Source organism: Pelodiscus sinensis, chromosome 3 (assembly GCF_049634645.1).
Source record: "Pelodiscus sinensis isolate JC-2024 chromosome 3, ASM4963464v1, whole genome shotgun sequence".
NCBI lineage: Eukaryota > Metazoa > Chordata > Testudines > Trionychidae > Pelodiscus > Pelodiscus sinensis.
In genome coordinates, this window is record NC_134713.1 from 19,403,769 (window position 1) to 19,692,126 (window position 288,358).

General features: G+C 42.1%; 1 protein-coding gene and 2 long non-coding RNA genes across 7 annotated transcripts; 2 read left to right on the forward strand and 1 right to left on the reverse strand.

The window, feature by feature from the left end:
- Nucleotides 1-30,140: 30,140 nt before the first annotated feature.
- LOC142827761 (uncharacterized) lies at nt 30,141-125,802 on the reverse strand. Of its 2 annotated transcripts, none has more exons than XR_012902493.1 (4): nt 123,336-125,802; nt 117,730-117,867; nt 44,394-44,476; nt 30,141-31,297 (listed from the first exon to the last, which is right to left on the reverse strand). It is a non-coding gene; the product is annotated as an uncharacterized LOC142827761 (long non-coding RNA). The 2 variants fall into 2 exon arrangements; XR_012902492.1 differs by having other exon boundaries at nt 121,089-125,802.
- OSR1 (odd-skipped related transcription factor 1) lies at nt 125,714-134,413 on the forward strand. 2 transcript variants are annotated; one of them, XM_075923441.1, is made up of 4 exons: nt 126,168-126,522; nt 130,584-130,649; nt 132,032-132,723; nt 133,327-134,413. In XM_075923441.1, exons 3-4 carry the CDS (start codon nt 132,077-132,079, stop codon nt 133,460-133,462), a joined length of 783 nt encoding a protein of 260 aa, XP_075779556.1. In that variant the 5' UTR covers nt 126,168-126,522; nt 130,584-130,649; nt 132,032-132,076; the 3' UTR covers nt 133,463-134,413. The 2 variants fall into 2 exon arrangements, with proteins under 2 accessions (XP_006137642.1, XP_075779556.1); XM_006137580.4 differs by lacking the exon at nt 130,584-130,649 and having other exon boundaries at nt 125,714-126,522.
- Nucleotides 134,414-172,901: 38,488 nt separating this feature from the next.
- LOC112543791 (uncharacterized) lies at nt 172,902-182,927 on the forward strand. 3 transcript variants are annotated; one of them, XR_012902234.1, is made up of 6 exons: nt 172,902-173,006; nt 173,290-173,435; nt 173,576-173,884; nt 177,628-177,711; nt 178,069-178,139; nt 182,441-182,927. It is a non-coding gene; the product is annotated as an uncharacterized LOC112543791 (long non-coding RNA). The 3 variants fall into 3 exon arrangements; XR_003087028.2 differs by having other exon boundaries at nt 173,816-173,884; XR_012902233.1 differs by having other exon boundaries at nt 173,290-173,884.
- Nucleotides 182,928-288,358: the final 105,431 nt, after the last annotated feature.

Consider the following 288,358-nt stretch of genomic DNA (forward strand, 5'->3'; position numbering starts at 1 on the left):
TTGAGAATTCACAGCAGTGTGCAGAAGGGCAAGATGAATGACTAGACCTTTTCCATCTCAAATATCTGTTTTAAGGTTCTTTGGAGTTGGACCAACTGTCGATCATTGAAATTCATTGATCTGTGAACACCTGATTGCAGGGCTGTTCTGAGACTCTTCGTTAGTCCGGCTAGTCAAGCAAGCAGATGCCTCTGGCCTGATCATGTACCTTCTACCAGTTGTGGAAATACTAGCCTTAAAAGTACTGAGAACATATGATCTGCCATGCTGGATTAGATCAGTGATCCAGTTTGGTATTTGCTTTCCTACACATGCCAGGGTCAGATGGTTTAGATGAAGGTTCAAGAAACCATGTAATGGACAGTTGTGGAATAACTTACTCAAAAAGTCAGCTTCTTCCTGATGCCTGTCAGTTAGTAGCAACTTTGTGCTCTGGTGGATGATGATTTATTTAACTAAATTAAAAGTAAGTGTAGATATTCTCACTCTCTATAGCCATTTATATAGCCATTAGACTTCTACAAAGATCTTGCTTTCTGGGATATTTCAGGGCAATAAAGTCCACATTTTATTTAGGCACATTTTTTGAGGAACAGCTAGCCAAAAACTCAAAAAACAATAGCAAAATGTTTTTGAAGTACATTAGAAGCAGGAAGCCTGCTAAAAAAACAGTGGGTCCCCTAGACAATCAAGATACAAAAGGAGCAATCAAGGACGATAAAGCCATTGCGGAGAAGCTAAATGATTTCTTTGCATCAGACTTCACAGCTGAGGATGTTGGGGAGATTCCCAAACCTGCACCGTCCTTTGTGGGAGATGAATCTGAGGAACTGTCCTGGATTGAAGTGTCATTAGAGGAGGTTTTGGAACAAATAGAAAAACTTAACATGAACAAATCACTGGGATCGGACAGCATTCACCCACGGGTTCTAAAAGAACTCAAATGGGAAATTGCAGAACTGTTAACTGTGGTTTGTAATCTATCCCTTAAATTGGCTTCCGTACCTACTGACTGGAAGATAGCTAACATGACACCAATATTTAAAAAGGGCTCTAGAGGTGATCCCGGCAATTACAGACTGGTAAGTCTAACATCAGTACCGAGCAAATTAGTTGAAACTATAGTTAAGAATAAAATTGTTAGGCCTGTAGAAGAACATAATTTTTGGGCAAAAGTCAGCATGGTTTCTGTAAAGGGAAATCCTGTCTTACTAATCTATTAGGCTGTGTCTAGACTACATGCCTCTGTCATTCCTCGTGGGATGAGGTTTACCGGGGCTGCTGACAAAGGGCTTTGATGTCGGCAGGGGAGCGTCCAGACTAGCGCGCTGAGCGGACAAACAGCTGATCAGCTGTTTGTCGGCTCAGCACGGCAGCCATGTAAATTTAAATGAAGCCACGATCATTTAAATCGCGGCTTCATTTGCCTTTGCCAAAACAACAAATCTACATGGCTCCGTCGATGGAGCCATGTAGTTTAGACATACCCTTAGAGTTCTTTGAAGGGGTTAACAAATATGTGGACAAGGAGGATCCAGTAGATATAGTGTACTTAGATTTTCAGAAAGCCTTTGACAAAGTCCCTCACCAAAGGCTCTTGTGTAAATTACATTGTCATGGGTTGAGAACTGGTTAAAAGACAGGAGACAAAGGGTAGGAATAAATGGTAAATTTTCAGAATGGAGAGGAGTAACTAGTGGTGTCCCCCAAGGGTCAGTCCTAGGACCAATCCTATTCAACTTATTCATAAATGATCTAGAGAAAGGGCAAGCAGTGAGGTAGTAAAGTTTGCGGATGATACTAAACTGTTTAAGATAGTCAAGACAGAAGCAGATCTCAGAAGGTCAAAAAGATCTCAGAAGGTCAAAAAGGCAAACAGAATGTTAGGAATTATTAAGAAAGGGATAGAAAATAAGACACATAATATCTTACTGCCCCTGTATAAAACTATGGTACGCGCACATCTTGAGTACTGTGTACAGATGTGGTCTCCTCAAAAAAGATATTTTGGTCTTGGAAAGGGTTCGGAAAAGGGCAACTAAAATTACCAGGGGTTTGGAACAGGTCCCATATGAGGAGAGGCTAAAGCGACTGGGACTTTTCAGTTCGGAAAAGAGGAGACTGAGGGGGGATATCATAGAGGTATATAAACTCATGAGTGGTGTGGAGAGGGTGAATAAAGAAAAGTTATTCATTAGTTCCCATAATATAAAGACTAGAGGACACCAAATGATATTAATGGGTAGCAGGTTTAAAACTAATAAGCGAAAGTTCTTCTTCACACAGCGCATAGTCAACCTGTGGAACTCCTTGCAAGAGGAGGCTGTGAAGGCTAGGACTATAACAGAGTTTAAAGGGAAGCTAGATAAATTCATGGAGGTTAGGTCCATAAAAAGCTATTAGCCAGGGGGTAGGAATGGTGTCCCTGGCCTCTGTTTGTCAGAGGCTGGAGATGGATGGCATGAGACAAATCGCTTGATCATTGTGTTCGGTCCACTCCCTCTGGCGCACCTGGTGCTGGCTAGTCGGCAGACAGGCTACTGGGCTAGATGGACCTTTGGTCTGACCCAGTATGGCCATTCTATGTTCTTATGTTCACTGACTAAAATTCTTTCATACTTTTAAATGTATTGCCTTTATATTTCATGAAAAAATCCTTTAGTTTTGTATTACAAGAGGGTGAGCAGGTGGGGTCATTTGCCTTTTCAATAGCATTTGTTATTTCAGAGGTTCTCAACCTGTAATCAGAGACAGGTGGGATGTTGGCAAACCAAGCGCCATCTCTTGCCAAGACCATAGGCGTTCACTAAGAACTGACAAGTTCATAGTTGGAAACCAAACTAGCTCATCTGTATGTTAGTTTTGTTCAAAACAGGTATTAGTCCCATAAGAGTGTATTTAGTGTTTAAAGTCTACAAAATGCTCTTTTTGCCTGCACTGATCTCGCTTGCAAAGTCTATATTCAATGCTGTAAGGAAATATGTTTAGATTTGCTTTATAACTTGGAAAAAGTTTGTTCTGAACTTGTGAACCCAAGTGTGGGAAACATCCAAACTCCTATCCATTCAGGAGGACTATCAAAAATTAAGTGGGCCATTATAAAACAGAAGCTTTACTGATTGCCCCATTCACCCATTAGTCTGAAAGCTGGAAGAGGGAAACGGAAATAGTTGTCATGAAGATTCTCTCATGGGGCCTGAGATGTTAAATTAAGACAGAGATCTCCATGGGTTATGACTGAATCCACCCCCAAAATATTTATAATTGCCAGACCACTGCAACTCTGTCACTTTGAGACAGTGCAGTCCCTACTGGAGTGTGGGGCTGTGATAATGCCCCTCCCCTTTCACCTCAGACACTGCCCCCTTTTTTCCACTTCTGCTCTGCCTCTGCCCTCCCCCCACTCCACCACTTCCCCGAAGTCCCACCCCATTCCGCCTCCCACTGCACCTCTTCCTATCCTTGCTCTGCCCCCTCTCACTCCATTGCAACCCTTCCCTCAAGTCCCTCCCCCAAGCAATGTAACCTAGGGGATTACCCATGGGTGCCTACCACCAGCAGTGGGGGGTTGGGCCTCCACATACCAACTGCTGCAGTGGGAAGTGGAGCAATCTGACCCCAGTTTATTTCATTCCCCTCAGCCTGGCTCCCAGCTGCATTACTCAGAGGAGAAAAGTGGGCTGGGGCCAGAGTGCTCAGTTTCCCAATGCTGAGGTGAAGCAGGGCAACCCAGCTGGGACAAGGTGGAGCAGAGCAGGCTGGAGCTTGGTTGCTCTTCTTCTTGCAGCTCCCCCCACCACTGGTGAATGGAGTGGCAGGTCCAACTCCTGCTGCAGGCTCTAGCCTCCCCCCACACCGCATAATCCTCTAGGCCACCCTGAGCTTTACAGGGCCTCCCAAAGCACAGGACACAGAGCAGCTAGCCCTAACCATCCTCTGCTCTGAAGATTTAGATTGCAACTCCTTTGTCTGTATGTGCATGCTTGCTTTAATTTGCTAATGACTATTTTCTCCCTAGTTTATAAAATATAGATTGTTTATTGCAGGATCGGCATCATCTGTGGAGTAAGATCTCAGGTATCAGTTGATCTGGGGTAAGTGACTGTTCTCTTGGGACTGGAAGCAATGTGAGCTTTTGAATTTTTTAGTGAAAGTCAGTGGTTCTCAACCAAGGCTCTGGGGCCCCCTGAAAGGCCATGAACAGGTTTCATGGGGACCACAAGGCAGGGCCAGCATTACACTTGCTGGGATCCAGGACACAAAGTTGAAGCCCCACTGTGTGGGGCTGAAGCCCAGAGCCTAAGCCCCACCACCCTAGGCTGAAGCTGAAGCCTAAGCAACGTAGGTTCTCAGGGATCCATGTGGCATGAGGTCTTAGGCAATTGCTCTGTTTGCTGCCCCCTATTGCTATCCCTGTCTATGCATGAAGAAAGACACTTGCTGTGGCATAGGTGGGCCGTGGAGTTTATGTAGCATGTTGGGGATGGGGGACTGAGAAAGAAAAAGGCTGAGAATCCCTGGTGTACGTGACCATTGATCACTCATTCCAGCTTGTGTGGATGACAAAGATAGACTGTGGAGGTTATTAGTAAGACTTGTAGTGATCCAGGAATTCACCTTTGTTTCTGGGTAGGTGAAACCTAGGGGTATGTCTAGACTGCATCCCTCTGTTGGCATAGGGATGCAGATTAGGCAGGTCGACATTGCAAATGAAGCAGGGATTTAAGTATCCCATGCCTAATTTGCATAAAAATGGCCACCATGTTTTGCCGACTCAACACTTTGTCAGCAAAAAGCGGCAGTCTGGAGGGGAATTTGTTGAGAAAGAAAGTCTTTTTCGACAGATCTTGTAAACCTCCTTGCAGGAGGCATAAGAAAACTGTTAAAAAAGGCTTTCTTTCTCGACAGAGCCCCCTCTAGACTGCTGCTTTTTGCCAACAAAGTGCTGAGTTGGCAAAATGTGGCAGCCATTTTATGCACATTAGGTGCGGGATATTTAAATCCCTGCCCCATTTGCAGTGTTGACCTGCCTAATCAGCATCCCTCTGCCGACAGAGGGATGCAGACTAGACATACCCTAGGTGTCTGTCCTCTTTTTTAACTGTGCACTGAGGTAGGCCTAGATCGCATGACAACAGGATACTGATCTAGATTGGTCACTGGTTATCCAGTATAACAATTTCTCTGTTCTTATGCCCAGGTCTGCTGTAGGCCCTCTGCTACAGTGTGGGGATTGGCCAAGCATAATTCCAATGGCATTAGGTTGTCTCAGTTTCTAATTTTCCCCCAGATTGGATGAGATAAGCCTTCTTCTTTGAGGGAGGAAATTCATACTTCCGGCTGAAGGATCACTCTGTCCCTCACCTTGTCTAATCAAAAAGGTGCAAGAGATGTGAGCAATAATGTGGCATTATTCTCTAGTGGGTAAGCACTATGGAGTGGTCACATGCTCTCAATGCCCCCTAAGAATTTCAGTTTGGGCAGAGCCCATCCTAAGTATTGCCGTTCTATGGTTCCCAAGCGCTGTAAGGGAAATAGCACAAAAGCCCCTCCCCTTATCCCTCTAGACACAAGTTCCAGACCACAGACACTGGCCATTCCAGGAGCTCTGTGATTCAAAATGATCAAGGAGGAAGTGGGGGCATGGCAAGCTCTGGTCATTAGGTAGGTTTACCCCCCTAATAGCATGTGGCTGGAATGGAGTGAGTGAAACGCATGTGTCTGAGGAAGAATTCTTCCTAGAACGCCCACTCAGATAGTGGATATCTGCCTTGCCCTTGGAGCGGGGCTGTTCTTGAAAGACACAAGTGATCTCTCTGTTTACTAAAACCACAAGATTTCTTTTCCTTGAGTGCACTGCTGGAAGAGATGTAAAGAGCTGTTGTACTCACGTCTGGTGAACTTAGAAGTAGGGATGACACCGTATGTGATGGAACAGAGAAGAGAGACATCTAAATCCTGGCCTGTACCTTGGGAATTTCTCTTTTTTAACCAGGGATCCCAATGCTACGACTAGTGTAATCTGGATAAACAGGTTAGGATGAAAGAGGACACATTTGTTCTTAATGTCATTGTTCATGGTTTCCACAGGCAGTCCCAAAATGGGTTTAATGAATGATTTACTGAATTTCAATTAGAGATGGGCCCAAAATGGTGGCATATGGAGCCTTCCAATTCTAGTGGTGCACTCCTCCCCCTCCACTACCTGGTCCTCCTTGCTCTGCCAAGGGGGCACAGTAACAGCACCCCCAAGCACTGCACCACTAATCCCAGCCCAGAGGTGGGCATGGAAAGTAAACCTGACCCTACTCACTCAGCAGCAGCAGCTCCTGGCACATGAAGGGGGACCCAGGTCTTCTCTACAGGGTAACAAGCTCACTTGCCAATCCTGCCCCCGCCCAGAAAGGCTCCCCTCCTCACCTAAGCTGTATTAGGGTGAGGGCTGAGGGTGCTGCTATAGATGTTTGTCTTCTCCCCTCTTTCCCCTCCTCCCAGGTTGCAATGTCCAGAGCTAAGAATCAGACCTAGTCCTGTAGTATTGTGATCCAGGTCTACATTTCAAGTGCTCCAAAGTTTGTGTTGATGGGCTCTGGAGTATGAGTCTGGGGCCACGTCGAATTGCAGCTTGCTGGAATGCCCTCTGCTATGCTTGTTATCCTTTAACTGTCAGAGGAACCAGCCAGGAAGCTCTGAAATTGCTGCATTTGCTTTTTCCTTCTTATACGCAGACTTCAGTACAGCCTGAGAGAGGCCACCACCTAGCGCGCTTCCCAGGAGAGGAATGACACCAATGCCAAGCTATGATGCACCCCCACACAGTGCATGCAATCCGTTCTCTGTGCGAAATACATCTTCCTGCCAAGTGCACATTTCTTTTAGGGCATGAGTTGGCAGAACAGATTCCTCACCTGGCACAATGAGGGGTGGAAACTTGATTTAGTATTCCTACTTCAGGCCAGTCAGTAAACCGCAAGCTTTTGGCAGAAGAGAACTAAATGGGTGAATTTCCCCTCCTCAGCTCAAATATCAACACCTTCTGGAACAGAATATGGCCACCATTCTGTTTACTGCAGCCTCTGGCAGCCTGCAGAATTAGAGGATCCAGAGGTACCTCCCGCTTGGCAACACAATGCCTAGCAGCTGTGCTTTGGGAACAATGCTCACACTAGGTGGTCTTCCATGCACAGGGGAACTTCTGGAAAAGTTGTGCCACCAGGAGGCACAATTCCTTTGAGGGTTTTCAAGGAGCAAAGTGCAGAAATGCCTTTATTAGACCTTAGCCAAGTGTTGCACATCCTCTTTCCATTGACCATGCAGAGGCTAATGCAGGAGGACTGGACTTGCCCTTTGCACTTACCGTGTGCAAGAGCCAAAACTATGTCTGACCCATGCAAAATGTGGGGAAAGGCTGCTTGTACTCTTTTCTTCCCCATCACATACCTTGTGATCTTATTCCAATCATACTCACAGCCACAATGATTGTTCAGTTTGTTCACCTACTTGCTTCAGCCCCCTCTGTATTCCCTTATCTTGCCAAGCTATTTTCATTTTTCTGAGTGCTAAGTGTGTGAGGCAGCTGTAAACATTTGCTATTACTGTTGCTTTCATAAGTATAAGAAAAGAAGTGCAGTGACAGTTGGCCCCGTTCCTCTGTAAAGTTACACTGCTTCCATAGAGCATATGTGCTTGTTTATATAACTTATTCCAGTCCTCAGTATATCCTCTGCCCTATCTGGGCACATTGTATGGGTGCAGTGCTTATGGCAGGGCTGAGTCTTAACAGGTGTTCTTTAGTCTCCATAATAAAAATGGTTTAGAATTTATGTGATCTCTTCCCTTCCCAGCTTCTTGTTTGGAGCTGCTCACATATTCCAATCACCTGATCATATAGTGGGTATCTCCCATCCACTCACATATGAGAGGGAGTTATCCGACCCTTCTCTCCTCTTTAAATTGTGCATTGGCTGGGGAAAGAAAAGTTCCACTCAATGGAACCATCTTAACAGAACTATCCACAAAGGAGATGTTGTTGTTCTGTTATAGGTCACTTTAAGTATCTTCTCTTATGATCTATCAGCCAGGGAAGCATTCGCTGAACATGTCTTTATAACCTGAACGTCACAACCCATACATTAAACTGTACTATAAGGTGAAATCCCAAGTGGGTTAACTGGATCAGTCTTGCTTGGAGAGTTTCTGGTGCATACACAGATTATGCAGCTTTGCTGGTAATTAGAAGATGGATAATAGAACTATTAGAAGATTTGTCCAATGCCCATTTAAGTTAGACTCTCATTGACTTTAGTGATTCAGGCTCACATGTGAGCTACTCCTCTGAAAAACATGTATGTAGTCAAAACAAGTCTCATTTGAGATATAAATCATTCATTTAACTGAGCTTTTCCATGTAAATGTACAAAATTCAGGCAAGTAGGCAATAAAGTATTCTCTTTTGCCAGTCACCAATATCTTATATCATCTAATTTTTCTCCATCACTATATTGCACGTCTATAACCATCATTGTATAGTAACTTATTGTATGGCTACATTCTTTAGCTCCTAATAGTCTCAAAGGAGGTTGTACCTTCAGAATGACTCCTTATATTTTAATATAATGTAAACATGTCACAAATACCAACAACACACTACTTGTTCTTCATTGGACTCAGATAGATAGGATCACTTGATAGGCCTTTGAAAAATATATATTCACATTAGGATAAAAGTAAGTCAAGAAAAATTGCTTTTGCAGTCTCATGTCAGGTATGAAATAGAAATTCAAAATAGGGGGTAAAGTTTCTAGCTTCCCCTCCCCCATTCTAGCACTTCAGCAACAACTGCACAACTCCATTCCCAGACAGCAATAAAAAGAGCAAGTTGTTAGCAAATAATAAAGAGATGCCGCTTTCTGCCTCCTTCCCTTATTCGCTATAAAAGACTGAATATTAGTTCACAATCGTGAATATCTGTCACCACATCATCTGTCTTCTTTGAGCACCAAGACACAGTTAGTGGGTAATAAATGTCCTCTTACTGAAAGAGAATGAATACCCCGTATACCAAACTGTCTCAGAATTTTCTGCTTCATGCAATGTTTTATTATGTTAAGTTAGTCTAGATAGTTTTCACCCGAGGTTGTTTACTTAACCCCTGCTTCATGATATATTTGTCAACCTGATTACATATTCCATGAATTCTGCTTCAGCCAGAAATCATGAAAAATGGCATTTATAAATCAAAATTTTATTTCTCCCCTTTTCTAATATTTAATTAATCTTCATCCTTCCCCCAGGCTTTTACTTTGTTCTCACACCTCTATTAGCTGGTGGAAAAGGCTGGCTGCAAATCCATTTCAGGATTACTTTGAGCCAAGCCAGCACACAACCATTTAAAAACTGTTGTCTCCTGGCTAAGCAATACAAATGGATATCATTTATTTGCATGTGTGATGTAAGCCCTTCAGTGCCACTCTATGAAATACATGAAGACTAGATCAGCAGTAGAGCTACCATACCACAATCACTTCAACAAAAAAATTAAATAGCTACCAATATTCAGAGCCTATCATGATTTCTAAGAAAAATGCAACAAAAACACAAACATGTCATAGTGCTGTAGTAAGAGTCCAAAATTGAGTGGAACTCTTCCCATGTAAACATTTCACTGACTTAGCTGAGGTCCTCCCAAAACAGAGATACTTTTAGACCAGCTTTTTGTTGATGGAAACTGAAAAGAACAACAACCCAAAACATAACAAAAAACCAACAGTGACCGTTAGAGAAAAATCAGTTACAAGCTACTTAGTCTCTGTCTATGCTGAAATTGGGTGATTGCTGCATTTGTAAATAAACCTGAGCTAGCTTTGATCTAGCTTGATCATGATTAGTTTGAGAAACAATAGGGCTACGTCTACATTGGCCCCTTTTCCGAAAGGGGCATGCTAATTTTATACTTCGTAATAGGGAAATCCGCGGGGGATTTAAATATCCCCCGCGGGATTTAAATAAAGATGTCCGCCGCTTTTTTCCGGCTTGTAGAAAAGCCGGAAAAGAGCGTCTAGACTGGCCCGATCCTCCGGTAAAAAGCCCTTTTCCGGAGGCTCTTTTATTCCTACTTCGAAGTAGGAATAAGAGATCCTCCTGAAAAGGGCTTTTTTCCGGAGGATCGGGCCAGCCTAGACGCTCTTTTCCGGCTTTTCTACAATCCGGAAAAAAGCGGCGGACATCTTTATTTAAATCCCGCGGGGATATTTAAATCCCCCGCGGATTTCCCTATTACGAAGTATAAAATTATCATGCCCCTTTCGGAAAAGGGGCCAATGTAGACGTAGCCTAGTAGTAAAGGCATGACAGCACAACTAGGAATGCCTAAAAATGTGTCTAGATTCCTGGGCAGGTGGGGAGAGTTATATGTGCTGCCAGTTTCCCTGGTGTTGTTATTCAAGATAGAGCAAATCTAGCGTGGGTATATCTATATCTGCTGCCATTGCATCTCCAGAAATATTCACTGGGACTGGTCTGCATTTGATGGGCATCTACTCAAGGAAAGGTTTGAGACTTAAGGCCCTGAGATTTAAAAGGGGTCATGTGCTCCCAAACTTCATGATACCAAAGGGTACTTCAGGAATAAAAGCGAACAAATTAGGGCTCGTGTTCACTGCAGCAGTAGCTTGAGGTGTAACGTGAATGTAGCTCAAGCTTCATGCACCACCCATTCATTCCACCTGGGGGTGTGAGTTATTATTATATATTATGTGTATTGCCACAATGCCTATGACCCTTTGTCATAGACCTTGACCCCTTGACCTCTGTGTTTGCGCAAGGAGCTGTACAAACACAGAGTAAAAAGGACAGTTCCTGCTCCAATGATCTTACAATCTAAGCATAAGATGAAAGACATCAGATGGATCCAGATAGCCAGATGGGGAATATAGGGAAAACACTGATCTAATATTGGTTAGCATGATAGGTTGTGGTCTTTAGACATCCGCAGCTGGGCAGTTACTCTTTTTGGAGGCATCACTGCAAAAGAGAGTTTTGGGGGGAGGTTTGAAGAAAAATAACAAATACGTTCTAGTTTACAGGGAGAGCCTTTCATCCCCAAGCATACGAGGAAGCCTGGAAGAAGGGTCAAAGGGATTTGTTTGAAAATTTAACAAGGAGGAATAGAGGCTGTTATCATGAGCTGACTGAAAGTGAGCACTGACAGCTCAATATGTAGGCTGGGAATAGGCCATGAAGGGCCTTTAAAATGAATACAAGGAACTTGTGTTTGATGTGATAGAGAAAAGGGAATGCTCCTCATGCTGGAGCTAGTAATGCAGTGTTGATAGTATCACCGAGTAGATGCATCCCAGCAGTTTGTGCAACTCAAGTATTACTTCACAGTGTAGTTATGTTCACACGGACTAAGCTGATTCAAGAGGAGTTAACTGAATTGTGGATTATTTGAGCAAAATCTGTCCTGAAGATGTATCTCAGATAAAATCAGGTCATTCTAGCTCTGTTTCCCCTCTGCTACTTGAGCTTGACCGTTATTTTAACAGCTGGCATTAGTAATGCTTTATATCATTGAAAAACTGAAAGGAGAAGTAGACTGATGTTAAGGGAACAAAGTTAGTAGAGGGATTTCTAATTAAGATGCCAAAAACCTTTTGGCATCCATTCAGAGGAATTTAAATTCTAGCTGAATTGAAGGAATGTTAGATAAACAAGCAAAATTTTTTAGAGAAAAACGATGATGCTAGTGCAGAATATGAAAAGGATAGACAGACACGTGAGTGCCATTTTAACATCTGGCCTCCACTCTTTCCTGATTCAAATCCCTCCTCAATGTCCATAGAAGTAATGAATGAGTAACGATGAGATTAAGAGGAGGAAAATATACCTAAGGTGACTCCTTCCTCTGGATCCCTTGGGACATCTTGTTCTATGTCTATCTTCTGGTGGTCGCCTGCGAGGGGACTGTCTCATGCAGCACTGATCAGCTTTTGACAAACAATAGAAATAGTGTCCACACAGAGGAACATAACAATCCATTAAACCAGTACTTGTGTCTGCAGATAAATTTCAATATTAAGAGAAATACTTGCTGAGAAAGAGATGATAAGCTTCTTGGGTACATTATAAACAGATAAACCCAGTGCCTGGGTTTGAAAAAGTACAATATTAGGAAATACAGCCTCCTAAATCTATTCCAGAATTAGAAGAGAATTGTAGATTTCATTCACCATCTATGCAAATATATACCAGTCCTGCCAGAAATACTACAGTCTCAAAAGTGCAAGCTCGTAGTGTGGAAATAAAACACAAAAATATGCAGACAACTGGAAGAATAAACTCCTCTCCCAAGTCCCAGTACTTCTATGCTTGTAAAGAGCGTATTCTTAGAAGGGAATGATGGTCAGTTGAAATCTTTGTCTGTCATTTCAGGACATATGCTAATGTTGTGCCTTCTTATGCTGCTGTCTGGGCATATGAAAAAAAATGAACTTTAAACTTTTCACTAACCATTAAATGTTTGCACACGTGACAAATAGCAGAGATTCATACGCCACTAAAATGTCAAAACTATTGCTATGCACAGTTGGGTACAATCTGAGGTCAGACTGTGTGTTTGGCAAAGTCTTGGTCATGGCCGACACCATGAAATTTGCCAGTGTCTGAGGAAATGGAACTTTGAAAGAGCGATGCAAACCACAAAAGCAATGTCTAAATAGTGTTACACTGAGAGACAGACCACTGAGGAAGAATTAGCTATCCAGAGAGTGTCACAATACATGGAAAAAATCCTGACCTAAAAATGTTAAAATGTAAGAGAGTCTGAATTTCTTAAAAATAAAGTCTTGTAGAGCCTAATAGAAAATTACTTTGAGATTAGATCATTTTCCTCGCAGAAATGCATCCCAATATCTTTGTTTAGAGACCTCAAGATGGGTAGCACTAGCAAGTGTTAGTTTTGTAGCCACTGACTGGGAAATATTTATTAGATGATTATAGCCAGTTGTGAGTTTTGTCAAGAAAGTCAGCATACATGACCATTAATAACCACTCAGAACCTTAAGAAAATATAGACCGATGTCTGTGAGATAAAGGAAGAAGGTACTTGGTTGCAGTTGGCTACTTATCCAGCTATTTAGAATCACATACTTACAGCTGAAGTGTCATAAAACAGTCAAAGAATGTGTTAGTCAATTGAAACAGTCCAGATGAAAATATCACAGTCAGAGGCCCACTATCTGACAGGGAAGAATACCTTTAATTTATGGACAAGTGTAAGTTTTTGACACATTGCAATTAGGCTTTGTTATCCTCAGACTAATGGAGAGGCTTAGAGGAATGTGTCACTTGAGAAACATTTTCTGAAACAAGCTAACTTTGCTTATGTAGGGCACCACTCAAAAAATATACCATAATGTGCAACCCATATCAGTTGCCGATTATGTGGAAATGAATGGGGATGTGCTCAAATGCTGCTTGGAAACGTAAACTATTTCTTAAATAACCAGACCTTTAAAAAGGGGAGGGGGGCTGGTACTTTTATCCTTTATCTCACTCTGATAAAAAGAATGTGGCCACAGAATTGTCTCTGCTGTGGGGCAGTAGCCAAATGAGTTAGTGAACATTTTCCTCTCTTGTGGTACATGTGCCTATACTGTTTCCATTGGCTTTATTCAGAGTTCCATGCTCATAACTAACTGGAAGATTTATATGATGTTGCTCCTGTTTTTTACTCAATTCATTTTTGTTTTTCTTCATTTGAGTCATTGCTCTGGGGGTGGCTGTGGATGAGGGGTTCAACATGCAGGATGCTCTCAGTAGAGAGCCTCTCCCCCCCCCCCCCCCGCCGCCCTCTTTCACTGCAGCAGCTTAAGTCCAAGTCAGAAGCACATCTCCATGGCTGCTGCAGCTTCTGCAGGGACAGTCAGGGGAGGGATGCATGTCTCCCAGCAGGGGCAGATCCAGGTTTGTCTGCTCCTTCAATACCCTTGGCAGAGTAAAGAATGCAGCAAACTGTGCGCTTTCCCCTCACTTCCTGACGAAGGGAAACAACCAGCAGTATTCCCATACAAAATGGGGGGAAGCTTCAACACCCCTCCTCGCCCACCCTAAAGGGCACCTGGGCATGGGAGACACAGGGCTGGGCTAGTCCTGGATGGGGTTGGGGGTACACCATCAGCCAGCCTCCTTCACCTGCCTGGTTATTCTGTCCCTTTTCTTTTTGATTTTAGGAGAAGCAATCCCATTCTAGGCACATCCCATTTTCTTGGCACAACCAAATCCTTACCTTTCTTTAAGTTGTGATGAAAGGAAGCTGTATACCAAATTTGGTGATCCTAGCTCTTGCCATTTAGAAAGGGTTTGTTAACAAAAAGACAGACAGACAAACTCTCTCAAATATATAGTTGACTAGAAGATTTAACCGGCATTGCTCCTTAATTCTAATAATTTTTGTTTTTTGGAAAATAAAATGAAAATGTACATGCTTCATTTAAATTATTGCTCTGAGGTGGGGATAGGGGTTCAGTATGCAGCTTCTCTGTGGAGAGAGGACTAAACCCAGCCCTCTCTCACTATAGCAGGTTGAGGCCAGGTGAGAAGCATCTCTCCATGGCTGTTGCAGCTCCAACGGGCATAGCTGGAACAGGAGGGCATGTCCCCCGGCTGGGACAGATTCAGGTTTGTCTGCCCCTGAGCTCCCCAGCCAGAATGAGGAATGCAGTAAACTGTGCATTTTCCCTTTGCTCCCTGATGAAGGGAAATGGACAGCAATGTCCTCGTAGGAATTTGGGAGGGGGAAGGAGACAGACAGATGGACCAACAGACAGACAAAGACAAAGCCTCTCAAATATGTAGTAGATGGTAAAAATGAGAAAGTAATCAATTTTTCAGTATTAATGTGCTGTGACATTTTTGTGTTTTCACATCTAATTTTGTAAGCAAGTAGTTTTTAAGTGAGGTGGAATTCAGGGTATGTAAGACAAATCAGACTCCTGACAGAGGTACAGTAGTCTGGAAACGTTGAGAGCCCCTGAGATAAGTTATTGTATTTTTTCTCTTTGCTTAACATGCTTTGAATGTTTTGTTTAATAGTCATTAGGTCAATATCTGGTAACATTACCCCAGGTAGAGATGGTTAAATGTTTGAAAAATGGAGAGAGACTGAGAAGGGTTTATGTGAATTATAATGAGAAATGTTTACAGTAGGCACTTAAAGACCCATTGGAAAGCACTGAAAGTTTGTAATCCTTTGTTAGTAGTGACTGGATTTCTATACAATTTTACTCTGTCCTAAAGCAGTTAATAATAATTCTGGGGACTGGTTTAATGCTTCTATTGAAAGTGTGTGCTTTATATTACATTCAATAGATTTTTGCCATAGGAGTTCTAGATAAGAGTTAGATTGATGTGCAGAAATAAGGCATGTCTTATATAACTATTCCCATTGTCATTTCTAGATTTGCAACTAAAACAACCTGACATTTTGCTAGTGTATAACAGTGTTTCTCAACCAGTGATATGAGTTCACTTAGGGGTACTCAAGAAAAATCTGGGGGGTACATTAACACAACTGAAAATTGGAGAAAACTAAATTTTTGTTTTAAATTTTACAGTGCTTTATTATTTTTGTACATTTTAAACCCAAAAATGTCATCGCCCACCCAGCTATAATTAAGTTGTTTAGACAAATGTGTTGCAATGGTAGAAAAAAAGTGGTGTGTCTGGAAACTGTAGGTACTGGGGGTACTTATATGTTTTTAAAGGGGTACTTTATAAAAAAAAAGGTTGAGAAACACTGGTGTATAAGCACAGAAACCTGAAATGAATTACAAAATGGGAAGCTGTGTTCATTGTTCAATCTCGGTAAAGAATAAAAAGTAAGACTAGGGGAATGTTCGTTATTGTTACTAATATTCCTATAGGCTGTGTCTACATTGGCACCCTTTTCCGGAAATGCTTAAAACGGAACAGTTTTCTGTTATAAGTATTTCTGGAAAAAGCGCGTCTACATTGGCAGGATGCTTTTCCGGAAAAGCACTTTTTCCGGAAAAGCATCCGTGCCAATGTAGACGTGCTTTTCCGCAAAAAAGCCCTGATCGTCATTTTCGCGATCGGGGATTTTTTGCGGAAAAGACTACTGGGCTGTCTACACTGGCCCTTTTCCAGAACAGTTTTTCCAGAAAAGGACTTTTGCCCGAACAGGAGCAGCATAGTTTTTCCGGAAAAACAATGACAATTTTACATTAGATCGTCCTTGCTTTTCCGGAAAAGCAAGCGGCCAGTGTAGACAGCTTTCAAGTTATTCCGGCAGCTGCTTTTCCGGAATAAGTGGCCCAGTGTAGACACAGCCATAGTGTCTGCAATTCCCACACTAGACAGAGGCCTCATTGCACTAGGCACGATACAAACACATGGTAATAGATGGCCTCTGTTTCAATTCTATAATTTAAACAGACATGACAGACAAAGGTTTGGAGAAAGGAAGCATTTGTATCATAGGAATCCAAGCCATTAGGAGCATGAAAAATCACCCCGGAAGTCTGTGTCAGAGCCAGAGATTGGAGCCAGATTTTCCCAAGTCTGTTCAGTGCTTTAACCTTAAGTCTTTTCCCCTGGTACAATAATCTGCACTTTAATGTTATTTTTAGTATTAATGTAATGTAGCACCAGTAAGGCAATTTGCATTGATTATTAATCATAGTTATCATGTTTATTATGGTAATCCCTAACGGCCTAAGAATAGGGTCTTGTTGATCTAGGCACTGCACAAACAAAGTAGTACATGGTCCCATAGAATTTCCAGTCTAAATCGAGAAGACAGGCACTGGGTGGAGAAATAGGTATCAGACAAAAGCAGAGTGAACAATGTGAAGGCAGCAACCATTATGCTACTTTCACAATTATTGTTTTTGTTGGGGTGGGCTTCTTAGGAAGAGATAAACTGAATGGAAAGAAAAGGGAGGGAACCGGGCAATGGAGAAGAGAACAGATGTGGAGTGAATCTGAAGTGAGGGGAAGGTTTGGAGCAAACAGCCAATCAGCATGGGGCACACAAAGTCTACACAAAAGCAGTAGACAATTCTCCAAATGTCCCTGTTCTGCTGCTTCTGGAATCCACAGGCATCTCTGGGTGACTCTTCTCTGCAATTCTCCCCCAAAGTCACATTGGGAACTCGGTAGGATAGGGGGAGGAGGCACAACCAGATTAGCAGAGGGAGGGGTCTCCCCTGCTCAGCACTGTGTCTAGGGGGTGCTGTGGGGGGGGGGGGGGTGGTGGTGTTTTAATAAATATAAAATCTGCCCCTTTAAACCATGAACACAATTGTTCCAAACCTAGAGAGAGCTGTGAAAATCAATAAATTGTCTTAAGGGTTCAGCATTCTCCCTACTGGCTATGCTAGTGTCTTAATTCTGTTATGTCTATTTGACAGAAGGTGATAAAAAATTAGCGTTCAGAAGTGCAAGGTAAATTTTATTATACTGGTATATAAAAATTATTAGTTTATTAAAAAGCAAAATGTTATTAAATCAGAATATATTCCACTGCTGGGAAGTACCAATGTTTATCTTTGCTGAAATGTTATATTGTTGTATTCTGAGCTGTTTGGAACTTTGAACCCATCTTTCCTGTGTCCTGCACCTGGCAGATGATTTGCAATGGTAATCTGCCACCAGGGCAAGAAAACTTCGTTGGAACCATCTGTACAACTGCTTCAGACTTACCAAGTGGAAACAGATTGATTTATCAGCATTTCTGATATAAAATCAAGGTAAAATTTTAATGTACGTGGCTAGACTAACCAGACTCCTCTACCTTCCTTAAGTATCAAGGCCACAATCTGGTTAGACATTATGGAGTTGGTTAGGCCTATTTATTCTTTTTGCATTTTGTTAGTTTTGCCAGCTAGTCCAGCTTTGATACAGATAAAAAATGATTCATAGCTTCATCAATTTTCAGGCCATCAGGTGCCATTATGATCTTCTAGCCTGACTGCCAGTGGCAGAATGTAACTTTTTAAGAATCATGAATGATAATATCTATCTATTTTAAGCATTTTAAAATCATCAATTTAAAAGGTCACTGTCATGCATAATTATGGATTTTAAGCATTTTCTAATTTTTATAGATTAATATTTTTTACAGTGGAAGGAAATGACGGGGGAGTCAGACAATTATTTTTAATGACAGTAGATGCTGAGATTCAAACAATTACAGCTTTGTAACCATTCACATACAAATTGTCAATGTTCCATGTCAAAACATGCATGATACAGACATGAAACATCACCTAGTACAGTAAAACTCCAAGGGTGTGTCTAGACTACAGGGCTTTGTCGACAAAAGTGGACTTTTGTCGACAAAACTATACCTGCATCTACACTGCCTTTGAGTTATGTTGACATAACGTCGACAAAACTCAGCAGTTTTGTCGACGTATGTAAACCTCATTCTACGAGGAATAACGCCTTTTGTCAACAGAGTTCTGTCGATAGAAGGCATTATTGCATCTACACTGTCCTTTGCGTCCACACTGTTATGTCGACAAAGCGGCTTGCTTTGTCAACAGAACTGGATGTAGTCTAGACGCTCTTTGCCGACAGAAGCTTTGTCGACAGTATCTGTCAACAAAACTTCTGTCAACAAAACCCTGTAGTCTAGACATACCCCAATAGTCTGGCATCCAATAGTCCGGCACTCCTGATAGTCCGGCATCAAAATGGCAAGAGCCTAGTGAGTGAGCTTCGGCAAAAAATGAGTCACAAGGTAACAGCGGCAGCAGCTGAACTGAGCAAAAAGGGTAAAAAAGGCTTAAAAAAACTAAAACATTACAGTATACTGTATACAGTATATATATAAAAAAAGTGTTAAGAACACTTTATATACAGTATATAATGTATACAGTATATATATATAACCATCTTATAGTACCTCCTGATAGTCTGGCATATCTGATAATTCAGCACCACCTAGGTCCCATAGGTTCCGGATTATCGGAAGTCTACTGTATAGTCTGACACAACCCTATGATTTCTGTTTGAGTTACGTCATCTCATCTTGAAAGACATCCAATCTTGATGTAAAAATCTCACCACATTCCAAGGTAAGTTGTTCCAATAGTTAATTACCTTCACTGTTAAAAATTGGCACTTGATTTCTAGTTTGAATTTAGTCTAGCTTCAGTTTCTTCTTTCTGAGTCTTGTTATGGCTTATTCTGTTGGATTAGCAAGACATCTAATATCAAGCTATTCAGTGGGATGCGCTCTCAGTCAGGAATGAGTGCATTGACTAATAGCAGATTTAAAAAAAAATCTAAGGCTGATGATCACACACACCAGATTTCAAGAGCATGAAACAAAATAGCACATGACTGGGCCTTCTTTGCTTGCAAAGGAGAAGGCACCTTGAAAAGTTGAAGTCCATGTGAGTTGTCAAGTGCTCAATGCCTTTGAAAATCAGACTTCTTGGATATGAATGTAAATATGAAATAGGAACCTTACTATGGGCCTCGTTTTTTAAAATCTTGACCTGATCCTTCTAGGGATGTAAAATCCTGTTTAATTGGCTAACTGGATAAACATATTGTGGTTAACCAATTAAAGGTGAAATGAGCAGGGGGGAGGAGGAGGAAGGGGCAGGTATGCCAGCCCAGTCCAGCCCAGTGGCGGGTGAAAGAGATCACCCTCCATTGGGCTGGAGTGTTACCGCCACCGCTGTCAGGAGCTGCTCCAGCCTGGCCAGAACAGCCCCTGCCTGTGCTCCCTCCCCTCTGCCACAGACAGGGTGTCCCAGCGGGAGCAGCTCCTGTCCACAGTGCCCCCCCCCCCCCCCATAGGGCTGGAACAGACCCCTGCTCGTGGCAGGGCCCCACCAGTTAACCAGTTAAACCTTCACATACCTAGATCCTGCAACTGTATCTGTGCTATAGGACCCCTGTGCTCATTAGGCTTCATTCCTGTACATGTGTCCTCCTGTACAGCTTTGATAGCAGAATTGGGGCAATGGGAGGAAGTAGAGCTCTGGGCATGGAAGAATCTTTGGGACATCCTAATTAAGGCAAAACAGATCATAGTTCCTGTGGAAAAGTAGAAAGCAAAGGCCACCAAAATTCCCAGAGAAGAATATTGAGACTTGGCTAGTCTTAAAGAGAAAAGGGTGCACAACACAAGAAAGAACCATATTAAATTAGCACTAATCAAAGGTATTAAATGGAACAGCAATGGTCACCAGGAATATCTCACCAATACTATCCATGAAAATCAGGAATTATGAAGAAAGCAAACAAAACAGCGGATGTGATTAATGTCCACTTAAAAAATAAACACTACAAAATTCATGCCCAGTTAAAGAATTTAACACCCCATAGACTTGGCTCGCTAGGAGTTGGCTTGACCCACTACAGAATAGCTGTGAAGTTCAGATCCAGAGTTGGTTTTAGCTTCCAAGCCATCCTGAATTGTGGAGTATATATCCCTGTCTTTATTTTTCCTTTTAAATCTGTTTTAACAGGAAAAATAAAGAGAAGTGGCTTGGACAATTAAGACTAATGAAAAGCTTGTAAAAATAGCTACCGATAAAAAAGGAAGCAAGGGAATACTTGGGAAATGGTAACATACACAGAACAGCAAGAAAAGGCAAACATAGGCTGAATATCAGGGAAAAGTATCCTGGCAGTGAGATTTACAGGACTGTGGGGAAGTGGAAGGAGCCCCATTGCTTGTGACATTTAAAACTAGACTGGACAGAGCACTAGAAAAACGTACTGCGGGGAACAATTTTATATTGGCTGGGGCATTGATTGGATGGCTTAATAGCTCTTTTCCATATCTGATTTCTATTAGTCTAGGATTCCCAGCTGTCTTTTGCTCCAAAACTCATCCAGTCTCTGGTTTCTTTTTTTACTATTGACTAATAGCACTTTACCAGTGCCCCATTCACACTTCATTTTAGTTTTTATTCAAATTAAATAAATAAATTGGCATGTGATTAAAGCTTTCCATTTATCATCCCTTTAAAAAATGAGAAAGTAAAAATGTCTGAAAGTGCAGCTGAAGCATTACTGAAAGCTCCTTCCGGGCCAATGCTACTGAGTTTTAAAACCCGTCTTTTAAAGAAATTAAACATAGATGCTGGATGGCTTGGAGTACTTATAATTAGATATGAACTCTCATTTCTAGGTCATCCATTCGTCTGTCTTTGTGATCAAAGTTTGTTACCAGATGTCAGTTGTTTAGCCTACATTCAATGTAAAATTAATTAACCGGGTTCAGTTTTATATATTTTTTCTATAGTTTACTTTGGGAGTGTGTTTCATCACTAGGTGATAAACTCACTTCAACCCTTACTTGTTTTGTTGCCTTCAAAAGAGAAGAATACCCAATATAGTCTTAAAATCTGGATGGCTGAACCTTCTAAAGGTAGAGTTTGGGTTCCATAGAGGCAACCATCCAAAGTATTTGAGCCTGTAGGGCCTGCAAGATTTGTAATGAATTTTCCAGTGCTTCTGGTCCTGATTGGATGTGCCATGAGAGCATCTGCTCTTGTGGTAACTCAGGTTCCTCAGTTCTGCTCCTGACTAGAACTTGGAAGTGGAAGAACAGGGTATTTGAATTTGGCCTTAAAATATGTAGAGGGTTCTGACATGGGGTTCCTATTTTATTAAATAAAATACCCCCATTTTGACACTACCAATGAAACATTCTTAAATATGTAGCAGATGCCTATGTGCACTGTGGAATGACTGCATTGTAAGGGTAGAGCTGTCTTCGCAGCTCTTACATTCACATTTTAGTACCTTTTTATAGCATACCTTCAACTGACATGTTAGAAACCCACATAGCCCCAGAGTACATTAAGATGAATGGGTCCCCTACTACGCTTCCAACCTAACTGTCTTCCTTGATAGGTGAATTTAATCCCTTTAGTTATGATATGAAAGATTTGCAAGTTCAAAAAACTAGTAAAAATTGTTTTCTCTTTATAGAATATGCCACGTGTAAATGCAAATATCAAACCCACTCAAACTGGAAAAAAAAACGCAGCAGAGTTGCATGTCTCAGGCTTCAAGCTTTTCCAATGTATTACAACAGCACTTGTTCTAATTAAAATGATAGGTTAAATGCCCCACAGTAGAACCTGAGGCTATGTAAGTGTGTAGGTAAACTTGCATACACTTGGATTCCATTTAAGACTTATCATAAGGAACAGGAGACCATCATGAAAAAGGGGAGTACATTTCTCAGTAGGCAGGAGTTGAGGTTGCCTGAGCACAGGCTAAAGAGCAGAACACAATGGAGACTGAACTGGGAGAGCTAGATTAAAGATAAGATATTATGGTTGGATCAAAAGGATATTTGGGTTAGAGAATTGGAGAAGAATCAAGCAAGAGGCAGTTGTCTGGAGAAGGGGGAATATAGTTTGGCATATGCTTGTAGGGGAATGGGAAAAACTTAATTTATTGTATTTATTCCTATTTTTATATCAACCACTCTACATTTTAAAATGGTTTCATGAGTCATTTGGATACTTTAAAAAAAATAAAGTCATATTTTGACATGCCAAACAGGCTTGGTCTGAGTTACTGAGAAAACTTCAGTGTTCAATAGCCTCCAAAATATCTCACTTCTTTAAGTGCAGTCAAGTGATTGGATACTAAATTGTTACATAAGCCTCTCAACTTTTGGGGTAAGGAAGACAAGTTTTAAAATAAATACCTGTTATAGGGTTTCTTACCCTTTCTCCTGAAGCAATTGGTACTGTCTCAACCGTTGGAAGCAAGATACTGGTCTGTATGTATTTCTATCAGTGTAAGTAATCCATTAATTGCATGAAATGTCTGTCCAAGAAGATACCATATTTGTTTTATGGCATTTGTATTTGGCAGATTTTACAGGTGGAAAATATATTTTAAAGTTGCACCTGGTGAAACTATAGAAGCACAAGACTTTATCTTAACAATGGCTTTGGCATAACTTAATGTTGACTTCAATGGTAGTTGTGAATGTGGACTGAAGATAGCATATGGCCCTATATAAGGTAGTTTTTACATAGTGGTCTCTTACACTACAGCCATATGCATTGGCAACAGCACCTAAATAAGTAGAAAAAATAATATTGGTGTTGTAAGAAATACAATAATGGGTCTTAGTTCATAATGCAGAAATCCCACAATGTTATATTTATGTTTTACTTGTAACTTTAGAAATCGTCAGTAGGAAAGAATGTTCCTATTTAAAGACCACAAGCAGGGTATAGCTGAAGGAAAGGAAGAGGAGTTGAAGTGTCATGATAAACAAGGAGTTGGCCTTAGTAAATTAAAAGATATGCTCTGAAGGATGCACAAGAAAAGTGATGCACAATTTGTTCTTCTACAAACAAGATTTTGCATACATTTGTATGCAGCAAGCCTTCTTTCACCTGTTTTACACCAGTAATCCTGAACCTGCACTGTTATAAGTTTTGACTGAGGGGGCCTAAGGCTAACACAGTGAACAAAAGGACTGGGACTCATGTTTAAAAGATAGCAAGATGAATTTACTCCTACCCTATCCATATCACTGTTGTCTGTGGATAGCAGATTTAGAAAAATCCAAGTGTGAACTAAAACTGCTATATATGGATGAGTGCATTAGATACTCATATTTCCACATTGGTTTACCCCCTTTTTATCTATCATTCTGTTACATAGATTTAGAACTGGAAAAACAAACGTCTACCATCTGCTCTGTTATTTACGATGATTTCTCTAATTAGGTCCAATTAACTTGCTGTCAATGATTAAATGTAATGGGTAATAATAACTTGGCTTCATCATTACCATCATTATTATTAGCTCATTGATTGCAATAATTTCAAAAATTGCCCATCAGAATAAAATATGTTTAGCACCTGGTTTGTCTTCAAGAACATCTGCTCTAAATGTGTGATATATGTGGAATTTAATGTCTCTTGATCTGAAAAGGAAGCAAATAATCCTTCCTTTGGAGTCTGTGCTGGCACAAATTTATCATTGGATGTGAAGATCAAATAAAAATCAATCTAAATTTTGTTGCTAGATTTGCAGAACTGTCAAGAAGGAATGGAGCTGTAGTATTTTTCCCATCTTGAGGGTTTTTTTGTCTACCAGGTTAAAAGGTCCTGTTTAGATTATTTGAATACATGTGCCTGTGTCTTGAAAGTAAATGTGCATATAGATAAACTAACACTTCATACTTAAAGAAATCCAGATCGTAATGATCTCGTAAGCTGTCTACACCAAATACTTATTTCGAAATAAGCTATTTTGGGGGGAAAATCCCTCCAAAATAGCTTATTTCAAAATAGCATGTCCACACTACAAATGCCCATCGAAATAGCATTAAGTTATTTCAAAATAGAGTGTCCACGCTGATTAGAGACTGAATCACATTTAAAGCCCCCTGGAAGCACTTTGGGCAGGGCATCAGAACAGAGGTCACTTCCTGTAGCTGCTTCCTGAGGTTGTCTGAAGCTCGTGCTTAAAGGGACTTCCCTGTACAGTTGTATCTCAGGCTCGTCACCTTTGTCTACCTTCCTGAGGGACAACAAACCCTTCTCACTGCCTGCTCTGGTTGTCCTCGTGGACACCACAGCACTCAGAGGATTGCCAGGTACAGTATCTAATTTTGAACTGGACAGTCCAGTATTTGAGCTTTCTGTTTTGGAAACAAATTGCGAAAGTATAAATGAGAATATATAAACGTCCAGTATTTTCTAAATAAGATGTAATGTAGATTGTGATGTAATGTCAAGTGTGTCCAATATTTTTGTTGAAACCATCTGGCAACCCTCTGACTCCAGCAATGGAGCTGGACCTGCTGCAAAGCAGTTGCCAGCTCTTGGACCTCATGCTGCATCTCCTGGTGCAGTTACCGCATGTTGCCCACATGGCTCTGGAGGAACAGGACCTGCCGCTCCCTTCAGGACACCTCCTCACCTCTCTCCATGTCCTGTTCATGCAGTCCTGCCTGCGCACTGTGCACTGCCGCTTCTGGCTATGGGACACTAGTTCTGACTGGTGCGATCAGATCGTCATGGAGCAGTGGGACAACCAGCAGTGGCTCCAGAATTTTCACATACAGAAGGACACTTTCCTAGAGCTGTGTGAGTGGCTCACCCCTGGCCTCCAGTGAAGGGACACTCACATGCGACCCGCCATTCCCCTTCAGAAGTGGGTCACCATAGCTCTGTGGAAGCTCATCAAGCCAGACAGCTATTGCTCCTTTGGGAACCAGATCAGCATGGGGAAATCGACCATTTGGGTCGTGGTCATGCAGGTATGGCACTGTTGTGCCATTGTCCCAGAAGGGTGGTGAACTGCTAGAATGGACTTCCCTAGGGAATAGGGGGAGGTGGTGGAAGCTCCCTCCCTGGAAGGTTTTTCAGTCCCACCTTCACAAAGACCTACCAGAGGATGGAGTAAAGGTAGGGGTTGGTATTGATGTCTGGGAAGGGAGTTTGGCTTGGGAACTTCCTGAGGTCTCAACCTCCTGGCAACTCTGTGATTCTCTGTTTGTCTCCTTCTACAGGTGGTGAGGGCCTTCACCACCATTCTGCTATGCAGGGTCATCATCCCGGGCGACATGGACCCCATTGTCACCGGCTTTGCCACCATGCTTCCTCAACTGTGGGGTCAAGGGGCATCGAGCATTGATGGTACCCATGGCCCCATCCGGACCCCTGATTACCGGACATCAGACTACATCAACCAGAAGGGATACTTGTCCTCGGTCCTGCAGGCCCCCCTGGACCACCAGGGCTGGTTCACCAACATTAACATTGGGAGGCCAGTGAAGGCACATGATGCCTGTATCTTTAGGAACTCCAGCCTGTTCCAGAAGATGCACGCTGGCACGTTTTTCCTCCTCTGCACCATCTGGGTTGGGGATGTGGACATGCCCCATGCCCATATGCATTGTGAGGGATGCAGCCTACCCCTTGCTGCCCTGGATAATGTAGCCCTACACAGGACACCTGAAACTTACCAAGGAACGTTTTAATGCCAGGCTCAGCAGAGCCTGCGTTGTTGTGGAGAGCACCTTGGGTCATCTCAAAGGGAGATTCTGCTGTCTCCTCACCTGGCTGGACCTTGGTGAGTGGAACTTCCTCCAGGTGGTGTCGGCCTGCTATGTTCTGCACAACCTGTGCAAAAATAAGGGGGAGATGTTCCTGCCTCGATGTTCCTGCCAGGGGAAAAGGCCAAACAGTTGGCCAGGGTCTTTGAACAGCCATGCATGGCTGCCATCTGGCAGGCCCTTAGGGGGCTGTGCACATCCCAGAGACCCTGAGAGAGAGATTCTGACAAGGACACCTGTGACACTCTCCCCTGGGTCTCCCACAAGGGGCTCTGCATTGCACCTCTGTGCCTTTCCTCCCATACTCCTCTCTTCCCCTGCCTCCCCTCCTTCCCCCCTCCCCTGCCCTCCGCTTCCCCTTCCCTGAAGACACAATAAACCACACTTTTTGTTTTGGAACAAGAAACTTTGGGGTTTTTATTTGGGATAAATGTAACTGGGAGGGACTAGAGAAAGAACCCCAGGAGGAGGGAGGAGAAGGAGAGGCTCAGGTATGGGGCTGGGACTAGTGCAGGAGTGAGCAATAATTTTTGATGGGGGGGCCACTCCAAGATTTTGGAAAGTGGTCAAGGGCCGTACTCTTCTGTGATATTAATGGAAGAGATGCGGGGTCTTGAATGGAGGTTGGGTGCAGAAGGGAGCTTGGGGTAAGGATTTGATAGCAGCCTTCAACTTCCTGAAGGGAGGTTCCAAAGAGGATGGTGAAAGGCTGTTCACAGTAGTGATGGATGGCAGAACAAGGAGCAGTGGTCTCAAGTTACAGTGGGGGAGGTCTAGGTTGGATATTAGGAAAAACTATTTCACTAGGCGGGTGGTAAAGCACTGGAATGGGTTACCTAGGGAGGTGGTGGAATCTCCATCCCTAGGGGTTTTTAAGTCTCAGCTTGACAAAGCCCTGGCTGGGATGATTTAGTTGGGGTTGGTCCTGCTTTGATCAGGGGGCTGGACTTGATGATCTCGTGAGGTCTCTTCCAGCCCCATGATTCTATGATTCTAAGGGACTGGGGTTCAGGAGGGAGATTGGAGTCTGGGAGGGAGTTCGGATGAAGCAGGCGGTTGTGACCTAGGGCAGGAGTTTGGGATGTGACCTAGGGTAGGAGGGAATTGCAGGGCTGGTCTGAGCCCTTTTTGCACCCTGGGCCCAGGCGCGTGGTGCCGCCCCAAGCACATGGTGCATGCGCGGGCCCACCTGTGAGATGCGGGCCCACCCCCCAGGGTGCTCGTGCCCATTCCTGGGGCTCACGGCGCATGTGCAGGCTGGCCATAGCCACTGGCGTGCAGCCTGGGGCCTGCCCCTGGGGCGCACGGCGCATGAGCTGCCCAGCCCAGCCTGGCCAGCACTGCTGGCGCGTGCGCCTGGCTGTGCAGGGCCCCACGGCCATGGTGGGAAGGGCGCTGCTGCGCCAGCGCTCAGGGAGCTGGGCGTGCAGCGCCTGATGGCACCTGTAAGAGATGCCGCACGACCCTTACAGCTGCCATCAGGTGCCCCCCATTGGTTGGCGCCCTGGGCTGCTGCTCGACTCACTCATGCCTCAGTCTGGCCCTGGGGGATTGTGCTCTGGAGCAGGAGATTGGTGGTGTCAGATCTGAGAAGAGGTATGGGTATAAGAGGGGGACAGAGGGCTTGGGTATGTTGAGTGCGGGGGAAGGGACAGAGAATTGGGGCAGGAAAAGGCTGGGGTGCCAGAAGCAGGCTGTGGCCAAGAGACTTATTGTCAGTTGCCAAACTATCCCGCATGTAAGCAGAGTTTAAAATGTTTCCCAGCCAGCCCGCCTGCTTGCCTGGACATGTGCTCTATGAATAACTGAGCCCAGGAGAGGGGCCATGATTCTTCTCAGCTGCCTGTTATTTTAGCAAGCAGCTCCCATTGGCTGGTTTCTTGCAGGAACCAGCCAATGGGAGTGAGCTGGAAGCGGAGTGGCTCCTAAAACTTCCCCCTCCCCTTCAGTTTTAAAACAGAAACGGAGCCCTGCAGCCACATTTCTGCATGGCATGCGGGGTAAGCTGGGGAGCCTTTCTGGGGCTCCCTACTGCCTCCGCAGGCCGGATCCAATGTCTTGGTGGGCCAGATTTGGCCCGTGGGCCAAATTTTGCCCAGGTCTGGACTAGTGCCTGTCTCAGGTGGTCCCACTACTTCATGTGCAAGCCATCAGCAGGCTAGGCGGAGAAGCCAGAGGGGCAGAAGCAGGAGCAGGAGAGGTACAGGGGGGGGTCGGCTGTTGGACCGGTCAATTGTGGCAACCATGTGGTTGGCGGCAGCGCTGTATGCTGCATTCATTCTTCAAGCCTCCTGGGACAGCTCCTGCCAGATGGAGTGGTGCAGCTCCTGGTCAGCATGGCACTCCTCCAAGTCCACATTCAACCTCTGCTCCTGCCAGTTCAGAGACTATTGGAGGGAATGGAAGCGGGCGACATGTTCCTGCAGGAGGTCCTCATGGGGTTGGTGGTGCCTGCAGGTCTCACAGGGTCAGGAGGCTGGTGTGGGAGAGCTGACTCATGCCCCAATCACAGCTGGGCCAGTTATCCCAGATGACAGGGTGCATGAAGCCCAGCCCTCACCTCTGAGTCAACACCGAAAGGTATCAGGTCAGATGAAGACGATGTGCTTTGAGCAAGGCCATCAGAGGCCTGGACAGTGGGCCCTTTCCTGCAGGGGCACGACATCCCGGGGGAGCCTCATTACCCCCATGTCCCGGGGACAAGCAGGCATGGGAAGGTGCTGGCCAGGCCAGTAATCTGCGGGCAGGAGGGGGACGACAGGGCATCTCAGCTTCCCTCCATGCCACACACATGCTGAGTCTGGCAGTGGCAGTGTCCCACAGGGAGGGGACTTCTATATCTGGCCACTGGAGGAAAAGGTGGGAGGGCGTTGGGACATTGTGTGTGAGTGGCAGATGTCGCTTGCTAGGGAAGGTGCTACTGGGGTTCCCTCCACTTCCTTCCCCTCCCGGCAGGCTCCCCTGGCGGGAGATGAGGGGACCAGTGTCCTCCACCTCCCCGTGCTTGCCTCCCCATGCTTGTCCCATCACGGGATCGTGTAGCTGGTCGTGTCTTCTCCACCGGCACCTGTAGTCAGACAGAGCCTGTGTAGCAACCCTGTGAGCAGGAGCACAAGGTTCCTGTGTGGCAGATTCATTGCAGCTGTGGGCTCCAGACCGGCGCTCCATGTGCACCCACGAGCACAGGTTGCTGTGCGATCACCAGGCCATGAAGGCCGAGTGAAGAGCGTGCAGCCCCTCGCCATCCACCGCCTCCCCCATTGTGTGTCTAGGGAAAATAATGCAACTCATCTGATGGGCCTTCCCCAGCCTTGGCTGAGCCCTTGGACACATCCTGGGAGGGAGAGAGGGACTGCTACATGGACAGGCTGAACTCTTGGCTGGCAGGCATGGTGTCGGTGCTGGCCTTCATGTCTTCCTCCTCCTGCACCTCCTCCTGTACAGCCACACCCTCTGGAAGGCTAATGACAGGTGTCTCCCTCCCAGAGTCCACAACAAGGGGGTGGGGAAGGAACCAACTCCCTTCCCAGGATGCAGTGGAGCTGGTTGAAGTACTGGCAGGAGTGGGGTGCCAGCCCAGAGCGGGAGCTGTGCTCCTTGATATAGGCCCGCCTCAGCTCCTTCACCTTCATCCTGATCTGCTCTTGGGTGTGGCTGTGACCCCTCTGACCCAGGCTGTCAGCCACCCGCCATACATGTCGGCATTCCTGTGCCAGGCTTGGAGATCCCGGAGGTTTGCCTCCTTTCCCCACATCTCAAAGAGATCCAGGATCTCCGCTCCTGACTAGGATGGTGCCCTCTTCTTTCACCTCTTGGAAGGGGCTTCAGAGGTAGCTGCTGTCTCCCTTGCTGCCATGGAGGGCTTGGTGGAAGCATGGGGGTCTCTCATGGTGGCAGGAAAGGCAGAGCAAGCTGCTGGTGTGTGGCACAGGGCTGGCAGGGCTTTCCTTGTACCACAAGTCCTATCCCCTGAGGCTGCAACTTCAAAGGCTGCAGGGGAAAGGGGAACTATAGAGTTCTGAAGCAAAATGCAGGACAATGTAGCACTTTAAAGACTAACAAGATGGTTTATTAGACGATGAGCTTTCGTGGGCCAGACCCACTTCCTCAGATCAAATAGTGGAAGAAAATAGTCACAACCATATATACCAAAGGATACAATTAAAAAAATGAACACATATGAAAAGGACAAATCACATTTCAGAACAGGACGGGGATGCAGGGGAGGGGGGAGGAAGGAAGGTAAGTGTCTGTGAATTGACGATATTAGAGGTGGGGAGAGTGGGATGTTTGTGAGTTAATGGTGTTAGAGGTGATAATTGGGAAAGCTATCTTGATAATGTGTAAGATAGTTCAAGTGTTTGTTCAATCCTCTTTGGAGAGTGTCGAATTTTAACATGAATGACAGTTCAGAGGATTCCCTTTCAAGTGCAGATGTAAAAGGTCTTTGTAGCAGAATGCAGGTGGTTAAGTCATTGAGAGAGTGTCCTTTCTGGTTAAAATGGCAAGAAACTGTTTTCTCTTTGTGATCTTGTCTGATATCTGTTTTGTGGGCATTAATCCTTTGGCAAAGTGTCTGAGATGTTTGTCCAATGTACATAGCAGACGGACACTTTCGGCACATGATAGCATAGATTATATTTCTGGATGTGCAGGAATATGTGTTCTTGATCTTATAACTCACTTGGTTAGGTCCAATAATGGTATCAGCAGAATGAATATGTGGACAAAGCTGGCAACGGGGTTTGTTGCAAGGGAAGGTACCAGGGTTGGTATTAGTGTGGTATGTCCTGTGTTCTGATGAGTGTGGACAGAGTGGTCACCAGGGTACTTGTGAGAACTCCTGGAGGGCAGTTATTGTGAAATAACCACAGTTGTGTTGTCTACACATACCTTATTTTGAAATAACTATTTCAAAATAGGTGTTATTCCGCGTAAGATTAGGGTTACAGAATTCAGAATAAGAAGCCTGTTATTTTAAAATTATTTTGAAATAACAGGCTTGCTGTGTAGACATTCACTTTGTTTCAAAATAAAGTGAGTTATTTTGAAATAATGCTGCTGTGTAAACATGCTCTTAGAAATGCTTGTCCATAAACAGTAGTATCCCATCTGATTCCTCTGGCATAGCTCTCCTGGCCTTCCTTGGAGACTCGCATACATTGATTGGTTGTATACAGGTCATTTAGGTCGCATTTCACCTCCCTGTATGCAGAATGAAGTAAAGAGAAGTGTGATATTGATTTCCCTTATGATCTTCCCCATGTCTTCCCTCTGCTGATGGCTATTAGCACAAATTCTGTTAGCTAGTTCCATACTCCTATACAAACTAGGTGACATTTGTCTACATTGAACTGTGTTTGTCCTCTACTATATTTGCCGTGTGCTCTTACATTTCATGTTGTGTTACTGGCAGTCACTGTAATACAATTCTGGTTTTCCCACAATTATATGGAAATGCCATGCAGTAAATACAGTCTGGAACAACTCACAAAAGACACCGTTAAGACAGCTAATGATTCTTCAAACTTTAAGAATGTCAACTAGCTCCCCTTCCCACACACAATCTTTCTTGAGCATCATGAATAAAAGAAACCTAAGTCTGTTCTGATTTACATTTCCCAAGGGCATCAAATGGCATGTAAATCAAGACAAACATTGGATATATTATATATTGAAAAAAATTGTTATGTTTTGCGTTCTTATAATTTTTCCCTTGGAAATCATCAGGAGCAGGATCTTGTTTTCACTAACACCTAAAAAAATAAATCTCAATTTATAAATCTTGAAAACTAGAAAATTTGAAGACAACTAATAAAAAGTCTGGCTGCTGTTTACACACTCACCCTCTGCTTTTTTGGTTTGCCAAACTTGAGAAGCATTAATTCTGTTTGAAGATTTCTGTGCCTACGAATGTTTGAACTGCTTTTCAAAAAAACCTAACCAAGTCTTGGAAGAACAAGTAAGACTTTGGCTGGTCTCAGTCTTCTTCTACCATTTCATTGCCCATTTTCTCAGATTTTGACATCTGGAATGTAACTTAGATTTTTTTTAACTGTGTGTTATCAAATTTTCATTATTTGGCTATATAACAACATGCATATTGGTAAGGTAATGTTTATTCTGGGCGATTATTTCACTGGGTAAGTGGCGTAATGTCTTCAGGAAATTTAGTAGTCTAGCCCGGCCTTAAAACCTGATTTTTTTTCCTATGGTTGTTCCTAAGAAATATTGAACCACTAGAAACTAAGCTGCCTCTGCTTGTTATTTCACTGCTTTCTTTAACATGGAATGAAAATTTTGTCAGCAGATATGCTGATTAGTTTGTTTCTAGGTAATGACAAATCCTTACAATGCTCTTGTGAGGATAATAGGTGTTATCCACCACATTTCACTGGTTGGGAAACTGAGGCATGAAGCTTCTATGATTTGCCCAAATCATGAGCTCCTGGCTTCTATTCTTGTGCACAGACTGTCACAACTTTTGCTTTCTGTATAATGGGCTAGTTTCTTAAATAAGCTATGCTACCACAGGGAGAGGATCTTGCCCTATAAGTTTAAGAACTTGAACTTTACCACATATCCTCTTTTTGTGAGTAGATGTAGGGTGTTTTAAAAACAGCATCATCCTCATCCTGGTCAGCCTTCCCCTGTGTGACTCACAAGGGGGCAGGCCTGGCCTGGGCAAGCAGGCTTTAAAAGACAGAGGCAGAGAGCGACCAGGGAGCGAAGCGGACAGGAGCTGCAGACAGGGGAGTTTGAGAGGGAGTTTGACAGAGGGAGGCCTACGATGGTCAGGAAAACCCGCAACACCTGTGCCAGCACTGCTTCTGTCTCCTCCACCGGCACCTGTAGCCAGACAGAGCACCTGAGCATGGATGCCTCTACCCAAATCCTGGTGTGGTTTTGCAGGGACTGTGGCTTGCAATTCCCACTTATTGATATCCAGGCTGGGGAGATCATCCAATGCGAAAGGTGCTTGCTGGTGGAATCTCTCAGGCAGCAGGTGGGAGAGCTATAGGACGAAGTGGCTAGGTTGAGGAGCACCCGCATACATGAGGAATTCCTGGATCGTGATCATGAGGAGACAGCTGAGGTAGCTGTCCTGGTACACAGGACTATGGACACACCACTGGTGGAGGAGGAGACGGCTCAGGGTGGACAGTGGCAGCTGGTTACTTCTGGCAGCAGGCACTGCTCCACAACGGCTCCGAACCCCCCCCCCCCCCCCGCCATGGTACTAGGAAACCGTTATGCTCTTCTTTATACAGGAGATAAGCAATCACCCCCTACACTGGAGGAGGAGAAGCCCCGTACCCTCAAGGCTGGGAGGTCTGCTGCCACCACTGCGAATAGGAAACGGAGGGTAGTGGAGGTCGGAGACTCTCTTCTGAGAGGGACGGAGGCACCCATATGTCGCCCTGACATTTCATCTCGGGAGGTATGCTGTCTGCCGGGAGCCCGTATCTGAGATGTTACGGAGGCATTGTCGAGGATTATCTGGCCCTCTGACTACTACCCCATGCTACTCATCCATGTGGGCACTAATGATACCTTGATACACTGAGCGGATCAAGAGTGACTACAGGGCTTTGGGAGTACGGGTGAAAGAGTTTGGAGCGCAGGTGGTATTCTCTTCGATCCTTCCTGTCGAAGGTAGGGGCCTGGGCAGAGACAGGTGCATTCTGGAGGTGAATGCCTGGCTGCGAAGATGGTGTCACCAGGAGGGCTCTGGCTTCCTCGACCATAGGATGCTATTCCAGGAAGGCATCCAGGAAGCAGGGATGGTGTCCACCTTTCGAGAAAGGGGAAGACCCTATCTGGACACAGAATGGCTAACCTAGTGAGGAGGGCTTTAAACTAGGTTCAATGGGGACAGGTGAGCAAAGCCCACAGGTAAGTGGAGAAAATGGGGACCTGGGAGATGGGTCAGAAATGGGAGGGAGCGTGGGCTACAATGGAAGAAAGAAAGGAGGGTCAGGACAAAACTGGGAGGCAAGATCAAATCAGGATCTTAGATGCCTATATACAAATGTGAGAAGTATGGGAAATAAGCAGGAAGAACTGGAAGCGCTAATAAATAAATACAATTATGACATTGTTGGCATCACAGAAACTTGGTGGGATAATACACATGATTGGAATGTTTCTATAGAAGGGTACAGCTTGCTCAGGAAGGATAGACAGGGAAAAGAGGGAGGAGGTGTTGCCTTAAACATTAAAAATGAACACACTTGGAGTGAGGTGGAGATGGACATAGGAGACAGAAGTGCTGAGAGTCTCTGGGTTAGGCTAAAAGGGATTAAAAACAAAGGTGGGGTGTCATGCTAGGAGTATACTACAGGCCACCTACCCAGGTGGAAGAAGTGGATGAGGCTTTTTTTAAACAACTAACAAAATCATCCAAAGCCCAGGATTTGGTGGCGATGGGGGACTTCAACTATCCAGATATATGTTGGGAAAATAACACCATGGGGCACAGACTATCCAATAAGTTCTTGGACTGCATTGGAGACAACTTTTTATTTCAGAAGGTTGAAAAAGCTACCAGGGGGGAAGCTGTTCTAGATTTGATCCTAACAAATAGGGAGGAACTAGTTGAGAATTTGAAAGTGGAAGGCAGCTTGGGTGAAAGTGATCATGAAATCATAGAGTTCACAATTCTAAGGAAGAGTAGAAGGGAGAACAGCAAAATAGAGACAATGGATTTCAGGAAGGAGGATTTTGGTAAGCTCAGAGAGCTGATAGGTAAGGTCCCATGGGAATCGAGACTGAGGGGAAAAACAACTGAGGAGAGTTGGCAGTTTTTCAAAGGGACATTGTTAAGGTCCCAAAAGCAAGCTATTCCGATGTGTCAGAAAGATAGAAAATATGGCAAAAGACCACGTTGGCTTAACCATGAGATCTTGCATGATCTAAAAATAAAAAGGAGTCATATAAAAAATGGAAAGTAGGACAAATTACAAAGGATGAATATAGGCAAACAGCACAGGAATGCAGGGGCAAGATTAGAAAGGCAAAGGCACAGAATGAGCTCAAACTAGATACTGGAATAAAGGGAAACAAGAAGACTTTTTATAAATACATTAGAAGCAAGAGGAAGACCAAGGAGAGGGTAAGCCCACTGGTCAGTGAAGAGGGAGAAACAGTAACAGGAAACTTGGAAATGGCAGAGATGCTCAATGACTTCTTTGTTTCGGTCTTCACCAAGAAGTCTGAAGGAATGCCTAACATAGTGTATGAATGCTAGTGGGAAAGGAGTAGTTTTAGAAGGTAAAATAAAAAAAGAACAAGTTAAAAATCACCTAGAAACTACGACAAAACTACGCAACTCCAACTATGTGAACAACGTAGATGTAGTCAACATACCTTAGGTTGAATTACTGTGGGGTCTATATCGCGCGGGGTTGGTGGGAGAAACTCTCCTGTCACTTTACCTTACTCTTACTGAATATAGGGAAACAGCACAGGAATGCAGGGGCAAGATGAGAAAGGCAGAGGCACAGAATGAGCTCAAACTTGCTACGGGAATAAAGGGAAACAAGAAGACTTTTTATAAATACATTAGAAGGAAGAGGAAGACCAAAGACAGGGTAGGCCCACTGGTCAGTGAGGAAGGAGCAACAGAAACAGGAAACTTGGAAATGGCAGAGATGCTCAATGACTTCTTTGTTTCAGTCTTCACTGAGAAGTCTGAAGGAACACCTAACATAGTGAATGTTAGTGGGAATGGGGTAGTTTTAGAAGGTAAAATTTAAAAAAAGAACAAGTTAAAAATCACCTAGAAAAGTTAGATGCCTGCAAGTCACCAGGGCCTGATGAAATGCATCCTAGAATACTCAAGGAGCTGATAGAAGAGGAATCTGAGCCTCTAGCAATCATCTTTGGAAAATCACGAGAGACAGGAGAGATTCCAGAGGACTGGAAAAGGGCAAACATAGTGCCCATCTATAAAAAGGGAAATAAGAACAATCCAGGAAACTACAGACCAGTTAGTTTAACTTCTGTGCCAGGGAAGATAATGGAGCAAGTAATTAAGGAAATCATCTGTAAACACTTGGAAAGTGGCAAGGTGATCGGGAACAGCCAGCATGGATTTGTAAAGAACAAATCATGTCAAACCAATCTGATAGCTTTCTTTAATAGGATAATGAGTCTTTTGGATAAGGGAGAAATGGTGGATGTGGTATACCTAGACTTTAGTAAGGCGTTTGATACGGTCTCGCATGATATTCTTATCAATAAACTAGGTAAATACAACTTAGATGGGGCTACTATAAGGTGGGTACATAACTGGCTGGAAAACCGTACTCAGAGAGTAGTTATTAACGGTTCACAATCCTGCAATCCTGAAAGGCATAACAAGTGGGGTTCCGCAGGGGTCTGTTTTGGGACCGGCTCTGTTCAATATCTTCATCAACGATTTAGATATTGGTATAGACAGTAAGCTTATTAAGTTTGCAGATGATACCAAGCTGGGAGGGGTCGCGACTAATCTGGAGGATAGGGTCATAATTCAAAATGACCTGGACAAGTTGGAGAAATGGTCTGAGGTAAATAGGATGAAGTTTAATAAAGACAAATGCAAAGTGCTCCACTTAGGAAGGAACAATCAGTTTCACATATACAGAATGGGAAGTGACTGTCTGGGAAGGAGTATGGCAGAAAGGGATCTAAGGGTTATAGTGGACCACAAGGTGAATATGAGTCAACAGTGTGATGCCATTGCAAAGAAAGCAAACATGATTCTGGGATGCATTAACAGGTGTGTTGTAAGCAAGACACAAGAAATCATTCTTCCGCTCTACTCTGCGCTGGTTAGGCCTCAATTGAAGTATTGTGTTCAGTTCTGGGCACCACATTTCAAGAAAGATGTGGAGAAATTGGAGAGGGTCCAGAGAAAAGCAAAGAAAATTATTAAAGGTCTAGAGAACATGACCTATGAGGAAAGGCTGAAGGAATTAGGTTTGTTTAGTTTAGAAAAGAGAAGATTGAGGGGGAACATGTTAGCAGTTTTCAGGTATCTAAAAGGGTGTCATAAGGAGGAGGGAGAAAACTTGTTCATCTTGGCCTCTGAGGATAGAACAAGAAGCAATGGGCTTAAACTGCAGCAAGGGAGATTTAGGTTGGACATTAGGAAAAAGTTCCTAACTGTCAGGGTAGTCAAAACACTGGAATAAATTGCCCAGGGAGGTTGTGGAATCTCCATCTCTGGAGATATTTAAGAGTAGGTTAGATAGACATCTATCAGGGATGGTCTAGACAGTATTTGGTCCTGCCATGAGGGCTGGGGACTGGACTCGATGACCTCTCGAGGTCCCTTCCAGGACTAGTATTCTATGATTCTATGATAAATCCTGGTGAAGGAGAGTCACACCCCTATTACTTCTCCTGGTTCTTTGCAGCCTCCTCCTCCTGAGATCCAGAGATCAAGTAACCTGACATAGGAATAAAAAATGGGTCTCTTGTGGTAGTTCAGAGTGAAACTACAAGGTCAACAAGGAGTCCATAGGGTTTGCACTCTTCGGGCCTGATTCTCTTCTTACATTGTGTAAACCACGAGTAATGCCATTGAAAACATTTGACTTACACCAGTGCAAAAAAGTGAGTGCAGAATTTGTCCCCTTCTGAACACTTAACTTTTGTCTATCAGCTTTAACAGTCACTCACATCATTCAAAGTTATTGGATTTCTCCTAGAGCTGGTCAAAATTTTTCTGTCTAATTTTTTTTTTAAGTAAAACATTGGGTTCACACAGCTATAATTTTTTCCATTTGACATCAAAAATTATATTTAAAAAAGCGAGAAAGCCATTATATTTTTATGTGGCTATGCTGCTTCAGTGTCTCATGGGAGCTATAATTCCTTTATCTCACGATTCCATTTTCCTTTATGGGCTGAGCTGCCCAGCTGGCCTATTTCTCCCATGATTCACTGCTTCCCTTTTCCCACTGCAGGAATCTACATGCATTATGAGTGTCAATGGCAATGGTGAGCCATGGCATTATAGTCTAACCAGAAAACCCCAGTCTATAAGAGAGAATGGGAATATAAGGCATCAGGGATATCACTCCCAGGAAGCACTGAATCAAACTATTTTACTTTTCAAACAATTTCACAATTTGTCAAATTCTGAAACGTTCTCAATATTTTGCTGGAAAAAATCAAAATTTTCTGTTGGTTTTTTGTTTGTTTGCTTGTGTTTTGTTTGTAGGAGGAAAAAACCAAAACGTACAGACTATGTCTATACTGGCATGATCTCATGCAAAAGCGACCGCTCTTTTGCAAAAACTTGCTGCCTGTCTATACTGGCCGCGTGTTCGTGCGCAAGTAAACTGATGTTCTAATGTATGAAATCAGGGCTTCTTGTGCTAGAACTCTGACTCTCCCACTCAGGAATAAGCCCTTTTGCGCAAGAGGCCAGTGTAGACAGGCAACATGAATTTCTTGCACAAGAAAGCCCTATGGTTAAAATGGCCATCAGAGCTTTCTTGCGCAACAGAGCATCTACATTGGCATGGATGCTCTTGCGCAAAAGCACATCTCTTGCACTAAAGCACATGCCAGTGTAGATGCTCTCTTCTGGAAGAGTTTTTGCAGAAGAACTCTTCCGCAAAAGAGTTTTTGCATGAGAACATGCCAGTGTAGATGTAGCCACACTATATGTTCTACCCATCACTGGTCCTGTCAGAGTAATTCTCCCTTCTTTTCAGTAAGACTAGTGTCTTCACATTTCCTCCTAGAAAACCTGGTAAGAAGGATTATCTTGTATATGATGGGAAACTCAAAAGGATCTGGGTTCTGTTCCCAGCATCCCTGTGTGACCATGAGCCAGTGTCTTAATCTCTGTGATTTCATGGTATGGTCTATATCATGGGTATAATTAAATAGTGCACTCTTTTGTGGGAGGCTAATTAAGATTTGTGAAGTGCTTTGAAAACCAAAGCTGTAAGGCACTAGAATAGACTAAAAGTATTATCCAGTGGGAAATATGGCTAGCCTACTGAGCAACACAAGGAAATGTCAATGGTTGTAGATCATCATTGTATTTACAAATATATAGAGAGATGGTTTTAAATAAAAAATGCATTTTGTTGAGAATTTCTGATCAGCTACATGGCTTAGGTAAGGCAGCTGCTCATTCTTCAGGCATATGCTAACTTCCAACATAAGGCAGGAATCTGTTTTTCGACCATGTTTGAAACCTAAATGCTTTTATTGTTAATATTTACATTATTGAAATCGGTGAATGAGAATCAATTATAACTGACACTTTTCACTTCATATCCCACCGATAGCAGCGGCAATGAGATAAATGGCTGGCATTAGATATAGTTGGCAAACAACAATTCTGTTTCCCAGAATACTTTGAAGGGACCCATGTTTAAGTGCCTGCTCCATATCAGGCAACCAAGTCCCTGTTTGGCATCAGACAAGTTGAATTTTAAAATATATTCCTAAAATCAAAATTTTAATGGAAAATGTAGATAAGAGCTTCTTCTCCTTTTTTTTTGGTTTCATTTTCATCAACATTTTCTGCAAGAAAAGAGACTTTTGCAGCCATCACTGGTGGTATATCCTGCTCTGTCTGTTTCAGAGTAGTGGCTTGAAATAAAGTCTGCCACCTACGTAGAGTCCTAACCAGTGGCTTATAGAAACAATATCCTTGCTTGTAACTCAGAAAACGTCAATAAAATTGTTGTCCAAACTGAAATGTTTTGATAGAAAAGAGTTTGGTCAGTTTTTCCTCCAACCAGTTCTAGTTGGCATATTAAGGTCTCATTGGCCAATCATAGGAACAGAATCAAGTCAGTTAGGGAAAGTCTAGGTGCAAGCACCAGCTGCACATTGGGTTCCCTCACCATTATGCTCATGAGCTGCAGCTGACATACCTGAAATTGGACAGTAGAGTCCCAAGGGCCCAGATATTTTACTATAGATTGAACCTCTGTGGTCCAAGACTTCTGGTCTGGCAACATCCATGGCCATCTGGGAGCAGAGCCAACCAGGCCAGTAGAACCCATGGGGCACCAAAGCCCACAGCTGGATGTGCTGGGAAGTCAGTGGTGGTGCAGGAGCCGGGGGTGGGGGGCAGGCAGAACTGGAATCTGCAGGCCAGGAGTGGGCTGCTGACAGGGCTGGGTGGAGGGAGTTGCAGAGCTCACTGCTGGTGGGGCTATGAGTGCCGCTGCTGGAGCTCCTGGAACCAGGGGGGCAGGTGGGGCCATGAGCAATCACAGGGCCACCTCCAGAGCTCCCAGGGATGGCAGGGTCACCGGAGCTCATGGGACCATGGAGCCTGCATGACTGCCACAGGCAAGGAGCCAGGGCAGCAGTGGCAGGTAGCTGGGGAAAGGAGCCCAGCAAAGAGGCTGCTCACTCCTTCTTCCTTCCCCCGTCCCCCGATCTTCCCTGGTCCAGAAAAATCCCTTGTCCAGGACCCGTCAGATCTTGAGGGAGCCAGAGCAGCGAGGTCCAACCTGTAGTATAAAACTTTCTATAAGGGAAAGGGAAGTCTTTCCCAGAGCTGGCTTTACCATGAGGTGAACTGAGGCGGCCACCTCAAGTGCCAGACTGGGGGGGTGGGGGTGGGGGGGGGGCACCACTAGGACCCAGAGTGTAGAAAATTGTGTCTGCTGCTGGTACATATGTATTCTCTCTGCTCTAGATGCACAGAGATGGTGGAATGCTGTGCTGGAGGAAGGAGGGCACAAGAGACATAATAGGCAGTCAGGAGAAAAGGTGGCATGGGAGCGTCACTTGAGCTCCCCGCCTCAGGTGCCAGAATGTTGTGGGCTGGCCCTGGTCTTTCCATGGACTTCAATGAGAGTTAGATCAACATTTTGATCGGGCAACACACTAGTTTGAAAGGTGAATCAGGCCCAGCAAGTCTATTCTAAAGAAGGAGTGTTACGGAATTCCCAGAGAGGCATGTTTCGGCTGCCAAGGAAGAAAGATTATCTTTATGTTGTTGTGAAATGCCTCCAGTATGACCTATTCGGTTTCAGTATTTCAGTACAGCCCCTATGTATTTTTTCTATCTGTTCAAAGCAAGCTTTTTTAAAAATCCACAGCTGTTTACTGTGTTGATGTTTTCAATACATTTTCCACATAATCCCCTGATTTTTTCCCTCTGATTAGCAGTGTTGAGGGACTATTACAGTAAGCACAAACTCCCTAGACTGGTTACTCACTCCCAGACCAAGACATTTATATTTGTCATCACTGAACTCTGTTTGTCATCTACTGGCCTATTACCTAAATAATTCAAAGCCTTCTGAATATGGCTGTGTTTTTTCTCTCCCTGTTGTGTTTTCTGCCTCTGTTTCCAATATTTTCTAAAAAGTAAGGCCTTGATTTGATTAGTGCTCAGTATGAAGAACTCCCATTAATTCACTGGAGATCTATTTGTGATGCTCTTACAGGATCAGACCTTCCAAAGAGATTTGGGGCAAAATTCAGAGCTGCAGTCAGATCATCAGCTGCTGTCAATTAACATGGTTCCATTTACTTTGATGGAGCTAAATATCTGGACCACAATATATTATGTGGCATAAGATACATTCCCTTAGACTTCACCACTTACTGCCTCCTCTAAGTTTGTTAAAACCAAAAGAAGTCTGTTGTGAGTTACACCAGATAGACTCCCTTGGTCAGTTAATATGGCCCACATTCAGGTTGTGAGGTATAAGGCAGTGTCTGAGGGTATGTCTACACTACCCCGCTAGTTCAAACTAGCGGGGTAATGTAGGCATACCGCACTTGCAAATGAAGCCCGGGATTTGAATTTCCCGGGCTTCATTTGCATAAGCTGGGCGCCGCCATTTTTAAATCCCGGCTAGTTCGAACCCCGGGCCTACACGGAATGAGGAGTACAGCTAGTTCGGATTAGAAGCGCGGCACCGGGTTCGAACTAGCCGGGATTTAAAAATGGCGGCGCCCGGCTTATACAAATGAAACCCGGGAAATTCAAATCCTGGGCTTTATTTGCAAGTGCGGTATGCCTACATTACCCTCCTAGTTTGAATTAGGAGGGTAGTGTAGACATACCCCGAGGGGGTGAGTTAAACAGTGAGGCTACGTCTACACTGCAGACTTTTTGCACAAAAACTTGCAGAGCGTCTACACTGCACGCGCGTTCTTGCGCAAGTAAATTTACAGTAAAGTATCAGAAAAGAGGGCTTCTTGTGCAAGAGTTATTCCTCTCCCCACGAGAAATAAGCCCTCTTGTGCAAGAAGGCAGTGTGGATGGCAACAGGTTTCTTGCGCAAGAAACCCCTATGGCTAAAATGGCCATCAGAGCTTTCTTGCACAAGAGAGCGTCCACACTGCCATGGATGCTCTTGCGCAAAAGCACATCTCTTGTACAAAAGCACATGGCAGTGTGGACATGCTCTTGCACAAGACCTTTTGCATAAGAACTCTTGCACAAAACAGTTATTGCGCAAAAAGCCTGCAGTGTAGACATAGCCTGAATGTGAAAGTGAGTCTGAGTGAGGAAGTCGAGGGAACCCAAGCAGGTGCTTGTAGTAGTTCTATAGACCACTCCAGCAAGGAGAGGGTTACAAGCAGGCCAGAGGGAGTCTGTGCAAACCCAGCCAATCAAGGTACAGCTAGCCGCAGCCAATGAGGGTCAGGCTGAGCCCTAGAAAAGGCTGCAGAGCTGAGGAAAGTTCCCTCTCACCCTGACCAGCAAGGGAGAAGGTACTGGGTCCCAGTAGAGGAGGGAGTAAGCCAGTGGCCTCTTGGGTGAAGCAGTGCTGGGTAGGCTCAGAGAAGCTGGAGAGAAGCTCCACCATGATACAAGGGCCAAGAAGGTGTAACGCTTACGTGGAAATAGTCCAGAGAAAGTGGTGAGCACTCAAGGGAGGTGAAAGAGGGCAGATCACAGCTGCCACCTGACTCTAAGTCTCCCCTTCCCTCTTGTACCACACCTTGCCACAGAGGAATGTGGCTATATAAACTGTAGCTATCTCCTGAGGCAAGGGGCTATACTTTGGGCCGGTAGCTGGCCGTGGTGGCAGGTACAAGGTGTGAGAACTGCTGATACCCCCAGAAGGGGGAGAGAATGGAGTGGTGGTGTTGCTTCAAGATTACAGTATAGCATGAAAAGCATCTGGGAAGTCAGAAATGGAAAATGAGCTGAAGAAACAAAATTTGCTTGGCACAGGGTGCAGGAGAAAGGAAATGAGGGCAGAAATATAAGCAAAAGTCTCAAGTACTGAAGGGTTCTGAAAGGAAGGGGACTGTACTCAGGTGAAGGTTGGAGGCTAATGCAGAAGTTCAAGTATTATGGGAGGGAAACAAAGCAGAGTAGTGAGATTGGATGATGGTGTACGGGTTATTCATTTGAGTTCCCTAAAAACTGAATCTAACCCAACTTATCTACAGTAATTGGTTTAGTCTAAAATCACCTATTAAAAGTATTATAATGTAGTATAGTTTAATCTGTTGGCTCTAATCTCAAATTATTCAATCTAATCTTTCCTACCTAATCAAATATTTTCTTGAGTCTTTAATCTGTTATCATTCATCATTGTTTTGTATCTGTGCCCAAAGATGGAAAAGTAAGTTTATGGTACATACAAACAGTACCTCTGGATTCTGAGTTAGGTGGTATTATAATATTTCCATAACTTTTACATTTCTCATTATAGCTACACGAGGTTTTCTGAAAGTTAGCACAAGAAATTAATAGTCTCCCTGTTAATTCTGAACTTGATCTCCAGATAGCACGCCTGTCTTATTTCAAGCAACGACAGAATTGTTTGGTTGTTTATTATGTTGTTTAAAGTAAAGCACCTCACATTATTTCCAGTAAGGCATACCATTGTCCCCTTAGCTTTTCCAGCTGGTATTTGGGTAACCATTAGACTGGGTTTTTCACAAGTCCTCTTCATTCATATTTTTAAAAATTGGATAGTCAAAATTTCCAACATATTTAGACGCCTAAATCTCATTGAATCTCATTAAAACTCATTAAGGTGAATTAAGTCACCTTTGAAAATGGGATATAGGTATCTAAATCATTTAGCCTCTTTTGAAAAACTTACATCTTGTCTAGCTTATGTAGAATCCTATAGCTCTATAGGACCAAGCATCAACTCTCCAACTCCTACAACTCTTTTTACCCTGAATCTGAACCCAAAATAGTCCTTTCTGTATTAGTCAAAAACATTAATATATCTTTTTTTCTTATACAACATTTATTCTTACTGCTCTTTCCTGTCACCCTTCTCCTACCTTGATTTCTGAGTTTCTTCTGTAAACAGATTTAAAGTCTCATTCAAATAGAACTCACCTCTCTGTCAGCACATATGCTTCTCATTCAACAGTCTTGTTATGTATTCAGCTTTTCCTTTTACTGCCACTACCTTGTTGGAACTGTAAAAAAGAACACCAAAAAAATCCTTTAACTGACCTTGAACCAGTGTCATTACGTGTTCCAGACTACAACCCACTGTGCAACTGGCACTTCACCACAAATAGGAAATGAGAAATTCTGAGGTATAATGAACACTATTGAATTTTTACAGGGGCTTAACACAACCTTATTTAGCTCAGGTGTTTCAGTAATGGTGATATACTTGAGCAATTCAATGATCAATGCCCTCAAGGTTTTTTCAGTGTGTGAGTTAAGTTCTCATGAAAGTGAGGGCCCAGTGGTATCAGCTGTTATGTTTTTAAGCCTATACTACCTATCTGGTCAGATAGGGTCCAGAATACTATACCTGACCATATAACTTTTCCTAGCACTGCTGGAAATTCTGTGCCATTTGGGGATGGTGGGAAAAGTTGCTAGGATAAGCTCCCCTGCCAGATGCATATCAGGTTAATTGACCTCACTTAACCTGCTCTGCTTTGTCTGGTGGCTACTTCATCACCAATGTAAAACATGTTTTCCAGTCTAATTCCTACTGGAAGGAGAATGAGCCTAATCTCATGGGGTGGGGGGCTATCTCTTGATGTTTGTTCAGCGTGTCACACAATGGGACTCCATTCTCAGTTGAAGCATCAGGAATATGGATAATCATCATCATAGGTGTCCTAATATAAAGAATATGAACATCAAGGAAAGGAAGGTTGGTCTTATGAGATTTCCACTCAGTCTTGTGAATCTGAAGGAGCATCCTAATTCTTATGTGCTTCTCCAACTCCATCAATATAGTCCCATCACTATGAATTTGGGACAATTCCTGGTGTCACTGGGGCTACTCACATGCGTAAAGCTACCTGTATTTAGGATTAGGTCTTTTATTCTTAAAATATTTGTACAAGTATTTAATATGTAAATAGTTCTGCAGCTTGTGTGACCTTTACACCATATTCCCTTTGTCTCGTGCCTGCTTTGTCATTCTCGGCAATGTGTATCTCAAGTGTGATCTATGCTTTGGAGTTACTTAATTCACTACTGGAAGGTGCTCAAACTCTAGACATGAGTCTATACAAAATATACATAACAGAGTAATATACAGAATATACTCTCACAGTTCTTAATGATGCATAGTTTAGGATGATCTTATGAAACTGCAAAGTACTGCCTTAATTAAAAGAGTTGTTTTCTTCCCTTCCTCTTTTTTGGAAATACAGCAAGGTCTGTGGTTTATATTTAACTGCAGCTGTTTGTATATAACTCTATTTCAATGGTTTTTTAGAGTCACCTTTGACATATTTACAGAATACACTAGAATTGCAGTCACTGGATACAGATACTTTGGTGATGAATGCCATAGAAATGCCCATAAATAAAAAAGTGAATAATTACACATCTATGAATACATGTAATATCCTTGTGTGATTTTTTTGTTGTAGCCTGTTAGTTAAAAATGTGATGACGATGCCAAGAAAAATGTATGTTTTTTCCTGATATAACAGAGGATATTTAGCTAATTACAGCATCTTATAATATATGTGGGGCCCATAATTTCTGGAAATACTTATTAATGTTTAATATCAACAAAATATCTTTAAATAAAAACATATTTTTTCCCTGAGAAGGCAGATTTCTTTTAAGACCATCTTAATGCACAAATTGTGAAGAAGAGAAGAAGCGATATCACCATTGGACTTCTTATTTCCAACATCTGGTTGTGGTCCACTGGGGGAAATGTAAGTAACAGCTTACCACATGGATTACAAATGTGCTGAATTGCAAGAATAAATATTAAATGAAAATATCCATAGCACCTGCAGCTTGTCCTGGAGAAATCCCTGTGAGTGTTGTGGGTGGGTTTTCAAGAAACCCCTAGTGAGATGCAAACTGGAACTGCAGCTGCTTGTAGTAGCAGCTTGTATAGTGTTACTGAAGAGTGTGCAGATTCTATTCCATTCAATGAATCAATGTTGATCAGTGCTGCCAACACGTTAAAAAAAGGGGGAGCATGATTATAGGGGAAGAGCTGTTGTTGTTTTGTTTTTTATTAGTAGTCTAAAACCCAAAGGAAAAATTAGATCAGGAAAAAATTAAATAGTGAATGTCAAACGATTTTTTTAAATAAATGAATGATGAAATATAAATCCTGTTAGATATATCTGGGATAGAAACAATGTTTACTCTGTGAAAAGATCAGGCCTGTTTTTTTTCCAGTAGAAGACAAAGCAATTGTGTAAGATTTGCTAACTTCATTCATATTTTGTATATACAGAACACTATACAGCCATGTGACACTTGCCTTTATTTCAAGTGGTATGTTTAAAATCTCTCCCCTCCTTGATTTTTAAAGAAACCATGCAACACACATACGAAGGCTGGGCAAATTTATCGATCCTTTGAGCTGCATATGACAAGCTTCAGAATTTCAAGAGCTGGGCACACCTGCCTCAACTTAGGGCTTCATCTCTACTGAAGGAGCCTGCGGGACTCATGTCTTCAGCCCTGTGGGACTTGGGACTTCAGTCCCATAAGAGCGGCCGTGGATCAAACCTTCAGCCTGGTGGGATGAGCGTCTCAGAGCTCCAGCCCACTTCTACTGAAGCATTGTGCTATGGCAGGCATGGTCCATGGAGCTGAAGCTCTCAGGCTATGTTTTGACTTCAGGCTTCTTTCGGAAGAAGCTTCTTCCAAAAGAGATCTTCTGAAAAAACTTCTTCTGAAAAAGCGTCCACACTGCGAAAGCACATCGAAAAAGCGATCTGCCTTTTCAACAGATAGCATCCACACTGAATGGCTGCTATCGCACATGTAAGCTGTGGTTACTATGGGTAGAATGGCCACTAAGGCACCTGTGCTTTTTCCTCTTTCCTCTTTCGAAATAACTCCCTCTTTTCCATCCACACATGCCTTTTTCTGAAAGAGCTCTTTTGGAAAAAGGCTTCTTCGTCATAGAAAGAGGATTACTTGTGCTGGAAAAACCCCTTTGTTCTTTCCATTTTTTTTCCCAAAAGAACGTGATTGCAGTGTGGATGTTACTCAGGTTTTGTCAGAAAAATGGCAGTTTTTCTGACAAAACTCTATAGTGTAGATATAAGAGACCTCTCCTCACTGGGCAGAAGCAAGAAGTCGTAGGGGGGGGGGGAGACAAGTAGAGTTGTGTGGCACACCAGATTTTTGCCAGGGTGTGTTGGCCTCACCTGGTTGTATGATACCATCTGGCCCACTCCATGCACTACAGCTCCTGGAGCCAGCAAGCAGAGAACTGCAGCTTCAGGGAGAGGCAGTGGCAAACAGCTGGGCATTTCAGGGAAAGACTGATGAGGCTAAGGGTGGATGTGCCTAGGAGATATGAATCAAGTTGTGGGGGGGGGGGAGGATGAACCTTTAAATTGTGCCCCCCTCAGTAGGCACCATTTGTCTCTGACAGAAGTCCTTAGCCCCACCACTGTGCAGCAGGGCAGAAACCCTGAGCTCCTACCCACTCTGGTAGATGGAGAAGGGATGGGCATATGGGGACTCCCCAAGTTGCACTTTAACTGAAAAAGAACTGCATGAGGCTTGTGAGCCCTGGTTTTACTATTCTGGTATAGGAAATGGAGAGCTTGATTTAAAAGCATTAAATTGCTCATTTTTACTCTTTGCAGTGGTGGTGTAGCTGTGTCAGTCCAAAGGTTATTACAGACAAGGTGGGTGAGGTAATATCTTTTATTGGACTAACTTCTCCCCAATAGAGGTTGGCCCAATAAAAGCTATTACCTCACCCATTTTGCTCCTAACATACAAAGAGACGAAATGGAACAGATGCTCCACACCCTGCTATCTAGTCACTATGAAAAATGCTTACACATTTGGGCACATTGGTGGGGATGGGAATCAAAGACAGATCAATTTTGGCAGCACTAAAAAGGGTTTTTCCTTTGGGTTTTATAATGTCAAGACAACAAAAAATATGACTGTCAAGTGGCGTTTTATATTTATATATATATATATATACATTTGATGTAAAATAATATAAATATTTTTAGGCATAAGAGGCTGCCAACATATTCTGTTCTGGAATTTTGGAATTTGTGTGGGATCGTACTAGGCGAGGGGGAAAGAAAATCTCTCACACTTCTCTCTGTCTAGCTATTCTTGTTCCCAGGGAGTACCTAAGTGGTACAATGTTGAGAAAAGCATCAGCCAACACACATCTAGCAGCCAGAGGCACATTGCTAAATTATTAACCCTGTGCATAAGATTAGTGCTAATTAATTAATTATTGTGCTCTCTTTGCAGGTGATTGTTTTCCCCCTTATTTCTAGAATGCCATCAGTGCACATGGTGCTTTGCAACTGTACCAAAACATCCTGTATTGTATTGCTTGTGTAATTCTGGATTTTGAAGCCATGGAATTTAAAGCTTCTAAATTGCAATCTAGCACAGGCAGGTAGAATACGTATAATTACAGTTTGTATGTGGAGACATCATATTCTGGGATCCAGCCAATCTGGGCTCAATCCTGACTGAAAGACATGGACAATAGAGGTAGGTGTGTTTCTGCTCATACTGAACACTGGAGCTAAAGTCTTAACCCTGAAAGTGATTGCACCTGGAGGGAGATTGCTGTACTAGTCAAAGAGGAGGGGGAGGGAAAGGGGAGCTCTTCTCTGCTTCTAGTAGAGGAGAAGTTGTGCCTGCTCCTGCCGCCCCTTTATTTTTGCTCATGCTTCCAATTTGGTTTTCACAGTCCCCAACCAACCAGCAGCCTCAGGCAGGGGTTTACAACCCTTTCTTTCTGCATTTCCCCTAACCTGTATAAAAACTCCACAGCCCTCTGGTGTCACAAAGACTGGTTCTCTGCATACAAAAGCCATGGCTGGTGTCAGGGGGTAGCAAGCAGGAAAATTGCCAGGAGCCTTATCCCATAGGGGCCTTCACAATGCTACATTGTTCGTGCTTCAGCTTCAGTCCTGGGTGGCAGGGCTCAGGGCCTGGGCTTCAGCCCCATGTGGCAGGGTATCAGCTTTCTGGGCTCCAGTGAGTCTAATGCTGGCCCTGCTTGGTGGCCCACTCTGAAATCTGCATCAGATTCCTGGTTCAGAACCATCCACCCAGGGTAAGCAAGAGTTCAATGATCTTTTCCCCCAGTGCTACCCTGAGGATGGCCTCATCAAACCTCTTCCTCTGAGGGCTGCAAGGGAGTAGTTTAGGATCATCATGCCAGCTTTATTGATCTCAGAGAATCCCCTTTACACCTTGATGGGAAGAACCTTCTAGTTTCCAGTTCTTTTAAAAATCAGCATCTCTATTGGCTCAGTTTATAATCCAACTGTACAAACTCACTTTAGCCTGATACTTGGTATATGATGCCTAAAGAGGCTGGACACAGCCCAGAACTGGGGACATTTTTGGAAAGATCGGTATTGGAGAGATTCCTAAAACAGTGCCACATTCTGCCTGGTCATTACATAGATGCACAGTATAAGAATGAGAACAGATGTCCTCTGTATGGGCCAGACAGAACTGCAGCCCATTTGCTTGGCAGAGCACAGGAGTTATTCCATCCCTGCTCTTCTGAGGACAAATGATGCCTTAGCAGAGAAGAAACAGGTAAGAAGTGGTGTCATGCCTCTGAGCCCTTGTGTCCTGGCTTATAGAGTCAGAAGAATGTGCAGGGCAGAAAGGATTGCAGGGGGTGGAGGACAAATTCCGTGGTATATCAGGAAGCTTTGGGAGGCATTTACAATGCACCCTTCAAAGAAGCACACTTCGGAATGATCCCCAACATGGAGTTCTCAAGACAAAGTGCAATCTAGCTGCCAGTGAGGGATTGGAAGCTGGAGTAGGCTTCTCATAAACAGTGTCAGAATGTCAATACACTTGTATGTTCAATGCTTCATGCATCATTTGTGTAACACTTTAGAGAGGAAACTACTTTCTGGCATGTCAAAACAAATTACAGCATTCGTAGCTGGATGGGAATAGCACAAGAGGCAGACGTAACTAATGTGCCTGCAACTGAACATTCCCTTGTCCAGAGGCACCTGGAATTCGCCATGGCAGTCTCCAAGAAAGTGAAAACATCTTGTCCCACTAGAACATGTGCAGTTCCTCCCTCTCTCCTTCCCCTCCCCACCCCCCGGAGGTTTGTGTTCTTCTCCTGAATCTGATTACATACATTTCTAGGAAATAGCTATCCTGTGTTTTTGCAGCTGAATATAGTAGCTGTTCGAAATGGGCTAAATCATATAGTACTTTTGCATCTTCTACAAAGGTTAATGTCTCAGGACTTCAAAGGTCTGGTCCAACTTTTCACTGCAGGACATAATGGGCCTGATTTTTACACATTCTTTGCACCTAAAATAGAAAGATACAACTGTGTAAAATGCATGTATAATGCTTCCTCTCCTCCCCACAGTAAATTATGATTTGTGACCATTTTGCACCCACTCTGCATTCACTTTGCCCAGGTGTCTTTGACTACGTATAGTGAAGGGCTGCATCCGATCTAGTCTTAACATTTCTTAGTTAACAGTGATCTCTGAGTCTATAGAATATCTGTCAAAGGGAGCTTTGGAACCTGCACTCTCTCTGATTTCAAATTAGATTCTAAATAGCACTGTGATACTCTGAAATATTCCACACCGGCAGAGAGATCAACTAGATACCAAGCAGAATTTTTCAACTATAAATAAATTGCATTAATTTTCATGGTCATGAATCCCCATGAACAAGCCATTGGTTCTTGTCATGGAAAATTTGGAAAAAAATTCAGACTCAATAAAAAGTATCTTCTATTGACAATGGCGGATGAGGGACTGACACTGCTTGCTATTGGACTGACACTGCCAAGGCCATTGGACAGTCTTTGGATCTCTCTCACCCTATGCTTCTGTTCATGAGGGTAAAGGCAAGAAAAATCACCTTTTGAACTAAAGGGCTAGGGTTAACATTCTAAGATTGTCTACCGTAGCACTCCTTAATAACGATCCACCCAATGCTGGTGCACAGAGCAATTTATTCAGGCTAGTACATTTTAGTTTCTAAAAGTTAAAATGATTGTGTACGTTTAGTGGAAAAAAATTTATTTGCTTAAATAGGGCATAAATAAATACAGATATTGAGCCTAGCATGCAAGTATATTGTATTATGACTGCGATAAATCATGCATGCAAATTATGCATAAAAGCCCTGAAATGAGCTACAAATACAATAAAAACAAGGTATTCAAAAGCTTAACAAATGGATGGGAGAATGTCTAAGGTGTTTCTTGCCTGGGGCACGATGTGGTTTAGCGCCAACCCAGCACATATGCCAATGTGCACATACTTTCTCTCTCAAATACACACACACACACCCATGAACACACACACTCACTATGTCAAATTGGCCATATTCAGTATCAGAGCCAAATTTTCAAAAAGGGCCTCAATTTTGCATTAACCTTCAGCTATAAATGTAATTTAGTGGTTGAGATCAGTCTCCTTTGAAAAATTGGCCCTTTGCACATAAAATGCCACTCATGACTGTGACTGGCAGCCAGTGTTCCCCCTAATTTTTTCCATCTATGTGCGGAATACATTTTATTATGTGCACCAAGGCATGTGCAGATGGGTACCACCTATAGAAACACAGGCTACCAGCTGTGAGTGCTCTGCTAATTAGCTGGGTGGCCCCACAAGTGCTCAGCTTACAGGGAACACTGCTGACAGAGTGAGTTGAATCCTCAAAGCTATCCACATTTAGGAACAATATCCTTGAGCTCTCCATTGTGAATGAATTGGGGAACTTGGAGTATAACGTGCCATCAAGTCAATTTGTGTTAAATTGTTTTCTTGCAGTAATGGTCCAGAGCTTCTTTATGAACTATTCAATGTTGATGCTCATGCATGACACCATCATTTTTTCCAAGGAGTTCTACCAAACCAAGGAAATTCCTGTTACATTCAGTGGACAACTTATCTGATGAGCCCCAGAAAGCCAAATTATTCTTTTCAAAGAATGGTGTAATTGAGATCAGACTGTAGAGCCCATGCCTCCAATGCTGGGTTTCTATACTAATAATGTGCAGGTTTTCTGCATCTTTGCATTTATTCAGCTTTTAAAGTACACCATAAAATGGCCAGTGACTTTTCATGTGATTTCAGAGCATCAGCTAAATGATGCCAGTACAGTGAAAGGTGTGTTAACTGGCACGCTGTTAAATGAAAAACTTTGTTAATTGTCATTGCCCCCAGCCACAATATTTCTGCTTCTTCAAGCGTGTGCACCTGAATCCTGCCTGTTTGGGCACCTGTTGTGAGGTGCTGTCTGACATCAGCAGGTACTCCTCCCCCCTCAGCCTGCCTTGAGCTATTGAGAGCCGGATCTGCTAGTAGAGGGCAGGGGATGCGCAATAGCCTTTGTTATCTGGTACATTTGATTAACCGGCAACCCCCATTACCCATAAGTACCAGATAACAAAACTTTCAGTAAAAGCGGCGAGGAGTCCTGTGGCTCCTTATAGACTAACCGAAGTGTTGGAGCATAAGCTTTCGTGGGCAAGACCTACTTCGTCAGATGCATGAGCCAACACAGTTTCTTAAAATCACAGATTCAGTTTCTCACCATTCTTGAGCACTTTTTCATAGTGTATCTTTGAGAAGTGACGCTTCTGCTTATTTACTGGAAACATTACAACCTCAATTTTTCCTGGGCCCTTCAAAATTATATGATCAATATCAACAGAGTTTAGGGTTGTTGGCCATAAAGCAGGGACTGATGTATTGATTTGGGTTGTGCAATTCCTCTCTCCTCTGTTTCTATCATCATGCAAGGCTGATTTTTCATTATCATTTCTCTCCTTTTCATGTAAACCAGATTTTTCTTTGTAATTTTTCTCCTTTTCTTGTGAGACACATTTTTTATCAACACTCTCCTTATGCTGCTAAGAAAATTCCATAATTCCCCATCACTTTCTTTTCTTTTCTTTTCTTTTCTTTTCTTTTCTTTTCTTTTCTTTTCTTTTCTTTTCTTTTCTTTTCTTTTCTTTTCTTTTCTTTTCCATTATATAAAAGTAAATCTGCTAATTTCTTAGTAATAGCAATTTCATGTTTTACCACTTCATATCTCAACTACTTTCCCATCATATTTGCCCCTTGTTCCTTGCTGCAAACTAGACTGCAATTGAGCTTTTCACTTCTTCTGCTTAGCTCTTGAAGGCTTTTTCAGGGGCATCTTTTATTTTCTACAGAATAAAACAGAGAGCATTAGGGAGAGCAAAAGTCTATGTTCCACAGCCTTGGGAAGTCATCAAATATTATGTGTTAAGCATGGTAAAAGAAGTAAGGGTATGTCTACACTACCCTCCTAATTCGAAATAGGAGGGTAATGTAGTCATACCGCAATTGCAAATGAAGCCCGGGATTTGAATTTCCCGGGCTTCATTTGCATAAAGCCGGCCGGCGCCATTTTTAAATGCCGACAGTTCGAACCCCGTGCCGCGCGGCTACACGCGGCACGGAGTAGCTAGTTCGGATTAGGCTTCCTAATCCGAACTAGCTGTACTCCTCATTCCACGAGGAGTACAGCTAGTTCGGATTAGGAAGCCTAATCCGAACTAGCTACTCCGTGCCGCGTGTAGCCGCGCGGCACGGGGTTCGAACTGCCGGCATTTAAAAATGGCGCCGGCCGGCTTTATGCAAATGAAGCCCGGGAAATTCAAATCCCGGGCTTCATTTGCAATTGCGATATGACTACATTACCCTCCTATTTCGAATTAGGAGGGTAGTGTAGACATACCCTAACAGTATTTCTTTTATATTGTTGTGCTGATAGGGTTTGATATCTCTGGCATCTCATTAGTAATTTCCTTTATTAGTTACTACTTATACTCTTCAAGTCTTAAAATATAAGTACACTTTCACAGTTACACAATAAAACAAAGTTTACAAAACTGCAGCTGGACTCTCACTTTACTTCACTTTGTTCTTATCTCTCAAGGTATGTCTACACATCCGTTATCCTGAAATAGCATTCTACGTGCCTTAACAGCACACCTGTTGTTTTGAAATGCATTTGAAATAACAGGCTTCTTATTCCGGCTTTCTATAAATCCCATTGCAGGAAGATTAAGGAAGATACCAAAATAGTGTTTTATTTTGAAATTAGCACTGTGTAGTCAGCTTATTTCAAAATAAGCTATGCAATTTGCATCACTCAAACTGCATAGATTATTTCAAGGTATGTGCTACCGTGTAGATGTACCAGTACTGACTAACTGGCAATGCCCACTCCTCATATACCGGCAAGGGCATGGCTGACAACATTCTAGGAAGTTGAAGGAAAATGTAAAGATCTCAGAAACTCTACAAGATTTCATGAAATTCTTGAAAGGTCCAGAACATTTTAGAAGGTTAGTGAAAAATGAATCCACATACCTGAATACATTTTACTTCAAACATTCTATTTCATCCTTTTGTTGCTAGCAACAAAAACAGCACTTCAAGCCCAGCACTCCACAAGCCTGGCACACCAAGATGTCTCTTAGGGTACATCTACACCAAGGGTAGGCAAAAAGTTTTAAAATTTGAAAAATGTTTGAAGTGGTCCCAGGCCCTACTGGAAGGGGAGTGGCCTCAAACAGAAGGGGGCAGGGTCAGGGTGCTTCTGGGCTTCCCCGCCCACAGACCATGATTGGTCTGGGGGTGGAGGAGCCCCTTTGCCCCCCTTTCCCTCTAAGCAACCATGACACTCCCACTGTGGGAGGAAACTTCCTGTGCTCCCCTACCCCCAGGCCAATCACAGCCAGGGGGCGGGGCAGCATGCAAAGCCTCCTACCACTCTGCCAAGAGCGCATGGCACTTCTAGGTGACTTGTACTCCTCGCAGGATGGGGGTTGGCTAGAGGAAACTTTGTGCACTCTTCCTGCCCCCAGGCTCATCAGGGCTTGGAGGTGGGGAAGCGTGTAAAGTCTCCTCCCACCCTGCCAGCAGCGTGTGGCACTTCAAAGCGCTGTGTGCTCCTGGAAGGGCGGAGGAAACTTTGTGCACTTCCTTCCTCCTCTAGGCCCTAATTGGCCTGGGGGTGGGGGAGAGACAGGGCCTCTACACAGTAGCGGGTAGCTCAAAATAAGCTATGCAATCTGAGCTACTCAAATTGCATAGCTTATTTTGAGATAGGCTATCTAAACAGTGCTAATTTCGAAATAGAATTCTATTCTGACGAGTCTCTTAATCCTTACGCAATGAGGTTTACACGATATTGGAATAACAAGCCTGTTATTTTGAATGTATTTCAAAATAACGGGCTTGCTGTTAAGACACACAGAACGCTATTTCGGGATAACGTCTGTTATCTCAAAATAGCGCTGCTGTGTAGATGTATCCATAGATCATCTTCCCCTAAATCTGGGTCTGCACTTATGTTTATATATAATGATTAAAATAAAATAGGCAACTCCTTTTTTGGATTGACACTTTTTTTTTTTTTTTGCTTTACCCTGAGATATATCAGAAGTGTGTAGGTGAGATACATTGATTTTAGCATGTAAATCAGTGTTCTTATAAGGCTTACATGTGAAAATGTAATCAAGAGGAACTGGAAGAACCTGTCTTCCGGTTTAGTGAAATAACAAAAATCTAATTAGTTATTATACCCTGCTCCCTCGTTATAACACACTGCTTGGAACCTGTTTGAGTGCTGTACAGAGGTGTTTCTTTTATAGACACACCTGTTAGGATTGATATAACTAAAGCTGCGTCAACATTTCCATTGATTTGGTTTATGACCAGCTGTAAAAACGTACTTCAGCCTTAAACATGGTAAATGATGTCTAAACTCAAGAGCTCCCCCCACCCCAGCCAACTTCAGCTCCATTTAGTAAGTTACTAGAGGGCAAAATAAAATTAGATAATTAGAAAAAAAGAATTTTCAGTAGCTTGCTTAACATGCCTCTAATGGAAGGAATATTTCTTTCCACAATGAAACTGTGCAAGTTATTTAAGAGGCATTAAGTGGTTTGGTGCCTTAAGTGTTTACAAAAAAGTAGTCAGCTTATGTCAAATCGGAAAATGGCTGCTGTGTATTTTTGTTTACAACTTTTACTAGGAATTTCACTGGCATTTTTAGCAATGAGAAGTCAAATTTACTGCAGAAATTTGGGGGGCACAAACACCCTCCCTTTCTTTTTGGCTAGATAAGAGAGATGGTCCAAAACATATGGCCAGGGAGTCAGACATTTTTTTTCTGTTTTAACACAAGGTCACAATGTGGAAAAGGTTAAGACTCACTGATCTAGTGTATATTAAGTGATGGTACAAGGCTCCTTCAATTCAAGTCTAGCGAAATTCTTCTGAAATATGTGACTCAAGTGAAAAAATTATTTTGTAGGTGACTGAGCTGAACTGAGTATTTTGTCTCCACACCTTACCCTAAGCCTCATATGCTGAAACCACTAAATGCAACCACATGTTTGGGTAATGTTCCAGCAAAGGGAACCTAAGGAGACTTGGATATAAAGTCTAGAGTGACTTGACATTTGCAGAGGTAAGAAAAGCACTTGTGTAATTACCCCAGGTGGGAGTCAAAACTTCTTTCAGAATAGAGAGAAATGCAAGTGCTTATAGACTGGGAACAGTTTTAACCTGAGAATGAGGTCTAAGCATGACATATTACAGCAAAAGATTATATTCTTCAAAACATTAGTATGAGACTAACTTCATATAAGTCATCTAAGAAAGGGCTGTTGTATAGCTTGGATATGTCCTATAGCAGGGGTGCGGGTTGCTGATCCATAGAAAAATCAGTCAGAGGTTGCACACAAGTGAGAAGCCTAGTAGATTTTGTTTGCTCCACCCCATAGTGGGGAAGTGGAGGTGGGGGGAGAGGGTTGGAGCACCAATGTGGGCTCCCCAATGCTGTTGGGGGGAGGAGTCCTGAGCCTCAGGGGCCGAATCTAGTCAAACTGGGGGCCGCATCTGGCTCCTGGGCCTGGCCCTTTCCTATAGAAATAGGCAGATGATACATAGATGACTATTGGTGCTGAACCTTAGATCAGTCACTGCACCTGACTTGGGGTTCGCAACATTAATTCAGTTATAGCATATTGTATGTTTACACACAGAAATGTTTGAGTGAAAATGGCCTCCTCTTGAGTGACTTATGACACACTCATCAAGGTAGTCAGTTTCCTGTGGGATTCCAGTATTTGTTTAAGTTCTGTGGGTTCCGTAACCATGTTATAGATAACTTGGCAGACATCACTTTCATGAACAAGAAGGAATGGCGGGCTTGTATGGCAAATATTTCCATTCATTTAGACAATATTGTTGACATTAACTCGTGAGAGAGTCAAAACTGGTGCTTATTACTCTAGCTTAGGGGTCAGCAACCTTTGGCTCTCTGGCGTGCAATGAGAGAGTTTGCTAATGTCAAGAGCCTGCAGGCACAGCCTTCCACAGCTCTCAGTGGCTGTTGTGCACCATTGCCCGCCAATGAGAGCTTTGGGAAGCAGTGGCCAACACATCCCTGTAGCCCGCACCACTTCCTGCAGCTTCCATTGGTCGGAAATGGTGAAACACAGCCATTGAAAGAGTTGTGGGGGGTCTGTACTTATGGACACTTTTAGGGTGTGTCTAGACTACAGGGTTTTGTCGACAAAAGTAGACTTTTATTGACAAAACTATGCCTGCATCTACACTACCGCCAAGTTCTGTCGACAGTAAGTCGACAGAATGCGGCAGTTTTGTCGATGGTGGTAAATCTCATTCTATAAGGAATAATGCCTTTTGTCGACAGAGTTCTGTCAACAAAAGGCACTATTGCATCCACACTGTGATTTTTCAAAAGAGAATGTCTAGGCTCTCTGTCAGAAAAGAGACTCATAGACTCATAGACTTTAAGGTCAGAAGGGACCATTATGATCATCTAGTCTGACCCCCTGCACAATGCAGGCCACAAAATCTCACCCATCCCTCCTAGAATAATCCTCTAACCTATATCTCAGATATTGAAGCCTTCAAATACTTTGAAGACCCCAAGATGCAGAGAATCCTCCAGCTGTGATCTGTACCCCATGCTACAGAGGAAGGCGAAAAACCTCCAGGGCCTCTGCCAATCTACCCTGGAGGAAAATTCCTTCCCGACCCCAAATATGGCGATCAGCTAAACCCTGAGCATGTGGGAAAGACTCATCAGCCAGACACCCAGAAAGTTCTCTATAGTAACTCCTATCATCCCTCCATTGACCTATTTCCCACTGATAATGAATGGTCAATTAGTTACCAAGATCATGTTATCTCATCAAACCATCCCCTTCATAAACCCATCTAGTTTAATCTTGAAACCAGATAGATCTTTTGCCCCCACTACTTCCCTTGGGAAGGCCGTTCCAGAACCTCACTCCTCTAATGGTTAGAAACCTTCGTCTAATCTCAAGTCTAAACTTCCTACTAGCCAGCTTATATCCATTTGTTCTTGTGTCCACATTGGTATTAAACTTAAATAATTCCTCTCCCTCCCTGGTATTTATCCCTCTAATATATTTAAAAAGTGCAATCATGTCTCCCCTCAGCCTTCTTTTGGTTAAAGTAAACAAGCCAAGCTCCTTGAGTCTCCTTTCATAAGACAGGTTTTCCATTCCTTGGATCATCCTAGTGGCCCTTCTTTGTACCTGCTCCAGTTTGAATTCATCCTTCTTAAACATGGGAGACCAGAACTGCACACAGTATTCCAAATGGGGTCTCACCAATGCCTTGTATAATGGCACAAACACCTCCTTATCCCTACTGGAAATACCTCGCCTGGAAATACATCCCAAGATCGTATTAGCCTTTTTCACGGCCATGTCACAATGGCAGCTCATAGTCATTCTATAATCAACCAGGACTCCGAGGTCCTTCTCCTCCTCCGTTACTTCCAACTGATGTGTCCCCAGCTTATAACTAAAATTCTTGTTATTAATCTCTAAATGCATAACCTTACACTTCTCACTATTAAATTTCATCCTATTGCTATCACTCCAATTTACAAGATCATCCAGATCTTCCTGTATGATATCCCGATCCTTTTCTGAATTGGCAATAGCTCCCAACTTTGTGTCATCCGCAGATTTTATTAGGACACTTCCACTTTTGGTGCCAAGATCAGTAATAAAAAGATTAAATAAAATTGGCCCCAAAACTGATCCCTGAGGAACTCCGCAAGTAACCTTCCTCCAAAGGCTTGCTTTGTCAACAGAACTGGCTGTAGTTTAGATGCTCTTTGTCGACAGAGGTTTTGTCAACTGATACTGTCGACAAAGCCTCTGTCAACAAAAGCCTGTAGTCTAGATTTACCCTGAATATCAGCAGACTGTCTCATGGCCTGCCACTGGATTACTCTGATGGGTCAAGAGCCAAAGGTTGTCAACCCTTGCTCTAGTTGGAGTCTCAAAAGATGTATGAGTAGGAGAACATCTAGATTCTGAGCCATGGAAGTTAATGACAAGGTGTCCATTGATTTCAATGGATATTAGATCAGGCCCCTATAACTACAGAAAAGTTGAGAAACAAAGCAGATAACTTAACATTTGGGGTAAGAAAGATGGAAAAAGCACAGAAAAAATATATGATAGAGAGTATGTGAAATCTACACATTTGATATTTGGCATTGTGTTTTCTAGAGCATTTGTGTCACAGCATTTAATACTTTCTCTGATTTCTAGTCTAGATTTTGCAACTCTTACTCATCTTCCAAAGCACATGCTCATTTAAATGGTTGCAGAATGGGAGCTCTTCATAGAGACTTTATGGGCATAACCCTTTTGGATGCAAGTAGAGAATTTGCCCCAGTTTTTGGAACTAAAAGTTTTTGCCCCAGTTTTGGATTCTATATTCTGCAACTTTTCTGTCTAACTCTTATGGTTCCCATATAGAAAATGGTTACATGGAACTAAAATGGTCAGGAATTTTTCAACAACTTTCTTTTGTTAGAAAATGATCATTTGTCATCCTGAACCGAGGGAGCTGGCTTTGATTAAATAATTATTGAAGAGATTGCTCAGGTACAGGTTGACACTCTAAACTGGGACTCTTTGGTCTGGAAGGACCATGGATGTTCTGGGACTGGAGAGTCCCAGTGGAGAGCTATACCTCCTGCCCCAGGGCTGCCTATTCTAGCCCAAACCCAGAGGGGTTAGGACTTGAACCCATGCCTCTGTCCTTCCCAGGCAGCACACTATCCCCTAGGCCACATAGATTGTGTTGGGAAAGGATGGCCAAAAGCCAGGCAGCCGAGGGGAAGGAGGAATAAGGGCACCCTGACGGTAAGGTGGTGGGAAGCTATGCAGGTTGGCAGGGCAGCCGGAGCCTGATGTGCAGCAGTGGGGCTTCCCAGGAGGGCAATGGGCATCTGGGCAAGGGGGAGGGTAGTGGCTCCATGCTCCCAGAATGGACAGGGCTGGGGGCAGTCAACCCTCTTTGATGCCCAGACCATAGTGCTCCTCCCCACATCAGAGCCACACCATACTGCAGTGTGTCCCGCCCTTCCCCTGTCCTTACAATCGTCTAGTGCTCTGGTGGCGATTTAAAGGACCCAGAGTTCTAAGCTCCACTTGTGGTGTCTGAGAGCCTTGCATCCTTTTGAATCACCAGTCCAGAGCAATTTGCCCTCTTCCCCCTCCTCCCCCCAATCAGCAGGCCTGGACTAAAACACTGTCTATAGTATGTTATTTATGAATAGTATACTCAGGTCTATTTACAAACCATGAAAAAGTGAATGCAATAGAATAAGAAAGGAAGCATGGTGTTTCTGAACCACTATGGTATATTTTTCTGTTCAAAGAATCGTTTTTTGGGCTAGGGACAAGCCTACTTCTGGCATCCTCACTCACGTCAGAGATGACATACTGACAGCAGTATCCATGAAATGACTTGCCTAAGTTAGTTTTCACAAACAAATGAGCAGAATGGGGCTTGAGTCATCACAAAGCCCTAATGTAAAAAAAGTATAATTAGCTAAATGTTGCTAAGTGTTTATAAGATACAAAATATGCTCCTGCTCTAGAGTTCCTTTAAAGCTCACGAAGGCCTGTCTTGGATTCCAGCTTGCTCTTTTTCAAGAGAATTTACTGGACCTACATTGCCAAACCTTGGTCTCTGGTGATCCTCGCCTTGAAGCTCTGATTTCCAGTAGTATATCCTTTTTATGGAGTTTGTTTCTGACCTTGAAGAAAGTGGGGAGTGGGAGATTAGTGATTTAGCATCAAACTTTGGCTGCTACTTCTGGGTTGTAATTACCTTATTTATGATTATTTTTATGCACATCAATAAATCTAAACAGAACAAATAAACATCAGTGCATGCTGCAGAATTCGTCATTTTGTCAGGAGTATTAGTTTTTCAGGATTATTAGCAGTAGTTGTGATTTTTGTGTGTTTTTGGATTCTGCTGGTATTATTTCAAAGTTACTTCAAATATAATTTGACATCTGGAATTTCTGGACAAAGTGTGTACAAGACTAAGTAGCCTAAAGATGAACCAAATAATCCTTCATATACTTAGAATGACTGAATACATATTGCTTAGGCCAACTTCATATACATGGTATACTTGGTTTAACTGTCCCTGCTAAAATATGTGCGGTGACATTATAGGTTTAATTCTGTTCTCACAAAAAACAACTGAATTTTACCTTTGGTGTTAGTGAGAGAAGTAGTGGATCCAGTAGAGATTCTGATTTTAAAAGAGCCATTTTTGCTATGTTCTTCTATAGCATGGCATGAGGCAATCTACAGAAAATAAGTAAGATACATTTGAATTATGGGGTAATAATTCCATATGTGGGCTTTGGATAATTTGTAAACCACAAAAGTGAAGCTCCAGATGGTTTGTATGTCATAATGAGCAGAATCCCATCATGATTTAAAACCCAATCATTCAAAACCCACTTGTTTATTATTATTGTAGTTACATTAATGAGTGGATCTATACAGGGCAGTGATGGACAATCTAGGTTAGTGAGCGGTCCTTCATCTCAGTGGGCTGCCATATGTCATAACCAAGACAGCCTACCTAGAATTTGTGGTCTGTGCCAATGAAAGGTAGCAGCGCTTTGATTGGATATGGAGGGAAATTACAGCTCTCACAGTTAATGTTGTGTGCAGTCAGCAAGCACCTCATTTCACATGTCCTTGCTTTACGTGTGTGTCACTTTAATACTAGTAGGGGCAAAAAACAACACGGACAGAAACCAGCAGAAAATGGCAATCCAGCATGTGGGCAACAGTAAACAAAATGACTTGTGGGTCCTACATAGAACCTCAATGATCCACATGTGGCTCATTGGAGTTCTATGTGTGGCCCACAAGATATGGGCTGCAGGGTGCCTGCTGCTCTCACTGAGTAGTATCTTATTTCACAAGGTGTCCCGTTCCATTCACATCTTACCAATGCCAATTACTTATGGGGTAAATTGATATTAAACCAGAATAATGCATCACAATTTGACCTATAGTGTTCAATGCCTCATTGGTAATACACGAGGCCCCCGCTTTGTGACGAAATTGGTTCCAGGAGAAGCATCACAAGTCGGGGGCATTGTAACTCGAACCCTCATTTACGGTAGGCACGAGGCGCCATTGTAAATGTGGGCCGAGGACGTAAGTCGGGAGTTTCCGGCCCCTTCTGCACTTACAAAAATGGTTGTAAGTGAGGGGGGGTCGGAACTTGGGCAGTTGCAAGTCGGGGGCCTCCTGTATTAGGAAGGCAGAGTTCTGTGGAAACACAGCTGATATCAGAAGACGGATTTCTTGTAATCATATGCAGAAGTAACGACATGGATTTTTAAGTAAAATTTCTTACGAACTATTTCTCTACTTGACTTCGAGTGATTTCACAGCTTGGACTTTTTTGTTTTAATGTGAAATTTTGTGGCAATGTTCATATTTCATATCAAACCATGCAGGAGTACAAAAAGGCATGATTGTATTTTTTCTTTCCACAAAGAGAGTGGAAGGGAACAAGTGAGAAACTTATAAATCATGATTGATTCCATTGAAGCCTCATTGGTGTAGACAAAATCACAAATGGGCCTTTTTTATTTACAGTCATAAACACCAAGTTTATGCCATCTATGGATATGCCATCTATGCCAAAGGAATCCTAGGGTAGCTGGGTAAGATGACTTGGTGGCTCTTTTGCTGGCAACGAGGCTTAGTGGGGAGTTAAGACCTGGCCTGACAGGAGAACAGCCAAATAGAATTTTGATGAATCAGAGGAAGTGAGTTTCATATTCACAAACCAGGGGAATATGGAATAAATCTTCCCCACATTTCCTCTAATCAGATATTATTCTCAAACTGAACATTCTTTTTGCCTTTGAATAATTCCTGTCCTGCTTCTAGCTCTACATTACAAAGGCAATAAGACATTGACTCACATATATAAAGCATGCTGACCTATAATTACTCAGATCTACCTATGAAGCATGTGTGACTGCTACCATCTTGGCTGACAAACTGGGAATTAAACTGCAGACCTCCAGAACTGAAAATTTGAGCTAGTACAGCCTGAGCTAAAACTCTGTGGCTGGGCATGAAACAGTCTTGGAAGGAGGCCCTGTAATGCACAATCACCAGTACATTACATGTACAGTAAAAGAGTCCCCTAAGTCATATAAAATAACTCACAATGGAATGTACACCTAAAAGTATGAAAAATGCATAAAGAGGACCAAATCTTAAATGTAGGCACCCTGACTAGTTCCACTGAAGTCAATAGGACAACTCAGGTTTATTTTTCAGTTAAAATGAGTATCACATATCTTCTGTTAATCAAAACTATCCAAGTTTACAGATACCACCATTACCCATCCTCTCTCCCTCCATCACCTACCCCTTTGAACATCGGTTCTTCTTTTTCACCTTCCCTGCTGGTGATAGTTTCTTGTGGAAATACCCACTACCCTGGTCAGTGTGCCTGACAGATGTCAGGCCCACTTCTGTGGATTATGTGTTTTTGTCCTTATTTGTACCCACTCGGATCCAGGAAAACCATTGAAAATAATCTGGAGCCTCTTGAGGAAGTGCATGCATTCAGATAAATATTACATGGTTACAGACCAATGCTAAGTCCAACTATCACAGCTCAGTACTACAAAATGAACAAAACTCAATGCTTTGACATTTCTACTAATCTCCAAAATGGGGAAGGTGGAAATGTGCCCACCTTTAAGGATGCCAAACCTTTAGCAGGCAGCAGGAACTCTGAGAGTAGATATATTTGTATCATTTGTTAATTTTGCAACATATCACTTTAAATGTCATATGCTGCCCAATGGAAAAAAAATAGACATTTAGGCTATGTCTACACTACTGGGTTTTGGCACAAAACCAGCCGTTTTTGCGCAAAAACCGGTGGAGCGTTCACACCTCTAGTGCATTTTTGCACGAGAAAATCTACAGTCAATCAACAGAACATAGGGCTTCTACAAGGCATAACTCCTTTTTGTGCAAGAGTTCTTGTACACAAAGGTGGGTGTGGACTCTCAACAGGGGTGCAAAAAAGAGCCTATCACAAAAAGCACAGGTGCTCTGATGGCCATTCTGTGAATGGCAATCAGAACTTTCTAGTGCAAGACTGTCCATGCAATGTGGACGCTCTCTTGTGCAAAAGCACATCTCTTTTGCGATGTGCTTTTGAGGTATGGACGCACATTTGCGCAAGAAGTTTTTGTGGAAGATCTCTTCCGCAAAAAGCTTCTTGCACAAAAAACCTTCAGTGTAGACAAAGCCTTAATGAATTGTTAAATTATTCCATTAAAAAAAAACCAAAACTTTGTCCATAATATATATATATATATATATATATATATATATATATATATATATATATATATATATATTAAAGATTTCAGTTGCTGGGAGCACAGTGCAGAAATCATCTAACAAAGACCTTTTCTGCACTGAGATTTCAACCATACTAGCATCTTTCTAGACAACCAATTTTAATTGACTTTAAAAATCAGTATAGATAAAACCTTGCTCTGTGCACTTTATTGGATTGTTCCTGCATTACAGTCTCAGCAACTGAAGGCTTATTAAATAGTACCTTTAACACAAGAACCGTTCAAATCATGCATTTTTCGGTTCTCTAGTAATTTTAAAAAATCAATTTAGGTTGCGAAAAAAAGAAAAGGCATTTGAGGGAGAAGTACGCCATCATTTCTTTACTTCAGTTCAAGCCTTGGTTTCAGTAATTTAGTAGCCAAGTGTGTATTTAGCTCTGTGTTTCTTTCATAACTAAGTTATAGAAGACATTGACCTTGCTCCCTGTAATTATTCCCAACTGAAAGAGGGACCATCAGGGAGCTGATTATTATTTCTTATTTTCTGTCCTAGTCCTGTCTCCTGTGCAGGTTAGAGCAGCCTAGAGGTTGTTGTAATGTGTCCCAGATTACTGCAGTCTTTAAGTCTATCTCTGCACTGCTACAGAAAGTCTCAAAGGGGTGGCCATGTTAGTCTGTAACTTAACAATACTTAAAAAACGAGTGGTCCTGTAACACCTTAGAGACTGATATATAGAAGGATATATAGAAACCCAAAATTTAAAGCAGAAAGAGAGGGAAAGAGGTGGGTGGAGAAAAAAACCCTGTCAATTACAATATCCGTACTAAATGAGGCTAATAGAGTGGGTTGTATAGAAGTCCTGTTGGGGAACATTTTAACCTGCCTGGACACTCATTAATGATTTTAAAAGTTGCCATTATTTTGCAAAGTAATTTCAGGAACCAACTAAAGAGCAAGACTGTGAAACTGGTCTTCATATGCAAATTTGACACATTTACCCATGGACTGAACAACGATATTAACTGGCTGAGCCATTATATTCAACACCCAGATGACATGCAAAGCTAAGGCTACGTGTAGACTGCATTGCTTTTTTGGAATACCAGACGTATCCCAAAAAAGAAACACTGCGTCCATTCTACGAGGAATAAGGAATGTGTCAAAAGAGCACTTTTTTGACATTTGGTGCTGTGTAGAAGCACCAAATTTTGAAAGAGCCTCTTTCAAAAGTAAATCAGAAAAAGATATGCAATTTCTGTATCGCAAATTACGTTTCTTTTTCTGATTTAACATTGCAGTGTAGACCTAGCCTAAGTGTCAGACACTTACAACATACAGAAAGTCGACAAAACTACGCAACTCCAACTATGTGAACAACGTAGATGTAGTCAACATACCTTAGGTTGAATTACTGTGGGGTCTATATCGCGCGGGGTTGGTGGGAGAAACTCTCCTGTCACTTTACCTTACTCTTACTGAATATAGGGAAACAGCACAGGAATGCAGGGGCAAGATGAGAAAGGCAGAGGCACAGAATGAGCTCAAACTTGCTACGGGAATAAAGGGAAACAAGAAGACTTTTTATAAATACATTAGAAGGAAGAGGAAGACCAAAGACAGGGTAGGCCCACTGGTCAGTGAGGAAGGAGCAACAGAAACAGGAAACTTGGAAATGGCAGAGATGCTCAATGACTTCTTTGTTTCAGTCTTCACTGAGAAGTCTGAAGGAACACCTAACATAGTGAATGTTAGTGGGAATGGGGTAGTTTTAGAAGGTAAAATTTAAAAAAAGAACAAGTTAAAAATCACCTAGAAAAGTTAGATGCCTGCAAGTCACCAGGGCCTGATGAAATGCATCCTAGAATACTCAAGGAGCTGATAGAAGAGGAATCTGAGCCTCTAGCAATCATCTTTGGAAAATCACGAGAGACAGGAGAGATTCCAGAGGACTGGAAAAGGGCAAATATAGTGCCCATCTATAAAAAGGGAAATAAGAACAATCCAGGAAACTACAGACCAGTTAGTTTAACTTCTGTGCCAGGGAAGATAATGGAGCAAGTAATTAAGGAAATCATCTGTAAACACTTGGAAAGTGGCAAGGTGATAGGGAACAGCCAGCATGGATTTGTAAAGAACAAATCATGTCAAACCAATCTGATAGCTTTCTTTAACAGGATAACGAGTCTTGTGGATAAGGGAGAAGCAGTGGATGTGGTATACCTAGACTTTAGTGAGGCGTTTGATACGGTTTCGCATGATATTCTTATCAATAAACTAGGTAAATACAACTTAGATGGGGCTACTATAAGGTGGGTGTGTAACTGGCTGGAAAACCATACTCAAAGAGTAGTTATTATTGGTTCACAATCCTGCTGGAAAGGCATAACAAGTGGGGTTCCGCAGGGGTCTATTTTGGGACTGGCTCTGTTCAATATCTTCATCAACGATTTAGATATTGGTATAGACAGTACGCTTATTAAGTCTGCAGATGATACCAAGCTGGAAGGGGTTGCGACTAATCTGCAGGATAGGGTCATAATTCAAAATGACCTGGACAAATTGGAGAAATGGTCTGTGGTAAATAGGATGAAGTTTAATAAAGACAAATGCAAAGTGCTCCACTTAGGAAGGAACAATCAGTTTCACATATACAGAATGGGAAGTGACTGTCTGGGAAGGAGTACAGCAGAAAGGGATCTAGGGGTTATAGCAGACCACAAGTTGAATATGAATCAGCAGTGTGATGCTGTTGCAAAGAAAGCAGACATGATTCTGGGATGCATTAACAGGTGTGTTGTGAGCAAGACACGAGAAATCATTCTTCCGCTCTACTCTGCACTGGTTAGGCCTCAATTGGAGTATTGTGTTCTGTTCTGGGCACCAAATTTCAAGAAAGATGTGGAGAAATTGGAGAGGGTCCAGAGAAGAGCAACGAGAATGATTAAAGGTCTAGAGAACATGACCTTTGAGGGAAGGCTGAAGGAATTAGGTTTGTTTAGTTTAGAAAAGAGAAGATTGAGGGGGGACATGATAGCAGTTTTCAGATATCTAAAAAGGTGTCATAAGGAGGAGGGAGAAAACTTGTTCATCTTGGCAACTTGTTCATCTGGGGATAGATCAAGAAGCAATGGGCTTAAACTGCAGCAGGGGAGGTTTAGGTTGGACATTAGGAAAAAGTTCCTAACTGTCAGGGTAGTCAAACACTGGAATAAATTGCCCAGGGAGGTTGTGGAATCTCCATCTGTAGAGATATTTAAGAGTAGGTTAGATAAATGTCTATCAGGGATGGTCTAGACAGTATTTGGTCCTGCCATGAGGGCTGGGGACTGGACACGATCACCTCTCGAGGTCCCTTCCAGTCCTAGTATTCTATGATTCTATGATTCTTCTCTTAGGGTAAGATGGTTAACTGGAGAGTAACCTGCAGTAGATTTGGCCGGTGTTCACTAGACCCACTAAATCTGCCACTGGTGGATTGATCTCTGACCATCAATCTTTGCTGTAGTGTAGATGTAGCCTAAAGGACCACATGTCAGTAAAGGATAGCAAGTTCACACTGTGATCCACTCATTCCTCCTTCCTGCTCTGTATTACCTTGATATCCATACTTGGTGATTTGAGGAGGGTGGTACAGAACTACGTATGGTATCATTAAGCATAATCCCTGCGGGTGAAGTAGGACAGAGAATTTCACAATTTCACTGCTATACAAAGCTAATGTAAGCTATTTGAATGCTGTGCTTGGTTTTCTAGAGGCTGTAATGGCTAATGGCTAAACTTCGTGACCTTAGTGGGGAAACATGAGGCCCTTTTGGTGTAAAGAAACCAAACAAAAACACCTGCATAAAAACTGTGCACATGCGCGCGCACACACACACACACACAGAGTACACTGCAATCAATTTATCATCGCTGCGTGTAGGCTGAACTGAGGAAAGCTTTCCAAACACTGTACTTGCGGTGGAATGCAATCATTCTTCATTATATTCTTCAGGGCATAAGTATTTCTAAGCCCAAAGTGTTTGCAGCATATTTTAAATAACCAGTCATCATACAAAATGTTCTCGGTGTCTCCAGTGTTTCTGCATGTGCACTCCTAGTTATACAAGAAAAAAGATACTCAACAATAGTAGAGAAGATAACCAATTCAGCCCCAAATGATACCTCAACAAAACCTTCACTGCACTCTAATATTTTTTTTAGTGGATTTATGGATGTGTATAAATGGACTAGGAATAGAAAATCCAGACTTTGAAAAGGCTTTTACTGAGGATTATCCTCAGAGTGGCAAAATTGGCAAGGATAGAGTGTTGAGTACCAATGGAAGGCACCATGATTGGTAGAAAAGTATATGAGAAAATAACATGGATTTCCAGCACTGAAATTAAAAACAGAATACAGAAAACAGTGTCTGCTTCCTATTTTTTTATATTTTGTAGTGCCAACAAGTATGCTAGGCACCTCAGAGAAGACACCTGGAAAACAAATCCTTGCCTAAAGACTTAATACTAAAAGGTTGGGCATGATAGATCGAGTAAGCATCAAACATAACATACACCAAAATGTTGTGCTAGGTAATTCATAGACAAATAAAATATGCCTTTGAGGAGGTAACTGTTTAAGATACAGGACAAGATTGGTTTGGCTTGTGCATTTCACTGTGCACCTCTTGACTGAGAATTTAAAGCAATAAAGATACAGATAAGCTTTCTTATAACTCAGTTGTACAGAAGAGGAAATAGAGTAATGTTTTTTCTAGCAAGAGTTAGTAGAACAGGTTTTTATTTCAATTACATCAGTGTAACTAAAATCAGAATTTGGCCCACTGGTCCGAAACCAGAATCTGTTGCTCAGACGTTAACTAAAATTCACTCTGAGCTCAATGGAAGTTTGGTCTCAGAATGGACAACCGAACTGGGCCCAGCCATAGACTTAAGCAAATAGGAAGGCACAAATATGAGATTTGTAGAGCTGTGATTTGTAGAATTCCAAACCATGAAAAACTTGCTTGTTTCAGTTACAAGCTCAGACCAAGCTGAGCAAAAGATTTCACTAAAACTCTTGACTTTCTGAGGGAATCTGGACCACTTTTGAATGAACCCTGACTGATTTATGCTTTTAATTTTCACATGGCTTTGATATGAAATGAGACAAAACTTGGCAGTTTTCACTGTGCTTCACTTTGAGATTCTGAGGGGTTTTTGGACCTAAAACTCAAAGCAAAATTTGTTGGCGGCAAACCCACCCAGATACAAATAAAAGAAAACAACCCCTTCACGCAATGAAACCATGGAGTTTTTATAGTTTTGACGTACAGAGGGAATGATTCAGTGGTGCAGGCACTCAAACACGATGGTGATAGACAACCTGATAAAAATCTAAAAGGATAGATTCAGAAGATTCAGGATTGCTGGGACAATACAAATGAAAGAATAACCTGTAAGAGGAAAGGAAACCAAACCTGAAGCAAAGTGAATACATTTGACACATATATTTAACTTATGAAGACAAAGTAGGTTTGAAAAACAGGGCTGGCAATTTTGATGGTGGTAAACCAATGAAGGTAATAGAGGACAGAGGGTGAGCAAGAGAATAGCTTAGCTACAGAATTCTCAAACCCGTGAAAATTAGTGAAACAGGGCTCAGATTCTACTTAATTCTAGTAATGCTCTGGAGATGGTAAAAGGCACTCTGACCAATGAAGGCAAGATTTTTTTCAAGCATGATTCCAATGCACTTAGCTATTCATAAAGCTATTTCACTATTCTACTTCAAAAACTGAGAATTTATAGCATATAGGTATAGAGTTTCCATGTCTATGTAAACTTTGCATCTAATTTCCCTTTAAAATCAATGGGAATCTTTCAGCTGATTTCAATGGGCTTTGGCTTTCAGACTTTTTGCCATCTTTGCTGTAATTGTCAGAAGGGTGTCATTGTATTATCACTTAGGCTGTGTCCAAACTCAGGGTTTTTTTCGGGAAAAGTAGCCTTTTTCCGAAAAAACTTCCCTTGTGTCCAGACTCAAGCCGCGTTCTTTCGAAATTAAATCGAAAGAACGCGGCTTTTCTTTCGATGGCGGTAAACCTCATTTCACGAGAAAGAACGCCTTCTTTCGAAAGTTCCTCTTTCGAAAGAAGCCGTTCTTCAATGTAAATAGGGCTTCTTCGAAAGAGAGCATCCAGACTCACTGGATGCTTTCTTTCGAAAAAGCAAGCCGCTTTTTCGAAAGTTCAACGTGCAGTCTAGACGCTCTCTTTCGAAAGTATCTTTTGAAAGAGCCTCTTTCGAAAGAGGCTTGCAGTCTATACATAGCCTTACAGAGATATTTTTGGTGATCTATCTAGCCACTATAACTGGGACCAAGCTTTCCAACTGCTTTCACACAGACCCTTAAGCAGCTCTCAGTACTGCATTGTTGACTCTTGCAGCTCCTTGATATTAAAAAGGCTGGAAAGCTAAATGCTGTATCATGGAACTACATAGACAGTGCTTAGATAAAAACCAAATGATATTTCTGCGTGTGGTTGTCCTGTTGCTGAAGTAAATTTAACTGGCCTCATGCCTCATTGCAGCCTTCTAGGTCACAAGTCACAGTTCTAGCTGTAGAATTGCCCATATGCGGTAAACGACACCTGAATGAGATTCAAAATCTGTCCGCATGCTAAAAAATAGTTGAATATTGGTGTGAAAAGGTTCATTTAACAAAGCAAGAATATCACATATTTTGTTACCTGTTAATAATCTGTACAATCTCATGAGAAATATTTTTACATTTGGGGGTTCATTGATGTGTATTGTTTGTATGTAAAATATGTAAAATATTTTCCCTGGGCATTGCTCTTGTTGCTTTAGAATTTCAAACCACAAAGCCTCACAACACCTGTGATACATTTACTAGTCATACTCAGGCAAAGAAAGGTCAAGACCTAGATATTTAAAGGTACTTAGGCACAGCTGTGCTCAGTGTTGCACTGCTAACTGATTTAGGAGCCTAAATATCATTTGCAGAAGGGACTTAACCTAAATTCTGTCAACTGTCAATAGGATTTTGGGGCCTAAGTGCCTAACTCCCTTTTGAAAAAAAATCTAAGTTCCTAAATCAGGAGTTGCAGGAGTGAAGACTGCATTGCCTGAACGCTTGGCCTAAGTCACTTGTCCAAGGTGGTCCTATGAGTCATTGGCAGAGGAAAGAATAAACCATAAGAGTATTTAATTATAGCCCCAGGTTGTTTCTATGCTATTTTTGCCTTTGAAATGAAGTTCAAGTGGAAGAGTTTTCTCTGCAAGGTAAAATTCAACCCAGCCTTTCACAGTCAGTAACAAGCAGCAGTAGCTGCTCCTACATTATGAAAAGCCAAAGCCCATCACCCTTCCTCCTTTCTTACCTTAGGGTTCGTCTACACAACAACATTATTTCAAAATAACTAGCATTGTTTCAAACTAACTTAGGGTATGTCTACACTTGCTCCCTAGTTTGAGCTAGGTGACTGAAATTGCTAATGAAGCAGGGATTTAAATATCCTGCGCTTTATTAGCATGATCTCACCGGCACGTTACTCTGCTCAACAGCTGATTCGAAATTGAAAGTGCACACCGGGACGTATTAGTTCGAACTAAACCCCTTGGTTTGAACTAACATTACTCATTTTTTGAGGAGTAACATTAGTCCTGCTGCACACTTTCACTTTCGAATCAGCTGTTGAGTGGAGTAACGTGCAGTGAGATCATGCTAATAAAGTGTGGGATATTTAAATCCCCGCTTCATTAGCAATTTCGGTTGCCTACATTTGCATCCCTAGCTCGAACTAGGGAGCAAGTGTATACATACCCTTAGTTCGCATCTACACAGCAGGCAGTTATTTTGAAATAGTGTTCAAATACCGTCAAGCTGGAGGACTTCTTACTCTGACTCCTGTAATCCTCATTGTATGAGGAGTAAGGGAAGTCAGAGGTAGAGTGCTCTATTTCAAAATAAGTGCTGTGTAGGCGCTCTGAATTTTGAAATAAACTACTTGGAAATAAGCTACGCAATTGACTTAGCTCAATTTGTGTAGCGGATTTCAAGTTAAGCCCTGCTGTGTAGACACACCCTTACTGAACAGTTACTCACATGACTAACCCCACTGTTGTCAATGAGACCACTCAGTTGGGTAACTAACTAATCATCAATGTAGCCTGAGGGTGTGTCTACATAGCAACATTACTCAGTTATTTAGAAACAACAGGACATCTGTATAGATGAGACTTGTGGGAATGAAAGGGGAGAAACAAACTCCTCATCTTCCTCATCCTCTCCATTCCTTCTCTTCTTTCACCTCACCCCATCCTGGCTGGCCTGGAGAGACAGCTCATCGTGGAGAGGGCACATTTCATGCAGAACTTTCAAAGGTGCAGCAATGATCATCTTCCCATTGGGTGCTGGGGAGTTTGGGAGGAATGTTGCCTTTAGGGAGTTCCCATGGCAAGCAGTGTCCCAACACTCCCCTGTGGGACAGTGCCTAAGAAATAGGCATGAGCTATTCCGTTATACAGGCAGGATGCAAACATCTGAATACATGGGTATAAACAAAGTGCTGTACAAATCAGACATTAAAATGGTCAAATAAAAACATTAAAAACCTGCCTCAAATTTTTCCAGATGTTAAAATGAATAAGCAGTAGGAGATAGTCTTTTTTATTACTATTTGAGTTGGTGTTTGGATTATTTTTCATCTTTTCTCCCTTGTCCCCCTTGTCCAGCGTTCGGAGGTAGTCTCCAATGTGTTAACTTTAGCTTTTCTTTATAATGTAAACACATGCACTAAGGCATTCTCATTATAAAGTGAATAAGATAAATGTACCTTGCTCAATTAAATCTGGAAGTTTTTACATCTTAACAAAAAAAAAAGATGTTTGTTCCATTTCATGTTCACATCAATGGGAGCACTTGTGTGCAATATAATTAGCGTTAGTAGCTGAAGTTCCCCACAGGGGACTGATGCAAGACAGATGATGATAGAAATGGCACTAGACACCAAAAAATGAAAAAGTGGAATGTGGCTTTTTGGCATAAGGGATCTCATTTAGTAAGAGAATGTCCTCACTGCAGAGTTAACCCAGGTGCTTACTTGAGTGTACGAACCTTTTTCCCAAACACACCTACAAACCTCTGACTCATACTTCGTGGTGCTTTCACCTCAAACTAGCTAACCTATTTGGGACTATAGGCTAAACCCTGAGTGCTACGTTTACTCAGTGTAGTAACACACCCACTTTGCAGTGTGTACACAGGCTAAAACACTGAGTTCTCATAATCCTCCGTGCTGTCCCACAGTTCTCCCTTGGGTGCTCAGAAGAACAGACAGGTTCTCCCACAGTTCACCTGGAGGGACTCATAGACCATCTCAGCTTGGTTCAGTGCTAAAAACCATGGAGTGTGCCCTCAGAACACCTACCAATGTTCAGGAGTGTGGCACCACTGAGGATCTATTTGTTTGAGTGTCGCTTTGTAATGCGACTATTTAACCCAAGCTAGGTTGCCCTGCATGATCATTTCTGAGTGCTAGCTGCCCTAGTTAACTCTGCAGTGAAAACATAGGCAGACAGTTCATTTCACAATGATTGGCCTCAGAGTTATGTCTTACCAATGGTCCCAAACCAATAAAATGCTGAGTCCAGATTTAAGTTTCAGTGCACAAGTAACTCCATGGAAGTCACATTCTTTGGTGCTTTGCTAGATTGGGATCTTCCTTAGAGTTAAGGCCTCATTTAATGAGGAGTAACGGTAGTTCGAACTAGGAAGCCTAGTTCGAACTACCTAGTTCGTGCCCCGTGTAGCCGCGCTGCACGGGGTTCGAACCAGCGGGGTTTTAAAAATGGCGGCTCCCCGCTTATGCAAATGAAGCCCGGGAAATTCAAATCCCGGGCTTCATTTGCAAGTGCGGTATGCCTACATTACCCCGCTAGTTCGAACTAGCGGGGTAGTGTAGACATACCCTATGAGTCAACAGTGTGATGCTGTTTCACAAAAAGCAAACATGAGTCTGGGATTTATTAACAGGAGTGTTGTAAGCAAGACATGAGAAGTCATTATTCCGCTCTATTCTGTGCTGATTAGGCCTCAACTGGAGTATTGTGTCCAGTTCTGGGCACCACATTTCAAGCAAGGTGTGGAGAAATAGAAGAAGAGCAACAAAAATGATTAAAGATCTAGAAAACATGACCCATGAGGGAAGACTAAAAGAACTGGGCTTGTTTAGTTTAGAAAAGAGAAGACTGAAAGGGGACATGATAGCAGTTTTCAAGTATCTAAAAGGGTGTTACAAGGAGGAGGGAGAAAAATTGTTCTCCTGGGCCTCTGATGATAGGAAAAGAAGTAATGGGCTTAAACTACAGCCAGGGAGGTTGAGGCTGAACATTAGAAAAAACTTCCTAACTGACAGGATGGTTAAACACTGCAATAAATTGCCTGGGGAGGTTGTGGAATCTCCATTGTGGAGATATTTAAAAGCAGGTTGGCTAGACATCTATCAGGGATGATCTAGATGGTGCTTGGTCCTGCTGTGAGAGCAGGGGACTGGACTTGATGAATCCTAAGGTTTCTTCCAGTTCTAGTATTCTATGATTCTATATTTTCCATAGATATTCACTAGCAGAAAACACTTGAATTAATTTTGCCTACTCCTAGCCCTTTTGTGTTTACTTTCCCTGGATGTTCCAATACATGTAAGAGTAGGACTGTGAATAGCAACAGGGAACTTGAAGCAAAGAATACTTATTAAAACAAGGAGTTATCCTTATCCAGTTCGGGACCAGAAACAACACCATGTGATCTATAGGTGCAATCAGAGCTAACCAATCAGATTTCAAAGTAATGTGTACTACTCAAATTCATGTTTTAGGTTCTATCAGAAGCTGAAAACTTATTCTTTGCAAAGAATATCACTGGCAAAATGTTGTGAAGAGAGATATTAATGTGCATGATGCCAAATCCTCATAAGTGTAAGTGTTCTGTGCAGAAATATGGCTTACAATGTAGGCAAGGGTCTACTAGATGGATGCCTTACGTGCATATTTTGACTGCAAATTGGCCTTTATGATAGGTGAAACCCTTTGCTACCAGAGCATTTAGTAACCCTTTTGCAAATTTAAAAACTTGCTCCCAAAGACCACACCTAGCGCCAGTTTAGTTTAGTCACGCCTTCAGACATGTTTTTCCTATGCTCCCTTGTTATTTTAGTGATGGTGGCATACTAAATTATAGTCCCAGTTGGATATGAGCTGATCCTAGTACTGGTCCCACAGGATAGCTAATGATTACACAGCTGCCCACTAGACACTCCATAATGGAGACTCATGGGTCTTGCTCCAACAAAAGTTGCAATTAAGTTTATTTTCACTCAAAACAAAATATATTGGGATTATTGTCAGAGCAGCTCCAGAGGCCTACATAGGGGGTCTCGTAAGCATTGGTAGGGATATTAGAAACCCCTGGGGTCATTAGTACTGCAAGGGCAGCAGGCTTTGAGGCCAACAAAGGTATAATTTGCCTATGATGCCACCGCACACTGGAGCAAAGCAATCAAGTAAGAAGGTCATGGGACTTTATTATAACAACAGTCAGGTGTAAGGCCCAAAAATCTAAAGAATCAGATTCTCAGCTGGAGTAAATCAATGGAGTGCCATTGACTTCAATGCTAATGTAAATTAGCTCAGAATCTGACCTGTATTCTTCATGGAATATGGCCTAAGCTCTGGAAAAACATGGCAGCAGAACCAGGTTTTAATTTTGACTTTGTGGGGAGGCTGGCATATGGCATGTTTAGCCGAGCTGTACATCAGGAATCAGCACTACTTAGCAGTTTGAAGAGCAAGAATGTAGTTTAATATTTCTGATGAACAACCATCTCAAAAACAGTGTGGAAAAAAAACCCAGATTTGATCCCCTCAATAAACTTTAGAAAACACAGAAAAAGCATTAGTAAAGTAAAAGTACAGACACATATTTATAACTGAATATTCCCCAACCTCCTTGTGAGTATTTTGCTTCCAACTGAGGCTTGCATTCAATATATTTCTGTAAAACATCAGTTGCTCCTTCATACAAACAAGAATGATACTTTATTTAAAAGTTTATATTGTGTTGTGCTCAAGTATGCAACATAGAATCATAGAATCACAGTGTCATAGGGTTGGAAGAGACCTCAGGAGGTCATCAAGTCCAATCTTCTGCCCAAAGCAGGACCAATCCCAACTAAATTATCCCATCCAGGGTTTTGTCAAGCCAGGACTTAAAATCCTCTATAGATGGAGATTCCACCACCTCTCTAGGTAACCCATTCCAGTGCTTCACCACCCTCCTAGTGAAATAGTTTTTCCTAATACTCAACCTAGACTTCCCCACTGCAACTTGAAACCACTGTTCCTCATTCTGCCATCTGTCACTACTGAGAACACTCTCTCTCCATCCTCTTGGAATCTTCCTTCCAGTAGTTAAAGGCTGTGGACTAAATGCTTCTGTGGGTTAATGCCAAGATACTACAGAGCAGGGTATGATGGAGATGCTTAGACAAAGAGACTATGTCTACACTGCACAGTTATTTAGGAATAAGCTATTCTGGAATAGTTATTCTGAAATAGCTTATTTTGAAATAGCACATCTACACTTCAGTGAAGCCTCAAAATTAGTCTGAGGCATGCTTCCCTAATGTAGATTAGCTATCTTGATTTAGAGCTCCAGGATGAATAACTTAGAATAGCCCTGGTGAGGGACTATTTTGAAATAGCAGAAGTGGAGTGTCTATAAACACTTTATTTCAAAATAGCTATTTTGGAATAGGCGTTATTCTTTGAGAATGAGGCTTATAGAAGTCAGAATAAACTGTCCATTATTTTGAAATAACGGAATTGCTGTGTAGACCTTCGCATAGTTATTTCTAAATAACAGCCATTATTCTGACATAACTTTGCTGAGTAGGCACACCCAGAGTGTGTAAGTGTAATGCCAACAGGCAGAACCAAACCTAGGACCTCTGGAGATTAGTTCATGAACCTCTAAACTCTGAGCTAAAAGCCAGCTGGCTCTCAGCTAAGGGTGTAGAGCAGGAGTCAGCAACATTTCCAAAGTGGCGTGCCAAGCTTTAACCCTCATATCACTCACATAGCTCCAGAAAGGTGTCCTTCCACATGTGGAAATTCTGCAGCCACTGCTAGTCATCCCACTGCTCCATAATGAAATAGTCCCACCAATCGGAATTGGTGTCCAGACGCTAGAAGTGGCGGGGCATGGTAGGGTCCAGTTGCATGAGTTGTACCCGCAGAGAGATGATGAGGTTCTCCACAAGGAGCTGAGGGTTGCGTTCCTGCAGGGCCTGGAAGGCAACCTACAGAAACTGCTGCAGGAGCTGCAGTATGACAGATAAGAGTCGTCAGTGCTCGGAGGCAGCTCTGGCTCCATGGCTTGAGAGCTGAGCTGTCAAGGACAAGCACAGCAGGCAAAGGAATGGGTTTGTTGTCCCTGAAGGAGGTAGGCAAAAGAGAGGAGCCTGAGACATGGCTGTACAGGGTGGATCTCTTTAAGCTCGAGCCTCAGATAGCCTCAGGCAGGAGCTCCAGGAAGTGAGTTTTGTCCTGATGCCCTGACTGAAGTGCTTCCAGGTGGCCTTAAATGTGATTCAGCATCCAATGAGTGTGGACACTCTATTTCAAAATAGCTCAGTTCTATTTTGATTGGCATTTGCTGTGTAGACACGCTATTTCAAAATAAGCTATTTTGGAGTATTTCTTCTGAAATAGCATATTCCAAAATAAGCTTGTAGTGTGGACGTAACCTTAATGTGGATGTCCTACCTTGACTTAGAGCCCCAGGAAGCACTGAGGAGAAATTACTCGGAATGACTCTGGAGAGTAGTTATTTTGAAATAGCAGTAGTGGAGCATCCACACTAACGCTATTTCGAAATAGCTATTTTGAAATAAGCTTTATTCCTCATGGAAAGCAGGAGTTACTATTTCAAAATAATCAGCCCCTTATTTCAAAATAACAGGCTTCGCAGTGTGGATGCTCCACTTGTTATTTCGAAATAACTCCCTAGTATTGACCAGACCTGAGATGTGAAACAGAGGTTACATCTAAACTACAAACCTCTTTCGAAAGAGAGCATTTAGACTACAAGCAGATTTTTTGAAAACGTGAGCCGCTTTTTCGAAAGAGTCTAGACGCTCTCTTTCGAAAAAGCACAGTTTGCATTCAATAGAGCCTTTTTTCAAAAGAGTACTTTCAAAAAAAGGTGTTATTCTTCGTAAAATGAGGTTTACCGTGATCGAAAAAACTGCTGCATTCTTTCGATTTACTTTTGAAAGAACGTGGCTGCAGCCTAGATGCAGGGGAAGTTTTTTCGAAAAAAGGCCACTTTTTAAAAAAAAACCCTGTGTGGTCTAGACACACCCAGAGAGTCAGAATTCTTCCCTTATTCCCTGCCCAGAATAATTTGTCACCTCTTTTTGGGAAGCTGCTTATCCCCACTTGTGTGCCTAGCCATCTACACTGGCCAGTAAGTACAGGAGGGTGTAGCTAGGGCTTCTTCTGCTCCCCACCCACTTGCTCATAGTAGATTGAAGCAGGCAAATAATTCCTGCTCATCTTCCCCCACACCTGGAGTCACGGTATGAGTGGGGCTACACCGGGCAGTAACATGTGTATGTGGTGGGGGTGGTATGTGTGGGAAGGTTTATGCCACATTATTCCAGGCAAGACTATATAAAGCTAGCCCACTGTGTGTTTCTGTCACTGCCATAAAGGATTTCTGCTTCAGATTTATCATTGAAAAAGAAAAAGTCCTAGTTCTTATTATTTATTATTTGCATTACCACAAGGCCTATGAACTCTAGCCCTGGACCAAGACCCTTCTGTGAAAGAACAAAAGAATTGTTCCTGTCCCAAACAGGCTTACAAACATGCAAGATAGAAGACACCTGCTGGAGACAGTCTGGCCATGTCTACACAGCAGCATTATTTCAGAATAACTGATGTGATTCCAAAATAACATAGTCCTCATCTTCACTACAAGCAGTTATTTCGACATAATGTCAAAATGTTGAGCTGGAGGACTTCTTACTCTGACTTCCATAACCCTCATTTTATGAGGAGTAAGAGAAGTCGGAGGAAGAGTGCTCTTCCTTGGACTGCCTGCTGTGTAGACAGCTCCAGAAGCCAAAATAAGCTATTTTGACTTAAGCTACACAATTGATGTAGCTCAAGTTGTGTAGCTTATTTTGGATTTGGCCCTGCTGTGTAGACGTGCCCTCAGAGGAGTACAAGGAATATTGTTTGAGTGCAGCAGCAGATAACAATAACAGCGGGCACATCTCTAACTGTTAATTTTTTATTGGGTGGCCAGCCACGATGCATGGTTGCTAAATTCTTGCCTCCAGTAAATGTATTGCTGGAGAAACATTGAAATTGCTCTGTTTCTGGATCAGCAAAAATGTTAGACTGTGCAGAGCACCCAGAGCCAAAAGCCTGGGGGTATGTCTACACTACCCCGCTAGTTCGAACTAGCGGGGTAATGTATGCATACCGCACTTGCTAATGAAGCCCGGGATTTGAATTTCCCGGGCTTCATTAGCATAAGCGGGGAGCCGCCATTTTTAAATCCCCGCTGCTTCAAACCCCGTGTAGCGCGGCTACACGGGGCTCGAACTAGGTAGTTCGGACTAGGTGCCTATTCCGAACTACTGGTACTCCTCGTGAAACGAGGTGTACCGGTAGTTCGGAATAGGCACCCTAGTCCGAACTACCTAGTTCGAGCCCCGTGTAGCCGCGCTACACGGGGTTCGAAGCAGCGGGGATTTAAAAATGGCGGCTCCCCGCTTATGCTAATGAAGCCCGGGAAATTCAAATCCCGGGCTTCATTAGCAAGTGCGGTATGCATACATTACCCCGCTAGTTCGAACTAGCGGGGTAGTGTAGACATACCCTGGGTGTCTTGAATGGAAATATATACCTGGTGGTTACAGAGCTATTTGCTCCAGGATACCAAACAAAGTTGCACACACAGCACAGATCTCCGGTTTTAATGCTTGCACACAATTACATTATTACTTAAAAACCAATAGTTGGCCAGTTCTCATACATATAGCTGTTCCACTGCTTCAATGCCAGAGAGGCCTTCATTTGGGAGAAACGTCAGGATTCTGCTTTACTCTAAACTGATTAGGCCTCGGCTGGAGTATTGTGTCGAATTCTGGGCAGTGCTTTTCAGGAAAAATATGGACAAATTGGAGAAAGTCCAAAGAAGAGCAACAAAAATGATGAAAGGTCTGGAAAATATGATTTATGAGGAAAGACTGAAAAAACTGAGTTTGTTTAGTGTGGAAAAGAGAAGACTGAGAAGGGACATAACAGTCTTCAAGTGCATAAAACATTGTTACGAGGAACAGGGTAAAAAAATGTTTTTTTTACCATCGAATGATAGAACAAGAAGCAATGGGCTTAAATTGCAGCAAGGGAGGTTTCGGCTGAGCATTAGAAAAACCTTCATAACTGTCAGGCTTGTTAAGCACTAGAAAAATTGCCTAGGGAGGTTGTGGAATCTCTGTCATTGGATGATTTTAAGAACAGTTTATACCATAGCTGTAAGAAATTTTCCAGTTATTTCTTAGTTCTGTCTTGAGTCCAGAAGACTGGAATAGATGACCTTCTGAGGTTGCTTCCAGTCCTACACTTCTATGACTTTCAGGGCTTGATCCTTAACTGGTATGAATGGATTTTCCTCATTTACATTAGCAAAGAATTTGGCTACAGTCTTTCCAGGATTGGATGGAGAGTGGACACCTACAAAAAAAGCTCCTACTAGTGGCTGCCAAAGCCGCTTGCAGATACAAGAGTGCTTAGAATATGTGGGATGAATAGGAAGTGTAAATTAAATGGAAGGATAAAACTTCACTCAGACAATTTGCTATCTTTGGAAAGTTCAGGTCTCACTTTCCATGTGCCCTGTGTCAAGATCACATGGGCAAAGGAGGGTCAGTACTTGGATTGTAGGGAACTCCATATCAAGAGCAGAATATAAATCCAAGTCTTGTATTATTCTTGCTAACCCAGGACAAAGCTGGCAGTTAGTCAATGGCCTTTCAACTTTTAGTCAAGGCAATAGCAGACTGAAGGCCAGCTGGCTACTTGCTGTGCTGTAATCAACAAGTTTCTCGACAAGCAAAGTCTTCCCACTGCATTTGTTGACTGGGTCAGTGAAAGATTTATGAACAGATTTTGAGTTTCAACCCAGTAAAAGATAAATAGGGGACAATTTCCCTTTGCCCTTTCACTTCTGAATGGCCAATAACCAGCTTTCTGTCAGTTTGATATTCACACTGGAAGAGGAAACAAATGTCCCATAGGTAAAATCTTTTCCATTTCTATTACCTACTCCAAAAATAAACTATTTAATAACCAAACACATCAAGTGAGGGACAAATCCCACACAGTTGTCCAAGGCCCTTTCACCTTTCAATGGCCAGATACCAGCTGGCTACTAAATAGCACTGGGAAACAAGTGTTTCACAGACAGCCCTCCCTTCCATTTTTAGTTTTACCAAAAAAATAAGCAAACCACGCCTTTCCTATAACATCCATTGTATGCAAAAAGGTATAGCTTCAACACAGGTGGTTGCTGAACTGTCACCTTTGAGTGGCTCATTACCAACCAGCCACCACTGGCTTTGCACACCTCCATAACAAAAATCCTCTCTGTCAAAAATTTCTTCTCTCTAGGGTTTGTCCCCCAAATAAACAACTATTAAAACAAACAGAGAAAATCCTAGCTTTAGGCGGGTGTATGCAAAGTACTGAAGTCTATGCCTGTGTGACAGGAAGTAAGCAAGAAAGTGTGTTTGCAGTTAGTTGTATAGCGTTGAGATTCCACACATCAGCTGAATGCAAAATCTTTCTGAATTGCACAAATAAGGTTGTCAAGTATCAGAGGGGTAGCCGTGTTAGTCTGAATCTGCAAAAGCGGCAAGGAATCCTGTGGCACCTTATAGACTAACTGAAGTGTTGGAGCATAAGCTTTTGTGGGCAAAGACCCACATGCATCTGACGAAGTGGGTCTTTGGCCACAAAAGCTTATGCTCCAACACTTCAGCTAGTCTATAAGGTGCCACAGGACTCCTCCCCACAAATAAGGTTGAGGGAGAATAGGAGTGATTGTGATCTTTGTCCAGCACTGGTGTTTTTTCAAAGGATAATTGTGTAGGCATCTGCCGTGGTCATGAAACTACAGCAAAGCAGTCAAATGCAAACATCTGCTTTTCTATATAATCTGAATACTACGTGTGTATCTTTCTGGTTATGTGTGTGTACAGTATCTCCAGCTAAGTTTGACATATATAATATGTGCGTGAGTAAGCCTATATATCTGTACGAGTAGGGAGTGAGAGATATAACGTGTACCTAAGTAGGAAGAAATATACTTATATGTCACATACATATGTGTCAAATACAGACCTGATACTTTCATTAGTTTTTAGCTGATGAAATATAGATCTGAGTTTTTGTTAGACTTATCCAAGGAGACATTCCCACAATTTTTTTTGGAAAAGTACAAATGTATGACTCTGATTGTAGTGCCACTCATTGTTCACACCTATATGTGCCAGTTTGAGAAGGCTGTAAGGCTGTAAGCATCCAAGCATCTCAGGACCTGTGTTCTGTGCTGCCCACTATTCATTGGATGCCCTACCTTCCATCACCCCTAAAATTTGGCTCTCCTTTGGCAGCCACAATAAGTGACACAATCATAAATAACAATTACTGTACCAACAAACAAATTCTTAAACTGAACCAAGATCCAACCCTGTTCCCTTTGGAACATATGAATGGCTATACTGGGTCATACCAATGGTTCTTCTATTCTTTGGCTTTTGGAGGTGGCTAGTGCCATATGTTTCAGAGGGGATGAAGAGAACATGACACTTTCAAGTCAATGTTTCTGGTGATTAGGGGTTGAGGGACACCCAAAGCATGAGCTTGCATCCCTGACCATGTTGGCTAATAGCCACTGGTGGATCTATCCTAAATGAAACTATCTAAACCTTTTCTTTTTGTATTTGTGGCTGTCACAACATTATGTGGCAAATAATTCCACTAATAGACTGTGCAGTGAATGAAAAAATACTTCCCTATGTTTATTTTAAACCTGTTGTCTATTAATTTAATAAGGTGAATTTAATCAGGTGATCTCTGGTTCTTGTGATATGTGAAGAGCTAAATAACACTTCCTTATTCACTTTTTCCACCCCATTCATGATTTTATAGAGTTCTAACATAACTTTTTAGGACTTTTAGAGCCTGCTCCAGAGTCCATTAAGGTCAATAGAAATATTTTCACTTACTTCATGGGCTTCAGATCAAGCCTTTATAAAACACACATCTACCCAACAGATATTTATTAACATGCATTGGCCATGCACTATATGCCGTGTATGGGGAAAGATCTGGTAAGATTGTCACAATTACCTGCTTACCCTCTCAAATAGCATCCAAAGACACATCTCTGCACCAAGCACACATTTATTCAAATTTGACATTTCTAAGAGAAATCGGTTCTGAAAACTAAAAAGGGTTAGGAAAATATCCAAGAAATGAGAACACCTCTAATTTGGGACAATAATATCACTCGAATGTCCTGTCTAAATGGCTTCCAACGTTCTAGCAGAAAAATCGATTCTGGCATAAGATCCCTGGCAGACAGTTGAAGTTTCAGGTGGTGGAATTGGAGGGAGATGAACAATTGAGGCATCTAATATCATGTACAGGCACTTTGACAGCCATATTGCCAGTGCTGGGAATAAGGATCAGTAGTAACCTAGGGCCAGAGACTTTGAGTGAGGACAGCCCATTATTTTGAAATAATGAGCTGGTTATTTCAAAATCTGTACTCCTGCTTTCCTTAGGGAATAACATTTATTTCTAAATAGCAATTTCAAAATAGCAGTAGTGTGAATGCTTATCTGCTGCTATTTCAAAATAACGACTCCTCAGAGTAATTCAGAGTAATTGCTTCCCAGTGCTTCCTGGGGCTTTAAGTTGAGGTAGTATGTCTACAATAATGGAGCCTGCCTCAGACTAATTTCAAGGTTTCCCCGTAGTGTGGACACACTATTTTGATTTTGTTATTTGGGGATTTATTATTTCAAATTTAGTTATTTCAAAATAACCTCCTAGGCTCTGCCACATCCAGGGAATGCGTCTGCTCTTCCACTTTTTTTTGCGGAAGAGAAGATGCGCTCTTTCAGAAGCCCTTTCTTTCTCCTTACATGTGGAAGAAGGGTTCTTCCAGAAGAGGAGGTTTTTCTAACTTTGTCCCAGGGTAGATGGGCCAAATTTCAGAAAAGCCTCTTCCAACAAAACTGTCGGAAAAAGGTACACAAATTGGAAAGTGCAATTTGTGTGTCTTTTCGATAAAACATTGTAGGCTAGACATAGCCATAGTGTAGGCATGCCCTAAAAGGCCTTGTGGTCTGCTGTCTAATTTCTGTAACTGTAAGGGTTAAACACAGAATTACACACTAACAGATGCAAGCATACATCATTTTGGCTAGACAAGTGTGGTAGGCAATATTTGAGCGTGTTTGTGATTTTAGTAAAGAAGACACCTGCTCCTAATGTTACAGGAATATACTGGATAGTGTTAAGGCAGACACCGGGTATTTCTCTTATTGGATAATCTGTGTATTTTGTTCAAATGCCAGGAGATTACTTTTGTTCTATGATTAGCTTGAAGTTTAGATGACACATTTTGCAAAAAAACATACATTTCAAAGTCAGTTTCCTGTTTGAGCCAAATCATTTTATTCTAAGTATGAAGAGACAAGAAAATGGATATTGGAAAAAAAGAAATGTTACATAGAAGACAACTATTCTCTTTGATTACCCACTTTCTAGGCGGGGTACAGTTTGGTAAGTAGGCTTATACTACAGTTTGGCACCAGTGCATGGAATGACAAATACATATTGAAGTTAAAATCAAATTTGCATTAATGATTTCATTGCCTAAAATAAATTAGAGGTGCTCTAAAGCATGTCTATTCTTAGAAGAAAATTCACAACTAGAGAGTATGTCACCTTTGCAATCAGCACCCCCTTTAGCTTATAATGTAGAACACATGGCTGTTGTAGAGGTTACAGTGTTACAGAAATGTCATTACAAAATTTCTCTGTGTTAACATGTATCATCTGTCACATAATTGTTTGTTTTACAACCCATACCTATAATGGGCTAAGTGGGGACTATTTATATCAGTTAACAATGAGTGCCTTTAATTAGTATTTCATGCAACTGGAACATGTTAAAGATTTTGACACAAATCTGGCTTGGGTTGCTAAATTCCATATGAATTTCATTATGAAATTGCTAAGACATTACAGTTGCACAGGTACGAAAGTTTATAAGTGCACTTTATCTGTTACACAACTTGTGCAAGTCAGATGTAAAAAAAAACCATCCCAAAACCAAAAAACTGCACAACCTTCCTAAAAACAATTTTATACAGGACATGGATGAATGAGAGTTTTAGACATCAAAGATCAAAATAATCTACAACTTGAAATGCATCCATTTCTACACTGAAATTACAAATTATAGTGATAGCTAGTGTACAATATAATATGAACAAAATTAAAACAATGTAAATCATACTGTACATAAAAATGAGAGAGAAAATTTCTAAAACGTTATTTGGCCAACCAGAGCATTAACCCATTTTAATGGGATACCCCCATTGTAATGAATTAGTACTAATATGTAGAGAGGAAGGGTGGTCTTGTAAAGATGCTGGGCCAGGATTCAGGCCATGTGGTTACCTCTGCTACAGCCTCTTTACACTGGGTAAGAGGGAACAAAACCAGGCAATTTCAAATGGCCTGGATACAAGTTGTGTGTGTCAGGCAATGCTTATAAAACATAAAGAACAAAGAAATAGCTATAGCCCTAAAATTAATATATGGTCATCACATATTTTTTACACTGTGAAATAGTGTTGAACTCCCAGGAAAGTCTTGAATGAGAGCCTGGTAATAATGTATCTGGCTTCTTTAGAAAAAGTGTGGTCCAGGGGAAGTGCAGTACCTCTGCCTTTATGACCTATTGAAAGCTGACTGGGTGTGAGTGGAAACATGCTTGCCCTCAGTCCTGTAACCCTAAGGTAGTGCTCTCCAACCTTTTTAACTCCAAGGTCACTTTTTCAATTTAAGTTCAATGTAAGATCTACCTCAAACCCAGATACCCTAGCCCCACTTCCTTCCCTCCCTTTTCTGAGTCCCAGCCCTGCTCCACTCCTTCTCCCAGGCCTCCCCCTGCTCACCCCATCTCCCTTTGTCCCCCCATCCTCACTCACTTTCACTAGGGTGGGGTAGAGGTTAGTGGTGCAGGCTCTTGGACCAAGGGGTTGTGAGTGTGGGAGAGGCTCCAGGGTTAGCCCATGGTGGGGGATTGGGGTCCAGGAGGGGTTTCATGGGGGACTCATGTCTGGGGCAGGAGGTTGGGTGCAGGAGGAGGTTCAGGGCTAGGACAGGGGTTCAGGAAGTAGGCTCTGGCTGGGCACCATTTAATTAGGAAGGTTTCCAGGTGGTGGAGCAGTGGGGGTAAGACAGGGTTACTCCTGCCCTGGCCCTGCACCACTCCTGAAAGCAGCTGTTATGTACAGCAATGTCTATATGGTGCCACATGCTGCCCCTCATCTATGGGCACTGAGCCCACAGCTTCTTTTGGCCTCAGTTCCCATTTACTGATCAATGGGAGCTCCAGGAGTGGTGTCTGCAGGCAAAGATACCATGTGGAAACCCCCTGCTCTGCCTTTCTCAAGGGCTGCAAAGAAATGCCAGCCACTGCCAGAAGCAGCAATTACCGCAGGGATAATTACTCTAGCCAGGACAGGTTAGGCATTTTAGAACTCACTACTCAAAGAATTAAATTAAAGCATAAAAGAGAAATGAAAATTGTGAAATGAGCAGACCAGTCAAAACCCCAAAGCAGTAAAAGTAGTAACAACAATCCCTTACATATGTGTTGGATTGGGAGAGGAGAGTGAAGGATGGTGTGTGTTTGTGAGAATGACAGAGACACACACAGTGGCTACATCTACACTGGCCCCAAATTCCGGAAAAGGGATGCAAAGCAGGTAAGTCAGAATAGGGAAATCCGCGGGGATTTAAATATCCCCCGCGGATTTAAATAAACATGTCCGCCGCTTTTTTTCCGGCTTGGGGAAAAGCCGGAAAAAAGCGTCTAGACTGGCGCGATCCTCCGGAATAAAGCCCTTTTCCAGAGGATCTCTTATTCCTACATTTTGCCTGACATTCTTTGAACCATTAAAATTAAATGCAAATTAACTATTTTATGCAAAGTTTATTGCAAACGGCATACTTTTCATTTCGTCACATGGATGACAAATCTAAACAGGTGTTAAATCACTCTGCCTTTCATATCTGAAGGCCAGATGAAAAAAAAAATCCAGGAAGCTGAAATATATGTCAGGAACATTGTAAAGTACATTACATATTGGTAATAAAGGTTGTCTGTCAACTTTTAAGTTAAAAAAATATGAACAGGAACATAACACCAAGTATACATGTTGTGTCCAAATATATTTATAACTGATTTAGACCAACTGACATTAACTGAGATTTTACAATGTATTCATCTCAATACATATGGATTCGTTGGGGGCCATAAAAGATAGATCTTGCCAAATTACCCGGGGGGCCGTATTAAATCGGAACACGGGCCGCAATTGGCCCGCGGGCCGGACTTTGGACATGCCTGATCTAGAGTAACACTGGTGAATCAGGTTCATGGTACAGGTTGAACTGCCCAAATCCTGGACTCTCTGGTCCAGCAACATCCGGAGTCCCAACCCCAGCAAGGGAACCCCAGCATCAGTGGGGCCAGACGGCTGGAGAGCCCCTGGCAGTGGGGCCGGCAGTGGCCGGGGAACCCTGGGAACCCCTTGGCAGCAGCAGGGCTGGGAAACCCTGAGGAACTGCCGGAGATAGTGGGGCAGGTGGTGGCTAGGCGGCTCTGGCTGGGGAACTCCTAGGAACCCCCAGCACAGCTGGTTGGCAGCAGGGCAGGGAGCCCCAGCCTTGGGAGCCCCAGGGAGAGGAGCTGTCAGCAGGGAAGCCAGGAGGGGAGCCTTGACCATCCCTAGTCTGGCAAATTCCCTGGTCCGGGTCCGCTCAGGTCCCCAGGGTGCCGGACCAGGGAGGTCCAACCTGTATACAGCATGAATAGGCATCACCTACCTTTGTTCCTTATGTATACTAGGGTGGCCATTCTAACAATATGCCAACAAGTCCTTTAAACCATCACACACCATCCACCTGGTATCTAATTGTGATATATGTGTCTATACACATATGCGCCCTACAGATTCCTGTCTACATATCCCGCAAATCTCTAGGAATCTAATGTGCACAGTAGTTTGTAATTTGAAGTTGCTTAAATAGAAGAAAACAATAGTAATTAAAACTAATATATGGGCTTGGATGACTAAGTCTAACTTTGTGACTTCAATAATAACTAGTTTCATGAGCTGACTGGCTCACTAGGGTCTCTAGAAAAGCTGACCTACAGCTCTCTGGGAGAGGTCCATAGGTTCAGCTAAAGATAGGGGCTGCTTTCTGGGGAGATGAGAGTAGGAAGGAGTTGAAGATTTGCATCTGTGATCAAGAGGTAAGAAGGATGCTTATGAGGAGAATCTAAGAATTCCAGAACAAAGAAGGAGGAAGTACAACATATATTGGATATGGGAGGAATTTGGATAGCTGAGGTGTGTCAGAAACAGGTTATAGTTACTTATTAAAGAAGAAAGGTTCAGAAAAGCAGTGCTTAACACTCTCTCCAGCTCTGCTAAAGTATTTATGAAGAGCGAGCTATAACTAGAAATCCAAATTTAAAAAATAGTAAACCAAAAATTTACTTTAAAAAGTGGGCTGACATCCAACTATTTTTTACTGGGTAGAATTGGAATGTTAATGCAAAACATACGCAAAGCTGTTGTAAAATAAAATCATGAAGAAAAAAACACAGTTTTTAATGCTGATATTCAAACAAAATAAATGATAATCATATTAGCCACCAATTGGGAACCAGAACGGGCCATTGGGATTTGGAACCTGGGAACCCCGAATGTGTAATATGATATATTATTATTCACAGAGCTAGGTTTTGGCATTTATCTGTAGAAGGGAAAAAAAGCTATTTCTTTTGCACAGGGAATGAAACTGTTTTGTCAGTTAATCATGACCTGAATAATACCTGTCTAATTAGATCATTCTTCAAGTGTGTAAGATTTAAATTACATGGGGTGCCTAAAACTATATGCAAAAGGTTATGGGTTATAAATAAGCTTGAGAATTTCTTGCCTGCTTTGGCTTATCTATTTCAATTAACATTTTTTATGTAAATCAATGGCCTGATTTTTCGCTCCAAATGGAGACACCAGAGAATACATGGCAGGCAGAATGTAATTATCTGAACTGCAATTTACCCAGTCCATTTGAGTTAACATTCTTATGCTTTTTGAATTCACCAAGGGATCTTTATTTACCTTTATTGTTTAAAATTATAATAATTATATATATATAGGGTCTTCATGGTACAGCAAGATGAGTAGCCAACCAGTGGGGGTGAGAATTTATGTGAAATATTTCAAGCTTGAATGCAAACATGTAGGTATCTAAATCCATATTTTACCAGCAATGGCCTGACTGTAGGTTGGATGGCCTCCATTTCATAAAGTGAATCAATATTCTAGGGGACTGGCTGGCTAGAGTAGTTAGGAGGGCATTAAATTAACCACAAAAGGGGTATATGTGAAAAGGAGTGCCAGGGACTGGGACATGGGCAGTTGTGCCTAGTGGTTGGAGCTGGAGTTAGTAACTAGGAATCTGAGGGTCAGAGGTGACGTTAAGAATCGGAACTGCAGATAATAGGCAGCTTGCTGGAGTAAAGCAATGCAGAACAAATCTAGGGCCAAAGCAAGAACAGGGTGTGGGCACCAGCAGACAGAGGAGCTAACACAACTAAGGAAGAATGCTTTGGGCAGCAGTGATGGTCTTCAGAATAGGCTTGCTGATCTCTTCAGTTAGGCAGTTGGGCCAATCAAGGGCCCAGATGGGCTTGTCAGACTGTCTGAAAGTTAAGCTAGCAGTTAAGTAGACTAGCTGAAGGATCTTACTCCTGACAAAGTAGAACAAATGAGCACTCATTCGGAACTAAACTCCTGATGTTGAGAACAAAACTAATCAAAATTCCAAGAGAAGAGAAGATATTATATTTAATTGCCTGAACACCAATGCTAGAAACCTGGTTCATAAACAAGAAGAACTGTAATTGTTCAGATATGTGATTAATTTTACCTAGTGGGTAATACTGAAACCTTGAGGAAAGTCCACATTACTAGTATGTTAAAATCACTAATTACAACTGACTTTGGAAGGATGGAGAGAACAAATGGGGAAGGGAGTGGCATTCCTTGTAAAAAATGGCATTACCTGTTTCTAAGTAATTGGCAACTCAGAATAATGATTTTGAATCAACTAGGACAGAACATTTAAACAGAAAAATGTGACCAATAATTGGGAACAGTTTAAGAATATGTTAATGGATGCCCATAAAAATCCATGATTCCACAACTGAGAAAGAAGGTTACACTGGCTTTGAGGAGAAGCGACAGAAGCTATGTGATGTCTTATCCATCCTCCAAGTTGAGGATAAGGGCACAGTCAGGGACATCTGCACCCTGGAAATAAATGCATGGCTGTGCAGATGGTGCTGACAGGACAGCTTTGACTTCGTTAGCTATCATAGAATCATAGAACACAAGAACTGGAAGGGGCCTCGAGAGATCATCAAGTCCAGTCTCCTGCCCTCATGGCAGGACCAAGCACAATCTATATCATCTTTGACAGGTGTCTGTCTCACCTGCTCTTAAATATCTCCAGAGATAGAGATTCCACAACCTCCCAAGGCAATTTATTCCATTGTTTAACCACCCTGACAGTTAGGAAATTTTTCCTAATGTCCAAACTAAACCTCCCTTGCTGCAGTTTAAGCCCATTGCTTCTTGTCCTATCATTAGAAGCCAAGGAGAACAATTTTCTCCCTCCTCCCTGTGACACCCTTTTAGATACCTGAAAACCGCTATCATGTCCCCTCTCAGTCTCCTCTTTTCCAGACTAAACAAGCCCAATTCCTTCAGCCTTGCCTTTGTTGCTCTTCTCTGGACCTTCTCCAATTTCTCCACATAAAAACACAATAGCAATCTAATAAAAGTATCAGCTTGTTTTTATTCACAGGGAAAGAAATGCATGGTAAAAAGTGTTAATTAGCATCATCCTTATGAGGAATGTGAAGCTGTTTAGTCTTATCAACAACAAGCAAAATTCTGCATTCCTTACTCAGGTAAAACACATCAATTTCAGGCAAAGAGCCCATTAATTCCATTATCGGATGCTGCTGCAGGAAAAAGTTCTGCTGGGAAGAAATAGGTTTACCTACTCAGAAGGTGAAGAACATCATCATTCCCTGACTTGCTAATGTAATGAAGAAAGCTTTAAACTAGATTCAAAGGGATCCAGTGACAAAATCCCACAGGAAATCATTTAAAAGGTGACCTTAACAGAGGGCTAGATGAGATGGACACAGTAAATTACACAAAGGTCATACAACAGAAACAACAAAAGAGAAATCAGTGGAGGAATCTATTCAGAGTCCCGGGCTTCATTTGCAAGTTTGAATGACTACATTAGCCACCCTAGTTCGAACTAGGGTGGCTAGTGTAGCTATACCCTTAGATATCTATATACAAATGCAAGGCACACAGACAATAAAAAGGAAAAACTGTAAATACTAGTACAAAAGTTAAGTTATAACTTACCTGATGAGATATAACTTACCCACAAAAGCTTGTGATATATTTTTGTTAGTCTCTAACTAACAGGACTACTCGTTTTTAATAAGCACCATTGAGACTTGATGGGATAAATCTCATAATTGGAATATCGATATGGAGGGGTATAGATTATATCAAAAGGACAGGCAGGATAAAAAGGGAAGAGGTGTTGCATTGTACATCAATAGTACATACATGTATCTGAGGTCCAGAGGAAGATAAAAGGCAAATCTATTGAAAGTCTCTGGGTAACGGTAAAAGCAGTAAAAAATAGGAGTTACGGTCATGATAACGATCTTCTATAGCGCTCCAAATCAGGAAAAGGAAGTGAATGAAGCATTTCTAGAACAAATTACAGAAATATCCAAAACAAAACACCTGGCAGTAATAGGCCACATCAACTACCCAGACATCTGGTGGAAATGTAATACAGCAAAACCACACATTTTCTAATAAGTTTGTGGAATGTATTAGGGAAAACATTTTGTTTCAGAACATGGAGTAAATAAGCAGGGGAACAGCCATGTTAGATTTGACTCTGACCAACCAAGAGGAACTGGTACCAAATCTGAAAATGGAAGGCAATTTGGGTGAATGTGTTCATGAGATGATAAGTTTGAGGATTCTAAAGAAAGGAAAGAGTGAGGGCAGCAGAATAAAGACAGTGCGTGAGGTGAACCCACAGCCAGACCAGGGCTGCTCACAAGGGACTCATCCTCCTCTGACTGTGGCTGCACTCGCACGTCCTGATCTTCACACCCCCCATCTGTAGCCCCTGGAAGTTGTGAGACCAGCTTGTCAAACTTCTCTTGATATTGGTCATTGTGGTTATTTACCATACCAAGGGAAGGAATTTGGATGGGGATATTCTCTGTGACTGGGAGGTCTATTTCCCTTCCTCACTGAAGTCACATCCCTAGGCAGAGTTTACCTGGGCCACATCCACTGGCTCCCTGGATACCTATAAAGAGCAGTGGGTGCTGTCCAGGGTTCTCTGCTTAGTGCCCCCCTCTGGATCCCTGCTTTTGATCTTTTGGTCTTATGCCTGTCTTTTTTTTTTCATTTGTTGTCCTTTGAATTCCTTTGAGACCCTGATCCAGTAGCTCCTACCCTTACGTGTGAAGAGGGGGAGTTAACTGAAGACGGGCCTGTGCCCACTCTTCTCCTGGACCTCAGTAAGTACGACTCACCCTCCAGCTTTGCCTGCAGAAACTCTTCAGTCAGGCATGCTGCAGCAATTCAAGTACACTAACGCATCCCTCAAGCAGAGCCTACTGTAATATCATGTCCCTGGGCAGGTCCCTGTCAGATGAACCCCTGTCACACATATTTCAGTCTCATTGCCAAAGCCATGCATCAGTCTAGTAGGGCTAGGAACCCTCCTGCTGGAAGATGGTGTTATAGTCTCCGTAAGCTTCCAACCTGCCTTTCATCCTGCCTCTGTTTCTTCTCCAGCTTTGCCTGAACCCTGTTCCAGCTTTATCCATGCCCTTTTCTGACCCTGCTCCAGGGAGGCTCTCTGACTACAGGCCCGTTAGGTAAACCAAGTGATGCAGTCCCACTAGCAGTTTTCCCAAAGCGGGCCCACAACCCACTTTGAGAAACTCTGGTCTAGTTCATAAGTGGATTAACTACAATTCCAAAAGCCGTTTTAGTCTGAACCAGAAACCAAATTATTGTAAAAATGACATACAAATCATGGTTTTCACTACATTGCTTAAGAAATAAAACACTAATCTGAGTTTACAAAACCACCCCACAACTGGCTTTACATTCCCCCTTGCCAGCAACCTTAGCAGAGGGGCAAAGGATGGGTATGAAAATTGAACCATTATTTCAATCCTAGAGAGGCTTCTCTGAACCAGTGAAGAAGTCCTTCTACTGGAGTGTTAAAGTAAGTGTTGCACTGCTTGGTAAAGCAGAAAACTTCACATCTGCCAATACACTGCCTTTTGAATGACGGAAAACAATTAAGTAAAAATAAGGGGGTAGGGTTATTATTTTGATGACTGGCCTTTAAAAATATATTCTCAGAAAAAAAATGAGAAGTGTCTTGAATGACACAATATATTAAAGGCTTTATTCCTAACAGAGCTACTGGGGGGAAAGTCCTAGGGTAAAATTTTTGCCATTTTTCTTGTTATTATTTATTATTTTAATTATATTACTTTAGTGCCTAGGAGGTTTATTCATAGACCAGAACCAGAACTAGGTATTATATCAAAGCTCTGGTCTGTACTACAAATTTATGTCAGTATAACTACATGTGCCAGGTTGTGCAAAATACACATCCCCCTATACTCTTGAGAGTTGAGTTAAACCATGTGATGATTCAGTGTAGATAATACTATGTTGATGGGGAGGGATTTCCCCATTGACATAGCTACAGCCTCTTGCAGAGGTGGAAAACCTACACCAGTGGGAGAGGCTCTTCACTAAGCATTACAGTAGCACAACTGCATTAGTGCAGCTGTGCCACTACAGCACTGCACGTGTAGACAAGCCTTAAGTGACTTGGGAACCTAAATCACATTTTCAAGACACTTAAAAACTGAGACGCTTAAGGGTGTGGCTACGTTACAAAATTAAGGGGACATGTCACACTTAATACCTGCCGTGGTAATTACATTTGCTTGTGTGTAAACAGTGCACATTCTCACCAGGAGAGCTGATATTAATTGTATTATCAGAATGGGGCATTGTGGGATGGCTTCTGAAAGCTGATAACAGTTGATGTAAGCAATGAAGTGTCTACACCAGTGGTGGGCAACCTGCGGCCTGTGAGTCACATGCAGCTTACTGGGGCTCTACCTGCATCCCATGGACACCTGTCTGTCTCCCTCCCCCATGCACCTCTTATGCACTGGGGCACTGGAGCCCCACACCTCCTACTCTTGCGGAGATCTGCTGTTCATGGCTGTTCATGCTCTGGGAGGGAGAGAGGGAGGGAGGAAAAGGAGTAGGAATTGCAGGGCTCCAGTGCCTCCAGTGCCTGGGGGAGGAGAGTGGATGGGGGTTTGCAGGTTGCAGGTAGAGCCCCAGTGGGCCATAGGCTGCTGTGGCCCACTGAGATGAAGGAGAGCCATTCATGTGACCCTCTCACTGTTTGTGGTTGTCCATTGCTGGTCTATACTGATGCTACCATTGACCTACCTATATCAACAGTGACTCCACACCTCTTGTGGAGGTGGAGTTATTAAGTCGGTATAGGTGGGAAGTTCCATTGGCAGGAGTAAAATTTTAATATAGACGCTTACATAGTTAGGTCAGTGTTAACTGCTGCATGTTGGCCTAAGTCTGTAGTATAGCCCAGGCCTAACTCTCATTCAAAGTTAATAAGACTTTGATTCCTAAGGCCCAGATTCTCAAAGGTGAGAAGTCTATAATGTGCAGAGCCTTTTTCGGGGGTCACACTCAGGCGGTTTCAGAGCCCTTACTTTCAAAGGTCTGTCTAGGTCAGGCATGTCCAAAGTCCGGCCCTGGGGCCAATTGCGGCCCGTGTTACGGTTTAATACGGCCCCACAGGTAATTTGGCAATATCTATCTTTTATGGCCCCCAACGAATCCATATGTATTGAGATGAATACATTGTAAAATCTCAGTTAATGTCAGTTGGTCTAAATCAGTTATAAATATATTTGGACACAACATGTATACTTGGTGTTATGTTCCTGTTCATAATTTTTGAACTTAAAAGTTGACAGACAACCTTTATTACCAATAATATGTAATGTACTTTACAATGTTCCTGACATATATTTCAGCTTCCTGGATTTTTTTTCATCTGGCCTTCAGATATGAAAGGCAGAGTGATTTAACACCTGTTTAGATTTGTCATCCATGTGACGAAATGAAAAGTATGCCGTTTGCAATAAACTTTGCATAAAATAGTTAATTTGCATTTAATTTTAATGGTTCAAAGAATGTCAGGCAAAATGGTCGGCCCTCACGCATGTTCACTTCATCAAATCTGGCCCTCTTTGAAAAAAGTTTGGGCACCCCTGGTCTAGGTCATTGTGGCCAGGGCATTCTTGTAAAGGGTTTTCCTCTCATCTGCTCTGTAACAAGTATGCTGGTTCTTCATTCATCTTAATCATGTCTTTATTCTGAAATCTGATGATGGCAATTTAAATGTCAGTATTATTATCTATTGTAAAATGCAGGACAATGTAGCACTTTAAAGACTAACAAGATAGTTTATTAGATGATGAGCTTTCGTGGGCCAGACCCACTTCCTCAGATCAAATAGTGGAAGAAAATAGTCACAACCATATATACCAAAGGATACAATTAAAAAAATGAACACAATTGAAAAGGACAAAGCACATTTCAGAACAGGAGCAGGATGTGGGGGGGAGGGGGGAAGGAAGGAAGGTAAGTGTCTGTGAATTGATGATATTAGAGGTGGGGAGAGTGGGATGTTTGTGAGCTAATGGTATTAGAGGTGATAATTGGGGAAGCTATCTTGGTAATGGGTAAGATAGTTTGAGTGTTTGTTCATTCCTTCTCAGAGAATGTCGAATTTTAACATGAATGACAGTTCAGAGGATTCCCTTTCAAGTGCAGATGTAAAAGGTCTTTGTAGCAGAATGCAGGTGGTTAAGTCATTGAGAGAGTGTCCTTTCTGGTTAAAATGGCAAGAAACTGTTTTTTCTTTGTGATCTTGTCTGATATCTGTTTTGTGGGCATTAATCCTTTGGCGAAGTGTCTGAGATGTTTGTCCAATGTACATAGCAGACGGACACTTTCGGCACATGATAGCATAAATTATATTTCTGGATGCGCAGGAATATGTGTTCTTGATCTTATAACTCACTTGGTTAGGTCCAATGATGGTATCAGCAGAATGAATATGTGGACAAAGCTGGCAACGGGGTTTGTTGCAAGGGAAGGTACCAGGGTTGGTATTAGTGTGGTATGTCCTGTGGTTGTTGGTAAGAATCATCTTGAGGTTAGGTGGTTGTCTATAGGAGACTATGGGTCTGTCTCCCAGAGCCTCTTTGAGTATGGTATCCTGTTCCAGTATAGGCTGTAGTTTATTGATAATGTGTTGGACTGCTTCAGCTACCCCAGACTAAGACGGCTACATTTCTATCATTATCTATTGTGATTCTGATCATTTTCACAGAAACTTCTATCCCACAATCCTAGACTGTCTCCCCAAAAGCCTCAGCTGTCCCATTCCAATCATCCCAAACATGTGGCGACAACTTATGTGATTGTGCTTGCTGGTTCCAAAAAAATTGTGACACAGATAAAACTGAAAATGTGAGTCCGGGGAGAATTCTGCAATTTTACCATGGCTCCAAATGCAACAATTGCAGAATTCCCTTGGGACAAAAATATGTGGGTAGCATTATTATTAGTGCTGTATTAGTAGTTTTGTATGTTGTTTGTTAAAAATATCAGTCTCTGTCTTTCAATTTAAATAATCTTGCCACACAATTTCCTGTCTGCTGCTTCATAGTGTTTTGGATTCCAGGGACTTCCGTCACAATTTAGTTCTAGTTTGCAATAGTGTACATAGGTTCTTGGGCATACATTAGATTATGTGCTGCTTGTAAATGCTGTGATAGAAGTTGTGGCTGGTCAATAGATTTTACATCTATGTCTGGCAGGAAGAGCACAACTCTTCCTATCCCAATGTGGTTCATGCAACACTTATCCGTACATTTGTTTCCCAAAAGTTATATTCCTATAATGGGCTGTGTGAAGCTACATCTTGAGACCATTTGGAAACTGAAGCTAGTGTAACCATCCAGCATCTGGTTATTAAGCAGAGCATCATGCAGAGAGCAAATAAAACAAGTGCTCCAAAATCTGCAGTGGCTACCAATAAAATTTCTGGGCTGAGTTCAAGGTGTTGGTTTTAACCTATAGAGACCTGAGTGGTTTGGGACTTGATTACCAAACAAACTGCTCTCTCCCCATGCAATAGTGCTCCATTACTTAATGGAGGAGTCTGAGCTGGTTTCCCCTTGGTTTAATGAGCTGGGCCTCGTGGTGGCAGGACCTTCTCCAAAACAGGATCTGTGTGGTGTGTCTGCTGTGAAAACATTATCTATCGTGAACTCTGTGCATGGATGTTTTCAGGAGCAGTAAGCCGAAATCTGGATCTGAAACTTCACATGAACAGGTTGCAACCATCAACAAAGACTTTCTTTCTGTGCTCCCATTGAGATCCGGTTGTGATTTTCTTATTTTCCTCTCACCCTAATTAAGGTCACTGAGATTATTGAAGAACCATGGGGACATTTTGGACATCCTGAAACATAACAAATAGAGCTGGGGAGAAAAAGATAATTCTGATACAGGTTGAACCTCTCTAGTCTGGCACCCTCGGGACCTGACCAGTGTTGAACCAGAGAATTTGCCAAACCACGATAAGTCACTATTGTCTAGCAGCGTTACCAATACTTCCACTGATTACTGGGCTGTTAGATGACACTGAAGGGTAAATTGGAACTAAATTACTGCACAGAACATTAGGAGCCAGGACTGGTGGCTGTAAAAAAAATTTATGGGACTACCTGAAACTTGGCCACAACCCATGATAAGTAGATCTCCGGCTAACTAAAATCATGCTGTATCCTGGATGTTTCTGGACCAGAAAGTGCCAAACTAAGGAGGTTCAACTTACATTTTGAAATTTGGCTGCATTCTGATTAGGAACAAATCCCACAAATTTTGAAATTCTCCAGAAAATCAAATGGAGTCCCAGCTCCAGGGAATTTTATCTTATGAGCTGCCTCAGAGCTATGGATCCTGGAAATCATTGAATAGAATCATAGACTCATAGGGCTGGAAGAGACCTCAGGAGGTCATCGAGTCCAGCCCTTTGCCCAAAGCAGGATCAATTCCAACTAAATCATCCCAGCCAGGGCTTTGTTAAGCTGAGACTTAAAAACCTCTAGGGATGGAGATTCCACCACCTCCCCAGGGAATCCATTCCAGTGCTTCACCACCCTCCTAGTGAAATATTTTTTCCTAATATCCAACCTAGACCACCCCCCACCCCCGGAACTTGAGACCATTGCTCCTTGTTCTGCCATCCGTCACACCTGTGAAGATCCTCCCTGCAGCCTCTTTGGAACCTCCCTCCAGGAAGTTGAAGGCTGCTATCAAATCCCCCCTCACTCTTCTCTTCTGTAGACTAAATAAACCCAAATCCCTCAGCCTCTCCAAGTGCTCCATTCTCCTTATCATTTTGGTTGCCCTCCGCTAGACCCTCCAATGTGTCCACATCCTTTCTATAGTGTGGGGCCCAGAATTGGATGCAATACTCCAGATGTGGCCTCACTAGTGTTGAATAAAGGGGAATAATCACTTCTCTAGATCTGCTGGCAATGGTCCTCCTAATGCATCCTAATATTCCATTAGCCTTCTTGGCTACAAGGGCACACTGCTGACTCATATGCAGCTTCTCATCCACTGTAGTTCCTAGGTCCTTTTCTGCTGAACTGCTACCTAGCCAGTCAGTCCCCAGCCTGTGACAATGCTTGGTATTCTTCTGTCCCAAGTGCAGGACTCTGCACTTGTCCTCGTTGAATCTCATCAGATTTTTTTGGCCCAATCCTCTAATCTGTCTAAGTCACTCTGGACCATATCCCTGCCCTCCAACATATCTACCTCTCCCCCTAGCTTAGTGTCATCCGCAAACTTGCTGAAGATGCAATCCATCCCCTCATCCAGGTCATTAATAAAGATGTTAAATAAAACCAGCTCTAGAACTGATCCTTGGGGCACTCCACTTGAAACTGACTGCCAACCAGACATCGAGCCATTGATCCCTACCTGTTGGGCCTAACAATGTAGCCAGCTTTCTATCCGCCTTACAGTCCATTTTTCCAATCCATATTTCCTTAACTTGCTGGCAAGAATATTGTGGGAGATGTATCAAAAGCTTTGCTAAAGTCAAGGTATATCACATCCACTGAGCCAGTTACCTCATCATAGAAGCTAATCAGATTGGTCAGGCATGACTTGCCCTTGGTGAATCCATGTTGACTATTCCTGATCACTTTCCCCTCTTCCAAGTGCTTGAGGATCCCCTCCATGATTTTTCTGGGGACTGAGGTAAGGCTGAATGGTCTGTAGTTCCCTGGAATGTCCTTCTTCCCTTCTTTGAAGATGGGCACTACATTTGCCTTTCTCCAGTCATCTGGGATCTCTTCCGATCTCCATGAGTTTTCAAAGATAATGACCAAAGGCTCTGCAATGACATTTGACAACTCCCTCAGTACCCTCAGATGCATTAAATCTGGACCCATGGATTTGTGTATGTCTAGCTTTTCTAAAGTTACAAGCTCTGCCAGCTAAACCGTGAGGGCACCTCCACACAGCAGGGCTAACGTCAAATTAAACTGCACAGCTTGAGCTATGTCAATTGCCTAGCCTAAGTGAAAAGTCCATGTTAGAATATTCTTCCTCTGACTTCCATTACTTCTCCTAAAATGAGGGTTACAGGAGTCGGAGTAAGACATCCTCCAGCTTGACAGTATTTTGACATTATTTTGAAATAACTGCTTGCTGTGTAGATGCAGATTATGATATTACGGAATAACGTCAGTGTAAACATAGTCTGAGAGTTCAGAATAATGCTGCTGTGAAAACATATCCTGAGAGACTGTAAGAGCAATAGACTTTAGCTATATATCTCATGGGACATTCATGTGCAATATATTTTACCCATCAATGATCCATAGTTATTTATCACAGGGAATGCAAATACAAGGCCCATCAACTGAACTATTAGAGCTTGATTTTTTTCTCAGACTCACAAGCTCAGCAGTACCGCTAAGTTCTACAAGGCCATTCCTGTGAGCTGGCGTATTTGTGGGGTTTTCTCTAGCTTCAGCTGTTTGTGTACCTGTGAATCCTCAGCACATGCAACAAATACAGGAGGTTTGGCAGAACGAAGACACATCCTGGCCTTGATAGCGTGTTTCCTCCAGTCCTATTGCCATGACTATCTCTGTTTTGGTGGTGTGATCAACTCATGGAGGCTGTTCTTTAAGCTTTTTCCAGCTTGTACTGTGTTGCCTCCGAGTGAAATTCACCCTGGTGAAGAAGCCCACACATGCTGCTCAGTCCCTCTCTTAAGGGTCTGTATTAGAATTTATTCCTGCACAGACTCAGTTAATTTTGCTGAGAGCTGCCTTTATTCCCAATGCTATTTCTCCTTCTTCCCTGCTGTGCCTCAGGGTTATTTTAAGGTGCGGGCCACAAAGTAGCTGACCTTTGTGATGCTCTTTAACCAGTGTTTCTTCATGTTCCCTGGACCTTCATGTAATCAGAATGCATGTTACCAGCTCCTAAGAGCAGGAACATTTATTTAATTGCCATGCACACCTTTAAAGGGATTTATAAATAATGCAACTGCCTTGTGTGGTCCAGTAAATTATTGCTTCTTTCCTCTGCAACTAGCTAACAAACAAGATCCCCTCCCCCCAAAATGTATCAATTTCCCTCCACAAGATCTTTTTGCATTTCTTTTCTCCACTCCCTGTTGCTTCTATATAGTTTCCTTTTGTAAAATTACCTTATTGTATGCTTATTTATTGTTTTGGCTATCCATACTGTCAGTGAAGGTTTCTATGAGCTCCAATGCCATTCACTATTGAGAAAGAAATGCTGTAGTATGGGTAATTGCTGCTGAATCATTCATCTGGATTTCATTAGGCCAAAAGTAACTCCATAGAGGAGTTTCTCTCTTCCTCTCATAAGTGAGTCTGGATGTATTTGTTTTGTAGACCCCCTTCTTATTAGCAAGACTAAAACACTGACTAACATAGTTGTCTCTAACCTCAAAGCTAGGAGGATCTGGTGTTTGAGGTTGTAGAATTTTTACACTTTTTAGAAACATGCTTCTGTGAAGTCAAATTCTAAGCTATCATGCATACATCACTGAAACCTTCTGTTTTTGGTCACTACAAAATTACTGGGTGCTAGTAATGAAGCTTTATTCAGCTAGTTAAATAAAGCATTTAAAAACATCTATGCACAGGAACAAAGATACATTACAGCAAGGACAAATATTGTGTTGAGTATACAACCATATTCACCTCTTGGGACATAAATATATCTCAGCCACTACTAGCCTTATGAAATATCTCTTAGGCACATATTTCAAGAGAAGACTATACTCCAAAGTGTTCCAGCAGTAATGAAGGCAGTCTAGATGATCATATTGGTCTCTTCTGACCTTAAAATCTTCAAAATTTATGGGTCAAATTCTGATTCCCTCACCACAAGTAGTTTCTTATTCCTTGAGCACTCTGACTGAAGACAGTAGGAATCTTGTGGTTAAGGGTATCAGAGCCTGGCCCTAGGAAACTATGCTATTTCACTCCAGATAATTAATCTTGGATTTTTATATAAATGATCTGAGATGAAGTAGCATAATGTACATTTATAATCTCTGCTAACAACTGCTCAGTAGTCAATGTGCTCTTATGCTCTTACAAGGTTTGCCGTTTATGAAAAACATTTAAGTGTTTCTGTTACACATTTTGGTTGCCATGTTAACTTGGCTTCCACACTGCAACAAACCCAAAACACCTCCTTACATACTTGCTTTATGACATTTTATTAGAATGCCAATATAAGAGTTTTATAGTAAATGTAGGATATAGTAGGGGACTAAAATAACACCATATTCTCTAAACACTTTAATCTAGCTTGAATAATTTTAAGGTTTTTAGACATTTGTAACTTAACCTGTGGGCATAATCTAGTAGTAACAGCACTTGGGAAAAGAAGTTATGAGCAGCGCACACTGAGATTATGCTGGATCAAATAACACCGTGGTTACAAAGGAAACAAAATCTTTTTAAATCCTCAAACATCAGTTTAAACTGCTAACTTTAATTTTATTTTAAAATTGTGTTAAAGTAATTGCAGCAAGCTGGGACTATGTACATTTTCCAGCTCTATTTTACTGTAATTCTGCCTCTGTAACCATTTCATTTGTTAGCGATTCACATTTTCTTTCTCTAAATGAAGGCTTCCGCCTCACAAGGTTTACTTAGATCAAGCACGATCCACTATTGCAGGTCTTGCTGCAGAATAATGGACAGTAAAAATAATTTCTGCCCCCTGTACTGATGGTTGTAATGCTTACTGCATGTCAGGAGGGTTGTTAATCTGTGGGAGAGCTGGCAATAAACAGTGGAGCCTTGATATTAGATCATACTGCTATTGAGACATTCTTTGTAATATTTTAAATGACTGCGATTTAAAAAAAAATCTGTTTTTAGTCTACTGAAAATGACAGGAACAAAGATTTTCGCCAATGATTAATGATGCTTGAGGCTGTGAATTGCCCAGTTTTGGAGGCCTAATTGCAGGCACCCAGAAGGGACCTGATTTTCAGAAAGTGCTGAAAAGCACCCACTTGTGAAAATCCCTACTCCCTTTTGGTCAGGACAGCAGTCATGAGCAGGGAGCTAGTCTTGCTGGGTGGGTGGAAGGAGGGCCTGCAAACACTCTTTGAGAGAGAGAAATTTTTTACTTTTGTTTCACAGTTGAGTAAACTAAGACCCGCAGTGCACGGCAATGGGGAATCTGACCCAGGATGTGAACAAAATGAGAGTAGTTCACATGCCGGAGACAGAAGAAGGGGCTGAAGCAGAAGCCGCAGCTAACAGTCTGGAAACGTGCAAATATATGTGGCTTTGCTTTTCCAGTGATACTAGCACTTCCGCAGCAGAATGCCCTTCCTGGTTCCTAGATTTACTTGCCATAGGGTCAGACTCCTAAGCCCTTGAATAAACTGAGCACTGTGAAGATGGGGAAATCTTTATTCATTTTTTTAGATAAAGTAGAGAAGAAGGTGGGGCCACACAGAGGGATTCCAAATCCCAAAGGAAATAGTGCACAGGACAAACAGCAAACCAGAGTTAAAGACAAATTCCACAACTTGAGATGGAGAAATGCTGAGCACCCTGGAAACCTGAATTCAATTGTCCTGCTCCTATTGAATGTCAACTTACCTCCTGCAGTGTGTATTCAACTCCAGCTGGTTTCGCTAGGAGTTAAATGGGAAAACCACAGCACAAGAGGTGCTCAGTTACATTCTTGTCTTCTGGCCACTAATGGGATCAGGATTTGGCCCAATTCCTTTAAACAGAGAAGAATTTATATATTGAATAGACTCTCCAGGGGAGCAAGACAGGAGACTATTTTTTAAAAAGTTTGAAAAGGAGTTAAGTATTTGAAGTGTTGTTCTCAAATATTCAGCTGTTAACTGGACCTGAATACTCATCTTGACTTCTTCCCCTGATAACCCCACCCAGACTGAAGATTTTTAGAGCACATTGGATAGTTCTGATCACCCATTTCTAGAATTTCTCTGGAAAGCCCGGTAAAGTTTTTTAACATCATGATAATTTCTCTGCAAATGACTGAAGATAAAACTGAGTTTCTTGCTTTGTAGAACCTGCAGTGCAGCTGCAGTGCTTACTCCTGAAAACATCTGGCATGAAGATAGTAGCTCAAATGTTACACAGAATTTATTTGCATTTTAATAACCAGGAAATAAATAATGACACCTGAATATTGCACGTGACTAGGAAAGTGATCTTAGTGACAGTGCCTTTCATTCATTTGAGTATTGTGATGTTTGCAGTTTAACTGAATTGTATGTATTATCTTTATTGTCTTTTTTAATTATTTTATTACTCTAGAGCTTAGATGCCCCAGTTAAAATCAAGGCCACATTCTACTAGGCACGGTACAAACACAGAATAAGAGACAGCCACTACCTCAAATTTCTTACAGTCCAAATAGACTAGACAGACAAAGGATGGGACAGTAAGTAACTTGCTCAAGATTATACAGCAGATCAATGGGCAGAGCTGGGAAGAAAACCACGTGTGAAATCCTGGCCCCATTAGAGGTGATGGGAAATGTTATGGACCTGAGTGTCAACTAATGGATGCTCAGGGCTAGAACACCCATGGAAAATGATTAGTGAGTACTTAGCACCCACCGGCATCCAGATCTCTGCTTCCCTCTGCACCTCCTGCCTGTCAATGGCTCCACCAATCAACTCATGTCCTTCCCTCACAGCACCTCCCACCCACTATGGACCCGCTGTTCCAGGCTGTGCAGAAGGTGCTGGGGAGACAGGGGCAGGAGTTGATATGGGCACACTAAGGGAAGGAGGCAGATCTGGGTGGGAAGAGGTATGGCAGGTGCTGAAAGGGAGAATCAGGGTGGGGCCCAAGGTGGAGCAGAGAGGGAAGAGACAGGGCAGGTGTGCAGGCTTTTGGGGAACGGGTTGAGGATGGGGCCTGGGCAGAGCAGGGATGGGAGCTTGGGGGAAGAGGTTAAGTGAGGGGTGGGGCCTGGAGTGCAGTGGGATGTGGGAGGGTTAAGTACTCCTGGGACCTGGAGGAAGCCAGCACCTGTGATCATAGATATCAGTGGGACCAGAATTTCCTCCCAGATCTCCTGATGCCCAGTCTGGTGGAGCATGCAGCTGCTGTTCTGTCAGTGGGTGAAAGAGGCAGGCTGAATGCTTCTAAGGATCCTGGGGGGAGTATACCCAGGAGCAGCTCCACTCCTCCATTCAGGGCATACAGTTCTTCCTCAATATAGCTCTTGCTAGCCATTGTAGAAGAGGGAAGAATCATTGCTCTGCTCCCTCATCATCAACTCTGGATGTTTCACACCACTAACAGCTGATTCCTTTGACACATGTACTTAGGGAGCACAAGCACCAGAATTCCTGCCTCCACCCTGGGTATATTCATAACTGTCTGTCGAATGTTGCTCTGCTCCCATCTGCATTCACACCCAGGAAGAATCTGCCCCTTCAGCTGTACACTGTAGGGAAAATTCACTTGGTCCTGTAGTCACTTCAGCTGGGTGGCAGTGGTTACAAAGGAACTACATAACCTTCCTCATGAACTCCCCTTGCTCTCCCCCTCCCCAGGTAGAGAGACAGTTCCTCCAGCTCTGCTTCACCTCAGAAAAAGTCCCCAATGTATATGCCATTCTGGAATAGGCAGTTTATAGAAAGGAAAGGAAATCGCTAACATGATTCAGAGCCCCAAAGATTCTACATCCCTGCCACTGCAATAGGAGCAGAAGTAAGGGTAGTCCTCAGAGTTTAACTAGCTCCCAAGCATCCCAAAAATGTGAGATGAATAAGATGTCTCCTCTCCATTACTGTGCCAGATGAAGCGTCCACTGGCATGCCAGTTTGGTAGATATCTGAGTGCATGTGTGACAAACTGTAAACAACTTTGTTTTGTGAGCACCATTTGGGTTGTGAGACTGTCTGTCTTGTGCCTTCTCCATTGTCTTGGACTTTGGACTGGAATTTGAAGGGGTTGTTGACAGAGGATGAACAACATAGAGTGATCAGTGGTAAAGATACTTGAAAGACTGCCATGGCAACAAAATGCGTATTGTAAAGAGGGAGGTCAAGCCACCAGAAACCAGTTTTCCCAGTATGGCCATCAAGTGGACAGTAATTAAGCAATAGATCACCTGACAGGAGCCCTAGATCACCAGAGGAGACTTTGAGGCTGACCAGGTGGGTTACATAATAGAGGGAACTAGAAGTTGTAAAGGACAAGATTCTACTTTGAGAAGATCTCTGAGTGACCTGAACAAAAAGGCAAGACTGGGCAGCAAAAGGAAAGAAGGGACTTATCAATTTCAAAGTATGTCAAAAGGATTCTTGGGAACTATACGAAGGGATTTGCATACAGGTTTTTTTGCTTTCCTGGAGATCTGTATATCTTTTGTGCTTTCTCTGAGTAAAGTGTGTGTGTTTAGAAATCCCTCTGCAGAGTCTGCATGGCACTTGCTTACTCTCATGTGCACCTGAAGTAGGTCTGGATTCACAGCCTTAGTGGCACTTTGAAAACATGGAACAGCTACTGGGGAGACTTGGAAGAGATGAAGGCCAGTTTCAGGACCTAGAATTATGCAAACATACAACCGGAAGGAAACTCAGGAGGTCATTGCGTCTAGTCACCTGCCACCAAGACAGGACTAAGTAATAACCAGAACAACTAGGTAATTGGATTGCATGGTTTCTACTGCCAAGAAAGATATCAGACATGGGTTCTTCACCCGGAATCTGTGCCTAGAGTCCTCAAGCCAGAGAGACATCTGATTTTTCTTTCTCTCTTGAAGAATGAATCCTGCATGCAAACATTGTACTTATACTGATTAGCTTTTTGTGCTGAATTAACAAGAGTGGCAATACCCCCTGACATGGAAACCTCTTTAAGTGGTTTCATCTTCAATAAACCGCAAAATGCACCAGGAAGCTCTTGAGCTATTTGGAAAAACATGGTCAACAGTATGACTGACAATATCCTTTGATGTCCTGACCAAGCCTCAGGGAATTAATATAAACATTTTTCCGTTCAGTTAAACATTTATTGAATTAGGATTAATATATTTGAGGTATATATTAAAATGAAATTGTAAATGTGTTGTTGTATCTTCCTTCTCTAGTAGAGATGATCTAACATTATTATCAGCTTTTGAAGTCACCCTCTTGAGAGGCACACATACACTACTTAAACTGGATTCTCCAGCAACCAAGAGACAAAGAAAAACCTTTGGACTTTCAGACTGGTTTTACACTGACTTAAGGGATTTCTTCCTGATCTAGCAAATGGATAGGATGCCTTGTCCATGGAGGGCCCAAACTCTTAGGGCACATTTGGAATAACTGGATCTTTCAGAATCCATGTTAGGGTGTATTTATTAGCATGTGGGTAGGTTCTTGTGGTGTTTTTATTATGCTTACTCTGAAATGCTTTTTTTACCTTGGCAATAAAATAAGCTTGCATAGGAAGTGCTGTGCGGTAATCCATAATTGTTGACAATCACTCTGTATTAGTCCTTGAGCAACCTGTCTGAGCTGGGAAATGCACAGCGAAGGCGCACAGGTACCAACTTTCTGATTTCCTGGGGGTGCTCAACCCTGGCTCCATGCCACATCCCATCCCCCACTCCATTCCTTCCCCCAAGGCCCAACCATGTCCTGTCCCATTCTGCCCCCTCCCCTCAGTATACCCTGTCCCCACCTCACCTCTTTCTGCCCGCACTCCTTCCTTCCACCCCAGCACTTCCTGCCTACTGCTGAATAGATGATCGGGGGAACTGGGGGCTGAGCTAATTGGCAGGGCTCATTGGTGGGTGCTGAGTACCCACTATTTTTTCCATGGGTTCTTCATCTCTGAAGCACCCATAGATTCAGTGCCTATGGTGAAGGGGGAACTATGCAACTTTAGAATATTAGTCAGAAGTGTGAGAGATGCTGTTTTCCACATAGAAAAGCAATGGCTGGGCAAGGCCAACTCTCCCGTAGGGTTGCCAGTTGATTTTTAAAAAATACCGGACAATAAAAAAAGGGTCGGGAAATAACCAGGGAAGCCTGGGGGGAGGATTCAGGAGGTCAGGCCAAAATACGGTCGTGGCCTGCCCCTAAGACTGACTCTGTGGCTGGGGAACTGGAAGCTGAGAGTAAGTGCCCTTGCTGGGCCACTGAAGGAAAATACAGGCACAGTTGCCCTGAACTGTGACAAACAGAAATTACTGAGTCATCACAGCACCTTCACTTCCCTAAATCCACTGATTATGTGAATAGGTGTGTCAAGCAAGGTCTTACGAGGCAGGGTTCTGCATGGTAAAAACTACACCTGCCATTACTGATCCTACCTGGCAAACTTGTGGGGCAGCCTCAGCAAAAGCCAAGAACTGAATGAGTCATGTTTGCAGGACTGCTGGCAGCGTGAGGAAATGCACAAGAGCTAAGTGAATAGTACATGAGAAGTATTGTGGGCAGGCGATAGGGAGGGAGAGTATAAGAGCAGTTGCCTGTTGGGTATCCATGGTACTTCATCAGTAAGACATGTTAAGTAACCACAATTGCCCTCTTGACAGTGAAAATTAAACAAGCAATACAGCTACTAATAATTAATACCCTACTGGCTAATATCTGTGCCCCTTCTGTTTTCTTTAGACTAAGCCCTCTATGCATAACCCAGGCCAAGAAGGCTCACAATCCAAGGGCACGTGTCTTCAAATTATAGAATTATAGACCACTAGAATCATAGAATCCTTCACCTGTGTAGAGTTCCAGTCCAATCGGAATCATCAAGCCATTGAGAGACAAGGAAAATTCTGGCATTTTGGGGTGTGATAGTTGGTTTGCAAGAAAATGTCTGGAAGAGAAAGTGCTGTGAATTTTCACACAAAATACCTATGCTCAGCTGAGCTAACATGGCCACCCTGAATGTAGGCGGAATGTATCTAGGCAGAGACCAGGATAATGCCATGGGAGCTAGATGAACAAGAACAAGAATAGCATGAACAGCAAATGATGATTAAATGAATACTCAAAGTAATCATCACTGGAAATAGTTTGGAAGTAACCATTAGCTGAAATGTTTGCATAAGCCATTCATCAAATAATTTAGAATATAAATAAATTAGAAGGAGGCTCAGGATAGGAATAACTGAGTGAAATCCTATGGCTAATGTTATACTAGAATATTTACCCGGTATTGCTCAGGTCCTTCTGGGCAGGGGGAAAAGACTATGGGGGATGCAGAAGCCAGGGTAAGGGGTTGGGGATGTGTGGGGGACTCAGGGTAGGGGGCTGAAGGGTGTGGTGGTGCAGGAGTCAAGGTTGGTGGGTGAGAAGGGGTTCATGGCACGGGGCTCATGGCAGGAGTCAGAGTAGAGGGTGGAGTGCAGGAGTAAGGACAGGAGATGGGTGGCTCAGGGCAGGGTGGAGTCAGTTGTCTCTGGGGCTGACCCAGGATAGCGAGAGACTGTGGTGTTTGGCTGCCTGCTGCTGCCCGAGACCAGCTTTTCTGTGGCTCTGCAAGGCTGTGGGGGCCTTGAGGTGATTCTGAAGTATAGCTGTCCCTTCTATCACAGCTCTTCCTTTCCATTTCATGAGAAACAACTGCATTCCAGGCACATCCCATTTTCTTAGTACAACCAAACCCTGACCTTACTTTAAGTTATGATAAGAGGAAGCTGCATGCCAAATGTGGTGGTCCTAATCATTCAGGAGGCATTCTTGAACAAAAAGACTCACAGAGGGACTGACAGACAGACAGATTCACACTCTCTCAAATATGTAGCAGATAGGCAATCAGGCACAATGGTATTAAAATCTAAAATACGAGAATCAAATTAGAACATTATCCTTTTGTAGGCAAGTTATCAACTCCTAAAAGGCTAAACATGTTCAATAATTTTTTCCTTATTAAAAAAAAAACCTATTTCTGGTCACAAGAGTACAAAGGAAGTGAGAGCAGATGTTTCAGAATAAGACCATAAACTAGGAAGTATTTCTGTGGAAAAATAAAATAGTATTGGAATAACAAAGGCAAATATAGAGAGGTGAGATGGAGAAGACAATCCTATGAGACCATGACCAAGGGAAGTTGGGGTTTTTGATCAAGGTGCTTCTCTCTTGGAAAAACAAATGGAAAACATTCAAAATTAAGCCATAGTTAAAATAATCTAGATCTTGGGTTTCTCGTTTGGCTCAGAGGATCTACTTGCAAATGGTCTTGTAGTTAGAACGATACGTCTGCTGTTCCACATAATAAACATCAAATAAAAATTTTACATCACTGAAAGATGCTACAGAATCCTAAATGGGCACATCGAAAACACTCTTGTGGTATCTGTCTTGATTTCAGAAAAAAAGAGATAGTATCTTAAGAACAGCCAGAACCAGCAGGGACATCAATAATGAAGGTCACAACCTTTGTTAATTCATCCTCACGTCAACCTCAATAGGCCCAAGCATAGCAGCTGAGCTGAGGGAGTTGAAAAATTTAAGAAGGCTTCATTCAGCAGGGAATAGACCCATGTGGTCTGGTTACAGCCAAGCCGCATATGATGTGGCCCACAATGACAAAATGTGTCTATTTTATTCTTAGAAACAATAAAATTGCTAAGAATACATCAAAGTGAAGAGGACAGGAACACAGGCTGAGGTCTTGGATATTAACTGGTTTATGAGTACTGCAGCACATCACAGAATGATACTGTATTTCACCATGTCTTTTGCTGGTGAGGCCTACATGTACAAGTGAACATTATGTCCCCCAACTGTTGAACAAATATCTTTGCACTTACACAATTCCTCAGAGAGTGCTGAATGCTAATCTTTACATCTGCCCTGCCATGAGCCTCATACTAATCTACTTTGTAAAGATCTTTGCATTCTATAACTGAAAAATGCTAGTTAAGAGCTGAATATCATTATTGTTATTAATTTGCTAGGTTGGTTCTTTTATTTTATAGATAAGAAGTCAAGGCAGGTAGAATAAGTGACTAGCTCAAGACCACTAAGAATTTCAGTGGCAGAGCAAGGAAGAAAACCCAGGACTTCATAGCCTTATCCTACATTTTTTTCAGGCAGGGTCATGAATTTTTTTGTCACAAAAAAATCACCATCTCTTTCGTTACCTGTTGTCAATAACGTACCTTATTGCACTATAGCCCATTTTGGAGTGCTACCATTTTCTTTTTTCTATCATTTGAATTATGAAATAATTATGGCTTTGTGTGGCTACTCATTTCCATAATCTCTTTTTGTACTTCAGGTTTGATTTATTTGTGTCCAGAATCCTGAAAAATTCTTCCCAATTTCAGATCTCTGCTTTTGATTATTAATATCAAATTAAAGTTTGACATACCTTAGGACACAGCAACATTATTTCAAAATAACTAGTGTTATTTTGAAATATCTTAGGGTATGTCTACACTACAAAGTTAATTTGAACTAACGGACGTTAGTTCGAATTAACTTTGATAGGCGCTACACTAGCGCTCCGCTAGTTCGAACATAATTCGAACTAGCAGAGCGCTTAGTTCGAACTAGGTAAACCTCATTCTACGAGGACTAAGCCTAGTTCGAACTTACTAGTTCGAATTAAGGGGTGTGTAGCCCCTTAATTCGAACTAGTGGGAGGCTAGCCCTCCCCAGCTTTCCCTGGTGGCCACTCTGGCCAACACCAGGGAAACTCGATTGCCCCCGGACCTCTTAAAGGGGCACGGGCTGGCTACGATGCCCGTGCCAGGTGCAAGCCTGCCAGCACCCAGCTAGCAGACCCTGCACCTGGCACGGCTCGAGCCAGCCACCCGATGCCCCCCACCCCTCCCCCTCTTCCCGGGACCAGGCTGGCAGCTCCCGGGAGCTTGCCCGGGACCGCAAGAGGTGGGCACCCGCCTGGTCTAGTGCGGACATCGTGGACCTCGTCCACGACCTCCGCACTAGGCACAGGAAAGTGGCCGTCTAGGGCAGGAGAGCTGCCAGCCTGGCCACCCAGGAGCAGGTGTGCATGAAAATCAAGGTGGTCCACTGAGACCCCCAACCCTGAGCCCTGAGCTTACAATGGCCGTCCTGGGTCAGACCAAAGGTCCATCAAGTCCAGTAGCCTGTCTGCCGACAGCGGCCAACCCTAGGGACCCTGGAGGGGATGGACCGAAGACAGTGACCAAGCCATTTGTCTCATGCCATCCCTCTCCAGCCTTCCACAAACTTTAGGCAGGGACACCACTCCTACCCCCTGGCTAATACCACTCCATGGACCCAACCACCATGACTTTATCTCACTTCTCTTTACACTCTGTTCTAGTTCTAGCCTTCACAGCCTCCTGCAGCAAGGAGTTCCACAGGTTGACTATTTGCTTTGTGAAGAAGAACTTTCTGTTGTTAGTTTGAAGCCTGATACCCATTCATTTCATTTGGTGTCCTCTAGTCCTTCTATTATGGGAACTAATGAAGAACTTTTCTTGATGCACCCTCTCCACCCCACTCATGCTTTTATAGACCTCTATCCTATCCCCCTCAGTCTCCTCTTTTCTAAACTGAAAAGTCCCAGTCTCTTTAGCCTCTCTTCATATGGGACCTCTTCCAAACCTCTGATCATTTTAGTTGCCCTCCCCTCTCCCACCCTCTCTCTTCCCCTCTCCCACCTCCTTTTCCCAGTCTCCCCGAGTTTTGTTCAATAAAGAGAGATTCTATTTTTGACCACACGTTTTCTTTATTTTGTACATCAGGAAGGGGGCCTAGGGAGGGGTAAGTGGAAGGAGGTGAGGGAGGAATGGGGTACGAGCCCCCGATGGGGAGGACTGGGCTGGCTCTGTGGGCTTCTGGGGGTGGAAGCTCTCCTGCAGCCCCCCAATTGCCCCCTCTTCCCAGATGGCAGCCTGCGGCAAGTGCAGCCGGTCTGATGGCCGAGTGCTGTGATGTACCCAGTGTGGGCACTCAGGGCACTCCAAGCCAGGACTGCTTTGCAAGCGGGGCACCCCTGAATACTGTCTGTCCGGGGTGGGGGTCGGGTCCTTTTATGCACAGCCCTTTGCTAGCCTGAGGCAGCAGCTCCACGCTCTAAGTCCTAATCTGATGTCCTGCCGGCACTGCTTCCGGCCATCCTTAACCCCGGTTCAGGGTCCACTTAATGTGGACATGCTAGTTCGAATTAGCAAAACGCTAATTCGAACTAGTTTTTTAGTCTGGATGCATTAGTTCGAATTAGCTTAGTTCGAATTAACTAATTCGAACTAAGTTAGTTCGAATTAGCGCTGTAGTGTAGACATACCCTTAGTCCGTTTCTACACAGCAAGCAGTTATTTCGGAATAATGGTGAAATACTGTCAAGCTGGAGCACTTCTTATTCTGAGTCCTGTAACCCTCATTGTATGAGGAGGAAGAGTGCTCTATTTTCAAATAAGTGCTATGTAGACAGTTCCAATTTTGAAATAAGTTATTTCAAAATAAGCTATGCAATTGACGTAGCTCAATTTGCATACCTTATTTCGAGTTAAGCCTTGCTGTGTAGATGTACTCTTAGTGTTACTCATTCAGTAATCTAATCAATGAAAAGTTAGTCAACCTACGATTACATTTAAAATATTAAGCATTTCCTTATTTCGGGAATGAGGAATATTTCTAACTAGCAGAAATACCCAGCGTCGCCTGGGGAAAATATAGTAAAAGGTGAGATGAATGAACTATGTCAATTACATTAACATAGTATATTTTATTGAAAATATTTTTCTCTGATATATTACTTTAAGAAATTAAGTTAGCTAGTGATGTGCTTAAAAAATGACAAATCCCATAGGGTCTCTTTTCTCAATCCCCACAAATCAGGAAGGCCCATCTTTCCTTAAAGACTCTATTCAAACCAATGCCTGTAGCCTCCTTGCCAGAAGCCCTGAGAAATGGAGGGGATGTCTCCTGGGCTCTGCTGCAGCAGCAAATCACTGCTCCCCAAGAAGCCACTCCCCTAGTGCCTTCAGTGCATGCTCAATGGGACAACCTGAATGGACTTCCTAGCGGCAGCTGGACTGGTTGCATTGATCAGACAAAGTGAAAGATCTTCAGATCAGGTGCAGTGAGTGATATCTAGATAATCAGAACATGCAGCACTTGAATGTACCTGTTCTAATGAGAATAGGCTGTTCTGAGTGTACCGTGTCCTCCTCAGGCTCCATGGTGCTCAAAACCTTGTCCTCCTACCCACCTCCTCTTTGTACTGTGAGCTGATCCTGCAAAGTGCCTAATGCCTGTGGCACTTGCTGATAATGCACACAGCCCTGCCAGGAGAATGCACGCAGCCCAAAGGAGGGCAAGTGGCGGGATGACTCATTTGGGTGTGCGGGGTGGGGGGAAGCAACTTTAATTTCCAGAAGGGGTTCAGTCGGAGTCTGGCTGCATGAAGATGTTGAGAGGCTGTGATAGTTGGAGACTTCTCCCAGCCACAAGTAGCAAGGCTAGACCCCAGCCAGCATCAGCCACATTTGGGTCTGTCCTAGAGATCTGCTGGTTCCCCAGTATAGGGGAGGTTGCTGATTCTCTGCCCCACTGCAGCTTCTCCCCCATGGGCTTTCCCTTGATGGTGCTGCAGGTGCCCACATGCTTTATCCTGTAGGATCTCGTAGTTGCAGTTTATGTGACATGTTTAACAGAAGAGTCCAACAAATGCCTATGATCAGGCACTACTAAAAGTTAATTATCAGTGGGCCCAATTGAGGCTCTGAGGGAACTTGGGGAAACTGATTTTGAGATATAACCAATCCAGTGATTTAAGTTAAGAAAACAGTAGTGTCTGTGCAAAATTTGGTGTTTCTAGCTCTTACCGTTTCGGAGATCTTTCAGAATTATCAGTGGGCCCAATTAGGGCTCTGGGGGAATCTGAGGAACCAATTTCGAGATATAACCAATCCAGTGATTTAAATTAGGAAATCAGTAGTATCCGTGCAAAATGTGGTGTTTCTAGCTCTTACCATTTTGGCGATCTTTTGGGACAAACAAACTTTCAGAAATATGTATAAGATAAAACATTGGTGTCTCTGGGCATTAATTAAAATTTGATTTGTAGAAAACCCACCATCACGATGGAAATCACAAATACTCATGGTGCCTTTTCATGCTAAGTAGCAACAATAAGAGATGGCTTCTGGGATGAGACACTAAAACATGAAATAATAAAAATTAATAATAGTGAAATAAAATAAAAAAAACCTCAGGAAACATTTATTTATGCTGAAAAATAGATTTTTTTAAAATAAATTCCAGGACAGAATAGAATCTCTTCGTGATTTTTAGTAAGAAATCTGGCTTTTAAAATAAGAATGGATCGAATGGATCAGAGCTAATGTTTTAAATGTAATATAAATGTGAAATAAGAATTAGTTGAATGTTAGTAAAATTAATTTATCTTATTTTATCTGGAGAAGTGTGAAACCAGTCGCTCTCTGACCAGCAGATGGCGAGTTTTCTTTAACATTGTGGCTGAAAAAATGATTTTATGATCCCATTCTGTACAGTAACGCTCTAGCTGTAGTACATTTACAGACTTGTACACAAAACCTATCTAAAAATAACCTTGAGGGAATGACCTTAAACCACAAATAGCAAGGAATTCTCAGTTAGAGCTGAAACTCTGGTTATACTTAACCTCTCCCTTGAGCATAGATATTACGGCTTATTTGGTATTGAAGAACACCTAATGGCAGGATATATTCCCTGGTAGATGACCTTTTATTTGCATCATTTCAGCATAATGTAGTATAATAGTCTTTCTGACTCAACTCTTCCCTTCCTCTTTATCCTGTGAGTTTCGGCTGATCCTTTGACTTTATTTCCGTGTAGTTTTCAATGTGAGTGCATTTCTTTTTATAAAACTAAAGCTTAAAAAAATTAAAAATCACAGATATTCCCTTCTGTCTACTGTGCTAAATATATATATATAAATTTAGAATCTGCTGAAAACAGCAAAGACATTGTGGATGATGGGGCATATAGTTAAAATACGTAGGTTTAAATGCATCATCCATGAGCCTATATTTAAGGAAGATTTGAACAATACAGTATTTGCCCTGTTAGTCATAAGTATTTCCTTGAACCAGTGGAGTGAACTGAATAAATCTGATCAAGATTTATACATTATACATATTAGTTATAATAAAACTTTCTGCTAATATAAAATCTTTTCTGCAAGATATAACAAACAAAGGAATTGAATCTGCCCTACCTTATGGACTATACAAAAATAGATGCATTGAAGTGGTGCACCGCTGGATAGAGTTCTGTGGCAAACCTCACATTGACTTCTGTGGGAGCAGGGTTAAATCACAGAGCTGGTATAGAGTCATGCAGTCACAGCAACAGTCTGTTAAAATGAGAGAACAGTACAGAGCCAGATCGTTAGTGCTATGGTCACTGTGCTGTGTTGGAAAGGGACCATGGCTGAGATCAGAGGACTGGAGATGTTCATAAAAACTGCTTCTCCACACTATAGACTTGCTCACTGCTACCACCAGTAGAGCTGACTGCTGGTCAAGTGCAGTTCTGTTGATGCAGCTGCTCTGTTCAGTGTGGTACTACTCACTGTCTTGGTGATAAATGACTCACAATAGCTCTGTGCATGGCTGGAAATATGGTCCCTTGTGTGATTTCTAAGCTAACTGGCTACCCCTCTGAGACTTTTATCTAATGGGCAGCAATAGCAAACAGATTACACAGTGGTAAATAATTGGATAAATTAAACTCATCTTCCACTCTCTAGACCAGGGGTGAGCAATATTTTTTTTATAAAGGGCCACTCTAAGATTTTGGAAAGTGGTCGAAGGCCTCACTCTTCCTTGGTATTAATGGAGGAGGTGCGGGCTCTGGGATGAAGGTTGGGTACAGAAAGGAGCTTGGAGTAAGGGGTTGGAGTATAGCAGGGAGAATAGGATCTGGGGGGATTTTGGGTGAAGGAGGCAGTTGCGACCTAGGGCAGGTGACTGGGGTGCAGGATTTTGGGAAGTGATCTAGGGTAAGAGGGGATTGTGATTTTGGGCATGAGATTGGGGTGCCAAATCTGGGAAGGGATATGGGTGCAAGAGGGGAGCCAAAGATTTGGATATGTGGAGTAGCTGGGCAGGAGTGGGGAAGGAAGAGGTTGGGGAGCAAGAGGCAGGCTCTGACCAGGAGACTTACCAGCCAGCAGCCAAACCAGCCTGCCTGCCAAGCTAAAGGCTTACAGAGATTAAAATGTTTCTGTCTGCCAGGCCATGTGCTTGAGTGAGTTAATTTAGCAGGAGGGGAGGGGGCTTATGCTTTGTGGCTGCATGTTATTCAAACAGGCAGCTCCCATTGTCCAATTTCTGGCCAGAAACTGGCCAATGGTAGTGTGCTGGAGGTGGGAACAGCATTTGAATCTTCCTTCCTCCTCTCTGGGCTCGTAATGAGAAAGCACTTCTCAGTCACATTTCTGAGCAGCATGTGGGGCTGCGGGGCAAGCAGGGGAGCCTGCGTGGGGCTCCCCGCTGCCTCCGTGGGCTGGATCCTGAGTCTTTGGGGGCCAGAGCCAGCCCGCGGGCTGTATTTTTCTCAGGTCTGCTCTAGACTACCTTCCCATTGAGTCAAATTCAATATCTCAGTCCATATCGTCAAACCACTTAGTGGCCTGGGTCCAGCATATGGAAACAGTCACCTAATGCTCTAGGATGAAGACTATGGTCAACAGTCTCACGCCTCAGGCACAATGGAACATTCTACCATGATGATAAAACTCACCTGGGCAGGAGACAGAGCTTTCTTGGGGGCAGCTCTGAGACTGTGGCATGAACTAAAGACACCACCACTTTCTGCTCCAAGTGCAAGGCACTTCTTGAAGCTGGCTTCTCTAACATAAACACTGAGCAGTGTGTTCATTAAAAACAAAAACAAAACCCTATCAAAACTTTTCATTCCACTGCACACACAATTCTCCCCTTTGTGGAGAGGGGGAGCGAGAGGAATGACCTACACATGGCAGATGTTAGTCACATCGGTCAGTACGCTACTGGCAGTCAGTCAGATACTACAGTGATGAGGACAGTACAAGTAGTTGAGTAAATACACTTGGGTCCTGTCTGCACTACTGCTTCTACCATTGCTATCTCCATAGAAGCTGCACAGATGGTGAATTATAGCTTTGACTGTTGCTAGTCTGGACAAGGCCCAATATAAACTTATTCCCACACATATTGTTCCAACCAGACTACTGTATACAGGTTTAGTCTTATCAATTTATCAGCTTTCTCAGCACTCTTCTGATACATTTAAATATTATTGTACACATTTGTTAAAGACAGGTAAATCATGGTGCAAAGAAGTTGAAGGCTAAATCCAGCTAATCAGTGGGTGAATTTTCTCTGACGGTAGAGGGTGCTGCATCAGCTCTAAGTCACAGGCTCAATGTCATCGTGAATCAATACCATATAAGGAAAATTAGCATCAGAAGTCCTGATTCCCATTTTTTTTAATCATTAGGCCATGATCACCAAACAGCCAAAAGGTGTCTTTATTTCCAAAGGATTCCAAAGCCCTTCATTCATTATTACTCAGAGTAATGATTAGTATTATCCAATATGTACATAGTCTTTTAAATTTCCACTCCACTTTACAAACACAGAAAAAGATACTTTCTTTTCCCCAAAAGAATAACATTAACACAGGACATTGTATGCATGTGTGTGTGTACTCGCATCTACACAAAAAGCCATCGACACAAAATTCTATAGCATGTTATAGAATTCTATAGCACCTATCTATCTATCCATACAGGTGTGTAGGAGTGTATGCTCCTTAAACTGCAGTAAAATGGTACCTCAACATGATCTGTCAAGGTTAGGAGAACTGGATGATTTATACCCCTAGACAGATTCCTAGATTCCTGAAAAACATGTGACATTTGCAGAATCCCTGACAGTGGGATGTGAGATTAATGTCTCATTGGCATTCGGTTGAGTTGCACAACTCACTCAGGTCTTTACCAACCCTAAATTCATGCCACTAAAACCTGCATGCTGCACCATGCTACTTGCAGCACCATGTTGTTTCCACAGCTATGGAAATTACATAGGTGGATAAGTAGCACATATAATTCAGTTCAACCACAGCCTTGCATTTTTTTTAAAGATGGTTTTCGACCTGATAAAATAAAATGATTCTAAAGGGACTATTGAACCATTACAATACATCATGTAAATGAATACTTAGGTGTGCCTAAATCCATAGTTCCTTTATCTGCTCTATTTCCAATATGCAGTAAAAGGGCTGTGGGGGTGGGAGGAGAGCATATACCCTTCCTCAAATCTACATGCTAAACATCTGCATAGTTAATAAACAGAGTAAGTTCAACAATAAAATGACTTGATCCATTTATTCCAAGCATCTGAAAACATTAGCTCACATTGGGGATCAATTACTAATGATATACAAGTTTAGAAAAGCAGGCATTTTAAAATGATAAACATTAATTTATTTTACTAGTTCAGAATATATATTCACATCCATGACAGATACCATACAGCTGAATGAAAGTAAGAGTAATAAACTACAAAACTGTTCTGCAAACCTTACATTCGCTTCCTTTGGTTGCACCGTTGTAATGTAAAAACAGATAAATGGTTTCCTCTTTCAAATACAACAAAAAGAAAGGACTCCTGGGAGGAACCTACAATGCCAAGTTTGAGCCTGGATTGAATTTTATGACCACTGTAAAAACTCCTGAAAATAGGAAATTATAATGGAAATGCTGATTCTAAATGCAGCAGGGTGAGGAGTACCACTGCAGTATTAACACTGATCTGCAGGGGTTGAATGTTAAAAAATGGAATCATTTGTACAATTGACTTCACATCACTGTAAATAAAAACGGGGAAAAGAACTTGAATTTAACTAGTTGCTTGTAGTTTTTTGGGATGCTTGAATGAAAAATTATTAATCTACTTAATGGTCTGGATTTGTATTCTTAATGGGATTAAAACTTAAAAAGGAAGCTGGCAGAGAATCACCTCTAGTGCTTAGAACATCATGTGGAAGGGTAAACTGAGAGTCATATCATATCATATCAGATTTTAAGCAGAAATCTGAGTCTGCTTATGAATCGATTTCATCTGAAGAAGTGGGTTGTGCCCACCAAAGCTCATGATACCGATGACATGTTTTGTTAGTCTTTAAAGTGCTACTAGACTATTTGCTGTTATTATTTTTCTAAGCAACAATGTTAGCTCATTAGTCAAAGGACAACAATAATTCTTTTTTTAAAAAATAGGCTAAAAAAACTTAACAATTTCCACAAAATCATAGACTTGCTAACAAGAATATGATACTCCAGATTTGCTGTTATTTGTAGTGCACCCTAGAGGTGACTGCAAGTTTTTAAAAAATCATATAATGTTGACAAAGTTTTGCACAAAAAATAAATAATTTTCTTGGTTTTCCCCAAATTTTAAACATTGATGATTTTTCCCTCATTTTCCCTCCAGATATTTTCTTGAATATTTCCACCATCTTTTGATCAAGTATAACATCTTGTTTGTGGCTATTGTCATTAGTAGCAATTAGAATGATTAGAATAACAATTGTGAACTGAAATTAGACTGTGTATTTGAGTTTTAAGTTTAGGAGCTACTTTAAAACAAATATTCATAATTTTGATCAGGTGATTTGGATTCTGAATAGTTTCAGCCGGATTCTGCTTTTAGTTACACCAGTGTAAATCTGGAGTCACTCCATTTACTGAAATGGAGTGAGTCCGGATTTACAAGGGTGTCAATAAAAGAAGGACCTGGCTTTACTCTGTTTCTTGTGGCATATACCTTGTGGTGGGAAGCTAGTCTGAAAATTAAATGGACCCGATCCTGCACTCATGGGGAGGTTTCCATGTGTTCGCCGGGGCCCAGAAGGAAAGGTGTTAGGACAAGGCTATGTTAGACCTTCTTTGCTCGTGGAATGATGCCTCCTGCTTGTTCAGCACCTTTGAGTGCTTAGTGCCAATGAGCTTTTTCGAGGCAATCCATTTTAGAACGCTCCCCTGGGTCTCCCACCGATTTCCGAGAGGGGCTTGTGCCAGGCGGGCGCAGCCGGGTTGCGCGGACTTGGTGCTTAACTGCGATGCAAAAGAAGAATGAAACCCCGCGTGGCGCCGGGGCCGCTTCTGTTTCTGCTTCTGTTGGGGGAGGGGGGGAGGGAACGTTGGTGGGGGTGGGGGGGGATTGAATCCCCCACCTTGTGCAGTTTGCATGGAGTTCCAGCGGCAGGGACCTTAGTAAAGCTGCAGAGAGAAACCACGCGGTGCGCGGCCCTTGTTGAACTAACGCAGCCTTTCCCCCCCCCCCTCGCCCCCCAGGATTCTGGACTGCCGGGTCCCGCGATCTAAGCAGCAGCAGGAGCGTGGACTAGCAATGCGCCTCTTGCTCTGTGCTGGGACAAGACGCTCTCAAGCACCAGCCTGTAAAAGAGTCCTTTAAACGCCTCCCTGCCCCTGGGGAACCCTTCAAGGCGCCTGGAGCGGGCGCTAAGAAATGGTTTGAATGTTTCCCCTAAACAAATATGGGCAATTGGCAAGCGCGGTTCCATTCTGCAATCCTTTGCCAGCGAAACCCCTCAAAGAAGCCGCTGATAGTTTTGCCGGCAAAACTGCAGGATCGGGCCCGAAATCGTTTAAGTGAGTACAGAATTTACCCCCAGTTAAAGGGTGGTCACAGGAAACTGCCCGCATAACAATATCTAGCACTTAAACACGTGAAAAATATAGAAACCCTTCCTTTCTCTCGCTCCCTCCACTGAGCCTTTATCAGACAAGGAACGCTTTTTAATACTTACCTACGCTAGTCAGTTTCAGCAATTTAAGCAGAGCTCATTTGCTTTGGAGTGTACCTTGAGAGTGTGTTCGGGGGAGGGTATTGTGTTCTGTGTGAGAGTAAACCAAAACTTGCCGTCGGAATTGCCTCTCGGAGACCTTCCAACTGAATTTAAAATCCAGGTGTGATCGAAACCCAAACGATAGCTCGTTGTGATTTAAAAAAAAAAGCATCAAAAGATTGTTTCATGGAGCCAGTTTTTGCTCTTATACGCACGAGTGAATCCGAAGTAAAGTCACTTCAGTTATTTCGGGTTTACACCTGAACAGAAATTGGCACTGTATCCTTGGCTTCTCAGGGCGGCCAGTCTTTGGCAATGGGCAGGTTCAGCGCCTTACCTTCCAGCCGTACGATGCCAAGGATAAGGGTAAATTCAGCTCCTTGAAGCAGTCACAATAGCGTCTAATTCCTAACAACGTGGCTAACTTTGGACGCAGATGCCTTTTCTTTTTACGAGTCTCTTTAAAGTCTAACATTCCTAATCGACAGCAGATACTCACTAGGAAAGGGGAGTATATTCCCTGCGTGTCAGTGTTAATGGTGACTTTGTATCCCGTTACTGGTATTATGTTCCCTGCTGTTGCAAGTTGACATAATGCAAATTAACAAGGGATACCATAAAAGAAATCATCGGAGGGTAAAAGTTTTGGACCAGCTCGCCCTCTGTAATTTAAACACCAGATATTTAAGACAAATACACTTAACGAGGCAGTTAACCTGAAACTTCAGTTAAAACGCCTGTTGCTTGACAATTCAAAACATATTTGTGTTTAACAAATGCATAAATACAATACAATCTTCAGGCATCACCCACTTACAACATATCTCTGTTATACTAAACGCTGGAATTGTATTCCCACGACCCACTTTAATTTTAAGCTACATTTAGATAACTAATGACCCGTTTCCCTCCTCCTCAAAAAAGTGCTCCTTGCTATCATAAAGGCGATAGCTTGGCTAAGGCAAAACTTTACTTAAAGGTTGCTGCTTCTTCCCCCCGCACTCCTCAGCGCAGTTATTGATTTATTTGTGGGGAGAGAGGGAAGGAAGTTGCAGGTTAGTTTTCCCCCCCGTCTGAGCATCTGCTGGTATTATTTGTTTGTTTGCTTGTTTATTATTATCGTTTGGTGCTTAACTGATCAATTTCCAAACTGAAGGCTTGCTTGGTTCTGTTTTAAAAATACATATAGGCGCGCGCGCACACACACTCACACACACACACACACACACGCGCGCGCGTTCCTCTTATGTGGAAAAAGAGAAGTGTCCAGTAAGGAGATGCCTTTTGGTGATGGATTTTATTCTGTTGTAGGGGACTGAGATAAGCATCTGACTTGTTTTAAATAATAATATTCCACGGTGAGTGTTTTTAAAGCACTTTGTAAATCATGACACTTCCTACAGTTTTGTCCCGAGGAATAAGAATAAAAATGCTGGCTCGGAACGAAATGGAATGTAATTTAGTCCACCTCGTTGTGGCCCCTACACATTAGAAGGACCATTAATTTTCGACAGAAGTTTAAAAAATCTGGAACATTATTTTCCTATAACTGAGGGCTGGCTGATCGCATCGTGCTCCTCAAAATTGCGGGGTTCTTTGGAGAACGTGGGGATGCGAAGGTGTCTAATCTTGAATTTTCTTGAATATTCTTCCAAGAAACTTTCATTTTCATCCTTTCTTTGATCGCCCAATATAGCCCGGGAGTACAGCTGTCTCTGCGGAGACTTGCAAAGTAATTGTAAGGGTGACAGTGACAAAGGTAGCCATGCAAATAACACGCTGATCCCGGAGCACAAAACGATGTTAGCCTGACAAATCTGTCTTCGCCCACATATTATATCACTCTCGCTGCTCTTCGGCATCATATAATGGACTCAGGCAATTTTCTCCTTCCCGGCCCTAAAGAGTGTGAACGGATGGATGAATAGGAATAACAAATAGGCAAGGGGGTTATGGCCCTAGGATTAATTATAAAGCACGTTTAACCTCTCTCGCTTTCAAGGGCTACTTTGCTTTGCCTAAATTGTCTGACCCCGGGCTCAAAGGAGAATGTTGTGCACGCCATTCGGTGGTCCTGACACTCGGTAAAACCGCAGGAGAGGATTAGTGACCTGGCTGTTTTCACACGGTGTGAAAACTCGTTCCGGGGAGTTGCTCTCCAATGGAGAATGGAGCGAAGTCAGGCGGGCTGGATCGGGGGATCTAGTTTGGGGAGTGGATCCTGCCCAGGACGCTGGTTAGAGAAGGCTGAGCCCAGGTTAAACGGGGCTTATCCGAGAGAGGCTTCTTCACCGGTACGTGGTGCGGAAGAGAGGGTGGATCTTGTGCGGGGTTTGGCGAAGAGGCATAGAGGCGGACTCCGGGCAGTGTGGATCCACTGGATCCAGATAGAGAAGTGGATCCCGAGGGGGCGTCAAACTTGTGAATTTGCCCACAGGGGAGGGGAGCCTGGGCCCTGCCGCCGAGCTATGGGTCCCTTCTGGGGCAGCGGGCAGTCCTGTCCCGGGCACAGAGGACTGAAGCGGCTTAGAGGCTGCGCTGGGGAGCAGGGGCGGGGGACTGCCAGAGAGGGGCAGCTCCAGGCTCCCCCGGGTGGGGCGCCGAGGCTGCTACCCTGCCACGCGCGGCTTCGGAGCCCGGCTCGCCGACGGGTGTCCCGGCGGGGGTGGCCTCAGGGAGATGCCCTGGGAGCCGGGCGGGCTGGGATCTGGCTGCCCCGCAACAAGCCGCTGAGTTGAAAAGTTGGAGCTTCCCAGCGAGACACTTTCCCTCCGTAGTGCGCATGCCCAGCGTCCGGATGGGAGTTGAAATAAGGAGGAGGCTGGAGGGAAGGGATCACTCCAGTCTGAGCTCGGCTTCTCCAAGGCGCGCCTGCCCTCAGACCCACATACAGCAGCAGCAGCAGCAGCAAGAGGAGGAGGAGGAGGAGGAGGGACAGAGTCTCCATCCGCTGGAGCACCTGGCTCCCTCTGCTCTCTAGGATCTGTCTGTACCCGGCTGGAGGAGCAGTGGGGGTTGGGAGGGGGCCGTGCAAAGAGAGCCCAACAAGGGCCACGAGACTCACTAACTTAGCCCAACTTTTTACCAGCTCCAATTTAGCCCCGGATCTTTTAACTTCTGCCAGCGGTGGAGCACAGATCGGGATTAGGTAAATAAAAAAGCAACAACTATTGTTTTTTCCCCCCAAGTCTCTGTGGTTGGCTACATCGGTCCAAAGTGTTCCCTCCCCCCTCTCTCGGACAGTGCAAGAGAAGGGACAGAACTGCTGTCGTTAGAAGGACTTTTTTTTTGTCTTTGGGGGCGCGGGGTGAGGGGGACCAGTCTAAAAGCCTGTAAATGGGGCTTGGATCTTTTGCTGCTTTTGAAAAACATGCATATCCCGTACGGAGCTGCTCGTTCCCCTGTGCACTTCAAACTATGCTTTTAAATGGAGATAGGACTGGCACATTTAACAGGCGGTCTGCAAAACCCGGGGTTAGTCAGTCCCCCACGGCCTCGAGTTGCTTGAATGCCCTGTGTAGACTTCCGCGTTTAGATGTGTGTGATTGTGCGAGCAATTCTGCGCGTTCTAGTTACCAGGCACTGAGCATTCTCCTCTTTCAGACAGAGCAGAACTGAGCCTGATGTTACATCCCATTGGGAGGCAACAAAACAAGTTCTGTCAAATGTTCGTGCAAAAGCGGAGGTTCGATCGTTTGTTCTTGTTATTTCTGGCTGTCAAACAGGGAGCTATATAAAAACTAGACCTTTTTGTAGATTTCTGCTGAGGCTGCGTGGAGCTGCCAGATGAAAATAAAATCAAGAAAGGTGCTTAGAGTTGTTGACTCCCAAGCAGGTGCACGGATTTACCATGTACCCAGAAGAGTCAGAGTAAAACCACTAACCTAAATAGGGACGAGATCAAGATGCTAGTACAGAGTGTCATTGTAGGTCATACAGAGCTAGAGATCGGTGTGCTCAGGAGATCGGTGGGAAACCTGTCCGGTTTGAGGCACAAGGCCTAGGGGAATGAGTTACACTCTCTCGTTAGCCTACAGCTGGCTCGTGAAGTTTGAGAAGTTTATTTCAGTTGCTTGGATCCGGGCAGCTTGGGGGAAAGGGAGCTGAGGATGGAGGAAAAGGTTGCTATTATTACGTGGAAAGAAGGCTAGGGCTTTCGAACTCTCGTGTCAAGAGGGTGTAAACATCAATACAATAATTTTATGCTCCCGGGTTTTTTTCTAATTGTTCGGCGGGCTTGTTTATAACGTGACATTAGCAGGAGCTCCTATGCATGTTTTCTAGCAGAGGGCATTCTAAGCACTGCTGTATTTGAAAGGAAGAAAAATACGTTACATCGGCGTGTTTAATTGCACCGTAAGAACATCGAAATGGCTGTTTCGTGAGGATCTGGGCTGAGTGATTTTAAAAGGGCTGTATTGAATGCTCACATTGAGCAATCTGTAGTGAATTTGATTTTGGGGAGTATAACATATGCTTGTATTAATCAGCATTTGCTACGGTTACGGTGGTCCGCAAGGCGTGTCAGCACTGACTTCAGGATAAAATGTGAATGATGATTTTATAAGGATTTAGCAGAGAGATCCGAGGCACATGGTGATTGAGTCATTCCAGTCCTCATTAATGTAAGCAATTAACTCCTCCGCGCTCAATTAGACCAGCATAAACCTTCCTTAATAGATTCTGCACACTTCATTAATAAGATGAATAAATCTGCGTGGAATTCTCTGGTCGGGTTCTCCAGAGCATCACGCTACCAAATGCAGAGCGAAAGAACAATTTGCAACTCAAATTCACTTTGCAGCTAGTTTCGTAAACCCAGGTAAACTATAAGGTCAATTTCCTCGTTTACGATTATACAAATTCTAGCTCTAAGGAAATATAGACTAGCTGGCACTCTAATACTATTCTGCAAAGAGTTCCAGTTTAATCGAAGGTATTTGCCTTACAAATTTTAAATAGTTAATTCGAAACAGGGTGGATTTTTTTTGACAGATGATCCTTGTGGCAGGAGTTCTAGATATTCCCCCACCCTCTAAATCCCCAGGAATCTGAAGTTTTATAACCACCAATTTATCATGTTTGTAAAAATAAGCAACATTTTCAAGCTAATTTACTTCATCTATTCCCCCATGTGGAACTAATCAGTAAAACTCATTATTTATGAGTCAAGTATTTAATATAACAAATATCCCTCTCAAAAGACACATCAGAAATAGATAATTCAAAGTGAAACGTAGAAATGCTGACTAACCACAAGATTGCCGTGAGATTAATTTAATTCCGATTCTTGAGAGGCTATCATCAACAAGTTTGCCTAATATTTTTCTTATTTATAAATAGGGGAGAATGAATTTACTGGAACGTGACTATTCCTCTAGTTGTAAAAAATGGCAATTAGACAATAGCAAGACCAAATCCCCAAAACAGGACAAAGGGCAAGAAAGCTGGGGACAGATGTAGTCTTTCAAGTTTATGATCTTATTTTGCAGGGTAAATTTATCTTGGCAAGAGTGGGTTTTGTTTCAGTCCTGTGTCAGTACACAAGTGATTTGCTCTCAATTACTCAGCAAGCAAATCTTGTGTTTAAAAACTGTACAGTTTTATTGCGAGGGGGGTGGGGACGATTGAAGCAAATAACTCTTGTTGGGGGAAAAAAAGATAGCGATCTGTTTACATGAAGCAGAATTAAAGGTAGAGGTGACACCGAAATCAAAGAAACGTTGATCTCTCTGTGGGTAAGGGAAAGAGTAAAAAAGTACTGAAGAGCGAAATAGACAATCCCTTTGATGTCCAAAGAGAGACTTGTCTACGAAATAAGCTGTTCTTCATCTATATTTTTGACTGCCACAGCTGTACAGAGCAAAAATGTAGCTTTTGTTTCTGGAAGGGTGCCAACGAACTTGTATCAACCTGAACACCCCGCCCCCTGAGTCTTTTCCTTTTTTTAGAAAAAATAAAACTGCTTCTAGCAAACAACATAATTAGGACAATGGGTGCTATTATAAATCATTTGTACTTCTTTTTGATTTATCCGTGTATTCGTTTGGAAATTTGAAGCCGATTTTTAAAAACATGTGGACATCTTCGTAACATTCGGTGTTACCTAAATGTGTCTGGGGGGGGGGGTTGTCTCTCATATTTCTGGGTTTTTACAAATAAAACATGTTCTAAAGATATGCAAATGGAGGAGGCAGAATTCTGGATTCGAAATTCGTTGTTTGCTATTGCTTAGCACACGGTTTCAACGATAAGAATTAGCAGGGTACTGATTTAGAATGATAACCGGTGTGACATTCAGATAATTCGGGTTTCTACACGGAATGGTCGGTCAGGTGTAGTTAGTTTAGTTTGTTCCCGAAATAAGTTATCAAGACACTTGTACTGTATAAAGAGACACAAGTAGCACTTTATTAAAAGTAAACAGCGTCTCTGTCTCTAAGATGATCAAATCTCACACACAGATAGGACCGCTGGCCCCTGAACAGTTAAGGGGCGGGGAAAGTAGCGTGTATGGGTTTTTAAATCAGCCTCTATACAAAATGTCCAATTAGCAAAGGTAGATCTAGGACAAATGCCACACTCTTTTATTCTGGGTCATTGCGATGTAATTCCTATAGGATTTGGGTCTCCTTTCCTGCGGTTGATTTCTGTAAAGCGGTGTGAAAGGTGGCCTGGGATAGAATACGGCGCTGCTCGGAGAAAAAAAATCCCCTCTCATAATCTTCCGCCTTCACCCCTTCCCTCCCAACATATTTTCTTCGACGGCTAGCTTCCTTTTCATCTCATCTATGTATATCTCTTTTGTTTGCCTGGCGTGTAGAACGCTTCCGCCATCAGGTTTCTTTTGCTGCCTGAGTCTATGGATAGTTGGCAACCTGGTGCTCGTTTGTAAACTCTTCTCCAAACGGGGCCTTTATGTGTCAGTTTTTTTTTAAAGTCCCTTCATCTTGATCAGAACCCCATAATCTTTCAGAAATGGGGCGGGGGAAGAATCGCCTTGGGTAAATACTGAGAGAAACTAGCAAATTGGCAAAGCGAATTCCTAACCATTCCAGGGCCCAAAATAGCCGTAGCAGAGACTCTTCTACGCGATCAAACAAGCATCGAGAACCAAACTAGAAAGGAGCCTTTCCTTCTCGCATCTAAATGTGTCACTGAAGAGGGGTGAGATTTAAAATATCCGCTGCTGTTTCCCCTTTCCCCCAGACAAGCGGCTGGCAGGAGATGTGCCTGCGCTAATGACTGGTTGCAGGAAGGACCGAGTATTTCCAGGTTTGTCTCTCCATCAATATATCCTTTGCCTTCCGAGCTGGAGTGCAGAGGACTGGTTCGGAAGGGCCTGGGGACCCCTGTTCCATCCCAAGATCCCCTCCCTTTGACTTCCATGGGTTTGGATCACACTTTGCTAGGCGAGCCTCGGTGCAAACCCTTCAACAGGAGGTTGCGGGAGCCCGTAGCCTGGCCTCCATTGGGCAAGAACTCCCTGCGGGCTTCTGCGCGGGGATCTGATTGAAAATCGCTGGCGCGCGCAATCACTACGAGGCAGCATGTGCTGTGTGAAAGTCACTGGCCTTAACTCTCCTCGGAAAGGGATGGTTAGTTGGCTTCACCGCACACTGGCTTTGGCTGACCCCGAGTTTTAAAGGGGAGGGGGTGTGTTATTAAGACATGGATCTAGCTTGAGGTGAGAAGGTCTAGTCCCCTTCTAAAGGAAAAGTTCAGACTTGCCACCGGGACCCAGGGCTTTTGGCTGGGATCAAGTCTTTACTTCTCAGTTTAAAAGAGAGGGGGAGTTACTCGCTTGAGAAAAAAATCACCGCCAGCCATAGATGCCGGTGCCCATGGGGCACCCTCTGGTTTCCCTCAGACACAGGGAAGGACTTTCAGCATCGCCACGAGACAACTGCGCCAGCCACGTTGCCCCCGGCTTTGGAGCAGCGGGAAGGGCTGAGGGGACTGGCTGGGGCTGGGGGAAGCTTTGCAAGACGCAGCTAGCGAGGCGCGGGGCTGGGCGCAGGAGACGTTAACATCCTTGCGCTGCATTACCCCAGGCAAAGCCGAGGTCCACGTTTGCGGGGGCCCAACGGGGAGAGGGCGGCAGAGGGCGAGTGGTTGCTTTGGTTGTAACTCGTACCCTGGGAGGTGTCAGGAAAACAAGCGTCCCCGGAGGAACACGAGGGATCTGGCTGTGACTCCCGCGGGAGCGGCAGGGGAGAGCTCTCTGGGTGGCTTGGGGGTGTAGCCTGGTGGCGCGCAGCCGAGCAGCGGGAAGTTACACGCAACCCACCTAGAGGGTCCGCTCCCCTTGGCTGTGCGCAAAGCGGAGGAGGCCGCGCTGCAGCGAGGGCTACCGAGGGATGGTTTGCGTTAGGAGCGGGTCGGGAGGGGAGAGGGGGGAGGGGATGAAAGGGCTCCTAACGACCTGCAGACCGGTGCAGTTATGGGCTGGGCTTGCCTGGCTGCTGCGGGAAGGGGCCAAAGCGCACAGCACCAGAGCCACAGCGGGAACCTCTCCACGGACCTGCCGGGGGCTCTGGACACGCCCCGCAGCCTGGGGCTCTGATTCTGAAGCCCGCCCCAGGCAAAGGAGAGCAGCAGGCGGTGGTGGACCTGTCTCGTCGGTCTAAAGGTCTTTGTCTCCCTCTCTCTTCCAGACACTCGCCTTCCCTGCTCCGAGATCCGCCTGCCCAGTGGCCACCATGGGAAGTAAGACTCTACCGGCCCCCGTGCCCATCCACCCCTCCCTGCAACTCACTAACTATTCCTTCCTCCAAGCGTTCAACGGGCTGCCCGCGGTGCCCACGGACCACCTGCCCAACCTGTACGGCTTCAGCGCCCTGCACGCCGTGCACCTGCACCAGTGGACCTTGGGTTACCCAGCAATGCATTTGCCTCGCTCCTCCTTCTCCAAGGTGCCCGGGGTGTCCAGCTTAGTGGACGCCAGGTTCCAGCTGCCCGCCTTCCCTCTCTTCCCACACGTCATCCAGCCCAAGCAAGAAGCCACCCACGCGCCCCTTAAAGCCAAACCCCGCTTTGACTTCGCCAACCTCGCCGTGGCCGCCACCCAAGAGGATCACTCGAAACTGGGGCAGGCGGACAGCCAGAGCTCCCCGCCGGGGCTCGGCTCCTTGCTCGAGGTAACCAAGCTCTCGCCGGAGAAGAAACCCACCCGGGGGAGGCTACCGTCCAAAACCAAGAAGGAATTCGTGTGCAAGTTCTGTGGCAGACACTTCACCAAGTCCTATAACCTTCTGATTCACGAAAGGACCCACACCGACGAAAGGCCGTACACGTGTGACATTTGCCACAAAGCTTTCCGAAGGCAGGATCACCTGAGGGATCACAGGTAACGTCAGCATTTTAATAGCACTAGGGTGAGGGAATAACTAAAGGCTCTGCTTCGCTCCCTCCCTTCCTTTCCTATAGCGCAAATGCAAAGGCGAGCCAGTTCTTCCCCCCATCCATGCAGGACCGTCACCTTAGGTTGTCTGCTCCTCTGTGCAATTTAGTGATGTCCCAAGTGATTGAGGCTTCTTGATTTGGAGGATGAATCCGTTTACAGATTCACTTACACTTGCGTTCTCTGGACAGCATGCCCTCTTTTGTCTGCTCTCCTTGCACTCAATTTGGGATGGTCCTTTCCTCCTTACTTTTGAAAGTTGTTTTAATCAGAGGTACAAAGTAGCCATTAGCAGTGTATTTGCAGTACATAATGACTCCCATAGTATTGCATGCTTCCTGCATGGATATTCCCCCCCCGTGTCTCTCATTTTGGCTTTTTCAACAGCATCTCCTATTTGGGCCTTAGCAGTAATTTGTGAAGTAGGCTACAAACAAGGGGCGTTTGTTTGTGTGTGTGTGTGGGGGGGGGGGGAATTTCGGGGGGGAGGGTTGGTAGGTCACCTACTCGAATTGTCACTATTTTTAATCTCTGTTTCCTTTCCCCCAGGTATATTCATTCTAAAGAAAAGCCTTTTAAGTGTCAAGAATGTGGAAAAGGATTTTGCCAGTCCAGAACTCTAGCCGTCCACAAGACACTGCATACGCAAGTAAAGGAGCTTAAACCTTCCAAACTTAAATGCTGAAATGTCCAACACCCAGTGAACTAACTTCCCCTCCAGACTTTATGCCAAATTCAGAACAGACACAAAACTATCCAGGATTGGAGCACTGAACTCTTTTTTATTATAAAAATAAAAGGTTCCCAAATCCTGGTTTAAAGTATTGTTTTGCCTTTGAAACATATTAATAATATGGAGAGTGCAAGAGAACTGGCTGTCTTGTGTGGCTTTGATAAACTTTATGCCAAAAGGTGGTGCTCATGTATTGGACAGGAATCTTCATTTTTTAAAAAGCAAAAACGTAGCTTCCAAAGGTATTACTTTTTTACATTTTTTTATTTTATACTTTTTTTGACTGTATAAAGCTTCTTACTTAAACACTTCAGGAAAAAAAAATCCAGAAGACAATTAAGAACTGAAACTTTGGCTTCTCATGACAGCGCCATTGAGACAAGGAGAACAATTTGCAAACATGTTTGTTTGTTTCTGTTTTCTTTTTTAAAAGAAATGTTCCAAAGAGATCTAAATCTCAAGTGATGAAATCTGCCATGCACTAAATGCCTTATATAGAGCTTAGAGCTGCAGTATCAACACTACATGGAGATCTTGTTTTTGGTTTGGTGTCTAGTGCCTTGGGAGGTGGTTTGTAATTTGTGGACTTATTTAAAAATACCCAAAGGAAAGAGTGATGGCAATAAATCAAACCGATGCTATGCACAATGTGGTTTTAGTGGTACTTTAAAGTGTGTGTGTGTCCGATGAGCGAGTGGGTAGGAGAAATCTCAACCTGCGAATTTTAAAGGCTGGCTTTCTGAACAGTGTATTAAAAATAAAACGAAGAGACATTCCAATATGTTTTGTTTATTAAAAAACGTTGTATGGCTATTTGGCACTTTATGCTGATTATTGGTAATTGACATTTATCACTGGATTATGTTTTTTAAGTATTAAAATAAATTGTTATTTTACAGGCAAGCCTGAGTGGATGAAGTATGTTCTGAACGTTCTTTAACCATTTGTTTTCGGGTTCTATCTAATCCTCAATCGAATTCCCTCCCCAGTAGTAAAAACTATCCTTTTCAGGTGATGTAATTAAAAAATAAGTGTTCTGGGGAGTGGTGAATGTTGCAAGTAGCCTTTTTGGGGGGAGGAGGGTATGGGTAAGTCACTGTTTTTACCGACAAAGGAAAGTCAATCGATATGAAGGAGGGAGGGGGAAAGGTTGAGTCAAATCACTGTTGTGCGCCTACTGTGAAAAATTCGCCTTGGTAACTAAATCTTGGGTATTAGCAGATAAGATTAGATGTCAAAAGTGTTAAAAAACAAATCAAATGAATAATGGGCAAACTGTTACCATTCACACAGCCTGAGGGCATGAGGGAAACACTCTTTTACATTCTCTCTTCCCTTTCATTGTCAGTGGTGTATATTTATCAATTGCATCTTGGCCTAGTCTAGTGTTGATGGGCGGCCTTTGATTACAGGCAGCTGTCTTAGATCAGAGATGTTTATTCCACTGCAAAACCCCTTTAGATTGAGACACCAAGAGTGAGTTTTGAGTGTAGGCTCCATCTGCGCCTTTAAAGCATGTTGTGCCGCTTTTGTAATTTCACAGACAGAACAGTTTCTTCCCTGATCATCCCTGTCACCTCCTGAAATAAAAAATGTAAATCCAAATAAAAATGCCAGATTAAAATAGCAATAAAAACCGGAAATAAAAGTAATTTCGAAAATATAAGGCTTAAATCCATAAAGCACCCAAATCGAAATATTTTATTTCTCTTCTATTCATTTTCTCTCTTTCTTTTACTATTTATATGGGCAAAAGAATCTTATGAATGATAAAAGAACACTAGTAACTTGCTTATTTGGGAAAGCTAAGGATTTCCCTCCCACTCTTTCTGTGTGTGTGTGTGTGTGTGTGTGTGTGTGTGTGTGTGTGTGTGTGTGTGCATAATTTGTTTCTGTGAAATACATTTCACAGTTACAACTATATGACTGATTCAATATATCTATTTATTCAGTTACAGTGCCCCTATTTCGAAAACCTTTGCAGAGCTGAGTTTACCCGATAATGATTGCTGACTAAATATAGCAATAACTACTGTGGAAATAGTCAAATATCGAGAGGGATCATATACTGTAAAAAGCTTTGCGCAGAAGTTGCTTTAGTAAAGATGGTTAGTTGTATTGGGAAAGCCAAGCATTGTAATAAGCGTCAGACGGTTTTGTTTTCCATCGGAGAGTCTCTAAAAGAGAATAAACTTGTCTGAAGTAGGACACAGGGAGCTAAGCAGCCCTGTTTGGTATGGGAATAGATCAAATGAGAGGAAAATCATGAGACATTACAGGGTGAATTACAAACAGTAACTTTTGGTATTTTTGTACCTTCTTCCTGCGTGCAGATGCACCAAACTAGTTTTATAAATGGGCTAGTTTTTGTATCAGAGCCTCAGGGCATCCAGCATAAGAGATCTGCCGTGCCTTCAGCCGGTTACAATCCACCTACATAAAACGAAGTAGGAGACAGGTGGAGTCACTTGCCCGTGGCCACTGGAAGAGCTGGGAGTAGGACTCAGGTCGGGTTCTCAGACCCGTGCCATACCCAAGCAGTTCGCTTTCTGTCCTGTGCTGACACGCCCTAAGCTTCTCCTCTCAGTCAGGTGCCTGCCTTGGAAAATGAGTCAGTGTATTTCCTCACTAGCAACAAGGAACTGGCATGCCACTTCCCGACCCCAGGAGGGATGATGGCGCTGCTGCTGTTCCTTTGAAGCACGGCCTAAGATGGTACCCAACACTCCAGTCGTAGCTGCTACTTGCACCCCTCCCCGATCTGCTGCGGGGCCGTTTGCCCTCGGTCCCCTTCAGCTCCGTGTTCTAAGGAAAGCAGGACAAAAAAATCAATGGTGACGCAGAAAGCCAGGGACCAGCAGCCACTTCTTCTTCTGTGCTAGCCACTCCTGCCATTCCTTGCGGGGAACAAACGAGCAGGAATGTCCCCCAGGGTTTATTTTTCGTGGGGAGCTGAGGCGAATGACTCTGTCCTGGAGCGAGTCGTGGTTTATCTAGGCAATACATACAAGTCAGTCTCTACTTCGGTGCCAAAGGGGGTGATTACTCAGATGAAAGTTCCCACGCTGGCTGCCCCCTGTTCTTGTCTCTGATTCGGACCCCCTGAATTCCGTAGGGAGGAAAGCCCCCTGAGAGGTAAAAAATCCGATCTATTGCGTATTAATCGCAAGCATTTGGGGGGGGGGGGAGAGGCGGAGAGAGGAGGGGAGATAGCGCATCTTGGTGTTTTGATTGCAGACATGTAAACTGTACAGAATTTCCCTGAGCAATTTCATGTAGAATACACTCTCCCCCTCTCCCCCCAATTGATACCCATCGGAATTGCCGGTTTATTGTGCCTTTATACCGGGTAAATAGATTCTGTGAACAGACGGCGGGATTAGTCAATGTAAACACTAATCTCCTTCAAGGCTCATTCCCAATTGTGCTGGCATGCCGGGCAAGGTCACATGCTGTCAGTTTCCTCTATTGGTTTACATCCAGGAGGGCAAACGCAGCGATTCCATTCGTGCAGTAGATGATAGCAAAGAAGAGATTGTTACTTTTAGCAGATAAATAATAGGAACTCCCCAAATGAGTGAGGGAAGCCAGATTGGAGATGGGCGTTTTTTCATCAGTCATATGGGTCATTTCAATGATTAATTACCCATGTGTTGAGTTTTGTTTTGTTTGTTTGAATGCTTTTCATAGTTGATAATTGCTGTAGAACTAGGTTGGGCTTCTTAGAATCAAACCTCTCTATACAGTATTTTCACAGGTTTCATTTTTCTCCCTAAAAATATCCTTCAATGGGAATTGTGCCTGAGTACAGCATCAGACTCTAGTTGACACTTTTATTCAGGATTTACAAAAGAAGAGCATGTTCCCATTTCCAGTTTCAGACTAAAATGTAAAGGTGTCTTGTCAAATTTTTTCTACATTCCATTAATCCCTTTCCTGTTCATGAAATGTAGTTACACGGTATTATGGGCCTGATTCTGCAGAGTTCACTGAGGCCTGATTCTCACTGAAGCACCAATAAGGTCTGCAGAATGAAGCCCAGATACTGACTTCAGAAAAAAAGAGTGAAAGCCTAACTGAAACTCTTTATAGGACAAACAAATACTTTGCTAGAGCAGTGTTGCATAGGTCTTCACAGAAGGTAGCAGAGTTCACTTGTTCGAAAATTCTGCTTGATTTGCATATTAATCCCGCTTCCCATGGGCCTAACCATGTCAGAGAGTGCACACTACTTGGTAACAGTGCTGCATCTTGAAGCAGGATGGCTTTGGCTGAATACCTGTCAGTGAACCAGAAACTCCTGAAGTTTAGTCCCTGCTCTGCAGGACTGCAAACAAATCACTTAACCTGTCTGCCTCAGTTTCCTTATCTGTAAAATGGAAATATTTTACCTTAGTATTCTTACCTAACTCATATTTTAAAGCCTGATTCACTCAAACTTGGAAAATATTGTGTGTGCTTGTTATTGTTGGGCACAGTGGGTTCCATTTGCATGCACCAAAGTGAAAGGAGTTACTTCAGATTCAGACCTGTGCAGCTGAGAGGAGCATCTGGTCCAGTAGATGTAATGGAGTCTGGAAAGTTAGATTCATATGTATTTTTTTCCAGCTTTGGGAGGTTTGTTGAGAGATGGAGTTCTATTGAAACTAATGCCCAGCATGCACTTCTATCATACATTCCTATCCTGTGACTAAACAGAAAAAAAATATGGGCCAAATTCAACCCTGGTAGAACTCCATTGAAGTCTGGAGTCTTTTTAGGAGTTTGGAATTGAAATTAATTGGGTTACACCAGGATGAATGTGGCCACATGTCTATATATTGCACATGCTGCTTGGATTGCCAGCAGCAGCTTGCTTTCTTTCTTTCTTTCTTTCTTTCTTTCTTTCTTTCTTTCTTTCTTTCTTTCTTTCTTTCTTTCTTTCTTTCTTTCTTTCTTTCTTTCTTTCTTTCTTTCTTTCTTTCTCATACTCAGGTTAATCCAATTTCATTATAGGACATCTATTATATTTGAGACACCTCACATAATATAGAACACTAGGAACATTTTCAAAAGCACCAAAATGACTTAAAAGGATTTAGGGAAAATTTTACTAATTGTTCCTGTTTGAAAGAGCTTACAGGCTTAGCTTAGTCATAAAATCAGAAATAATCATTGCTGGCAATCGGAGGGTAGGGGAAGGGAAATAAAGAAAAACAATTTAAGATAATGACATTGCTGATTATTTATTTTTTCACATATAAAGTACAAAAGGGACTACTAGAATGTGCTCTGATATCCTGTCTAGTAAAAACCAGATAATTTTATCCAGTAATGTATGTGGTGGAAGGAATTAAATTTCCTTACCAGGTAAATGAACACGACTGAGCTCTATAACTTGTGGCAGAACTACAGCAAGTATTTAAACAGATATCTAATCTTGATTTAAAAGCATAAGTGACAGTGCATGTTTTGTTAGTATTTAAGGTGCTGTTAGACTATTCGTTGTTTTTTAAGTTAATGCATTTACTGTTTCCCTTGGTAAATTTTATCAGTCACACCAACAGATGCACCAATTTCAGTTTCTATTAGCGATGCAAACTTCTATTAATTTATTTTGAAATGCAAGTTTAAATTTAATAGTTGAATTCTCAATAAAACTCAAATGAGTTTAACAGAAAAAAAGAAACCAAATGCATTGGGCCTATACTGCCAAACAGTTGGTAACTGGCTTTTTAAATATGAGGACACATCACTCATCTGTCTTTTGTGAGGACAAATGTCACATCCTCCATTATGAATTCCAATTTGCCTCCCCCACCCACTTTCTTGTGGGACTACATCTCACTGTAATTTGTCAATGTTTTTGACAGCTAGTATGCTGTATCATGAAAATTGAGTTTATAAACTATGAGCCTGCTCGTCATCTCCTATACACCAACTTCACTCAGTTGACTGAAGTGGAGCTACTTTTGGTTTACACAAATGTCAGCGAGAATATTGGGCCCAGTGTTATTTATGCTAAAACAACATACTCTTTATGTTAAAAACTTATTTTGCTATTATAATTTTGTACTCTTTATTTGCATATATCAGTTTCTTCTCCTCCAAGCCTTCTCCCATCTGTGCTATCACCTGTATGTCAGACAACTTTAAGAGTGAGTGTGACGAAACATCAACACTTCAGCCTAGAACTTCTGTGGAGTTATGCTGATTTTCACTAACTGAGGATCTGTCCTTCTCAGCATTCCCCTCCGCCTTTCAATCCTTCCTCTTTTCTCACACCTATTCCATGTCCCCTCTCTGTTTACCCAGTCACACTTCTGTCATTTGGCACACCGGTGCTTTCTGCTTTCCACCTCCCACTAGAGCCCTGGTCTGTGCCTTGGCCATCTCTCCATTTTCATAAGCCTCCTTGCTTTTTATCTGGATCCAGTTCAATTTACCTAGAGAAAGTTGCAGTAGCAACAACATTTGTCACTTCATTTGTGTGAATGCCACATTATATCCCTCTACTCCCATGGACATTTGCAGGTTGTTTGAATTGTTGCAGTCCCCGGCTTATAAAAAAGCTATAGCTGTTCATGCTTTCAGCTCAGGAAAGCCCTCGTGCAATCCCTTGTCTGTCTGCTAAGAGGGCAGACAGTCATACTCCTTGCTAGTGGATGGAGGAGAGAGTCTGTGTGCTAGATTCTGTCCTCAGACAGCAAGTGGATGGGATGAGTGGGGGCAGGTGAAGCTATAGCTCTGTCTCCCCTGGCTTCCCCACACTGTGGCCCATGAAGCTAGTAGGTCACATGCATGAAGAAGAAGGGTGTATACTGCACATCATTAAAGGTTCAGTTGGCGTGTAGGCTGTTGGGATGGCTTTCTGCATACAGGATAATTTTACCCTGTCTGAGATGGGGCTGGATGCCTAAATCGCGTGGTATTGTTTCTGCTTTCTGATTGCATTACCTGATCTTTATAAGCTACTTCCTTTTGCACCCAGTATGAATTCTGCGCCTTAACAAAACAAATTTTGTTTTATAATTAAAGTAATCTTGGTTATGGGCTCCAAAGTAACTTTCTGTAAACATCCACACCCACAAAACTAGGCTCATGTGACTGATCACAAAAAGCAAATGAAAAGGAGGGATCCTATGTGGCTGACTACAAGTGATTCAGAATTTACTGATCTTCAAGAATATTTATGCCTGATTACATTGGAACTGTTCCTTACTTCTCATGTGTCTGGTTGAGCGCTACCTTTGAGATTTCTCTTTAAAAAACACTCCTGCTTGAAGGTTTCCTCTCATGACCATGCCATGATTTTATCACTGCTTCTCAGCATGCACCACCCAGCAAGTGTGCTGCTGGCTGTCTACTGTCTGACCAATTACTGACTGCTGGGCCTATGCCAAAGGTAGGTTGTAAGCTACTGGGGGTAAGGACTCTCATTCATAGCACTAAGCACATTGCTGGCTTGGCTCAGTAACTACTTAATAACAATTAAGAAGCTGCACATTTGACAATCCCAAAAGCAGAGTGACTCAACCAACCCCTTATATGCTGATTACTTCATTAGCACAGGCACATGTCCAGGCCACAAAATGGTTTTCCCTTCTGCTTTAGTATGGTGATTATTTGGATCTAGTTTAGGAAACCTTTAGTGTTTCTCCAGCAGTTGGGAAATATTTGCTTCCAGCTGTTTATTTCCCTTGGTGGATTAATAATGCTGTTTTGAAGGGCTGCAAAGAAGAAAAATCAGATTTTTCAAAACGAGAAGGGAAGACATTCAGCAAAGCAGCAAAGGACATAGGATAGTAATTTAAAAAACTAGGAGACAGGCATTTAAAATGAACTTCTGGGAATTTCCTCAAGTTTTAAAATTTCAATGCATGCTTACACATAACCAGAAACAATTACTACAGTGTGTTTTATAATACGGAAAAGGCAACCAAGTAAGCAGATGGAGACAGTCAATATTCCTGACCATGAGAGCTATGAGTGTTTCCATTAAACCACCATCAGCCTATTTGAAAAAGTTACAGGACCAATTCAATTTTCTTAGAAATCAACATTTAGTAATGGGTTCTGTAAATGGGGATGCTGAATCCAATTCCTGTTAGAGGTAAAAATGCCTTGTTATGCTACTGGGATGCACTGGGTGGATTTCCTGTGTTGGAGATCCTGACAGAGGAGGAGAAACTGGGTAAAGTAGGTGAAGAAGAGAGCTTTGATTTCTAGTGTACCTGTCACAGGTCATCATGTCATCACGTTGCAGTATTAAGTTGCATCATCAAAATGTGACGGTCAGTATAGGCAACAGAATGGTGAGTGAGAAAACAAATGTGTATGAAAGGGGTTTCCATGCACAAGCAAGCCCCCAGCTGGCCTCCTAAAGGTCCTATGTGGCCAGTGGGGCTACCTGGGGCTGTATCCAGGCCCCATTTCTATCACAGCAGAGAAGCTGTATGAAGCAAGAACAAAATGGGGATAGGTAGAGTCTAAGGCCTAGATTCTCAAAGGTATTTAGGCTCCTGGTTTCTTTTTGAGGATCAGGGCCTGGCTAAATATTGATTTAAGTCTTGACATTCAAAGCTGGGCCTCTAAACCATTATTTAGGCACCAGAATACCAGTGATCTGATTTTCAAAGTCTCTGAACACCCAAAAAACTCCCTAAGGTCCCTGAGAACTGCATGTACCCAGAACCTTTAAAAGCCAGGCCACATTGATGTAGGCACTGAATTTCCGGCACCAAGGATTGATGAGTGACTTTAATGGGGCTGCCCAGCCAATAAATCAGTGTTGAATTCGGTCCTGTGTGTACAGATCTCCAGATGGAGAGGAAAGTGACCCATAGATGTATTGAATGGCTCTGCTCTGCCTCAGGTCAAACATCTGTAAGGAACATGTGTTTGGTTTCCTAGAAAACTTCATAGATTCAATGGATGGCGCATTTAGTGCAATGTTATAGCTGCTACTGAAGTTACTGAATGCAAATACCAGCAGCCTCTGGGAAATTTTAGTTAATATGAAAATAATCTAAAGCAAATTCACTGAGTTAATGCAGCCAGGATAAAAGCAAAGGGAGAGAGAGAGTGTGTAACAGACACAAGCAAGTAGGCACAGAAATTAAACCCCTCTGGGATTTTTTTTTAGGTCCCCCAACATCCATTATTTTAATGTGTAAATTAGGTCAAATGTATATTCTAGTTAAAAGCATGGTTTTCACTAAATATTTTTGCAAAAGGCTGTTTTCTGCTCAGCTATTATTTGTAGAAGGTATACTATTTGCTATCAGCACACATGCAAATAACTGCCAACATATTCATACAAGTGTTTGGAATGTTAAAAAGATTGTGGATTTTAGTCCAAATACTAATTTTTCTGCAGATTCACAATGGAAATACATTGTTTATTACAGATAATTTATTTTTTTCTATCTAAAGGATTTCATTTATCCAGGCTCAAGTTCATGAAAGCACTTAAGCATATGCTGGAATATTCGTATAGAAGGTACAGCTTGTGCAGGAAGGACAGGCAGGGAAAAAAGGGAAGAGATGTCACTTTATATATTTAAAATGTATACACTTGGACAGAGGTAGAAGTAGAAATAGAAATAGGAAAAAGACTTGTTGAGAGTCTGTCAGTAAGGACAAAAGGGGTAAAAGACCAGGGTGATGTCATTGTAGGGTGTCTCCTATAGACCACCTAACCAGAAGAAGAGGTCAACAGCACATTAATGATCATTGCAATTAGTGGCAGCTGGGGATTTAGTATGCATGAGATTACATAAATCTATATCCTTGTTTATTCAGATTTTGCCTATAACTGGCTTTTTTACATCTCAGCTGTAACAAGCCTTACAGAACCTGGCCTTTCTGGCATCAAAGCTTATGTCTGTCTGCAACTCAGATATATCAATATGGGACCAGAGTTTAGCAAAGAATTATACTATATACATACAATTTCTTCAAACTATATTGCAAAATAAGCAACAGCATTTATTTGAAAGTATTAAATACTTTATATTGTATGAATAGTTTAAACTCTATTGTTTGTGAACAGTTCTTGGATATCCAACTTTTTCTTTCCTAGTCTATGAACTGCTATTGGTCAGAAGGGGTACATGGTACTATTTCTGATTCTTGATTGGATGAGTTTGGGTTCTGTGAACATTTACAACAGTAAAACTCATGGAAAGATGGCTCCAACACATGAATAAAAAAACCAAATAGATATTTTTAGATTTTTTTATTGTGTATATTCCCAGCACAAACAGACAAATGGATGTTTGGCTGGATATTTCTCCAGAAATAAATATATATAAATAGAACATTGTATTTTTCTCAGACAGTTTGTGTACGTGTATGACTGGCAGCGTATTCTCTGCTCCACTTCAATCTGACCATATACAAGTTGGCTGTGACTGTAGGTCATATCTTACCTTGTAGTGGTAAAACTGAGGACTCAAATGCCATCAGGTCTTGTGGCAGAAGAAAATGCACTGTTTGGTGATTAGTTCTGTCTCAGATCAAACAGACTTAGCAGAGCTTAGATCAGTGGTTGACAAACCTGCCAGAAGAATATGGTTGCTTGGTGATTCTATAAGATCATTTCATGTCTGAAAATCAGGAGACAAACACCTCACTCCAGATTCAGACCACTTAATATTTTATAAGGGTCAGACACATGGGAATACTGCCCAAATAGCAAGTCATCATCACATCAGGTTTTTCAGATCAACGCTAAATGTTACAGATTTGTTAATATCAAAAGCATGCTCCAATGAATACATTCTAAATAAGAGACAACAGTGACATACTAGTGGTGTAACTATTAATACCATTTAATTATTATTTTATGCCTTTAATTATTACTAATATTTTTGTATTATTTTTAACGGTTTTCTGTGTTCTCCAGTCACTGAGCATGCGTGACAGTCAGTGCCTTCACTCTCAAGGTCCACGAGGAGTAACAGTTAATCTGAACTAAGGACTTAGTTCGGATTAACTTTAAACTGCCATGTGTAGCCATGGGCAGTTCTTTCGAACTAAGGGGGATTTAAAAATGGCGCCCGCCCGGGAACATGCAAATAAAGCCCGGGATATTTAAATCCCGGGCTTCATTTGCAACTCTAGTTGCCTGATTTGCCGATCTAGTTCGAATTAGAGAGCTAGTGTAGACAGACCCTGAGGGAGATGACACTGTATTATGGGGATATGGACTTTTTGCCTTTCCCACTATGCTTTGCTATTTTGATAATAAAAAAAGGAGTATCTAGGGCATTCCCTCCCCTAATACTTCACAGGGGTTATTCTTTCTTCCTCTGTACTATAAAGCTAGGCTGTTCTGCAGCATGTCTCACATCTACCCCTCTTTTTAGAGGGGTAGATTGTTTTCAAGCATTGATATATTCTTCTGCAGCTCTTTCCTTATTCCACAGTGACTTCTCACCCTGTCACAAGCATCATCCCAATAGATCCTCTGCAAGTTGTATCTTTGCAGACCTGTTCCACTCTTTCAGGGGATGTCTACACAGTGGCGTTATTTCAGAATAACTGACATTATTCTGAAATAACATAGGGTACGTTTAGACTACAGGCTTCTTTTGACAGAGGCTTTGTTGATACTATCTGTTGACAAAGCCTCTGTCGAAAAAGAATGTCTAGACTGCATTACGTAGATCGAAAAATCAATCCTTTTTGTTGAAAAAGAGCATCCAGACTGCCATCTTGGCTGGATTTGAGGGGCTGGGTTTTCCGAACTGCATTGGAGCACTTGATGAGACTCACATCCTGATCCGCGCACCACCCTATTGAGCAGTACAGTATATTAATAGAAAGGGCTACTTTTTTATGGTGCTGCAGGCCCTGGTCGACCACCGGGGACAATTCACAGACATTTGTGTTGGGTGGTCAGGCCGGGCACACGATGCCCACATATTCCGGAACTCATACCTGTAACACAGGCTGCAGGCTGGGGCATTTTTTCCGGAGAGAAACTATGCAGTCGGAGATGTGCAGATGACTACATGCGTTGTGGCCAACACTGTGTACCCCCTTATGCTCTGGCTCATGAAGCCATTCACGGGACACCTAGATGTGAGCAGAGAACTATTTAACTCCCACCTGAATCAGGCTCGCTTCCAGGTGGAGTGCACCTTCGGCCATCCAAAGGGCAGATTTAGATGCCTGCTCACTCAACTGGTCATGGGGGAACACAACATCCCCAATGTGTTTGCAGCATGCTGTGTGCTGCACAACCTAATGGAAGGAAAGGGGAGGCCTTCCTCCCACTGTGGGGGACACCGGCTGATATGGACGGGAGGCACTTTGAGCAGCCCCGGACAGCTGCCATCTGACAAACCCACCAGCTGGGATTGCCTATTCGAGAAGCCCTGAGGGAGCAATTCTCCTAAGGAGGCCAATAAGTTTCCCCAGGGCCTTCCAATTGTGGGATTGCCCATGCCTCCAGTGCCTTCCTCCCCAAAACCCCTCCCAGGCCCACATTCACACATTGTACACATTCATCACATACTGACAACAGAGATAGGTGTTGTTGAAAAAATGTTTACAGTTTATTTCACTGTTGTTTTTTTGAAAAACTTTAATATTCTTTTGTTCAGAAAAATAAAGTGTTTGTAAACAAAGTAAAGTGCTTCCCTCAGTGACTCTCACAGGTGGGAAAGGGAAATGTCAACCTGGAAGGGGGGAGGTAGGCTCAGGGCTGAGGGTGCTGCCTTGATGAAGAAAGGAAAGGGCCAAAAGGAATGGTTTAGAGCACTTCTCAACCTTTTTTTATAAAGTACCCCCTTAAAAAATTGTAAGTACCCCCAATGCACCCACCCCTCCCCCAGAGCCAGGTACCCCTACCCCTCTCACTCTAACCCAATCCCCCTCCCACGTCCGCAAATCCAGCCCTGCATTGGAGGCTTGATTGAACAGGGAGCACGTGGTCCACCAGTGCCAGGCTTGCCGCGATGCGTGGAACTGTGCGATCTGCTCCCACCGCAGCCTGGCACCCCCCCCCCCCCCCCCCCAGCGTGGTGCCTGCCCTGGAGCAAATGCCCCTCCTCTCTCCATCCTCCCTCGCTATGCCTCTGGAAAAAGAAAATTCTTAAATCCCCTTCACATGCAGATCATTGTGGCATGATTGAGCTCAGGTTTAATAGCACTTGATTAATCAATTTGTTGAACTCACGAGTTGCCTACTTTCTCCCTTTCACTGGGTGAATATGAATATCACCTCCTGATAGAGATCACTGTCTGCTATTAGTAAGAAATCATCAGCTACTGAAACTGGCAACATTTTCATACCATGTGCCAGACTGGTAACAAGCTTAATAGGGGTCAAAGCAATTTGTTATTTCCAATTATTATCAAAACCATCACACCACAAGGTAGGAAGTGAATGTTGATCCTCAACCCATTCAGTGCTCTGCATCTCTCCTGATACTGTTACTAAAGATATTGGGATGTTGTGAAGGCCAGAAGAATAATTGGGTTCAAAAGATAAGAATTAGTTAAATACATGGAGGTTAGGTCATAAACAGCCATTAGCCAAGATTGTCAGGAATGCAGCCCCATGCTCTGGTGTCCCTAAACCCTCCAACTGCCAGCAGCTGGGACAGATCACTTGAAATTGCTCTGTTGTGTTTACTTCCTCTGGAGCATTTGGCATTGTTGGAAGACAGGATACTGGGACAGACTGTTGGAAGACAGGATAGATGGACCATTGGTCTGATTCAATCTGATTGGTCTTTGAACTCTTGCTCCTTGATATGATAGTGAGACTATTATTAGATCACAATTATGCTATGTTGTCTGAGAAAAGAAGGGAAATGAGATATAGCTATGCTGTGAATTTGTAGCTTGTGTTTAAGGATAATTGAGAACTTGAACCCCTTTTTCTTCCTCCTAACTGCATCCTGTGGCATTTCTTACATCTTCTTAATCTGAATCATCTTCTGTTGGCCTCTGTTGAAACAGGAATACAGGACAAATGGATCACTGTCTGATCTGGTATGCAAGCTCCTATATTTCAAGGAATGTGCCTCAAAACTACATACAATAAAATGTACTGTTTATAAAAAATAATTAAGAAAAGACATTTCATGCCAAAAATAATATATAAAAATCATAAGGCAACTTTTTTATTTCTAAAGCAAATAAAAGAATTCAGTAAATGCTTCCTGCTAAGTGTAGTAATTGCTATCCCAAATAGTCTTATTGCCTGTTATTAATTGGAAAGAACTATTAATCCTAAAAGCCATTGGACCTATTTGTGGTACCAGGCATTATGATCTGGAAGTGTGTGCAGGACGGGATCCATATTTTGCTGTATATAATCTAAATGAAATATCTTGAAGGCCCACCCCATTGATTTCAATAGGAACAGGATCCAGGCACTTGCAGTTCATCTGTCAGTAGTGACAGAAAATATTTTCTTAACTTAAAAGATACTTCTATTTAAAATATTGTTAGCTGTAATAGTAACCCTCAACTTCAAATTTAATCCTCAATTTGAAAAACCCAAACTAATTGGAAAGAACTGTTTATCACAGATCAGCACTCCCAGAAGGGTAATAAATTTATATGAACATGCTAAAACTAGCCTATTTCTGAAATGTTACAAAAAGATGAGAAAAGACTCACCAGAGATCTGTATCTGTTTCAAAATAACAATGGCAGGATGAGGGCTGAAGCCAGTTATCACATATGTTTTAAGAAATGAATATTAAGGTCATTTTAAAATCCGTTGTCAAGGTTTCTGTGACTATCAGCAAAATGCAAAATAATGTTCAATTGCCCTTATTATAAGCATGCTTCCCTTTCCTTATAAATCATCATGAATGGAGGAGCAAGCAACAGTGTCTGTAGGAAAGTCGCTGTTAGTCCTTAAGGCAACACAGGACTCCTCATTGTTTTTGCAGATAGTGACTAACATGGCTACCCCTCTAAGAACTGTAGCCAACAGGCTGTGTTCTCTAAAGAAATCATTCAATGCTATTGATTTAGCTCCTAAAGTTGAATATAAAAATAAGGACTATTTTGCTTTTTACAATTCTATATAATTAATTGTAAATTATATCCAAAAATGTAATAGCTATATTCATGTAATAGGATCATTTTAGTCAACACTTCCTGGCTACGTCTAGACTGGCATGATTTTCCGCAAATGCTTTTAACGGAAAAGTTTTTCTGTTAAAAGCATTTGTGGAAAAGAGCGTATAGATTGGCACGGATGCTTTTGTGCAAAAGCACTTTTTGCGGAAAAGCGTCTGTGCCAATTTAGACGCGGTTTTGCGCAAGAAAGCCCCGATTGCCATTTTCGCCATTGGGGCTTTTTTGCGCAAGAGGACTTTTTCCTGAATGGGAGAGTCATTGTATTTGCGGAAGAACACTGACAATCTTACGTTAGATCGTCAGTGTTCTTGCGCAAATTCAAAGCGGCCAGTGTAGACAGCGGCCGCTTTTGTGGAAAAACTTGCCAGTCTAGACACAGCCTCTGAGCATAGGAAACCATGAAGACTAGAAATTTTAAAAAAGCCAAAAAAATTGTGTCTGGCTTGGTTCTGTTTTGTTTTGATAGAATTGGAATGTTTCATTTTAATTGTGTTCATTTTAATCATTTTTGTATTTTTAAAATAAAATTTAAGGAGATTTTGAAATAAATTAATTTCCAACCAAGAATTGGAAAGTTTGACCCACATTTATCTATGTAACTGTTCTGCCTTTGATTGCTGTGAACTTTGCCTTTCACTCACTAAGGCATTCCACTGTTTACAGAGATGGACCTCCACTTTATCTGAGGTTTCATAAAGACTTATGAAGAAGACCAGTGGGGCCAGCAGACTCCCTGGGTGCCTGGGCAAGACAGAGACAGAGGTGTGTGTGTGTGTGTGTGTGGCTCCACACCACCAGAAGGGATAGGGCATTGGGCAGTAGGGGTAGGGCTGAGCCTGACTTCTATCAGGCAGCCTGGGTGCTGCCTGGAGTGGGCCACATGGGACGTTGGTGGTGATTTTAAAGGCCTGGGGCTCTGGTCACCACTGGTGCTGCAGTAGCAGTGGCACAGCCAGGAGCCCCAAGACCTTTTAAATCACTGGGTATATCTCCACAGCAGTGTTATATAACGTCTGTTATTCTGAAATAACTATGAGAGCATCTACACAGAGAGCCTGTTATTTTGAAATAATTTCAAAATAATGGGTGGCTTATTTTGGCATTTGTAAACCTCATTCCATGAGGAATAACACCTCTTCCGAAATAGCTATTTTGGAAAAGCAGTAGTGTGGACGCTCCACTGCCGGTATTTTGAAATAGCTCTGCCCCCAGGCCATTCAAAGTAATTACTTCCATTGCTTCCTGGGGCTCTAAATTGAGATAGCGTGTCCATATTAGGGGACACTGCCTCAGACTAATTTCCAGACTTCATTGTAGTGTAGATATAATAGAGGCAGTTATTCTCTTTCCCCTTCCCCCATTAATGGGCCTGAAGAAGACACGCGGTGCACTCACTCTGAAAGTCTTCACTTTTGTACTTGTTTCATGATTTTTTGTAATATTTTGCCATTCACGGGCATCCTGGTGGTGTAATAGGGGAGAAAAAAAGAGCTCAGAGAAATGAATGAAATCTCTTGATTATCAAGAAACACCAAAGATAAAATTGCCACCTATGACAAATCCAATTTAATATAAGAGAGAATAATTTGAAATATCTGTACAGAAGAGCTCCATAGTTAAATTTGCGCTTACCCATAGTTTATAAATCCACTTTTGGATTTTTCTGGTTGAAAGATACCATATAAATACAAGATCATTCTCAAAATATGATGACTATACTGTGTATAATGTTTGATGAATTTTAACATTAAAATCATTATTATGATGGATCAGTGTGTCATTAAACAGAAAATTTGTTAACATCATAAACAAGTTATGAGATGGCATTCTTAATAGAAACCAAAACCACAGCTTTGTGATGAAAAAAGTGAACTACTGTAGTTTGAAAAAGCAGCAGCCTCATAGTAAAACATCTGCATGCTCATTACTTTCCCGCCTCCCTCTCAGTCAACTATTTTTTGTGTAACATCCAAGGAGTTTCCCAAGATTAGTCTTGAGAGTATAACACAAAGGAGTAAAATTGATTTTTCTATCTGGTGAGTGCATTTTTATCCAATGGGATAAATTAGTTTTGTGTCACTTTCAAATCTTGAACAGTTTGTCAAGAGAATAAAATATCAATTAAAAAGATATTTGCAATGCTTATCAGAGGTGTCTCTGTGCCAAATACACAATATTCTGTGAAGTACAGCAATGTGCTGGTACTCCTTTGATCTTTCCAGTATTCTCTATCTTGGTTAGCAGCCAAGGATCACTTCACTGTCTCTGTATAGCTTACTAAGAACAGGGGAAAATGAATGGAACTGACATTTTGAGAGTTATTCGCATCTCACTTACACTGTCTCTATATTTGTGTAATTCTCATGTCTTCAGTGAAGTTACTCTTGATTCACATTGGTGTAAACACCATCAAACCCTGGCTCTTTGCAATTTTGATACATGGGAGATTTTTGATTGTTACTGTTCACATGAAGTTGAGCTTTCTGAATGAAACACTTCCCAGTGGAGATATTTGTCTGGCCAACATTACCATATTTGAGCACCCACCTATTTTGAATTTCTCTCAAGATTACATTTTCATTTATGTGCATGATTAATAAATTAAAAATGCTCCTTAATACATGCATCACAATATTCAAAAAGTAATGATGCACTAAATCAAACTCAGAGGGCACCCCCATTGGCGCCAGTACTCCTGCCCCTCACGAGGAGTAAGGGAAGACGAGGAGAGCATTTGCTCCCATTGACCTCCCACTCTGGGGACAGCAGAGAAACTTGAATTAATGTAGCTGAAGTTTAGTATCTTAGTTTCACCTTCCCCTGTAGTGTAGACTTGGGCTCAGGCTTCTTTCAGAGTTATGGCACTGCTGTTTAGCATTATACTCTGTGAGCATTAAGAACATATGCACCAAATTACTTTTGTTTAGGTCTAGGTCCACATGGCCCACAGTCTTGGTGCGTGGTCCTAGTAAACAAGAGTGTGCTGGGAAGAAGTGAACCTATTTTGCCTATCTCTGAATTCTAAACCGTGATCAGATAAAACATACGTGCTTTTTTGCTGGTATTCTGACTAGAAGAAACTGTGGCCAATGGAGTATAGTAGAGATTTCCAGTGACAAATAGAAAATAGGAGATAGTGGAACAGAATGAAAAATAAATACAGAAGAACTGTCATTCACTGTGCATTTACAGGGAGATAGGGAACCTCCCAAAAACTAAGGCTGGCTCACACATAGAGCTGTTACTGAGTTTTTACCCAATGGGAGTTATGAAATGTAATAAAAGTTTTGTCTGAAAGGGACTGGATAAAAAATGTGTGAGGATCTGGAACTGACCCAGAGAGAGTTGATTTTCCCATATGCTATTTCCAAAGGCTGGTTTAAGAAAAATGCGGTGGAATGAATTCTCTTTGAAATGCTATGTTCAGTGTTCATAGAGGTTTGTTGCTTTGCTCGGAATTTCTGAAATGAGACATATTTCAAAGAGGGACGAAAGAGATTGTGCAGCTTTCTTGCAGGAAAGTCAATTGCATTGCCAACATGCTACAGATGCATACCACATGTAGTAACACGATTTAGCACTCAGTAACACATTTTATTATACAATAGCAAGATGAATTTTGTGGGTATCACAAAGGCAGGTGAGATACATTGAAATGAGAGCAGTGTAGTGATGAATGAAGAGTGGCGATGGTGCAGATGCATCCAAAACACTCTGCTTTGCATGCAACAGAAATAGGGGAATGTATACTAGACTCTGCCCTTTGTGTGTGAGGCTCTGGCTCTGCACAGGGATTCCTAACATACATTTCTCCCAGATATGTTCAATATTTAAACCATACATATTGGCATATCCTCTTAAGCATTTTTGCATCTTCCATGAGACTACTTGTTGCTTTCTTCAGCCTAGCAGGGCTTCCTGAACATTTAATAGACAAATGTGCACTTTTAGTTTGAATTACATTTCTTTCAGATTAAGAAGAACATGAAACTAAGAAAAAAATGTAATTTCGCAGCAAGCGAGCATGGTAGGTCAAAGTCTGACCTCCAAAGTATACTCAGCTTTCATTTCCCTTAATGGTAATTCTACCTCAGTAACTACACTAGCTCAAAAGTTTCAGGGTATGTCTACACTACCCTCCTAATTCGAACTAGGAGGGTAATGTAGGCATACTGCACTTGCAAATGAAGCCCGGGATTTGAATTTCCCAGGCTTCATTTGCATAAGACTGGCGCCGCCATTTTTAAATCCCGGCTAGTTCGAACCCCGTGCCGCGCGGCTACACGCGGCACGGAGTAGCTAGTTCGGATTAGACTTCTAATCCGAACTAGCTGTACTCCTCGTGGAATAAGGAGTACAGCTAGTTCGGATTAGAAAGCCTAATCCGATCTAGCTACTCCGTGCCGCGTGTAGCCGTGCGGCACGGGGTTCGAACTAGCCGGGATTTAAAAATGGCGGTGCCCGGCTTATGCAAATGAAGCCTGGGAAATTCAAATCCCGGGCTTCATTTGCAAGTGCGGTATGCCTACATTACCCCGCTAGTTCGAACTAGTGGGGTAGTGTAGACATACCCTCAGAGAGGTAGTAGTGTTAGTCTGTAATAGAAAAAACTTAAAAAAACAATGAATAGTCCTGCAGCACCTTAGAGACTAACAAAATCTGTAGATGGTATCATGAGCTTTCATGAGCATAACCCACTTCTTCAGATGAATGGAGTTTAAGGACCAAGTTCCAAATAAATAGCTGAAAAAGAGGGGGGATGGGGAGGGAAAGGAAAAGAGAAAAAAATGGGAGAAGAATAGTTAATTAGAGTTTCCATACTAAATGAGGATGATAGAGAGGGTTGTAAGTATTCTTCTAAGCTTGGCCTCTTATGTCATTAAGATGTGGAATATAGCAGGTAATCCAGTTAAGATCTTTGTTTAAAACTCTATTGTAGGTATCAAACTTGTAAATGAAAATAAGATCTGTAGCTTCCCTTTCAATATGGCTTTTCAAATTGGCTTGTAATAATATGCAAACTTTGAGATCCATTATTGAATGCCTGGGTGAGTTAAAATGTTCCTCAGCAGGTTTCTCTGTGTTACCTTTTTGAATATCTGATTTGTGTCCATTAATCCTTTGATGTAGAGACCATTCTGTTTGGCCAATGTACATGGCAGAGGGACATTGCTGGCACTTGATGGCATAGATCACATTGGTGAACTTGCAGTTGTATGAGCCTCTGACGTGGTGGTTTATGTGGTTAGGTCCTGTGATGATGTCACTTGTATAGATGTGTGGACAGAGTTGGCACCAGAGTTGATTGCAGGGGTGGATGAGTATGATGGAGAAGTGTTGCTTGGTTGCTGGAAAGAATTTGAGGTTAGGGGGTTGTCTGTAGGCAAGTTATGGTCTATGTCCCAAGGCTTGTGAGAGTGAGGGGTCATTTTCCAGGATAGGCTGTAGATTGTTTATAATGCATTGGGGGGAGGGGAGGTTAAGTTGGGGGCTGTAGTTGAGGACAAGTGGAGTTCTGTGGTGGGGTTTATCTTGAAGAAACTGATGTCTGGAATTTCATCCAGAGTATATTAGATTTCCTCTATAAGCAACCATTTTGAATTGAAACTGCTATCCAAAATGAAGGTCTTGATAAATCAGCTGATTTTCTGAATTGCTGACCAGTTGCATCTCCATGGGACTTGACTTCCCTGGAAACTATGGGTGTTCAGTCTACTGGTGTCTACACAGATACTGGATACTGACTCCTCTCATGTGACAAGGGTATCAACCTTTGTCAACTCTAGCTCAAGTCAGATGATTGAGGTCAGGAAATAAAGCTCTGTCTTTTACCTGCACTCTTGTGTGTCATACTTTTCTTACCTGAAAAATCAGGTCACTTATTTATTTAGGTGTCCAAGTATGGATTTATTTGCCTAATGGATAGCCTCCAACTCTGAAAACATGAAAAGTACGTGTGTATAACATAAACAATGTCAGATTTCTGAATAGGACTAAATGAGTAGAGTGTTTTTTTAATCAAAAAACCTAAACCTTCATTAGGTCTTGCATTTGCCAGTGTTCTTATGTTTTATATTCAATTGAGTGTATATAACAACCATACCAGATGGAAGAAAATATCACTTTTGGGGTCATAGAGCGGGTACATAAAAATCTGGCAAATTAGAAGGAGAAATCCACAGGGGCACAAGAGCTTATTAATATATGCCCTAATCCCCTTGTGGATGATTGTGGTTTGAACCTGTAGAAACTGAAATGAAAAAAGGCTTCAATAAGCTGACCAACTTTAGTGCTGAATAGCCAGAATCCACAGTATTCCTCAGGCTTACAGGGAATTAAAAGCCCTTCAATTGATCCATATATATGTCCCACTGAACAGCTGCCTACAGTAGACATCTCTCCTAAATTAACACATCTCAGATTATGATGTGAACTTCAATAGAAAACACATAACTCGCCAAAAGCCAACTTAGTTTAGAAAATATAACACTTTATATACATCACATTTAAAAACTGTTTTTGTTCAGGAATGAGCAAAGGGAGGCAAAAATACCATAGAACATTTTATTTTGCCTTGGGGATTTAGTTGTGAGAAAATAGAGTTTAAGACATGCTTTGGTTAATCTTCCCAAAATATAGCATCTGTAACTCCTTTATATGATGTTTAGTATTATGATAGGAATATTTGACTGTTTTTCTGATGTAATAACAATACCAGACTGTTCTGCAACATGCTCTCACTTTTGGTTACCATTTCTCTCTGTGTATTCCTTTTAAAAGTAGAAGCAGATGATTCTTCATTTCAGTTATTTAGAAAAATATTAGAGAGTGAGATTTGATGCCCTCTAACTATCCTTCCCGCCATGGGCTTGTTTTGCTTTGGTTGATTATTCATAAAGAACAGTTTCAGAGTTTTGCAGGATGGATTGCTGGGGACACAGATTGGATTACTAGCATCAGCTGGTGTGGAGACTGGCATCAGGTGTTTCTTTACTGTTATCCATCTATTAATCCACTCTAGGTTCGACTAACGCAACTCCCTTTTCATGATATGATGGTCACCCCAAAACTACACACAAACAGCAGCATGAAACAACAGGCAGACCTGACTACAGGAAGACCTGAACACATTACAGAAGTAGTTCATGAATTTCTACTAGTAGCCGTCTCTTTTCAAAGAGAGAAGTCTCTAGCCCTCATTTACATGGCCTTCAGTGGAGACCTAGTCCTCTCCACTCTGCCAAGGCAACTTACATTCCACAAAGATACCACAGAACAACTGGCCCAGGCTCTCAGGTACAGAGGGCAGATGATTCTTAGCAATGAGACACCCTGCTCTCGTATGTCTTGTCATTGTAAATGAGAACAAGTTAAGGCTATAACCTGAAGAGATTCTGATTTTGCTTCCCTCAGTACTCTTCATATCTGAAAATATGAGCTTCCTGTCAATCTCACTAGTACAGTTTGGACAGCTGGACTGTTGATTGTATGAAGACACTGGACCAACGGAAGCACTAAGTGAGGCAATTCTTTTGCCCTAAGCCCTGAAACATTTCAGAAATGTTTCCTAAACATTAACAGGAACCAGGAGGCATTTTGATAGACTTATAAATTTCACTCATTTATAAGAAATACTAAACTTATTGGTTTATTACGCCAACAGGAATTACATATTGTATTATAAAATCAAAGGCCAAAATAGTTCAGATAACTTGAGCTATAATTAAGACTTCCATGTATTTTACAAGATTTTAGAGAAAGAAATATTGTAAAAGCTATAGACCATGTTCATTAAAATGTTGCTTATGTAATCAACTCACATTCTTCTGTGTTTTTATGGGCATCCTGGAATATATACGTTCAATACATATTGGAAAAATTGAGCTTTATATGTATAGCATTTAGGACTGTGGATCCACAAAAGTAAATCAAATATGGCTACTAAAAAGTAGGTCTGTATTTACACCTATTTATTGTGTATTCCACAGTATCACTGGAGCATCCAAACTAGATGTACAAATTAAACCTTGTTTACATGAACAGCATATTGAAATCAATGGAGCCACCCAAAGGCCTAAAGTGAAACATGTGGGTAAGTGTCTTCAGGACTGATACTCTTGTTTGTACAGAACTTTGGGACCCTTCAAGTTCTATAGAAACAATAAATTATTACTACTCCTGCTCCTGCAATGATTAGTTTGGGAAAAAAGACTAACGAAAAAGGAAAAGATTGGTCAAATGACACTAAGGCCCGGTCTATACTAGACCAGACAGGTCGGCTTAGGATACGCAACTCCAGTTATGCAAAATGTGTAGCTGGAGTTGGCTTAGCTTAAGCTGAACCATGGTGGCATCCACACAAATAGGAGGCCAACAGTAGCACATAGTCCTGTTGTCTTCTCTTACACCTAACAGAAAGAGGACTACTAGACGCCAGCAGGGACTGCCTCAGCATTCTATTTAGCAGGTCTATACTAGACTCACTAAATCAAATGCTAGAATGATTGAACTCCAGAGCGCTGATCTTCTCGTAAGTGTATACATGCCCTATAGCCCTACACTTGCAAGGTTCTCCATGTATGCCAACAGGACCCTGTACCTTTGAAGAGCCCCAGTGAACTTACCAGAGGTCTTACAGAAGTCTGCCTGGATGGAGAGCCTTGCAGAATCATAGCCTAATGAGGTATTTCCCCATTTGTAATGTTTAGTTTTGTGATGCAATGTGCAAAATTTTCTCATAGACATTGTCTCTAGTAAGTCTACTTTAATGCTAAAAATCTTTACCTGCATAATACAAAACAGCAGACACATCAGCTATCAAATACATTGCTGCAACAGAGGGTGATTTATGTATCTATTAAGATTCAAAGGGGACATTTAGATGCTGCCATTTCAGTGGATGAATTAGCATGGGAAACTGTTGCCGATACTCTCCAGTAGGACCAGTATGTTACCAAATAGCTGTAGCCTGGAAAAAATTATAACCAACAGAAATTGAAATATATTGAAATCTTACCAGGGAGTCAGAGGAACATGTCTCCTGGAATGGCTCCTGTGTTGGCAGAAATGACTGGGCAATGATCCCAGCAGCATATTAATCTCTAGTCATAAAACTAGTACAGGAAGGTCATTTAGTTCCTAGGAAGATAAAACAGGTTTAAGAAACTAAAGTGTGGCGCTCATTAATGTCTTCTACTCCTTCCAGTTTTGTTCAGCACTATCTACCCAGTATGCCTACTGGGTAGTAATAAATATTAATAAACATTTAAATAATATTAATAGGGTGAAATTCATTCCTACATCCCACTAAGTTTGGTGGGGGGAAACAGTAGTGGAAGGGTCTCATGCAGCCTTTCTGCACGGTGGTGAATTTCATCCTAAGGGACATCTATACTGCAGTAAAAATCCAGTTTCAGCTGACTCAGGCTTGTAGGCCCTGAGTAGTGGGACTATGGAATTGCCTGGGTTGAACTACACTGCAAGACCTGTGAGCCTGAGTTAGCCGACACTGGCCAACTGTGGGTGTTTTGTTGCACCTTAGACATATCTTAAGTGCTTTAATGTGGTTATCAACCATCATGCTGTGTCTGTGGAAATGAAGAGCTGCATTGCCCCACTTCAGAAGAGCATTATGCCTCCTGCAACTCACCAGCATGCTAGAGAAGTGACCTGCTGCTCACCCACTGTGATGTGGCTGGAGATGAAGAATTGGCCTTGCCTCCTCCACTCGGAGCACTTGTGGGATGAGGATGTTTACATAGAACGGTCCCTTGCACTCTGGACTATGATTGTGGATAGTCACAGAGGATAGAACTTGGTATCTTGGATGGCCAGTACTACAGACATGCAAAGTGTTGTTATCATTTTCTTCTTCCCCAATTTTATAGTAAAAACCTCTGTCAATGGAAACCTTTCGCAGGCAAATCTTCTAGATTGCCATGACTCATTGTAAAACAATGAATAGTCCTGTGTCACCATAGAGACTAACACATAAAACTCATTTCCTCATATGGGATGATAAACTGAAGGCTTCTTTCGGAAGAAGCTTTTCCGGAAGAGATCTTCGGCAAAAACGTCTCTCGAAAAAAAGCACCCACACTGCCAAAGCGCATCAAAAAGGCAATATGCTTTTTCAAAAGGTAGCATCCACATTTACTGGATGCTATCTTGCATTTAAGTTGTGATTACTATGGATGGAGTGGCCACCAGGTCATCTGTGCTTTTTCCTGGAGGCCTCTTCTTTCGAAAAAAACAAAACAACCCCCCCCAAACCCTCTTCCCTGTCTACACATGCCTTTTTCTGAAAGAGCTCTTTCAGAAATAGGCTTCTTCTTCACAGAAAGAGGTTTACCGCTGTAAGAAAACCCCCTGTATTCTTTCAACTTTCTGTTGAAAGAACGCAATTGCAGTGTGGATGTAAGTGTAGTTTTTCCAGAAAAATAGCCATTTTCTGGAAAAACTGCAGTGTAGACATACCCATTGAGTCCTTATAATCACTCATGGCTTTGGCCTTCATGGACATGTGATGTGAATCTGGACATCTTTCTGTCTTTCTTCCGTGCCTTTTCACTGGCCACCTGCTTGTGAGTCTATTTATTCCTCTGAACTCCTGCTATTTTCTCCTGCTCTTCTCTGCCAGGTATCCCTCCTTTGGTCCTTACCTTGTACCTTCTTTTAGCATGCTCTGTACTTCTGATGCATTTTGTTTTTCATTTTCTTTTTCCTGATCCTTTTTTGCAAATTGCCTCAGTCCTCCCCCATATACATCTGTTTATGTCCTAGGCTCCTTATTTCTCTCCTTTATCCAGTCCAAACAGAGCCTGGCATGTGCTCAGGGCTGGAAGCTGCTGCTGCAAGTCTGTTACAGCTCACATGTCTCAGCTGTAGCTGGGAGGAGACATGGGCATCCATTTCAGCTAAGAAGCACTGGGGCATCCAGGAGGTTCAGGAATCAGAAAAGAGACAGCCAGTGGATGTGTTGTTTTGTGAAACACATATATAGCATATTGCAATAGGAATAGGAAGGGGACCAAATACCTCAGAGATTGAATGCAAGTGGGGCAAACTCTCTTGTTTCAATAAAATTGGCTGGGCTTAGTTACCAAGGCTAATAATTCTTGTGATCTAGAACTTTGCTGTCCCTTAAAGTGAGGGATGCATGTTTCTAGCCTCCCATGTCTCCTCCTGTGATACATGCTCACACAAGAGACAGATGAAAGGGTTTTCAATAGTTGTTTTCATTTACACCATATTATGGGAGCCATCGGACAAAAAAAGCCAAGACAGGAAACTGATGGCCTTTTCAAAGGAGGGAAGAAAAGTAATGGGGAAAGTAAAAGGGAAGCCAAAGGTAATTCTGAAATAAAGCCTTAAATTCTACACTGCAGAGTCAGGGTCTTAGGTATTGTTAATGAACCATTAGCCCTGTCCTAATCACAACATCTCTTTCTTTTGTTCTCACACCCTACTGTTTTTTCTCAGCTTGGACTTTCAGAAGTGACAGCACCCCTCATGAGCAAAATCTGTTGATAAAAAGGAGCATGGCTCATGCTGGTTATAATGGACACATCTGTGCTTGCAGTGTTTGTCCATCATACCCAGTGTTTGCTTTACGCAGCATGGCGAAGAGTATGTAACAGCATGCGTATGTGTGTGTGTGTGTGGGAGCAGAGGTAAGGAGGCAGTGAGAACGCAGTCATTTTGTTTCTTAGTACTGAATTTATTGCAATTCACTTTGTAGCCAGCTGAATGGACTATGTATATAATTAAAGAATTTTTACTCCTGATTGTTTTTACTACCACATAAATCTGCTGACTGCTGAGGATTTTGGACAGCAAGAACACAGGCAACCCTCAGTGTGACTTGATCTTCTATTGAAATCCGTACGACTTTGCTCTCAATGTCCACCATTGAGCTAAAGACCATACACGTGAAAACTAAAATTCCTACTAGTTTTATGATCTTGTTTGAATGGTATGGTTTTATTAACTCTATGAATATCAAATGATTTTTTTCTTTTTGACAAATATCCTCATAACGTAGAAGATGCCAAATAACTAAAATTGCAAACACAAACATAGCCTCTTCTGTATTTAGTTTAATTCATTGAACCAAGCAGGATCAATGTGAAGTGACATTAAAATGAGACTGTCAGAGATTTTGTAATTTACTGCTTATAAACTGTGATGATAGCTAGAGGAGCAATGGCAACTCTAGTTAAAGTTGCATAACTGTTTCCATTACAACCCTCTGCTTTCAATTGCTCATAATTTTCTCAAATTTTCACCATTCATTCCTAAAGTTCACACATTCAATTTCTGCCTGAAGGAGAATTTTGTGGAGAAGTTTATGCAAGTATGGTCCAGCCATTCTTCAGAATGAACAGATTAAAATACAATTTAAAAACAGTACATTTTTACTATTATAAAAAAAGTATTTGTCTCATTCTTTGAACAGCTCTGTCCCCAGAACAATTGGGCTATGTCTGCACTGGAAGGTTCTTGCGCAAGAATCATTGCGCAAGAACTCGTCCACACTGCCATGTGCTTTTGTGCAAGAACATCCATGGCAGTATGGATGCTCTCTTGTGCAAGAAAGCTCCAATGGCTATTTTAGCCATAGGGCTTTTTTGCGCAAGAAACCCCTGCCGCACGTCCACACTGCCCTCTTGCGCAAGAGCTTTTGTGCAAGAAATCTTACACTTGTTAGAAAAGAGCGTAGCTCTTGCGCAAGAAGCCCTCTCTTACCACGCTTTACTGTAAAACTTCTTGCACAAGAGCGGGCAGGCAGTGTGGACGCTCTGTGGAAGAATGGCCGTTCTTGCTCAGGAATCCGCCAGTGTAGACATAGCCCTGGAGTGGAAGGCAGAAGGGTCAGATGATTCTTTGGTGGGATAAATGGGTGAAATTCTGTTGGAGTTACGCCCATTTAAGCGTAGTCCATAATTTGGCATGGAAACAACTTCCACTGAGAAAACCAGACCTGAAGAAATTGGCTTCACTGGGCCCGAGTTATGGACGTTGGAAATAGAGTGCTAGTCTTCTTTTGCAGTAGCTTGTACATGCATAAATATGAGATAGATGTCCTGTGTATTCCCACGTAGCTCACAGGTCACAAAAGCTAATGAAATCCATCCTGAGCAAATTGGTGACTTTGCTGTACAAAGAAAAGTGCGGTAAGTATGCAAGAGCTGAGCTAAGGGATAGGTCCCCCCCACAAGCCTCAGAAGGTGCAAAAATGTTAGTTGGGATTGCTTTGCACTCTGGGTAAAATTAAACCTTGAGAAGACAGTCAGCACCTGTGTGCCCACCTGGATTCCATTTATACCCTAATTTGAAGGTTTATGTGTGCCATAAATCTTGTGGTGGCTCTGTGTTCAGGGGAGACTTTTACCCTAAAACTTGATTTAAATAAATGTTTTTAGTTTTTATGTGATATATGTAATTTATGACAACTATTGTTTGGCACATAGATTAATACAGGATTAGCCTGTGATTTGAGCTCTACCTGGAATTCCTAACATGGCCCAGGATGGGCTGTCATTCCTGCGCTAGGTTATACCACCATTTTATTTTTTCCCTTTAATATTCCAAATACAAAATGCCCTTTTCTGCTCCGCTTGGCACGCTTTACTTTATTGACATCTGTGTTGCATTTGGCTGACCATGTAGTTGTATGTATCTTGCAAATATTCAGAATAAATCCTCCTTCTGACTAGAAGGCTAATGTGTTGATCCTACCCCTGGATACGCTCTCTGATTTCCCCACATCGCTGCTAAAATCTCGTAATGTGTTTGTGCTCGTGGCAAGATGGCACTGAATATTTGCACAGTGCAAGGACAGCGGTGCCCCTTAATGAAGAGAGCAGACTTTACACCTCTCTCATCAATAAAAGAGTAGCACAATGGGAAGGACAGGAGGAAATTAGTTTAATAGTTTATGGATGAAGAGGTGGCTCAGAGGAACCTGCTTATGCTATTAACCAGGATCCAACTGCCATCAAAGTCAGTAGGACTGTTTTTGTTGGCAGCCAAATAAAACTCCATGACTCTGATATCCAAAGGCAAATTCTGAAGCCTCACTCTCTTGTGTTGACAACAAAAGTAATAGTGAGGCTAGAGTATATCATGAGGCACTGTCTTTGGCTGGGGCAGAGCATAAACTATGCCCTCCGAGGAGTAGCTTCAGGTGGGGCTGAACACCCCTTTGATGTACCATTTCTTCTTAGCTTCGTACTTCCTCTAGTGGGGCAATAAATCTCTGTGGCGAAAGCTGAAGTGCGCTGGCAGGGATATGTGCGGAAACTGGCACTGGCCTACATGGCACAGGGCTGTTCTATGCTGTTCCTGGCTGAGACTATCACTTCCAAATATGATCAAAGCTGTAAAAATGAAATCACCTCACATCAATTTACATCGCCTGCCCTATTATTTTTTCCCAAATCTCTTATATGTACTTTTTGACCTAAGTTCATACCCTCATTTAGCACTGGACCAGGAAGGACTAGGTTTTTGCGCAATAGCTTGGGAGTAATTCTTTTTAGATGGGATAGCTCCTCCCATTTATATCTAGGAAACTGGTCCTTACATGGATTTTGTGTTGTGGGTGACTATGGTTAGAACAATCTCAAAAAGTCATAGGGGTTAAGACCAGAAGGGACCCTGAGATCATCTAGTTTGACCTCCTGTAAATCATAGGCCACCAACACAATCCAGCACTTGCATGCTCAACCCAGCAATCATATTTAAATCAATGTATTACAGCCTACAAGAGACTAAGCAGATGTGTGCCACAGAGAATAGGAGAGGGACCGGGTTGCACCAGTGTCTATTCCCCCTGCAGCTGCAGTGACAAGAGGCAATGCACTCACCCCGATAATCCTGGCCAATGCCTCACACGAACAGACTTCATGAAGATGAAACAATGGTAAGGTCTCTACCAAACTGAGGGATTCCTCTCCTACTCTACATATGGCAATCTACATATGTCAATCAGTTAGACCATGAGCTTGTCCAGGCCTGTCCTGTCCAGTGTTGTTCATCTTCAGTCATGGCCTTCTCTAATGCTTCAGTTAAGGGAGATCATCATCCTGCTTCCTGACTACATTGTCTAACTCTTTTACACATATGCTAGTTTAAGCATGCAGCATGAAAGGCCCCTCAATTGATAAGCACAAATTTAAAAAAATAGGTGTGCTTGGCAGGCACTAAAAAGGAACCATTTCAGGGCTCTGAAACCATTGCCCGGAATACTCGATACGAGATCCCCCAACAACAGGCAAGCAAGACATTAGAAATGAGAAAGGCTCATAAGCACTAAGTTTTCACAGTAGATCAGCACAAAGCTATTTAGCACAGATGTTTCTGTAATTGTGATACACTGGGAAAAAAAAGTCTCTGCTCAAACTTCTGTGACTCCCAGACTCACACTTCCACCTGTATGTTGTGGTGGGCCAGTCTTAATATATTGGGCTGTAATGTGAACCATGTGCTAACATGTGTCTGGCTCAAAAAGTTGTTAAGGCTTTCCCGCTGCCGCCCCCATGGTCTCCACACCTCTTTAAGTGGATTCCTTTGTTTCTACTTTTATGTTTAAAAGATTTATCAAATAGGAAGAATAAAGGCACTGACTAGCCCATGGGATTGCTTATGTGGGAGAGAGTCAGTGCAGATCCACCCAGAGTGGTAGTGCTCGAAAGTTGCTTCCCTGTGATGTATGTTCAGTGGCCTGTATGATATGAGTGGGGTGGCTCCAGTTGCAGCCGAGTGAATTATTTGTAGAGCACAATTTGCTTAATGCAGTTCGTCTCTTTTGCTTTTAGCAAATTATCTGTGAACAGACTTTGTGCATTACAGACGCATTCATTTTGGAAGAAATGTTTATACAAATATATTTCAACCTGTGGATTGGCTCATGAGATATTTATCACAGTTCTTCTTCTGGCTATTTGCATCTCTGTAACACATCCTTGGTGATTAGCCACCTCAGCCATATCACCCTGGCTGGAGATTGACGATGATTTATTTATGTTATTGTAGTGCCTGGGAGCCCTAGTCTGGGAGGAGAACCCGGTTGTTCTTGAAAGTGAACAAAAAGACATTCCCAGAATGATTTCCAAACCCACAATGCGCTTTCAAAAAGGTCGAGCAAACATTTTAATAACAAATGTTTTTGAAAATACATATTTGCATGATTCCTGACATCACGGTCTTTCTGTGAAAAGTTTTGACTAAAAAAAAGCCTGTACAAATATTAGTGGAAAACAGACACAAATGAACATGAACCAAAATATTAAAATATCCTTTTCCCCATATTTTTCACTCTCACAATTAAAGTACAAGTGTTTTAAATTATACCTATTTTAGGTATTATATGTCCAATATTACTGGAATATTTGAGGTCCTCAATGTCTTTAGTACTTCTAACTAGACTTGGTCAGAAATTTTCTGATGGAATAGTTTTCTGATAGAAAATCCTGATTTATCAAAAGTTAAATGTTTTGTGGAAATATCTTTTGGGGGGAAATGAAAGAAAAAAGCAATTTGAGATGATTAAAATGTCCCATTTTGCCATTTTTAGAAAGGACAATTTTATTTTATTTTTGTTTAAAGTCTACTTTAAAAAAATTGAACAAAACTTTTTGATTTTAGCAAAATATAATACTTAAATCAATCCAAAATATGGATTTTTGCTCCAAAGAATTATGCCTCATGTTTTGGTTTTATTCCATTTTAAAATGGGTTACAGGCTGGAGCATCCCTCTAACTCCCCTTAGCCTGTCCAGCACTACTCTGCCTTTGGTGCTTCCCCTTCATTAGGGGTGGGGAGGAGTCCAGCACCTTTGTAGGTCAGAACCAAAGTGCTCTCTGCTTTGCTGAGCATATCCTTTGCCCAGCAAGCTGTTTTCTGATTGGCCAGCGCTCTGTGCAGGCTCCCTCCAGCCTGCTTTACCCCTTCTGTCCAGATTGGAGCAGCTGCCAATGGTCCAGTGAGCAAACTGGTGCCTAGCCAGCTCCAGGATTGGATGACTATGAAGCTGATCTATAATCCCAGTCCTTTGCCTCTCTTGCCCACCATGAGCACTGTTTTGCAATATCCATAGGTTTGGTTCAAGGTCTCATATTTTTTATTGGAATTGAAAAAGAAAACCTATCTTTAAGGAAAATCTGTCATAATAACATTTGCAATTTCTTTTAACTTGCGGGATATTTTTATGCAAAGTATGTCCCCTACCCCAAGATTCATAAAAGGTTGCAACATAATAAGTCAACACTTAAGCATCTAAGCATAATCATTAATTGTAACTTAATGTCATGCAGACAAAATATATATGAATCAGCAATCAATTTTACTTGACTTTTTAACAAGCAGTACTTCCATTTAAATGGCTAAACAAATTCTCTGTCATTATTCTTGCAAGAAGCAACAGGCCTATTGTGGCACTCCAGTGCTGTGCTCAGAATCCACGTGTTTGGTCTTTGAAGCACCGATTTGCCTGTGTGTCTTGGAAAGGACCCGGGGGAACTTGAGTAAACATTTCTGGAGATAATTCTTTGCTGTAATGATGTTTGTGTTTTCTTTGTGGAACTGCAGTGGAAACCTGGCAAGTCCTGGAAAACATTTGTGATTCCAGAGAATTCACCTATAACTGTGAGGGATAGAACTGAACTGATACAATCTTTTGGATTAACTCACAGTTGGGAGACTAACATAAAACATGAGAGGAAGGCACAGTGGAGCAACATGAGGGCTGGAAGCTGTTTGCTGAATTTGAGTCTAAGAGGGGTTTCAAAGAGTTAAACTGCCTGGTTACAGGAAGTGAGTTTTGATACCCTTGGTGTGGTCGAGAGGTGGCTCTCCCAGGCTTTGGGAAATGGGTGATAGTTGCTTAATGCATAATTACTAACATCCTGAGAAGGAAAAGATCCATGGAATAACATCCAAATCTGTGTATGCATGAGGCCTTTTATATCCACTTACTCCTAGCTGGCACAAGAACCAGCAGAGACAGCTGGGCAAAACTCTAGATTAATGAGTTGTGAGTTTTTGCCAATTGCATAGTGTTATTTTGTGAAAATAGAGGCATTTTACACCTGCAATCTACTCCTTTCCCCTTGGCTCACCCACAGAAATTACCCAACCAGTTCCTGCAAGAAAGCTAGAGCAGTGACACTTGGACTTAGGAGCCAAATTAGCAATCACCATTACCCAAAAGAGCCACAAAAGTGTGACATCAGTATTTCATTCTCTCTCTCTCTCTCTCTCTCTCTCTCTCTCTCTCACACACACACAGCAAAATGACTGACCAAGTATTTTTTATGAACTACAATCTGCTATATATTTTAGAGAGTTTGTCTGTTTGATCAAGAACTCCTCCTAAACGGTAAGTGCTAGGACAATCACATTTTGTACACAGCTTCTCTTATCATACCTTAAAGCAAGATGAGGTGTTGGTTGTGCCAGGAAAATGGGATGTGCCTGGAATGGGATTGCTTTTCATAAAACCAAACAGGAAAGAGAAAGTACCACCAAAGTCCTCAAAATTGACATAACTGAGTGAATGTTGAAACAGACTGAACTATGATGAGCCAGAAAAATAATGAGCCTGGAATAGGATTGCTTCTCAATAAACCTTACAGAAAAGAGGTAAAATGGAAATATTTGGAGCAGTGCTCTGTTTTGGCACACCTAAATCAATGCTTAAGCTTTGAAAACTAGAAGAAAATATTATTGGAAACCATACTGATTATAGTTTTTTTGTTAAAACAGCAAATGATAAGAGTTTATAGGGCTGAAGAAAAAAGTACACTTGATAGAATTCCCATTTAAAAAAATCATTTAAAACATAAAGTGAACATTTTAACAATCCCTGTTTTAAGAAATCCAAAATAAAAATGAACTTCATTAAAATAATATGGTATTTTTGAAAAGTAATTAAAAAGCCATTAAAAAAAAGCATATGCATTTTCCTTTTATTGTCCAAAACAAATCACAACAACCTTTAATTGAGTTAAGGACCCAAACAATGCCAGCTAAATTTCCTACTTGGATAAAAACATAGTAAAAGCATTCTGATTGGTGAGTCACTTAAATTGGTTAATAATTAAATCACTTAGATTGGTTAATAATTTCATATAATGTGTTGCAAAGATCTACAGGAAACACATTCAAGACCCTCTTGAAGCTTGTGAGCCACAGACTGAGTATCGCTGCACTATAGGACAGGTGTTTCAAGGAGTCCTGGAATGAATATGGGCAAAGACTCTTGATAGGTGTGTTCTATCACAACAGAATATTTCAAAGCAGAGCTTTTGCACAGAAATGTTGGATCATGGCAAGGATGAGCAAGGCACAAAGCATTTCCTGCAAGTGTTGTCCTTGCAGAGATTTCCCTGGGTGTATCTAAACTACAGGTTTTTTTTAAAAAAGTGGCCTTTTTTTGAAAAAACTTCCCCTGCATCTAGACTGCCGCTATGTTCTTTCAAAATTAAAGCGAAAGAACACGGTGGTATTTTCGACCGCAGTAAACTTCATTTTACGAGGAAGAATGCCTTTTTTCAAAAGTACTCTTTCAAAAAAAGGCATTCTTGAGTGCAAACAGGGCTTTTTCGAAAGAGCATCCAGACTTCCTGGGTGCTGTCTTTCGAAAAAGCGGCTCGCTTTTTCGAAAGAAGTGGTTGCAGTCTAAACGCTCTCTTTCGAAAGAGGCTTGTAGTTTATATGTAGCCCCTGTGTGGACAAAGAGGGGAAGTATCGTATCACTTTATATGTCACTGGGCCAAAGTTCTGAGAATTAACACTCCTGAGAGTGCAGCTCTGAGTGTCTTCTGAGTGAAGACTGATACTCATGCTGAAATGTGTGTGTGTGCTGATTTGGTGGGACAGATATCTATTATGGAACCATATCAATAACAACAGAATCCACTTTAACTTGTGACCATATGGAAGTTTTGAACCCAGCCCTACAGAAACAAAAGGCTGGCTTCTGATTAGTCTAGGTTAGCATTTCTCAACCTTTCGGATACCAGGAACCAGCTTGCTGTCTTCCTAAACTGTATCAGGGAGAACTCAGGAACTGTTGCTAGGGGTCCATTGAGAAACACAGCTCTGTCACACTGATGCAGAGGTGAAAGTAAGCCGGTGTGTGCTGGTCTGCAGCTCCGGAAGAGCTGTCTGAGCTGCAGCAAAAGCCAGTAGGATTCTATTTAAAGAACTGGCAGGGACCCGGGTTGCAATAGGACAGTACCTGTAAGAAAATTTGCTACTTTCACTGCTGCATTGATCCTACCTTCATATTGTCTTTTCCCTCTGCTTTTCTATTGTATGTGCTCTGGATAACCTATAGGCTCTATTTTATCAGAATGAAGCAATGCAAAAAAATTCTCCAAAACTATCTCTAATGTGATCAAATAACACTTCAGATACCTGCACATTGAGCAAAGATATATTGGATATTTTTGACCTTTAAAGTCTCCTGGGCATGTAGTTATTTGGCAAGATATAAATACAATATATTTAAGTGTGAAGTCTTTTAGAGACAATACTTGACAAGAGTTCCCTAAAAAATGCTTGGAAAATTCCATCTTAAACCTTAGGACTTTGTAGTGTCTGTTGATTGAGAGTTCAATTCTCCTAAAATCATTTATTTGAGAGATGATTTTTGACAGCAATCAGTAACAAGAAATAAAGTTTAAATAATAGTTATAGTACATTGTTGTACCTACTATTGATTTCCACTGCTATTCATTGGTAAGAAAAAGGAATCTTCATTTTACTTGACTTATGATGAATTTTAACCAGAATATAAAAATAATTCCCCAGCATTCTTGAGCATTTTAAAGATAACTCTTAACCCTAAATTTCTCAGTTATGTGTAGATTGAAACAAAAACTTGATTTCCTAAATCTATTGAAGGTAACTTCATGGTGCCCATTAGCAGAGGACCTGAATACATTACAGTATTTAATGTGGTGTCCTCATGGCACTGATGGGATTCAGGGAGTTACTCTTATCCCCATTTTATAGATGAGGAATTGAGTCACAGAGGGATTAAGTGACTTGTCCAAGGTCAGAAGGACATCTGAGGCAGAGATAGAAATTGACTGCTAATATCTGGCAAGCAGTCTAACCACTGGACCATCCTTCCTCTCTTAAATATCTTGAAGGTTATTGGCCATTATTTGCTTCATATATACCAGTGTAAATCCTGAGTAGTTCTGTTGCAGTTTGTGTCAAAACTCCCGTAAAACGACTTGAAATGTCTCACCAGTTAGTTGTATGAGCACAATGCATAAAAGTGAACATATGAATGATCTCATTCTTTTCTACATATGGTTCTATATACTTTGTTTAATATATCTGGTATATATACTTTGTGCTCTATAACGTTAATATATATGTTTGACAATGATGACACAAACATTATAAGTGAAAAACGTGAAAGCTAAAATAGAGATTACAGGCTTCACTCTGCACTCATCAAAATCAAGGGAATTTTGCACATACAGAGTGAACTCCTGGCCCCATTGAAAGCAGTGGGAATTTTGCCATTGACATCAATGAGGTCAGGTTTTCACCATTGACTTTCTACATTTGATACTTTCTTTTTCCGAGTAAGTATGTTACTTACTTTTTATTTGGTGGTAGAAAGTATACTCCAAACCTAAATAGAAATCTCGGTGCAATAGTTTAAATGTACTACCCTTCATGTGCACAGCTTAGCTTTCTACATTTATTTTTAGTTACGTTCTTTCTTCTTTTTTCCCCTCTATAGTGGCTTCAACTAATTTGCAGGGTTTTACAGATGTACCTTCAGGATAATATTTAGAAACACCCTTCATTTTATAATTAAAATTTTACTTACTCCTTCCCCACAAACATGTTGGCAGCTGAGCAAAATGTAAATTCTCAAGTGGTATTTATTTAATTGCGATTTTCTGTAGACTTAGTCAAGAGGGGTTATTAGGTTAAAGCTATTTTATCCTTTCTGACTGAACTAAATATGCTTGGTAGTGATTCACATCTAAGCTACGTTGCTCATAATATTGAAGCATTATGTTTTAATATTTCATGGATTGTTTTTATGGGGAAGAAGTATATGTATGCATGGAAAAGAACCAATGTCATTAATATTTTACCAGGAGAAAAGTTAGCCTTCTTAGGTAAATATGCTAAATTAAACATGGAGATTATGGCATTGCTCCTTTTTTCCAACTCTCTGGGGCTACGTCTAGACTGCAGGCTTCTTTCAAAAGCAGCTTTTCCGGAAGAAATCTTCTGAAAAAACTTCTTTCAAAAGATTGTGTCCACACTGCCAAAGCACATCGAAAAAGTGATCTGCTTTTTCAAAAGATAGCATCCACACTGAATGGACACTATCTCACATATAAGCTGTGATTGCTATGGACGGAGTGGCCACCAGGGCACCTGTGCTTTTTCCTCTTTTCTCTTCTTTCGAAATAACTCCTTCTTCTCTGTCCACCCACGCCTTTTTCTGAAAGAGCTCTTTCAGAAAAAAGCTTCTTCCTCATAGAAAGAGGTTTACCGATGTTGGAAAAATCCTTCTATTCTTTCAATTTTATTTTCAAAAGAACACAATTGCAGTGTGGACATAAGTGAAGGGGTTTTTTTTTGGAACAACGGTAGTTTTCCCGAAAAAAACTCTGTAGTGTAGATATAGCCTGACATTTGGTCATACGGTATGGGCAAAAAAGTCTGTTCAAATGTTAAGCGGGAGGTTGGGATTCACTCTGCATACTCGTCCATGGGAGGAGCAGCCAGAAGGCACCCCCATTAGGCCAGGTCTGGAGATTGATCTTCCAGGGTTAGATTTAGTGGGTCTAGCACTGTTTATGCTCCCGTCACCTCGGTATTCCACAGGTTCATGAGGAATAAGGAAAGTTGGCGAAAGAGTTTCTCCCATCAACCTAACGCAGTGGGGATGCTGCAGAAATTCCACTTAAGATATGTTGACTCCAGCTATGATATCTGGGTGTCATTGTGGATAGCTCTCTGAAAACATCTGCTTAATGTGCAGCAGCAGTCAAAAAAGCAAACAGAATGTTAGGATTCATTAAAAAAGGGATAGAGAATAAGACAGAGAATATCTTATTACCTCTGTATAAATCCATGGTATGCCTACAGTTTGAATACTATGTACAGATGTGGTTGCCTCATCTCAGAAAAAGATATATTGGGACTGGAAAAAGTAAAAAAAAACGGAAGCAAAAATGATTAGGGGTTTGGAATGGCTGCCATATGAAGAGAGAATAAAAAGCCTGGGATATTTCAGCTTGGAAAAGAGGAGACTAAGGAGGGATATGACAAAGGTCTATAAAATCATGATTGGTACGGAGAAAGTGACAAAGGTCTATAAAATCATGACTGGTATGGCGAAAGTGAAAATTTCTTATTTACTTGTTCCAATAATTTCATCTGAAGAAGTGGGTTGAGCCCTTGAAAGTTCAGGATACCTTCTACATGTTTTGTTAGTCTTTAAGGTGCTGCAAGACTACTCATTGCTTTTTTAGGTTTTTCCAGTTACAGACTAACTTGGCTACCCCTCTGAATCATAAGAACTAGGAATTATCAAATGAAAATAATATGTAGCAGGTTTAAAACAAACAAAGGAAGTACTTCTTCATGCAACACAATCAACCTGTGGAACTTCTTGCCAGAGGATGTTGCAAAGACCAGGACTTTAAGAGGTTTCAAAAAAGAATTAGATAAACTCATGGAAGATAGATTCATCAGCGGCTATTAGCCAGGATGGTAGGAATGGTAACCCTCACCTCTATTTGTTAGAGGCTGGGAATGGGTGACAGGGAAGGGATCACTTGAGGGTTACCAGTTCTGATCATTCCCTCTGAGGCACCTGGCATTGGTCATTGTCGAAAGACAGGATACTGGGCTAGATGGACCCTGTATAGCCTTTCTTATATTCTTATTCTTCTAGCTAGAGTTACATATCTTAGTTCGACTTTCTCGTGCAGAGTAAAACTGATCTTACTTTCCTGCCTGGGCTTCAGTTATCATAGTTATCAGTGTACATGAGGAGTGAGCACCCTCTGCAGGGTTGTGAATCCACATCTCACATAGGTGAGTGTGCAGAGGATGGGAGTGTTCAGAGTATTGGCTCCGTTCCTCCACCAAGGCCAGCCAACTCAGATAAGCCATCTCATGAGAGATATAAGATTAGTACAGATTACTTTTCTCCTGGATCACAGAGGAAACCAGGGACACTATTGTGATTGAATGAGTGACACTACAGTGATCTCCCACCTGATGCAGTGCAACCACCTGATGCTTCATATTCAGGGTTTGAGGCAAAACCACAGTTGTAATTTAGTTAATGATCTTCACTGTAGGCTCCAATGGATGCAACACAGCACGTTTTAAATTCATGTAATTCTGTTTGCTAATACGAAAAGGAAACCAGTGAACTTGCTATTCATGAATCTGACAGCTAAGATTTTTTAGGGTTGGTTGTTGTAAAAAAAAATAGCTGGTTGTATAAAGAAAAAAAATTATTAGTGAAATATAGATGTGTCTTAGTATAATGCAAATAGAAATATAATTTGACTTGCACTGGTATATTCCTTATTGAGGAACATTTAAAAATAATGTGTTGTGGACTGGGGGTGGGTGAAGGAATTTTAATGTGTTTTTATATCCTGACTTATTGTAGGAACCATGTTCTGGTTAGTTGTTAGCAACTCAGAAAATGTGTGTTTGTCTCCATGGGAAGGAAGATGGATGTGTGAAGAGTCACCAAAGTTCTAGGGAGAAACTGAGCAAGACTGATTAGCTCCACCTCAGCATGACACCTGAGCTGTATCCTTATCTAAGGGGCTAAATGGATCAGAATGTTACTGCCCATTTATTTATTCTCCTTCTGTTTGGAGACTTTCCCTGATTAATTGATGTCTAGTAATTGCTGCTGTTAACTAATGTCAAACTTAATTAACCTCGAGTCTCCTCAGCCAGTACATGGGCCCACCCATCTGTAAAGAAGAGAAGGTCATCCGTTTGGAGGTTCTGAGGATGGCCACGCTTTACCAATTCGTTTATTTGCTTTGGGCCTTGTTTGCTATTCCTGCTGCAATGCCTGGCGACAGCTTTCTAGAATTCCCATCACGTCTAATTGGCCTGCTGAAGCAGCAGTGAACACAAGATTTAAGAAATGTTTTCTTTAAAAACTTCTGGTCCTACAGACACTTTGAGATCAAGTTTCACTCGGCTGAAATCACACACGATTCCCTGTGACTTTCATGAGAAATACTGTAAGAAAGTATTAAAAAAGAAACACATCTTGGTGGTTTGGAGGGACTGATGGCCGGGGGGATGAAGGGTGGGTGGTGGTAACATAGCAAGGCATCTATAGAATCTTTAGTGGTTGCCAAAATTAACACATACAAGGTATTCAGTATCAAAGTTTTCAATATTTGGCTCCATAAACACAATACCGGTTGCAAAAACAAAGCTAAGGATTTCATGCTGATTACTTCAATAAAAACTGTTTAATTATGAACATTTGGGAAATGAAGTTATGAAGAACTGACCAGTATTGCGATGGCTTCCTAGTGTTCATACCAGACTGTGAACACTGTGCCAGCATCCTACTGCTCAGTGTACTGTAGAGTCAGCTACAGTAAACAGTATGTGAAACTTACCACAGAGCATGCTGATTGCATAGTGCAGAAGCAGCGCTGACTTGCCAGTAAAACATTAATCCATTGTCTGACTGACGTATGCTAAATGTAATAATAATAATAATTAATAACAACAATAACAATAATAAATACTTGTGGCTGAATTTTCAGAGGTGCAGATACTCACAGCCTTAAAGTCAGACTGCTATAGTTTGTGTTTTTGTTTGTTCGTCAAGTTTTTCCATATAATACACAAAGGAGGATTTATATTAGATTTAGAAATAAATCAGTTTAGTAGACAGGTTGTGTAGCTACACTAAGGGTATATTTGCCACATAAAATCAGATTTTATATGAAGAAGTTGCTTACTATAAAATAGCACTTGATTATTGACTTTAATAACTTCTTCAAAGAGTTTCACATCAAAGCAAAATATAACTCTATGAAACAGTTGTCCTTTTCCTGTCCATTCCTTAATCAGTTCTCTTCTTGATTACTGCCACTTTATCCCCTTTATCCTCCTTTTCTCTCACCAGCCTGTAGGCCTTCTCTGATTCTCCAAAACACCATGATAAAGTCACCTTCCTCTCACCTTTATACTTCAATGACTGTTAGCTCTCTTCTTTTGCTGAATCAGTTTCAAGCTCATTGACCTAATATTTATAAATGATCTAGAGAAAGGGGTAAATAGTGAGGTGGCAAAATTTTCAGACGATACTAAACTGTTCAAGATAGTTAAGAGCAAAGCAGACTGTGAGGAAGTGGGTCTGGCCCATGTACGCTCATCACCTATTAAACCATCTTGTTAGTTTTTAAAGTGCCACATAGACTGATCTTGCTAAAACAAAAGGAAAAACTAACACGGCTACCTCTCTATTACTCACAAACTAAGTGATTGAGCAACAAAATGGCAAATGAAATTTACTGTTGATAAATATAAAATAATGCACATTGGAAAAAATCATCCCAACTATACATACAATATGATGGGGACTAATCTGGCTACAACTACCCAAGATAGAGATCTTGGAGTCATTGGCTACATGTACACTGGCACGATTTTGCGAAAATACTTTTAACGCAAGAGTTTTTGCGTTAAAGTATTTGTTCAAGAGAGCATCTACACTGGCATGTGCCTTTGTGCAAGAGATGTGCTTTTGTGCAAAAGCATACGTGCCAGTGTAGACGCTCTCTTGCGCAAGAAAGCTCCGATGGCCATTTTCGCCATTGGGCTTTCTTGCGTAAGAAATTAACGTTGCCGGTCTACACTGGCCTCTTGCGCAAGAATAGTTGCACAAGAGGGCTTATCCCTGAGCAGGAGCTTCATAGTTCTTGCGCAAGAAGCACTGATTTCATACATTAGAATGTCAGTGTTCTTGCGCAAGAACTCCCAGCCAGTGTAGACAGGTGTCAAGATTTTGCGCAAAAGCGGCTGCTTTTGTGTAAAATCTTGCCAATGTAGACACAGCCATTGTGTATCGTTCTCTGAAAACATCTACTCAGTGTACAGTGGCAGTCAAAAAAGCAAACAGAATGTTAGGAATCATTAAAGAAGGGATAGAGAATAAGACAGAGAATATCTTATTGCCTCTATATAAAACCATGGTACGCCCACATCTTGAATACTGGATTCAGATGTGCTCCCCTCATCTCAGAAAGATATATTGGCATTGGAAAAGGTTCAGAAAAGGGCAACAAAAATGATTAGGGGTTTGGAACAGGTCCAATATGAAGAGAGATTAAAAAGACTTGGACTTTTCAGCTTAGAAAAAAAAGAGACTAAGAGAGGATAGGATAGAGCTTTGTAAAATCATGACTGGCATGGAAAAAGTGAATAAGGAAAAGTTATTTCCTTATTCCCACAATATAAGAGCTAGGAGTTACCAAATGAAATTAATAGGCAACAGGTTTAAAACAAACAAAAGGAAGTTTTTCTTCATTCAGTGCACAGTCAACCTGTGGAACTCCTTGTCAGAGTATGTGGTGAAGGCTAGGACTTTAACAGGGTTCAAAAAAGAGCTAGATAGATCTCTGCTTCTGTCAGCTTCTATCTTCTCTCTTGTTCCTTATGGCCATAATACAACAAGATACTTGAGCATGTGTCTAACTTTAAGTGTCTGAGTAGACAGGATACGGAAATACTCATTTGCTTAATGTTAAACATGTGCTTTAGTATCCTGTTGGATCAGGGCCTGTTTTTATTCCAATACCCGATACGGTCTTTTTCCTTTGTCTCCTCCCATTTTTTGGCTTTGCAACATTCTATTGTACAACCCCCTAAACTCAGAACAGTCACCTACTTCAGGCCCACCTGGTGCCTTCTTTCTCCACTTGTAAATTCATTTCCAGTGGTCTGTGATCATCAAAGTTATGTGTCCTATGTTTATTCTGTCTATTGTGAAGATAAAAACAGAAGGAAGCAATCAAACTGCAAAGGATATGAACTCAGCTGCTAGTATCTAAAGCACAAGGAATACGCATATAATTTGCAAAACAATAATTCTCCAGTGCATTTAAGAGAAAGAGAGTTCAAATGTGGTAAATGTCACCAGATGCATACTATTTTACTGGGGGAAAATACTGGTGTGTTACACTTATAGGCTGCGTCTAGATTGGCAAGTTTTTGCGCAAAAACTTGCCAGCTGTCTACACTGGCCGCTTGAATTTGCGCAAGAGCACTGACTTTGTAATGTGCAAAATCAGTGCTTCTTGCGCAAATACTTTCACGCTCCCGCTCGGGAAAAAGCCCTCTTGCGCAAGAATACTTGCGCAAGGGAGCCAGTGTAGACAGAGAAGAACTATTTTGTGCAAAAAAGCCCCGATGGCTAAAATGGCGATTGGGGCTTTCTTGCGCAAAATCGCGTCTAGACTGGCCATGGATGCTTTTGTGCAAAAGCATTTTTTGCACAAAAGCATCCATGCCAATCTAGATGGGTTTTTGCGGAAATACTTTTAACGGAAAAACTTTTCTGTTAAAAGTATTTCCGCAAAATCATGCCAGTCTAGACGCAGCCATACAGTCTTGGATCCTTAAAATCTAACCAATTTTTTAGGAAGAGAATGTTCTTTACACAAGATCTTACCATTCCTCTGTTGAATTCAAATGTAAAGCAGGAAATTCTCAGCTCATGAGTTTCTAGTCTCAAGGAATGGTATACCTTTATTATGTTTTCATTTTAATCAGGGGAAAATGCACTGTTTTGGAAAATAATTCCCTCGCCTAGGATTTCCCCAATATTGAGATAAACACTCAAAGCAAATCAAACCTTTGAAAAGCTCAAATAATTTTCATGATTTCTGGCGTTAGACTGGGAATGGACTCAGGAACAAAGAAATTCTAGGTAAAAGACTCTTTTCAACTTTTCTCTGGACAGAGTCAGAAAAGGCAGTAAAAAATAATCCACTGATGAAGGCTTTCTTTTGTGAGACTTCTAGATGAATCGACCAGACGCAGAGAGGTAAAATAATCTCTGTTATAAAATCTCAATTTTTGGATGTTTTTCTGAACCCTGAGTGAGCTGAGATTTGCCCACCAGTAAATTTAGTCCTGACTTTGTACAAGAGTTTCATACCTTCTTTCTCAAGAGGTAGTGTGTAAGTGGACAGTGCACTGATCTGGAATTCAGGGATTGTACTCCTGGCTATGCAATTGGCCTAGGGGTGACCTGGGGAAAGTAACTATACCTCCCTGTTTTCAGTTTTCCTTAATGCTGCCCTCCTTTGTAAGATGTTTTGAGTTGTAGTGATTGAAAGGGATAGATGAGAGCTAGAGATTATTCCAGTATTTGATTCTTAATTCCTATCTTAATTCTCAGAACTCCCCAGTAAGGCAGGGCAATGCTGTTATTCCTGTTTTGCACACAGAAAGATGAGGGACTTCTCCAAGGTCAGTAGTAAAGCAGGGACTTGACTCCTGCTTTCTTAAATCCTAGAGCAGTGCTTTAAACACAGGCCTATCCTTTCTCTCACTAACTCTACTCACATTGTTAGGGACAACTTTGCGTTTACACTATTTCTGTGATCAAATAGTTAATGGCATGAAGCTAGAATATAATTAGTGACATTCCAAGCTTTATTCTTTGTAGCTGAACTGAGAATGACATTCCAGGGCCTAAAATGTGTTTCAGGAAAAACACGTGCGCTAAGGCAACGTTTCATCTTCATCCCAACCTCTTAGAAAACTCCCTTAAAAAATCCTTAGTGAATAACTATTTAAACCTGATCTCCTTATAATTGCATCGTGCCTAGCCAGTATGGAACTGTGACTACACGAGTTTGCCCATTTGATGGAAATTCATCTGTGCAGCTGCAGAATCTCAGAACAAATGGGGCTGAGCTAATGATACCAGCCCTAGTTTTTAAACTAGTGGAATTACTCCTAATTTATACTAGTGTAGCTGAGAGCAGAATTAGTTCCTAATTATAGGCCTGTGTTTTAACACATATGTATATATGTATATATTCAGGCTAGGGAGATAATTTTCTTGGTTAAAAATGAGTAACTACTTTAGTTATAGATCATCTGAAAAATGCATGCATAGGGGAAGCCAGAGGAGGGAATGGAAGAAATTGCCTAAATTAACTTATCACTGAAAAATAAATTTGGTTGTAATGAAAACAGTGTGGGTGGAGCCCTTGTCTCTGTTCACTAGGTGCCAAAGGCTATTTTTTGGATGCTGAGCAAGTTGTAGTAGGTTATGCATTGTGGACAGATGTATCATTTGCGTCGACTTCAAATTTTCTATAAACCGATGTATGTGCATTTCACTTGACATGACAGACATGGAAGTGGCCTGCAGGTCAAGCGCTATTCACCAGACACTTTATTTACCTGAGCCTCTTGAGGTACAGCTGCTTGCAGCTGTCAATGGGAGCTGCAGGAAGTGGTTTGGGTTGTCTTCCTACAGCTCCCATTGGCCAGGAATAGTGAACTGTGACCAATGGGAGCGGCATGTGGCCATACCTGTGGACACCCAGGTAAATAAAGCATCTGGTAGGTCACCAGGGCTATGTCTAGACTGCAGGCTTCTTTCGAAAGAGGCTCTTTCGAAAGCATCTTTCGAAAGAGCCTCTTTCAAAAGATCGCGTCTAGACTGCAGGCGGATCTTTCGAAAGAGAAATCCGCTTTTTCGAAAGAGAGCACCCAGCGAGTCTGGATGCTCTCTTTCGAAGACGGCCTCTTTACATTGAAGAACGCCTTCTTTCGAAAGGAGGAACTTTCGAAAGAAGGCGTTCTTCCTCGTGAAACGAGGTTTACCGCCATCGAAAGAAAAGCCGCGTTCTTTCGAAATAATTTTGAAAGAACGCGGCTTGAGTCTGGACGCAGGGGAAGTTTTTTCACGCAGGGGATAACTGGTGAGCTGTGTCTGACACATGGGCTGCTTTTTGCCCACCCCTGTGACAGGGACATCTCCATAGTTTCTACTGGCAGCTATGTTGTTAGTGAATATTTAATTACCAAATAAACAGGGGGAAATATTGGAACTTACCACCAGAGCACATGGCATAGGATTTTCTACAGGTTGGACATCTCTTATCTGGCACCCTTGGGATCTGACCGGTCCGAACCAAGGAATTTGCTAGACCAGAGAAGGTTCCTTGCTACAGCCCCCATTCCCCCAGGGTATGTCTACACTACCCTGCTAGTTCGAACTAGCGGGGTAATGTAGGCATACCGCACTTGCAAATAAAGCCCCGCCACTGATTCTGCCAGCTACAGGGGAGGAGTCAGGGGGGCTACCGCCAGCCCCTCTCAGGCTGCCTGCTGGGTTGCTGGCCCTGCTGTTGCTGTCCTGGCTGGACTGCCTGCTAGGCTCCAGCAGCCCACGCTATTGCAGGCCGTCGGGGGGCTGGTTCTGGACCCGGTCAGGCTGCTGAGGGCTTGGGCTCAGGCTCAGGATCCAGTCCCAGCACCGTGGCAGCCTGCGGGCTCTGGCCTTGCTTCTGAGAGCTATCAGGAGCTCCGGTTCCATGCTGCCATGCAATGCAGGGGCTGCTGCCAGCCTAAGCCCCAGTCCCAGTGCCACAGGTTGCTAAGAGTGCAGTCTCCTGCCCTGTGGCAGCCCACAGGCTCTCGCCCTGCTTTTGCAGCCTGTCCGGGGCTCTGGCCCCGGCCCTGCACAGCCCTGGGCTGTTGCTGGCCTTATCCTGTGCTGCCAGGGGCTGCCCATATCCGGTCCCAGTGCTGCAGGCTATCAGATCCAGCCCCACTGCAGTGGGCTCCTGGGAGCTGCCTCCAGCTGCAGCCCCTGCCCCATCCCACTGCCACTTCTGGATTGTGCTCCTGCAACTAGGCTACTGGGTTCTCTGATGCAGGAACATCCGCAGTCCTGCTGGACCTTCCTACTTCTTGCCAACCACTAATGTATATGAACTTCACAGTCTCAGAGGGGTTCCTGTGTTAGTCTGTAACTTTAAAAATGAGCAATCCTGTGGCACCTTAGAGACTAACAAATATATGTATAGTATCTTGAGCTTCTGTCAGCCAAAACCACATTTTCAGATGAGCCTGAAACCTTAAGATCAGCAGGAGAACTTAAGATCAGCAGTCAACTATGCTCTCCATATTCCTAGCATAAGGGAGTGTGGTTTAGATCTGTCAGTGCACAAATATAATTCTGGTGATTGTTTATTTTTTATTATTTTTTGTGGCCCAAGTTTCTGTGTCAGTGTTAAAGAATTGTTTCACATTTAATCATTCTTATGAATTGTGTTGTCCTGTTACAAATGACTCCTTGTGATGACATCCTATAAATAAGTCTGAAGTTCTGCTTGTATGGAAGTAAAGCATGATCTCTTTTCCATGTGTCTAGATCACCTCTCCAATGGCAGTTCCAAATGTGCCATACTGTCACCCCTTTTTCATCTTTCTAGTGAAGCACAATGTGAAAAAAATTAGGCTCCAGAGCATAGTTCCTTCTAAGGTGCACACCTGCATGGCTGCACAGAAAAAGTTCTGGGCCCGCTCACCTCATGTATAGAACCATGCAGCACCCCTCACCACTCACTTTCCTGCTGGAAGGTGAGAGTTGAGGTCCGGCTTGGCAGAATGCCATGTGGCCTGGCTGCCCTGTGTGCCAGAGCTGGAGCTGCGCCATAGTGAGGCTGTCCCTCCTGGGGCAGCCATACCACGGTCCCGGTTCCTGCTCTGTGGCAGCCACGTGGCCCAGTCAGCAGGGCCTCATGATGGAGCGGAGCTGCTCCGGGGGCCAGACTGCTCCGGGGGCAAGCCGCCTGTTGCCAGAGCCAGAGCCAGAGCCAGAGCCAGAGCTGCTTATCAGGTGGCAGCGGCCCTGGCCAGCTCCAAGTCTGGGGAAGGTGCTCAGCCAGTTGTAGTGGACCAAGCTGCACTCCTGGGACTGGGAAGGCACCCACCTGCAGTGCCTGACTCAGGAGCAGGGCGGGGTGTGGGGTGCAGGACAGCTTGTGGGCTGGGAGAGGCAGGCAGTGACCCACTATGCCAGGGGCTCGCAGGGAACTTCCCTCCGTGAATATTACTGATGTTAAAGGAAAGAAATCCCACATTCAGATGTAGGTCACAGACCAGCTTTGCTGGAGATTGTTTTTAATAAGACTTACATTTTTACAAACAGCAACGTTTTAACATTGGAATAGTATCAAGCCTGTTTATTACTCAAGACAGCTAAAAGTACTCTTTAAATTGTATAGAAGGAATGGCCTTTCATTATACCATTCCAAAGTGCATTCCTTAAGGCAGGGGTGCTCAAACTTGTGATACAACCAGCCTCTCAGATGCTCACGACAACCCTCTAATTTGTTTGCGATCCCCCTCTAAGTTGCTCGCGACCCGTCGAGGGGTCGGGACCCACAGTTTGAGAAACACTGCCCTAAGGGACATTGTTTCAAGAAGAAATGGAGAGAGTATGGTTTAGCAGGTAGAACAAGGTACTGGAAATCAGGGCTATTATTTTTTAGTCTGCTCTTTGTATTCTTCTCTCTCTGTGTGTATGATATTTGTTAGTAACTGGTGGTTGCAATGGTGGCACACAACAAGCGCACATAACCTCAATATTGGTGCACAAGAGAAAACTCACTCGCTCATGGATGGAAAATCTTAGAGCAAACACTGCTCCAGAGACATGATAAAATTAACCCCACTCTCCTTAGATGACAATGTATAGGGGAGGGATTCTAACTACTTCATCATTCTCATTGTCTTCCCCCCAGGTGGCTGATGGGGCCCGTCTCATCTTGGATCTAACCTTCGATGCCTGCTACTGTTTTTGATATTGTTGCTGGCTTTCTGTTGTAATGACTGATGTCTTGCCGACAGGCACATAAATCATGTCCTTTGGTAATGGATAACATCGACATTCACATGAATTAGGCATGTTTTTGCTCTAAAACTCATAGCACCATGTGTGCCACATTCTGCTATCTCAGAGTTTTTACCCAAACAAAAATGACTGTAAACTGCAGAAACCATTGCTAAAGAACCACATGGATAAAAGAGGATGAACTTTGTAGCTGGAGCATGATTGAAAACAGACTACCAGGCCCTACAGGCTATTCTGTCTGGTCCATTGCATATCAGCAGTTGCAAAACGCAAACAGAAAGGAAACACAACAAAACTATTCACAGTATCACTGGAGACTTGTAGGTATGTTGGATGTGCCATTAAAAAAGAAGGATGTTCTGCATTCTTAATCTCAATGATCCCTGACCTTTAATAGTCTTTCATGGATAACTGATAGCTCTCTGGTGATTCTTGAGTAAGGTGCATCCAACTCCTCAAATTTCACTCTTTCTCTTGGACAGAAATAACTAAGGACTCATTCTTATTCCTTTTTAACATACTCACTGACCAAGAATTTTATATTCCTGACCTATGCAAAAATTCTCAAAGGAGAATAATTTGTCCCAGAACTTGGTTGTCTTGAAAGGGCTAAAGTTTACAGGTATTCTCCTGCTGGAAATGAAGTCATGAACAGAGTGGGACTATGAACACCTGCCAAAGCCAAGACTCTTAAAAAAATCCAAACTCTGTCCCCAGCTAGATCATCCCTTTATGCAAATTTAATATGTGGGCAGTGATTTCAACAGCCCAGGTCAAAGCTGCACCTGCTAACTCCCTCTTATGCAGATTATAATCAAAAGAGTTAATGCAGCATTATAATTATAATTGCACAAATTTACAATCCTGTTTTCTTCCATGCAGGCCATGATGTTTTCTTAAAGAAATTTGTAATCAAGAGGAGTTATTTGCTGGATTTTCTCCCTATCCCTGCCCAGATCACCTTTCCCCATGATGTTCATAGGCCTTACCTCAGCATAGTCCCACTACATTTTTGAATATGGGAGAAACCAGATTCAATTCCTCCTTCAAGAAGAGGGGGGAGCAGGTTTTGGACAGGAGTCTCCCTTCCACCTTTCCAGGGTCTCTACTAACTTCTAAACTATAAGATATCTGAGGCAGGGCACCTTAAGTCTCAACCGTTGACGCAGATCCATGGAATATAAATAATGAAATAGTCATTAGTAAAGAGAGACCAGACCCTGGATCTCCCCTAGGGGGGCCCTAATCACCAGGGCCGTGTCCAGACTCAGGGGTTTTTTCGGGAAAAGTAGCCTTTTCCCGAAAAAACTTCCCCTGCGTCCAGACTCAAGCCGCGTTCTTTCGAAATTATTTCGAAAGAACGCGGCTTTTCTTTCGATGGCGGTAAACCTCGTTTCACGAGGAAGAACGCCTTCTTTCGAAAGTTCCTCTTTCGAAAGAAGGCGTTCTACAATGTAAAGAGGCCGTCTTCGAAAGAGAGCATCCAGACTCGCTGGGTGCTCTCTTTCGAAAAAACGGATTTCCTCTATCGAAAGATCCGCCTGCAGTCTAGACGCGATCTTTTGAAAGAGGCTCTTTCGAAAGATGCTTTCGAAAGAGCCTCTTTTGAAAGAAGCCTGCAGTCTAGACATAGCCCAGGTTACAGAGTCACTCTGGTCTAGTGACTCTTTATGTGAATATGCATGCAGAATAGATTTCAGTTCTTTACAAGTACTCTGTCAATGAAAAGAGAAGAGAGTAGAATTCCAGTTTAACCCCTATTGAAAAGGAAAACCTAAGGCCCAGGTTTTTCCAGTAGTCTATCTGAACTCATTTGGCTGGCATACATGTCTCCAGTTAATTTTCCCAAGTTTTTTCAAATTCCCAAGGCTTTGTAGCTCAATCCTTTGACTGTTGCAGAGCATTTAAGCAAACATTTTAATAGCTTGAAACTCTTATTGAAACACTTGCATGGCCTAGGAGCAGATCAGGGGTTAATAAAAATACACAAACCCAATTTAACATCTCTTCACTCTGAGTTTAAACAAAAAAGAATGTGTCAGTAACTTATTCCTGACATTTTACAAAAGGACTAGTTCACAGAGACCATGTATGATTTCTAAAAATTCTTTAGCCTCCTTTGACACTTTTCTATTTAGCTCTTAAAGCACTTTACAGACATTAAAGCCGGCATTTTCAGAAGTGCCCGCAAATGTTAAGTGCCTCATTTTTGTGTGCCTACCTTGCCACTCCTAAGTTCTTATTTTCAGAGCAAAAGAAACCATACAATTCCTATTAATGTCTTGTTTACATTGATATTGAGGGTAGACGGGACCTTCGTAATGATCTAGTTTAACCTCTTGGATAATACAGGCCACAGAGATTGCCTGAAATAATTACTAGACTTATAGGCTAGATCTAGTCTACAGTCCTTTGTCGGAAATAGCTACGCAAATTGCACTCTGCAATTTGCATAGCTTTTTCCGATAGCTTTTCTGGAAGAGGCTTTTCTGCCATTTGGCCTCAACTAGACAGGGCCAAATGGCAGAAAAACCTCCTTTTTCAGAGGAGCCCTTATTCCTTGTAGAATGAGATATACAGGGCTCCCCGAAAGAGCACATTCGCTCTTCTGAAAAAAAAAGCAGAAGAGCAAACGCGTTCTCTGGATGTGGTGGAATTTTTCCAGGATACCTCATGTATCATGGAAAAACATGCCAATCTAGATGTACTCATATTTCAGAAAAGCACCCAGTCTTGATTTAAAGATTGTCAGTGAGGGAGAATCCACCACAGCTCTTGGTAAATAAATTTCAGTGGGTAATTCTCTCTCACTGTTAAACAATTATGCCTTATTTCCAGTCTGAGTTTGTCTAGTTCTAACTTCCAACTATTGTGTTATATCTATCTCTGCTACAGTAAAGAACCCATATGAAATATTTGTACTGCATGTAGATACATCTAGATTGTAATCAAGCCACATGTTAATCTCATTATTAAGCTAAATAGTCTGAACTCTGAGTCTGTCACTATAAGGCAGATTTTCTAATCCTTCACTCATTCTCATTACAGTACTGTACTCTAAAGTCTTCCTAATTTATCAACATTCTTCTTCAGTTGTGGACACCACCACTAGACACTGTATTCCCACAGCATTTGCACTATTGCCATACACAGAGCCATTTTGCTCTTACTCGAGAGTCTGCGGTTTATGCATCCAAGAATCACATTAGCCCCTTTGACCACAGCAAAACACTGGGGCTACGTCTAGACTGGCATGAATTTCCGAAAATGCTTTTAACAGAAAAGTTTTCCGTTAAAAGCATTTTCGGAAAAGCGTATCTAGATTGGCAGGACGCTTTTCCGGAAAAGCACTTTTTGCGGAAAAGCGTCCGTGGCCAATCTAGATGCGCTTTTCCGCAAAAAAGCCCTGATCGTCATTTTCGTGATCGGGGCTTTTTTGCGGAAAACACTACCGTGCTGTCTACACTGGCCCATTTGGGCAAAAGTCTTTCGGAAAAAGACTTTTGCCCGAACGGGAGCAGCATAGTTTTTCCGGAAAAGCACTGATGATTTTACATTAGATCGTCAGTGCTTTTCCGGAAATTCAAGCGGCCAGTGTAGACAGCTGGCAAGTTTTCCCAGAAAATTAGATGATTTTCCGGAAAAACCTTGCCAGTGTAGACACAGCCTAGGAGCTGGTGTAAAGCTGATTATCCTCTATAACCTCCAAAAGAGTCACTACTTCCTAGGATAGGCCCACCCCATCCTGTAAGTAAGGCTCTCATTTGTTCCTTTATTCATGCACATTTAGCCATAATCAAATGCATATTATTTGCTTGAGTCAATCTAACCAAACAACTCAAATCACTGTGTCAGAGACATGTCCTTTTCATTATTTGCCGTCCTCCTATTTTTGTGTCATTTGCAAACTTGATTAGGGATGATTTTATGTTTTCTTCCAGGTCATTAATAAACATGTGAAACTGAACAGAACCAAAAAATCTATCCTTGTAGGACACCACTAGAAACACCTGTTTGATAATGATGCACGTTGGAAAAAATAACTCCAACTATATGTACAGTATGATGGGGGCTAATGTGACTATGACAAATCAGGAAAGAGATCTTGGAGTTATCGTTGATAGTTCTCTGAAAACTTCAACACAGTATGCAGCGGTGGTCAAAAAGGCAAATAGGATGTTAGGAATGATTAAGAAAGAGATAGAAAATAAGACACAGAATATCTTACTGCCCCATGTATAAAACTATGGTATGCCCACATCCTGAATACTGTGTACAGATGTAGTCTCCTCGCCTCAAAAAAGATATTTTGGCCTTGGAAAGGGTTCAGAAAAGGGCAACTAAAATGATTAGGGGTTTCGAATGGGTCTCATATGAAGAGAGGATAAAGCGACTGGGACTTTTCAGTTTAGAAAAGAGGAGACTGAGGGGGGATATGATAGAGGTCTATAAAATCATGAGTGCTGTGGAGAGGGTGAATAAAGAAAAGTTATTTATTTGTTCCCATAATAGAAGAACTAGAGGACACCAAATGAAATTAATGGGTAGCAGGTTTAAAACTAATAAAAGAAAGTTCTTCTTCACTCAGTGCGTAGTCAACCTGTGGAACTCCTTGCCAGAGGAGGCTGTGAAGGCTAGGACTATAACAGAATTTAAAGAGAAACTAGATAATTTCATGGAGGTTAGGTCCATAAAAGGCTATCAGCCAGGGGATAGAAATGGTGTCCCTGGCCTCTGTTTGTCAGAGGCTGGAAATGGATAGCATGAGACAAATCGCTTGATCATTGTCTTCGGTCCAGCCCCACTAGGGCACCTGGTGCTGGCCACTGTCGGCAGACAGGCTACTGGGCTAGATGGATCTTTGGTCTGACCCAGTACGTCCATTCTTATGTTCTTATGTTCTTATGATTCCACATTTACAATTACATAGAGAGAGCTATCAGTTGTTCAGTTTATAATCCATTTCATGGGTACTCCGTTAATTTTATATCGGTCTAGATTTTTAATCAAAATATCATGTGGCATCAAGTTAATGCCTTGCAGAATTCTAAGTATATCAACACTTTTTCATTTATCAGCCAAACTTGAAGGCTATGTCTACATTGGCATCCCTTTCCTTCAAGTAGGAATAAGAAATCCTCTGGAAAAGGGCTTATTTTCCGGAGAATCGCGTCTAGACTGGCGCTTTTCTCCGGCTTATCCCCAAGCCGGAAAAAAGTGGCAGCCATGTAAATGCAAATGCTGTGGGGGATATTTAAATCCCCCGCGGATTTGCAATTCCGACTCGTCACATTAGCATCCCTTTTCCGGAAAGGGATGCCAATGTAGACGTAGCCTAAATGTCATAAATATAAAGCTTGTTTATCAGATATCCACACTGATTGGCCTTAATTGTATTACATTCCTTAATTATTTATTGAGTTCTTTATCAACTGCTCCATTATCTTGCCCAGGATTGATTCTAGAAAAAACAGTCTATAATTAGGCAGATCATCTAATTTACCTTTTATGTACAACACTAGCTTTCTTCCAGCATTCTGGACTTCCAAAATTCAGGCCCTTGGTATTGGTCAATTGAAAAATAAAGGCACTCCAAGTTAGAAGAGGACGTACATGTCAATAATGTTAATTAGGTACCAGTTCAAAGAGCTCAAAAACCTCATCAGTTCTACATCAGTTCCACTGTGCAGCAACTCTACAGTTCACAGGAAGAAGTTTAAACAGGAATTAATTCAGGGAAGTTCTCTGGCCCATGTTTTTCAGGTCAAACTCAATCATTATAGTGGTTCTTTCTGGCCTTACAAGTTATGAATATGTTTGTGTGGGCTGCAGCAGGAACTAGTAGCCACTTCAAAATGTATGCTAGACTCTGGGTGGGGTTCTATGGGACATGATGCTGCAACTTCTCTTTCTATTGACATTCCTGTAAAGTATGCTGCACTAACATCTCTGATTGCAGTCTGGGCACAGTCTGAGTTAAAGCAAATGCCAGATAGAAATGCAGGTTAGGCAGAAGGAATGATACAAGTTTGAATTTGCCTTGGACATCAAGATAAATACCTTTACTCTTACAAAAAGTATTTTGGAATTTTAATGACCCTATGTCCCTCAGTGGAATGCCATTGACTTCAGTAAGGGTACGGCTTCACAGCAGTGGTATTTTGGGATAACGTTATCCCGAAATAGCGTTCTGGTCTGTCAATACAAGAAGCCCATTATTTCAAAATACAATTGAAATAGCACGCATCTTATTCTGGCTTCCTGTAAACTTTGTTGCATGAGGAATAAGGAAGATGCCGGAATAGAACTATATTTTGAAATTTGGTGCTGTGCAGACAGTACCAAATCTTGAAATAGACTCTCTTGAAAAAAGCTCAAAATAAGCTACTCAATTTGCATAGCTCAAATTGTGTAGCTTATTTCAAGCTAGTTCCACTGTGTAGACACACCCTAAGATCCCAAAGGGCTCATCTAGACTATGTGGAAGATTTGAAAGAGGATATGAAAAGTCTTCAGGAATTTGCATATCTTCATCCAATATCACTTTTGAAAGTGGAGATTCAAAAATGAAAGTAATCAAGACAATTTTTTTTCGCCCCCTCACCCCTTTTTCGAAAAGCTGCTTTTCCTCAAAAAATGAGGTTTACGTGGCTTTTCGAAAAAGGGTGGGGGAGGTTTTCTAAAAAAAAACGCATCTTGATTACTTTCACTTTCAAAAGCTCTGCTTTCAAAAGTGAGATCGAAAGAAGATGTGCAAATTCCCATGGAATTTGCATGTCCTCTTTTGAATCTTCCATGCAGTCTAAATGAGGCCATAGAGTGGAATTGTTTTGGTTAAATGTAGCTAAGAAAGGTAGCCATGTTTCCAAAGGATTGCGATTACATTTGGACAAACATATAATGCTCTAATGCTTATTTGATTAATTTAAATGCCTTTGCTTCCCATTATTGGGTTGGAAATCTCATGACAACAGTCTCTGGTGAAACAGAAGGTAATGTACAAAAAAGCTATTCTCATGACATTCCAGCAGCTATGATTCCACCTGCAGCTGTAAAGTGAAGAGGCCTACAAAAGTGATGACAATTTTGGAATTGTAGAAAATACTCTGATTTGTTTTTAAGCCTCTTGATGAACATTTAGGAGGCATTATTTTATCCAAAATCACTTGATCATCTCTATCATTAAAACAGGGGTTTATTGCCCAAAATTTTCTAGCAGGCAATTAGTGCTTGTAGCACTGAAATTATTACCACAATTTGTTATATCTCTAATAAATATAGATGGACGAAGCTAACATTGAATTGCTCGACACTCTGAAGTTTAGAGAAATTTGGATCAGGATCTCAAGTTTTCACAGCTTGCAACATATCTCCATTATGGGCTAAACACCTCAGATTAGAATAACCTCAAATTTTGGAGGTGTTTGAATTGATGGCCAGCCAGACTTCTACAAATAAATTATTCATTCCATTTCTTGTTCACAACTAGCATAGCTTGTGTTTGCCTATTTCAAAGGAACTAATTCTGCCACATTTTAACAACATACTTGTATAAAGTATCTTGTACAAAGAACACATTTATATAAGGGATTTACATTGACTTCAGTCTACGAAAGAAAGCTCATTGATATCAATGACACTGATTCAAGGCATCATACAACAGTTCTTGTCTATGTACTGTATTTTCAAGTCACTTATCAACATTGAATCTGAGAGGAAATGCCTTGAATTTTTTATATAGCATTGCCTAAATGGGTTGTAAATGGTATTTAAAATTAATCATGTCCATTATGTTATTGAGAGTCAAATAGTTTCAAATGAAATTCCAAATTATAATTCCTCTGGTTCTATACTGAAGATTGTTACTGGAGCAAGATGACTATACTTATGCAGGTAAAAGTCATGTCATGTTTCTGTTTAATTTTATTGGCAGTAGTGATGAGCATTCTAGTCTGAAGTGATATTGTATGATGTCCGAAACAACAGTCTGTCTTAACAGAGCATTTTCCTTCCCTTTTGGCTGTTTGGATCAATTCTTTGGTGGGCTAACTAACAAAGAACAAGTCGGATTCTGACCTCTCTCTGATTCTGTTTTTACCTTTCTGTGACTCTATTGTCTTCAATGAAAATAATTCTGACTTAGACTTGTGTAAATTAGATTAATCAAAATGAGGGGACCAGGATCCTCATTTGGTATAAATCACTGTAGTTCCATTTAGTAGATAATGCTTTGTACCTCTAAACAAGGAAGAAATGAAGTATCTTCTGATCACATCTCTCTATTGAATTTCAAAGTTAATACTTGCATTGTGAGCAATTTAAGAGGTGTAAATGAAAATAACTCTATAAATAATGAGTATGATGTCCCAGAATTTTTAACCTGTAAATTGGGACTCAGCCCTATATACTAAAAGGGACGAATGTTTAGGTCCACCTGTAAAGTTATTTGTCCCCATAATGACGACAGGCGTATGTTCAACACCTTTTGGGTCCAATTTCTGTGGCATAGAACCAAAGGTGTGTCTAGACAACAGGATTTGTCGACAAAAGTGGCCTTTTGTTGACAAAACTATTCCTGCGTCTACACTACCGCTGCATTCTGTCAACAGTAAGTTTACAACCCATTTACAACAAGGCAATGTTATATAAAAAATTCAAGGCATTTCCTCTCAGATTCAATGTTGATAAGTGACTTGAAAATACAGTACCTAGACAAGAACTGTTGTATGATGCCTTGAATCAGTGTCATTGATATCAATGAGCTTTCTTTCATACACTGAAGTCAATGTAAATCCCTTATATAAATGTGTTCTTTGTACAAGATATTTTATACATGTATGTTGTTAAAATGCAACAGAACGTGGCAGTTTTGTTGACATCAGTAAACCTCATTCTACAAGGAATAATGCCTTTTGTTGACTGAGTTCTGTCAACAAAAGACGCTATTGCATCCACACTGTGCTTTTTCAAAAGAGAGTGTCTAGACTCTGTTGACAAAGCGGCTTGCTTTGTAGACAGAACTAGCTGTAGTCTAGATGCTCTTTTTCAACAGAGGCTTTGTCGACAGTATCTGTCGACAAAGCCTCTGTTGACAAAAGCCTGTAGTCTAGACGTAGCCAAAGTAAATACATTTATCTGATGTAATTGTTGATATTACTTGAGTTAGAGCAGTGCAGCAATGGATGTGTCAAAAAATTATTTGGATGAGCTGTTCAATAGTGCTAGGGGAGTTTAGAATACTCATCTGGGGTATGTCTACACTACCCTCCTAGTTCGAACTAGGAGGGTAATGTAGGCATACTGCACTTGCAAATGAAGCCCGGGATTTGAATTTCCCGGGCTTCATTTGCATAAGCCAGGCGCCGCCATTTTTAAATCCCGGCTCGTTCGAACCCCGTGCTGCGCGGCCACACGCGGCACAGACTAGGTAGTTTGGACTAGGCTTCCTAGTCCAAACTACCGTTACTTCTCATTCCATGAGGAGTAACGGTAGTTCGGACTAGGAAACCTAGTCCGAACTACCTAGTCCGTGCCGCGTGTAGTCGTGCGGCACGGGGTTCGAACGAGCCGGGATTTAAAAATGGCGGCGCCCGGTTTATGTAAATGAATCCCGGGAAATTCAAATCCCGGACTTCATTTGCAAGTGCGGTATGCCTACATTACCCCGCTAGTTCGAACTAGCGGGGTAGTATAGACATACCCCTGGCAAACTAGCTACAGTAGCCCATTTTCACAAAGTTCTTCATGTTTTTATAGCCTGTGGAGGAGATAAAAATATTTTAAAGTATAGTGCCTGATACTTCTCCAAGCTACAGTAGAAGAAGACAAAAGGAATGCAATTTACAGAATGGAGAAAGGTACCTAATTGTGTTCCCCAGGAATCTCTATTGGGACCAGTGGGGTTCAACATATTCATAAATGTTCTGGAAAAAGGCATAACAAGTGAGGTGGCAACATTTGCAGATGATATAAAATTACTCAAGATAGTTAAGTCCAATATGAGGAACCTTTATTAAAGGAATATGTAATAAGACAGAAAATATCATAATGCAATTCTGTAAATCAATAGTATGCCCACATTTTGAATATTGCATGCTGTTGTGGTCAATGCATCTCATAAAAGAAGCATTAGAATTGGAAAATCTACAGAGAATGGAAGAAAAGATTAAGAGCATGGAATAGCTTTGTTTAAGGAAAGATTAAAAAGCCTGGGCCTTTTCAACTTGGAAAAGGACTAAGAAAGGATATGACAGAGGTTTATAAAATCATGACTGGTGTGGAGAAAGTGAATAAGGAAGTGTTATTTATTCCTTCACATAACACTTTGAAGCAGCTGGTATCAGCCATTGTCAGAAACATTTCGATGTTCTCATATGTCATATTACTAGAAACTTACATTTTAAAAAAAGAAAGTTGGGATTCTCATTTATGTGGCCTTATCCCACCAAATGAAGTGTGTGTGTATGTGTGGAGGGACAGGGGGGATCCATATACATAGTTTTGCAGACTTTGAGGTATGTCCTATTATTAAAAGGAACATGAAACATGGAATTACTGTAATTACAGGTATAGCAGTTCACAGAAGCTTGCAATGGGAATCTAGACCATCATCCTGATGTATAGGATTGCATTTACTACTGTAGTGTCCAGTCAGGTTTTAAACATGCCAAGCACTTCCCATGGGTGAATATTTTACAGCGTTCATGGTATTTTTTACATCAACTACATAGCATTGAGCTGTTCAGACCCTAGAGAGAGTATTCAAAGAGGACCTGATCCAAAGTCTACCGAAGTCAGTTCAAATCTATAGAAATCCATATACTTCGGCTCAGTCCTGTAGTTTTTTATCCACTTTTTGGAAAGAAATAAACTAAATATAATAATAATAATAATAATAATAATAAATCTTCTTGAGTAACACTTTTCCATCCTTAGATCTAAAATCATTTTACAAAGACAGTATCATTATGCCCATATTACAGAAGGAGAAACCAAGGCACAGAGAGTGTGTCTAGATTACAGGGCTTTTTTGAAAAAAAGTGGCCTTTTTTCGAAAAAACTTCCTCTGCGTCTAGACTGCTGCTACATTCTTTCGAAAGTAAATCGAAAGAACGGGGAAGATTTTCAACTGCAGAAAACCTTGTTTTATGAGGAAGAACACCTTTTTTTGAAAGTGCTCTTTCGAAAAAAGGCACTATGTAATGCAAACTGTGTTTTTTTCGAAAGAGAGCATCCAGACTGCCTGGATGCTCTCTTTCGAAATAGCAAGCTGAAACTTGCTTTTTTGAAAGTACTGGTTGTAGTCAAGATGCTCTTCTTTGAAAGAGGCTTTTTCAAAAGTATCTTTCGAAAAAACCTCTTTCGAAAGAGGCTTGCAGTCTAGACGTAGTCAGAGAGACAAAGTTATCCATCCAACTAATGACCGAGTCAAGAAAAAATCCCATATTCTTGAAACTCAGTGTGGTACTTTCCCTGCTTGAAAACAGTGTTGCCCTGACTAAGCAGTAATGGCCCAGCATGATAAAGACATAGTTGAGGAGTGGAGGATTAGACAGGGAATAGGATTTTCTTCTTCCTCTTAACTTTTTAATACTAAGTTCTTTTTACAAATATTCACACCATACCCACTTACTTTCTCACACAAATAACCTAACAAAAGTAGAACCTAATCAAGTTCTTTGCTCTTTCTGCTGGAAGGGAAGAAAGGAAAAAAGAGAGTGATTGTTACTTCTAATTTTAGGTACACGAATGGTTACCCATAATTGTATATTCAAGTATATAGTTACAGTTTCAAGAACAACTACAAAAGATTTCCATGGTAAAACATCTGTGATTGGTCCAATACTAGTACAACTCAGTTACTGAATCAGGCTTGAATTTTTCAGTACAGGATCACACACAGCTAGTAAGTAATGAAACATATTTATTGATATAGTTTGTACACATGAAGAGGCAAAGAACTCAGCAAGCATATATCTGTTCAGTATCCTCAAGTTATTTACAGAAACGCTTTCAATTATCCAAATAGATAAACAGACATTTTTTGATAAGGACACAAATAGCTTATGTTGAAAGTCATCTTTCTTGTGTTTCTTATAACATTGTACAGGTGGTTCATTCATTGAAAACACCTTACCCTGTTCCAGATAAATTATCACGAAAACAAACAATAGTGACCTTTGGCACAAAAAGGAAAAAACAACCATTACATTTGAATGTGCTCTCCTTTTCTTTACTCCTTCACCTCAATTAAATCCTGCTGTGAATCAAGAGAACTTATCTGTTTACCATTTTAAACAAAATACAGACATCTGGAAATAGATTACTTAAGCACAAATGTACAACAGAAGTCTGTGAATCAGAAAATTACCGTGTCTTTCTGGGTTCCTGGAAAGTAGACCTTTTAAGGCAAGGCTGATATGTTAGTGTTGTGGTAAGTGCATGCTTCCTCATTCTGTCTTTTCTACACTTATACATTTGTGATTGCTCATATATTTGTGGGAGCTGAGCAGTTAACTAAAAAGTAGACTTGGATTTTTTGTAGTGTCGAGCATTGAGTTTTCGGCTATGTCTACATTGGCAAGATTTTGCGCAAATACTTTTAACGCAAGAGTTTTTGCATTAAAGTATTTGCGCAAGAGAGCGTCTACACTGGCATGTGCCTTTGCTCAAGAGATATGCTTTTGCGCAAAAGCATCCATGCCAGTGTAGACGCTCTCTTGCGCAAGAAAGCGCCGATGGCCATTTTAGCCATCGGGCTTTCTTGCGCAAGAAATTAACATTGCCTGTCTACACTGGCCTCTTGCGCAACTCTTCTTGCACAAGAGGGCTTATCCCTGAGCAAGAGAATCATATCTCTTGCACAAGAAGCACTGATTTCATACATTAGAACGTCAGTGTTCTTGGGCAAGAACTCTCCGCCAGTGTAGACAGGCAGCATGTTTTTGCGCAAAATCATGCCAATGTAGACACAGCCTATATGTTTTAACTCATGATGCTTTACTCTACTGCAGCTGAGCTTTAGCTAAGGCTAAAAGCTTAAAGCTAATACCTGTACTTTATTTTCTGACTTTCAAAAACTACTAATTGTTTCTTTCTTCTTTCATTCCTCCCACCCCCACACATATAAGACTGAAGTATGGCACAATAACTAAGAACCTACATGTTATAAAGAGCTTTTAAAAAAGTTTTAAGCATTTCTTATTTAGAAACAAGGATTCCATAGTAATTTCAGTGGAAAATCATCTTCCTATAGAACTAATGGAAAGTGAGTGAGAGAAAGCCAACCATGAAGGGTGGGTTTGTGAGAGAGGTGATGGGGGAAGAGTCTGTATAACATCAGTTGATGTACAGAAGGTCAAGACAATATATGTACTCAACATCAGGGACTTGTTTATTTTGCTAGTAGGAGAATGTACCGCTCCAAACAGAAGTAGACTTTAGTTTGTATTTAGCTGCCACAAAGTGAAATTCACTCAGGTGCAGAGGACTAGTGCAGGCTGCCTTCCTTAACTCTTTGAAGTGGCTGTAAGGTGGTAGAAGAACCATGGAGTAACTTTTACTGCAAGCTGGTGCAGAGAAAACTTGGTGAAGCAATGGGATCCATGTTTATGGGTATATAATAGAACTGAAGTTCCACATAAGTGTATGGACAGGCCAAAGATTCAAGATACAAGTAGAAGCTGCAGGGATAATAGGCTGCAGCCATGCCCTTTGATCCTCCACTGCAGGTATTTTACATATAACCCTGCACTTCAGCCACATAGGGTATGTCTACACTAGAAAGTTAGTTCGAACTAACGGACGTTGGTTCGAACTAACTTTCCTATGCGCTACACTAGCGCTTCGCTAGTTCGAATTTGAATCGAACTAGCGGAGCGCTTAGTTCGAACTAGGTAAACCTCATTTTACGAGGACTAACGCCTAGTTCGAACTAGCTAGTTCGAACTAAGGGCTGTGTAGCCCTTTAGTTCGAACTAGTGGGAGGCTAGCCCTCCCCAGGTTTCCCTGGTGGCCACTCTGGCCAACACCAGGGAAACTCTATGCCCCCCTCCCGGCCCCGGACCCCTTAAAGGGGCACGGGCTGGCTACGGTGCCCGTGCCAGGTGCAAGCCTGCCAGCACCCAGCTAGCAGACCCTGCACCTGGCACGGCACAGAGCCACCCACCCGATGCCCCCCAGCCCACCCCCTCTTGCCGGGACCAGGCTGGCGGCTCCCGGGAGCTTGCCCTGGACCGCAAGAGGCGGGCACCTTCCTGGGCTAGTGCGGACATCGTGGACCTCGTCCACGATCTCCGCACTAGGCACAGGAAAGTGGCCGTCTAGGGCAGGAGAGCTGCCAGCCTGGCCACCCAGGACCAGGTGTGCATGAAAATCAAGGGGGTCCACTGAGACCCCCGACACTGAGCCCTGAGCTTACAATGGCCGTCCTGGGTCAGACCAAAGGTCCATCTAGCCCAGTAGCCTGTCTGCCCACAGCGGCCAACCCTAGGGACCCTGGAGGGGATGGACCGAAGACAATGACCAAGCCATTTGTCTCGTGCCATCCCTCTCCAGCCTTCCACAAACTTTGGGCAGGGACACCACTCCTACCCCCTGGCTAATAGGACTCCATGGACCCAACCTCCATGACTTGATCTCACTTCCCTTTAAACTCTGTTCTAGTTGTAGCCTTCACAGCCTCCTGCAGCAAGGAGTTCCACAGGTTAACTATTTGCTTTGTCAAGAACAACTTTCTCTTACTAGTTTCAAGCCTGCTACCCATTCCTTTCCTTTGGTGTCCTCTAGTCCTTCTTTATGGGAACTCAGGAAGAACTTTTCTGAATGCACCCTCTCCACCCAACCCCTGCTTTTAGAGACCTCTATCCTGTCCCCCCTCTGTCTCCTCTGTTCTAAGCTGAACAGTCCCAGTCTCTGTAGCCTCTCTTCATCTGGGACCTGTTCCCAACCCCTGATCATGTTAGTTGCCCTCCCCTCTCCCAGCCTTTCTCTTCCCCTCTCCCACCTCCTTTTCCCAGTCTCCCCCAGTTTTGTTCAATAAAGACAGAGTCAATGTTGGAAGAAACGTTATCTTTATTTTGTACATCAATAAGAAGGGGGGCTAGGGAAGGGTAAGTGGAAGGAGGTGAGGGAGGAATGGGGTACGAGCCCCCGATGGGGAGGACTGGGCTGGCTCTGCGGGCTTCTGGGGGTGGAAGCTCTCCTGCAGCCCCCCAATTACTCCCTCTCCCCAGATGGCAGCCTGCGGCAAGTGCAGCCGGGTTGGTGGCCGAGTGGTGTGATGTGCCCAGTGTGGGCACTCAGGGCACTCCAAGCCAGAACTTCTTTGCAAGCGGGGCACCCCTTAGAACTGTGTGTCCGGGGTGGGGGTCGGGACCCTTTAAGCGCAGCCCTCGGCTAGCCTGAGACAGTATCTCCATGCTCTAAGTCCTCCTTTTATGCCCTGCCGGCACTGCTTCCGGCCATCATTAAGCCCTGTTCAGAGTCCACTCAATGTGGACTTGCTAGTTCGAACTAGCAAAACGCTAGTTCGAACTAGTTTTTAGTTCTAGATGCGTTAGTTCGAACTTGCTTAGTTCGAATTAACTAATTCGAACTAAGTTAGTTCGAACTAGCGCTGTAGTGTAGACGTACCCATACAGACTAATGGAGAGTGTCTCCTCTAAGCTGCATGGCGGCACAGCTTCTCAGTGATAGAAATGTAGCCATGTTAGTCTGGTGTAGCTGAAACAAAATACAGGCAGTCCCCGGGTTACGTACAAGATAGGGACTGTAGGTTTGTTCTTAAGTTGAATCTGTATGTAAGTCGGAACTGGCGTCAGCCGCTGCTGAAACTGATCTGTTTCAACCACGGCTGAATCTGGATGCCAGTTCTGACTTACATACAGATTCAACTTAAGAAACCCAGGCGTCCCCAAGTCAGCTGCTGCTGAAACTGATCAGCGTCTGATTCCAGGAAGCCTGGGGCAGAGCAACTCTGCCTTGGGCTTCCTGTAGTGAGCCACTGGTCAGTTTCAACAGCGGCTGACTTGGGGACTCCTGGGGCAGAGCAGCTGGGGTGCTGCTGGGTTGCTCTAGTAGCGCGACTCCTTGGCGCTACTGGAGCAACCCAGCAGCACCGCAGCTGCTCTGCCCCAGGCGTCCTGATTCAGCCGCTGCTGAAACTGACCAGCAGCGGCTGAATCAGGACGCCTGGGGCAGAGCAGCTGGGGTGCTGCCGGGTTGGTCCGGAGCGGCACTGCGGGACCAACCCGGCAGCCCCCAGCTACTCTACCTCAGGGTAGGCAAGAAAAGCCTGGTCTGCTGGGGGGGGGGCACTAGCTGCACCCCCCCACCAGCAGACCAGGGAGACGGAGGTGGCGGGACCGCCCAAGTCCTCCATGGCTTTGCTCCGTCTCCCTGGTTTGCTGACCTGGGAGACGCGGAGCAAAGCCGCAGAGTACGCGGGCAGTGGGACAGTCCAGGCGCACCGCGGCTGTCCCGCTGAGGGCGTGCTCCAAGGCTTTGCTCCCCATCTCCCAGCAGACCAGGGAGACGGAGAGCAAAGCCGTGGAGCACGCCCGCAGCGGGGCAGCCCGGGCGCGCTTGGGCTGTCCCGCTGCGGGCGTGCTCCGCGGCTTTGCTCTCCGTCTCCCTGTTCTGCTGGTCGGGAGACGGGGAGCAAAGCCTTGGAGCACGCCCGCAGCGGGACAGCCCAGGCGTGCCCGGGCTGTCCCGCTGCGGGCGTGCTCCAAGGCTTTGCTCCTGTCCCCCTGGTCTGCTGGGGGGGTCCAGCAAAGCCGCTGGACCCCCCAGCAGACCAGGGGGACAGGAGCAAAGCCGCCCAGGTGGCGGGGGTGTCCCTGGTCTGCTGGGGGGGTCCAGTGGCTTTGCTGGACCCCCCCGGAAGACCAGGGAGACCGGGAGAAGCTTTTCTCACCCCGGAGGACACGGGTGGCGACCCGCCACCCATGAGCTCCGGGGCGAGAAAAGCCCCGTTCGTAAGTGCGGATCCAACGTAAGTCGGATCCGCGTAAGTCGGGGACTGCCTGTACAGGACTATGTAGCACTTTAAAGACTAACAAGATGGTTTATTAGATGATGAGTTTTCGTGGGCCAGACCCACTTCCTCAGATCAAATAGTGGAAGAAAATAGTAACAACCAGCCCGGCCCTGTCAGTCAGGTCCATGCATGGAGCCCTGAGATGCTGACTGGGTGGGGCTGATTAATCACCTGTAAAGCTGTGCAGCCACCAGCTTAGAGGGAATACTACTAATGGATTAACTTTATAAGAACAAATTGAGTTTCTCTTGAGCAGAATAGTCATAGCTGAACCTATGGGACTTAAAAATAATATTATTTTATTTTCTTCATTTCATTGGTGCCTTCCTTTCAAGGGTTTCAGAAATGTTCTTCAAAGACTAATTAACTAACCCCCAGAATATCTTTGTAAACTAGATGTTAGTATTATAATACCTGTTTTACAGATAAGGAAAGTGAACAGAGAGGTCAAAAGTGCCCCTTTTCAGCATCCAAGTCATGAAAAGAACCCAGATCTCTTAATCCCTAGTCTATAACAAGCCTACAGTTTGGATATTCACCAGGGGCCCATGCATAAGGCCATCCAGCAGTGTATTAATTTATTCATTATGACTTCTTGACTTCTCATTACTCACCCACCCAATGAAAGCACAACAACCTAAAAGGTCCTGGTTAGCCTATTGGGGCTATAAATATGACAATGAACATTACTGGTGTCATTTTCTGTTATGAAACCTCACTGAGAATATGATGAAGCAATAGGGCTGCTATTGCATCTTTTCTATTTTTACTCTGTGAAATTGCTTGTAATTTTTAAATATTAAAATGAATTAATTAAAAGGAAAAGGAAAACTTGTTTATTTTTTCAAGGGATTTATTTACTTATTTTTAGCAAGGCCTGAATTCTCCTCAGCTCCCCCTCACCATGTAGCTATGGTGCCTTCTAATGTGTCTGAATATATGAACAAGTTGTCCTAAAATGCATTCACTCTCCTGAGCTGTATGATTTTATTATGTGTATACCAGGTGGACAAGTACTTTTAAGTAACTACTCCTGCAGTTGGGTTTTTGCAATTGTTTTCCTCCTGGATTTATGTTTCACATACCAATCTTTATTAATAGAGAGAAAAAAAAAGCAGAGATATAAAGATCCTGCTTTTTTCCTTAGCACTCGTTTTGGAGTTTTATCAGGGGTATACTGAACAACCCTGTTTTAAGCCATGAACTTATGAACTGATGATTTTATGAAATCCAACCCTCACTGTTATATTATAATCCTCATTCACTTCAGCACCCAATTATTCTCTAAAGTCAGCCCAGCTTTCTTTTCCTGTTATGGTATGCATATTATAGACTTTCACGTTGAGTTCCATCCACTTCACAGTGTGGCCAACACCAGAGGCCCAACTGGGCAGTTACTGAATATGAGCAGTTCTCACTGACTTCAATGGATGGAAATTGTTCATAAGCAGTGGATGCATAATCACATCCCAGGATGATAATATAATTTGGTCTTGTCACCTGCTTCCTGACAGTCAGCTATAATTCTGTTTCTGTGGTTGTATTAATTTAATGTTTAAAAGTAAAGTGGGCAGCCATTTGCATTTTTCAAATTGGGGGATAAAAATGTTTCTGTTAAATTACAAGGGGCTTTTTTATGAGATCAATACATTTCCATCAGCCATTCCACTTGCTTGCTCAGTAATGTTTGTATCACTTTTCTAGTGGTCAAAATATTGCAAAAATTAAAAATACTAAAAAATAGCAGATGAGAATTTGGAAGTAAATCAAACACTTCATTCACTTATGGTCTTTTTTAGGGACAGAGATTAAAATATATTTATAGAGTACTCTCTGATTCCTATCTTGCAGGTGGAAAAACTTGCCTGAAAGCCCTTAGCTATGTTAATCACACACAGCGAGGAAAAGTAATAGCAGGCGTTACCAGTGGGTTATATGTACAAGTTCTTTTCCTTAGAGTGCAAGCTAGATTGTGTCTTTGAAGAAATGCTCTATTGTTACTGTTGTGATGAAGGTTCTTTTTGGGAATGCTGTAGGACACAGAAACAGAGTTTGTTTTCTATCATAATCTCTATAAAGTGAGCTCTTCTGGATGAATTGATTTGTGAACATTTGAACTTGGAATTAGATTTCTGTCAATGAGGATTATTTGAGTGCTGTTTCAACTACCTCATTTCAAGAACTGATGTCTAAATAAATGGATACAGGTACTAAATAAAACCAGTTACACTAAAAATATACCCAGACTTCTCTCATGAGAAATTGCCCTATGCTAGCTGGGTAGAGAAGTAACAATACTGAACTCCTTTCTCATAACATTGTTTTAAATTCTCTTAAAATTTGATCATTATTACATTTGGGCATGGATCTATTCAGGAAGAGAAATTAAATTTCTGTTTATTAATAATTTGCAGTGGAGTTGTAACCATGTAGTGATAGACACTGAAGGTGAGTGAGGTAATAGCTGTTGTTGGATCAACTTCTGTTACTGAAAGAATCAAGATTTCAAAAACTTTCATGGAGCTTTTCTTCAGGGGAAAGGCTCTTGGGGTCTATGTCAGGCCCATCTCCACTCTCTGGCCCTGGTTCTTAAGAATTTCAAATTTTAAAAAGTCTTTCAAATGATCGGGAGTCCATGAAGTTTCCTGTGGATGTGTAAGGGCTTACAGCTTGTAACTGACACACTGTAACACTGCACATTACTATACAATGGTGTTTTTCACTGGGGAGGATCTCAGTCTGTTTCCTAATCAGATAAACAAACTATATATAGGCTATACACATCACCCAGAACTGAAATGCAATCAGCTATAGGGTAAAATATATTAGCAGCTGAACAGAGTATAATACAATTGTACATATTTGTTTGGAGCAGGAAGCAAGGAAGAACAGGCTTATTCCAGTGAAACTATACAGCATATAGATAGGTATAATGTACTTGTGTTGGTCAAATTTTTCCCTTGCAACTTTTCTTCCAATGAAAAATTACCCTTTTCCTGAATGAAAAACTTTATGAAAAAATTCAGTTTGTTGATTTTTTCCCATTTTTCAATGAAAAACTAAAGTTTTTGGTTTATAGATAATATATTTTTCATAGAGAAACCAGATAACTTTCATATAAAATGTAGGGAGGGAAAGATTTTTTAAAAATTTCTTTTAAAACTATTGGAAGAAAATATAATTTTCTGACCAGCTTTAGTAATTACTTATAATAGAATCCAGCAGGATTAGTAAAAATAGTATCTTTTCCCACCCACTCATCCTATGAGTTCTGTAATGATCCCAAGGGATTGAACATAAGAACATAAGAACAGCCGTACTGGGTCAGACCAAAGGTCCTTCTAGCCCAGTAGCCTGTCTGCCGACAGTAGCCAGCACCAGGTGCCCCAGAGAGGGTGGACCGAAGACAATGATCAAGTGATTTGTCTCCTGCCATCTCTCTCCAGCCTCTGACAAACAGAGGCCAAGGATACCATTTAATCCCCTGGCTAATAGCCTTTTATGGACCTAACCTCCATGAAATTATCTAGCTTCTCTTTAAACTCTATTATAGTCCTAGCCTTCACAGCCTCCTCTGGCAAGGAGTTCCACAGGTTGACTACACACTGTGTGAAGAAGAACTTTCTTTTATTAGTTTTAAACCCACTCAATTTTATCTATTGAGATCTTCAATTTATTATTTAATGTTGACTCAGAGGGGGTGCTACCTCCTGCATCCCTGCAGTCCCTAGGGAATCTTTGTATGTGTCTGATTCAGATATGAATTGTATTGATCCTGCATAGATGAAAAAGCTTGTAAGTATTACAGCTCAGCATGATGTGATAGGAGGTGAGGAATGTCTGACTTTTAACTCTTAGATCATCAGTTTGGTTACAGGTCTTTCTCTCTGTGTGCATATATACCCATGCAGGACTTGATCCTGGAAATTGTTGGGTATGATAATCCTAATCCAGCAAATCACCTACATCTGTTCTTAACTTGAAGCCAACAGGTTCAACCCAACCTGACTTGACTTGACTTGTAATGTGATACAACTAGCATATTTATGGCCATAGCTGATCAGAGAACAGGAAGGGTAAGTTAATTATTTTCATTTGTTTTACACTGAAGTTTCAATTTCATCAAAAACTTACAACCAGCGCTGCATATAGCACTATAGGTAACATTTTCAAAAGTATCTAAGCCCTTTAAGCATTCCTGAAAATGTTATCTATACATATTGTGGCAGGGTGTTGCCCTGCCTTGGCCCTTTAAGGGGCCAAAGAGCTGGAGGGAGAAGAGCCCAGCTAAGGGCAATTAGGAGGGCCCAGCTGAGGGCTATAAGAACAGCTCCTGGGAGGAGAGTCATGGACCTGCCTGCTGCTCTGGAGGGGAGAGCAGTTAAGACCTGATGGCCAGGGAAGAAGGAGGCTCCCTGGAGGGGGCAGGACTAGGGAGGCTCAGGCAGGAGGATCCCAGGCCACAGGGCCTGAGGCCCAGTGCTGCATAGGAGGCAGTCATGAAGGGCCAGGGTGAGCAATGGAGGCAGCCCTAAAGGGATGGGCTGCATAGGAGGCAGCCGCAGCTGCATAGGAGGCTGAGCCAGGGAAGCTCCAGGCCATAAGTCCAGGAGGCAACTGGGCAGGCAGAGGCGTGCCTGTGGCCAGGGAGTAGGGGCCTGGAGATCCTGTGGCCTGCCCAGAGGAGCTGTTAGGGGGCTGGCCGCAGGATCCAGGATGGCATGAGGGGAGTTAGGAGTCCCCAAGGAGAAGAACTGGGGGTTCCCGAGCATTGGGAGGACCCTGGAGGAGAAGCGGACTACAACAACATAGACTCTCCCCCGGAAGGGGTGTGTGGAGCAACCGATCAGTGGTCACTGCTGGAGGGCAGTGCCCTGAAGCCACCACCACACCCAAATGGAGCATGTTCGAGCAGCCAGCTACTTCCCCCAACCGGCCACCTGGGAGGGAAGAGCCAGGCAAAAAGAAAAAAAAGTGAGCAACCTGCTACAATATATGAGATTATTATCATAATAGTCCCCATCTTTAACAGAGTTTAGATGTATTTTGGAAAATTGTAATACCTGCAAGCTCAATTAAAGCTACAATTGGCTCTTAGTAGAAGCCTTAAAAACCTGGCCTTAGTAGAAACCCAGCATCTGACAATTTTTAAAACACAAACTTAATTTCTCCACCTTACCAAAATGTCAGTCAACAAATTACTACAGTTGTTAATGGCTTTTTGCCTTACACACTGTAGTTAAGATATCCCATGATGATATACTTTTACATTCTTTTACTCATCCCTTTCATTAAGATCATCTGATGAATAACTGAAATCTAAATTATAGAGAAAGGATAGGGGGCAGAGTTTCTTTTCAATTTCTAATACTTAGTGAGGGTGCTACATCAGGCTACAAGATGATGCAAGGTGACATATCAAGACATGGTGCCAAGTAAGTCATCCCAGAAGAAATGCTTCTAGACCATCTCAATTCAGGCTATTTCCCACCTCTTGATTTTAAGGCCATTTGTCTCACTATGTGCCTAAAGTATCTAGGAACTATAGTCCTGACTTCAGTGGCTGCAGGGCCAAGTATGCAGCCCTTGTAACACTTTGTGACCTTGATAATTATCTGACAAAAGGGATGGAACTTTGGGTCAAACCCCAAGGTGCTATCCATAAACTCCACAGGTTAAGCAGACTATGGCTAGTAGCACCAGGCTATTTAGCAAGTTAGACAGGCATTTGAACATGGTGTACTTAATCCTGTCCTACCCATTGTAGTAGGAAGAGAGCTTGAGACATAAACCCTTGTATTAGAGGTCTGGTATGAGGCAGAACCTGCTCACATAATCTGGTGAGAACAGGGCTAATATAGCAGAAATACAGATTCCTAAGAAGTGTTAATCACACAGTACTCACACAAATAAATACCAATATCACATGGTACAAAAATATACTGATTTCAAGAAAAACATAAAATACATTCCCCAAGAATCAAAGGAATAAACTGATTCCTAAAATATAAGGTCCTAAAATATAAGTACAAGTGATGGGTAATAACTAGTCATGTCAGAGGGCAGTAACTAATTACATCAGAGGGGCAGTACTAATTTGTTTGTTTCAGGATATAAAGATATATCTTAGAGGAAGTATCTTTGTCTGGCATAGGGAGGAACAGAAAGTCCTGCCATTCAATGAGCTGGTATATTGTTATGGGCATACATGTATTAGTGGTGCAAGAGAGTCTGCAGGATACTAGTATAATGCTTCATAGACAATAAACCTGGCTGGGTGCTTTCATCCCTCAATGGATCTTGTGGTCATTGGGCTTTTTGCCTCAGGTCTGCCATGCCAGTTATCTGCAGGGCTGAGGCAGCACACAGAAGAAACACACATACATACAGCCAAACATCTATCAAGAGCTAACCACACCTATAATCTCAAATACCCAATAGAAATAGGTATCATAGGACCAGATCATCTCTGACAGGTGTTTGTGTTATATGCATTTAAAAATCTCTAATAATGGAGATTCTACAATCTTCCCAGGCAAATTATTCCAGAGTTTAACCACCCTGACAGGAAGATTTTCCTAATGTCCATCTTACACCTTCCTTGCTGAATTTAAGCTCATTGTTTCTTTTTCTATCCTCACAGGTTAAGAAGAACAATTATTCTCCCTCTTCCTTGCAACACCCTTTTAGATACTTGAAAACTGTTATCATGTTCCCTCTCAGTCTTCTATTTTCCAGGCTAAACAAACCCAATTTTTTCAATCTTCCCTCTTAGGTCATCTTTTTCAGATCTTTTGTTGCTCTTCTCTGGACTTTGTCTAATTTGTCCACATCTTTCCTGAAATATTGTGTCCAGAACTGAACACAATACTCCATCTGAGGCCTAATCAGTGTGAAGTAGAGCAGAAGAATTATTTCTCTTGTTTTGCTTCCAACACTCCTGCTAATACATCTAAGAATAATGGGGGAGGTTGCAACAGTATTACAATGTTGACCCTATTTAGCTTGTGGTCCACTATGATCCTCAGATCCCTTTTCACAGTATTCTTTCCTAGATCATCATTTTCCATGTGTGCAGCTGATTGTTTCTTCCTAAGTGGAGTACTTTGAATTGGTTCTTATTGTATTTCATTCTATTTACTTCAGACCATTTCTCCATATTGTCCAGGCCATTTTGAATTGTAACCCTATTCTCCAAAGCATTTGTAGTTGCTCCCAGCTTGCTAGCATCTGCAAACTTTATAAGTGTATTCTTTATGCCATTTGTCATGATCACGAGAGATGGCCATCAGCCTGGGGACTAAGGGGTTAACTATATCTAAGCCAGGTAGAGTTGGCCAATAGGAATATAAGTAGGAATTTCAAACTGGTACAAAGGAATTTGGGGTTTTTCTCGCCTTTGTCCCTGGGGCAGTTTCTCTCCAGCTATTGAGGGGGATAGACAAAATGTCTCGCTCCAAGAAAAGACTCTTCACTATCTGTAAGTAGGGTAAAGTTTAGATACATTTGTTAGGTTTTATTGTTTTATGGTTTGGGGATGGGAATCAGATGTCTGTGCATTTAAAAATGGGGTTTTCTCTCCTTTTGGCCCATGGTGGAACTCCCCATGAGTATATTAATTGGTGACTTTTCCATCTAGTCATTATGCTTGTAACAGGAGTATTGTGGTGATAATAAAAGTTCTTTCTCTTTCTTTTTTTATTAACCTGGTATTGGTTAATGTTTGTGTCCTGGTTTTAGTTTAGGGCTGAGATTTCCCAAGTGGTCTCCTTGGTTTCCTTATACTTACTTGGGTGGTGGCAGAGGATTTTTATCTCCAAAATCTAGGTTTTTAAGATTTTTGGGGGAAGTTTTATACCAAACCTGGAAAGATAAGGTTTTGGGGTACTTTTGCAAGCCCCCCACTTCTGCATTCATCATGCAAGAGTGGGGAAAAAGTGTTGACACTATTATTTAAATCACTGATTAAGATATTGAACAGAATCTGACCCAGAACTGATCCCAAAGCAGAAGGACTCAACTTGATATACCATTCCATCATTACTGTGAACCATTGGTAACTAATATGGGAACAGTTTCCAACAAGTTTTACACACATTGCATAGTAGCTCCATTTAGATTGCATTACCCTAGTTTGTTTATGAAAAGGTCATGCAAGACTCTAACAAAAAATTTATTAAAAATCAAGATATATATACCATCTTCTGTTTCCCCAACATCCGCAAGAGATCTCAAGCTATCGGACTGATTTGTCATAATTTGCTCTTGACAAATCCTTGCTGACTGTTACTTATCACTTTACTGTCTTCTAGATGCTTGCAAATGATTTGATTAATTATTTGCTCCATTATCCTTCCTGGTACAGAAATTAAGCTGATTGGTCTGTAATTTCCCAGGTTGTCCTGATTTTTCTTTTAATAGATGGGCACAATATCTGTCCTTTTCCAGTCTTCTGTAATCTCTCCCATATTCTGTGACTTTTCAGAAAATAATTGCTAATGTTTCAGATATTTCCTTCAATATTTTAGGATGCATTTCACGAGCCCCTGGGGACTTGAAGACATTTAATTTGTCTAAGTAATTTTTAACTCACCCTTTCTCTATTTTAACCTGTCATTCTACCTCCTTTTGACTGCTACTCACTATGTTAGATTTCCTCCGAGCACCCACCTTCTTGGTAAAAACCAAAATTAAGAAGCAATTAAGTATCTCTGCCATTTCCACATTTTCTGTTATTTTTCCCTCCCTCCCCTCTCCACTGAGAAATGGTCCCACCCTGTCCTTGGTCATCCTCTTCCTTATAATGTATTTGTAGAATGTGTTCTTGTTACCCTTTATCTCTAGCTAGTCTGAGCTTCTTTTGTGCCTTGGCCTTTCTAATTTTGCCCCTACACACTTGTGTGGTTTATATTCATCCTTTGTAATTTGACCTAGTTTGCACTTATTTAATATCTCTTTTTTGATTTTTAGATTATTCAGGGTGGTCTCTTATCATATTTCCTATCTTTCCTACTCAGTGGTATAGTTTACCCTGGTGCCCTTGATAATGTCACTTTGAAAAACTGCCAGCTGTCTTCAGTTGTTTTTCCCTTTAGACTTGCTTCCCAGGCTATGTCTAGACTGCAAGCCTCTTTCGAAAGAGGCTCTTTCGAAAGATACTTTAGAAAGAGCCTCTTTCGAAAGAGAGCGTCTAGACTGCACGTTGAACTTTCGAAAAAGCGGCTTGCTTTTTCGAAAGAAAGCATCCAGTGAGTCTGGATGCTCTCTTTCTAAGAAGCCCTATTTACATTCAAGAACGCCTTCTTTCGAAAGAGGAACTTTCGAAAGAAGGCGTTCTGCCGTCGAAAGAAAAGCCGCGTTCTTTCGATTTAATTTTGAAAGAACATGGCTTGAGTCTGGACGCAGGTGAAGTTTTTTCGAAAAAAGGCTACTTTTTTCGAAAAAACCCCTGAGTCTGGACACAGCCCCAATGGAAATTCTTACCTACCAATTGCCTGAGTTTGCTAAAGTCTGTCTTCCTGAAAACTATTCTCTTTATTTAGATTCATGAACTCTGTAATTTCATGATGACTTTCACCCAGGCTGCCTTCCATTTTCAAAGTTTCAAGTTCCTTCCTGTTTGTCAAAATCAATTCTAAAACAGGCTTCGGTGCTTTTTTTTCACCTTCTGAATTAAAATATTGTCTTCAATATATTCTAAGAACTTGTTGGATAATCAGTGCTGTACTGTATTATTTTCCAAGATATGTTCTAGGAGCTGAAGTCCCCTCATCACCACCAAGTTCTGTGCTATGGACGTTTTGTTAGTTGTTCAAAAAATGCCTCATCTACCTCAGCCGCCACATGTAGAAGTTAGCCTTTGCTTTACCATTCCTGCTGCCCTTGAATGGCCATTGGTTCCATTTATGGCTGAGCACAGTCATGTATTCTTCGTGTAAAAGTCTGTAAGGCCACTACATTATTCTCTTTTACCTCACGTATGCCCTGATGCCTATAAGGCACACAACTATGGCTCGGCAGCTGGTATGCTGTGACTAATGCATACGGTGACCAGGTGTCTGTTTTTTTACTAGAACACCTTGTCAAAAGGGGTCCTGATGGCACTGTGGGCTGTTGCCTGTCTGGCTAGTGGCACTGTGCAAGGGGTTGGCAGTATCCATGCTAGCTTCTGTGCCATGTGGTGACTAGGGAGCAGCTGACATCTTCCCCTTTGCACTCCTATGTGTAGGGGCAGCCAAGGGGCTTTGCATGCTTCCTTTTGCATGCTGCCTCTGTCCCAAGCACCACCCTTGCAGATGGGGCAGTGAACACAGCTACCTGGCTGCACCTCCATGTAAGAGCAGTTTCTGGGAGCTGCTTGAGGTAAGCACTGGCTGGAGCCTTCTCCCTAACCCTTTGCCCCAGCTCTGATGCCCCTCCCACTTTCTAAACTCCTCAATCGAAGCCAAGAGCACTTACTACACCTCAAACACCTCATTTCCAGCTCCTCTCCAGAATCTTCACCTACAACCAGAGTCTTCAAAACTTCCGGCTCCCCTGCCCCAGCACAGAGCATCCTCCTGTACCCCAGATCCTTCATCTCCAACCCCACCCCAGAGTTTGCGCCCTCAAATACAGCCTTCATTCCCTCTCACATCCAAGCCCCCAAGCCAGCTGGGTAAAAATGAACAAGTGGGGAAAGTGAGCAATAGAAGGAGGGGGGCAGAACTTCAGAGAAGGGGTGGGGCATTGGCAGGGCCTTGAAGTAGAGACAGGTCAGGAACAAGGCAAGGGTGTTAGGTTTTGCAACAATAGAAAGTTGGCAAGCCCACTGACATGTCCTTTGCCCTACTACATATTTATAACTATCTCAGGGCATGTCTACACAGCAGGGATAAACTCAAAATAAGCTACACAACTTCAGCTATGCTAATGGCTTTGGCACTGTCTACACATCACTTATTTCAAAATAGAGCACTCTTCCCCTGACTTCCCTTACTCCTCATACAATGAGGTTTACAGAAGTTGGAGTAAGAAGCCCATTATTTCACATTTATTTTGAAATAATAATATTATTTTGAAACATTTATTTTGAAATAATATTTCGGACGTTATTCCGAAATAACGCTGCTATGAAGACATGCCCACACTGTTCCTACTTATTCATTCTGTATGTTCTCATTCTGGTCTCTGGGAGCTACTACCATGAAAATAAGTAACAAATACAAAAAGTAATTCTATTTAGTGGTGGCCCCTTCTCCATGAAGAGCAAGGAAGATCATAATTATACTGGATTTACTCTGGTGCAAATGTAATGGGATTTGGGCCCCAGATGTGCTTCCTGCTAACCATGTCTGGTTATAAAGTAAATTAAAAAGGCCCAGGACTCAAACTAACAGGGGATTTTTAGCCTAAGATCTGCAATTGCTGATTAAAATAGAACAATACATTTTATTTACCATGTATGTATGTATGTGTGTTTTTATTGCCTTACCCCTATTACATGATTTTCTAAAAAAGCCAAATAAAAATTAATAAGCTCTTGCAAGATTAGAAGGAATTTTTTACCAAGATGGTATGACAATACAGAGGTAGATGTCTACAAAGCTATTGACTGCCTACCCAAGCAGTATAACAAAACAGAATGTTCAGTATATGGCCCATACTCTAGCCCATTATCACCCTAGGTCTTGTGGACCGCACATTCTGAGGGGATGATTTTCTTGAAAATCATGGAGTGAGAACTGTGACCCAGGGAAAAGTCTGAGTTTCACTTCCTTTGATACATCAACTGCACCCTTCCCTCTCACCCACCAGACAAACTCTTGAGGGAGAAGCCATGCATTTGAATCCCCTCAATCAGCTCTGGCTTCTCAGATGATCTGAGAGTGAAAAGACACACCTTATTTCCCCCCTCTGCCCATCCACACCTATGTTATCAGGCTGCCGTGTACAGCACTAATGCAGAGTAGGAGACCTCTCTCTCTCTCTCTCAATCAATTAGTAAGGCATGAGCCCCTACCCCTGAAACTCATACTGAAGTTCCTCAGGTCCAATGGTAAAAGAAAGAGAGACCCTCTTCTTGGCTTTCAAGGAGTTCCGCATCTCCCAGGCAAGTAGAGAAAATTAAGTTGACCTTCACCTGTGTAGGTTAGCCCAGCATGAGAGCAACATACAGGGCCTTCTGGGATTTGCACTTTCCAAACAATGTGTTAGAATGATAGGATATGTTTACACTACAAAGTTAATTCGAACTAACAGACGTTAGTTCGAATTAACTTTGATAGGCGCTACACACACGAACCACTAGTTCGAACTTAATTCGAACTAGCGGAGCGCTTAATTCGAACTAGGTAAACGTCATTCCACCAGGACTAACGCCTAGTTCGAATTAACTAGTTCAAATTAAGGGCTGTGTAGCCACTTAATTCGAACTAGTGGGAGGCTATCCCTCCCCAGCTTTCCCTGGTGGCCACTCTGGGCACCACCAGGGAAACTCTTCTGCCCCCCTCCCGGCCCCGGAGCCCTTAAAGGGGCACAGGCTGGCTACGGTGCAAGTGCCAGGTGCAAGCCTGCCAGCACCCAGCCAGCAGACCCTGCACCTGGCACGGCACGAACCAGCCACCCGCTACCACCCAGCCCTCCCCCTCTTCCCGGGACCAGGCTGGTGTTTGTGGAAGGCTGGAGATGGATGGCACGAGACAAATGGCTTGGTCATTGTTTCAGTCCATCCCCTCCAGGGTCCCTAGTGTTGGCCACTGTCGGCAGACAGGCTACTGGGCTAGATGGACCTTTGGTCTGACCCAGTACAGCCATTCTAAGCTCAGGGCTCAGGGTCGGGGGTCTCACTGGACCACCGTGATTTTCATGCAAACCTGCTCCTGGGTGGCCAGGCTGGCAGCTATCCTGCCCTAGACGGCCACTTTCCTGTGCCTAGTGTAGCCGTCGTGGATGAGGTCCATGATGTCCGTACTAGACCAGGCAGGCACCCGCCTCTTGCGGACCCGGGCAGGCTCCCGGGAGCCGCCAGCCTGGTCCTGGGAAGAGGTGGAGGGCTGGGTGTAGACATACCCTGTTATAGTTCTAGCCTTCACAGCCTCCTGCAGCAAGGAGTTCTACAGGTTGACTATTTGCTTTTTGAAGAAGAACTTTCTGTTGTTAGTTTCCCCCCCCCCCTCCAGATGGCAGCCTGCGGCACTGCTTCCGGCCATCCTTAACCTCAGTTCAGGGTCCACTCAATGTGGACATTCTAGTTCGAATTAGCAAAATGCTAATTCAAACTAGTTTTTAGGTCTAGATGCACTTGTTCGAATTAGCTAGTTCAAATTAGTGCTGTAGTGTAGACATAAGTTAGTTCAAATTAGTGCTGTAGTGTAGACATACCCATAGAGATTACCTTTTGTGGACCTGACCTTCCACCCATTGAACTCAATAGGAAAACTCCCATTGCCTGTTGTGAGAGTGGGATCGGGCCCTAAGGTCATGTCAATTAAGGATTTAGATTATTTTAAATGCATATAATTTAGAATATGCGTAGCCAGATATTTTATAGTTTCCCTGCAAATACAATTGCTGTGATCGGGAGGCAGCCACTATTGTCTTCGGCTACATCTCTACTGTGGATACTGTAGCTTTCAGTATCCGAAATAGCTATTCTGCAAATTTTGAGCAAGCCTGTTGTTTTGAAACATAATGGGCTTACTATTCTAACATCCCTGTAAACCTTGTTCCACGAGGAATAAGGGACATTTCAGAATAGCGTTCTATTTCAATAATTGACATAAACTATTTCAAAATTAACTCCAAACAAGCTACACAATTTGCATTGCTCAAATAGTGTAGCTTATTTCGAGCTTTGTGTGCAGTGTAGTAATATAATATTGTCAGTAACATTGCCTGAATGTGCTAATTTACTGTTCATTTTCTTATACCGATTCTGCAGGGAAAAGTAGGCTAAAATTTTAGAAGGCTTAGAAAAATCAGTATGTTTTCCAACTACAGAAATATAGCTGTCTATTAGCAATCTGTTCTTTTTATTATCAAGGAAGACTTATTCATGAAACATATTTCAATATCCTAACAAAAACGCATTTAAATATACTAACTCTATTCTTAGTAGATTTTTACTGTTAGAGGTATTTAAAATGCTATGCAAAAATACTACACTTACAAAAACACAGTTTTACATGATGGGGATGTGGAAAAACAGCCCAAAGTCTAGTTCCTTTTCATCTTTCCAAAACATCAGTTATTTAAGAATATTGTGGAAAACCAAACCAAGGAAAAAAATGATGTTTTGCTTACATCTCTCTTGACCAATGTATAAAAATCAGTATACACAGAATAATGGCAATGCAGACCTTTAGCTAGTGGGCTGCAGGTGGGCATCCCAAATTTCTGGGTTTGCATGGGTGTGCATGCATCTGAGTGAATGAAAGCTTTTCCTGGAGAAAGACGAGTCAAACAATGTGCATTATAATTAAAATCACATCCTAAGCATTTAAGTTTTCAAAAATTGTTAAAATGACAGAGGTCACGTTTTCTTGTGACTATTATTATTACTGTCAGACTGTCTGCCTTGAGTAGGGGCTGAAGGTTACATATGGGATGAGGGAATGCAAAGTTGATCGGGAGGGGTTAGAGCAGATTTGAAATGGTCTTGTTGGCTAAAGTTCTGTAGCTGTCCTGTCTACAGCTGTGCAAAAGACCCCTTAGGACATTTTGTATTGCTCTCAACAAAAACTGTGATGATCTAAACTACAGGTGACTCAACTTCTCGTCAAATCCAACTCCTCTTACTTCCCCAAGCACTTTCTATCACTGTTGTTTTGCCCTTGTCAAGGAAAACAGGACTAATAACATATATGCTCTGTGCCAGATATTTTCTTTCAGATCCACGCATGATTGTTTAAAAGTAATTTTGTATGGTTTGCCTTCCTAAACTTGGGACTGTAGCTAAATGAAATCTCAGATAATAAGTACACATTAGGAATGCATATTAATAAACTTGATGAACAAAAGATGAAAGCAATCAAGCTCAGTAACGGTGCTTGTGTTTCATCTTCTGTAACAGGAATTAGTCCTTCCCCGAACAGTCACAAAGCTGTTCTGATTCTTCTTTCATGTACACCCATTTTACACAGTTGTGTAGATGATTCTGATTTACACAGATCTATATGAGAGGAGGATTACATGCCTAGGGATTGATTTCCCAAGCCCTGCATCTTATGTAGTAAAGTGGGTATAAAATGCTTCCATTGGTATGAATAGTGAAGAATTCTGATTTGGTAGCATTTTGCACCTACTGATGTGTATGCCCAAGATGAAATCAAGGTCAGAGCATCCCAAAGCTTTACGGGCCTGAACAAAAGCTCACTGGTGTCAATAGGAACCTTGTACTGACTCTAGAGAATTTTAAATCAGCACTTGAATAATTTCTATAGTCTACAGGTTGGACGTCTCTGGTCTGGCACCCTCGGGACCTGACTGGTCCTGAATAAGGGAATTTGCCGACTAGAGAAGGTCCCCTGCTACTGGTTCTCGAGATGACCTTCCCCCTCCCTGCTGCCATCCCTAGTTACCCCCCATGCTGGGATGCTCTGCTGCTGTGGCCTCTGTAGACCAGACTGATTTGGCCCCAGCCCTGCTATCAGGGCTGCTGTGTTCCTGGCCTCGGCGTGGCTGCCACATCTCTGGCCCCAGCTCTGCTACCATGGCTGCCACAACTGCCAAATCCCTGGCCCTGCTACTGGGGATTCCACAGCCTCTACTGCACTGCTGGGGCTCTGGTCCCAACCCCAGCATCACCAAGCTACAAGCGGCCTGCCCTCTTGCCACTGGGGCTCCCAGCCAAGACTGCCTGGTCCAGGAAAACAAATGGTCCTGTCAGACCCACAGATGTTGAGGGATGAGAGAGTCCCAGTTTTGGGAGCTCCAACCTGTAGAAAAAATTACCATAATACAAGCAAACAATACAGGGACAAGATTAGAAATATAAAGGCACAAAACGAGCTCAAGCTAGTTAGAGACATAAAGGGTAACAAAAGCGACAAGGAGTCCAGTGGCACTGTCAAATCAAGTGTAAAAATGTAATAAGAAAAGCAAAAAAATATTTTGAGGAACAGCTAGCCAAAAACTCAAAAAGAAATAACAAAATGTTTTTAAGTACATTAGAAGCAGGAAGCCTGCTAAAATACCTGTGGGTCCCCTAGATGATTGAGCTATAAAAGGAGCAATCAAGGACGATAAAGCCATTGCGGAGAAACTAAATGATTTCTTTGCTTCAGTCTTCACAGCTGAGGATGTTGGGGAGATTCCTGAATCTGCACTGTCCTTTGTGGGTGATGAATCTGAGGAACTGTCCCAGATTGAAGTGTCATTAGAGGAGGTTTTGGAACACACAGAAAAACTTAATGTTAACAAATCTCCGGGACCGGATGGCATTCATCCAAGGGTTCTAAAAGAATTCAAATGGGAAATTGCTGAGCTATTGTCTGTGGTTTGTAACCTATCCTTTAAATTGGCTTCCGTACCTAATGACTGGAAGGAAGCCAACGTGACACCAATATTTAAAAAGGGCTCTAGAGGCGATCCTGGCAATTACAGACCGGTAAGTCTAACTTCACTACCGGGCAAATTAGTCGAAACAATAGTAAAGAATAAAATTGTGAAGCATGTAGAACAACATAATTTGTTGGACAAAAGTCAACATGGTTTCTGTAAAAGGGAAATCATGTCTTACTAATCTGTTAGAGTTCTTTGAAGGGGTTAACAAACATGCTGACAAGGGGGATCCAGTAGATATAGTATACTTGGATTTTCAGAAAGCCTTTGACAAGGTCCCTCACCAAAGGCTCTTGTGTAAATTACATGGCCATGGGATAAGAGGGAAGGTCCTTTCTTGGATTGAGAACTGATTAAAAGACAGGAAACAAAGGGTAGGAATAAATGGTAAATTTTCAGAATGGAGAGGGGTAGCTAGTGGTGTACCCCAAGGGTCAGTCCTAGGACCAATCCTTTTCAACTTATTCATAAATGATCTGGAGAATGGGGTAAGCAGTGAGGTAGTAAAGTTTGCAGATGATACCAAACTGTTTAGGATAGTCAAGACAGAAGCAGAGTGTGAGAGACTCCAAGAAGATCTCACCAAACTGAGTGATTGGGCAACAAAATGGCAAATGAAATTTAATGTGGATAAGTGTAAAGTAATGCACATCGGGAAAAATAACCCCAACTATACGTACAGTATGATGGGGGCTAATTTGGCTACGACAAATCAGGAAAGAGATCTAGGAGTTATCGTGGACAGTTCTCTGAGAACTTCCACGCAGTGTGCAGCGGCGGTCAAAAAGGCAAATAGGATGCTAGGAATTATTAAGGAAGGGATAGAAAATAAGACCCAGAATATCTTACTGCTCCTGTATAAAACTATGGTACGCCCACATCTTGAATATTGTGTACAGATGTGGTCTCCTCACCTCAAAAAAGATATTTTGGCCTTGGAAAGGGTTCAGAAAAGGGCAACTAAAATGATTAGGGGTTTGGAACGGGTCCCATATGAGGACAGGTTAAAGCGACTGGGACTTTTCAGTTTAGAAAAGAGGAGACTGAGGGGGGATATGATAGAAGTATATAAAATCATGAGTGGTGTGGAGAGGGCTGATAAAGAAAAGTTATTTATTAGTTCCCTAAATAGAAGAACTAGAGGACACCAAATGAAATTAATGGGGAGCAGGTTTAAAACTAATAAAAGAAAGTTGTTCTTCTCACAGCGTGTAGTCAACCTGTGGAACTCCTTGCCAGAGGAGGCTGTGAAGGCTAAGACTATAATAGAGTTTAAAGAGAAGCTGGATAATTTTATGGAGGTTAGGTCCATAAAAGACTATTAGCCAGGAGATAAAATGGTTTCCTTGGCCTCTGTTTGTCAGAGGCTGGAGACAAATCGATTGTCTTTGGTCCACCCTCTCTGGGGCACCTGGTGCTGGCCACTGTCGGTAGACAGGATACTGGGCTAGAAGGACCTTTGGTCTGACCCCGTACGGCCATTCTTATGTTCTTATGTTCAATCCCTTGGGATCATTACAGATCTCATAGGATGAGTGGGTGGGCTAGATGGACCTTTGGTCTGACCCAGTACAGCCATTTTTATGTTCTTATGTTTTTATGTTCTTATCCAATTAACAGACGTATTGGAGCATAAGCTTTTGTGGGCAAAGTGATGGCCACTGGTGTTCTGTTGGTTTCTTTCTTGGGCTTGTCTGGTAGTAGGAGGCTTCAGGGTACAAGCACTAAGGTACAACCAAGCAGTAAGGTACAACCGCATCTGCTCCAACCCCTCAGACAGACACCAACACCCCTCAGACAGAGCTCCAACCCCTCAGACAGAGACCAAGCATTCTTGAAACTATGATACCTGCACGTGGAAGTGAGGAAACAGATTAACAGAACCAGACATGTACCCAGAAGTCTCCTACTACAAGACAAACCCAAGGAAGAAACCAACAGAACACCACTGGCCATCACCTACAGTCTTCAGCTAAAACCTCTCCAACACATCATCAGTGATCTACAACCCATCCTGAACAATGATCCCTCACTTTCATAGGCCTTGGGAGGCAGGCCAGTCCTCGTCCACAGACAACCTGCCAACCTGAAGCAAATTCTTACCAGCAACTATACACCGCACCCCAGTAACTCTAACTCAGGAATCAATCCATGCAACATACCTGGGTGCCAACTCTGCCCTCATATCTACACCAGTGACACCATCACAGGATCTAACCAGATCAGCCACACCATCACTGGTTCATTCACCTGCACATCTACCAATATAATATACACCATCATGTGCCAGCAATGCCCCTCTGCTATATACATTGGCCAAACTGGACAGTCCCTATGGAAAAGAATAAATGGACACAAATCAGCTATTAGGAATGGCAATATACAAAAAGCCATAGGAGAACCCTTCAATCTCCCTGGACACACAGTAGCAGATTTAAAGGTAGCCAACCTGCAGCAAAAAAACTTTAAGACTAGACTTCAAAGAGAAACTGCTGAGCTACGGTTCATCTGCAAATTTGACACCATCAGTTTAGGATTAAACAAAAACTATGAATGGCTAGCCAAGTACAAAAGCAGTTTCTCCTCTCTTGGTGTTCACATCTCCACATCAGCTGGTAGAAGTGAACCTCACTGTCCCTGACTGAATTAACCTCATTATCTCTAGCTTTATTCTGGCTTGCATATTTATACCTGCCTCTGGAAATTTCCACTACATGTATCTGACGAAGTGAACAAAGCCCATGAAAGCTTATGCTCCAATACATCTGTTAGTCTATAAGGTGCCTCAGGACTCCTTGTCGCTTTTGCAGATCCAGACTAACACAGCTACCCCTCTGATAAAGGGTAACAAGAAGACATTCTATAAATATATTAGAAGCAAGAGGAAGACCAAGGACTGAGTAGGCCCACTGCTCAGTGACGAGTGAGAAACAATAACAGGAAACTTGGAAATGGCAGAGGAGCTAAATGATTTTGTTTCAGTCTTCACCAAGAAGTCTGATGATGAAGGAATGCCTAACATAGTGAATGCTAGAGGGAAGGCGATAGGTTTAGAAGATAAAATTAAAAAAGAACAAGTTAAAAATTACTTAGAAAAGTTAGATGTCTGCAAGTAACAGGGCCTTATGAAATGCATCCTAGAATACTCAAGGAGCTGAAAGAGGAGATATCTGAGACTTTAGCTATCATCTTTGAAAAATCATGGAAGATAGGAGAGATTCCAGAAGACTGGAAAAGGGCAACTATAGTGCCCATCTATAAAAAGGGAAATAAAAACAACCCAGGAAACTACAGAGCAGTCAGTTTAACTTCTGTTCCAGGTAGGTATTGGAGAAAGTAATTAAGTGGGAATTCATCTGCAAATATCTGGAAGAAAATAAGATGATAGGTAACAACCAGCATAGCTTTGTAAAGAACAAATCATGTCAAACCAATCTGATAGCTTACTTTGATAGGATAACAAGTCTTGTGGATAAGGGAGAAGTGGTGAACGTGTTATACCTAGACTTTAGTAAGAGGGATTCATCAGAGGTCTGTTTGGGACCAGTTCTGTTCAATATCTCAACAACAATTTAGATATTGGTATAGAGAGTATGCTTATTAAGTTTGCAGATGATACTAAGCTGGGAGGGGTTGCAACTGCTTTGGAGGATAGGGCATTAATTCAAAATGATCTGGATAAACTAGAGAAATTGTCTGAGGTAAATAGGATGAAGTTTAAAAAGGACAAATGCAAAGTACTCCACTTAGAAAGGAATAATCAGTATCACACATACAGAATGGGAAGTGACTGTCTAGGAAGGAGTACTGCAGAAAGGGATCTAGGGGTCATAGTGGACCACAAGCTAAATATGAGTCAACTGTGTGATGCTGTTGCAAAAAAAGAAAAAATGATTCTGGAATGCATTAATAGGAATGTTGTGAGTAAGACATGAGAAGTCATTCTTCCCCTCTACTCTGTGCTGTTTAGGCCTCAAGTGGAGTATTGTGTCCAGCTCTGGGCACCACATTTCAAGAAAGATATGGAGAAATTGGAGGAGGACCAGAAAAGAGTAACAAGAATGATTATAAGTCTAGCAAACATGAGCTATGAGGGAAGGCTGAAAGAATGTGGCTTGTTTAGTTTAGAAAAGAGAACACTGAAAGGGGACATGATAGTGGTTTTCAAGTACTTAAAAGGGTGTTACAAGGAGGAGAGAAAAAAATTGTTCTCCTTGGCCTCTGAGAATAGGACAAGCAATGGGCTTAAAGTGCAGCAAGGGAGATTTAGGTTGGGCATTAGAAAAAACTTCCTGGCTACATCTACATTGGCCCCTATTACGGAATAGGGATGCAAATGTAGAACTTTGGAAGAGGCAAATGCGCGGGGGATTTAAATATCCCCCGCGGCATTTGCATTTTCATGGCCGCCGCTTTTTTCCGGCTTGGAGATAAGCCGGAGAAAAGCGTCCAGACTGGCGCGATCCTCCGGAATAAAGCCCTATTCCGGAGGATCTCTTATTCCTACTTGCAAGTAGGAATAAGAGATCCTCCGGAATAGGGCTTTATTCCGGAGGATCGCGCCAGTCTGGACGCTTTTCTCCGGCTTATCTCCAAGCCGGAAAAAAGCGGCGGCCATGAAAATGCAAATGCCGCGGGGGATATTTAAATCCCCCGCGCATTTGCCTCTTCCAAAGTTCTACATTAGTATGCCTATTTCGTAATACGTGGCCAGTGTAGACACAGCCCCTAACTGTTAGGGTGGTTAAACACCAGAATAAATTACCTAGGGAGGTTGTCGAATCTCCATCTCTGGAGATATTTAAGAGCAGATTAGATAGACATCTATCAGGGATGGTCTAGATGGTGCTTGGTCCTGCCGTGAAGGCAGGGGACTGGATTCGATGGCTTCTCGAGGTCCCTTCCTGTTCTAGTGTTCTATGATTCTATGATGGGTGCAAAACTGGATGAAAGGCCATACTCAAAAACGCAGTTATCACTGGTTTGCCTTCATACAGGGAGAACATATCTAGGGAGGGTCTTCAGGCATGTGGGACCATCCCATATTTTCATGAATGACTTGGATAAAATCTTTGGATAACTCCAAGATGAGAAGGGCTGCAAGCAACTGAGGAAACGTTATTACAATTCAAAAGAACTTGGACAAATTGCAGACTGGTTTGGAATCCACATAATGAAATTCAATGAAGACAACTGCAAGGTACTGCATTTAGGAAGGAAAAATAAATGCACAACTACAAACTGGGAAATAACTGGTTAAATGGTATTTTTTGCTGAAAAGGATCATAGTGATGAATCAGTAAAGTAGTGCAATTGTGGGGAAAAAAGAGGCTAATTTGGGAGTCTATTAAAAGGAATGCTATTTCAAAGATACTGAGGCTATGTCTACACTGCAGGCTTCTTGCGCAAGAATGGCTGTTCTTGCGCAAAAACTTGCAGAGCATCTACACTAGAAGTCCATTCTTGCACAAAAAAGTTTACAGTAGATCGTCAGAAGGGAGGGCTTTTTGTGCAAGAGTTATTCCTCTCCCCACTCTGTGCTCTACAGAGCTCTTGCGCAAAAAGGCAAGTGTGGACACGAACAGGGGTTTCTTGCACCGGGGTTTCTTGTGCAAGAAACCCCTATGGCTAAAATGGCCATCAGAGTTTTCTTCGCAAGAGAGAGTCCACACTGCCATGGACGCTCTTGAGCAAAAGCACATGGTGGTGTGGACACACTCTTACTCAAGAACTTTAGTGCAAGAACTCTTGTGAAAAAGTTCTTGCACAAGAAGCCTGCAGTTTAGACATACCCTGAGGGTTTTATCCTGCCTCAGCTGGATTACTGTGCCTAGTTCTGGGTGCCACACTTTCAAAAATATGTGGACAAATTGGAAAGAGTCCTAAAGAGAGCAACAAATGTGATAAGTAGTTTAGAAATCCTGACTTCTGAGGAAAGTGTAAAAATGTTCAATCTTGAAAGAACACTGAGGGGGCATCTGATAATTTTCAAATTTGTTAAGGGCTGTTATAAAGACGATGATGTCCAACTGTTCTTCATATCCACTGAGCTGGAATGAGATGTCTTAATCTACAGCAAGGAGAGTTAGGTGAAATACTAGGAAAAACGCATTACAAGTTAAACTGTGAAATCGACTTCCAAGGCAGGCTGTGGAATCCCTGTCATTGGAGGGTTATAAGAACAGGCTGGGCAAATACCTATCTGGGATGGTCTTGGTGTACTTGGTCCTGCCTCATCACAGGTTGTTGTACTAGATGGCCTCTTGAGGTCCCTTGCAGCCCTATGGCCCCCTTTATATATGGGCCCCTTTATTATAGTATCTGAGCCCCTCAAACATTTACCATTATTTACCTTCAAAACACCAACATCAATGTGAGGTAGGAAAGTCCTGTTATCTCAGATGAGGAACTGAGGAAGAGAAAAAGTAGGGGCACATCTACATGGGGACATCTAAGAAAATTAATCCAAATTTACTGAAGGCATGAATTTAAACTACATTAAACCTCACACAAACATCCTCATTCAGAATTAAAATGGCCTTAACTTGGGTTAGATTAATTAATTTCCAAAGAAAGCTATTTCATTTCCAAAGTGAATTAAAGTAATAAAAAATTCTGAATAATTTTAATTCTGAATAATAGGGCAAAAGAGGAATTTAATGAAATTTTACTAATTCACTTCAAATTCACACTTTAGATAATTCAGATCAATTTTCCTGGATGTTCATGTGTACATGAACTCTAACTGAATCACCCACAGCAACAAAAGAAATCTGCAGCAGAGCTGAGAATTAAATCAGGATCTCCCAAGTTTCAGGTTAGTATCAGGACTACAGTAATATCCTTCCATTCCAGTACTTAACTTCTAGTGGTACTTCTGAAAATCTTTTCCATTAGAAAAAAGCCTACATTCAGTTCTGCAAAGCTCAAGCTGTTAAAAAAAAGAAGAGAAAAAGAAATACTCAGTGAGGAAAGGAAAAAAGCACAAGAAAAACAAATGATTTCATAATGCAAAATTCCACTTTGATGTGCATTTTGGTGATTAAGAGATAAAACTCTGAGAACAGCTTTAGAATAATAGTATATGCACGTGATTCATCTCTACATTTAATGGATCTTTTGGAACTTGCCTAAATTGCCATGAGAAGTTGGGTTTTATCATGCTCTACTGTAAATATTTTACTACTAAAATTGGCTTTTAATAAAATTAGCAAGAGGTTCAAAATGCCTAATGGACTCCATGGCAGTAACATTGAAACTATGTCGTTTCTGTCTCTTTAATGTGCCACCAAAACATTCTTGTAGTGAGTTAGAACGTTGATTGTTATTTTTTAGCTCAGGACTTGGCAGGTGTGTAACACGACTCCTGATAGCAGGACAGCAGATTAGATTCTCCTGTGTAGCCATTTCTAAGGGACTTGGCACAAAAACTGTTATTGCATGTCTGCAGGTGTTTAGTAATTGGATTAATGCAGAGCAGAAGGAATGTCTGCTGCCCTAGCACTGAGAAATGCTGAGGAAAGACACATTCATTTCTGAGAGGAACCTGGAATGTATGATGACAGGCCTGTTCACACACATAAAGCCAGATCTAAGCCCGTGAGTTTAAAATTAACTGCTGTGAGCAATCACCTTCCTGAGAAAAGTTTATCCAAACCTAAATATAATAACAGTGACTCTGTAAGTAAAAGGGTAGGGAGCTTTGGACTATGTTTTGATCCCATTCCAAAAGCAACTTACATAACCTTAGCAAAAGTCTTTATATCAGGCATATCATGGATCCCTGAAATCCTACGTGTCTAATAAAAATGTCTTTGATAAACATAATAGACTCTTAAAAATACTGCAAAGGTATATAGAATATATTGTAATCTTGGATCAAGTGCTTTCAAGGTAAATTGATGTTCTTTTAAATACCTTGATCATGAATTAGAAAGGCTTTTGTGCTGGCAGGGAGCCAAACACATAAATTTGGTCTCACTGATGAAAACTTTAAACTAAGAGGTCCATTCCAACTAGTAAATAGAGAGGGGCAGCATTTTAAAAGGGCTAGTCTGCATTAGTGCTCAGGTCACCACTTAACACACACAAATTTAATTCACTGTCTCTGCTTACACAAACCATAGATTGTACTTGCTCAAAACTCACTTAAATGTGTGCATAGCTGGGTTCTTTGATACACACAAATAGAGGTCATCTTCTGAAGAGGTGGCCCTTCTGGATAACCTGAACAACAGTGGGAGTCAGGATTAAAACAATGCAATATGTTCCTTCTGTGCTGGGAATCCAAGACTCTTCAGAGACAACTAATCTCAGATGGAACTCCATGGAGCACAAAAGTAGGGTGGGATCATGAAACACTTGCTGTTAAAGTGGAATATTCCCTACAGCCATACCACTAGAAAAAAAAAATGGGAGGCGCCCAATATAAACTATTTGAATTTTCTTGATCCACACAATTAGGCTGAAAATCTTGTGAGAATAAGCCCTCTTGTGATGCTTCCCATACTGTCTGCTTCCTATGGAGTCAGAATTAATGCAGAGATAACTCATCCAGGTCTGGTGCATGCCAAAATACAGAATCCAAAGAGTTAATGATTAAAACAAAAGGCTAAAAAATTAAAAAACCCTCAGAAAGCTTTAGATTAAATTTGGTGCAAAACCTGTAGTTGGTTATTACATGATTACTACTTTTCAAGCAATTAACATTAAGAGGAAATATACTCCTATATCTCCAGGATTTGAAGACTAAAATGTACGCAGTATATTTTCATGACTTTGTTCAGTTTAATTTTATCTATAGATGAGATATATTTATTTACTTCATGTAGTTTGATGGAATGTAATCAGTTCAAGCCACTTGATTTTTTGTTATAAAATGCTTAATAGCTTTATCAAAGTCTTAATAACTTAATCATTTCAAGTGACTGTCTTTTCCTTGGGGGAAGGGAAGAAAGGTCAGCCTGTGTGCCAACTTCTGCATAAGAGTAAGTCTTTAGGAGACTATGGCTCAAAGAGAACTGCATGCTAACTTTCAAGAGGAGAATTTGGTTCTCTGATCCAGAATCCAGAAGTGGTAGCAGATGCAGATAAAGTTAACAAATGATTCTCACTATCTATATATCTATCTCTCTACTGGAGACAGCAGCACTAGCAGGAGAGCGACCAGCCACCAGACCAGGTAAGTGGCCTCCCTGCCCCAAACAGTGCTGGATTGGGGAGAGGGGAAACCATTTTTCCCCCAGGCTGGGCACCCCAGTCCATCCTGTGTTCAAGGGACACCAGGCTGGGAACTTCAGCCTGATCCTGGACCAGCTGCTGAGTGGGAGAGGGGACAGCTGTAGACTAGGACTGGATTCCACAGCCCTGCTCTCAACCCCAGGACCAGCTGCAGGAAGGGGAGGCAGCTGGAGGCTGAGGCAAAACCTCAGAGTCATAGAATCATAGAATCCTAGAGCTGGAAGAGACCTCAGGAGGTCATCAAGTCCAGCCTCCTGCCCAAAGCAGGACCAATCCCAACTAAATCATCCCAGCCAGGGCTTTGTCAAGCCGAGACTTAAACACCTCTAGAGATGGAGATTCCACCACCTCCCTAGGTAACCTACCCCCCCTTGGACCAGCTGCAGGGCAGGGGGGCAGCTGGAGGCCAGGCCCCAAAGCTTTGCTGCTCTTGGAACAGCTGCAGGTTGATGGGGGAGAGGAGGTGCTGCTGGAGGCCAGGGCCAGACTCTGGAGCTCTGATTCCCACACTTTGGACAGGCTGGAGGCCAGGGCTGGCCTGTTGACCCCCTACCTCCTTCCCTACCAGACAAGCTGGAGACTGGGGCTGGCCTCCATAGCTCCGGCCCACTGGGAGACGCTGCCACCAGTGAAGCACCACCCTCATCACCATCGGCAGTGCCAGTAAGGTCCCCCCCAGCATCCCAGCCCCCTGCCCTGAGCTCCCTGCTATGAGTCCTGCACCTTCCACCTATTGTCCTGACTCCTGCACCCGTATCCTCTGCCTCCACACTCAATCCCCTTCGCTAAGGTCTCCATAGAGCTCCCAATCTCTGCCCTCACTCTTCCTCTCCCCACCCCTTGCCCTGAGCCCCCAGTTCCTGCCCTGATTCCCACTCCCCCCACACCCACACCCCTGCCCTGACTTCCACATTCCCACCCCCTGGCCCGAGCCCCCTCACACTGAATCCTATGCCCTGAGCCCTCACCCCATGCACTCATTCCAGCACTCATTCCTCCACTCCCTGCCTTAAGCCCCCCAACTCTCCCAGCCCCCTGCCCTCACTCCTCTATCCTTTTTATTCTAGCAAAAGACAGAAAAACTGCAAATATTGTCTGCCAACAAGCTCTTATCTAATGTTTGAATCACTTTCCTTCTTTTATTAATACAAACTCTTTTCCTTTCATTTTTGAAAAATATAGTCATTTGAATAAAGCATGTACATTTCCCTTTTATTGTCCAACTCCCCTGCCCCTCCAAAAAATTACTTCACTTAAAGACATGAGCAACGCCAGCTAAATCTGCTTGTAACTTCGAATTTCACTTGTTCACAGCTTTGCGGAAAAAAATCCATTTGTCATTAACATTTCCAGGCTGGTTTTCTGCCTGACGCTTATTTTATTTTTGAGGTTTGAGAAAAGGCCACTGAACCACTAACAGTTCCAAAGGACATTCTGAGACAAGCAGTTTGGAGGCAGCAGAGGGAGGACAAGGAGAAGCAGCTCTGTCACATTCTTCTTTGGAGGTCTAGCATGTATGGCCTTCACACAGCCCAGTTAGGAGTGTTTCAGTCTGCCAGCTGTTATAGAAAGGATCTGGGGATGTGTCCTTTATTTGGAGTATATTGTGCTGCTGGTGGCACTAACAACACAGCAGAAGGATTCCAATGACTGTGCTGGGGGCTTCTGATTGGTGGAGGACTGGTTGTTATTCTCTGTCTTGCACATGTGTGAAGATTCAGGCTAACTTGAACCTTTTATGTCATTATATCTACAGTCAGGATGTGCACCATGGTCCATAGACGTTTGCTCTTAGAAAGCTATCTTTCGCATTCCTTGGCATTTTTATAATGTAAAGCATGCAGTCTTAACGTTGCATTAAAATATGCTCTTCTTTTTTTGGCCTAAGTAAATTGTAAAAGAGAGTTTTGAGTCCAAGGCCAGCAGCACCCCCTTGTGGTGACACTCCAGACTGTGCAGCCCAATGGTGAGAATCAATGGCCATCTTTCCTATTGGTGGGATGAGGCAGCTCTGTCACCCAATGGTGAGAAGCAGTGGCTGCTTTGCCTAGTGGTGGGATTCAGCTGCTATGTCACCCAATAGCAAGGTTCAGAGGCTGCTTTGCCTAGCTTTGGGTTCAGCAGCTGTGTTGCCCAAGGGCAAGAGTGAGTGGCCTAGGGAAGGGGAACTGGGGCCTTCCTGTTTCATCCAGGCCCAGGGAAACAATCACTCAAATTGCATGGCCTATGAGATGGGTGTCCCAACCCATCAGTTCTTTGAAGTTGGGGCTTTACATCCTCTGCTAGTGCTACTAGTCTGCCTGGGGGCCCCCTTGAAGTTCTTTAGGGCCACCCTCTGGAAGGTCTCACTCAGTCTGTGGTGGCTTGACCATGGATCAGGCCTTTGGGGGTCTCAGCAGCTCCTCTACAAGAGACTGTATCACTCACCTCCTCTCCCACACGGTTAGCCCAGACTGGGCTGCGTTCAATCGTCTCTCCAGTGGGAGAATGCCTAGAAGGGGTGAAGTGGTGTGGTTTCCTGTGTCTATAGCAACTCCAACTCACTAGTGTGGAGGTAGTACCTCTATCACATAAAGATAGATAGATTTACCTACACACACAGTTCTAGACTACCCCCCAAAATGACATTAACATTATTTAGGTTGCCAAAGTCAAGCAAAAGAAAGCTAGGAAGTACCAGAATTACAGTTGCCCACATCTTCTCAACACAGCCCATCCTATACATTGAACGAGGCAGAATCTTGCAGGAGAAAAAGAAAAAAGCGTGTGATCACGTAACAAGACCATCATAATACATACACCCCAAAGGGCTGAATTAAGGTTATATGAGCAAGCACACTTCTATTATTGCCTAACTTCTGAACGATTGACTTTACAACTTAAATAATTGTTGTAAGTTATGGTTCATATGTTGGGGTTGGGTCTTTTGAAAGGAAATAGGTAAAAACGAATGTTGTTATGGACAGTGTGACAGCCTATCCATCGACCATCATCAGAAGGTTTAAAATACCAAATCTTTATGGCACAGACTTCTTCCCCAGGAGCTAAAGTACTGATTCCATTAGTTGACAGCTGGAGAAGGCTACAATCCCCGAGGGTTGTTGGTGTGATGTGTTGTGTCCCAGGGACATGCAATGGGACCAGTTTGATATCCAAAAAGTAAAATACAACAAAAATAAAGCTGACAAATGCTTCTAGTGTTTATTTATCAAAATTTAAGTTGTCGATAAAAATTTTCAAAATGTGAAAAATTAGACATTTGAAAAATTTCAAACAATTCTGAAATTGAAACTTCTTCCACACTAGTGAGGGTTAAGGAGTCACAATAGACACAGGAACTGAAACAGTTCTGGAACAGTTCTTGTCTCAGGACCAGATTCTGACTCCCTTAATCTCTTGGCCAGAACATATTCCATATGGGCTGTGTCTAGACTGGCAAGTTTTTCCAGAAAATCATCTGCTTTTCCGGAAAAACTTGCCAGCTGTCTACACTGGCCGCTTGAATTTCCGGAAAAGCACTAACGATCTCATGTAAAATCATCAGTGCTTTTCCAGAAAAACTATGCTGCTCCCGTTTGGGCAAAAGTCTTTTTCTGAAAGACTTTTGTGCAAAAGGGCCAGTGTAAACAGCATAGTACTGTTTTCTGCAAAAAAGCCCCGATCGTGAAAAAGGCGATCGGGGCTTTTTTGGGGAAAACCGCGTCTAGATTGGCCACGGACGCTTCTGCAAAAAGTGCTTTTTCGGAAAAGTGTCCTGCCAATCTAGATGCGCTTTTCCGAAAATGCTTTTAACGGAAAAGTTTTCCGTTAAAAGCATTTTCGGAATTTCATGCCAGTGTAGATGTAGCCCATCAGTAGATCCTCTGATTTCAATAGGTCAGTAGGTCTATAGAGCAAGGGTATGTGAATCTGGCCCTAGCTTTGCAACTTACTGAAGGAGGAAAATGACATAAATTAACATTCTTGAAAGACTAAGATCACAATTTTTGTCTTAAGAAAAGTTTACGTTCTTGATGGATTTTCTTTTCAGAGGGAAGCCAGTGTTAAAATATGATGCCCAAGCTCCCAGTAACAACACAGCAGACACTTTTGACAGCTTTTCTGGTCTCATGAACCCTGGACTATTTTTTCACATTGAATTCAATACACTTTTATAGGCAGGAGGAGTGCAAATGACAATCCAATTTTATGCACACTTGTAAGAAAATGTGAAGAACTCATTACAAGGGGAAAAGACAAATAATCCTTTACTTGTGTACATGGCCTTTCAGAGGAATATCCCAGGGATGGATTGCCCATTGTGAGGGTGTTTAGTGGCTCTCTATATTTTTAGACCATTAACTGTGCTTAGAAATATATCTTTGTACAATTGTTAAAGAGGATTGAAATTCCTACTGTGTATTTTTGCTTTAGTTTCCTTTCCTTTTGATTTTTTAAATTAAATAATAAAGAGACCTGTCGACCAGAAGCAGAGATATGTTTAGACCTGTAATCTTACAGGTTCAGGAAGACTTCAAAGTTAAAACTGGCAGAATCTGATTACATTTTATCAGAGAGAGTAAATTTATGTCTGCAAGCTATAACCTTTGGTTGCACTTCTCTGTTTCTAGCTATTGACTGGAAGTTACAGTTGTGTTATTCATTTATCATATAGTCACACTGAATGTAATTCCATTTATTTATGTTTCATTTTATAGGCAACTCACCTCTTCAGCAGAGATTGCAAGACACAATTCTAGATATATCTTTTTTATAATAGCTTTTATGACATATTTAAAGACTAGTATCAGAGTGGTAGCCATGTCTATATGGAGGAGTGACTGCCCCAAACTCCCTGGAAGGAGTCAAAGCAGGCTGGAGGGTGCTTGTGCAGATCCCTGGCCAATCAAGGAATGGCTTTAAGAAGCCAACGAGAGGACAGCTTGCTGAGACAACCCAGTATATAAGGAGCTACTCAGCAGAGAATGAACAGTTGGGTCCTAACCACAGAGGGTGCAGGATTGGGTCCCAAGAGGTATCACCATGAAGTACATCTACACTACAGCGTTATTTCAAAATATCTAATTTAGAAATACTTATTTCGAAATAAGATATTTCGAAATAATGCATCTACACACAAAATGCATTTCGAAATGGCATTTGGCTGTTTAAAAATAGCACATCCCCACTGAGTGGATCAGTTTCAGCAGGGCATCAGGTCAGGAATTACTTTGTGTGGCTGCTGCCTGAGGCTATCTGAGGCCTGTGCTTAAAGAGACAACTTTCCCCCCTCCCCCCGGACAGCCGGTTCTTAGCTTTTCCTGCTTGCTTGCCTACCTCGATGAGGGACATCAAAGCATTTTGTCTGTGCGTGCTCTAGTTGCCCTCACTTGGGACACCACAGCACTCTGCAACATGGAGCCGGAGCTGCCCCTGGGCACTCTGGTGCTTCTCTGGGATATGTCTACACTGCTTGGAGCCGTTATTTCGAATTAACTTTAATAGCGTCTATACATGCAAAGTGCTATTTCAAAATTAATTCAAAATAGCGGAGCACTTAATTCAAATTTGGTAAACCTCATTCTACAAGGAGTAATGCCAAATTCAAAATAGCTATTTCGAATTAAGTGCTGTGTAGTCACTTATATCGAAATAGGGGTCCTCCAGCCCTTCTCAGGGAGCCCTGGTGGCCACTCTGGTCACAACCAGGAAAACTTACTCTCCTCTCCTCCAGCCCCAGAGCCATTAAAGGGGTAGACCCTAGCCACGGTGCCTGTGCCAGCTCCAAGCCTGCCAGCCCAGAGCCAGAAGTGGCCACCAGGGCCCCTGACCCAGTGGCCCTAAACATGACCCACTGGCAGCCAGCCCTCCACCACTCCCCAGGAGTAGTCTGCCAGCTCCTAGGAGCCTGACAGGGGCCGGAGAAGGTGTGCGCCTTCCTGGTCCAGGATGGAGATCATGGACCTTATTCAGGTTTGGGGGAGATGCCCCCAATGTCCATGATCTCCGCACTAGACAGAGGAATGCGGCCGTCTATGGCAGGATAGCTGCCAGCCTGGCCAACAAAGGTCACATGCGAACCCAGGATCAAGTTTGCATGAAAATCAAGTTGGTCTGGTGAGACCCCCAACCTGGGCCCTGAGCTTCCCCTCCCTCTTTTCCCCCTTGCTTCCCCCTTCCAGCTCCCTGCTCCCAGGTTTCCCCCTCCCCTCTCCCATCCTCCCTCTTCCCCTCTCCCACCTCCTTTTCCCAGTCTCCCCAGAGGTTCATCTCCCTCCCCACCCAGTTTTGTTCAATAAACCCAGTTTCTATTTTTGAACATACGTGTCTTTTGTTTGAAATCAGGAAGGGGGGCTAGGGAAGGGTAAGCAGAAGGACGTGAGTGAGGAATGGGGCACGAGCCCCTGGTGAGAAGGACCGGGGTGGCTCTGAGGGCTCCTTGGGGTGGATGCTGTCCCGCAGGACCTCCTGAATCCTGACAGCTCCCCGATAGACAGTGCAGCCAGGCTGATGGCAACGACCCCACAAGATGCACCGGCGTGCCCAGGGGCAGCTCTAGCTCCATGTGGCCGAGTGCTGTGGTGTTCCGAGTGCGGGCACTCAAGGCACTGCAAGCCAGGACTGCTTTGCTGTCCCTCATCGAGATAGATAAGCAAGTGGAGAACCCTGAGAACTGTCTATCCGGGGTGGACGTAGGGTCCCTTTGAGCATGGAGCTCAGTTAGCCTAAGGCAGCAGCCCCACACACTAAGTCCTAACCTGATGCCCTACCGTCACTGGTTCCGGCCAGTCTTAATTTCGGTTCAGGGTCCACTCAGTGAGGACGCGCTATTTCAAAATAGCAAAACGCTATTTCGAAATAGGTTTTGTGTGTAGATGCGTTAATTTGTATTAGCTTAATTCGAATTAACTATTTTGAATTAAGTTAACTTGAATTAACACTATAGTGTAGACGTACCCTTGGATGCATTGCTGCAAACCTGGCTGCACTTTCTGCAGTCTGACATCCAGGAAGTCCATAGTGGGCTGTCAGTATCCAGAAGACCCTGTGGGAGAGCTTCCACTCTGAGGAGCACTAACAGTCTCCCTGGTGTGCCCCACTGGGGGCTTGTGCTTCAGTCCTCCCTCACATCTTTCCACTTACACCTCCCTAACCCCCTTCCTGATGTCAAATAAAATACACATATTTTCATGAACATAAACTCTCTTTATTTAACAAAACTGGGGGGGGAGGGGATGAAATTCTGGTGAGACTGGGGAAAGGAGGCAGGAGAAGGGAGTAGAGAGAGTGGGAGAGGGGAGGGGGAAACCTGGGAGGAGGGAACTGGAAGGGGGAACATGGGGAAGAAGGGGGAGGGGAAGCTCAGGGCTCAAGGTTGGGGGTCTCGCCGAGCCAACTGTCTCCCAGCACCGTGGGTGTGGAGGCCTTGGTGTCCCTGGGGGGATGGGGAGGGTAGGGAGAGGGTGGAGGGTGTGGAGGGTGAGAAGGAGTGGGAGGAGGAGCGGTAGCTGCGGAGGCAGCATGCACTGGAGCAGCAGGAGGCAGCACGCTCTGCACCAGGGTCTGTAGGTGCTGGCAGATGGCACAGCCCTGGGCAAGCTGCTCCCGCCAGACCTGCAGGTCTTCCTGCACCCAGTGGTCAAGGGTGCAGTGCAGGGCTCACAGTGCCCCCAGGTGCTCCTGCTGGTACCCTCCACGGCACGGGTGGGCCTGCGGAGCCCTTGGGTGCAGGAGGATGTCCTGGACAGGGTGGTGCACCCTGCACGTGCAGCTGGTGCGGCTGTGGAGAAAGAAGAGAAGTGGTTAGTTATTCCTGGAACACAGTAGGCGAAGCCCAGCCCCCCTCTGCAAGGTGAGGATGACCGTTTTCTGCACCATCAGAACCGATGTGCTTGCACAGAGGCCATGTTCGGAATGTCCTGCTATACCCAGGAGTGGGAGCTGCCCTGAGACCGCACCCATGCCCCTGTGCTGTATAAAGTGTGTGTGTGTGTGGGGGGGAGATGTCCCCTGCCTCTGTGTAGAGTGGCCTTGTGGAGGGAGGACGTCCTGCTGTGTCCCACCCCAGAGTCAGGAGAATGTAATTCATCTTCACACACGTGTGTGGCTAACAGGGTAAGGCCCCTGTGTGGCAGCCAGCTGGGTCAAAATGGCCAGGGGTGGCACAGCACATGCTTGCACATGCACAGGTTGCTGCATGATCCGTGGACAGCAAGGCCCACATGCGCAGTCCCTGGTTTGCATCCTGCCCATTCTCATAAGGGGAGAATGAGGGCACTCATCTGTTGTTGCCTACCTGGCCTCAGATGACACCAGCAACAGTCTAGATGCACCCCTAGTTTCTCTTGGGGCTATTATATGAGTCACATTATATAAACTGAAATTGCTAAACTGTGACTCACCAGTGTGGCCAGTAGTGCTACTCATCTGTGACTTTGGGTGTGTCTTCACTGCAGAGTTAATTTGGGCTTTTACTCAGGTGTTGGCTATAATCCCTCTGCTGTCCACACCCCTCTCACCTGAGGTTGGTGCTTTCAATGCAAGGTAGCTGACCTGTATGGGGATGGAGTTAAAACCAAGGTGCCACTTTCATTCTGGCTATTAACCATTGCAGTTTGCAGTAAGGATATGTTGCAAGCTGAATCATTTGAGTGCTACTTTCCTTCTAAACACACAGGGCAAATTGTGGGAAGGAGATGGATGACAGACAAATTATCTCAACATTCACTAGAAAAGAATCTCTAAGCATATCCCATAGCAACTCAGCTCCAAGCATATCCCAGAGCTCGGTAGCACTAAGTCCCTGGCTAGGCTAACCTAAATTAACTCTGCATAAGGATGTATCCTTTAGGGTTGAGATTAGGAAGTGATGTAAGACTTCAAGCTAACCAGAGTGTATGTTCTGGGTATTTGTAGCTTGTACAATAAAATAAAAGGAGCTGATGAATAAATGACTAACTCCAACTCTGATTTACTTGGACAGAACTTGTGGGATTGATAATTATCTGAGATGGGTTTAAAAATTAACCTGTATTCTTCAGCACATGTAACGACACAATCCCAACCTAACATAATGTTATATAAAAACAAAACAAAAAAAACTGGCAAGCAGTACATAAAAAGAAGCAAGATATAGCTGGTCTTGAATCAGGATCCTTAACACCTCTGTATAACATCTAATGCTGCACAAAGTAATACCACTAGAAAAACTCACTGTAGCAAAAAACTGTATGTCCAGTGATAATAGCAAAGTTTAACATTAGATCAGCACAAGTATATTTAGCTGTTTCAACTGGTACTGTTATTTTTTCATTACCTGCCCACAGCTATTGTTGTGTGCTGTTAAACAATAGCCATGTTTCTTGCAAGCAGCAGTATTATATTTCAGACATTAGTAAAGTGATTCCAAAACTGGGTGTGAGCCCAAGGCATCTCAATTTAATGGTAGTGTCACCAGGTTCTCTCTGTGGGACCAAGAGGATCTGACCACCAAGAAAATGACAGTGAAAAGGAAGACAGATGTAGCAGATCTTTATTTCACCTGAATTCACATCCAGTTGCTTTCAGTCCCATTTCCCCATCAGTTATCCATAGTAGCTGATCAGAATCTTTCCTTGTCTGTAAGTCTAACATCTCTGTAAGGAAACAGAACCCATCCTGCATGCTTAATGACCTGAATTAAGTACTTCCTTCTCAAGACGTTGCTTCTCCTCACTCTATCAGTTCTCTTCTACCTGAAACTCTCTTTTCCTAGAATGCCTTCATCAACACACCTTTCTCTAACACTACTTCTCCTTCTGCCCCAGTAGTGCCAGTTATATAGGATTTTATGTGCCTTCTACTCTCCGCAGGTTTTGCTAAAGATTAACAGTCAACGGAAGCCAGCTCAACCACAACATAGTTCTAATTCCTGAGGTCGTCACAAACTTTCTACAGCAGCTTCCAAGTCTAGTTTCTCAAAGGACTTGGGGTTTTCCTTTCTTTTTGTCTCTAGTGACCTTTTATCCTTCCACATTACTCCCCCCACATCCATAGGAATCTGCAGCTTGATCATAGTACTTAGCTCTTGCCACTGACTTCAGTGGGCTATGGATAATACTGTCCCATAATAAATAGTCATTAGTCAGGGGGCAGAAGGCAACAGAATTGCTGGGGCCCTGGGCAGTGTGGGAGTGGGGGGTCTGACTCCATGCTCCCAGAAGGGGTGGGGCCATGGGCAGAAGGAACAACCTCCCCCACCAACCCTTCAGCACCACACAAAGCGCATCACCTGGGACTCCAGAGGCTATTCAAAGTGCCTGAGGCTCCAGCTGCTGCCACTATCACAGAAGTGGTGGTGGCAACCAAGAGGCCCAGGCCCTTTTGAATTACTCACCAGATGATTCAGGATACAGGACAGTTGACTCTTTTGCTCACTTGTCAGCATCCCTGACCATAATGCATATCTATACATCTGTGGTATGAATATAGCAGTTTGGAAACTTTGATATATATCATCTAGAACAAGGATACTCAACATGTGGCCTGTGGGCCACATGCAACCCACAGCCTGTTTGTTTGCAGCCTGCGGTGCAGTTTGGATTTACACAGGGCTCAACATGCGGCCCACGAATGGGATCCAAAGCAAAAAAGGAGGCAATATAATGGTCTTCTGTTGATATGTGTTTTAGTAGTTAAGTTGCTCATTAAAAATGCAATCATATGGGTGGAAACCAGGTAAATTTGCATTTTATTAATATCAGCAGAACTGACTTACATGGGGCCAGCATGTTGTGTAGTCCTGCCTTAATCTTTGTATTCATACCTGTCATTGTGAAAGACTCTATTTGCATATATTTGCATATATATTTGCACGTATATGCAACCACACTTAAATTGTGGCCCTCGGCATGTGCTGTGAATATCATTGTGGCCCCCAGAGCTTTCAAAGTTGAGTAGCCCTAATCTAGAAGGCATTTATACAGCATATCTGTGAATTTATAAACATGAATTCTTATAACTCGGAGCCAAACATTTATCTCATCCTCTAAGTCTAGATACACAAAGAATAGGATACGGACATTCCAAACTTGTCTAAATTATCTTCATGAATAAGTGACATTTGTGGGTGCAAATTCTTATACAGGCAGTCCCCGAGTTATGCGGATCCGACTTATGTCGGATCCGCAGTTACGAATGGGGCCATTCCTCTCCCTGGTCTCCAGCAGACCAGGGAGAGGAAGCAAAGCGGTGGAACACGTGGGCAGCGGACAGGGCTGTCCGCTGCCCATGCGCTCCGAGGCTTGGCTCTGCTTTGCCCCCCCTCCCCCTGGTCTGCAGACCAGGGGGACGGGGGGGGGGCAAAGCAGAGCCAAGCCGCGGAGCGCCCGGCCAGCTGACAGTCCAGACGCGTCTGGGCTGTCAGCTGATCGCGCGCTCCGCGGCTTGGCTCTGTTTGGCTCTGCTTTGCCCCCCCCCTTTCCCCTGGTCTGCAGACCAGGGGGACGGGGGGGGGGGGCAAAGCAGAGCCAAGCCGCGGAGCACGCGGGCAGCGGACAGCCCAGACACGTCTGGGCTGTCCGCTGCCCACGTGTTCCGCCGCTTTGCTCCCCGTCCCCCTGGTCTGCAGACCAGGGGGATGGGGAGCAAAGCAGAGCAAAGCCACGGAGCCCGAGGGCAGCAGGACAGCCACGGCGCGTCAGGGCTGTCCCGCTGCCCCCGTGCTCCGTGGCTTTGCTCCGGACACCTGTGGTACAGCAGCTGGGGTGCTGCCAGTTGGTCCCGTAGCGCCACTCTGGGCGCTACTGGACCAACCGGGCAGCACCCCAGCTGTTCTGCCCCAGGTGTCCTGATTCAGCCACTGCTGGTCAGATTCAGCAGCGGCTGAATCAGGACGCCTGGGGCAGAGCAGCTTGGGTGCTGCTGGGTTGGTCCAGTAGCGCCGAGGAGCGGCGGCGCTACTGGACCAACCCAGCAGCACCCCAGCTGCTCTGCCCCAGGCGTCCCCAAGTCAGCCGCTGCTGAAACTGACCAGTGGCTGACTACAGGAAGCCCCTGCCCCGGGCTTTCTGGAATCAGCCGCTGATCAGTTTCAGCAGCAGCTGACTTGGGGATGCCTGGGGTTCTTAAGTTGAATCTGTATGTAAGTCAGAACTGGCGTCCAGATTCAGCCGCTGTTGAAACTGATCAGTTTCAGCAGCGGCTGAATCTGGACGCCAGTTCCGACTTACATACAGATTCAACTTAAGAACAAACCTACAGTCCCTATCTTGTACGTAACCCGGGGACTGCCTGTATCAGATTTAGAAATGATAGTGCAAAAAATGGTGTGCAGAAAATTGGAAACCATGCTTGGAAAGTTGTCTCTCTGTGGTTTCTGCAGTGATGAAAGGCTTCTTGTGTGAAAAAGTTGACATACAGAGTTTAAATTAGAATCTGGATATCTGCTGTAACTCAGGCATGTGAATGGCCAAAATATGACTTAGTGTGCCTGAAAATTAGGTTAGCTGAAGTTTGATGAAGGTTCTATGGCTGGTTCAGAAGAAGAATGATGAATTTGTTGCTAAGGCAGTAGAATGGGTATCTGGAAATATGCATTCGGTTCCTGGTACTGCTCTGGGTTCTCTGTGTAATTTTGGAAAGTCACTTAAGATACATCTAGACAGCATAGCTATTTCAGGATACTGAAAATATCCTGTAATAACAATTCCATGTCTTTAAATGCACCTGTTACTTTGAAATGTATTTTGAAATAACAGGCGCGCTATTCCCTGTAATCCTCATTCCATAAGGGTTAAGGGCCTTATCAGAAGAGTGCTTTATTTCAAAATTACCTTGTAAAGTACCTCATAGTGCAAATTGAGTAGCTTATTTTGAGGTAAAGGTGCTGTGTAGATGCACCATAGGGTCCTCAAAAGTGGTTAGGCTCCTAACTTTAATTAATTTCACTGGGGTAGGATCCTAGTTCAGTAGGGTCAAGATTTCATTGGGGTGGGGGAGCTCCAAATACGACTGGAATATAACATTAGCATGTGGGAGTGCCCATGTGCTATACAAATATTAACAATACATTTACCCCAACAGGCAGTTGTATAATTTGTCACGTGTTATTGTTTCCTTGGTGTTCACAATTTGAAGAATGTATAAGGTAAAATTTTATTCAGGGGTATACAGGAAATGCAAACGGGAAGGAATGGAGTAGGGAGCCTTGCTCATGAGGAAGATATATACATGGCTTAGCATAGTATATATAGATTTTCTATGTGCTCTTTACTCTCTTGGTACAATTAAGCTGTCTGCATTAGGTTTTCTTCAGCTGTATCATTTTACACAGCAGATGTTGATTCTGTGAGTCTTTACATTCAAACATTCCATGATTCATAGAAAATTTATGATTAAAAGATGGCACAAAGATGAGAAACCTTCCGCCATCATGTATCTAGAGGAGCATGTGTGCAAAGTTATTGAAGAATAGTCACTGCATTCTACTCCCAGAAAAGAAAAAAAAACAGTTCCCTTTGGTTGAATAAAATGTATAAATTAAGTAAAGATGGACCTCTCCTACTGTTGATTCTTTCATAGCAGCTTGCAAGCTGTAAAATCATATGTGCTCAGTGCTGAGTACAACATTGTTTCTATTCAGCTGTCATTTTCAAGAAATCAGATCATATAAAGCGGTGAGTAATCCTTAGAATTCCCATGGGAGTCATTCTGTGTATCTAACCATGTTTTCAGACTGTAAACATATTTTTCTCTCAGTACATAGCTTGGCTTAGGTAGCTTAGGACAAGAAGCAATGGGCTTAAATTACAACACGGGAGGTTTAGGTTGGACATTAGGAAAAACTTCCCAACTATGAGAATGGTTAAACACTGGAATAAATAGCATCAGGAGGTTGTGGAATCTCTATCAGTGGAGATATTTAAGAGCAGGTTAGATAGGCATCTATCAGGGATGCTCTAGATCAGGGGTTGTTAACCTTTTCAAACCAAAGAGCCAAACCACATCAAAATTCAGAACAAGTGGTCAACAAAGATCTGTATAAGAATGCCCATTTGCATGACTGAAAATATACAACTTAATATTATTGATAATTTACATGCTGATTAATAATAGCATAAATGAAACATTGTAATATCAGAGGGTATGTCTACACTAGAAAGTTAGTTCGAACTAACGGACGTTAGTTCGAACTAACTTTCCTATGCGCTACACTAGCGCTTCGCTAGTTCGAATTTGAATCGAACTAGCGGAGCGCTTAGTTCGAACTAGGTAAACCTCATTTTACGAGGACTAACGCCTAGTTCGAACTAGCTAGTTCGAACTAAGGGCTGTGTAGCCCTTTAGTTCGAACTAGTGGGAGGCTAGCCCTCCCCAGGTTTCCCTGGTGGCCACTCTGGCCAACACCAGGGAAACTCTATGCCCCCCTCCCGGCCCCGGACCCCTTAAAGGGGCACGGGCTGGCTACGGTGCCCGTGCCAGGTGCAAGCCTGCCAGCACCCAGCTAGCAGACCCTGCACCTGGCATGGCACAGAGCCACCCACCCGATGCCCCCCAGCCCACCCCCTCTTGCCGGGACCAGGCTGGCGGCTCCCGGGAGCTTGCCCTGGACCGCAAGAGGCGGGCACCTTCCTGGGCTAGTGCGGACATCGTGGACCTCGTCCACGATCTCCGCACTAGGCACAGGAAAGTGGCCGGCTAGGGCAGGAGAGCTGCCAGCCTGGCCACCCAGGACCAGGTGTGCATGAAAATCAAGGGGGTCCACTGAGACCCCCGACACTGAGCCCTGAGCTTACAATGGCCGTCCTGGGTCAGACCAAAGGTCCATCTAGCCCAGTAGCCTGTCTGCCAACAGCGGCCAACCCTAGGGACCCTGGAGGGGATGGACCGAAGACAATGACCAAGCCATTTGTCTCGTGCCATCCCTCTCCAGCCTTCCACAAACTTTGGGCAGGGACACCACTCCTACCCTCTGGCTAATAGGACTCCATGGACCCAACCTCCATGACTTGATCTCACTTCCCTTTCAACTCTGTTCTAGTTGTAGCCTTCACAGCCTCCTGCAGCAAGGAGTTCCACAGGTTAACTATTTGCTTTGTCAAGAACAACAACTTTCTCTTACTAGTTTCAAGCCTGCTACCCAGTCCTTTCCTTTGGTGTCCTCTAGTCCTTCTTTATGGGAACTCATGAAGAACTTTTCTGAATGCACCCTCTCCACCCAACCCCTGCTTTTAGAGACCTCTATCCTGTCCCCCCTCCGGCTCCTCTTTTCTAAGCTGAACAGTCCCAGTCTCTGTAGCCTCTCTTCATCTGGGACCTGTTCCCAACCCCTGATCATGTTAGTTGCCCTCCCCTCTCCCAGCCTTTCTCTTCCCCTCTCCCACCTCCTTTTCCCAGTCTCCCCCAGTTTTTTTCAATAAAGACAGAGTCAATGTTGGAAGAAACGTTATCTTTATTTTGTACATCAATAAGAAGGGGGGCTAGGGAAGGGCAAGTGGAAGGAGGTGAGGGAGGAATGGGGTACGAGCCCCCGATGGGGAGGACTGGGCTGGCTCTGCGGGCTTCTGGGGGTGGAAGCTCTCCTGCAGCCCCCCAATTACTCCCTCTCCCCAGATGGCAGCCTGCGGCAAGTGCAGCCGGGCTGATGGCCGAGTGGTGTGATGTGCCCAGTGTGGGCACTCAGGGCACTCCAAGCCAGAACTTCTTTGCAAGCGGGGCACCCCTTAGAACTGTGTGTCCGGGGTGGGGGTCGGGACCCTTTAAGCGCAGCCCTCGGCTAGCCTGAGACAGTATCTCCATGCTCTAAGTCCTCCTTTTATGCCCTGCCGGCACTGCTTCCGGCCATCATTAAGCCCTGTTCAGAGTCCACTCAATGTGGACTTACTAGTTCGAACTAGCAAAACGCTAGTTCGAACTAGTTTTTAGTTCTAGATGCGTTAGTTCGAACTAGCTTAGTTCGAACTAGTGCTGTAGTGTAGACGTACCCAGACTTTTTTATTGAGACTTTTATTATATCTTTTCACACATTTCTGGTCAAATTTAGATTCATGCATGCATTCAAGCTACAGGAGTAATTATGCTTTTTTAAAATTTTTAATATTTTATTTTAATTTAAAAAGATGTCTGTGTTTTAGGAATGACAAAAGAGCCATATTTGGTTCCATACTCAACCATAATGGGACATAGGTTGCTGACTCCTGATCTAGATGATGCCTTATGATTTACTTGCCCAATGTCAACTGAGTAACCCAGTACAGTCTGAATATTCACAATATGGAGTAAATAAAATAAAATTTAATTAAAAGAAAAACCAGGTATGACCCAGAATTTAGGGTTTAAATGTGACTTTTTAATTCACTTTCTTTTGCCAAACACCTTGCACAATAAAGATTTGTGGACAGGAAACACAAATCTATTGCTAAAAAAGTCACAGGGAATTTATGTAAATATTCAATCTAATATTCACAGAATTTTTGTTTAACCATTTAATCGTTTTTGCTTTCCAATCTTGTGTTTATTTTGCAATTTTCAAAGTAGTTAGTTTTGCTTGGTTTTGCCCACTTTTTAAAAATTTCCCTACCCATTAGTGAAGAAGATTGATTCCTCTATCACATTCTCTCCCCACGGCAAGAGTTCTTGTTTGTTTCATATCAAAGTAAAGAATAAATGTCTGACAGCTGTGCTCCGCTCACAAGCAAGAGCCAAATTACATGATATGATGATGAACTAAGGACTATACACTTAGAAGACTCTGTCATCTCTCATCTTTTACTACAGGAGACAAACCATGATGTGTTCTCTTTAGTACTGTACTCTCAAATAATTTCCTTTGCTTTTCCAAACTGGCCTCATTAGTTGAGTTATTCAAAAACCGTTCAGATATGGGCTCACTCCCAAAACCCACAGAAATGAATAAGAGTTTTTCTTTAAACCTCAAAGGGCTTTGAAACTGGACCAATGGTGTTAGTGGACCACTAATGGTTTTGATTTGCAATATAAAACATGTAGTATTCAGCTCACACTAGGGATAGGAACATTAATTTTTGCTATTGATTTTGCATGAAAGCTACTGTATAGAACTCTGATGCAGATAGATGGTTATTTCAGAATGGAATGGTGTTAATATGTACCCTCCCGCTAGCCCCCACTTTTTGGTGTTCATACTTTTCATATATCTGAAAATGATAGATTGGACTCGATGGTCCCTAGATACTCATGTCAGGTTGCATGTCCGTCAGTATTCTTCTCTGAATATCCTTCAAGAGCGTTTTTAAAGAAAAACATTACAACCTTCAATTTAAGGAGACCAACAAGCCTACAAACTTTTGCTGAAGCAAGGAAATCAGGAATGTTGGAATATTTTAAGACCTTGGACATAGCAAAAGAAGAGACATGTGGTACAGGATCATCTCAATGTGTTTTTCTGTACCACAGAGATGCTGCATAAACAAGAGACTTTTCAAGGACATTTTTATTTCACTGAAGACAGGTTATAATAATTTGTGTAGCTTTTTGGATGTGGTCGCAATGTTAAAATACAACTGTTTATCAGTGAAGGCAAAGGATCTTTAATGTTTTTTTTTTTAACTGGATACTTTAGAAACATTTTATCAGGTATCCTTGTCTGACATTTTTGAGATAGTGCAGAGTTTAAAGCCAACTACATGTTTACTTGATCCAGTTCCAACATGGTTGTTAAAAGAATGCCTGCCTTTTCTCGGTCATGCTATCCTGAGAATTGTGAATTGCTCTCTTGGATCTGGGACGATTCCAAAATAATTTGAACCAGGCTATAATAATTCTTTTATTAAAAAAATCCCTTTGTCTGCAGATGATTTGTCTAATAACCATCCAGTTCATAATTTACACATTTTAGCTGAGGAAAAAGCTGTTTAAAGTTCAATCCAGATTTTCTATACATCACAATACAGAAAAAGGCATTACGAAAGATTTACAGTGTCCTCATAGTTGCCTGTAAAGTGAATTTTCTTTCATGAGCTCCATCATGCAAGACACTGCATACTCTGAAACCAATCCTGCAAAGCATGTAAGCATCTAGTTACATTTAAGTGCTAGAATAGATTAATAGAAATCCATTAGATAACTCATATATTTTAATCCTTTGGAGGATCAAGGCCAGCATGCTTAGCAGCTTGCAAGATCAAGACCTTTTCAGACCTTTGGCCAATGTTTAACATTGTTAATCTTTCTGGTTCAGCTGTAACCTATTGTGGGACTATGTGGAATACTTCAAATTAGTTCATTTTTTTCTCTCATTATCTTTGTAATCAGCATTGGTGAATACAGAGAATTTAGGTTTTACCCATTTAATCAGTGCCTAGGTATATATTGTCTTTAGGGTCAGTTACCTGTACAGTTGCTTCTGATGCTAAAGGTACAGATTTAGGTGCTGATTCTTCAACTAGTTACAGATGGCATCAATGGGGCCATGTTGGCAGGTTGGATCCATGTGTAAATCTACCCATAGACTCAAGAATTTATTTAGCACCTCTACTTACTGAGTGATCAGAGTGATAATCTTGTTTAATTATCTGAAAAAAAAAAAAAAAAGACTGAGAGGTACCACGTCCTGGGTTTTTTACTGTGAATCTCATATATGCCATGACACTTGCAATTCTCAGATATCTTTTTAAAAGTAGCTTTATAGTCCTTATGGTAGCAGAAAAATGCTGGAAAATATTACCTCAAGTGGCTCAAAAACCAGAAAGAATTAAAAAAAAAGTTATTGTAAAGAATTTCATGATTTGTAAGCCAATTTTGCATGGCCTAACTGATGTTATTTGAATACTTAGAGATGGGGGATACTGATGTCCAAGCTTGCAAGGCAACAATTGTATAAATCTATATCAGAGCAAGAGTGGAATATTATGGGCTGGTCCTACAACATTTAAGTAACATACCAACTTCAAGGATTAATATTTATTTTTACAACAGTTCTATCATCTCTACTGAACTTTAATTACCAAGCTATTTGGTGGGGGACAAATGTTGCTCAACATCAAAAAGTTTCCTAATTTATTTAGAAGAAACATTCATAAATCAGCAAAGAGATAATCTAATCAGAGGAGAAGTCTTCTTAGATCTACTTCTTACCAACAGGAAGGAGGAAATTATATCGGACACAAGGATTTATGGAAACCTACCGTCAGAGACTGTAAAGTGGTTTCCAACTTCATCACTATTGGTTAGAAAAATATAGAAAACAGATATATAATGGTAAAACAAACAGTGGATTTTTTTAAAAAAGCTAATAGAGCAGTTATATTGTTCTGCCAGTCAGTCTGGTAGTTTCCTCTCTGGTCATGTTAGAAAAGCTATCCCAACTACTCCCACCCCCTCCTCAAGAATTCACTTTTTTGGCAGAATTTGTCCATGCCTAGTCACTGTGTTAAGAGGAATAACTCAGGCAAATTCTAACAAAAACTATGAGGCCAGGATAAGGTAAAAAGAAAACAACAACAACACAATACAATGAAAAAAAATCCTGCTGTAAAATGTGTGATTCCTTGTATTGAGAAAAGGAACTCTGAAGGATGAAGAGTTACTAAAACATAACCGCATTTAGATAATTCTTACTGGACATGTAAATAATTTAAGTGGGGGAGATTTGCCTCACCAAGTCTGGATAAGAACGTTAAAGTACAGTTATGAATATGCGAGAAGTGCAAACAATAGAAAATTTGGTTAATGTGGTGCTTTCAAAGATGAATGCTGTGCATGGACATGCATATAGACTGTTCAAGGGAGTTATGAACTCTGCTAGAGAAGCTCTTTCACAGTCAACCCAATTACCTTTCTGTTTGAATATGAGAGATGTATGGAGTTATGTTGACCTTTAAAATTAGGTAGTCCTAGATTTCAACATTCCACAACATTAAAAATAAAATCCTTAACATTCATATGAGCAACCCGTACAATGTTGAATTAATACATACATAAAATAATAGCCAAATAGCCCAGCATGGACTTTTCAAAAGATCATTAGAGAATGAAGCAAGGAATTTCAGTGGGATTTGGGAGCCTAACTCCCTTCAATTCCTTTGTAATCCCATCTTCCACTACTAACTACAACAACCACTCATCTGCTTGCTACAAAGAAAAATACTTGCAATATGGCCAGAAAATTAGCAAATCTGGACCAAGAGGTGAGTGAGTTGCAGGGATGAAGATCCTGTAGTGGATAACAGTTTCCTATCAGGTCCTTCTGTTTAAACTCTGGGGTTGATAATTGAAGTTAATCCACTGATCATGTGGGAAGTATGGTAGTTTCCTAGGCAGCCAGGTATCAATAGGCTAAAATCAACAGTTTAAGATCCTCTGAAAACTGGTGCAGGCTTTGGAACCCTGTGTGCATGAATATTCAGGCAACCACTTGGTTCCCAAATAGTCACAAGGTTTCGTTTGATGTAGCATGGAAGGCATTAATCTAATCACGAAGGGTATGTCTACACAGCAAAGTTATTTTGAAATAATTTAATAGCGTCTACATAGCCAAACCACTATTTTGAAATTAATTTGAAATAGCAGAGCATTTATTTCAAATTTGGTAAACCTCATTCAACAAGGAATAACGCCAAATAAGAAATAGCTATTTTGAAATAAGTGCTGTGTAGACACTTGTATCAAAATAGGGGGCCTCCAGCCTTCCCAGGGTGCCCCGGTGGCCACTCCAGCCTCAACCAAGAACACTCCTCTCCCTCCCCCACCCAGAGCCCTTAAAGGGATTGACTCTGGCCACAGTGCTTGTGCCAGCTCCAAGCTTGCCAGCCCAGAGGCAGCAGTGGCCACTGGGGCCCCTGACCCTGTGGCCCCAAAACATGAGCCAGCAAGCCACTGGCAGCCAGCTCTCCACTGCTCCCCAGGAGCAGTCTGCCAGCTCCCAGGAGCCTGCCAGAGCCCGGAAAAGGCAGGCACCTTCCTGGTCCAGGGTGGAGATTATGGATCTTATTCAGGTTTGGGGGGCATCCCCCAACATCCATGATCTCTGCACTAGGAAGAGGAACACGGGCATCTATGGCAAGATAGCTGCCAGCCTGGCCACCAAAGGCCACATGCAAACTCAGAAGCAGGTTTGCATGAAAATCAAGTTGGTCCGGTCGAGACCCCCAACCCTGAGCCTTGAGCTTCCACTCCTGCTTCTTCCCCTTGCTTCTCCCTTCCAGCTCCCTCCTCCTAGGTTTCCCCCTCCCCTCTCCCATCCTCTCTCTTCCCCTCTCCCACCTCCTTTTCCCAGTCTCACCAGTGTTTCATCTCCTCGCCCCCAGTTTTGTTAAATAAAGAGCCCTGGCAGTTTTGTTAAATAAAGAGAGTTTGTGTTCATGAAAATAAGTGTATTTTATTTGACATCAAAAAGGGGGCTTAAGAAGGGGTAAGTGGAAGAACTTGAGGGAGGAATGAGGCACAAGCGCCCAGTGGGGCAGACCAGGGAGGCTCTTATTGCTCCTAAGGGTGAAAGCTCTCCCGAGGCCCTCCTGGATACTGACAGCCTCCTGGATGGACCTCCCGGATGGCAGCCTGCAGAAAGTGCAACCAGGCTCACAGCAATGCATCCACAAGAAGCACCAGCATGCCCAGGGGTAGCTCTGGCTCCATGTTGCAGAGTGCTGTGGTGTCCTGAGTGAGGGCAACCAGAGCACACAGAGACAAAATGCTTTGCTGTCCCTCATCGAGGTAGGCAAGCAAGCAGGGAAACCTGAGAACCGGTTGTCCAGGGGGGGTTCCTTTAAGGGCAGGCCTCTGATAGTCTCAGGCAGCAGCCACACAAGGTAACTCCTGACCTGTTGCCCTGTCGGACCTGGTTCCAGCTAGTCTTAAATGCGATTCAGCATCTACTCAGTGTGAACGCACTATTTCGAAATAGCAAACATTTTGTGTGTAGATGTGTTATTTCAAAATAACTTATTTTGAATTAACTATTTCGAAATAAGAGCTTTTGAAATAATGCTGTAGTGTAGACATACCCTAGGTGAAAAGGCAAAGATAACAGCAGCAATGTCCAGATGAAAAATAGAATTCTGAGCAGCAACTTTTCACCTGAGCATCCAAGACAGCCAAATTGAAATTCTATGTAAGAAATGGTGGATGCTCTCCAGCAAACAGGCACTGATATAATCTTGCTCAGCTCTTCTCCAACCAACCAGCATGACTTCAATTGTCTCTTGACAAATTTGTAACGCCAATCTCATTCAAAGCCTGGCTCATTCATTCCACAGTACCAGTAAGATAAGACAGAGGAAGATAAGGAGCCCAAGCCACCAGCACCCATGTTTCCTTACTAAACTTCTTAATAGCTTTTTTTAGGAGGGTGACATGACAGAAACCTGTCGTATAGGAGCAATTACACAGCATTGCCCTTTGGAATGTCAATAAGAAAGGAGTAGATTCATTCATGGAGGAACTAAACTAGAACATAGGGGAGGGATAGCTCAGTGGTGTGAGTGTTGGCTTGTGAAACCCATGGTTGTGAGTTCAATCTTTGAAGGGGCCCTTTAGGGACCTTAGGCAAATCTATCAGGGATGGTACTTAGTCCTGCTATGAAGGCAGGGGACTAGACTTGCTGACTTCTCAAGGTCCCTTCCAGCCCTTTGAGATAGGTGGACATATAATTCCCTGTTAGTATCTGGCATGAGTCAAGCTATGGAAGATTTGTGGCTGAAGTACTCAGATTACATTTGGTAAATTCAACAAGTTTTCTGAGCCTGATCCAAAGGCCACTGAGGCCAGGGAAATGTTTTTCATTTATCTCTGTATGCTTTGGATCTGGTCTCTGCATGAAATACCTATGGGATCACACCTTTGGTCATCACATTACTTTAATGTTCATTGCAGATTTAATAAAACAGCTTCAGGTACACAAATCTGATTGTAAAATACAGATTTTAAATCAGAATGCATTTCTTGCAGTGCTTTACACACAGGATCCACTTATAACCTTTCATTAAAGAAGCTGGGTTACAGAAGTGAGCCATAGTTTTATAAGCTTTGTCTCCTTCAAATCTTATAAAAATAAATTTTAGTAGCCTACATATCCCTAAATAAATGATAACAATATTATAGCCTAGTTCAGTTACATTAGTATAGGGAGAAAAAGTTTCTTTGCTGTTATTTAAAATGTTAGAGATTTGCCGGATATATCATTACCACCAAGTTGGTACTGACTTGTGCAGGCTATAAAACAAATAAAGTCATTAAAAATAATTTGAACAAAAGAGGTAACTTGATATCATAATGCCATCCACATTTGGTTGAAATGACTTATTCTAAAGCTCTCTTTCATCTTACTAAACAGATTTCCAAAGTAAAAAAAAAATGTGATTAATAAATTATCCTCCATAAATCTTATGATAACTATGATAGTCTTTGGAGAATTATGAAGCCACATCTGGAAAAAGTATTTTACTGCCTGTAAAACAGCATGCCATGTATTTTACTAGTGCACCTTAGTAAGTAAAATACGGTATATAATTTTTGCATTCATCAATGTGAGCAAAACATCATTTTCTCCTTCCCTGAAACCTTAGCTTTATTTCACAATAAAGGATTCTTGTAAAGTTTATAAGGGGTTTGTCCTCTATTATTCACATAACGATATTTCTTCCTTGTATTTGGTGTAATGCACATTTACAAGCTTAAGAAGAGAGTACCTAGCATCAGAACAGAAGTGAGTAAACAGAAAGAGTAATAGGGTTCATTTGTTATTATTATTGCACCAGGGTTTAAACAAACAGGTCAAAGCAACTGAAGAAATGCCAAAACACTAATCAAAAGAGAAAGCAAAGAAGTTCATTTTCAGCAATGTAATCCAACAATAGCTAGTACATTATTCTTTTTCATTAGCGACATTTTAAAATATATAGATCTGAGTTGCAAGTCATTTAAGATAAGTGGCTGTAATATTTCTGGAATTAAAAACCTGATTAAACTTAAATATTTGTTAAATAAAATGAGCAAAGTTCTCTTTAGAGCCAAATATGTCCCTTGGAAATATAAAACCCTTTTTATTTCCAAGCAGATGTTAGCAATAAGAAATAGATGGTGAGTGAAAGGGAAGAACACCATTAAGCTAAGGTAACCCCTAAAGATTTTTATATAGTTCTGCAATCATGCAAGCTCCATCAGTGATAAATATCACAATAGCAGTTGTAATGTGCCTGGTTTTATTTACATGAAGATCCTTGAAGTGTGTTACTTCAAGTAATATAATTCACATAATGAACATAGAAAAGTTATATTTTAATGTAAATGAAAGCAACATTCCTTTCCATCTGCCACTTTTAACCCAAAAAACTTCTTTCTGTAAGGATAACTGGTAGTCATTGAGAACAACAAAAATCAATAAACTTATGCTTTGTCATTAGCATATAAATAGATTATAAAAAAGTGGATGCAAAGAAACTAAAATATTATGGAATATGTTATGATACTCTTTCTTATGCTAAGTAGTATTTATGCCACATTACGGTCAGTCAGGCTTACTTGTGATATAAGATGCTATTCAGGGTGAGTAAGGATTTCTGACTCTGTCACTAGGTTTGCCAACTGCCATAAATTCAGATTTTATAGCCATCTACATTGAAACCATTATTGTCTTGTGGAGCTACCATGATAATAGTTTTGCTGCTTTCCTCTTCTAAATACCTGCAGATGAAATTAGCCTGTATGAGAAATTATTAACATCTATATAAACATTGGATTTATAGGTTATGACAACAGTGTGTAGCTCACTAATCCCTGTTTTTGTCCTATGACTTCAGAAGTGTTAACAAGCCACTTTACCTTGAATAATCTAGTTCCTGAAGAAGGAATCTGTGTAACTCAAAATCTTGTCTGTTTCACCAACAGAAGTTGGTCCAATAAAAGATATTACCTCACCCACCTTGTCTCTCTATAGTCCTGTAACTGAAACAGAGGCTTAGTTAATAGCCTCTGAATCATCCACAAATCATGATATCAGCCACAAATGGAAGTGCTGATCCTACAAACAGAGAAACACATAAATTCTCCATGTAACCATGCTGAAGTCAACTATTCATTGATATGGGGATGAATTCCAATGTGAGAACCGAGACAGACCAGTAGAAATCAGGGCGGAATTTGGCTCTTCAAGTTCAATACTGTAAATCTTTCTCAGATGGTGTAAGTACTTTATGAGAGTTCTCCACATGAATGAGTTCAGTGAGATTACTTACATAAATACTCATCAATATTCACATAATAGACTTTCTAGAGTAGTCCCATTTTTTTTAACAGTGAAGGTAAGAACATAAGAACGGCCATACTGGGTCAGACCAAAGGTCCTTCTAGCCCAGTATCCTGTCTGCCGACAGTGGCCAACACCAGGTGCCCTAGAGAGGGTGGACCAAAGACAATGATCAAGCGATTTGTCTCCTTCCATCTCTCTCCAGCCTCTGACAGAGGCCAAGGACACCATTTTATCCCCTGGCTAATAGCCTTTTATGGACCTAACCTCCATGAAATTATCTAGCTTCTCTTTAAACTCTGTTATAGTCCTAGCCTTCACAGCCTCCTCTGGCAAGGTGATTAATCATTAGAACAAACTGCAAAGGTAAGTGGTAGAATATCTGTCTCTTGATTTCTTTAATTAAGACTAGATGCCTTTTTGAAAAATGGTAGAGTTAAACAGAAATTATTGGACTTAATATGGGGTACAGGAGTGGTGAGGGGTTGTGAGTTGTAAGGGGCTCATGGTGCTCATACTTGATGAATATAAGGGCACAGAGGCATGTCTCCATCAAAGTTTGGGACTGGATCTCTTCCCCAGCCCTACCTGCTGCCCCTGTGTGCCTCCCCCAGGACATTTGATTTGTCCTTTTCATATGTGTTCATTTTTTTAAATTGTATCCTTTGGTATATATGGTTGTGACTATTTTCTTCCACTATTTGATCTGAGGAAGTGGGTCTGGCCCACGAAAGCTCATCATCTAATAAACCATCTCGTTAGTCTTTAAAGTGCTACATAGTCCTGCATTGTACTCTAGTTATGTTATATTGTAGCTGGAGTTGTGTACCTTAAGCCAGCCTTCCAGGTATAGTGTAGACCTGGCCTAATCCCATAGCAGCAAGTAAATGAAAGTAGTGGGTTTGCACTGTCACACTCATGGTCAGCAACCACTGGATTATAACTTTTTTTACCCTAAGTTCACGCTGAAAAATTTAGTTCAGTGTGCTACTCAGCTTAACTTCATTTCCAAAACTGCTGCATACACAGAGGCTCAACACTGTTTCAAAATTTCAATTTCAAAATTTTGACATTTGGAATTGAAAAAAATGTAATGGAAGAAATGTGATTGACTTTTGGTATCAGTTTTTGCGTGGTTCTCTAGCAGGTCTAGATTTGGTTGGAATTTTTGTAATTTTTGAAAATATAGGAGAAAATTTCTAATGAATTTTTAAGATCTGCTTGTCTTCCCTACCATCACTCCTGAAATTCTTGTGTATTGTTGTTTGGAGGTCTTGTTCCTTCCTTGACATGGCTGCATTTTGGTTGTGGGAGGAATGATTCTAATACATTTCATAACTTGATCTAGCAAGTTATTCCATGCAACAGAGTAGAGCCCAACTGAAGTCAGTTGTGTTCTGCCTGAGCACAGAATTCAAACAGGACATTATCATTTGCCATGTTTGATAAACCATGTAAGCTTTTTTGAACCCTTAGGATAAAAAAAATTATGTAAGAGTGAGATGATATCGTTATAAGTCCTCCAAGTCTGAGAGCATTTCCTCTATATTTAACCCTGCCAAGAATGCCTTTAATGATGGAATATACAAATCTGGGTGAATTGTCTAATTATTTCCCCACTCAAGGTAAGGTAAATTTACATAACTAAATGATAAAATAATTGTTATGATATTATGTTTCCTTTCATTAAGATAGACAGCCCATCAGCTATATTTAATTTATTAATTCAACCTTGGGTGCTATGGATCACCAGACACCATGGGGAATAAGTATGCATGCTATATTGCAGAGTATTTGAAATGTAGGTACTGTATCCAGAAAGAACATTTTGGACACCATGGCTGAAGAAACTATCAAATTATACTTATTTGGACCCTATAAATGGAAAGTATGTGTGCATGCATGAGTGTGTGTGTGTTTGTGCAAGAACACATACTCATGCATTGTAGGAAGGATGGTCCTGATATATTATTAATCATGGTTTTATAGTAATATATAAAAGCTAGTCAAGAATGACAAGCAATGTAAAAGCAGAGTATAAGATGATCCCTGTCCCCAAAGAGCTTACAGCCTAAGTATATATCTACACTGTAAATCAGGGGCTCTCAAACCAGGGTCTGCAGAGGTGCTCCAGGGAGCCCAGGGGTCAGGTCTGGAGCTGCTGGTCCACTGATCAGCTCCTTCCCCTCCTTCCTAATGCCCCCAGTATGTCGTGGAATGCAGGAGGCGCTGGGATACAGAGGAAGGAGCAGAGATGGGGGCATGCAGGTAGAAAGAGGAAGGGAAGTGGAAGGGCATGGATGGGGGGCGGTTAAGAAAATGTGGGGTGGAAGCAGGGCCTTGGAGGATGGGAGTGGATCCTGAAGCGGAGTGAGAGTTTTGAGCACCCCTGGGGAAAATTAGAAACCAGTTTGGATGTCCACAAAATTTTTTAAATAAAAATGGGGGTCCTTGGATTGCTGAAGTTTGAGAATGGCTGCCCTAAATTAAGAAGTAATTGCCACATGTGTCAGCATACCCGAACTAGCTTAATGTGACTAGCTTGGGTCACTCTGGTAGGCATCATGGCATCACTGAAGGCTACCCAGGTAGCCTGGACACATACCGGGATTGCTGGCCCAGTGCTGAAGTGCATGCCACCATCTACATGCTACATTTTATTAGCACATGTATACCTACCTGTGTCTCAACTACACTTTATTTGCGGTGTATAGATACCTTTGGGAAAGATTAAAACACACAGAATGAACAATGTGATGGCAACAAATGTCCAGTCAGTGTTACTGTTTTGTTTGCTTATGTTTTGGTTTTGTTTGTAACTAAATAGAAAGAAAAATGCAGAGACAAGTGTAAGAGAGATAGACGTGGAGTAAAGCTGGGGAGATACAACTGTGAGGAAGCAAAAACATAGATATTTCCCTGAATGTCTAGAGGTCCTTGCATTGACTCCCTTGTGCATCTACAAACTGGAGTCTCTGACTGATTCCTTCGTTTTCCCTCAAGGTCACATGTCTAGTGAACAGGTGAATAGGAAGAGAAGGCTTTTTGGAATGCTGGCATGGGACTTGGAAGACCCAGACTGAATTCTCTGCTCTACCAAAGGTCAGCTCAAAAGTAATTATGCTGCTAATTTTCTTTTAGGCTCCTAACTGCCACTGAAATCAATGGAAGTCAGGCCCCTAACTTTTATTAATGCTCCTAATTCCTTTTGAGCATTCATCCCTTCCCATTTCTGTGCTTCAGTTCCACATCTATTAAATAGAGAATGCACTGAGAGTAGGTAGAGGGAGGAGTTGGTAGTGAATTTGAAGGCAAAAGGCAATTTGGGTGACAGTGATAATGAAATGATAGATTTCATGATTCTAAGGAAAAGGAGTGAGAGATAGCATCAGAATAAGGATAATACTCTTCAAAAAAGAAGATTTAACCAACTGAGGAACTGGAGAGGTCCCTTGAGAAGAAAATCTAAGGGAAAAAGTAGTTAATGAAAGCTTCCCAAGTAGATAATATTAAAGGCACAACTAGAAACTATTTTGATGTGAAGAACAGATAAGAAGAATAGTAGGATATCAAAATGGCTCCATCAGGAACACTTTAGTGACTTGAAAATCACAGGGGTCAGGCCTGCATCTGGTACCATTCAATATTTTCATTAGTGACTTAGCTGAAAGAGTGGAGAATATACTGATAAAATTTGCAGAGCTGGGAGAGGTTGCAAGCACTTTGAATAGGAGATTTAAAATTCAAAAAATGACCTTGACAAATAGGAACATTGATTTGAATTCAGCAAAATAAAATTCAATAGAGAAAAGTACTTCCCTAAGAAAGGGAAAATCAACAGCACAGCTACAAATTGGGGAATAACTGTCTAGGTAACCGTGGGGTGGGTTAGTGGACCACAAACTGAATATGAATTGTCAATGTGATGCAGCTGCAAAAAAGGCTAAGATGATTCTGGGATGTATTAACAGGAGTGGTGTACATGAGACACAGGAGGTAACTGTCCAGTTCTGCTTGGCACTTGTGAATCCCCAGCTCAAGTACTGTGTCTGTTTTTGCCACTACATTTTAGGAAGGATGTACACAAATTGGAAAGAGTCCAGAGGAGACCAACACAAATAATAAATGGTTTAGAAAACCTGACCTATGAGGAAAGTTTGAGAATAAATGGGCAGGTTTAGTCATGAGAAAAAGAAGAATAAAGGGGGACCTGATAACAGTCTTCCAACATGTTATGGTCTGTTCTAAAGAAGACAGGGATAAATTGTTCTTCTGAAGGTAGGACCAGAAGTAATGGGCTTAATCTGTAGCAAGGGAGAACTAGGTAAGATATTGGGTAAACCTTTCTAGCTATAAAAGTAGTTAAACTATAGAATAGGCTTCCAAGGGAAGTCATCGAGTCCCTATCATCACAGGCTTTTAAAAACAAGTTGGACAAACACGGACAGGGTTTATTTGGTCCTGCAACAGCACAGCTGGCTAGACTTGATGACTTTTCAGGGTCTCTCCTAGCCCTACATTTCTGTGATTCTGAGATTAAGCATGGGGAGATCTTCAGACACTATGGCAATAAGTGGCACATAATTAGTATATAGAGCTGGTAGAATAACTACACTTGAGATAAGGAAAGATTTTCAACTCTGTCTTTTATTTAAAGAACCAGTGTTAATCTTACGAGAACTCTTGTGTCTACGAAGTATTATTTTTTCATCTTTATAAAAGACCCCAACAACACTATTTATGCTAATTTAAACGTTTGATTGAAATGAAGATCTTAACAAAGTACCTTTTAAAACATATTAAGTGACTTTTCCCTAAGTTTTTATGTGTGCCTGATAATCACATTTTCTTCTTAGGCTGCAAAAGCCTAAAAGAAAATCTGATCTAAATACATTAAATGAAACAGTTTAGTTCTTTGTTCAACCATAAAATGGGACTCCAGTGAGACAGGAGACATGGCATTGAAAACTACTAATGATACTGATCTTCTGATTATCCTAAAAAGTATTTCTGTGTTTAACTTTCCCATCTCTTTGGACAGAGAATCATAACACATCCTCAGGCTTGTAAAACTTCTGAAACTCAAGAGACAGCTAATGCCATCAATTTGATGATGTGTTACTCAAAATGTGACATTTTTCTAGGGTATCAAGAGGGATAATTTAGGCTTTTTATTCTTAATTTCCACATTCTTATAAACACAAAAATGATTTGTTTAAACAGGATTGTTACAAAATACACTGAAAGTTCTTTTAAAATCCAATTTTTAGAAGCCCCATGGGGCAATTGTAGTTGTTGTCAAAAATGAATCTTTAGTATTGAAGAGCTGGGTGCAACCAAAGTATGTTTTAATATGGTCAAATGTAAAGTCACACACATACAAACAAAGAGCATAGATCATACTTAACAGGGCAGGAGACTCTATTCTGGGAAGCAGTGACTCTGAAATAAATAACTCAGGGGTCAAAGTTGATAATCAGTTGAACATGAGCACTTGGTGTGATGCTGTGGTTAAAAGTGCTAATATGATCCTTGTATGTATAAACAGGGAATATCAAGCAAGGGGAGGTCGTTCCACTGTAGTTAACATTGCTACTGGAATACTGAATCCAGTTCTTGTTCCACAATTCAAGATGAATAATGTCCATAGAGGAACTGTGAGGCAGATTAAAAGTTTGGAAAACATGCCTCATAGTGAAAGACTAAGTTTAATTTAACAAACGGAAGATTAAGAACATAAGAAGAGCCGTAACAACCAAAGATCCAGCTAGCCCACTATTCTGTTTCTTCTGGCAGTGGGAAGTGCTAGGCACCTCAGAAGGAATGAACAGAACTGCTAATCATCAGGTGAGCCATTCCCATCACCCCTTCCCAACTTCTGGCAAACAGAGGCTAGGGACATCATCCTGTGTTTAAGGATAAGGGGTGGCTGGATCACAGTCTTTAAGTACTTGAACTGGAACTTAACTTTAGTTACAGGTTTGGGACCCGTCACAAAGATATGAACAAAGGCTGTGTCTACACTGCAGGCTTCTTTTGCAAGAAGCTTTTTGCGGCAGAGATCTCCTGCAAAAACTTCTTGTGCAAGAGAGTGTCCAAACTGCAAAAGCTCATCAAAAAAGCTTCCAGACTGCATGGACACTCTCTCGAAAGAAAGCGCTGATTGTTATCCACAGAATGGCCACCAGGCCACCTGTGCCTTTTCCTCTTTCCTGTTTTTGTGCAAAAAACCCCTGTTGTCTGTTCATACACACCTTTTTGTGCAAAAACTATTGCACAAAAAGGAGTTATTCTTTAGTAGAAAGAGGACTACTTATACAACAAAAAGCCCTCTGTTCTGTTGATTCACTGTACATTTACTTGCACAAAAATGTGATTGAGGTGTGAACGCTCCGTTTTTTGTGCAAAAACCCTGTAGAATAGATGTAGCCAAAGCCATTACCTGGCCAACACACTACCTTCCACATCCTAATGACTTAAAAAACCAAACAATTCGTACTTAAGAACAATTTGCACCTTCTCTATCAGCTTCATGTGTCATGAACACTCTAAATTGATTATTTCTTTCCCCCTTTTTCCTTCTTCCCCCCATCCTGTATTTATTTTGGAACTAGATCTTTATTAACTCCAGTCATCTGAAGAAGTGGGTTGTGCCCACAAAAGCTGATGATACCATCTACATGTTTTGTTAGTCTTTAAGGTGCTGCCAGACTAACCCCAAGACTGTCAGATCAAAAAGCATGAGCTGTTTATAGCTTGAGCTAAAGAGACAAGACTCCCAAAGATGGGGTTGTACAGACGCAACTCTTGTATGGAATGAGCACAGAGAGGGACTTGGAATGCACACTCACCAGTCAGTTATACCAAGAAAAAAGATTAGATGCTGCTAGCATGTCCACTCATTCCATTTTCCCTAGAATTGACAGGACCAAATGAAGTAGAGAGCCTTATAATTCATTTCTGTAGAAGGGTATTTAATGATGAGTTCTAGCCTCCAGACTTGGTCTCAACAATTTATCCATGTAAGATATTTTACACATATGAGTAAGTCCACTGAATTAAATAGGACTGGTCATGTGCATAAAGTCACCTAGTTAACCCAATATTCTTACTCTTTAGATTGAGCTGGCTGTTCAGTTGTGGTTAAATGTTCAGTGTTTGTTTTGTTTTTAAAGACAGAACAACATTTTACAAAATGTAAAACATTAGCAAAAGAAACTCATATAGGATCATAGCTCTGCTGGCTTTTCATAATGGAAATAGCAAATAAATACTGTAAAATACTAAATCTAGCTCCTTCCCACAGGGGATGTGTAAACCCACACTTGTTTTGATCCCTGGAGGAAAAAGGAATGAGCTAAGGCTAATATCTCTTTTTAAACTTGGCTGTTTGAAAATGCTTAGAATAGATTTTTTTTAACTTGGCTGTTTGAAAATCCTTAGAATAGATCTTTTTTTAACTTGGCTCTTTTGATCAGCAGTACACTCCTAAATGCCTGACCTCTTTGTTTTCTAATGTGGCTTGTCTTTTGGATGTGTTTTGTATTTTGGAACAGTTTTCACTTTGTTTGCAAATATAAATATCTGACTGATGAGTCTGTGTGCAATCATGTCATCCTAAGAGAAAAATACTTATCTTCACAGATTTTTTTAATGGATGCAGAACTGCATTTGGGATTACAACCAAATTGGTTTTGAATAAAATGAGAACTTTTCCCACAATCTCAAACCAAACAATTTTTTTTAAGGTTTGAAAAAGTTTGTTGAATACTTAGTTCCAAACCCCTGCTCTCTCCTGCCCATCTCCCAGTAATTCCTGGTTTTGGCTACAAGAGAGAAATACCAAATATCATGGGACAAGGCTGTTCTCACAGCAAATTTCCAACCTCAACAAAAGCCTTCTAGCACTGGCTATCATATGATCATGCAAGAGTCTCTGATTGAGTTCCAGTCCAAAGAAGCAAATGTGTAGTTGAATAAACAACAATATAATTATTCAGAAATAATAGAAAGACCAAACCCCATTCTTCCAGTTTGAACCAGTATCCTCCTCCTGTATCCCAGGTAGTCTTTTTCTTTTTGTTGTCATCATTAGATAAAAATTAAATGATCTATTAATGTGAATAAGACAAGCAAGATTCAGCCCAACCCTTGGACCTATTTTCTGAGGTCAGACACTATCAGCAAATTTTGAGGCATTAATCCAGTCTCCAGAGGGCATTCATAAAGCCTTGTGAATGTAATAGGATTCTGATGAAATTGCAACAGAAAAAAATAACAACAATTATTGAATGAGGTCAACAGATGTCAAACAAAACACGTTTGCTGCTTCCTGCCAGATTCGACATGTGTGCAAAATTAAAACAATACATCAGAACTCAGTAACTTTCGAACAAATTCTGACTCCCATACTCACCTATTGCTCAAGAAATAATCCAATGGTACAAATCCTTAGGGGCTGACCATTTTACTCAGTCCCTTCTCTGGCAACCTTCATTAGAAGCGCCTCTGAGTAAGGACTGAATGAAAACTGACCACAAATCACAGCATTTGTCTGCTTCCTTCAGCAAGAATAAATTAATATTTTCCTTATCTTTTTGGCTCTGTACAGTGGCAATGAGAGTGCATTTATGGGGGTAATTTTGTTTCATTTTTTTTTGTTATGGTATGTAATATTAGAATATTTTTCCCAAATAAAAGTCCTGACAGGCCCTGAAGGATATGCCACCTGAGAAGACATGTCCAGTGGGCTAGTTTTCTTCAATGACTGTGGAACTAATTCTCTTGTAAATGTGATCACAGAGCTGTGGCGACTACTGCTCTCTCTGTGGCACAGAGGGAGATTCAATACCTAGGCTTGCTCTGCTGTGCCAAAGTCTACTTCAGCAGTGGACTGGTAACCTCTAAACCCCAAGAGTGGTCTTTGAATGGGACTGCTCAATAATTTCTGCAAGGCTTTGTCCATTATGACTTTAAGCCCAGATATTTTTGGGATTTGATAAATTACTTAGCATTTGAGGGACTGTTTGACCCTGTTATCGGCCTGGAAAGATCTCATTACAGTTCAGATATTTTCTCATTGGCTTAGATACTAGAGCGCTCAGCAGAAGACACCTACCAGAACACATGATAAAAGAATAGGACCACATTATCCCCTTATTTACAGTTTTACTCATTAGGAGGCACTTTGTTAAACTGAAAGCAGAATTCAAGCTAAATTGGGACACTTTGTTCATGGCCTACTTGTATCTCTGGCATTAGGCACCAGGTTCTATTTGACACAGTCATGCATCCTCTGTTGGAGCCACTCCTCTCACACCTGAACAGGGCTCTAAAGAGGAAGGCTCAACTTTGAGGGAGCAATGCACAGAAGGAAATACACAGAGGGGAGCAAGACAGCTTGGAGGGCATCAAGAAGAATGGCTAGACTAAAAACAAAATGCTTTTGTAAACAAACTTGCAATCAAAGATAAAGGATAATTAATTCTCCTCAGTGAAGCATGTGAAAATGTATGCATTACTTAAGGAATTCTTAGTAGTAGCCAAGTCTGGTGATATGTCTTAGAAGTAATTAGTTTAACTGATGTGGAATCACCATAACCCCAAAACTTCAATAATTATTTCAAGATTTAAGTTTTGCAGTTGGTTTCATCAGCCAGAATAACCATCAGCTTGGCATGCAGCTGAGCTGTGAAAGTGAACAGAACACTGTGTCAGAATTCACTTAAAAACATCAGACCCGTAAGAATAATGCGGGTAGTGAAGACAGTCATGAAGGATGCAAAATTCCACCTACTACAATTCAACTTGTTATGAAACTTGTGGGTCTCACAGGAAAGATCATTTAAATTCAGATGCAAATTCCTTCCAATGTGAATACACATACCTTGCAGTAAACCTGCTGATTTCTACCTGTCAGATTTAGAATAAGAATGGACATGGAGTGTGATATGCCCAGTAGAAACATGCACTGAATGGACATTTGAGTTGCTTCAGTACAGATTTGTACCCAGAGAGAACATCTACTTGAAGATACCAAGGAAATGGGGCAGGAAATTTTCAGAAATGCTGTAATTTGATAATATTGCAGCCAAGTTACTGTGCTTTGGCACACCCATAGGCAGAACCTAATGAAAGTGGATCATCCCATGTGGAAACACTCCTAATTCAGGAAGTAATAGGGAAGAAGGTCAAGGTTGGGGTGGTTGCTTCCTGCCTGACAAAGACATCAACACTGTTTGTACCAGCAGCACCAGAAGGGGAGCTCACGGCATGCCCTGTTTCAGGAGATGTGGTTCTGTTCTTTAACTGAGCTTGTACCAGCATCATTATTCCAGGGATTCTGCTTGGATGCATTAACTCACTCGTAATCAGACATCAAGGTAATTTCACAATATTATAGACTGAATCTATTTTATTTCCATTAAGGGCCAAATTAACTGGAGGTGCCCAATGGGAGAGATCCTCAATAGGGAAGCGCAGCATGGTGGAGTTATGAAACATCTACTCTTCCCTTCCATCAGAGGGCCCCAAATCATCCAGCACAGACCAAGAGTGGTACTGTAGAAAGGTGATCCTTAGGCAAAACCCTGATGGGGTCCAGCAGGCTAGGCCAGCACATGAAAGTGAAATATAATCTTAAATATAAAGAACATGCATCAGAAATGTTCAACGCAATATTCCAAGTCCCCGCTAAAAATATAGGATGTCAGTTTAAGCTGAAATGCAACAAATCAGATACTACAAGTTTCCTACATCGGTGTTCAAATTTCCATCTAAATGCTGCAGCCTCTGAAACAGATAATGAAGGTATTCACAACATGATCTGCTACATACCAGGCTTAGGAAAAAATAATTTTCAGTAGACAGAGTTGTTGATGCTGAGGAACTGTACCAATTGCTTCATAGGTTGGAGGATCGTGGGGGCCTCTGTCAGGGGGGCTCCTGCAGTGGAGAAGGGATAAGGTACCTGCCTCCAGAGCCAGCAGTTAAGGGCTTGAACTCCCCCTCCCCTGACAGCCACCACCAGCTTGGCACAAAGGAAGGATAAGGGGAGGCCTAGAATGTAGGGAGGTTGGGGGCTTCATAGGACCAGCATTTTGACATGGCACCAGAACCAGTATTCGCTGTAAGCTATGTGCTTGTGCGGCTGCTCAGGAGAAATTCTGATAGCAGAGCGCCCATAGCTAAGTTTTTTGTTTCTAGTGGTGGTGCATTCACACATGCCTTGGTGCACATAAAATATTTATTCCGCACATGGATGGAAAAATATGCACATGGATGGAAAAGATTAAAGGGAATAATTACTAGAATAACTGGGTATAACAAGCATCTGATTCACTGATATATTAACTTTTCATCGATGGTAAAACAGTGCTGATATATTAATTAGAAAGAAAGAGAGAGCTCTCCCCCAAACTTTGCCCACTTCTAGAACGTAACATTTCTGATGTTCTGAAATGTCTGGATAAATGGTTCTTACTTTTATGCTTCCAATGCCCATTAATAACACCACAAAAATGATGTTTCTGGCTAGTACTGGAAAGGTAAATGCCAGACCTGTTACAAGGAATACTTGTTTTCACAAGGGGGCCAGCCCAAACTAGAGACAGAAGAGGTTCAGCTAATTTGGATAAGCATTCCGATTCCTGGATGCTTATATGAACAGAACCTTAATTCGGAATCTTTTCATCTCTCTTTTTTTTAGGCACAATTCTATCTTATTCAACAGTATCACTACCAATGTTACCTTTATCACCAGTATTTTGCTCCCAAATTCAGATTGATTGTTTTTTGGTTTGTGTGTGTGTTTGGAGTGGGAGGTAGCTGCAGATAAAAAGTGCTTCATTTTGGTGAAATTAGAAGTAAAACACCAAATGTTTCTGATTTTTTTAAAAGAGCTGTAAAAACACCATGAATTTATTTCTGCTAGTTATGTTGGCAGTGAGAGTTATTCCCCCCTCCTACGACATCCCCAACCCCCTCAACTGCAGAATCTCTAAAATGCAGGATTGTGATTGAGGAGTACTGATTATCCTGGTAGCTAGTTCACGTTTCTCAGCCCAGGAAAACTATTCAGATGAAGTTCTTAGGCATGTGTCTGTTGTGTAAAACACACAAACTTTTTAAATACCTTGAGCTTGTGCTGGGCTACTGACCTCCCCTATATCCCAACTTCAATGCAGTTTTGTTTAAACAAACATTCCACCTGCACAACCTCCCTCTTTTACTGCCAGTGTAATGCAACCTCCCCAGAGAAGACTGACACTATAAATCATCAAAGAGCGTATGCTGCTGCTGCCAGCATTACAGGGTTCTGGCACTATGAATTTGAGGGGTAATGAGGGAAATGGAATGGCCACACACATTAGGGAAGGAGAAACCAGAACACAGCTTTAAAGTGCAGCAAGAGCTCTGTCTCATAAAGAATTTAAATACAGGCAGGTTAGATTCAGATATGGAGCTGTAATCCGTTATTAGCTGTGACCATGATGAAAATAACAGATAATGTGTGAATATATACGTGTCTGTGCATGCACGTGCATGCACAGATAGACACACCTACACATATATATGTAAGAATGTAACAGCATATTCTAACAGGCAGAGTTAGATATATTTAAAAACTGATAAGTTTTACAACAGCAAACTGGGCCAAATCCTGAAGCACTTATGCTGGCAAACTATCTATTGAAATTAATGGGCTAAAATCTGAGGTAAAATCCTACTCAAGTTGCAGGTTCTCTGCACATCAGAGAACTTGTCTCAACAGAAAGTTCACCTGAACAAAGCTCCTAGGAGTTGGCCATGGACAGTCGTTACAGTGGATTTTAACTTCTCTCATGTCCAGAGGGTCTCAGGCTGTGTTTTGTTGCATCTCTCTCATGCCTGCATTCTGCATTTGCCACAGTTCTCTTTCTCTTTCCTGAGTTAGTTGACAGTTGTTCTGGTTCTCACCTATCCTCCAGCCAGTTCATATCCAGCTTCATGCCACCCAGTACATGCAACTCAAAATGTTATCTATATCAGCCTTTGATACACTACATTAGACACTAAGGCTATGTCTACACTTTAGAGTTTTTCCAGGATACCAGAGGCATCCAGTGAACGTGTTGGCTTTTTCTGAACAGTTTCCAAAAAAGCAGGCATGTTTTTTCAGAAGCCCTGCATTCCTCATTTTATGAGGAATAATGACTCTTCCTAAAGAGGAGGTTTTTACCACATTTGGCCCCGTGCAGATGGACCAAATGTCGGAAAAGCCACTGCCAAAGAAAAAAAAGTGGAAAAAGATCGTAGTGTAGACATAGCCCTAGTGGGAGAGACAGTAGACCAAATTCTGTCCTCATATACATTCATTGAACTCCTTGCCTAGAATACAATTGCGCTGAGCAGATCAACCATAGCTTCTGAAATGGTACTAAACATGGCTTGGTTTTGTTGACTCTTGCAGATAACCCATGAACTATAAGATCTGAATTTTTTGATGTGATTACAAATGTGGTTAATAAAGGTAATAGTGCTGTTGTAGTATATTTAGGCTTCTGTAAGGCATTTGAATTGGTGTCATATAACATTCTGAGTAAAGAAATAGTCTGAAAGAAAATTAACATGGCCCACATTAAGTGGATTAAAAACTGGCTGACAGCTCTCAAAGTGTAACTGAAAAAGGGTAATCTTATCTTGCAAAGGATCTACTTCTATTGGGATTTGATTCCTGCACCTATACTATTTAAAATCTCTATCTATGACCTGAAAGAAAACAAACTCATCAATGATAAAATTTGCAGGTGACTTAAAAACTGGGGAACAGATAAATAACGGATTCAGAGCAATCTAGATCACTTGGTAAACTGGGTACAAGCAAACATGCATTTTAATATGGCTAAATATAAAAGTATATATCTGGGAATAAGAATGTAGGCCATACTTACAGGATGGGGGTCTCTAACCTGGGAAGCAGTGACCATCTCTTCTATAGTATTGCAGCCAGGGGCCCGTGGGCGAAGTGTGTGTGTGGAGGGGAAGGGGGCTTCATGCTCCTGGAAGGGGTGAGGCCTTGGGCGGAAGAAGCAGGGATGGGGCAGTGAATGTGTCACACCAGCCCCCTCACAGCCCTCAGCACCACCCAGAGTGCATCGTGTGATGCCCTGGCAGCCCTTTGGTGGTGGCCAAGAGACCTGGGCCCATTAGAATCACCAGGCCTCAGGGCAGTTTTCCCTTTCACCCGCCTACCCATTGGTGGGCTTAATTTCAGACTTCTATAAGTTGTACTGGAAGCCACTGAAAAGCATGGAAAAGAAATAGAAGTAACAGCTGTCATAAAGTGCTATAGCTGTGCCAGAACTGATGCTATCCTTGCATTGTTCATGATGGTGATAATTTTGACCATGAAATAATCCTCCTTTTTTCCGTATGGATTAGTCCTTTAAATCACAATCACTTGTTGAAACAAATTCAAGATTTCAATTAAGGGATGGAACAGACCTTTCAAGTATAGGTTTTTGGAAAATTGTTCAGATTTTTACATTTGAATTTTACCTCTTTGGTGAAAAAACAGGGGATGGGACAAATCTGTGAAAATGTTAAAAATGTCCAGTTTAAGAAATTTGGAGAAAACTAAAAATTGTGTTGACCAGCTCTACTGTTAGATCAATTAGTTAATCTCTCTAACAATATGGAACTCTTCTCCACAATACATTTCCTAGTGTAATGCATTGGGTATTATAGGTCTGATATAAACAAATAATGACACTGAATGATACTGCACCATACCATGATAAAAAATAATCTGATAATTGATATTGGTATAGGTCTGAGGTTTTATTGAGCAATAATGTTTTCTAGATATATGACTATCGTAAAATAACCAGTCCCACTTATATTTTACCACTACGTCTAGTAGTTCTTTCTTTCAGAATGGAGGAGGATGAAACTGATGGTTTCAGGAAGAATGGGCTTAATGCTATCAGGTACTTGTATAAAAGAATCTACCTTTAGGGACCATAAAACAGCAGCTGGGAAGAATCTTCTACACAACTTTTAGAATCTAAAGTTATGACCTTTTCTATAGTCGTCAAGTGCTTAAATACTGGCAGCAGGAGTGCTTATTTGCAATGTATTTTCAGTGCAGCTGGTAATGTTACTAATCAATGAGCAAGTCAGGAAAGTCAGAATATAGAACAAAACAAACTCTGTGGTCCAGATTTGTTTGTGCTGCTTTGTGCTGCACTGTTGGCACACAGCAACTAGGAAATAGTTTATCTGGTTTTATGAAGGCTTTGCCTTATCGGGTAAAGCTGCTGTAATAGCAACGAATCTGGTTCAGGCACATTTCTGAGGCCTGATTTTGCTTTCACTTCCATCCTTGAAACTCAGGAATAATGTCTTGGACACTAGTGGATTTACATTGATGCAAAGTTGGTATAAATGAGAAGAATCCAAAACATGTTTCTGAAAAGAAAGGTTCTGTGGTTAAAGCATTGACCTGGGACTTAAGAGATCTGGATCTAATTCCTGATCTTGGCACAGATTTCCTGTGGACCTTCACTGAGTCACCATCTCTCCATGCTTCAGTTCCTTATCTGTGAAATGGGAACAGATTGCATTTCTATCTCTTATTATGTGAACACAATGGAACCTTATTTCAGTCAGGGCATTGAGGTGCTACGGCAATACAAATAAAGAATAGCTTCTGTTGATACTAACAAGTGGTGACTGGTGTCCAATACCTTTCAAGATGACTGGCCACGAAATCCACATGCACGGACACAAAATTCATGCAAACAGTATCACAAACATTTTGACTAGACAAGTGCAAAATCTTTCAAGCCATCCATGAAGCCAGGGAAAGATTGAATTTCTGCTAGAATTATGGAAAAGCTCAAAACCTGACTTTTCTGTCAAAATATTTTCAAGGTGTTAGGTAGGGGTGAAAAGTGTGATTTGAAAACTGCTTCCCTCTTGTTTTTCCCCACCACTGCTAAATCCCTTTCACTCCCAACAAAAACATTACGCATGGCTCAGGAACGGTCTTCCTTGTAGGCTAGGTTAGAAAACAATTAAAAGAAAAATCATCTTTATATACCTAAAACCTTGATCCCCATCCAGGAGCTACCTCATCAATGAAGCCAAAGTCTGGAGGTATTGTTAAGACCATTGGCCATCCTTCTGCAGCCTGTATGCAGTTTTATCTGTCTTCATCAATCCCATCTGCATCCAAGACTTCTAGGATTGTTCCAGCAGAAAGAAAATCTTTATTAATGAGGGAGGTCTGAGCTACCCCACAAGGCCTAGGAGACCTGGAGCACACTAGTGTGGAGAAAAACACTGGGGCTGTGTCTAGACTGGCCACTTTTTCCGGAAAATCAGCCGCTTTTCCAGAAAATGGTGATCATGAAAATGGTGATCGGGGCTTTTTTGTGGAAAAGCACAGCTAGATTGGCACGGACACTTTTCCGCAAAAAGTGCTTTTGCGGAAAAGCGTCCGTGCCAATCTAGATGCTCTTTTCCGAAAATGCTTTTAACGGAAAACTTTTCCATTAAAAGCATTTCCGGAAAATCATGCCAGTCTAGACGTGTGATTTCGAAAGAAGCTCTTTCGAAAGATCGCGTCTAGACTGCAGGCGGATCTTTCGAAAGAGAAATCCGCTTTTTCGAAAGAGAGCACCCAGCGAGTCTGGATGCTCTTTTTCGAAGACGGCCTCTTTACATTGAAGAACGCCTTCTTTCGAAAGAGGAACTTTCGAAAGAAGGCGTTCTTCCTCGTAAATTGAGGTTTACCGCCATCGAAAGAAAAGCCGAGTTCTTTCGAAATAATTTCGAAAGAACGCGGCTTGAGTCTGGACGCAGGGGAAGTTTTTTCGGGAAAAGGCTACTTTTCCCGAAAAAACCCCTGAGTCTGGACACGGCCTAGGAGAGGGATATGGGGGAGCCTTATCTGTGTGCAAACCTTAGCTGCTACTAGATGTTATAGCAATGTTAGCTGATAGATAGTGGGAGTTCAAGCCTACCTGTATCATTGTATATATGCAGGATTCCCTTTATTTTTTCCAGCCTGAGGACAAGGCTGATAGTGATGTTCTTTGGGGTAGCTTCTGGAGAAATGTTGAAAACTCTTTGAGAATCTGCTCTTTTTGGAAAATGCAAGGTGTGTTGGCCAAGCATGCAGGCAGGCCTTTAGCTTTCTCCCACCTCTTAATGAACTTCTCAATGAAGTTTCCATCTGCGCCATTTCCCTTCACAAAACTAGTTTGTGTACGTAACATTTCCATTCATTTTTCCCCCTCAAAGCTTTTCATTTAGGAATACTGTTTTTGATTGATTGCAGTAGTTTTGCTTGCTTTTTCTTCTTTTAATGCTCCACCTTGTTCTGTTGTTCATTCCCCAGCCCCATATTGACTGACTCACCTGTTGTATGGTGAGAAGTCTGCATCAGTAATGAATGCCAGTTCTGTGATGCTGCCCAGAAGAGGCAAATTGCATGGCTATTATGAGCCAGTTGCCTGAAAATCCTTGGGTAAACATCATGTAAGTCAATGAACAGAGCCCTAAGTTGGCACATTTTCCTTTTAGGTAATGGATAACCCTACATACAACTACTGGAGTGTTCCCTGTGAACTAATTATGAGGAGGAAGCAAAGATCACACTTGGATTTACTACAGCCAAGTGTGAGGGCAAGAGTTTTATTAAAGGAGTTCAAACAAAAGGGCAGGCATGACCAAGACGTTATGCCTAAGGATTTAAATTTAGTTTCCTGTCTAAGTATGCGATGTCTGCCAAGAGACAAATTGTTTCCAGGGTAACATTCAAAAAGAGTGATCATATATCCCTCCAACCCAGGCTGTAGAGCCGTTATATAGCTATACACCACCATGATTTTGTGTGTGTGGCAAGTGTTACATAGCACTGAGATGAGTGATGTTATACTGAGGGGAATGACTTGCACAGGACATTCTCAGACAAAGGCCACCAGCAAAAAGGGCACTACCTGAGATACACTGCTGAGTAAAAGGGCAAATACACACTGGGTGGGTGTTAAGGTTGGAAAGGAGTCTGTGTGAGTCAGGTGTTCAAATCCCATTGAACTTTAATAGGGGATTGTGTACCCAATGTTCATAGGCTCCTTTAAAAATTCTAAAAAAATGGATAAAAAGGGAAATATACTCTAAAGCAGGAGACACACAGAACCTCAATAGCTGCTGATAATGCTGTATCCTTGGTTTCTGTTCTGTGATGAAATGGCTGCAAAATATATCAACAATGCCATGATTTAGTGAGCACTAAGGGGTCCTAATGCTTACTCTGTCTGCAAAGACTACTAGAAATCTGTCTTTAAGAGTATTTTAGGTGGACTAGACTAAGCATGGGACATTGAGTCAGTTACACCTGAGTCCTAAACCTGGTCTTGATATCGGCTAGATTCAATAAGGATTCCCTGTTTAGAGTTATATTTTGAGACGGCTCATTTAGACACATTTTAATCCACTTAATATGTGCCATGTTAACATTGATGCCGTTCTGGGTTGTTAATCAAAATATTGTGCAGAGAATCACTATCAAACTCTGTGCTAAGGGCACATCTCTACAGCAAAGAAAAACCCACAGCTGGCCAGCGGACTAAGGCTCAAGGGTCTCAGGTTATGGGGCCATTTCATTGCCATATACATTTTCAGCCTTGGGCTGGGAGGGTTCTAAAGTTTGAAATCTGAGCCCAGAGTCTGCACAGCAATGAAACAGCCCAGCAGTGCAAGCTCCATGAGTCCATATCTCCAAGCCCAGGACATCTGTGGGTTTCTCTTTACTGTGTAGACACACTCTCATGTAACTTTACTCATAAAACAGGGACAACAATGCTGAAATCAATGCACTGCCATAAACACTGCACATCATTGTCAAATGAGAGTTCACATAGACAGCCGGGATATAACTCAGAATCCTTCTGTTCCAAAACAATAGGCACCTACCATCTAAGCCAAAGGAGATTCTTCATGAGTTTATAGCCATGCAGGTTCTATGCTGCACAGGAGAAGAGTTCTGATTATAACAGTAAAGAACAGCTGTACACAAACTATCCAGTCCATTACAATACTTACAATGTCACAAGATGAGTTGGAGTAGAAATAACAGAATCCAAGATATATATAACAGCAAAAGCAGTTACCTGTCCATTGTAGGACCGGTGTTAATGAAGCTAATTAAATAGGCTGGATGTGCCCCAGGTATAGCTTTTGACGTGAAAATGTGAATGTCAAAGGCAGGGGAAATTGGCTTTGTAATATGTCAACCAGTTAATATCTTTAGTCAAGCCCAGGTTGACAGTGTCACATTTGTAAATGAATTCCAGTTCAGCAGTCTCTTTCTGTAACTGAGTGGTAGAATTCCTCTGCAGAAGAATGGCTACTTTAAAATCCATTATTGAGTGATTAGGTAGGTTAAAATGTTCCCCTGCAGATTTATGTGTGAGACCATTCCTGGAATCTGATTTGTGTTCACTTACCCTTTGTTGTAGAGACTGTTCAGTTTGGCCAATATTCATGGCAGAGGGGCACTGCTGGCACGTGATGCCATATATTACATTACAGAATGCGCAATTGTAGGTGCCCCTCATGTTGAGTCTGTGTTTAGGTCCTGTGATGCTGTCACTTGTATAGATGTGTGGAGAGAGTTGACGTCAGGGTTTGATGCAGAGGTAGGCTCCTGGGTGAGTGTATCTGAGGTTGTTGTGTGACTGCTAGTAAATATAAGTAAATACTTACCAGCAGCCACACATCACATCTCAGATACACTCATCCAGGAACCTACCCCAACAAATACTTACCAGGAGGGAGGGAGTTGCAGGCCTAGTAAATGATTTGGAATGAATCACATAGATGAGAATGGGAAGATGAAATTAAGGGAGAGCTGAGACAGACTTCTATGGTGGCACAAATAAGGGAAAAGAGACTAGATGGGGCAAATATAATTTCTCAAATCACAGTTAGTTAGAACTCATGACAAGCACGAAGGGAAGCAGATCTTCACTGGGAATACTAAATCCAACAGGATTTGGTTTGCATGTGTCACTCTAACAAACCCTGAATAATCTGTTCAGGGGGTAGGCACCAGAACAACCCATGGTGTTTTCTGTTGAGTTTCTTCAGAAACAACCAGCCCATAAAATGCCTCCCTCCTGCAAGAAGACTTCTCCTCCCCTCCCTTTTACCTCTCTCCCACTTCACATGAAGGACTTTGGGCTCTCATTACTTATCTGTCCCTGCTGAACTCTACAGCTAGATTTAGTGCTATGAGGACAGGTAATGTTGCTTTGGCCCACTGCCCTATACAAATCTGAGAAAGTGTCCTGTCCCACCTTTGAAATGTGGGACCACAGGAGAGGAAGACAAGTCCCTGCTTCCCTCATTCTAATGTCATGGTGAAAGGGCTGCTACAAGAGATAGGACTGTGGTAAATGCCATGACAGCCATTGCATTTGTAAAACCTGACCTGATATAAACAATGTGGATACAACTGAGTTTTTCTGACCAGTTCACACAAATATTGAATGGATGGCTCCATACTATTGTTTGTGTACTCCTGCTATTAAGCTGGAATGTATGACTGGAAATATGTTTTGAAATGTCTTCTGTACTTGATTTCAGAGGTAAGCCGTGAATTTAGAAACTGTCTTTAGTGGGGACTAGTTAGAATCAGTTGTGAGCTCAGTTGAACTACAAGGTGAAGAGGAGAATGCTAGGTTGCTTGTGTTGTGTTGTGTTGCAGTCCCTCTTATGTAAATATAAAAGATATCAACTTTCAGGTTTGCATTCTTGCTCTGTTAACACAGAATGATTTCTAAATCCAGGCTGTGGATTTTGGTAGTGCTGTTCAGATTTTAAATACAGTCAGTTCATGCTGTCCTGCTTTATGGCACTTATTTTTATTTTCATTGTTTAAGAATGATTTAGACTTTATTAAGAGACATGATGTATGTTCTGAGCAAAGGTTAAGATGGTGATCTCTATTTGTAAATACTGAGGTAACCACCAGTCTTGAGTGAAGAAGTGTTCACAGAATATTGCTTACTTACAAATCTCTTTTCACAGGCATTTACTTGAGTGGGTAGGATGGGGAAGAGGAATAAATTGTTTGGAGTTTTACAGAAGGAAGTCTAGCTGAAACCACTGCAGCATCTCATAAAAAAGTCGTGCAGCTGTGTGCAGACCTCAGGGTTCACAGATGCATGTGTATTATATTTCCTTGGAAGGGGCACAAGCTGAACTTTGTGATTTTGACACCCGGCTGCATCCAGAAAAGGTGAGGTATGCTACTTGTGATTTAGGTTTTAAAAATTAAAACCTGCTGTGTTGGATAGCTCACATGACATGTACACATATAAATGAGTGTCAGTAGATGATTGCATTTACCCATCATTTAAACAAAACACATCTAGACATATGTATGCCTTAAATGAGCAACCATGTAGTCACATTTCTGTAGCTACTGTATTTCCTGGTTCTTCTTCACTTATTTGCCATAGCCATTGCTTACAGTGTGAGCGTAAGCGATGAAATGTCTACATGTTTTCTGTGAATTGCCTGGCACAGTTGTGACACTAAAATAATAATGGACTGAAAATAAGGGATAGCAGGGAGATACTGTACACATTTGCACCATAGCTCTACTAATGCACTTTATATAGCTTTTATCCTTCCTCAACAGAGACTGTCAGTGGAGCTATATCTCATTGTAGTTTCTCTGGTGATTTTCCAGTTTAAAATGGTAGAATCAGTTCTAGAATGCAGAAGTGAGTTTACTAGGAGTGCAGACATTTAAAGGTAGTTAAGAAAGTCACTGTACTATATGTCTAAGCATAACCACCAAACAATAAATAAGAATGCTGACTAAAATCTCACTTTAAATTCAGGTTTTACCAACCTTCATCGTTTCCCGTCAAAGACATTAAGAGCACCATGTTTGTGTTCGTCTCACCAGAATCCTTATTTTCTGTTTAAAAATAGAAGCTGGTATTCTGCTTTGTGACAGTTTTTACTTATTCTTTATGTCAACAGAGTGTAAGTTAAGTGAGCGTTGCAATGCCGTAGGAGCTGTGTGTGTGTGTTTTGTGAAGTTGTTTGGCTCTGATCTGTGCTGCATCTGTTAGCAATGAAAAAAGATTCTAGAACATAAAAAATGTGTTTTCTCACACACAAAATCCGGGGCCACTTAAAGGTGAATGTTTTCATCAGATCTCTCCTCGTCCTGTAATTTATAATCAGTGGAACTTGTGTGCAGTGCTCTAAAACCATAAAAGATAGAAAATAATAATTATAAAGGGGAAAGTTCTAATGTTTGCCAGATGATAATCCAGCAGCTCTGCGTGTTGGGAATTCAGATTGGTGACCCCTGTTGCATACATCACAAGATGCAAGGAGATAATAAGATTATATGGCTGTAGAATGAGCAATCAACATGTAACGGGGAAGACTTCTATTACAGCATTTGAAGAATTTGGATGCTCAGAATTTGCACTTGGATTAGGTGTTATAATTAAGGTCTAGCTGCTGGCCTCCTTTCTCATGCTGAGTGATGCTTTACTCCACAAAGTAGACCTATTGATTGTTCTGCTGATAATCAATTATAGAATGGGAACAGGTCAGAAATTCAAAAGCTGTATTAACTTCAAGTTAAGCTGGCTAGTCTGCACTATGCCATGGAACCTGAAAAAGTATTGAAGAGGACAGAATGAAAAGTTAAGGGAGATTGATCAATAATACTATCAATTCAGCTATCTGTTGAAGGAAAGTTTCTTTGCACGAAGCACCAGTAGTTAAAGTTCTTGAATGTTTTTCTTGTGTCATACACTGTGTAGTCTCTACAATATTCCTGTTTATGGTTTATCCATTTGTGAGTTCAAGAATGTGGTTCTAGAAAACAACAACCAGAAACAAAGAAAAATTGGAACCTTCTTTCTTCTTCCTCAACTAAACTAGATTCTTTTCTACGTGTTTGAGTCCTATCTACTATTGACTAGAACATTTCCTCCTGCACTGCAGAAGGGATACAGCTTTGAGAGAGGGAGAGGCACCTGTACTCGATTTTGACCCTAGGCATATGTTAACTAGGGCTTTGATCCTGCAATCACTTGGTATACATTTATAAGGTCTCCTATTCTCGCAGGAGTGAATACTTACACCAGGGCTACTCAACTTTGGAAGCCCTGGGGGACACAATGATACCCACAGCACATGCTGACGACTGCAACTTAAGTGTGGTTGCATATATATGCAAACATATACAAATATTTATGCAAATATATGCAAATAGCTTCTTTCACACTGACGGGCATGAATACAAAGACTAAGGCAAGACTATACAATACGCAGGCCCCATTTAAGTCAGTTCTGCTGATATTAATAAAATGTGATATTAATAAAATGCGTTATTAATATGACAGCATTTTTAATGAGCAATGACAGTTCAGCAATTTAACTACTAAAACACATATAAACAGAAGACCATTATATTGATTACTTTTTTGTTTTGGCTTCAAAATTTTCACAAATCAAATAAAAACTGCCAATAAAATATTTACCGACATATAAGCACAATCAATGTGAAGTTAAAGGCACCAAGTGGAGAAGTGGCATAGCTAGAAAAGGAACCCAGGAATCCTGCTTCCCGGAATCCCTCCCTTTCCTCTGCCAACCCCACCAAGCACCAGCTCCCACAGTCCTCAAAGAGCAGAGACTGGAACCCCCAAATCTAACCAACAGACCCACTGCTCACCTACAGGAGAGGAAAGAAGCCAGAAGTTTTAACACCCAGTTCCCTGCTCTAACCCAGTGCCCCTGCCCTCCCCCAGAACCAGGCACCCTCCAGCCCTTCCGCTCCAACCCAATGCCCTTCCCCTCCCTCATAGCCAGGTACTCCTCAGGCTCCCCTGCTCTAAGCCAGTGCACCCACCCCTCCACCAGAACCAGATACCGTCCAGTCCTCCCACTCCAACCCAATGCCCTCCTCTCCACCAGAACCAGGTACCTCCCAGCCCCCTGCTCCAACCCAATGCCCCTCTCTACCCCCACAGAGCTGGGCATCCCCCCAGCCTCCCTGATCTAACTCAATGCCCTTTCCCTCCCTCCGAGCCAGGGACATAAATCTAGTGGGGCAGAGCGTAACGCCCTGGGTCTCAGCTTTTCCCTCTAGGCACTGGGGCCCCTGCACAGAGTGGCTATGAATGGTCCGGGCACGTGGCTCCAAATATTTCTTTGAAGGCATGTGCCGCCACTGCCTCCCCAATCCCCTTTGCAGGGCAAAAAATCCCAGACATGTCCAGGCGGCGATTCAACATGTGAAAACAAGGACATGTCCGGGAAAAAATGGACATATGGTAACCCTACCCAAGATCTAGTTCAGACCTTTCTCACCCCAGTCTTGCTGCCTGACTCTGCTGCTACTTCGCTCTTTCACTGCCCAGCTCTGCCACTGCCTTGCCACGTGCCTCACTGCCCGGCTGCCCCACTGCCTCTTGCCGCCCCCGGCAGCTCCTGCACACAGTGTGGCCTGGCTCGGGGAGGTGTTGCTACTGTGGCAGACGTGGAAGGCATGCTTTGCTGCCTTTTGCTGCCTCCTTCTCTCCCTCCACCCCCCGCTGGCCAGCAGCTCCTGCACACATACCAACGCGGCATGTCTCAGTGCCATGCCGTATGGCTCTGCTCGCGGGGAGGTGCTGCTGCTGTGGCAGATATGGCAGGCATGCTCTGCTACCACCTCTTGCTGCCCCACTCGCCCCCTGCCAGACAGCAGTTCATGCAAAGGTGGCTTGTCTCAGCTCGTGGCTCAGTGCTGGCACGGGAGCCCCAGCGATGAGGCAGGCAGGTGGCCCGTGAAGCGACTCAAGGCACTGCGGCCCAAATGGAAAGGGGCCCCGATTTACATTATTATCTAAAGTTAAGGAGTTGCAAGTCCCCTTTTGGGTGTTGAGCATTTGAAAATCTAGTCCTGACTTCTGAAAATCTGGTGCTAAATTCATATGTGGAGAAAATCAGTTCTCACTGAGTGGGAGGACTTCTTACAAGCCCACAGTGTTTCCAGGATGAGGATCTAAATGCCCATAGCAGAATGTTTGTTGTTAGTAACCATGAGTCAGAAAGCACATAAAGGTCTAAGGGGGAGATATGATTGCTCTTTAAAAATACATCAAACGGCCAAAAATCAGGGAAGGAGAGGAGTTAAGTGCCAATGCTGATAAAAGAACAAATAGATATAAACTGGCTATCAACAAGTTTGTGCTTGAAATTAAAGTTTTCTAACCGGCAGAGAAGTAAAGTTCTGGAACTGCTTTCAATGGGAACAGTGGGGGAAAATGCCTTACTTGTTTCAAGACTGAGCTTCATAAGTTTATGGAGGGAATGGTATGATGAGACTGACTAAAACATCATTTGGCCCGGCCATCTGTGACTACTAGCAGAAACTATCCCTAATGGCTAGAGATGGGGTAATAGTTGGGGAAGGCTCTGAAGGGGTATCTATGCAGCAGGGCTTAGCTTAAAATAAGCTACACCAACTGAGCTACGTCAATTGCATAGCTTATTTCAAAATAGCTTATTTCGAAATTAGGAGCATCTACACAGCACTTATTTTGAAATCGAAACAAAACATAGAGCACTCTTCCTCCCACTTCCCTTTCTCCTTGTACAATGAGGGTTATGGGAGTCGGAGTAAGCAGTCCTCCAGCTTGACAGTATTTCAACATTATTTCAAAGAAACTGCCTGCTGTGTAGATGCAGACTAAGATGTTGCTGTGTAGACATACCGTGAGTAACTATAATGATTTCTTTTCAAGGCATCTCACTGACAGATCTTGCCAGCATCTGGCTGGAGAATCTTTCTTATGGTTAAACTGATTCCAATATCTGGGGCTTGGAAGGCATTTCTCCTAAGTCAGTTTGGGGACTCTGGGAGATTTCAGCTTCCACTGCAGCATGGGTCACTTGCAGGTTTAAACTAGAGAAAATGATGGAATCTCCATAACTTGAAGTTACAGAGAATTTGAAGACTTCAGTATTTCAGCTAGCAGTAATTTGGGTGGGTAAGGTTCTGTACAGGAGGTCAGACTAGATGATAGTCTCTTCTTTCTTTATAGTTCATGAGCCTATGAAATTGTTCTTTCAGATTGCAGGATGTGTTTGAAAGACCATTAGATCTTTAAAAAAAGCTTCCTTTGAATTATAAACTGAAAAGATTTCATCTGAAGTCATAGCTGAGAGATAATAAATACAGAACCCTGTTGTGCCATTTTTTCACAGCCACTTTTCATTAGTGAAAACTGAATATTGAAGTAATGTTTTGGGGGTAATTGTCTTATTTTACATATAAATGTAAATGTTAGCAATAGCCATTATTTACCTACATAACTTTCAATAAATAAAATCATTAAGTGCTCATCTACCTGCTGAACAAGGGCCTGAATTTCCACATTTGAGGTGCCACAGGACTGCTCATTGTTTTTAAAGTAACAGACTAACATAGCCACCCCTCTGACACATTTGAGGAGTTCCATATCCAGTGTTTTGAGTCCGCCTGCAGAGTATTTCTGGAGTCTCTTTAGTCTGGGCCAGGATTTAGGGAAAATGTGCGTGGTGACAGCTGGCAGATACAGAAAGCACCATAGTTCTGTCTGTGTCTTCCAGACTTGAGTAAGACTCTCTTTTATATTTATTAAATAACGTTCTAGGACTGACACTACACTGCTTTCTACGGGTATGTCTACACTACAGAGTGTTCTCGGAAAAACGGCCATTTTTCTGATAAAACTTGAGGAATGTTCACATTGCAATTGCATTCTTCTGCAAGAAAACCGAAAGATCAGAGAGGTTTTTCTGGCATTGGTAATCCTCATTCTACGAGGAAGAAGCCTTTTTGTGAAAGAGCTCTCTCGCAAAAAGGTGTGTGTGGACAGGGAAGAGGGAGTTCTTTCGGAAGAATAGGAAAGAGGAAAAAGCACAGGTGCCCTGGTGGCCATTCCGTCCATTGCAGTCACAGCTTACATGCGAGAGAGCGTCCATTCAGTCTGGACGCTCTCTTTCGAAAAAGCAGATCACTTTGTTGATGCGCTTTTGTACCGTGGATGCTCTTTTGGAAGATTTTTCGGAAGATCTCTTCTGAAAAAAACTTCTTCTGAAAGAAGCCTGTAGTCTAGACGTAACCTACAGAGATGGTGGGAGCTTCAAAGTTCATACCTAGATCTGATCTCCTACCACCATGTAAAGGGTGTTTTGATCTGGAGGGTTGGGACACGCTTCATAGTAATTTCCCACATGTGAAGCACATACACACATTTTCATATTTTTGTATCTTATTCTCTACTGTACTTGAAGCCTTATTTGTTAGGGAGAAATGCTTCATTAGAATCTCCCTATAATTATTTTACTATGTACTACCATAGTAACACATTACCTTCCTCTTTGGCTAGAATCACACACAAATGTACAAGTATGAAATAAAGAGCTAGTGCTCGGCATCTGGCATGTTATGTTGTGTGAATATATTGAAATGACATGTGGGTAACTAGAGAAGAGTGAACTGGTTCAGCCTAAATAAGGATCAGCTCCAACCTTTGCTCACCTCAAAAGCAACCTAACCCAAACCTTATTTTTTCAATTTGGATTGGCTCAGAGAGATCAGCTGTTGCCTCTGTCAGCTGTTAGCCAGACACTAGAACAGACATAACTAATTAGTACATTGCCAGTTACACATACCTTTTGTGCTCCCTGCTTGTTACTATAGTTGCCACTCGAATCAGGACCCTTGCAGTCTGAAGGCAGGAGTTCTACCAAAGTGAGTCAAGGCAGCTTCCCTCTGGCTAAGCCAATAGCTGCTGTGTGAATCTCAGCTGGTGATTTCTCTTTGCATATTTTATAACAGCATCCAACTCCCAGCAAACCTCAGTCAATGGCATAACAGCATGCTCAGTGACCACCCTGCTGGACCCTCTCTTAAAATTCCCCCGGATCTTAGGACTTTTCTGCTGTATTGCTTCCTAGTGTTCACACTGCAGCTCCAAAAATGGCTCAAATCATAGAGCTGGCATGTATTCTGGAGCTTCAGTGATGTGATTAAATGGGGGAAGCATCAGAGGGGAAGGGCATTTAACTAGAGCAAATGAAAGGGGGGTGCTTCTTGCACATCTCAATGTGCAGCGTTGTCACAATAAATGCATGTGTTTGTGTATTCTTCCTGGCCTCATTGTAATTGTGTGTTGTGCATCTCTTTGCTTTCGCTTCCTGATCCCACCAAGGGCAGCAAATGTGCTGGTTTATTTTGAGTAACTTTGGTCACCATTGAGAGGGGTACAGAAGCAGAAGGAACAAAAGAGTAAAAGAGAAAAGATATATAATAAAGACCAAGAGGAGTCCAAAAAGGGTTAGGCATTTAAATTGTGACTGAAAACATGTGACAAATTTTCAATAGAAGGCATATAAACACACATTTGCTCACATATATCTATGAATGGGGGAAATAATAACTAGCACTCTAAGGCCTGATCTACATTAAAGTGGAAACTCGACTAAAGATACGCAGCTCCAGCTACACTAATTACATAGCTGGAGTCCACGTATCTTTAATCTTGTTTTTGTGTCGTCCACACAACGGGACGTCAACAGGAGTAAATACTCCCATTGGCATCCCTTATTCCTCATACGAGCAGGACTATCGGCACTGACAGGAGTGCCCTCTCAGTTTGAATTAGTATGTCTTCACTAGACCCGCTAATTCAAACCCTGGAAGATCGACTATGAGAGCGTCGATCTTCTGTGTAATATAGACATGGTCTCAGAGTACATCACAAAGTGTTTTACAAGGGAGGCCAAAATCATTATCCCCATTTCATGGGTTACAAAATGGTGACACAAAGAAGTGAAGTGATCTGCTTGGGGTCACTCACAAGACCAGTGGCAGAGACAAGAATAAAACCTGGATCTCCTGAATTCCTCTGTAGTGTGATATTCACTAGTGGAACCAACAAAAGATGACAAAATATTTGAAATAAACCTACAAAAATGCTTTCAGATTATTTTTCAAGACTGGTCTTGGTCATTATGAGAAAGTGCACATTAAATATACTTTTCTAGGGATAAATGAATCTTTCTAAATATAAAAGGTAATGCTGGAGTTCCTAATTAAGTTGGTATAAATGGTTCTCTGGATGACTTTTTATTTATGCCAAACCGTGGACTGATTATGTGTAAATGAAGTTGTTAATATCACTGAGACAGAAAATGTACTTCCACTCTCCATGTGTCAGAGCCATAAGACAACTGGAATGGCTTTCTAGAAACCTACTTTTCTTATAGGCTATCCCCATTTTTTTTATTGTTTGTACAACTCAGCTCAAACTTCCTTTGCCGAGATACTCATTGTCTGTAACAGAAATCAGCTGCTGCTGATGCTCATTCCCTAATGATCTCATGACACAGAAACCATGATTTCCAGCTGAACCCCAGTGTGAGTAATAGGACCCAAAACCTCCTGCACCAAAGCTGCAGCCTTCTACCACATTAGCTGTCTGCTGGAGAGGTGAAAATCTCTAAAAGAATGGAGAGAGATTCCGATATCTTTACACATGTCTGATAGCGAGGTTTAAGTCGTTCAACTGAAGTAAATGCCAGTGCCTCTGGTGGAAGATGCTACCCAACATAAGGGTAGCCAAATCTGCGCCATTGAGTTTAACAAATCTCAACTTCAATTTATGATATTAAAACATCTCAACTGCACAGAGTTTGTTCCTAATACCAATAAGAGAAAGCTTGACCCTGCACCAATGATGTCAGTAGGTGTTTTGTCATTGATATTGATGAAGGTGCAGATTCAAACCTGTTCGTAGGCATTATTTTGATAACCTGATTAAATATACTGAATTCTCAAAGGCATCAGATATGAGACCTATTAAAGGGGATTGGCTACCTAATTACATGTTTATGTTCTCCTGTGTCAGGCTTATGGGAATATTACTTTTGTCTAAATGTGTAGTTCACATTTAGAATGCATCTAGATAGACCTAGCCCACATTTCCCTTGACAGTAAATTAATATTTTAAGGACCAGATAATCAGATGGTGTAAATTTATACAAGGCCAGATTTTCCAAGTGATTTGGGTGCTTAAAGACTCTGGTAGACACTTATTGTGACTTTCAAGAGAGCAAAGCAGGTTGGACTCCTAAATAACTTTGAAAATGTTGACTATTGTTTATTAAGTCAATGGAGCAACACCAATTTACATGAGCTGAGAATCCCATCTTTGAAACAGAAAAGTCAACATTTCATATGCAAAAGCAGATGATGAATCTGGAGATATCCTCTGAGCTCTAGACACAGGGTCTGCTCCTCAGAGTGCTGAATGACAGCCTTGCCCACTGATTTCACAGGAAGTCACTGATTTTCAGAGCCAGCCAGGCGCAGGCCAATTCAATAGTTAATTATTCTATAGAATAGCTCTAAATTGGGTCTGAAGAACTCTGCCCTTTGAAAGAAGAATGAAGAAGCAAGTCAAAACCAGGCAGCTTCAGGGAGAATTCCTGGTTTCCTGCTGACCAGTGGTAGGGAAAACCAGCTACTGGAATCACCTGATGGCTTTTTGATAAGAGAAAGAAGTGTAACCAATCTCATCACTTTCACAGTATGAAGCCAATGTATCAATTTTCCTTTCACTGCTTTGTCATAAGAACTCACTGAAACAAGTATTATGCTGGAGGAAATGCATATACCGACTTGTCATACATCCAACTAAGCAAAACTGTTTAAAAGAGCATTGTCAAAAAAGTATACTTTCTTTTTAAGAAAATGCATTGGTTTATAGAATGATCTTGGGCTTTTTAAAGGAAAAAGCTATTTTGTCAATTTATTTAATTATTGTAGCATTATTCATGGATTAATACTTTGAATGCACAAAGCGTTCTGTTGCCAAGGATCTCTAAGTATTTTAGTAATATTAATTAATTATCATAATGCACTTGTGTGATAGGTAAATTTGGTTATACCTTATTTACAGAAAGGTATCCAAGATGACACTGCACCCCAATCACAGAGTTTGGAGGGGAACCTAGACCTCCAGTGCCTCAATCTAGCCACATGAACTAGAGATCTGTAGTAGAAAGGGTACATTATACCATGGGCTCAATTTAAGAGTTTAACATTTTTGTTAAGATTTGCCTCCTGATGTGTCACCAGTGGAACCTGAGATATCACAGTTATTTCTCATTTCAACATAAGGAAACATGACTTTGAACTTTTCAAGTTGTACATTCTGTTAGAGAGGATTAGAATGTGGTGTCACTTAGAGTACATCTACACAGCAACATTATTTCTTTTTTTTAAAAATAACTTACTCTTTGTCTACACAGCAGGCAGTTATTTCGAAATAATGTTGAAATACTGTCAAGCTGGAGAACTTCTTACTCCGACTCCTGTAAATCTCATTATACGAGAAGTAAGGGAAGTCGGAGGAAGAGTGCTCTATTTTGAAATAAATGCTGTATAGATGCTCCCAATTTCAAAACTAAGCTATTTTGAAATAAGCTATGAAATTGACGTAGCACAATTTGCATAGCTTGAGTTAAACTCTGCAGTGTAGATGCACCCTTAATGTCCTCTTTCCTACTTGACTCTTAATGTCTCTTACCCACTTCAGTCATCATGTCTTCAACAAATGGTAAGCTCTTCTGAGTAGGGATTGTGATTCTGTTTGTGACCAGAGAAGAGGGAACTAGATTTGTCCTATAAGTATAGCACCTAAATGTAGAAGGTAATTTACTCACCCCAGAATAAAATACAGTCTTTTCCCTGAAGACCTTACAGTCTGAGGGCAACTTACAATATTTACTAAGAGAGAACTCCCTTGACTTAGCTCTGACTGTCTAATTGCTTATCTTGCATACTGAAACAAAGCTCAGAATGGCTGTCATCCAAATCTCATTTAGCATAATGCCATCAGTCAAGTCAGTGGGCTCATATGAGTGCAACTAAGAGCAGAATATGGACTTCTGTGCGCCAATGATGTGAAGCCACAGTTCATTTAAAAATTAAAATGTACTACTATGATCATCTAAGACTGACTGACATCACAGCACAGACCAGAGCATTTCATAGATTAATTGTTGCAGTAGAGATATTTTTCTTTCTTACTATCAAAATCAATACTCTCAATCTGTAGTTGATCTAGGCATGGAAGTAATGGGGCTTTCTTTGTTATTTATTCAGTTACATGCTGGTGAAGCAACATTAGCTGAGGAGCAGGAATCAGTTTTACCCTTTCAAATCTCCCTCGATTGTCTTATTATAACAGTGTTTATGATCTGTCCCATATTTATTGCATTCTTCAATAGTGCAGCCTTGCATTCCTCACTTGATGTCTGCCATGTGTTGGGTATTACTTGAAATACATAGTTATAGTTTCTTTTCTCCACAGTTGGACAATTAGCTGATATAATGGCAGAAGTTTTAGAACCATTGTTTGAAACCATCAGTAATAAAGGTAACATGCTGATAAAATAACAGTGTCAGGCAGAAGATCAGTGATGGATTTTCCCTACCAATCCAATCTCACTAAGAGACAGTAAACAAGCATTTTGGCACTGAGATCCAGTAAGGTTCTTAAGGTGACAGCAGGTCCTCTAAATCATTTTCTGGATTTTTTAAAATGAAAAGTGACTTGTGTCTGACATGAAGGGGAAAAAATCCAAAACAGAAAGAAATGTTATTTGTTTTTCCCCAGATGTGAGGTGAGTGAAAAAGCAAACTTCACTGATTGTGGGTCTAGAGTCTCCATATAGTTATTACTGGTCAACACCTGCACTTCCACTGTTTTGTGTCTGCTTCATGAAGGCAGGTCTGTTCAATATCTGAGAAGGTAATATGAAGGCTATGCCTGAAGCCACTGATTTCTGTTTGTGCAGGCAAGAGGTACAAAGCGAACATTAAGCAGGCAGTATACCTGATCAGTGTCTGCTTCATGTCTGCAGTTTTCAGATATTTTTTTATACCTGTTTTGGGGGCTGATTTTTTTTGTGTTTTCTTTCTCTCTCTCTGTCTCTCTCTCTCTCATTCTCCCTGTCTCTCTTTCTTTTTTTCCTCATGAGGCTTAAAATTGTGGGGTTTCATTTTTGGGGAGGTTTGGGTAAACCAAAGGGATTGAGAAGCAAAGCTGAGCAGTTCTCTCAACTATATGTTGACCAAGATACACTTTAAACCAAATCCCAAACAGACTTTAAGAGACTATCCTAATACCAGTCAAGCTACCCAACCCCACACTGTGGCTGTGTCTACATTGGCCACTATTCCGTAATAGGGATGCAAATGTAGCACTTTGGAATAGGCAAATCCACGGGGGATTTAAATATCCCCCGCGGCATTTGCATTAACATGGCTGCCGCTTTTTTCCGGCTTGTAGATAAGCCGGAGAAAAGCGCCAGTCTCGACGCGATCCTCCGGAAAATAAGCTCTTTTCTGGAGGATCTCTTATTCCTACTTGAAAGGAATAGGGAAATCCTCGGGGGATTTAAAAGTAGGAATAAGAGATCCTCGGAAAAGAGCTTATTTTCCAGAGGATTGCATCCAGACTGGTGCTTTTCTCTGGCTTATCTACAAGCTGGAAAAAAGTGGCAGCCATGTTAATGCAAATGCCACGGGGGATATTTAAATTCTCCGCGGATTTGCCTATTCCAAAGTGCTACATTTGCATCCCTATTACAGAATAGGGGCCAATGTAGACACAGCCCATGGGTATTTCTCATGTTATTAAGATGCTAAGAAATCAATGAAATTCAAGCAACTGCCCCTTTTGTCATTCCTTCCCCCTGTCAGTGGGCCTGAACACTGAATAACTGTACTAGAGGGAAGAAGAAATAGGAAAACGAGACTGAGTACAGCCCTCAGAATTTTTTTTCTGAAGTTCCTAACTTGTTTTCAGAAGTGGCTTAGACATTTAGAATCTGAAAATGCATTTACTTTCATTGATTCTTAGGATCTTAAAGTAAGTCACTTGCTTTTGAAATGTTTACACAGTGATTTTTTGTTTGATAATTTTTAAGCCCCAATGTAAAAATTTTGTAATGGTTGTGAGGAGTGTGATCATTTATGACACTTTTATACTGCAGATGTAGCTTATATCAGCACAAAAGAGCTTTTGACAGGTTAGCTTATTTTGTTCTGGAACTGGTATAAATGATACCAACAAAAACAGTCCCTTATCAGTATCAGAAGCACTTGCTGGGCCTCTGAGTAAGGTGTGTGTGGGGTCCGGTCTGTGCTCCCAGAAGGGACGGGGTCACGGGTTGAAAGGGTGGAGCTGGGAGACTAGTCCACTCCTGCCAGCCTTTCAGCATCACTTGGAGCACACTGCCTGGAGTTCTGGTGGTGATTTAACAGGCCTGGGGCTCCAGCTGCTGCCACTGCTGGTGGCAGCAACCAGGAGCCCTGGGCTCTTTTGAATTGCTGAGAAGTTGCTCCTTTAACTCCTCTGTCAGCAGACATTTCTGTACCGACACCAGCAAGCCTTTCCAGTGTAGACTAGGGCTAAGCAATGTTAGCAATGTTCATGAACTGGGGCACAAATGTTCAAATGAACAAAAATGTTCATGAACTGGGGCACATTAATGCTGCATTAGATACTGAAATCCTTTAGTCAATACAACTGGCATACCATGGCCCACTAGCAGGGCAAGTTTCCTTTTCTATATGCCTCATTACCCACTTAGCAGAGTTGGGATATTACCCTGCTCCTTCAGTTCTCTGCTGAGAGTTCCCCAAAGAGTGCAGTTCATTAACAGCAATGCAATACCTCTATCCAGTGTTCCCTGTAAGATGAGCACTCGGGCATCCACCCAGGAAAGATTCATACGTTTCCCAGCTGATTAGCGGAGCGTCCGTAGTGCCCACAGTCTGCAGTATGTGTTTCTACTGGTGATGCACATCTGCATATGCATCATTGGGAGCACTGCTAGCAATCCCAGAAGCCCCTGCAATAGCTTTGACTCCCCTATTCCTTCTAATCTTTTTAATCCACGTGTGGATTTTTTCCCACATCTGTGTGTGCAGAATAATTTTTACGTGAATTGAGGCATGTGTGAATGTGCACCACCAGTAGAAATAAAAAAATATATAGCTGTGGGTTCTGTGCTAATCACCTGGGCAGCATGTAAATCTCTCCTGAGCAGCTTCTCCTCAGAAGCACACAGTTTAGGGAACACTGCCTCTATCTGGGGATTTGGGCACCAAAGAGCAAGCAATTTTGGTCACTACTCACCTCGACTGGATTTAAAAATCAGTGACTGGGAAGTGACTAGGTTCTGCTCATCATCGATCTCCTATGCCATCCTATTCCCAGAGTGCAGACTTTTACAGCAGTTCAGCATAATATACAAGTGTCTTGAATAGGATATTAACCACACAGGCATTCTGTTGGTTGTTCTCAGAGTAATGTTTATTATTCCTGACTCATAGTGAATGGATTTCCCAGACTTGTCAGTTAAAATATTTTTTGAATATGTTCTTGTACTATATGTCAGATCAATGCAGTAATGGTAATGATGTTCCAGCTAATTTTTTTAAAGTTATGAATTCCAGCAATTCAGATTCCTCCAGATTTCAGTTACACTAGACATTGTCAAGATTATGCACAGAGGATCCATCCACATTAAAGAAAGATTATAAATGAGCAATGTTTCCATTGTGTTTTTGTCACAAGTCAGTACCTTGCTTTAGAAATGCAGAAAATATTAACTCCACTTGTTCAGACTATTGGGACTGCTTGGAAATCAGCCTTAGAGACACAGACAATACCAGGAGTATAATGGAAATGTGGCAGTTTTTAAATTCCAGATTACTATGATGATAAAAATACCATAGGGCCAAATTTGCTCATTAGTTGCGTATGTTCAATCCCACTGAAACCAATAATGGAGCATGTGAATAACTGAGGGAAGAATTTGGCCCAGGATATGGAAAATATTGATAGAAAATGATGAATTAATTAAATTTGGCTTGGATATGAGTAGTATCTTGTGGAATGAAGAGTGGCTGAAGGACTGAAAACAAAAGTGTAAGACAAAAACACTGAAACACAAAGTTGTGGGGAGGTCTCTAGTGAGCTATTGTGAGGATCTGATTGAGTCTGGTTATAATTAACATCTTCACTAATGATCTAGAAGAAGTAAGCAGTATGTTAATGAAATTCCCATAGGATACAAAATGGGGTGGAGTTGTGAATACCAGTGGTGAAAGAGGAATACAAAAAGATCCAAGCAGTGATCCAAGATTTCCATTGACTTCAACAGTCTTTGGATCAGGCCCTTAGAGTGATTAGACTTATGGACAGAAAATGACAAAATGATACTCTGCACAGAAAAATGTAAACAAATGCATCTTAAAAAAAAGATTATCCAAGACCCAATAATCAATGTAAAGGAGACACATGGAGAGCAGTAATGTTAAATGGATAAAATATCTAAGTTTACAATGCATTACTGGAGCAAAAATGGTTAATGGAATTTTGAGCATTAAAGGGAGGTAATAGTCTCCCTTGCTCTGCCATGGGACTGGTGTCACTAAGACTTAAAGACGCCATTCTGGAGAATTGCCAGGAAGAGCAACAAAATTAGTAAGGGGACTGGAGGGACTGACTCAAGAAGAAAGATTAAAAGCCTTTCTATATAGTACAGTTATACCAGACTTGTGTAGATGTATATTACAGCTAATTATAAGTACAGGGGAAAGGAAGAGAGTCATAGTCCAAAAAAAATATGAAGAGTGTAAATACCCAGGAGAGAGATGAGTAATTTAGCATAAGGTATAATTAGAAGTAATGGGATGAAATTAAGAAAGGAAAAATATTCCCCTGGAAATATTTGCATCCTTATACTACACCCTGATGGTAATTACCATCAAAAATGAATATAAACAGATCCAGCCTTTAGTATAGAGGAGGTAGGCTAGTTAACCTTTTGGCAGACACGCCTTCTAGACAGATTCCAACTTATGGACACACACACATAGAAGGTCACAAAAAAAATCCTTGACTGTTTTTCATAAAATCTCCATCTATTAGGTCACACCTGCCTAAGAAAGAATAAAATTCATTCCAAATAATTACAACAAGCTGCAATAAAATGCATCCTGATGCTCATAAATGAGGACCTGAGATGAGGCTAAAGACAAAGATGAAAATATAAAAGAGATGGAACAAATCACAGTTTGAATTTGACAATCTCTAGATCCCTGGGCACAAGCGAATATCATATTTTATAACCACACAATGAACAAGGTCACATAACAGCAGTTAGAGCTACTACTGTATTTCATAGCACTGGAAACATACGTTGACTTTCTCCTTTACCCAATATACTGACACTACAGAATAATTCTTCCTTATGCAATCACACACCTATCTATGACATACTCTGTTGTTACAATAACATCTGACCGTATCAATAACAGGTAATGATATACTATTTTCTGATAGATAACGATGCCACAATCCCATCTTTATAGGTATTCCTATGATCCCAAAGAGCATACTATGTGTGAAATTCACAAACATCAACAAAATTATCCTCACAATTTCCATTATCATTATCATTTCTAGGATGGGAAACAGAGGCACAGAGATTTAAGGTTTTCAAAATTATTTAGGCTCCTAAAGATACTGGAATTTTCAGTCAGTGGAAGTTCAATGCCTAATACATTCCGGTACTTTTATAAATCCTATTAGAAGCCAATCTACATAATTAGGCAGTTGAATATTTGGCCTTTGGTGGTTAGCCCAAGCTCATACCAGAA

Excerpts from the sequence above, each read along its gene's own strand:
- OSR1 (XM_006137580.4), top strand. The coding sequence starts at position 132,077 with ATGGGAAGTAAGACTCTACCGGCCCCCGTGCCCATCCACCCCTCCCTG. Across the intron at positions 132,724-133,326 it reads GATCACCTGAGGGATCACAG|GTATATTCATTCTAAAGAAA; the intron begins GTAACGTCAGCA and ends CCTTTCCCCCAG.